Below are 239,574 nucleotides of genomic sequence, written 5' to 3'. Positions count from 1 at the left end.
AGCGCACAGTGGCCAAGGCGAGCGCCAGAGCGCACAGGGAGCGCAGCCCCGGCGCTTCGACGGCGCGCCCGTGCCCGGGAAAGGCTCCTCCTGCCCTCGCCCTGAGCGGAGGCGACGTCCGGGCGGCGGAGAGTCCTCCCAGCTGCCGTTAGAGGAGCCAGAGCTCTTCAGCGCCTCCTTGCGAAGCGCCGGCTGCTTAAGGGGCGCCTGCGCTCCCTTTCGCCCTCTTTCCTCCTCCTCCTGGGCGGGCCTCGGATCCGCCTCCAGCCGCTGGCGGGGCCGAAAGGAACATGGTGGCCGCTTCCTCCCTCGCCAGCAACAGCGACGTTTCGGCTTGCTCGTGAGACGGCGCCGGAGCGAGCCAGGCCGCGAGGGAGTCTCTGCGCCCGAGGCGACGACGGACGGGGAGCCCCGCGTCTGGCCAGCGCCGCCGGTGAGACAGGGCGAGGAGAGCGCGGGGGGCCGGGTGGGGAGAGCAGGCTGACAGGCGGACGAGAGCTCGGCCGCTTCTCGGGGCGCTTCCTCGGTTAGGAGACCCCCTTAGCTCGCCCTCTAAGAGGCTCGTTTTGGAGAGGGTGGCGGGGAGAGCGCGCGCGCGCAACCCGGCCAGGGCGAATGCAGAGTCGAGGTCGTGGGGCTGGCTGTTTCGCCCCCCACGCACTTCCCCGGCAGCAGCAGCCCTTTCCCCTCCCCATAGCATTGGGGCAAGTTGGGGGTGAGTGGGAAAGAAGGCTGGAAAGATTAGGAAGGCGAGAGAGAGAGGGGGCGCGTGGGAATTGCGCCCGGGCCCGGAGGGGGTCGAGGTGGCCTCTCCAAAGCGAGGGCTGCCCTCTTTTGTATAGGGTTTGGGAAGCGGAGGGCGTCCGGCGGCAGCCCTCCTGATGTGGGGTTGGGAGGGGTGGCGGGGAAAAGAGTCTCGCGCGCTGTTCTACTCGCTCCGCGTTTCCTCCTGGGAATGGCTGTCTCCTCCTCCTCCTCGCCGCGCATGTCCTCACCTGCCCAAGGTGTGCTGGGCGGCGTTCGCTTGCAGGTGGGGATGGGGAGGCAGCAGCTCGTCGAGGGGAAGAAGGCGGCCACACAGGGCCCCATCCTTTCTTGCTGAGCATCGGGGAAGATGTGCCGCTTGTTGTCACATCTGCTGCGCATGCAGCAGAAACCGGAAGCCTACACACCTGTGCGCGCCTTGTTGTCATTTTGCTGTCTATAGGACAGCCCTCCAAGTGCCCCTGTTTTCCAGGGACAGTCCTGGATTTACAGACGCCGTCCCAGTTTCTGGTTTCACTCCAAAATGTTTCCTTAGGACGTCCCTGTTTTCATTGGAGAAATGTTGGCGTGTATGGGGTTATGCGACCCCGGAGCCAAGGAGATAAGTACCGGTAACCATGAAAAGACACTTGAAGGCAGCCCTGTAGAAGGAGGTTTTTGATGCTTAATGTTTTATTATGTTTTTATATATGTTGGAAGCCGCCCAGAGTGTCTGGAGCAAAATTAATAATAATAAAAATTATTATTATTATTATGGAATAGTATGTCCCTATTTTCATCACCAAAATGTTGGAGGGTATGCTGTGAAGAGTAGCTTGCTTGTTAGGTGGTGGTTTTTACAAGGCAGTTTCTTCTTGAGATCATCAATCATCAGTCTTGAGGAAAGTGGTAGCAAGCTGCTTTCACTGGGCATTGCCATGTTTAGCAATAATATTTCCAATGTGTTGCAGCAATAGTTTCAATTTTTCATTATCGGTGTGAGAAAGCCATTATAACTGAATTGCTGGTGGGGGAAAAATCCTGCTTAGTATTTGCTCCAAATGTTCCCTCTCCATGTCCCCGCCCCCAACTTTTGGCTTCCTCTGTGCCTGGCAGATGGAGGATTAGTTAGTTGAAAGGGCCCCCTTGGATGCCAGCACAAAGGAGATATATTCTGCAGGTGTTGAGGTAACTTTCTACCTTATCTGCTTTTTCCCTGCCAACTCCTCTCTTGAGTTCCTGTGTGATTTGACTTAACTCTAGAAGGAAATTGTGTAAGAAATCCTAAACATTATTTCTCAGGAAAGCGTAGAAATAAGCCAGTTGCTGTGATGTGTCATGATGTCTGTTGCTATGTGAGCTGAGTTCTGTAGTATTTTGACTAAAAAAAATATGGCAGTAATTATTCAGGCAGTTTTCAGTTTCTGTTTACACCTGTGTTTGGGAACCTGGCTACAAGAGCTAATATTATTAAGTGGACATACCAGTACCTTCCAGCCGTGCTGCTGGTGTTGTGCAATATTCTGGTTCACTTTTTGTGTTTGGTACATAACACTTTTGTGTATGTAACGCTGCTCAGTACGATTCTGGGTGTGCTGGTTTGCTGCCTTTATAGGTTGAAAGCGAATAAAGAAATGTGATCCCTAAAGCTTTGAACTGTAAAAACATCTAGAGTTTAGTTCCGTGTTTTGGTGTAGACTCTTCTCTAATAAACCAAAGAGATATGTCTTTGCAGCAGTATCTGCTAAAAATAACTGGGCCTTGGGTAGTACAGCATCTTGATTGCGACTAGTTTGCAAACCTAGCAAACTCGCAAACTAGTTAATAGCACTGTCTGCATTTGTGAATAAAGAATTCTCAGTCCAAGCAGTTTGCAGTGGTACTTTACTATGCTTTAAACTAGGAATGTCCAACTGGGGGCTGAATCCTGCCCCTGGATCATCTTTATATGGTTCCTGGTGGGCCCTGTCAGATTTTATAAATGTGCCATATTCCTAGGTGATTATTATTATTATTATTGTATATTTATTAATACCCTGACAGGGACTCAAGGTGGCTTACAGATAAAATAAGAACAGCTCAGAGCTTGGTGCTGATAATGCCAAGGTTGCAGGTTCGATCCTTGTATGGGACAGATGCATTTTCCTCAGGGTCCCTTCCAACTCTACAATTCTATGAAGAGCATAGAAAAAAAATCCAATAATTAAAAAACAATTAAAGACACACACATACGATCTATGTATGATCTACAGGCAATCACAACAAAAATGGCACCAGGCCCCTCATTAAAAGCAGTCACTTCCCAAAAGCCTGTTCTTCACCTGTTGGCAGAAGGACAGCTAGGAGGGAGCCGGTCTAGCGTCTCTAGGGAGAGAGCTCCAAAGTCTGGGAGCAGCCACCAAGAAGGCCCCGCTCCGCATCCCGACCAAGCATGCCTGGGAGGACCGAGAGAAAGGTCTTCTCCCAAAGACCTCAGATCTCAGGCATGTTTGTATGAGGGAATACTGTTTATCAGATAGCTTGGACCTAAGCCATATAGGGCTTTATAGGTCACAACCAGCACTTTGAATTGTGCCCGGAAACAGTCCGGGAGCCAGCGGAGCTGTTGTAATGAGGGAGTTGTCTGCTCATGATAACCAGCCCTGTTCAATGGTCTGGCTGCAGCTCTTTGAGCCCGCTGAAGTTTCCGAGCCCTTTTGAAAGGCACCCCATGTAGAGTGCATTGCCGTAATCTGGGCAGGATATAACCAAGGCTTCTGGCACTGGGATGCTAACTCTGCTCTCGAACCTTCACATCCATGAGTGGTTTCTCTCTCTTTATCGTGTGGCCTTCACTAGCTTTGGGACTCCAACTCTGTCAACCCCCAGGAGCCAGAGGGGCAACCATTTGGCAAAGGAAGCTCCTCTTGTGGCTTTTGTAGGCCCCTGATTTTTCTATTGCATCCCCTTTTGCATCCTCTTCGCATTAAAAATGTTTTTCTTCTTCTTCTAATGACTGTCTTTTATTTTTACCTGCCGTTGCTAAAGCAATGAATTCGGTGACCTCTCTCCTCTGGAGCATCCTTGCTGACCTGCCAGGGGGAGGCCACGGGATGAGGTGGGTGCTGGAAGTCTGCTCCATCTCCCGATGACCAGATTATGTATTACCTGCCTTCCTTCTGCACCCCCAACTCTTCCCCGCTCCCCATGCAGATTTAAGTAAGGCAATTGAATTTCTGCAAGAAGCTTGTCTGTGTTGTGTCTCTCGCCCTAAAGGGAAAAAGGACTCCATTAAAGAAAAATAGGGAGGGGGGTCTTTCCTCCCCATCCTTTCGTCTTTTCACATTCCTCCTAAAGAAATGTGGGGAGGAGCTCCTTTGGCCTTTTCGTCCCTCCTGTGGATCTGTCATGGATTCTTCCACTGCGATTCCGGCGTTGCATGGGGGTCCCTTTGTTGTTGTTGTCTAGTCGTTTAGTTGTGTCCCAACTCTTCGTGACCCCCTGGACCAGAGCACGCCAGGCACTCCTGTCTTCCACTGCCTCCCGCAGTTTGGTCAAACTCATGCTGGTAGCTTCAAGAACACTGTCCCACCATCTGTCCTCTGTCGTCCCCTTCTCCTTGTGCCCTCCATCTTTCTCAACATCAGGGTCTTTTCCAGGGAGTCTTCTCTTCTCATGAGGTGGCCAAAGTCTTGGAGCCTCAGCTTCAGGATCTGTCCTTCCAGTGAGCACTCAGGGCTGATTTCCTTCAGAATGGATAGGTTTGATCTTCTTGCAGTCCATGGGACTCTCAAGAGTCTCCTCCAGCACCATAATTCAAAAGCATCCCTTAGAACTCTGCAATCCTATGGTTCATCTCTTCCAGCTCTAAACACGTGTCCAAATACCAGCAACCCCTGAAACAGAAAAGTTAAGCTAAGTGTGGGAAGCTTCTTATTCTCCTGAAGACCATATTACATCATGGGCGATCTTCAGGGGACCGCATGCCAGTGCTGGGCACGTCTGGAGTAAAAAGTGGGTGGAACACTGAATTACCTTTGTACAGTAGGCTGAGGGAGTCAGCCCCAGGGAGCACCTTTGAAATCTCTGCAGAGGAGAGAGAGATGCTCCTGAAAATTATGGTTGAGGCTTGTAGAGTGCCCTGCACTGTGCTTTGAAGCCCAGACAATCCACTGATTGTTGTGGCTTTAGAGAGGTTTACAGGTGCTGCAGATCAGTGGCACCTGAAACTCCCTTTTGGGCTGGCATCACCTTTAGCTGCCTCATACCTGCCATTGCATGTAACGCCAGGTGAGCAAAAGGGCATGGCAGCCCTAATCAGGCCCACAGCGTGGAGATTCTCTCGTCCCCATTAACCCAAAACTTTGATAAATTGCTTTAAATAAACTGGATCTTCTGAGAATGCAAACTTTCTTCAATAGGTGCATTGTGGGTTTTGTTTTTCAAATAGTTGGTGTCAGCTGCTCACTCATGAGTTGCTGTCAAAATAAGAAACCATCGTAGACACATGATAGAAAAATAAACATATGGTTTAACAATATAATCTAGGTTGGCTGTTACGAAACACTGATTTGAAAACATAAGTAATAAGGGCTGAACGAGATGTGATGACAGTAGGTTTGAGTGTAATGTGTGGCATTTATAACAACAAAAAGTGTGCATGAATTGGGAATGCAGAGAACTTCCTATACCTCCCCTTTCCACGTGCCTTAACTCCTTTTGAAATAATTTCCAATATCAGAGCTAGGGAGATAACTGTCAGGCATGTGTGTGTGTGTGTGTGTGTGTGTTTTAGTGCTGTTAAAATCAGACATCCCGTTCTGAGAAAACTGGGCAATTCCACGTGTAAAACATACAGAACTTCCACTGTCAAATCCAGTTTAGTTGTAAATTCAGTCTGATAAGCATTGCTGTGAAAAACTCCTAAAAACAAAGGATCCCATATCCCTATAACTTGAATATATAGCTAATATATATGAGCCCAAACAAAAGCAAAAACCCCTAATCTGTGTGTTCATGGGTAGCTAGGCCAAGAAAACCAAACTACTGTACTTGTTGAAAAGGTAAACTCAAAACAAACATGGCTGAAATGGAATCCAAAGGAATCTTTGTAGCTTTTCCTTGTCTAATCCATTGATCAACTATTTTTCTTTCGCTTTAAAGGGAGCAGTGGTATTTATTGACAAAATAACATGTCGGTTCTGTCCTGCGGAAGAAGGCAGCATTAATCTCTCCCTCCCATTTTTACGGACAACGTATTTGTGGCATATGTGCCACCCCACCGCAGTGCAAAAACCACAAGTATTTTATTTATCTCATTAAATTGTTTTGACCCCAAACAATTTGAGGGGGGTGGGGAAAATGCTGAAAGCAGCTTCCAAACATCTGTAGTAAAAAATAAATAAAAAAGCTGTGTCCTAATGTTTACAGTCTAAAATACATGACAAGGAAGAAGGGATTGGGAAGGAGAAGGGAAGAAAACTAGCTCAGGCACCACAACCTAGCAATTCTAAAATACAGACACACTTTTACTCTCGCAAGATTGAATGTATTGCCGTCGGCTGTACTTGAGGGTTGATTCCAACAGATTCCATACGAAAAATGCTTCTGTCCCTGTGGAGATTGCAGCGCCGAATCGGTGGCGCATACCCTTCTGGCTTGCACTCTTTATAAAGACTTGAGGAATGAGGTTATCACCCCTCTTTTATTGTCCATTCCAGGTCGCCCAGCCACTACCACAGTATCCTTTGTCTTGGCAGATCAAGATGAGCAGGTGACAGCAAAGGCTGCAAGGTTTTTAGCTGGGACAGTCAGAATAAGATCCACCACTTGACTACTGATTCAGAACCCTAAAATGTATTTTACATAATTGACTTTTTATTTCTATTCTTTGTATATCATATTATTGTTTCATTGCTATGGCCAATGGCTGACGCCTATAAAGATTCATTCATTCAAGCTTAGGCACCTGTTCTCAAAATGATTCGCTGGGATTGAATGGTTCAAATTGCCGGATGCAATGGCTGCTGCTAGGTGACAGTTTAGGGAGAGCTAAAGAGAGCTGAAAATTAGCAGAAATCATGGGATAGCTCTTCTTCTCTTCCCCTCTGCTTCTGCCTGATGGAAGGAGCATAAGAATCGAGGTGGTTAAGTCCAGTGGTTGTGGACAAATTCTGGCTGTAAATGATTAAGCTGATAAAAATAGGAATATATCCAGCCCTGCGAGATAATATTGTAAGTAATAATAGGAATAATAAAAAGGCTTGTTGGCAAGTTAGCTTTTAAGCTGAGGAGTGAGAGTAGCTTTGGGATGTTACGTTGTTTGCCAAGTGCCGCTGTTTTTGTCTGTTTGAAGCGGATGTGGATTGTGTAACATTGATATAAGTGAGTAACTCGGTTCATAGTATCATTTTTGGTTCCCGTGCACCAATACGATCGTCCAGAGATCTAGTTTATTGTTACTGCGTTGTGCTGTTGAGATGGCAAAAGGTAAAGGGACCCCTGACCATTAGGTCCAGTCGTGACCGACTCTGGGGTTGTGGCGCTCATCTCGCTTTATTGGCCGAGGGAGCCGGCGTACAGCTTCCGGGTCATGTGGCCAGCATGACTAAGCCGCTTCTGGCGAACCAGAAATGCCGTTTACCTTCCCGCCGGAGCGGTACCTATTTATCTACTTGCACTTTGACGTGCTTTCGAACTGCTAGGTTGGCAGGAGCAGGGACTGAGCAATGGGAGCTCACCCCATTGTGGGGATTCGAACCGCCGACCTTCTGATCAGCAAGTCCTAGGCTCTGTGGTTTAACCCACAGCACCTTGCTAACAAATACACCTTTCAGAAAATCTAGTGGCTTGGTACATTAGAGGCTTGGTTTTAAACATTTGTGGAACTGCTACTCGTGTGTCGTAAAGGGATCTTGAACTGTCTAATTTAAGGCTATTGGTAACAAAGGGAGAGAAACCGTTCAGGTCAGTTTTACGATACCTGTGAAACATGGCTTGGCCGAGTTAAATTCTTTGGATTGCCACATCAAGCTCATGGTCTTTCTGTTTCTGTTTTCCACCCTGAAATTAAGACCTGGCCAGTGTACAAATTAAAGCAGCAAAATCATGTGAGTGGGTGAAGAAGCCAGGCATGTCTGGATATGAAATGCTTTGGATGTTGCTGAGCCACTTGCCAGTCAGTGGGAAACGCTGAGCTGGATGAACCATTTGTTTGACTGAATTAAGACAACTTCCTACATTCATGTAATACAGTGGTACCTTGATTCTCAAACTTAATTCGTTTTGGAAATCCGTTCCAAAACCAAGGTGCGCTTTCCTATAGAAAGTCATGCAAACCAGCGAAGTGTTCTGGACTTTTCATGACCATAGAATTGTAGTGTTGAAAGGGAATACAATTGCTTCTAGCAATTTCAGATCTAATGCTGTCAGAGGGCTCACTCAGAACCCTCTTGCGCTAGTGGTGGCGAGAAGAGACAAGACAGAACAGCTTGTCAAATGCCCTGGCTGAAGAGAACATCATGTGCAGAGCAGGCAAGAACATAGTGTGAAACTGAAAGTTCATCCATGACCAACGTGGAAGGTGGCTGCTCAAAAGCTTTTGAACCCTGGACACCAGTTTCAACTCCCCCCATGCATAGATAAATGGTGGCTCAGATCTTCACTGCAAGGAAATCTAAACCTCCCTGTTAGGAACACAGGGATAACAAAACTGACTTGAAAACGTCCTGTTGGCCATATTTTCTGGGAACCAGATTTTACTATAAGATCAGTATTGCACCGATGGGTTTTATATGAGCTTGACCACCCCACAATAGCACTGGTTTCATTGTCCTTGCTGCTAGTGGCATTGATAGGTTTTAATCTAGTCACAGAATTGTTGACTTGTAAGGGATCCTGAGGATCTCCAGTTCAGGGTTTCCCAAACTTGAGTCCCCAGCTGTTTTTGGACTACAGTTCCCATCATCCCTGAGCCTAGCTAGGGATGGTGGGAGTTGAAGTCCAAAAACAGCTAGAGACCCAAGTTTGAGAAACGCTGATCTATTCTGACCCACTTCAAAGCAGGAATATGCAGCTGTCCCTTACGGGGATCAAACCTGCAACCTTGGCATTATCAGCACCACACTCTAACCAACTGAGCTATCAGGGGTCATGTTGAAGTATATATTCTTGTTTTATTTGGCCCCTATCTGTAGGATGAGGACACGGGTGGCGCTGTGGGTTAAATCACAGAGCCTAGGACTTGCCGACTGGACCTAATGGTCAGGGGTCCCTTTACCTTTACCTTATCTGTAGGATGGGATAATACAGAAACTGAAATCTGCTTTCCCCCTACCCCCTACTCAGATCTCTCTTTACCTGCCTTTTTGCTCCCTTTTCTTGCTCATCTCAGACCAAACTATCGGCTGCCTGGCCGTTTGATCTTGCTGTTTTCTTGCCATTTGGCTCTTTGCTACAGACAGGAAACCAGGCTTTTCAGTCTTCTGGCTGGTGAACATCTTATGTAACCTGTTAAGACTATGATTTCTGCAAAATCTGTTCCTCGCATATGTACAGACACACCAGAAATGCTGTGAGATTTTTTTTATGCCTCGCCCAGTAATTCCCAAACAATGTATGTGCCGTGGGAAAACTGCTACCGGGCAGCAAGGAATCAATACTTTTGTGAGCCTGAAGAAGAAGAAGAAGAAGAGGAGGAGGAGGAGGAGTAGTTTGGATTTGATATCCCGCCTTTCACTCCCTTTAAGGAGTCTCAAAGCGGCTAACATTCTCCTTTCCCTTCCTCCCCCACAACAAATACTCTGTGAGGTGAGTGAGGCTGAGAGACTTTAAAGAAGTGTGACTGGCCCAAGGTCACCCAGCAGCTGCATGTGGAGGAGTGGAGACGCGAACCCGGTTCCCCAGATTACGAGACTACCGCTCTTAACCACTACACCACACTGGCTCTCAGCACCTATCCACAGGAGAAGCTGAGTTCTGGGCACTGGCCTGTTTATCCTCTGCTGAGTCTGCTGCATCTTCAGAAAACGTCACATGTTGTATCTCTGTATGAATCACTGCTCTGAGCTTCCAGTCAGGTGACATGCTGAGGATGGCAACTTACACAGAAATGCAGGGACAGGGTTCTCCTTTGTGGGCGTATGTGCATGTAGTACTGTGTCTCTAATCTTCATTCAGAAAAAAACGAGACACACTTCAATAGTACAGTGGTACCTCTGGTTGCAAACGGGATCCGTTCCGGAGGCCCGTTCGCAACATGAAAAGAACGCAACCCGCGTCTGCACGTCTGTGCATATGCAGGTTGCGATTTGCCACTTCTGCGCATGCGTGTGACGTCATTTTGCTCGTCTGCGCATGCGCGAGCGGCGATACCCGGAAGTAACCCTTTCTGGTGCTTACGGGTCGCCGCGGGACGTAACCTGAAAAAAGTAACATGAAGCAAACGTAACATGAGGTATGACTGTACAGTTATCATGATTTTATTTGTTTTTTTCATGCGAAAAGCTTTCCATTAATAGTAGACTGTAGAAGGAAAACAGGTGACTGCATTGGAGAAACAGGTTGTTCACAGCAGAACAAATGTAACTGCTTGGTTGGAGGAAATTGTGAGCAGCTTAGAGGCAAACGAAACACATGTCAGGTCTGGCAGGAAGTAGGGCTGGGTGATATATCACCAGCTAAACATCACAATATACTGATGTACAGTGGAACCTTGATTCTTGAACGGCTTAGTTGACGAACAAATCGGCTCCCAAACGCCGAAAACCCGGAAGTAAGGGTTCTGGTTTTCTAACGTTTTTCGGAAGCCAAACGTCTGATGCGGCTGTCGGCTATTGTTTCTAGAGCTCCTGCACCAATTGGAAGGTGTGCCTTGGTTTTCAAACGTTTCGGGAGTCGAATGGACTTCCGGAAAGGATTAAGTTCGAGAAACCAAGGTACCACTGTATACTGATATATCACAATGTCTGAAATCAGGAGGGAGCTATGTGGAGGCTGGCTTCACAGAAAAACACACAAGCACACACATCATGATTTGTGATGTATTATTGCCAGGTCAGAAATGATGAAGCCGATATCACGATATGCACTTGAAACTGGTTTTGGGTGATATATTGCCCACCCTAGAAGGTGTCATTCTCTCTGTTCTTCTGTGTCTTGCAGTTCAGACTTTCTTAGTGTTTCATAGTAACTGTAGCCCTTCAATTTTGAGATATTACTTGGACTACTCTGTAAACCAGATTTTAATATCCATGTTATAAAATGGTCCAGTTGTAATGATAGAGTTTTCATATTGGAATATCTGATAAATGGAATGGCTCATCAGAGATGTAATAATGCATATAAATGTCTGAGGTATACAGATTCTAGTCATTTTTCGCAGCTAACAGTGAATTTAAAGTTAACTTCCCACTTTTTTCTAGTTTTTGGTTATGACCTTTTTTTTAAAAAAAAGGGGGGTCAATGTTCTTTGCTATATAACTGTTACTGACTTAAAAATGACAAACGTCTCTACTGTTGAAGGCATTTTAATTATTCTGTACCTAAATATTATTCTTGAAAATAAATTAAAAATATCCAAAATGGGGAGAGGGACATGTTAATGTTGTCTCCACAGCTGCTTTTAAGACATCTGTATCTCTTATTGTAGAATGCCGTCCTTACTTCCCTTCCAATGATTCATGTTTCAGTTTTGAATTCACCGGCATATCTTCTGCATATTGAATATATCTTTGCTGTTAAACAGAGTGTTTATCATGGAAACGGTCGAAAGCATATGATGTGAATGACTTTCCCCCCATCTGGAGATTGATAAGGCTCCGCTAACACACAGAAGAAAACGGTGTCAGAATGATTTGCAATTGCGTCTTGATGTTACTTCCATAAAGAATAAAATACTGTAGCTTTTCTGCATTCCTATGGCTTTTACATTGTAGGGTTCGGAGTTTGTTTGGTGTGTGGGTTGTTTTTGTGTGTATGCACGTCGTGTTCTAGTACAGTGCTACCTCGGGTTACATACGCTTCAGGTTACATACGCTTCAGGTTACAGACTCCAGAAATAGTATCTCGGGTTAAGAACTTTGCTTCAGGATGAGAACAGAAATCGTGCTCCGGTGGCGCGGCAGCAGCAGGAGGCCCTATTAGCTAAAGTGGTGCTTCAGGTTAAGAACAGTTTCAGGTTAAGAACGGACCTCCGGAGCAAATTAAGTACTTAACCCGAGGTACCACTGTACTCATCTTCAGTTTTAGAAACTCAGATATATAAGCTAGGTGCCAAATGGCTCCTTAAACCAAGGTTACAGTTGCGGAAATGGAATGTCTAGTTGCAATTTTGGCGCAAGACTGCTCCATTGTCTTATTTTTCAAATGATGGACTGACTTGGATTGATTCTCAGTTAGACATCCGGCTAGTTCAGAGGACAACCTTGAGCTAGGTTAAGAGCTCTGAGAACTTAAAAGAAGAAAAGTCACTCGATTCAGGGACAGTTCACATATATATTGGCCTAATCCAACTTCTTTTTTGTAATGGTGACCATTTGTAGCAATAATATTCTCCACAACTTTGAGCAGGGCATCAGGTGGGGTAAGTGACGACTGTTGCATTCGTACGGAGCCCCCCCTCATCTCACAGTCTATTGTCCCGTACACCACTAATCCTTTGCCACCAACCAGGTCCACCCTGGTAAAATCACTTCAGTCTCAGTCAGCTTCTCAATTAATAAAGAAGACTGTATTTTATTTCAGACACAAACTAAACTTTTACGGCATTCCGAACATTGTTGCTCTTTACTTTCTTAGTCTTATTTTCCCCTCTCTATCTCTTCTACCTCCCCACACTCAAGAACCCACTGCCCTAACTGTCTCTCTATTACCAACTCCTTTCCTAACCAGCCAACCCACTAAAACCAAGCAACTACCCACCAACAACTCCCATCAAACTCCTCCCCCCAAACTCCTCCCCGAACTGGTTTTATAGTCCCACTGACTTCACCCCCCCCCCCGGTCCTGACTGTGCAACCTGTTTAACTATTTCCCCTCCAGCACTCTCTCATATATGTTAACGTCACAACGACAAGCGACAACAATTAACTATAACGTTGTTTTCAACTCCTGCTCAGACTGGTTTTGGTTCCTGAAATTTGTTCTGATTGTGCAGATAAAATATAACAGAATTATACAGGGTAGGGTATTAAGTGTGTGAAAGGCACCTCCAGATGGTCGAGACGTCAGGCTCCACCCTGGTGTCCAGGCATCTTCTCTTGGTCACAGTGGCTGATAGCTAGGTGCAAAATGCACCTAGCACCTGGCTAATTTCGAACACTGCTCATCTTGCTTCATAAGTAAATGGGAACAATAGTGTTTGCACACTCCTACTCGCAAACAGCAAATGGTTTGCTCAACATAACATTGTTTTGAAACATGCTAGTAATAGTGAGGGTAGGAAAGGCTTGGCATTGTAAGATTTCTTTTGCCGTGGTTGTGAACAGCCCAGCAAAATGGGAAAGGCTTGCTGCAAACCATTGATCTTTTCTGTGCAGGAGTCTAATATGCAGAAATGAGCCAGGTAACTTGTCAGTTTTCCTCCTCCTGGCTTGGCAATAGAATGTGTAACAGAAAAATAACCACCCACGTGGTTTAAATGTACTGCCTGGTTCAATGGAGTTGAAAATGTACTATTGCTAAATGGGGGAAATGGTTCAAATAGGTTTTGACTTTGGAGATTACCTTTAGCTGACTATAGGTAAAAAGGGAAAGGTAAGGGACCCCTGGACGGTTAAGTCCAGTCAAACGTGACTATGAGGTTGCGGCGCTCATCTTGCTTTCAGGCCGAGGGAGCCGGCGTTTGTCCACAGACAGCTTTCTGGGTCATGTGGCCAGCAGGACTAAACTGCTTCTGGCACAATGGGACACCATGACGGAAACCAGAGCGCATGGAAACGCCGTTTACTTTCCTGCTGCCTATTTATCTACTCTAGCTGGTATGCTTTCAAACTGATAGGCTGGCAGAAGCAATGGGAGCTCACCCTGTCGTGCAGATTCGAACTGCCAACCTTCCAGTCGACAAGCCCCAAAGGCTCAGTGGTTTAGACCACAGCGCCACCCATATCCCTTTTAGCTGATTATATCAGCTATTGTATACCATCTTTCAGAAAATATTTTAATTTGAAAGCTGGCTAATATATCAAATGGAAACTGCATTTTAGGACTGCTTGGGGGTGTGGATTCTGAATCCTGGAAGCTGCATACAGCTGTCGTGGCTATGTATATTGTGGCATGATGCGAGGCCGACATGGTAGAGAGATGAATGCTTGCTTTTCTTTGCACCGATTTTTTCCCCCTTTTCCTTTTTTGCTTTGCTTGAAGATTTTGATGTGATGATTCAGTGGAAACCAACCTGACTCACGTTATAAACTTTTCATAAACATGAGACTATCATCAAGTAAAAATGAAACTGGTTCCCATAACTGCCATTTGTGGATTGGGGGGGAGGGGAGAGAAGTAAATTTGGGAGGTGCGGTTCAAAGAACTAAAAAAATACACATTTTTATATTTGGGAATTCTCACTATGGACACAAGCAAGTTTGATTTCCATTCTCCCATCTTGCTTTACTCCTTACGGTCTTGCACCCAAATTCCAAAGGTCTAAGTCATTTTTATTCTCCTTGAATTTTATCTGTGAGATTATAAATCTATTAATAAGTGTGTGGGTGGGTGCACCCTTCATGCGCAGGTGTTTTGATTGACTTAGAAACCATTCCTTATGTCTACTCAGAGGTAAGTCCCACTGTATTAAATGGGTCTTACACTCAGGCAAGCAGCTATGGAACTGCAACCTCAGCTTCAAAAATGTGGTGTATTGGCTTACAGAAATGTAAAGTAATGGATCGGGTGTTTTGAATTGTTGTGCTTCACTTTTGTAAACTTCCCTGAGTTGTTGCTTTTAACTGAAGAGTACTAGAGATTTATACTAAATAATAGTAAGTTCTGTAGACCTTGTTTTGAGGGGTTTTTTCCTAGGAAAGAAAAACATTTTAGAAAGAATGTGTACTGCACGTGTAGCAGTTTTTGTGGCTCTTGGCATTCCTAGCCTGCTTTTTGCCTGCTATAGTTGCACAGTCACATTCCAAACTTACTTATTTGTCACCCTATGATCTGAAATAGTTAAGTGGTTTAAAACAGGCTTCCTCAACCTCAGCCCTTCAGATGTTTTTGGCCTACAACTCCCATGATCCCTAGAGAGCAGGACCTGTGGTCAGGGATGATGGGAATTGTAGTCTCAAAACATCTGGAGGGCCAAGGTTGAGGAAGCCTGGTTTAAAACAATCTAAAAGCCCATATAAAACATTTGACTACAACTACAATCCAACAAAACAGACAAACTGGAATAAAGAATTTAAAGAGTATGGCATAAATGCCATAATCTTCATGTGGTCTCCGTTGGGCCCGTGCAAATAGTGAAACATGCCAGGCACCTGGGGAATTTGATATAGTTGCCCCATAGCAGAAGTACTCTAGGAAGGCAGGGTTGTATAATGGTTAGAGTGTCAGACTAGCACCTGGGAGATCAGGATTCTAATCCTCACTCTGCCTAATAATAATAATAACAATAACAATAATAATAATTTATTTATACCCCGCCCATCTGGCTGGGTTTCCCCAGCCACTCTGGGCAGCTTCCACAAAGACAAAAAATACACTAAGATGTCACACACTATAAACTTCCCTGAACAGGGCTGCCTTCAAATGACTTCTGAATGTCAGGTAGTTGTTTATCTCTTTGACATCTGATGGGAGGGCATTCCACAGGGCAGGCACCACTACCAAGAAGGCCCTGTGCCTGGTTCCCTGTAGCTTTGCTTCTCGCAGCAAGGGAACTGCCAGAAGGCCCTCAGAGCTGGACCTCAGTGTCTGGGCTGAACGATGGGGGTGGAGACACTCCTTCGGGTATTTTTGAATATCGTGAAGCTCCTTGACATCTGACGGGAGGCGGGTGCCACCACTGAGAAGGCCCTCTGCCTGGTTCCCTGCAGCTTTGCTTCTCGCAATGAGGGAACCCCCAGAAGGCCCTCGGCACTGGACCTCAGCCCAATGGGTGACCTTGCAGTCAATCACAGCCTCTTCGCCGACCTCACTGGGTTGCTGTAGGGATTAACTGAGGAAGGGGGCGAACCACGTCTTACTTGGAGAAAAAAGCTGCTTTAATGGATGCAAGTGATTTGGGGAGGAAGTCAACGTTGTGCGCTTCCAAGCGTTGCGTCAGGGCAAGGATTTCAGATTGCTGGATGGAATGACCCCTCCTCCCCCCTGTACACACTGCTCAGGGGGTTCTCCCAGCTTCAGGGCCAATTTTGTAGGGTGTGGGAGGTGCCTGGGGGGAGGAGGGAGGTATCTCATATGATGTCAGCAGAAGACATTGCTGGTTACTACAAACATCTAGTTAAATGCCATGGGGGGGGGGACGGACGACGAACAGTTAACACTGCATCTTACTAATTGGCAGTACCCGTCAATTATAGACGACATATTTAGCCATTTTTCTTCAGTAATTAAGATCCAAGATCCCTTTCCTGGAGGGCCCTATAATTTGTGGTTGTTTTTACCAAAGCTTTGTATTAGGGCATAAAACCTCACTAACAACGCTTTAGGTTTCCCTTTTCTCAATTTCCGCCTCATTGTTAATTTCCTAAGGATGCATGTGAGACTGCCATTTTTCCACCCAGGAAGTGTTGTATTTGTAAATATTGGAACTGCAGGGAAGGATAATTCGTAGATCTGTCTCAGGTGTCTCCCCTTTGTTGCCCTTTGCTATTGGAACGTTTTGGTTGCAATAGAGGTTAGATCATTTAATGAAAAAGCCGGAAAGGAACTTACTTTTTTAAAAATGCTGACTTATAAAGTCTTCGTGCCAAGATTTTCTGCTGAAACCTGTCTGACGAGTCAGTGGGGTTTGCGTACAGCACAGTCTATGGGGAAGATGAATTAAAAACCAAAAAACCTGATTGAGGTGAATCATCACACCTTAAATTTAAGAAGTGATAATTCACCTCTGTCAAGTTTGCAATTAAAAAGTAAATGCTAATGAAAATTGTGGTTCTTGTTAGGATATTTACCAGCTGTTCCAACGAATACTCGGTGTAGTCACTTTTCCCATTTACTAGGGATAATATCGCCCTTTCCTTCAATTTCCGCTTGACACTGTGGAATCAGATACGTTCCATTTGACAGCTGTGAAAGTCATTGTTAGCTGTGAAAGTCGGTGTTACGAACATTTAGCAAGTAGTGAAATAGGATACTGCTGGCGTAAGTTGGAATTAATTTTTAAAATAAACCATTTCTTGTGTTACTGTGGCCTTTCCTACGGCTCCTCTATATTGAAGGAAGAGTTTGTTTGTTTGTTATGTATGTGTTTTCCTGATAACATCCTCTAAAATAAACATTTTGGTGAATTAGTCCACTCATGTTAAAAACTATTTCTGTTATCTTCGTTGTTATTGTAACTTCCTCAGACTAAATTTGCTTCTGCTCTGCTGTGAGGCTACACAGATATTGTCATGCCTTGGCTCCCGAACGCCTCGGGAGTCGAACATTTTGGCTCCCAAACGATCTAAAACCAGAAGTGATTGTTCCAGTTTTCAAATGTTATTTCGGAAGCCGAACATCCGACGGGCTTCCGCGGCTTCTGATTGGCTGCAGGAGCTTCCTGCAGCCAATCAGAATCCGCGCTTTGGAAGCTGAACGTTTCGGAAGTCGAAGAAACTTCCAGAATGGATTCTGTTCGACTTCCGAGGTATGACTGTATCCCCCCCCCCAAATACCCATTACAAAGTATCCTTTTGTTATATACTGAGACAAAACAGCTACTTAGTCTAAAAGAGAACAAGATCAGGAGGAAGACAAGGAAAGGAGAAACCTAAAGAAAGAGAAACTGAGAGAAGAAGAAAAGAAAGGGGAAAAAAATAAAGAAAAGGAAGAAATAAAATAAAATAAAAGGACTTCCTGTTCTCTGTCCTGTAGCTACATATGATATTCATTCCTTAAGATCCAACCATTCTGTCTTCTATAAACCAGTATTTTGTCAATCTTCAAATCCAGATATTACAAGTTGATTTTCTCTCTCACGCAGAAAGCCCATAAGAAATTTCCAGTCGTTAATAAATGTCAACTCTGTTCCCATGTTATGGAGCAAGAGGGTAAAGTAGGGAGGGGAAGAATCAGACCCTTTTGCCATGAGGGTAGAGAAGGAGGATTGTATCATTTCTTGAAGAATTTCCATATTGTCTGGAGTCTGCTTCTCTAGACAAGTCTAACCAGTTGCTTAATGCTAGCAGTTTTGTTGCATACCGAATTATGATAACTTGAAATATTTGGAAGCCAAGTTCTGTGGCGTAATTAAGAACATAATGCCAATTGTTAAAAATGTGTCTCTTATAGGATTTAAGGAATGTGCAGTAATGGATATTTCCAAATACTTTCTCTTTCTCTTTCTTTTTGTCATAAACACACACACACAGACACACACACACAGACACACCGTGCTTACGTTGGTAGGGCGACTTGGAAGTAGCTTGTTGAGTTTGTTTTGCTTTCACTAGGAAGAGGTAATTAAGTGTAATTTAATAAGAAGCTATTATGTTTCTAAATTAATGTAAATCAAGCGTTAACCTATTTCCAGGTTACAAAAGTTAGAGCAAGTGTTGTCTTAATAGGAAGTGATAGAAGAGAAGATGTCTACGTGGTGTAGAAATACCCTGGAACAAGCATTTTGAAAATTATTTGTATATGAGAAAGCAGCCTTGGTTTTGCATGCTATTCTGTTGCAGAGAAATATAACGTTAATGGAATCTGCATTTGTATTTGCTGTGAATGGACATGTTGGCCGTGTTTGGAGCCATCCCGGTTCTTAGAATGTGCATTTGCTACCTCGTCGTAACTTCGCTCATCAGTTGGACATTGGAAAGGACTGGTAGGATTGGGGTGAATCTATACTTTAAGCTCAGTGCTGGAGCAGAGAAATACTGCTGCTTTGGTTAAAATTAGAATATATATAAAAATAAAGTTAAGGGACCTCTGGACGGTTAAGTGCAGTCGAATTCAACTATGGGGTTGCGGTGCTCATCTTGCTTTCAGGCCGAGGGAGCCAGCATTTGTCCACAGACAGCTTTCCAGGTCATGCAGCCAGCAGGACTAAACCGCTTCTGGCGCAACGGGACACCGTGACGGAAACCAGAGCGCATGGAAACACTGTTTACCTTCCCACAGCATCAGTACCTATTTATGTACTTGCACTGGTGTGCTTTTGAACTGCTAGGTTGGCAGGAGCTGGAACAGAACAATGGGAGCTCACCCCGTCGCACGGGTTCGAACTGCCAACCTTTCTATCGGCAACCCCAAGAGGCTCAGGGGTTTAGACCACAGCTCCACCCGTGTCCCTATTGCTGATCTATAGACTGGGTTGTCACTGGCGTGCTTTCAAACTGCTAGGTTTGGGTGGCGCTGTGGTCTAAACCACTGAACCTCTTGGGCTTGCTGATTGGAAGGTTGGCAGTTTGAATCCGTGCGACGGGATGAGCTCCCATTGCTCTGTCCAAGCTTTTGTGCATATATATATGCACAAAAGCATCAATAACCACTATATATATATATATGAGAATGATATTAAACATGTTAGTGGTTATTGATGCTTTTGAATTATGGTGCTGGAGGAGACTTTTGAGAGTCCCATGGACTTCAAGAAGATCAAACCTATCCATTCTGAAGGAAATCAGCCCTGAGTGCTCACTGAAAGGACAGATCCTGAAGCTGAGGCTCCAAGACTTTGGCCACCTCACAAGAGGAGAAGACTCCCTGGAAAAGACCCTGTTGGGAAAGTTGGAGGGCACAAGGAGAAGGTGACGACAGAGGACGAGATGGTTGGACAGTGTTCTCAAAGTTACGAACATGAGTTTGACCAAACTGTGGGAGGCAGTGGAAGACAGGAGTGCCTGGCATGCTCTGGTCCATGGGGTCACGAAGAGTTGGACATGACTTAAGGACAACAGTTATTGAAGGACAATTCTACACAATTTGAAGCAGGAGTGGCTTGTTTGTTATAATCTGATGAATGTTCCCATTTGTAGGAATCTGTGTCTCTGTGGTACTTGCCCATTGAGTTATGATATATCTGTAAATATTGCAACCGCAGTTGCATGAATCTTCCTTATCTGTGTGCCCCGTTCACTGAGAGGTTTGTTTGTGTGTATGTGTGCCTAAATAAAAATACCTTACACACACATACACACGCATATGTTTCAGTTACACATAGACGAGTCAACTGGGGAGCATCCCACAGAAGAGCCTCGGCTGTGCAAGAAGAATGATGTCTTTTCTATCAAGAATTTAGGAGCATTAACTGCTAAGGGAGATCTTTCCTGTTAAGCAGGAACGGACTTGCCCCCTGCTGCCGCCCAAATAACCCTTGGTATGTCTGTTGAGGCCACCTGAGCAGAAGTAGAAAGACCTGAATGGGTGCTCTTTCACGTCTTCAGAAGAAAGGGGTGCTAAAAATAAGGCTGGGAAATGTTTTAATTATCTCTTGCTAGATGTTGGCACGATGCTTGATCGGTTAATTCTACCAGTGCTTTGAACCTATTGGAGTTTTTGGTGAATAAATTGAACCTACTGGAGTTTTTGATGAATAAATTGAGAGAAGAGTTGCTGCTTTTGATGTCACACTGGAGCCAGTGTGGTTAAGAGTGGTGGATTCGTAATCTGGTGAACCGGGTTCGCTTCCCCGCTCCTCCACATGCAGCTGCTGGGTGACCTTGGGCTAGTCACACTTCTCTGAAGTCTCTCAGCCTCACTTACCTCACAGAGTGTTTGTTGTGGGGGAGGAAGGGAAAGGAGAATGTTAGCCGCTTTGAGACTCCTTCAGGTAGTGATAAAGCGGGATATCAAATCCAAACTCTTGTTCTTCCTCACAAAACTTGACAGTCAGTTGTATGTTTGAATGTGGGAGGGAATCTTCAGTTTTATAACATGCTGAGTCTTTGGTGTCCCCTGGTTGTAGTGTTTTGAAAGAGAGCAATAAGCCAGTGACAACCCAGTCTGTATATCAGGAATAGGGACACGGGTGGTGCTGTAGTCTAAACCCCAGAGCCTCTTGGGGTTGCTGATAGGAAGGTTGGTGGTTCGAACCCGTGTGACAGGGTGAGCTCCCATTGCTCTGTCCCACCTCCTGCCAACCTAGCAGTTCAAAAGCACACCAGCGCAAGTACATAAATAGGTACCACTGCTGCGGGAAGGTAAACGGCGTTTCCATGTGCTTCTGTCACGTGGTTTCCGTTGCGCCAGAAGTGGTTTAGTCCTGCTGACCACATGACCCGGAAAGCTGTCTGCGAACAAACACCGGATCCCTCGGCCTGAAAGCGAGATGAGTGCCGCAACTCCATAGCCACCCTTGACTGGACTTAACCTACCAGAGGTCCTTTACCTTTACATTACCTATAGATCAGGGCTTTCCTAGAACAGAGGCTGCTTGCATTAACAGTTCCTTTATTTGATGTGATGCTTGCTCTTCTAAATCATTGTTCAGACGAGTCCCTTCTTGCATTAGCAGTCATAGATATGGACAAGAGCTACATAAGAGCCTCTAGCATCAATCTGATAACTTGCAGTATTACAGGGGGTTTTGAGATTAGAGGTGGAGATCACGAAGAAGAGCAGTGGGGGGAATGGTAGATTTTAGGGAAGACTTATTTCTGAGAGTTTCAGATGACTCCTTTCTGAGACACCATGGATAAATCTACAAGGAATAGAATAATTCCAGATTCATTCATGTTTAAAAGTTGACAGTAGCCTCTATGCAGCATAGCAGTTTTGGGGATGGTTGGACAGGGCAAAGTGGTTAACCGCAAATCGGTTAAGAGACTTCTGGTCTCAGGCCCGAAGAACAAATTACATAAATTATTGTGAATATTTTTAATGTGGTTTTAAAACAAGTGCTGCTGCAATTTGAAGGGTTAGAAGAAGCACAAAAGGTTTCTTTCTATACACACACACATACTATTTTTCTTTTTACAATTTAGAATATTCATTTAAACAACCTTAAAATATTAATGACTTCCCTTCTTCTCTTTTCATGGTTCATTTTGCGTGGCATAAATCCCTGCATATTTTATATAAACTAAACCATTCACTATTCCATTATTACTTCCATCAAAACTTTTTTACACTGTTGGATTTATCTTAATGCTGCCAACGTTTTCAAGTGTACACAATATCCCCCCATATATTCAGTAAACATTTCCCAATCTCCTTTAAAAGAATGTTCAGCTTATTCTCTTATTCTATAAGTTAGAACCACAAACTGCGCATATTCCATCAGTTTAAGTAGCTATTCCTCTTTGGTTTGGACCTCGCTCATTTTCCATTTTGGGGCTTAACAATACACGGGCCGCAGTTATGGCATACATAAATAACCTTTTTTGACAACAGTGGAAAGGGTTAAGAAGCCTCAGGTGTCAGAGCACAAAAGGTTTCTTAACCCTTTCCTCTGTTGTTCAACCCCCAAGCAAATATTTGCCTGTGATCTCGATTCTGAGCAAGATGGACCAATGACCTGAATTCATGTACCGTATTTTCCACTCTATAAGACGCACCAGACCATAAGACGCAACTAGTTTTTGGAGGAGGAAAACAAGAAAAAAAATATTCTGAATCTCAGAAGCCAGAACAACAAGAGGGATCGCTACACAGCGTAAGCAGCGATCCCTCTTGCTGTTCTGGCTTCTGGGATAGCTGCTCAGCCTGCATTCGCTCCATAAGACGCACACACATTTCCCCTTACTTAAAGAGCCTCTAGCATCAATCTGATAACTTAAGACTCTCTTAAAGTGAGTCTTATAGAGCAAAAAATACGGTAACTCAGCTTAATGTACAAGTTCAGGTTGATTCTTCTCTTCCTCCTCCCCCCACCTTTTTTTTTTTTGCTGACCAAAAGAGATGAAAATGCATGCTTTCAGATTATTGATTTTTTTGGGGGGGTGGTGGTGGAATAAAATTAAAAGAGACAGAATTCCGGCACCCTTGCTGACAGAAATCTCACCATCAACATCCTCTAGGTCAGGGGTCAGCAAACTTTTTCAGCAGGGGGCTGGTCCACTGTCCCTCAGAACTTGTGGGGGCCCAGACTATATTTTGAAGGGGGGGGAGAACAAATTCCTATGCCCCACAAATAACCCAGAGCTGCATTTTAAATAAAAGGACACATTCTACTCATGTAAAAACACGCTGATTCCCGGACAGTCCGTGGGCTGGATTGAGAAGACGATTGGGCCGGATCCGGCCCCCGGGCCTTAGTCTGCCTACTCATGCTCTAGGTTCTTTTGGGATGGTGAACATGCCTTAAGGGTTGATTCATGTAATAAATGACTCTCCTGTTATTCTCTTACCTATGCAATTAGAAGAGACCTACTATCTTCATTCAGAATCATGTGTGCCTGGAATAATTATTACATTTTTGTTTTGTTTTTAAAATTTTTTGTTTTGTTTTTAAAAAGATGGTTTTTAACCTGATTTCTTCCATTCATCATTTGCAGGAATCCCCCCAGCACAATTATGATAGAGGATAAAGGCCCAAGAGTGGTGGACTATTTTGTAGTGGCTGGACTCACAGATACGTCAACGCTTCTGGACCAAGAAGTAAATCGCTCTGAAACAAAGTCGGTTGGCCCCAAAGCTCCCATCACAGATCTTGCTATCATCATCAAGTCAGCGGGAGAAACCGTTCCCGAGGGATACACCTGTGTCGAAGCAACCCCCACAGCACTTCAGGCCAACCTGAACTATGGGAGTCTCAAAAGTCCGGAGCTCTTTCTGTGTTACAAGAGAAGCAGGGACAAGCCGCCTCTTACGGACATTGGGTGAGCAGTGTTGCGGTGAAAACAGAAAATAATAATAATAATAATAATAATAATAATAATAATAATAATAATAATTTATTATTTGTACCCCGCCCATCTGGCTGGGTTTCCCCAGCCACTCTGGGCGGCTTCCACAAAGACAAAAAATACACTAAGATGTCACACATTAAAAACTTCCCTGCCTTAAGATGTCCCTGAACAGGGCTGCCTTAAGATGTCTTCTGAATGTCAGGTAGTTGTTTATCTCTTTAACATCTGATGGGAGGGCGTTCCACAGGGCAGGCGCCACTACCGAGAAGGCCCTCTGCCTGGTTCCATGTAGCTTTGCTTCTCGCAGTGAGGGAACCGCCAGAAGGCCCTCGGCGCTGGACCTCAGTGTCTGGGCAGAATGATGGGGTGGAAACACTCCTTCAGGTATCCTGGGCTGAGGCTGTTTAGGGCTTTAAAGGTCAACACCAACACTTTGAATTGTGCTCGGAAACGTACATTCGGAAAAGGACCTGTTGTTGAGCTGCATCAGTGTGGGAGATAAAATTATGGTTTTGCTTTTTTAAAAAAAATTAAAAAGACCTTCAGGATTGGAACTCTTGACAGACTGTCCTATCCAAAACTGTATGTGTTTGAAAGAATGCAAGCGCAGTCATACCTTGGATCCCGGACACCTTGGTGCTCGGACGTTTTGGCTCCTGAACGCCGCAAACCCGGAAGTGAGTGTTCTGGTTTGCAAACGTTTCTTGGAACCCGAACGTCCGATGGGGCTTCTGCGGCTTCCGATTGGCTTCAGGAGGCCAATCAAAAGCTGCACTTTGGTGATGTTGTGTGTTAGGTCATGATGTGTGCTAGGGCTGGGTGATATACCGTATTTTTCTCTCTATAAGATGCACTTTTCCCCTCCTAAAAAGTAAGGGGAAATGTGTGTGCGTCTTGTGCAGTGAATGCAGGCAGGAGGCTCTGTCAGTGCTCCCTTTAAAGAGCCGCGTGGAGCGTGTGCACAGCTCTTGGGGGCTTTTCTTGAGGAGGGAGAAGGGCTGCCCTTCCCCCACCTCCCAGAAAAGACCCCAAGAGCCACGCTCCCTTTAAAGAGCACGTGGCTCTTGCGGGAGGAAAGCCAGTGGGCTTGCTTTCACTGAAGCCAGAAGCGCAAGAGGGATCGCTGCACACCTATCCCTCTTGCTCTCCTGGCTTCAGGGGTAGCCCCGCAAAGCCTCCTGAGCAAAGATGGAGGAGCGCTCCCTCTTAGCTCAGGATGCTTTGCGTTCCTTTCTTATTTCTTGTTTTCCTCCCCTAAAAACTAGGTGCGTCCAATCATCCGGTGCGTCTAATAGAGCAAAAAATACGGTATCATCCACAATCCTGATATTGTGATATCAGTTTCATCTTTCTTTTGCCTGGCAATATATAGCAAATCATAATGTGATCTTTGCATAGCGCGCGCACACACACACACACACACACACACAAATGTGAGGAAAACCATGAAGCCATCTCTCAGTTCCTGCAGCCCCCATTAACTCTGCCGGCTTAGCTCTCTGGGCAGCGAATCACAAAAACAGGTGCAGGCAAAATTACGATGTTTAGCGAGTGATCTATCACTATGTTTAAAGCCACATATCACCCATCTCTAGTTTCTACAATGCTCTTCGCAAAAACGTCTTCACGGAAAAGCAACAGTCAGTGGGAATTCTTTCAGTATTCCTTGAGAATCATTATTTTTGCTTGAAAGGGATCCTATTGAGAAGGGTATATAATTCTATAATAGTGCACTGGCAAATAATTCCATACTGTGTGTGTGAAACGTTTCTGTGTCTGTTATTCCTCCCTGCTTGCAGTGTTTTATACGAAGGGAAGGAACGCTTGATCCCGGGCTGTGAGGTGATCCAGGCTACTCCCTACGGCCGTTGCGCCAACGTCAACAACAGTTCGGCAACTTCCCAGCGAATCTTCATCACCTTTCGCAGGGCTCCCCCGGTGCGACCCCAAAACTCCTTGGCCGTTACCGACATCTGCGTCATTGTAACCAGCAAAGGAGAAACCCCGCCTCATACATTCTGCAAAGTCGATAAGAATTTGAATTGTGGCATGGTGAGATTAATACATTGTCGTCTGAAACATGGACTTTGTAATGGGGTGAGGGGGCAGAAATGCTTTGGGGGCTTGTTGCTTCTGCTAAAAATTTTTTTTCAATAATAATAATAATAATAATAATAATAATAATAATGTATTTATTGCACTCTTACCTAGTGTACTTACCTCTGAGTACAGTTTTCGTCGCTTCATTTTCCACAGCTCTGTATTTCTCCCTTCTTCCACTTCTGCTGCCAGAATCCATATCTATGAGATAGCCAACTACACTCTCTCGCTCTCTCTTTTAAGAACAGGGTAGGAGGGAAGAGTTGAACTTTGGAAGACTGCTGGTGTTGTAGTGATAAAAAGTAGCTTTTACTTTTGTCATGAATAACAGCCGAGCTATTAAAGTGGAAGTGAAAGAAGTTGATTTTACTGTTGGCGTTCTTTGTTTGTGAGTTATAAGCCAGTTGCAAAAGTCCCCAGTGCCTTAAAAATAAATATATTGCTGTGTTTGTGGTGATATACATGAAAGTAAAATGCCTTTTCAAAATATTTTTTCAGATAACGCTATTGAAGTGTAGGCACAGGGTCAGTAGAATCCAGTTTAGAACATATTGGTGTGGGGTTGAATTTTAGCACTTGTCTGAGTCCCTGAAACTGTACCATACAGGACAGAGCAGAACTAGTCTTCCCTTCCCTTTTTACCACAAATATACAGATCAGGAGTGAAGCAGGAAGAGATAAAACACTATGCTGAGATACTTTACGTATCTATTTTCATAAGCGGAGGCCATTCTAAATAGGGTAAATTGAATGTATTGAATAGCATAGGCGAAATATGCAACATTTAAAGGTGAATATGGAAACCATGAAAGGGGAGGACAGGAAAGTAAGTTGATAAAGTAACTTATGGTTTATGTTAACATTTGCAAAGTTTTTTTCTTTGTGAAGAATTAATAAGATTTTTTTAAAAAAGAGAACCTTTACCACCCTGGTGTGGATCCAGTTAGTTTATTCTTCTTAATTTTTTTTTTTTTTTACCTTGTCAAATTGGTCCAAATTTCTTTTATTTTTGGAAGAACCACTGCTTCAATGGTAGCTCCTGAGGCAGTTTGCTGTGGGTCTTGATCGCGCTGTATGTCTGCTCTTGATTTTGGAGCTCCGACGGCTCCTTCCGGAACCCGAACGTTTTCTTTCAGGCTGTTTGGAGAAGGTGCTTTGCCCGTGCTCCCTTCCAGGCCCCTCACAGCGGCCTGGACAAGCGGTTTCCGCTGCCCGCCCTAGTCCGCAGCTGAACCGGAAGTCCTAAAAAGGGGGGGGAAAAAGTAGAGACGGCCCTCAGTGTAGAAAGAAAGTGCTAGCAGAGTGAAGGCAGCCCTGTTTAGGGACATTTTTAATGACTGATGTTTTAATGTACTTTTAATCTTTTGTTGGAAGCTGTCCCAGCCAGATGGGCGGGGTATAAATATTATTATTATTGTTATTGTTATTGTTATTGGTTAGATTGGTTTCAGTTAGGGCCAGGGCCTTTTCAGCACTGGCCCCGACGTGGCGGTACGCTCTGTCACAAGAGACTAGGGCCCTGCGGGACTTGACATCTTTCTGCAGGGCCTGCAAGACAGAGCTGTTCCGCCTGGCCTTCGGTTTGGACTCGGTCTGACCCCTATGTTTCCCTCCCCTTATGATATTAATTTATCAGCTACTTTTAAAATGAGGCTGCATTTTAAATTAGGTCCCGTTCCCCCGTCCCCCCGTTTCCCCCTGTTATGTTTTTACTCTGAATTTTATTGGTGTTAGCCACCCTGCCACCCTGGGCCTGGCTCTGGCTGGGGAGGGCGGGGTATATATATATATATATATATATATATATATATATATATATATATATATATATATATTTTCACCTGTCCTGGTAGGTTGGTTTTTCCCCCCTATGGTCTTACATCTAAAGACTGACTGCAGCATCAACTGGTAACTTCAGTAGAATCCGGCCACTGATATATGTGCAGGCGTGAACAATTTTTTTGGTATGCAATTGGCTCTGGGAGGGTTTTGAAAGGCAAGGCATTCTCCCGTGATGTTTGGTGCTTTCTCTTTCTCCCACACACTGATTTTGGTGATGATCTAATTTTTGGTGCCTTCGCAGTGGGGTTCCAGTGTATACCTGTGTTACAAGAAGTCCGTTCCAGCTTCGAACTCCATTGCATACAAAGCTGGTAAGTTATTTATTTCCATATACTGCAGATAATATTAGCACTGATTCAATCAATCAATTTCCTTTATTCGACCGATAGTCAGAAATAAAAACAGAAATAAAACACAATACAGAATTATGAACTAAAACATCATAGGGGTACATGAATAAGGTAGGGCCACAGCACTAAACCAGCTTCGAACTCCATTGCATACAAAGCTGGTAAGTTATTTATTTCCATATACTGCAGATAATATTAGATAATAATATTAGATAATATTAGCACTGATTTAAATTTACTTTGGGATGCAGGTGGCGCTGTGGTCTAAACCACAGAGCCAAGGGCTTGCCAATCAGAAGGTCAGCTGTTTGAATCCATGCAACGGGGTGAGCTCACATTGTTTGGTCCCTGCTCCTGCCAACCCAGCAGTTTGAAAGCACGTCAAGTGCAAGTAGATAAATAGGTACCGCTCCGGCGGGAAGGTAAACGGCGTTTCCGTGAGCTGCTCTGGTTTCGCCAGAAGCGCCTTAGTCATGCTGGCCACATGACCCGGAAGCTGTCTGCGGACAAACGCTGGTTCCTTCGGCCTGTAGAGCGAGATGAGCGCGCAACCCCAGAGTCGTCTGCAACTGGACCTAATGGTCAAAGGAACCTTTACCTTAAATTTACTTTAAATTACTTTGCCGCTTACTAAATTTGCCGGCTGGGATTTCTTGATGCCAAAGAGCTTCCACTACTCCACCTTAAACACCATCCACTTCATTGAATAAAGACGTTTGATTATACATTGTTCTTTGTATTCTGCCATCCTTCCTCCACTGAACTCAGAGTACGTGGGTTTCTCATTGCGCCCTGCCCCCTTTTATTCCTTTCATCACCTCGAGTGAAGATTTGAACCCGGGTCTCTCTAGAACACTATTCGACCCACTGGATTTCATTTCAACTGAAGCGAATTTTGCAGAATCTGCAAAATAAATGAATTAGAAATTGTAAAGCCAGAAAGGACTATGGATGGAGAAGCTTGGAAGTGTGTTCACAGTTCCGTGAAGGAGCAGCAGCCAGGAATAACTGGGGAAACTCTGTTTATTGCCCCAAGATGTTGCTCTTACCCCAAGAGTTCCTTACAAAATAACAACATGAGAAGCATGGGGTAAAGTGAACGGGCCTGTCGGCATGGAATCGTTGGACAGTTAGCACTGAGCCAGCAGATGCAACAGGACTTTTTCCTCCCTGCTCATCCGTTCCAGAGGTTCGGCTAGTGCAACCATTCTGACTCCTTAAGGCAAATGGGCAAACACAATAGCTTGTTTTTTAATGTTCCAGCGTGCTATAGCAAAAAGCACTGATCATAGAGGTGTTGGCTTTTTCCTTTGGGGCGAATTTATAACGTAACCGTTTTGAATGGCACAAGCGATACGATACGATAATCTTTATTGTCATTGTCCCATACAGAACAATGAAATTGAAAAAATCTACACCAGACATTCAAAAACCAACACGCTTGCTATCTCAGCTATCCCAGCCTGGTTAACCCCCTAAAAACTCTGATATCCCATAATTAAATACAATATACTCCCATAGAGACTACCTTACACTGTGTTTAAAACCAAAATTGTATTTGGATTGAAACTGTTTCTCAGGCTGCTAGTCCTAGTCTTTATAACCCTGTACCTTCTTCCAGAAGGCAGAGGCTGAAAGAGATTATTTCCAGGGTGCGTACTATCCTGCTCTATCACTGCAGCTTTCTTATGACACCTGGAAATATAGATTTGATCCAAGGTGATCCAATCGTTGCTTGGCACTTTTATGCAGCCTTCCTTATGGCTTAAAGCCAAATTTTCACTTAGAAGCAGAAGTTCATGATACATGGCTGCCTAAATGGTTGTTTAAAAAAAAACCATAATGGTTTTGAATTTTGTTTTGCAACATGCTTTCCAATCACGTTATGTGGATTAGTCATGGGTTTTTGCTCCTGATACCATACAGCCTTATCCAGGTTTTTTCTTACTTTGTGAGTGCAACCCTTAACTCCCTGGTGCTGATCACTGGTGATGGGGTAAAGTGATTTATGGTGTCTTCTCTGCTGGCAGAAAAGAGCGCTGGTGGTACTAGTGGGTTCGACTCTGGAGAGGCTTCAGCTTAGGTGGGCTATAAGCTCCAGCTGTTGGTTCTCCTTCCATCAGTTGGCGTTGCCAGGCTTCAAAACAGGGCACTTCAGGTGAGGAGCAGGAGAATTGCAATCTTTTGGATCCCAAACCCTGTAGATCCCCCAAAGGGTTTGACCCTCCTGCCCCTCAGCCTGCCTGGAGTTGGTGAAGCAAAAAAGAGAAGGACCCCTGTCCCATTTTTGTGCCCCCATCCCTGGCTAAGATGAATGTCCTTCAAATGTGGGAGAATCATAGAATTGTGGAGTTGGACAATGAGGCTCATCTCTTCCAACCCCCTGCAATTCAGGAATCTTTCGCCAGAATGAGGCTCGAACACATGACCATGGCCATTTAACATTGCTCTATACGTATATTCTGTTATCTCCATACAGAGTAAGATAACGCGAAACATGCTTGTATCTCATTGTTTTCCCTTTGGAAAGGCTTGATATTCAGATACCCAGAAGATGACTATGAGTCATTCCCCTTATCAGAATCTGTACCTCTCTTCTGTCTTCCAATGGGGGCCACCATTGAATGCTGGGACCCTCAAACCAAATACCCGCTGCCTGTATTCTCAACATTTGTTCTGACTGCCTCAAGTGCAGAAAAGGTATGTCTTGAGAAACATAGCATTCTGTTTTCATATGTCACAGTTAGAATCTTCTGTTTTCCTTTCTTTTTTGTATATCAAAGCCCAAACCTGCATAGTTCCTTGACCTGTAAAATTGTCGTATTGCATCCCGGTTTAATATACATGGTAGATAATATTTTACTCCAGAAATGGTGATGGTGTTGTTGTTAATAATAATATGCTGCTCACCTGACTGGGTTTCTCCAGCCACTCTAGGCAGCTTCAAACAAATTAAAAGCATTAAGCACAGTAAACCATCAAATATTAAAAAAACCTCCCCTAAACAGGGCTGCCTTCAGATGTCTTCTAAAAGTCAAATACAGTGGTACCTCTGGTTGCGAAGAGGATCTGTTCTGGAGCCTCATTCGAAACATGAGCAGAATGCAACCCGCGTCTGCGTGTGCGCGGGTCGTGATTCACCGCTTCTGCGCATGCGCGTGATGTCATTTTGAGTGTGCGCGAGTGGCGAAACCTGGAAGTAACCCTTTCTGGTACTTCGGGTCGCCGCGGGACACAACCTGAATAGATTTAACCTGAAGCAAATGTAAGAAGAGTTATGACTGTAGTTGTTTATTTCCTTGACATCTGAAGGTGGGGTGTTCCATAGGGCAGGTGCCACTACCGAGAAAACCCTCTGCCTGGTTCCCTGTAACTTCCCTTCTCTCAATGTTAATGGGCCCTAATAATAATAATAATAATAATAATAATAATAATAATAATAATAATTTATTTATACCCCACCCATCTGGCTGGGCTTCCCCAGCCACTCTGGGCGGCTTCCAAAAAAATATTAAAATACTGTAATACATCAAACATTAAAAGCTTCCCTAAACAGGGCTGCCTTCAGATGTCTTCTAAAAGTCTGGTAGTTGTTGTTCTCTTTGACATCTGATGGGAGGGCGTTCCACAGGGCGGGTGCCACTACCAAAAAAGCCCTCTGCCTGTTTCCCTGTAACTTGGGATACCAGCTACTGATTTCACTTTGGGGTCCTATAGCACTGTTGTATCACACTTTGAGCTTTACCTAAATCGTGTATTCTAGCAATCTTGGGAGTGGGCGAATAGAAGAATATCTCTTTCTTTCCATGTTTAGAGATTCAAGATAACTCCCTTCTCCTCCAGTTGCTGGAGGTAATTATTTACGGGGCTCTTCCTCTCCTCCTATAGGTGTACGGTGCTGCTATCCAGTTTTACGAGCCTTATTCGCGAGAGCTGCTGTCGGAAAAGCAGCACATGCAGCTGGGCCTCTTGACAGCTGTCGAGAGAAAAGTGGTTACCTCAAAATCCATAAATTCCAACAAGTGCATCTGCCTTCTGTCACACTGGCCTTTCTTTGAAGCCTTCCGAAAATTCCTCATGTTCATCTATAAGCTTTCCGTGTCTGGACCGCATCCTCTTCCCATTGAAAAGTAAGTAGGAAGTCTTCCAAGTCTGCTCCTTGTTTTCACGGCTTTTGCGAAAATGAGGGACGGTTACACAAAGATGCTCATTCTGGTATTCTTATTGCTAAGCTGTGGTGCATGCTGTGAATTACTGCTGTGGTTTTCCACTGCCAAGCCATTGCACACTGAAAAGGCATCTGGGTTTTCTTTTGTCTCTTGTGCTGCATGTGAGTAGAAGTTTCTGTAGGATAGGGATGGCACAAAATAGGGGCTGGTTATAGGGACGCAGGTGGCGCTGTGGTCTAAACCACTAAGCCTCTTGGACTTGCCGATCGGAAGGTTGGCGGTTTGAATCCCCGCTACGGGGTGAGCTCCCGTTGCTTGGTCCCTGCTCCTGCCAACCTAGCAGTTTGAAAGCATGTCAAGTTGCAAGTAGATAAATAGGTAATGCTCCGGCAGGAAGGTAAACGGCATTTCGTGCACTGCTCTGGTTCACCAGAAGCAGCTTAGTCCTGCTGGCCACATGACCCGGAAGCTGTACGCCGGCTCCCTTGGCCAATAAAGCGAGATAAGCGCCACAACCCCAGAGTCGGCCACGACTGGACCTAATGGTCAGGGGTCCCTTTACCTTTACCTTTTATACTCTCACATGCTTGAAGATCTCAAAGTGAAAGCAGCAGAGTTGGAGGAGAACTCCTGTTGTGTCCCGCTGTGCATTGGTGTGCTGTTAGGGAAGAAACAAAACCTGCTGCTATGTGGCCTCATGCCATTTCCGTTTCCTGTCAGCTTTGCGTTAAAAGGTCAGAAGAACAGGCCAGAAGCTGGCGTCACCAACTAAGTTATTATTGCCATAATAGGCATGGCAATAGCAGTACTTCATTCTCTGGACTACGAATGCTGTCCTGTTAGTTCTACAAGTGCAACAAACATGTACCGTATTTTTCTGTGTTTAACACTCCCCCATATATAAGACAACCCCTATTTTTGGGAACTCCAATTTAAGAAAATGGGGGGAGATGGCCCACAGCTATTGAGCTTTATTGGGGGGGGGGGATGCCAAAAATCACTAACTCGACTGACATACGCTACAAATCACAAGTGTCACCAAAGCCACCTAGTGTCTGCCTGTTTGCCAACAGCAGCCTGCAATCGCACGCCCAATTGCTGCAGTGATAGCCAATCCACAGCAGCCCTTGCCGCATCCACCAATCACCGCTGACAAGCTCCTGCTCGCGGCTGCAACCAGTAGCCCATCTCCCCACCTCTGCACTATCCGTGTATAAGACAACCCCCAATTTTTAACATTATTTTACAGTAAAAAAACTCTCGTCTTATACACGGAAAAGTACGGTATATGAGTTGCAGGTGGGAGGCTGCAGTGAATTTAGAATTGCCATCTGTTTATCAACTGCCACCACCAGTGGGCTTCATAGGGTCCCAAACGCCACGCCTTGGAGGAGATGTTAACAGACAGTGCAAACAAACCGCACTGGGTGTCACCTTGAGGCTGTGATGGAGGTCTTGCCATGATTCCTCTTGCACTTGGTCAACTTCACAGGACATCTTTTACCCCTTGTGCTCTAGTCATTGCCCAGCCTTGCTTTACCCATTTTATGAGCCCCTGATCTGGAAACAGCACGGAAGAGAAACATTCATGCCATTAGTTTCTTTCCATTACAGTTCATCAGGAGCTCAGTGATGCAGAATCTGAGCACACGGTGGCTCGGAAACTGAGAGAGAAAAGTTAGATGCAAGAATGGCACTGCCCTCTTTCTCCTGGGTGATAACCATGTTTGTTTATATCTGCGTGACAACAGAACCACTGATAGTATTTTTCAACAAATGGGGTTTATTTAAAAGTTACATAAAAGTTTGTGACAATATGAAATCCGTGGCAGCCTTTGAATAGCTTTTGTTATACACCGAACAGGTTTAAGAAAGTACAATATCTTGGCTAAGCAATTATTTAAGATAGACACAAACAGTGTGCTAGATAAATATAAATTTAAAGCTAGATGGAGTTGATGGGAAGTCAATGGAACTAGAAGACAACTGAGTTAAGGTGTAATAGATATTGATGATTCTTTGATGTTTATTTGTTATGGATAATTTTGATTTTGTGTTACCTTTTTTTAAGTTCAAGAAAGTAATTTAAAAGCTAAAAAAAAGAAGATAGTGAACTTCCTTCTATATTTAAAATGAGTAATGTGCAAATGAAGAGAATTTTCTTGCTGTTTGGGGGTAAACAGAAGCCTTTAAATTCATAAGCTCCTTTGCCACTTTAAGCAACAAGAACCAAAAGTGTTCAGTTACTGCTGCTTGAGATAATGGTTTTCATTGAAGTTTTCAAGACAGTTTTTCTTTTGTTATCAAAGTAGAGCTGAAACCTTCAACAAAGTGTTTCTCCTTTTCACATCCAGTTCCTGCCCTCACTGCTAAGTAGCGGGATATTATCTGATGAACTAAGTTTGTAATATTCAGCACCTTTACCTGGGAGTCTCATTGAACTCTGTGATACTTAACTTCTGAGTAAAACTATATTGGATTGTGCTGTCAAAACCGCCAATATTTGGTCCAAACCAAAAGGCTCCTCAAGTGCTTTCAGAATATTCTCTGAAAGACCCATAATTATAAAGCGGCCATCAAGGAAGCCTTGGTTATGGTGCCATTTTGAACCTAGGATACGGAAAAAGAATTTGAGAGCCATTTTGCTCAATCCAAAGGGCCATAATATAATGGATCTCTGAGCCTGCAATTCCATATATTCTTGATGAGGGTAAGCCTCAGTAATCTTAAAGTTAATCATGCTTGTTTTGAAATAAGTTTGATTTGATATGTGTGGAGTGTTTTTCAAATTGTTGCTGTTCAGTCGTTTCCAACTCTTCGTGACCCCATGGACCAGAGCACGCCCGGCCCTCCCATCTTCCACCGCCTCCCGCAGTTTGGTCAGACTCATGCTGGTAGCTTCAAGAACACTGTCCAACCCTCTCATCCTCTGTCGTCCCCTTCTCCTTGTGCCCTCCATCTTTCCCAACATCAGGGTCTTTTCCAGGGAGTCTTCTCAAGAGGTGGCCAAAGTCTTGGAGCCTCAGCTTCAGGATCTGTCCTTCCAGTGAGTGCTCAGGGCTGATTTCCTTCAGAATGGATCGGTTTGATCTTCTTGCAGTCCATGGGACTCTCAAAAGTCTCCTCCAGCACCATAATTCAAAAGCATCAATTCTTTGGCGATCAGCCTTCTTTATGGTCCAGCTCTCACTTCCATACGTCACTACTGGGAAAGCCATAGCTTTAACTATATGGGCCTTTGTTGGTAAGGTGATGTCTCTGTTTTTCAAACAGTTGTACCCAAAATTGAGTTGTAAGACAAAGATGACTTACCGTATTTTTTGCTCTATAAGACACACTTTTCCCCTCCTAAAAAGTAAGGGGAAATGTGTGTGCGTCTTATGGAGCGAATGCAGGCTGCGCAGCTATCGCTGAAGCTAGAAGAGCAAGAGGGATCGGTGTGCTCTCCTGGCTTCAGGGATAGTCTCCCGAAGCCTCTTGAGCACAGCTGGAGCGCTCCTGCCTCTTCACTCAAGAGGCTTTGCATTGCTTTCTTGTTTCTTGTTTTCCTCCTCTAAAAACTATGTGTGTCTTATGGTCGGGTGCGTCTTATAGAGCGAAAAAATACAGTAGGATACTGTATTTTGCTTGGCCCATCTGGTCCATTGCTGCTGACTTGTGCTGGTACCAGTTTTCCAGTGTCCAACCTTCCCCAACCTAGTACCAATCAGTTGTTTTTTGATTGAATTTTTTCATGGAGCTGGTAGAAGTTGTCCGAATTATCTGAATCATCACCTCAGCCTCAGCTGCCTGAGATTATCCTTACCTATTTCCTTTTAAATGGAGCTTCATTCTGGGACCTTTTGTATGCAAAACCTATGTACTGTCACGAAGCTGTGGCCTCTTGTCTCAGACTCAGTGCATTTCCTTTAAGATGAGAATAATTATCAGGCAGATTTGAAACCTACAGAACTGGTCGCCTTTCTGTTTGTGGCAGCATGCCAAACAGTAGCCTGCCACTGGAAAGCAATCTTGCTCTGTAACAATGGATGCAAAGGATTTCGTACACAACCTTAATGGAAAAGATAACTCAGACTAAAATTGCAAAAAAGAAAAGAAATAAAAACCCCTGCACAAAAACAAGCAATCAGGCAAATTTATTAATACTTGTCATTGTTTTATTCATTACATAACCAACCAGTACCACTCAAAGAATCCACTAGCTACACAGGGATAACAAAATTTTAAAAATTTAAAAATTCCTTCCAGTAGCACCTTAGAGACCAACTAAGTTTGTTCTTGGTATGGGCTTTCGTGTGCATGCACACTTCTTCAGATACACTGAAACAGAAGTCACTAGACCTTTATATATAGTGAGAGGGTGGGGAGGGGTATTACTCAGAAGGGTGGTGGGAATGGGTGATTGGCTGATAGATGTGGTAGACCTGTTGACGACTGTTAATGACTGCAATTGGTCTTACAGGAAAAAACAAGGGGTGAGATGGCCAAAAATAGCTTCATCATGTATAATGAGATAAGAATCCAATGTATCTGTTGAGACCAGGTCTCTCCATGGTTTTAAGTTTGGTAATGTGTTGCAATTCAGCAACTTCTCTTTCCAGTCTATTCTGAAATTCTTTTGTAATAAGGCAGCTACTTTGAGATTTTGTATAGAATGTCCTGGGAGATTGAAGTGTTCTCCTGCTGGTTTCTCTGTCTTGTGATTCCTGATATCAGATAGTTCTGATATTGACCTTCTAAGATGACTATTGAATTGAAAAAAGAAATAGGATATAGTACAAAATAATAATGTAATATGGACAAATGAACAATGGTTCTCCATTGGTTACCCGAAACTAGGAGGCAAGATGGGCTAATAGGTTCTTCTTGTCAAAAATATAACATACAAATACTTCAGAATCCAAGGTACGCAAGATACGCTTGCATTTTGGAAAACCATAAATAAAAATTAAAAAAATCATTAAATAAAATGAAAGTTTGTTAAGGTTGCCTGATTATGTATAGAATAAATATTTAGTGCCTTTAATATTACTGTGCGGTGGGGACTCTGGCAGGTACAGCTTTTCTTAAGTCCTGCAGAAAAGTACTCTGAATTGTTTTTAATTAAAATCTCAGAACTTTCTCCTGTGCAGAATCTGGCAACTGCAGGTACTTTGGAATGATTTTATTCATCGCAGTTATAACATTGGTCATAGGAAAAGATAAAAAACTATTTGTCAAAGTGAGGTATGTGCCAGCAGAATAGTTTGCCAAAGTGATTTATTCAGAAAGTTTGTGTGTTTCTGTGTGTGTGTGTGTGTGTGTGTGTGCGTGTGCGTGTGTGCGCGCGCTGATAGAGGTTTCAGTAGGAATACTATGCAGCTCTTCTGAAACAAACAAAAGAGAAGGTGTTAAAAGCCTTGCATTTACAATTTCTTGTACACTAAGGGGCTTGAGATCAAAGGAAGTCATACTCCAATCTTAATTAAATCAGAGCTATTTTCCAGCTATGCTTAAATCAGCTCTTAGGCTTACTCTTGAGCAGTAATATTTTCAGGTGCGAAAATGGCTGTTACAGGAAGCACAAACTATCTGCAATCCATGTTCTAAGGAAGGAGGAAAATTCTTTTCTTACCTTAGTCTCAAGTGTTGTTTCAAGGGATAATTCTGAACATGCAAATGAACAATATATAGGTTTTGATTTTCTGGGTAGAGTTGCAGACCTACCGTATTTTTCGCTCTATAAGACGCACCAGACCACAAGAAGCACCTAATTTTTGGAGGAGGAAAACAAGAAAAAATATATTCTGAATCTCAGAAGCCAGAACAGCAAGAGGGATTGCTGCGCAGTGAAAGCAGCAATCCCTCTTGCTGTTCTGGCTTCTGTGATAGCTGCGCAGCCTGCATTCGCTCCATAAGACGCACACACATTTCCCTTTACCTTTTAGGAGGGAAAAAGTGAGTCTTATAGAGCAAAAAATACAGTATTTATGCAAGTGCTTAACTCTTTAAGTGCTGACGTTTAGCAGCTTAAATAAGCCTCTGAACTGGAAAGGTGAATTTACCTTTAGTGGTTTGAAAGAAGTGCTCCTCTTTGCATCATTTAAAAACTGTGAAATTTCAGTTGTGCTATGAACGTGGCTACTAAATTCATTTGGCATGTTTACATTCGATATTTTTTTTAAATCCTTTTTTAAAATAGTGAGTGTGCTTTAAATTCAGACTTAATGGTTTTGAGATGACAAATATCTATAATTGTCTTTGCAGGCACATATCCCACTTTATGCACAACATACCTTTCCCTTCTCCCCAAAGACCAAGAATTCTTGTGCAGGTAAGTAAGTTAAATACTTTGAGCGCCCCAGGAATGCTGCTTAGTATTGTAGTGCTGGTGGGACTTCCGTGTTGAATTGCTTTGTATTACGTAGAATCATACAGTTGGAAGGGACTGTCCCATATGGGGATTGAACCAGGGCCAAATTTAGGTTTGATGAGGCCCTCAGCACCTGAAGGTAATGGGGCCCTTTCTATGTCCAGCTGTCCTTTGTCAACAACAAATTGTCGCTGTTTTTTGTGTTCAATATATGCTATATGATAATTTATGGACCTCATAGGTATCTAAAGGCATTTGCACATAACAAAATATGTACTTTATCAAAGTAATTGTTGAACTGAAATACAATTAAGAAGAAGTGTATTAATAGTGAAATACAATTAAGAAGTATATCAATAGTGAAATAATTATTAAGCTCTGTATGTAGGTTTTATTTTACAGTCATACCTCGGGTTGAAGTTGCTTCAGGTTGAGCACTTTCGGGTTGCGCTCCATGGCAACCTGGAAGTAACGGAACGTGTTACTTCCGGGTTTCGCCACTCACGCATGCGCAGACGGTCAAAATGACGTCATGCATGGAAGCGGCGAATCGCGGCACGAGCAGACGCGGGTTGCGTTCGCTTCAGGATGCGAACAGGGCTCTGGAACTGATCCCGTTCGTATCCAGAGGTACCACTGTATTTGTTTTTTATCTTATATTTTGGAAATGTACATCCAGGTTTTTTTCCTTTAAATTTTTTGGGGGCCCCAAGGGAGTGGGGCCCTAAGCTACAGCTTGTTTAGCTTATACAGTGGTACCTTGGGTTAAGTACTTAATTCGTTCCGGTGGTCTGTACTTAACCTGAAACTGTTCTTAACCTGAAGCACCACTTTAGCTAACAGGGCCTCCTGCTGCTGCCGTGCTGCGGGAGAACAATTTCTGTTCTCATCCTGAAGCGAAGTTCTTAACCTGAAGCGCTGTTTCTGGGTTAGCGGAGTCTGTAACCTGAAGCGTATGTAACCCAAGGTACCACTGTACGTAAATCTGGCACTGGATTGAACATACGACCTTGGCAATAACAGCACCTCGCTCTAACCAACTGAGCTACCCACGAAAGTTAATCTCAATAAGCAGCCTGAGGTGTAAATGATATAGCAAACAGGGGACAGTATATAATAGACTTAATCCGTTAGCGCAAGGCTTTTCCATTTGTGCAACGTAGCTTTCCCATTTTCTTCTCCCCATTCTTGCTCTGCACCCTCCCCAACCTGCTCTGGAGGGTGGGGGGGAACCCCAAAAACAATTTAGAGAGCACCCAGAGAGAGGAAAAGGAGGAAAATTTCTGTTCCGCAATCTACCGTATTTTTCGCTCTATAGGACACACCGGACCATAGGAGGGGGAGAATAGGGATTTTTTTTTTCTTGTTCTCCCCCTCTAAAACAAGGTGCGTTCAAGGTGCATTCACCCTAGCTTGTGGGGCTGGCGGTGGGGGGAAGTGCTGCTTTCCCCCACCGCCAGCCTCAAAGATCCCTGAAGCCTTTGGAGCGCAGCGCCCCGCTGCCCTACAGAGGCTTTGTGAGCAGCAATCCCCAAGCTAGAACAGCCTTGCTAGTCTCTGCAGGACAGCAGGGTGAAGGCACCTCGCTGCCCTGGAGAGGCTTTGCGTGCAGCCGTCCCCAAGCTAGAAGAGTGAGACAGAGCCCTCCGTCTTGCTGTTCTGGCTTGGGAACAGCCTTGCTAGCCTCTGCAGGACAGCGGGGTGAAGGCACCCCAGTGCCCTCGAGAGGCTTTGCGCGCAGCCATCCCCAAGCTAGAACAGCGAGACGGAGCGCTCTGCAGCGCTCCGTCTCCCTGTTCTGCCTTTGGGCTTAGCGGCGCAGCCTGCATTCGCTCCATAGGACACACACACATTTCCCCTTAATTTTTGGAGGGGAAAAAGTGCGTCCTATAGAGCGAAAAATACGGTAAGCTCCTCCTTCTGCTGCCACAGCAAGTGTGTTGGACGCCTCCCAGGGTCTTCCCGATCCTACAATACCATGTGACGCACATGCCTCACACATGGTTGATTAGAACGCTTACATGAGTTTTCTGTCGGCTCACTAATATTTGTGCATTTGTCGTTTTACAGCTCTCTGCGCATGATACGTTAATACTGTCGCAACCGGTTGCTACGCCCTTGCCACTCAGGTAATGATAGTTGATAACTCTGAAAAACGAACAAATGTTTGAAGATACTGTGTGTGTGTGTGCACGCATATTTATCTATTTATTAACTTGCTATATGTGCATCATGGGACACGGGAGGCGCTATGGGTTAAACCACAGAGCCTAGGACTTGCCGATCAGAAGGTCGGCAGTTCAAATCCCCACGACGGGGTGAGCTCCCATTGCTCAGTCCCTGCTCCTGCCAACCTAGCAGTTCGAAAGCACGTCAGAGTGCAAGTAGATAAATAGGTACCACTCCAGCGGGAAGGTAAATGGCGTTTCTGTGCACTGCTGTGGTTTCCCAGAAGGGGCTTAGTCATGCTGGCCACATGACCCGGAAGCTGTACGCCGGCTCCCTCGGCCAATAAAGCGAGATGAGCGCCTTGATGTGCTTCGCTCTTCCTTCCCTCACAGTAAACAACAGTGGCCCACACTACAGTGGTATCTCGGTTTTGAATGTCTCCGTTGTTGAACATTTCAGTTTTCGAATGCCGTAAACCCAGAAGTAAATGCTTTGGTTTTCAAACACGCCTGTGAAGTCGAACATGCCACGCAGCTTCCGCTGAGTGCAAGATCCTGAGGCCTAGCTGTCAGCTATTGGGTTTTCTGATTTTGAATGTTTCAGAACTCAAACGGTCTTCCGGAACAAATTACGTTTGAAAACTGAGGTACCACTGTACTGGGAAATTATTTTCCCCTTTACCAGTGGACAGCCACTTACTAGGGTTGGGTGATGTATTGATATATTGCTCCAAACCAGTTTGAAGTCCATATCATGATAGCAGTTTTGTAATTTTTGACCTGGCAATATATCAGAAATTGTGATGTGTGTGTGTGTGTGTTTGTGTGTTATGCAAAAATCACAATGTGGGGAAAACCGTGAAGGCAGCCAGTGCCCCTACATAGCTCCATCCTTATTTCAGATATTGTGATATATTGGTGTACCACAATGTTCAGCTGGCGATATGTCACAAAGTTGAAAACCAGATATTGCCTGGCCCTAGCCTCCACTATAGATGCGGGTGGCGCTGTGGGTTAAACCACAGAGCCTAAGACTTGCCGATCAGAAGGTCGGCGGGTCGAATCCCCGTGACGGGGTGAGCTCCCGTTGCTTGGTCCCTGCTCCTGCCAACCTAGCAGTTCGAAAGCACATCAAAGTGCAAGTAGATAAATAGGAACCGCTCCAGCAGGAAGGTAAACGGCGTTTCCGTGCGCTGCTCTGGTTCGCCAGAAGCGGCTTAGTCATGCTGGCCACATGACCCAGAAGCTGTACACCGGCTCCCTCGGCCAATAAAGTGAGATGAGCGCTGCAACCCCAAAGTCGGCCATGATTGGACCTAATGGTCAGAGGTCCCTTTACCTTTACTAGCCTCCACTATAAAATCCTGTCGTACGTTTAACAAAAGCTTCCACTGCCCGGTGTAGCAGGGTGATTTGGGGTGGGGATGGGCGAAATTGGTCTATCTGGCAATACATCCTTGCCTCACATAGGGTATAACTTGAGCTGCCACAGCACAACCAGATACTTGCCCTGGGAAAGGACAGAACTGACTTGCGTCGCTGTCCAGCACGATGCATTCTGTTGGTAGCTGTATAATGACGAATAACGAACGTTGCGCTTCTGAATCTTCTGATTGCATTCTAGTGGAGCAAACTTCAGCACTCTGCTCATGAATCTTGGACCAGAAAACTGTGCCACTTTACTCCTCTTTGTGCTGCTGGAGAGCAAGATCCTGCTGCACTCTCTCCGACCAGCTGTGCTGACTGGAGTAGCGGAAGCTGTGGCAGCTGTAAGTATGACATGTTCTCCTTTAAAGCTGAAATAACAGTATTTCTGCAGACTTTGGAGCAGCCCTTTAATTTCAGTAGGCAGCCTATTCTATTGCTGGCCTCACATTTTCATGTTTCATTTTGCTGACTCGTACAAGGTTTTAAAAGTTAGACAGCTTTGTGAATTAATCTCTCCCTCTCTATCTCCCTCTGTTCTTTTTTCCTTCCTTTCTTCCTTTCTACCGTTTTCAGAACTAATGTAGCACTGACCATCTAATACAGGGGTCAGCAAACTTTTTCAGCAGGGGGCGGTCCACTGTCCCTCAGACCTTGTGAGGGGCCAGACTATATTTTTTTGGGGGAAGAACGAATTCCTATGCCCCACAAATAACCCAGAGATGCATTTTAAATCAAAGGACACATTCTACTCATGTAAAAACACGCTGATTCCCGGACCGTCCATGGGCCGGATTTAGAAGGTGATTGGGCCGGATCCAGCCCCCGGGGCTTAGTTTGCCTCCCATGACAATTGAAGAGATCAACCTACTTCTGGGGAAAATATGCAAAGTCCTAGACAGTAGTAATTTTTACTACTTGGATGGAAGCAGCTCAGGCACAGTTGGAGAAGTAGATTGTTCAGCTTCAGTTACCTAGAGGGGAAGAATTTTATACTAGAGTAGTCTTAAGTGATTTTACAGCTTTTTGCTGTTAAGGAACGTTTAAGCATCTGAACAACTGCAGATTGTGCTTTTCTATATTTGCAAAATTGCAAAATTGGGAGAGCTCAGGTAGTCCTGAATCCATCATCCGGATTATTGCAAGCTGTTCGTTCATTTTTTAAAATGTTGGTGGCAAGGGTTTTGAAACAAGTCTTTAGACTGATAGAATACCACAGATGTATCCAACTGGTGCCTTTCCATGAACACAACAGCTTTTGATTAAATGGAGCTGTCTGGTGACAGAAACTGTGTGTTGCAAAAAAGAGAGATAGCTATGTCTGATTTTTCTCTTCATTTCCCCTCCCTCTACCTTTGCATGTCTGTAGCTCTAACACTTCTTTTATTCGTCCTGTGAATTGTGCATCTTGGTCAAACCATCTTATTTTTACTTTCTTCAACTCAAAGTGAATGGTGAATTATTTCTTAAATGATATTCCTATCCATGAAGAAATCACAGGATTTTGAAAGGGGAAAATGCTTCTGTTATTTGAGCGATATGATAATGACGTTATTTGAGATATATTATTATTATTATTATCATCATCATCATCATCATCATCATCATTACAATTATGCTGCCAAATACATGCCAAAATGGCTTCTTAACTGTTTTTGTGCATTTGTTGATACTTGATGTTTGTTAACTGTTTTGTCTATACACCCAAACCTGCCTTGAAGCTAAATTTTCTGTTTTTTCGACTTGCAGGAGCTCTGGCAATTATCAAAACAACAAATTTGGATCTCTTATATACAGTTTTGAGTTTGCTATTCTATAATGTTGCTGCTGCAGTTCTTGCTGCGATGGTCCGTGTTACGAGAATGACTTGACGCTACATCACTTTTCATTTATGTTTTAATACATGGGTTTCGTTTTCGTTTTTCCTTCAGATGATTTTCCCATTTCAGTGGCAGTGTCCCTACATCCCCCTCTGTCCTTTGTCTCTGGCAACGGTGCTCAGTGCTCCCGTCCCATTCATAGTTGGAGTTGACTCCCGATACTTTGATCTGTATGACCCTCCACAAGATGTGGTTTGCATTGACTTAGATACAAACATGGTGTACATGTAAGTGGTTGTTTTTCCCCCAGTTTTTGTTTATATCCTGTTTTTTGTGTTTGTATGTCTCTCTGTGTTTTAAGGCATTAATGTGAATTTGAATGTATTTATTTTATCCATTCAATCCAGTGAATTGGCCTTAAAATAGATCCAAAGTCCGTTAGATTCCTGTAAGTTATTCGAGTTGAATACTAGGCCATTCTGTTTGCTTTTTGGTTTCCGTCTGCTCCCTGCTGCCCCAACTGTAGCTTTAGATACCCTTTCCTGAGTTTTGGGAGTAGTTTGGTGAATGGTACTGAAGGAGTGAGCTGCGCTTTCATTTTTAAGATGAGTTTAAGAGGGGAGCCTAAGAAGCCCATCTGTGTGTGGCTTCATGCAAACTGCTCTTGATCCCAGACTTACTGTATTTTTCGCTCTATAAGACGCACCCAACCATAAGACACACCTGCGTTTTAGAGGAGGAAAACAAGGGGGAAAATATTCTGAATCAAATGTTGTTGAAGAGGCTTTGCGTGGCTATCCATGAAGCCAGAACAGCAAGAGAGATTGCTGCGCAGCAATCCCTCTTGCTGTTCTGGCTTCAGCGATAGCTGCGCAGCCTGCATTCGCTCCATAAGACACACACACATTTCCCCTTACTTTTAGGAGGGGGAAAGTGTGTCTTACAGAGCAAAAAATACGTTAAAACAGAAAAAAACTCAGATACAGTAGAAAGCATGTCAAAGATTAGAAACCAGTGGAAAACCAAGTCTTGGCTTCCAAAAGGCAAATATTTGTTAGTGGACGGCATCGGAAGGTCGTGGACTCTCCTTCCTTGGAAGTTTTTAAGCAAAGGTTGAGTGGCCATCTGTCACAGATGCTTTAGCTGAGATTCCTGCATTGCAGGGGGTTGGTCTAGAAGGCCCCCGCCGTCCCTTCCATCTCTACAATTCTGTGATCTCATGGTCTAAATGTCCTGGCCTCTGCTTCTGGCTACACGGTTGTTGCTTGACCAGCAATGACACGGCGGAGCTTTGAAGGCGCAGATGTCATGGCCTGTACCACGAGCTGTTATTGGCCTTCTGAGAAATGGGGAACTTGAGCCCACCAAGGTGCAGCCAGCAGAGCCAATGGTCAGAGCCAATGGGAGTGGAGTCCATTCAAATACTGTATTTTTCGCTCCATAAGCGACCATAACCATAAGATGCACCTAGTTTTTAGAGGAGGAAAGGGGGAAAGCCCTGTTTTTGGGGGGCTCAGCTCACAGTTGTGCAGCTTCTTTTGCAAAGGGGAAAAGCCCCCTTTTTGAGGATCAGCTCAAAGTTGTTGAGCTTACTTTGCAAAGGGGGAAAAAATCCTGTTTTTATGGGGTTCAACTCACAGTTCTGCAGCTTCTTTAGGAAAGGAAAGGGAGCTGCTTCTACAGTTTCCAGACAGGTAACCTAAACAGCCAGTCCCATGTTGCTGGGGAAACAAACAGCCTTCATCTGCAGAACATTCAACAATGGAAGCCTGGGCAAGGGGCCGGCAAGGGAGCCAGCGATCGACCACACATTCGCTCCGTAAGACGCACAGACATTTCCCCTTCCTTTTTAGGAGGGAAAAAGTGTGTCTTATGGAGCGAAAAATACAGTAACTGTTTGCTCTAATGTAGTTCTAACAGCACTTGGGAGGGTAGTGTATGCATCCTCACAATTTCTTCTCTGGGTCAGTTTTTTGGGGGGTAGTGGAAGGGAGACCACTGGGGCAGCCACAGCGTGGTCTTTGGATTGGAGTGAGTTGCAAGGGGATGGGGGGAGTTCTGAGCAAACTGGGGGGGATGGTGTTTGGTGAAACAGAGTGGGGGTTTTAGCAGGTAGGCTGGGATGGGGCTGAAGGAGCAGTGAAGGGATGGGGGTTTGGGTCAGATGTAAAGGGGGGGGCTTGGTAATAGATTGGGGTAGGCAGGGTTGCAGAGTAATGGGAGCAAGAGTGGCAGCCTCTAGTTGCATGTATTTGCCTGTGGCTGTGCGCTTGATCTGGTGCAAGACCTGTGTTCAAAACGATAAAGCTACATTACAGTTAGTGCTACTTTTAGTACAAATCAATGGGCTGCTTTAGATCTGACACCGAACCATGGCTTGACGTGATGAGAATGATCTAGAGCAGTCTTGCCCTTGGCCTGATCCAACAGGGATCTTCTACAGCTTGCCTTGTGGTCCCAAAACAACACCTTGTTTTTTTCAGGACAGGAAGTCATCAGAAGCAGAAGACCTAAACTGCTTCTCAAACACAATGATAAACCTGTTAGTCCACAGTTTTATACTGGGGAACCTGTGAACGACTCTAATATCTGGAGTTCTGTTAAAATATAGTATAGGATACATGCCCAGAAATGGCTTCATGGGGAAGTCCAGCGGGCCAAGATTGGTTCATGGGCTGGAATTTCCACACACCTGACCTAGAGAGACAAAATTCCTCCCCCCCCCCAAGGACGTGAAGGTCTCTTGCCTTGCATCAGGGAACAGTGCAATCCTGCAAAAGGTCAAAGGCAGTTCTGAACACAAAGTGCAAATGAGCCGCAACATAATTTAAAATTAACACCACCAACACTGGGAAGAAAGTCCTTATGCGATTGTACTAAAACAGGGGTCGGCAAACTACAGTCCGTAGGCCGGATATGGCCCGAGGGAGTTGTTAAGCTGGCTGCTGGCCCGTGCCGTCCACTCAGTCAGTCCCCGCGTGGAGCTAAACTGGTGCGCTGCGCTGGTTGCTCCGTGCGGGGACTGACTTCTGGGATGCAGCTATGGCTTCCTCTTGGCTGCAGGAAGCTCTTGCAGCCAATAGGAAGCCACAGACGCTGCCTCCTCCCCTGCCATGGCTCCGAAAGCCAGAGGTGAAAGAGCAGCAGGTGTGTGCGCATGCACACGGGGGTGCGTGCTCCGGCGTACGGCCGATCCGGCCTGCCGGCGGAAAAGTTTGCCGACCCCGGTACTAAAATAAAGTGCAGAAGTAGAAATGGCCACTGGGGTCAGTAATTGTTGGGCTTGAGACTGGAATATAAAACAGATAGTAGCCAAGTGATGCAATATGATATTCATTAGAATGAAATCCTCTTTTTAAAAAGGGGAACTTTCTATGGCAGTTGTCTTCCCTACAAATGGTATATATTCTGGGTTAGAAAGAAACAAATCATTAAGGTGTTGCCATAGCCAGGTGTAAATTCTTGTGAACATTACAACTTCCCTCATGGACCTGGGTCTTGCTTTGAAAGCTTTTATTTTTGGGTGTCTATCAATGAATTTTCACATTGTTTTTTTTAAAAAAAATTATTGGTTTTACAAAAAAATTCACACTTTTTTTTTTAATATTAAGGATAAAACAAGATTCTTCCGAATCTTAGGACCTCCCTCCTCCCCTCTGTGGGTCCTTTAAATATCTTAATCAACTGCATATTATAGTTCATCCGAATTAAGAGTCCTTCAAAATATCCAAAGTCTTTGTAACATTTCAAGGGTTATTCAAAACCTGCCAAAGAGTTCAAGTGTCTACAGTGTTCTTTTAAATACAACCTTTTTGTCCCATTCTCTGTTGAAGTTTTGATCCTCCATCTCTGTTTTGATCTAGCCATCTCTGCGTGTCACATGTTATGTTGGTCACAGAAAAACCTTTTCCCCACAGTTTGCAATAAATGTTAAGTTTGACACTTGCCCGTGAAACATTAGCTCTTTCTAGAAAAATATATAGCCATGCCTTTAGAGAAAACACTTATCCAAATTACAGATAAATTGTTGAGATTGCAAAACTGTTATTTGCACCTTTTAAAACACGGTTAAAATAAAGCGTTTAAACTACCTGTGGCACAATTCTTGATCATTTTTGCAGCGAGGATTAAGTCGGCCAACAAACGAATAGCTTAATGTTAATTGGAGCTAGGTGACATTAACTAAAACACAAAGTATTATGTAAAGAAGCATACAGATCTTACATTGGTCACCGCAAAATTACCCAGGAACAGTTGCCAAGATGACCTTGCGTTGAGGAAAAGGAAGAATAGCACTTCTCAGAAAAGCAAAGCGCTGTCACAGATAAGACACTTGTCACAGATAAGCAGGTCTTGTGTGTGACTCTGATGCTACTAACTATACCATAGTGATGGAGGCATTACTGAGTGCCAGAAAAACGTTGAATAGCTTTCATTCATCAGACGGTCCTCTACATTGTCTGACTTCAGTTGCTTTCAGAGTCTATTAACAGAAGTGACAATGAGAAGCTGCTCGTGTGCAGATATTGGGCGGGTCGATAGGTCATATTTTTTTCTCATCTTAGTTTTTGTTGCTGCTGAAGACTGCCTGCTGTTTAATTGCAGGGTTCCCCTAAATGCATATCTGTGTCAGGGAGAAGCAAGTATTCTTCTAAAAGCCCTGATATCATTCTTGTAGGGCTTTCTCTCCATCTCACCCATTTTAAGAACCGAATCCAGCTGTGAATAATCTAGCCTCTATATCTGAATACACCTCTACATTTAACTGTTGGCCTTAGCAATGGTAACACATGACATTAAGTATTAATCCACAAATCCCGTATCCCGGTTTCCCCCCCTTTTTTAAATGTCACGCACTGTGGTTTTCTTTTGTTTGCAGTTTTATTTCTCCTAAATGTTCCAAAACCTTCCTCTCAAGCACCAGGAGGAATATAAAAAGCTGAGTTTATTTTTGCCAGTCATGTACTTGCTGATGCCCAATCCCAGTCTTGGTCACGATCCCAAAAAGGATTATGTGCATATGTTAATGAGCTGCACACAGCCAGAATTATATTTCTGCATTTTTGTTGTAGCTTCCCTTGCAGAAGACACAGGCCTCATTTTAAGCAGCAGAGAAACTGTGAAGCTCTATACTGCAGCTGTGCATGTTTCACAAACACTAATTATTTAGATTCTGTCCTTGATCTTGCTTATAAAGGAGCGGTTCCCACATTTGCATTCATAGCGTAGGTTTTGTGTGAAATGATGGCATGCTGATGGACACAACAGATTCCAGCGGTTATTTCCCCTCCCTTCCAGATGCAAATAGACTCCAACTCCCATCAGTCCTACCAGAATGGCCAGTGGTTTCAGATGTTGGGAGTTGTGGTCCAGCAACATCTGGAGGGCCAAAAGTTCCCCACTCCTGGGTCCTGGATCAAATTATTTATTTTTGATTGACAGTCTGTTCCCACTCTGCAAAAAAAACATGCTTGCTTCTTTCTGACACTGGCCTTCATCTCAGAGAAATAACAGCATAGTGATTCATCATGGTTTTGAATATTTTCAGTTCTTGCAGTTATAATGATTTAAAGGCATATCTGAAAAATGAAAACACTTGAATCTGTTGCCATGCACGTTCAAGACTCATTAAAATTAAAACTACAATGAAGGTACAAAATTGTATGCCTGCCAAATTTAATTGTACCTGAGTGATTCCCTCCTTCCCCGACTGGAGGGGGAAATCAGTTAAAATGTGGAAAACCGTTTTTAAAAATGCAGACATTGAAATAAGATAGGGAACTCCGTGTTGGAATACTGCCTAAATCAAACTTAAATAAAATTTGTGCGTTCTGGGATTAGATCCAAATTCAGTTAAGAGAGCTCTATCGCTTTTTCACAAAACCCAATAGCTGCTACCAGATGTTTCACTTTGAAAAAACAAAAGGTGCTCTGGAGTGTGGGAGTGTTATAATTTACTTTCTTCTTGGGCGTTAAGAAATGCTAGAATAAAGCAATACATTTTCCACCTTGAAACATGTATCCGCTTTGATTTGTGGGTGTATGTGTGTGTTTTCTCAATCGTGTAGATCAGATGATAAGAAGAGCATGAACTGGAAGCAACTTCCCAAGAAGCCATGCAAAAGCCTGCTCAGCACCTTAAAGAAATTGCATCCACAACTGGCATTAGGTAAACCATGGTGTAGAAGGAGAATAAAGTTGATTTAAGCAAAAGAAGATGGTGGTGTTATAAGGAAAAAAACCTGCTCCTTTCCCCTTATGGGGTACCCAAGAGGGCCCAGGGGTCTGAACACTCATCCCCCACCACCACTTTCTGGACACGGCCCAGGAGGAAGGAGTGGAACCACTGTATAACAGTGCCCCCAGCTCCTCTAGACAGTCCAGAAGGATGTTATGGTCGATGGTATCAAAAGCTGCTGAGAGATCCAGCAGAACTAGGAAACAGCTCTCACCTTTGTCCCTAGCCCGCCAGAGATCATCAACCAGCGCGACCAAGGCAGTTTCAGTCCCATGATGAGGCCTGAATCCCAACTGGAAGGGATCCAAATGGTCCGCATCCTCCAGGCGTGCCTGGAGCTGTTCAGCAACCACCCGCTCAATCATTTATCCGTTTTAGACCCCTGAGTAGTAGCAGTTGCCCCAACATTGTCCTGTTCGCCTCTCTATAGTTCCATCCTTAATTTCATACATTGTGGCAGATTGCAGTGTTTAGCTGGTGATATTGTGAGGTTGAGCTAGTGAGTTATCGCAATGTTGAAAACCAGGTATCGCCTAGCCCTTACACACATTGTGATTCATGATATTTCCAGCTCAAATATGATGAAACAATTATCACAATGTGAACTTCAAACCGATTTTGGATGATATATCAATACAGTGATACCTCGGTTTCTGAACGTCTCCATTGACGAACATTTCGGTTTTCGAACACACCTCGGAAGTCGAACATGCAGTGCGACTTCTGCTGAGTGCAAGGTCCTGAGGCCTAGCTGTCGGCTATTGAGTTTTCGGGTTTCGTACGTTTCAGAACTCGGAACGGTCTTCTGGAACGGATTACATTCGAAAACCGAGGTTCTACTGTTTATCGCCCAGCCCTACCAGAGACTAGCTTCCCTTTATTTGTGAGCCAGGACTTGTGGTTTATTTGGAATTTGATGTTTATTCCTAGGAGGAAACAAACCATGGGCTCTGGTTTGCTTGGAAGTGAAACCAAGCTGGTTTGTTTTCTCCCTGGTGCCAACAGCAGGAACAAAGCAGGACGATATGAGTAGCATGCAAAAACATGCTGGTAATGATATTATTTTTTAAAACTATACTTTGGTGTGAAGTGTGAACTCTGCTGGTAATATAGAAGAGGTTAAATTATAGAAGGGGTTTAATTACTACTGGGACGCGGGTGGCGCTGTGGGTTAAACCACAGAGCCTAGGACTTGCCGATCAGAAGGTTGGTGGTTTGAATCCCCGCGACGGGGTGAGCTCCCGTTCCTCGGTCCCTGCTTGCTCCTGCCAACCTAGCAGTTCAAAAGCACGTCCAAATGTAAGTAGATAAATAGGTACTGCTCTGGCGGGGAGGTAAACGGCGTTTCCGTGCGCTGCTCTGGTTCGCCAGAAGCGGCTTAGTCATGCTGGCCACATGACCCGGAAGCTGTACGTCGGCTCCCTCGGCCAATAAAGCGAGATGAGCAGCGCAACTCCAGAGTCGGTCACGACTGGACCTAATGGTCAGGGGTGCCTTTACCTTTTACCTAAATTACTACTACCTGTGTACTTACCCTGCAGAATCAGTAGGGGAACTTCTTATCTTCCTCTTTTGGTCCTCTTCTTGGTTCTTATCAAGAGCTGTTGTTTCTATCTGCAGTAAAACTGCTTGCTTCCACACACATGGAAAAAAAGCCATGGTGCATTATAGCTAAAACTCTTCTTGGCACACATCACATTTTCCCGTGACGAGTAGAAAGTGCCAGGGTGGTGATTGCAAAGGAGATTTCCTTTTTCTGTGTGTTTAGGAAAGACAAACACATTTTGCTGTTTACTGAAGGCTATATTTTTAATGCATAGTGCCAAGCATAATGCTAGTTTCAGTAACCTCACTGACTTAGCATACACTTTTATTTCAGCTTTCACAGATCTGCTGATAAAAGGGTATGACATAATAGCTTGAGGCTAAGATGTTACGGTGAATGGTAGAGTTGAAAGTCAAAGCCCATAGAGGTTTTAGGTTCCAAACGCTGTAAATTGCACTCACTCTTAATTCCCCTCTGTCTAAGCATTCCTCGATGGTTAGCCTTTTTAATATTTAAATAAACCACACCTGTGGAGCTGGGGAAAAAACCCCTTTAATTCAGCTTGCCTCCTTCCAACCTCTACCCCAGTTCACAGAAAGACACAAGAAGGCTCTGCGGTTGAGATGACCCCTATAGAGGCAGACTTCTCATGGCACAAAAAGAACACGCAATTCGAAACGGAGATTCAGGAAGCCTTTCTACGCTTCATGGCATCTATTTTAAAAGGGTACAGGACGTTTCTTAAACCTATCACCCAGGCACCTTCAAATAAAGCTACTGCTACAGATTCCTTGTTTGACAATCAAGGTGAGTTTTGAGAAGAATGTGGGCACTGGTTGAAATGAAATGCTAGCAGTAGTAACAGGGCCATTCTCAGCTTGTGTCTCACAGACGTCCTCTGTATATCATCATCATCATCATCATCAATCTTTATTACGGTCCAGAGACCCAACAAATCATTACAAAGCAATACACAATGCATACAGCCTACCTCCAGGTTAAACAAGCATTTTGTTCAGAATATAGGGATCTTTTGTTCTTGCAACCACCGATAAAAACCTTGCCACTGCTAATGTTCTAGCATTTGTTCGGTCTTCCAATAGGAACCTGACATAGTGAGCCTCTGATTTTCCCGGGAAAGGTACCAGCAAGGGTAGTATCAGTTCAGCCCTGGCTTGCTCATATTTTGCACAGTGCAACAAAATATGTTTTATGGAATCGATGTCTTGAGTACACGAGCAAAGTCTGTCCTGGTAGTGAACTCCTCTCAACCTGCCATCCAACACTGCAGAAGGAAAGATGTTTAGTCTGGCTTTGGTGAAAAGCCTTCGATAGTTTGGTACTGTCAGGTTTTTAATGTAAGATGTTAACTTAAAGACATGCCCATATTGTACTCTTACTGCCAGTATATCTACAGGGTTGCACTGTGCATGTTATTGGACTTCAGAGTTGGAGAGCAGTAGAGTTTAAAGTCTTCACAGCACCAGAGTGTTCTGGAATCTTCTTGCACAAGCCCTGTTGAAATTAATGGGAAAACCTATTTATGTTTGTTGGTTTCTCAAATGCACCAAGCCTAGAATATATAAGCCTAGAAAATGCTGTTGTCATAGAAGCTTCTCAAAGGAAATGGGCAGGTTAAATTTGGATAAGATAAGGCAATTCATCTTTCTCCTTTTGGTTTTGGTTGTGTTTTCCCCTCCCCCCCCCCCACCAAGAAGACAGGATTTGTAAGCAGAGAGACAAAGGGAAGGCTTTCCCCATTTGCCTCCCTCCTTGCGGAGAAATATATTGAGGTCAATTTGGAAGACTCAAAATGGCTTCAGGATTGCTCTCCTGTACTATTTCAGACACGTGGTTCATATACTTATGTATATGTTTGCCTTGTACATTTATGAATGTTTACCGTCTTTTTCGCTCTACCAGACGCACCAGACCACAAGACACACCTGGTTTTTAGAGGAGGAAAACAAGAAAAAAAAAAGTTCTGAATCTCAGAAGCCAGAACAGCAAGAGGGATCGCTGCGCAGTGAAAGCAGCAATCCCTCTTGCTGTTCTGGCTTCTGTGATAGCTGTGCAGCCTGCATTCGCTCCATAAGACGCACACACATTTCCCCTTACTTTTTAGGAGGGAAAAAGTGAGTCTTATAGAGCAAAAAATACGGTATTTTGTATTGGGACCTTAGAATTCTTACAACACAGGCTTGGTGCCTACGTTCAGCGCATCTCATGAAGACTCTCTTATTTTCCTAGGAATGTTAAGATCCCCAAGCGTGCTTAACTCTTTTTGTTCATGTGTGTTTTGTTTTCTATGCTGTAGTTGGTCTTGCTTTGTTTAACTTCTGGGGTTCTTGTGGGTTGCTTTTTTTATAGTTTTTAACTTTTGACTGTTAACCACCCAGAAGACATTATAAACTGGGTGGCATATAATGATATAAAGAAATATGAGCATAAAACACTTATAATATAATGGGGAAATGGCAAGTTGCTAAAATAAGAAGCTCAATATGCAAATAAAGTTAATTGTGAACCTTTTATCTCTAGCAAATTGTCTTGTTTCTTAACTAGGGTTTTTAAAAAGTAGGGACCGTGCCTACACAAAATTCTACACCGTTTTAACAAAGACACAGATATTTAGCAGCTTCATTGTAGAATGCAGTTTTGTGAGTGACAAAGATACTGGACTGGCATTCTTTGACGACTGCGTAGAAAAGGTAAAAACCTCTTTCTCTTTTTTTGTCTAACGAAATGTGATAGTGTTAGGCTTTTGATTCTCTTTGTAAATGCTCCTGAGCAAGGGTCAGCAAACTTTTTCAGCAGGGGGCCGGTCCACTGTCCCTCAGACCTTGTGGGGTTACAGGGTACCAGGCAGAGGGCCTTCTCGTTAGTGGCACCTGCCCTGTGGAACACCCTCCCACCAGATGTCAAAGAGAACAACAACTACCAGACTTTTAGAATACATCTGAAGCCAGCCCTGTTTAGGGAAGCTTTTAATGTTTGATGTATTACGGTATTTTACTATTTTGTTGGAAGCTGCCCAGAGTGGCTGGGGAAGCCCAGCCAGATGGGTGGGGTATAAATAAATAATAATAATAATAATTATTATTATTAGCCGGACTATATTTTGAAAAAATAATAATGAACAAATTCCTATGCCCCACAAATAACCCAGAGATGCATTTTAAATCAAAGGACACATTCTACTCATGTAAAAACACGCTGATTCCCGGACCGTCTGCAGGCCAGATTTAGAATGCGATTGGGCTGGATCCGGCCCCCGGGCCTTAGTTTGCCTACCCATGCTCCTGAGTCTCTCCTTCTTTGATGTGTCAGGGATGAAATTTCACCTCCTGAAACAGCTTGAGTTGAGTTGCTTATTGTAGTTTTATACAGGGAATGTGTGTGGCTAAATAGCAGCGCAGTATCTACATATATCACAGGGACGCGGGTGGCGCTGTGGGTAAAACCTCAGTGCCTAGGGCTTGCCGATCGCATGGTAGGCGGTTCTAATCCCCGCGGTGGGGTGAGCTCCCGTCTTTCGGTCCCAGCTCCTGCCCACCTAGCAGTTCGAAAGCGCCCCTAAGTGCAAGTAGATAAATAGGTACCGCTTTATAGCGGGAAGGTAAACGGTGTTTCCGTGTGCTGCGCTGGTGCTGGCTCGCCAGAGCAGCCTCGTCACGCTGGCCACGTGACCCAAAAGTGTCTCCGGACAGTGCTGGCCCCCGGCCTCTTAAGTGAGATGGGCGCACAACTCTAGAGTCGGACACGACTGGCTCGTACAGGCAGGGGTACCTTTACCTTTAACCTTTATCTACATATATCAGCCTTAATGGAGAAGCCCATGTAGTAGAATGGACTTGGCAACAATTGTAGTCATGTGGATATAGAGCTCTTGAAGCTTGTTTTGAATGGCACATCTCTAGCTCAAACTCTCTTTTATAATGGCAGAGGGAGTTATCCATGGGCCTCTGTGATTTGTCTCTCACTCAGCTTGCTAGTCCAGGCTAGAAGATGCCATGGGTATATGAATCTCCTGTACACTGAAAAGTATACCTACTTCTCCTTTGGGAACCTTCTGTGTTTAATATCTAATAGCAGCTTTTCTTAGGCAAAGAATATCGAAAAAAATATTATACTCAGTTTTGGAGTTTTTAATATATGCTATATACCTTTCTAATTTTATTTCTATGACCTTTTCTAGCTTTTTCCAGAGAAAGGATCAGAAAAAGGAGAAAAGGTATTTATTTACTTCTTGTAGGGACATTTTAAGAGTTTCCTGGTATTTTGCATGTCTGGACAATATCGTGGGAATGGGAATAGTGGTTGTTTAATTTATATGCCTTAGAATTTTTGATAGGCTAGTACAGAGTGTATGATAGCTGCAAAATTCATGTCTTGTAAACTGGCCATGCGTTGATTTTTTTCATTGGACATTTTTGTAACTTGCCCTGGGGCCATTTGGTGAGGGCCAGGCAATAAGTAAAAATAATAAATCAACAAATAAATAGACTTGGCATTTGTTTCTACATTTTTTCATGATGCTGCTTCCTGTACTTAGAGATGCAAGGCAAGGCATTTAACATCACGTGCAATTTCAATTCGATGTATTTGCAGGTTGATACGGATTCCACAGAGGATACCCGATTGATTGAACTGGATGAGTCGCAGAAGAGTGAACACACAGTGTTTATCATGCCACCTGAGCCTCCCCCTGATGACGGACAGGATAGGCTACCTAAATACAGGTAAGGATACATTTTTGTCTTCATCTTATTTATAAAGATTTTTCCATCATACTTCAACTTTTTATATTAGCCTTCCTGCTTTAAAAATTACATTGCTACCTTGGTCTTGGTCTGTTCTGAATTCTGATAATGTTGCATCGATGGTCGTTGGCGTTTCTTGCTTTTTTTCTACCCAGTTTCATTAACAATGTGCTACGGCATGGATATTCCCAATGTCTTGTAAAAGAAAGGTATCTCAGTATTACAGTACAGTGGTGCCTCGCAAGACGAAAAGAATCCGTTCCGCGAATCTCTTCGTCTAGCGGTTTTTTCGTCTTGCGAAGCAAGCCCATTGACGGCTTAGCGGCTTAGCGCTATTAGCGGCTTTTAGCGGATAAGCGGATAAGCGGCTTAGCGGCTTAGAAAAAGGGGGGAAAGGAAAAAAACCCCGCAGGAACTCGCAAGACAAACAAACAGGCTTGCTCACACCTTTTGAACTTGTCTCTTTCAGCTATAAAACCTTCCCCAGGCTAGACTTGAAGCTTTTTGACAGACCACAAGAGCTCAAGCTTTCCTTCAGCAGGCACTCAACTGGAGGAAACATTTCCAATAGTCCAGCACTTATGGCAAAGAGGACAAAGCAGGTCAGGTTTTTATTTAAAAGCAATGTAGTAGATTATATAAGAGGAAGCATATATTTTATGTAAACAACTGAGAGGTGTTTTTTTAAAAAAATAAGTGATATATAAGAAGAAGAAGAGGGGGAGTTTGGATTTGATATCCCGCTTTATAACTACCCAAAGGAGTCTCAAAGCGGCTAACATTCTCCTTTCCCTTCCTCCCCCGCAACAAACACTCTGTGAGGTGAGTGGGGCTGAGAGCCTTCAGAGAAGTGTGACTAGCCCAAGGTCACCCAGCAGCTGCATGTGGAGGAGTGGGGGAGCGAACCCAGTTCACCAGATTATGAGTCTATCGCTCTTAACCACTACACCACACTGGCTCCCAGTATATATAAGTCTTGTGAAATGAAATAAATATGTAACTCTGAGAATAGCTGAATATTCAGCTCTGAATATTTGAAGCAGAGCTAAAACCCTGGGAAAAGCCATACTTTCAGAACTGCTTTCTGTCTTTCACACTGCATGTTGTTAAAGGATTGTGAGATGTGACGCTCCAACTGATAACTGTGATTTTTCCCCCTTTTGTTTTGCTTTACTTTTCTGTAGGAGATAAAAGCAGCTCATAAGCTTGCCAAGAAATACTATGCAAATGCTTCTCAGTGGGCCAAGTGTCTCTTCAGCCATTGCTACAGCTTATGGTTCATTTGTCTCCCAGCTTATGTTAGGGTTTCCCACCCCAAAGTCAGAGCCCTGCAGCAGGCATATGATGTTCTTATTAAAATGAGGAAAACTGATGTGGAACCACTAGATGAAGTAAGTTTAAAAAAAATCATATACCACATAAAGAGATCCAAATGCATTTTTAATCTTTGCTTGATATTTGTATTGTAGAACCGTTTTGTGTTTTTTTTACCAGAAATTTCAAGCTTCCTTAGTTTTGGATTAAATGAACTTCAGATATTTCCTTTCCCCCCTCTGAATACAGAAATCAGATATGGTCTAAATAAGCAAGCCAGAAATCCATTTAGTGACTTGAAATCTTGCTATCTTACTCTGCCAGTGTAACTGCTCAGAGGAAGAAAATGTGGTAAATTCTGTCAGATATTAGCATCACTTTAGATCTTTTTAATCGCAGAAATTGCCTTAACATCCATCATTCCTGGGTGGTGCTGTTTCTGAGTTAGACTTGGAAGAAGAGAACTGTGATGTGTTCCCAGTATACAACCCCTTCCTCTCTAAATGTGGGAAAGTAGTTTCGGCAAACTCTAGTTGTCTTCCCTCAGAGAATAACATTTGCCTCGCTCCACGGTCAAGCACACATACTCAGGAATATGTCTTTCTTTCACCGGACCCTCCTGTAATTTTGTAAAAAGTCCAATTGCTCAAAACTTTCTTCTTACAATTCACCTATAAAAATATAAATTAATGGCCAGATGAGAAAGTGAAGTTTCCCCAGGGAGAAAAGCATGAAAAAAGATGGCAGTGATGCAGAAAAAGGAAATTATTTTGGACAGGTCAGCTTAAACCATCTGCAAACTTTGAAAGCTTATTCTGAAACTGTTTGTCTCCTCTTCCACTTGGACTGTAATGGGGAATGTAATAATCTTGGCTCTAACATATCGTCACACTCACTTCCTTTAGTGAGTTCAGGGAAGTTTTTAATGTGTGACATTTTAATGTATTTTTAATCTTTGTTGGAAGCCACCCAGAGTGGCTGGGGAAACCCAGCCAGATGGGCGGGGTACAAATAACAAATTATTATTATTATTATTATTATTATTATTATTATTATTATTAAGTGAGTTTCCTCCTCTAAACCTTGCCTCAACCAAATTTAGATAGGGAAAAATAAAGAACGTATTTCCATGCAGATACAGATGACACCCTTAGGTGTCAAGTTTGGAAGTAATGAGAATAGTATAATATTGAATTAGCGCCACCAGAATAATCTTCCAAAACTTGGCATAAGGAACTGAAAATCCACCTAGCTGTCCCATCAGGTTTGGCACAGGAATAAGGAAGAATGTGACCTTTGTTTGGGGTGGCATCTATGGGTGGTGAGGGGAATTTCAAGCCCAACCCCTCATTATTAGCTTGGCTTATTATTGGTATTATCATTTCCCCCCCCCACCCCCTCCCTGCCTTTTCTTTCCTCACTCTGAGAAAGGGGATCCTTCTTCAGAGTGAGAACTATATATGAGAGGGCCTGTGCTGTACCAGCTTGGAGATCTGTTTTAAACTTAAAATTCATTTTTGAAAGTTTCTTTTAAAAACTATAAACATTCCTTCCGGCTCCGCTGCTGTCAACCAACCCTCTACAGTGGGACCTTGGTTGTCGAACGGCTTGGCTCCTGAACGCCGCAAACCCGAAAGCAAGTGTTCTGGTTTGCAAACTTTTTTTTGGAAGCCAAACGTCTGACGTGGCTTCCGCGGCTTCTGGTTGAGTGCAGGGGGGAAAAGGAGATTTGGGGAGGGAGAGTGAGAGGAAGGAAGGGAGGAAGGGAGGAAGGGAGGGAGGGAGGGAGGGAGGGAGAAAAATAGGTGAAGGGATTACTTTAAATTATTAAAGATTGGTATAGGATTTAAGAGATTTAAATTTTTATAAATATCCTATAAGGAAAGCAAGAAGCAGCAAGAAATATCAAGTAAAAGTATCAGAGAGGAGATCTGTGTAAATGAAAACATGAGACATGTGGTTTTGTTACATATGATTTTATTTTTGAGTTGTCTGTTTATTTTGGAGTTGTTTGCTGTAAATAATGTATATTATGTGAATAAAATAATAAAGGGTTAAAATAAAAGAAAAAAGAAAAAGAGAGAGAGAAAAATAAAATTCAGAAAGTAAAGGTCTTGCAATTCTTCGTCTGTCTGCTCTATATAAACAATATTTACTTCATCTACTCCAATATAACACCGAACAAAGCCACTTTCTATCAACAAATGTGATCTTCAACCCTGAAATCCAAATGTCATTATTTCATTTTCTTTTTCATGCAGAAAGTCATAGAGGAGGCCTTTTTATCTTTTGCATGTAGTCACATCTGGTGCCGAAGTTACTTCTAACAATATGAACTTTCCCATCTTTTACCAGGTGTGCTATAGGGTTGTGATGCTGCTCTGCGGACTTTGGGGCCATCCTGTTCTGGCTGTGAGGGCCCTCTTTGAAATGAAAATTGCTGGCATAGCACCCAATGCCATCACATATGGGTACTACAACAAGGTAAGCAAGCAATGGGGTGAGCAGTTGGGGGAGACCACAGTCAAGGAAGCCCTTACACACTGTGTAGAGTCCTCTTATTCTGGGTGATAACCTTGAGGAACCTTCCTGTTTAGGCCTGTTGTTGTTTAGTCGTTTAGTCGTGTCCGACTCTTCGTGACCCCATGGACCAGAGCACGACAGGCACTCCTGTCTTCCACTGCCTCCCGCAGTTTGGTCAAACTCATGTTGGTACCTTCGAGAACACTGTCCAACCATCTCGTCCTCTGTTGTCCCTTTCTCCTTGTGCCCTCCATCTTTCCCAACATCAGGGTCTTTTCCAGGGAGTCTTCTCTTCTCATGAGGTGGCCAAAGTACTAGAGCCTCAGCTTCACGATCTGTCCTTCCAGTGAGCACTCAGGGCTGACTTCCTTCAGAGTGGATAGGTTTGATCTTCTGGCAGTCCATGGGACTCTCAAGAGTCTCCTCCAGCACCATAATTCAAAAGCATCAATTCTTCGGCGATCAGCCTTCTTTATGGTCCAGCTTTCACTTTATTTAGGGCCAATTCTGAAAGAATGGTACGTGCTCATTGTATTTTGAAAGGAATCCCTTGAGCCACTTTTCTGTTGTAACTGGTAATGGATCTTACTTCTTCATCAGTCAAATCTGTTGGATATTTTTCATGGCATTGTCCCATAAATGTTAAAATTCCAGCAGCTCTCAGGTTTAGTTGTTAGTGAGATTGTTTCAAAGAGGGGAACCCCTGAGCACAGCTGTGGTGCAATATAGCATTGTATAGAAGGATGAGAATGCTTAATGCATTGAGTTTTGGGCTGTGGGCGAGGTCGTTAAGGAAGCGAGGTCGTTAAGAAAGAGGTTAAAAAGAGAGGGAGCGAGTACACAGCCCTGCTTTACTCCTCGTTTTATGATGACAGGCTCTGTCATTTCATTCCCTGGTGTTGTTCTTATACGGCAGGTGTTCTTTGTATAAAGCTTTTTGATCAAGTAAAGTAATCTGGGTCCTAGGCCCATTGTCTCCAATTTGGTCCATAACAGGCCCCTGTCAACAGTGTCAAAAGCAGCCTTAATATCTAGGAAGGCCACATAGAGATGTTCTGCCACTGGGGAAGTGGTAATTCTGTATTGATTTGTTTTGGATGTTTGTATGTGTTGCCACATATTGGACGCGGGTGGCGCTGTGGGTTAAACCACAGAGAAGGTTGGCAGTTCGAAACCCCGCGACGGGGTGAGCTCCCGTTGCTCGGTCCCTTCTCCTGCCAACCTAGCAGTTCGAAAGCACATCAAAGTGCAAGTAGATAAATAGGTACCGCTCTGGTAGGAAGGTAAATGGCGTTTCTGTGTGCTGCTCTGGTTCGCCAGAAGCGGCTTAGTTATCCTGGCCACATGACCTGGAAGCTGTACGTCGGCTCCCTCGGCCAATAAAGCGAGATGAGCGCCGCAACCCCAGAGTCGGCCACGACTGGACCTAATGGTCAGGGGTCCCTTTACCTTTACCTTTATGTGATGCGAATAAAAGGTTTGATGATGAATATAGCATTGTCCTTGAGATTGCAGTAGATAAATGCGAGTTATTTGAGTTTGTTAGAGCATTTTGACTATGGGAAACATTGGCTTAATCATCTCACTTTTCCAGGCAGTTTTGGAGAGCCCGTGGCCTAGCAGCAATCGCAGTGGTATATTTCTCTGGACGAAGTTGCGAAATGTGGTGCACAGCATGGCACAATTTAGGCAATGTCTCAGAAAGTCAACACAGTGTTCGCAGGCTATTTCAATACCAGGTAATCCTACAGACCAGCTTCTGCAGAATCTGGGTATAAAGAGCTCTCTCGTTGGCTTTAAGGTAGCATCAGGGGATTTCATCAAAGATCCATGTAACATAATTTGAGAAGCATCAAGCTGTATCTTGTTGGAAAGAGAGTGGGGAAAAGGCACCTTTCCCCACCCATTGTGAGATTACCCACAGGTATTCAGAATCTGGACAATGGCCTGTCAAGAAACAAGTTGGGAAGTTTTTGCTTCTGTTTCTGATTAACGACAGCTTTCCATGTCCTCCGAACCTGGGCAATTCCTGGTTAATTTCAATTCCGGTTGTTAGAGCAAGACCATTTCAGCTTGTTTCCATTAACCAAAAATAAGATGATCCACAGTTTATGATGTGATGGCTAGAGATCTTGATTTCCATTTTTTAAAAAAATTACATATGCTTTATACGTATATAATTGTGTTTTTTCTTCTTTTTGTGAAATCGCTCAAGGGCGTTTTACGGGCGAGCGATTCATAAAAGTACTGTGGGACCTCGGTTTTCGAACGTAACCCGTTCTGGAAGACTGTTCGACTTCCAAAAAGCTCGAAAACTGAAAGCGGAAGCCTCAATTCAATAGGGGAACTCTAAACGGAAGCCACGTAGCACGTTCGGCTTCCGAAAATCGTTGGAAAACCAAAACAGTTACTTCCGAGTTTTTGGCGTTCGGGTTCCAAAACGTTTGTCAAAAGAGACGTTCGAGAACTGAGGTTCCACTGTAATTAAATGTGTGCTAAAAGAAAGCGATAGGGACGCGGGTGGTGCTGTGGGTTAAACCACAGAGCCTAGGACTTGCTGATCAGAAGGTCGGTGGTTCGCATCCCCGTGACGGGGTGAGCTCCCGTTGCTCGGTCCCTGCTCCTGCCAACCTAGCAGTTCGAAAACACGTCAAAGTGCAAGTAGATAAATAGGTACCGCTTCGGCGGGAAGGTAAACGGCATTTCCGTGCGCTGTTCTGGTTCGCCAGAAGTGGCTTAGTCATGCTGGCCACATGACCTGGAAGCTGTATGCCGGTTCCCTCGGCCAATAAAGCGAGATGAGTGCTGCAACCCCAGAGTCAGTCACGACTGGACCTAATGGTCAGGGGTCCCTTTACGCTTTACCTCAAAGAAAGCGAATACGAAGCTGAAACGTAAGCTTCCGATCTCTTTGCTGCTGCACTGGAGGGATGAAGGAAGAGAGAGTTATTCTTGATGGTCTAGCACTGGCTTTCTCAGCCTTGGCCCTCCAGATGTTTTGAGACTACAGTTCCCATCAACCCTGACCACTGGTCCTGCTAGCTAGGGATCGTAGGAGTTGTAGGCCAAAAACATCTGGAGGGCCGAGGTTAAGGAAGCCTGGTCTAGCGCTTTCTCTGAATGCAGCCATCCACTGTCTGTTTTCTTTTTAAAAATATTTATGCCTTTTGTATCTAATTCACTGTTGTTCCTGTCTTCAGCTCCTCAGATGCACACGGGTGGAAGTGATGGGGACACGGTGAGCCATGATAGTGTGACTAGTTCTAATGATGCTAACAGTGGGGAGCACACCTTCTTCGTCAGAGACTTAGTCAGGCTTGATTCCATTGCTAATCACTCTAGCACAGGTACTAGATACGTTGGGTTTCACTAACTGCACACCCTCCTCCTGGTACAGTGGTTCCCAATTGGTGGTCCGTGGACCCCAGAGGGGTCCGTGCGACCCAACCGGGGGGGGGGTGTCCGCGGCACCATCCACATAACAAAAACTACCATAGAGGTATCAACATTTTCAAAAGCGGGGGTCCTACTTTTGGCTTTTGAAAAACGGGGGGTCTGCAGTCCTTAGCTCATTGGGAACCACTGTCCTAATACATTGCTGACTTGAATTTCCCTCGCGACGTTCTCTCTGTTTGCAAGAAATTGTGTACTGTGACATTTTGAGAGTTGAACAGCCGAATCCATAAGAACACAGTTCACGGGGTGATCATCAGGAAATGAATGGCATGTGTCAATCACAGGCTGAGTGCATGTTTCTACATGGGTTCAGGCATAGAAGTATCTCACTGGCGTTATTCTGCATCTCATGATGTGGGTCCTAAAGGAGGAATAACTGGGGACAGTATTAATGGGAAAGAGTGGGGGGAGGGGACATGACACAGTGCTGTTGATTAATAATAAGGAAATGTAGCTTTGTGTCAGCTTGGAACTTGAATTCGCCCACCCTAGAGCAATTTGGTCTTCAGAAGCCAGTGGATAAGGCAAATTCTTGTACATACATGTAATCTGTTGATAAGAATAGAGCATGCTGTTCAAATTACAAATTGGCAAACAACCCATTGGCAGGAAAAGCATTGTGTTATATGTATATAAAAATGTATATTTGAACTTGGCTTATGTTTCGGGGAGGGAAAAGGGGAAATTGCTGAGAAGCAGCTGCGTGCTCAATGTGGAATATAGTGTTTCAGCCAAAGCAGCAATAACTTGCATCAGGTAGAAACATTATAGATTGTAACCAACATTTGGTGGCCAGATACGAATGTGCATTTAGGGTTTTCTTTGGTTTTTCCTTAGCTCTGTGTAGTGTATTTTTATGAATACTCCTTAAATGTTTTCTTCCCCCTCTCATTCATCCTTTCAAATGATGTATGTTATGCATTTTAAATAAAGACAAAACTGAAGTCATTGCCACACACAGATCTTCCTCATAGCCTGTCCATGTTTTTCCTCTTCTCTCACTTTCTGGACTAAACTTTCTGACATCTTTCCTTTTTAAAGCGTTTTGAGTCTCTCTTTCCTGTGTAGATGGCCTGCCTGTTTTTGCCTTGTAGACGACTAAACATTCCTTCTCTCTGATCTCTCTTGCTCTGCTTCTTGCTCTGTGCTGTCCCTTGGTGCCGCATTTGTCCTTGGTGTGGGGTGCAGACTTGCATGGCGCGAAGCCTTGGAGGCAAATGTGCACTAATTCTGCCCTTGAATGTTAACCACTCCAGGTAAATTTTCCCATTTATTAATGGGGTTCTTTTGTCACTTGGTGCACAAGGAATAGTTAGAGGTTTTTTTTCCCCTTAACCTGATATTGTAAACAATGACCAGTTGGTGTGGCACACTTACTTGTAAGAACAAAGTTAGGCACTTTCCATTAATCAGTTAATTGCAGCTTGGGCACAATGCCAGGAAGTGCCCCTGGCAATAAGCAAAAACACAGATCCCCTTTGCTACTAAGCAAGCTATCCTATAAGGAGATGTGCTGCAGAACTTCTGTTTGGTACTTGGCACAAGTTCATGTTGCATGCATTTCTGCTTCTGACCATCTTCGTGCACCTAATAGACTTAACGAGGGGGCTATAGCAGAGAGATACTAGGTTTTCATAGGCTCTGTGACCGTTGGGCAGCTGCTGGGATTGGCAGCCGCTGAGATCCCTCATTCTGCTGACCCTCAAAGGAAGATCAGCAGCACGAATGAGAAGCTGGGGGTTGCTGTGCTGTGAGAGGCCTAGACCCCAAGGCACAGCAGAGGTCTGACCGGTTAATTCAGTAGGATTGTATATGTGTAATGGGCAAATAGCTAACAGCAGTGGGCTAACTAGCTTCTATCCCAGAGAAGAGCAGACTAATGCATATTATTGTGGGGTATGTGGTCAGTGCTGTTTTTCTAGGAAAAGGTGCTGGAACTCACCATGAATGTCTCCCTTGTTCTCGTATAATGGATGCGGGTGGTGCTGTGGTCTAAACCACTGAGCCTCTTGGGCTTGCCATTCAGAAGGTCGGCAGTTCGGATCTGCACAACGGGGTGAGCTCCCGTTGCTCTGTCCCAGCTCCTACCTACCTAGCAGTTCGAAAGCACAACAGTGCAAGTAGATAAATAGGTACCACTGTGGCGGGAAGGTAAACGGTGCTTCTGTGCGCTTTGGCACTCGTCACGGTGTCCCATTGCGCCAGAAGCAGTTTAGTCCTGCTGGCCACGTGACCCGGAAAGCTGTTTGCAGACAAACACTGGCTCCCTCAGCCTGAAAGCGAGATGAGCGCTGCACCCCATAGTCGCCTTTGATTGGACTTAACCATCCAGGGGTCCTTTTTACCTTATAATGGCCCTGGGAATGGTCCTTATTCCTCTGGGGAGAGTTACCATTTGTCAGCTTCAATAACGTCCTGCTGAAAATTCGCTCTGCAGATCAAACAAACATTTTCATTCTGTCTCTGCTGCTGCTCTTTCCCCTTCGCACTCTAAATATTATGTGAGGGTAATTTTTGTGTGCTAGGCACCAAGAGTCCCCCCCCTCTCCCCCAATAATGTGAAACATCAAATGTGGGCTTGCCAGTTGGGAAATAATTTTCTAGAAGATCTGTTGCATTTTTCCTCCCTGCAGGTGCTCAGTCCGATCAGGGTTATGGTTCTAAAGATGAACTTGTAAAGGATGATGCAGACAGTCTTCATACAACAGATACGCTTGTAGAAAAAGCGCTTGTTGCCAAAGGCGATGACTTAATTGGAGGTATGGCTTTGACAATTTTATTTGCTTTAGTGGTGCTTTATTAAGTAAAGCGAACGGACCTTGTGTGTTTTTGATCTTGCTAGGGAAAGCACATGTTCAGTATGTTTACAGCCTCCACCTGAATCTTTCAGAATAAAAAGGTTGGAGAAACAAACAATTAATAAAGCGCAGCTAGAGTTCGCTAGGCTGTGCTTTTTAATAGCAGTACAGTGGTACCTTGGGTTAAGTACCGTATTTTTTGCTCTATAAGACTCACTTTTTCCCTCCTAAAAAGTAAGGGGAAATGTGTGTGCGTGTCATGGAGCGAATGCAGGCTGCACAGCTATCCCAGAAGCCAGAACAGCAAGAGGGATCGCTGCTTTCGCTGCGCAGCGATCTTTCTTGCTGTTCTGGCTTCTGGGATTCAGAATATTTTTTTTCTTGTTTTCCTCCTCCAAAAACTAGGTGCGTCTTATGGTCTGGTGCATCTTATAGAGCAAAAAATATGGTACTTGCTTTGTTCCAGAGGTCCGTTCTTAACCTGAAACTGTTCTTAACCTGAAGCACCACTTTAGCTAATGGGGCCTCCCGCTGCTGCCGTGCCACCGGAGCACGATTTCTGTTCTCATCCTGAAGCAAAGTTCTTAACCCGAGGTACTATTTCTGCGTTAGCGGAGTCTGTAACCTGAAGCGTATGTAACCTGAAGCGTATGTAACCCGAGGTACCACTGTACATAGCCAGGAGAAGTCCAGCTGATTTGAACCTTCTCTTTCATTGCTGATGCTCTCTGTGCAACGTAGCTGTCGGAGACCCTCGTGCATCGAGAGCTAGGAATTTCAGGGCAGAAAGGAGCATAGGGGAAAGTGCTCACTCTTGCCACTGCTCACTCACCTGGAGGGGATGGGGAAACAGGTAGCAACAACAAGGAGAAGCGGCAGGGGCTGGGGCTGGGTAAGTTTGCAAGTGGTTCCCCTGCTGGAATGTGGGCTGAGGTTGGTACCCAGGGCTGCTAGTCCTGACTAAATGACTACCAGCAATCTGTCTGCTATGTGAAATACTGAGGGTGAGGATGCTTAGCAAGTACATGTCCTAAATTATGGAACACCCTCTCCAAAGAGGTCTTGCATCCCCTCCTCATCTCTGGCCTTTTTAGTCTGCAGCCAAAATTTGGCTTTTCAGGGAAGTCTTTGGGCTGTTTTAGGGTGCTGTCATCATTTTCATTTGCAGCCACTATTCCCTCCCCCCCCCCCCGTTTAAAATGTTACCTTTTGTGTGTGTGAGTGTATGGAATTAAACTCTGTTTTGTTTTATTAAAGTTACGCACCGCTTGGTTGTAAAAAACAAAACAAAACACCTCAAAGTGGTTTAAATTTAAATATTTAGCTAAGTGTAAGTGCCAGAAAAGTATTGGCCTGGCCTAAAATCCATTTTATAAAATGGTAGAAATGATATTTCTTTGCTGCAATGCACTGGTTTTGAGCTTCTGTTTTACTGACAGAGCATTTAACTCTTTGCCCTCTCTCCCTTCCCTTTTGAAGAATTTTGTGTTGCCGGTGAGTCTGTTGAAAAGCCACATCATCATGCAGAACCACACAGTCCGGTTGAAGTATCTTTGCACCCGTCAAGCAGCATCGTCAAGATTCCCTCTTGTGTTTTTGATAGCACCGGCAGGAAGAGCAGCAGCGGTGAGTTAGTGAACACACTTTGGTTATTGTAGCTGTAAAACGGATGGCCAATTAGGCAAGCCTGATCCTGCCCAAGAAAACGTCTTTGATGTGTCAGGTGCTGGAATGTGTATAGGAATAATAAAGACCAGCGCTTGTGAGTATATGCAGAATGCCTTCTCTCTCGCTGAGATGTTTTGCCAGACATCTGGGATTTCTTGCAGTGGGGGAGGGAGAGAAATAAATCTCTAGCAACTTTTGTACAGAATTAAGCCCAGCATTAAAAAATACTAGTTTGGCAGGTAGGTCCCTTCTGAACTTTCCAGTGGTCTTGCCCAGCGAGAGATTTAGGACTGTAGCTGTTTTTATTTTGAAAGTGTCCAACTTTAATATGCTTCTTGCAAAAGCATGTTGAATGTAATGTGTAGTTTTGCCTGCCAGCTCATCAAATTATTTTGCTTTTATGTTTTTTGTGGTCCCTCTTTTGTATTCTCCTGTGCTTTTCATGCATTTTGCATTCATCATTTTTGCATTTCCTGGATCGATGCATCGTTTTATTCATGCTCACGTTCTTTGTATGTTTAAAGGAACGGGATCCAGTCCTCTTTTCATAGCTCAGGATACCGTTGAAGATTCCGTGTTTGACAGCAACACTTCTCCCAAAAGAACCAGCGAAAAAGGGAATAAAAAGCAAAAGCTTTTTTCAGAAAGGAGCTGCAGCTTCAGCTCCGAAAGCAGGGCAGGCATGTTGCGGAAGAAAAGCAGCCTGGATTTGAATACCAGCGACGTAGCCATCATGATGGGTGCAGATGCAAAGATTCTTACGGCGGCTCTGTCTGGGACCAAAACATCACCGCCGCCCCACGTGAGCAAACTCCACAGCTTTGACACCGCAGGTGGCGGGCTGTTCTTCTCTGCCACAGACACGACTAGGACTCGTGTGAGCGAAAATATTTGGGAAGCAGAGTCTAGGTCATCCCCTGTTCTGGAGGAGCCCGAGGAAGGACAGGAACAGCTTGAAAATGGGCATGATGACCGCACGGCCAAAGTGGAGATCGCCAACCCCAAACCTCTTGAAACCGCGCAGCCCCAAACGGAGCAGGCGGAACCCAAAGACGCAGCGAACAAGAGAAGTAGTTTATATGGTGTGGCCAAGCCTGTTGAGCGAGAGGACGTTCAGGTGGGCCTGGACCCTTTGTCTTTGCTGGCAACCGAGACTGCAGAGCCCAAACCCGCCGAAGAGGAAGAAAAGTTGATGTCGCCGGTCGTGGCGCGCAACCTGGCTGACGAGATCGAAAGCTACATGAACCTGAAAAGTCCGCTCGGCAGCAAATCTTCCAGCATGGAGCTCCACAGGCCGGACGGCATGGGCCAAGAGGCAGCCTCCCCCTCTCTCCTAGGCCCTTCTCTCGAGAGGAGGTCGAGCTTGCCCTCCGATTCTGCTCCACCAGCCCAGGTTCCGAATGCGAGCCGGAAGAGCCCCGCCGTCTCCAGGTCCAAAACGTTCACCGGGAGACCGAAACAACTGGCTCTTTCGCGTAGCCAAAAAGAACGGTCGACATCTTTGACGGGCTTAGGCAAAACTTCGCCGCAGGCTTCGTTGGGCGCGGTCGTCACAACTCTGTCTGGCCTGAAGCTAGACCACATATTATCAGGACCTAAAATGGACGTCCTGAAGTCTGGAATGAAACAAGCGGCTCATGTCGCCAGCAAAGTGTGGGGTGCTGTGTCTTCAGCATACAGCTATTCAGATGATGAGGTAAGTTTTAATTTGTTTATTTTATTTTTTATTGTTTTAAAAACCCATTTTTATTTGGTTTACAAATATAATTTTATAACAATCCATATCCATAGAGATCCTCTGAATCTCAAGACCCACCCCCATCTCCTTCATGGATCCTGTTGTCAATATTTGAAACTGTTTATTATTCCAAGGTCTATATTTTATATCAATCCATATTATCCAAAATGTTTGTTACATTCCAAGTGAGGTCAAAATCCTGCTGATGTTTTCATCTGCTTGCAATGATCTCCTAAATATATTATGAATTTTCCCATTTTTTTGGTTTTTTAGTTTTTGTCTTCTTGGTTCCTGAGCTTTCCCGTCAGTTTTGCCATTTTGGCATAGTCCATCAGCTTAGTTTGTCATTCTTCTCTCTGGCGGGGACTCTTTCTTCTTCCCATCTTGAATTTATATATATTTTTAATGGTTTCTAGGAGCCTGGTGATAGCTTGCTCTTTACAGGCAACTCCCAATTTTTGTGGGGGTTACATTCTGCTCTTCCATGTGTGTAATAGCGTGAAATTGCATATATTGGAAGCGCCCTGGAGAGTTCTCCTGCCTCGTGCGGAGGCGCTTTCTGAATCCCAAAAGAAGAGAATGTCCTCTTTGGGCTCTGGGGAGGGTCTCCTCATGAGCTGGAGGCATATCAGGGCTTTGCTGAGGCCTCCTTGGGACATGGGTGGCGCTGTGGTCTAAACCACTGAACCTCTTGGGCTTGCTGATAGGAAGGTCAGCGCTTCAAATCTGCACGATGGGGTGAGCTCCCGTTGCTCTGTCCCAGCTCTTGCCAACCTAGCAATTTGAAAGCATACTAGCACAAGTAGATAAATAGGTACCTCTGCGGCGGGAAGGTAAACGGCATTTCTGTGCAATCTGGTTCCCATCACGGTTCTCCGTGCGCCAGAAGCGGTGTAGTCCTGCTGGTCACATGACGCTGGCTCCCTTGGCCTGAAAGCGAGATGAGCGCTGCAACCCCAGAGTCGCCTTTGACTGGACTTAACCATCCAGTGGTCCTTTACCAGGAGTCGGCAACCTAAGGTCCATGGGCCACAAACAGCCCACTGGGGTCGTTTTACCAGCCCACGAGCCACCTGCTCAGAGAGTCCCCGCGATCTGCGCTAAACTGGTGCAGCGCAACGCAGGGAGTCGCTTTTGCAGCACCTGAAAGCACATCTGCGCAGATGCAGACGCCGTAAATCACGGCCGCATGCGTGATCCGTCGCACGGAGGGGGCTCCGTGGCAGTGAACCGGCCCAGGCAAGGTAAGCCTTGCTGACCCCTGTCCTTTACCTTTACCCTGCCTAACAGTTGACTTGCAGGGTGCAGCCGCTGCTTCCCCACCCATCAGCTATGGAAGCCGCCCCTTCTCTCTAGCTCATGTGGCTTCCTTGACTAGCACAAGTGCAAGGAAGAAGCTACCATGCATGTCTGCTCTGCAAGCCGTCCCTTCAGCTGTGCTGGTACATGGTGGAACCATGATGTCCCTCTGGCTTGCATGCGTGGACCAGAGGGACAGGATAATAATAATAATAATAATAATAATAATAATAATAATAATAATAATAAATTATTTATAACCCCCCCCATTTGGCTGGGTTTCCCCAGCCACTCTGGGCGGCTTCCAACAAAACACTAAAATACAATAACCTATTAAACATTAAAAGCTTCCCTAATCAGGGCTGCCTTCCGATGTCTTCTAAAAGTTTGGTAGTTATTTTTCTCTTTGACATCTGATGGGAGGGTGTTCCACAGGGTGGGTGCCACTACCGAGAAGGCCCTCTGCCTGGTTCCCTGTAACTTGGCTTCTCGTAGCGAGGGAACTGTGAGAAGTCCCTCGGCACTGGACCTCAGTGTCTGGGCAGAACGATGGAGGTGGAGACGCTCCTTCAGATATACTGGACCGAGGCCATTTAGGGCTTTAAAGTTCAGCACCAACACTTTGAATTGTGCTCAGAAACGTACTGGGAGCCAGTGTAGGTCTTTCAAGACCGGTGTTATATGGTCTCGGCGGCCGCTCCCAGTCACCAGTCTAGCTGCCGCATTCTGGATGGCTTCCTCAGCTGGCTGTGCAGGAGCAGCAGCAGCGACCGTTCTACCCCCTGACATCAGCTGTTAGACCTTCCCCAGAGGAGGGAACTTTGGGGTTTCAAAAAAGAGCCCCTTACACTGTGAGGTCTACTCCTTTTCGAAATGGCAAGGAATTTCAAAAGCAGTTTGTTCTGTGAACAGCCTGCTGTACAGAGGGATGTGGAAGATGGCCCAGAATTCCACTAGCTGTGCTCAAACCCATAGACACAACTAAAGAAGGTCATTGGAGCCTGGCTGCATATTCTGGCTATATATTATGGCCGTTTCCCCCCCTCAAGCAAAGTTAAGTTTCCCAGTTCTGTTCCCTCATAGCTGTGTGCCTCCAAATTCCTTCTGGCAATCCTCTTCTGCTAGCTGTTCTTCGTCTTCTGTCTGCAGTGAGTTGGCTGCAAATGCTAGGCATTTAGGAGACAATTGCACTTGAAATACAAGTCCACTACCTTGCTTTTTTTTCCTGTGTGTGTGGTTTGGGAGCTGCACGGCCAGGGGAAAAACAATGCTATCCAGGGTTGTAAAGACTGCAGAGAGAATAATTGGGTGCATTCTTCCCACCTCAGATCAAATTTATGCTGCCAGGTGCCATAAGAAAGCGGCAGAGATAGCGCAGGATAGTGCGCACCCCGGAAACAATCTCTTTCAGCTTCTGCCTTCTGGAAGAAGGTGTAGGGTTATAAAGGCCAGGACTAGCCACCTGAGAAACAGTTTCTACGCAAATGCAATTCTGGTTCTAAACGCAGCATAAGGGGTGTATTTTATAGTATAGTTTATTTTATAGTATAGAATAGTGTATTTTAAAATGGGGTTTCAGAGTTTTTATGGGTTTTTGAATGTTTTATGTAGTTTTTCAATTTCATTGTTCTGTATGGGACAATGACAATAAAGATATCATATATCGTATCATATATCACAGAGTGATAACTGAATGTCAGAGAAGCAACGTGGGTTGTCACTGATAAGCGATATTGAACTTGTCTGTCATTTCTCCCCCCTTCCTCTTTCATCTGAAGGAAGAAACCAGCCGACCTGACTTCACCTTTGCTGCTGGCTTTGAAGATCATATTCTAGGAGTCAATCAGCCGCCCAAAATGGGAATTGCAGGGCTTGCCACCAGTGAACTTGCCCAGAGCACCACCAGTCTTGGAAGCAGCAACAGCAGTGGCGACGTAGGGAGACAGCATTTCCAAGCAGGTATTCTCCTCACCTCGCAGCTAGGCTAGGCTGTCTGACACTTGAGATCAAGGTGCTGAAAAGTTCTAGTTGCCAGGTAATTTGCAAGGTTAGAAGAGCCCCATTCCAGAAACTCCTGGGTTAGGTGTTTGTGGCATTCAGCATCGAGGAGACCAGGAGGTAAATATATGAGCTTGAATCCTGCTGGTAGACAGCTGCCCTGGACACAGAATTAACCTGCACCTCCATGGACAGCTGTGAGTCCAAAATGACTCCCAGGCTGTGTACCTGGTCCTTCAGGGGCACAGTTACCCCATTCAGGACCAGGGAGTCCTCCACACCAGCCTGCCTCCTGTCCCCCAAAAAACAGTACTTCTGTCTTGTCAGGATTCACCCTCAATCTGTTAGCCGCCATCCATCCTCCAAAGCACAAATGTATCAAGACTTTACAGTGGTACCTCTGGATACGAATGGGATCCATTCCAGAGCCCCGTTCGCATCCAGAGCAGAACGCAATGTGTGCGGGTCGTGATTTGCCGCTTCTGCACATGTGCGTGACGTCGTTTTGATTGCGCATGCACAAGTGGCGAAACCCAGAAGTAATGCATTCCATTACTTCCGGGTTGCCACGGAGCATAACCTGAAAACGCTCAACCTGAAGCGACTTCAACCCCAGGTATGACTGTACAGTGGTACCTCAGTTTTCGAATGTCTTGGAAGTCAAACATTTCAGTTTTCAAACGCTGAAAACCCGAAAGTCAATGCTTCGATTTTCGAACACTTTTCAGAAGTTGAACGTGCTTCTGTATTGAGTTTTCCATAAGTAAATGCTTCGGGAAATGCATGCTTCAGTTTTTGAACGTTTTGGAAGTCGAATGGTCTATACGTGTTTAGGCTTATCCGCATCCTATGTTTCTCAAGCTGTCTTCACATTTTCCTCTGTTGCCTTACCTTCAGCCTTGAACGTCTTCCCATTCCGTTTGTGCAGGTGAAGTTCAGATTCCAAGAAGTATGAAAGGTCTGGATTCGGAGAAGTCAGAACATGGCTCTTCCCACAACACCAGTTTGTCCAGCATCTTCCAAAATTGTGCCATGGAGGTAAAAATAGTTGATCTTCTGCTAGATTTATTTCGAGGCATGTTGGAGACATTTGATACTATCAGTACCTGGTGGAACCAGATCTTGTTCATCAGTATGTAAAATGAATTGAAAACAAGCATTTCAGGTTTTTTTTTATTTAAAAAAATAATCAAGTCAACTATTTTAAAGCCTGTAACAATTTCTCTTTAAAGTTCCACTTGAGAATGTTCACTCTAAAGTTACATGATGATTTGAAATACCTTTTATTCTTCAGATTCAGCCTAAATGGAATCCATTGCCTTTTCAGGCACAGCCTGTATATATTCCGTCCACACACAAATGCTCAAAGGATCACGGTCGAGGCAATTGCATATCCCTTGTGCAATAACAGTTAACAAAATATGTCACGAGAATAAGGATTCTGAGATGTGTTAATTAGGAGAAGCTTTGAAGGAACTTAAAAAAAACCCCAAGGGCTCTGAGTTCTAAATATTTGTAAGCGGATTTCCACTTTCATAATGGGATTCCGATTCCTTTCGTTCTCCCTGTAAGCTGACCTTGCACTCTCAGAATCTGCTCCAGAAGTCCCGTTATGCAAATGGCCGTCTGTTCTGTTCACACGTACAGCCTCTGATACATAAAACCCATAACGATTGTAATTAGTTGTTGCTGTTGTTGTTGTTTCGTTAGGTCTTAATGTCAAGTTGTTCTCAGTGTCGTGTATGTGGAGCTCTAGTTTACGACGAAGAAATCATGGCGGGATGGACAGCGGATGACTCTAATCTGAATACTACATGCCCATTTTGCAAAAGCACTTTCTTACCTCTTCTTAATGTGGAATTTAAAGACCTGCGTGGTCTTTCAAGGTTGGTTCATTTGCCGCTGCGTGAATCCTTAAGGGCCTTTAAGTGCTGCGTAGATATTTCCAAGTTCCATCATATGCAGCTTGTGGCAAATTTAAATGGTAGCTGTTGGGATAAGGGACATTCCTTTGCTTCCTTTGACACCTGAACTGTCCTTTGGCTATATTTCTGGCTTCTCGTTCTCTGTTCTTTTCGCACAGCAAAATAAGTGTGTGCAGGGTTTTTCTTTCATTTAAAACAATTTTATTGCCTGAGAATCTTTTACACGATAATGAATTGGTGGGTGGCTCTCATTTATTTATTTTATTTTTATTTACAACTAAAATGTAATGTCCATATCAATTTCTGGTCTATAACAGTTAATTGCTGAAGCCAATTGTGAATTCTGACTGTAGCTAATGTACCCCCGAAATAGGACATTTTGCATTCCAACCTTTTTCGTTCGCTTTGGTTTTTTTGCTCCCGTTTCCTTATTAGCTTGCTTTTGAAACCGAGTACCTCTGGTGATAGTTTGCACAGCAGCAACATTCCATTAACCACGGATTCTCTGGAGCCAAAGGCTGTTTCAAGCCCCGCTACTGATCTGATCAGTTTTGCCGAAACTTCAGATATGAACCAGACCATCGCTGAAGAAAACAGCACCGCAGCAAAGCAAAGGTACGAAAGAGAGAGAGGCAGGGCAGTTCTTCGTTTCTGGGGTAATTCATGTAGCCTCTTGAAAAGCAGACATAAGCTTTGTTTCAAAAAATGTTTGGAAGAACAGTGTGTACTCAAATCTAGTGGACAATCTCTTGGTACACAAGAGATCCGTGTTTGTTAAGTGCAGAGACCAAGGCAAGTATACCTGAAAGAGCGTCTCCACCCCCATTGTTCGGCTTGGACACTGAGGTCCAGCTCCAAGAGTCTTCTGGCAGTTCCCTCCCTGCAAGAAGTGAGGTTACAGGGAACCAGGCAGAGGGCCTTCTTGGTGGTGGCACCCGCCTCCTGTCAGATGTCAAGGAGATTCGCAATATTCCAATATACCTGAAGGAGCCTCTCCACCCCCATCGTTCAGCCTGGACACTGAGGTCCAGCTCCGAGGGCCTTCTGCTGGTTCCCTCCCTGCAAGAAGTGAGGTTGCAGGGAACCAGGCAGAGGGCCTTCTCAGTAGTGGCGCCTGCCCTGTGGAACGCCCTCCCATCAGATGTCAAGGAAATAAACAACTAGCTGACTTTTAGAAGACATCTGAAGGCAGCCCTATTTGGGGAGGTTTAAAATATTTGGAGTTATATTGTGTTTTTAATTCCCTGCTGGAAGCCGCCCAGAGAGACTAGGGAGGCCTGGCCAGATGGACAGGGTATAAGTAATAAATTATTACCGTGGTACCTCTGGTTGCGAATGGGATCCGTTCCAGAGCCCCGTTCGCAACATGAGCAGAACAAAACCTGTGTCTGCGCATGCGCAGGTTGCGATTCGCTGCTTCTGTGCATGCACATGACATCATTTTAAGCGTCTGCGCATGCGTGAGCGGCAAAACCTGGAAGTAACACTTTCTAGTACTTCCGGGTCGCTGCGGGACACAACCTGAAAAGATTTAACCTGAAGCAAACGTAACAAGAGGTATGACTGTATATTATTTATATATGTGTGTGAGCAGACTGCTGCACTCGGCTGGCTTCATTTATGGTAGAATGAGATCAATCCAAATGCCCTTTACAAAATTGCAGTGGCACTAGACAAAAGGTTTAGTTCCAGGATTTTGCTCCCCCTCTTCCTTCCAGTAGCCTTTCTGAGTTTTCCCCAAAGGCCTCTGCTAAGGAAGGTTTTCCATGGTTTCCTTCTGTGCCATCACGCATCCCGTTCCAAGAGGGGTTTCTCGGAGGCTGGGTGGGGAAGTAATCTTCCACCTGGACACTTCAGCAGATGGAATAATTATCAAAGCGCTCTGTGCATTGAAGTCTGATAGAAATCCTTCCCTCTAATAGCAAACTCAGCTTGTAGCCCAAACTGGGTGACCAAGAGATGAGAGGGAGGTATCGGCACGCTCGTGGCGATCCCAGGGTTTGCAGAGGTACAAAGAAGTGTCTCCCTCCCCTGGATTAGCATTGCCAAATTTAAAATTATATTATGAAGCAGAATGTTTAATTTGGGTAAGAGATTGGATTAGACTGGAAAAAACTATTATATTGGATCTTGAAAGTTTTAATAATAGATACGGATGGCATGCATATCTTAAATACGAGAAAATAAAAGTCGGTAAAGAATTTACAAGTCATATATTAAGAGGTGCATTATATAAAGTTAGGAACAAATATAGATTACATCTGGAACTACAGACACCTTGGTGGATATCACCGCTGGAAGCATATGCTATCAAAAAAAGATACGCTAATATGCCTAGATTAAAATGTGAAGTACTGGATGGAAGAAAAATCAGTAAGGAAAGATAGTAAGAATATATAGATGATTTGAGAAGATTGTAGAATGCAAAGATTATTGTAAATTGTATAATGTGGAGGAAATTGAGTGGGGGTGGAGGGATGTGGGAGGAAGGAGAAAAGAACAATAAGATGGATTGAGGAAATGTAAATGTACAGTGCTACCTCGGGTTACATACGCTTCAGGTTACAGACTCCACTAACCCAGAAATAGTACCTCAGGTTAAGAACTTTGCTTCAGGATGAGAACAGAAATCGTGCTCTGGCAGCACGGCGGCAGCAGGAGGCCCCATTAGCTAAAGTGGTGCTTCAGGTTAAGAACAGTTTCAGGTTAAGGACGGACCTCCAGAACGAATTAAGTACTTAACCTGAGGTACCACTGTATAGGGGGATGGGGAAGAAATAGTGTTGGCTTTGGTACATCTGTATTGTAATGTAATATGTGAAAACCAATTAAAAAGAAGAAGTGTCTCCCTCCCCAGGAGAAAAAACCGACCTAACAATGGCTGAATGCTGAGGGCGGGATTCACCTAATGGACCGTGCTGGCTGAAGGACTTCTGCCTGCACCATGGGGCTTACCCCCTTCTTCTCCCCATCGTGTGCCCTCCCCCAAATTGGATGGGGGGGTTGGGGGAGAACATAGGGAGAGGAGAGGGGGTGCATGCACCTAGGAAACTTCCATTGTAGTGTGATGTTGAATTCCATCTTTTCGTTTTAAGCACTGCTGTCGCAGGAGGAGGGGACAGGGACCTCAACCCCCCAAGGCCCTCTGCTACAAGCAGTGCCTCGCAGCGAGGAGGTTCTTTGACTCGGAGCCATAGCGTTGGTGGTCCACTGCAAAATATTGATCTCTTGCAAAGGCCAGCTCATGGCATCTCAACCGTCAGCCTTCCCAACAGCTTGCAAGAGGCTGTGGTAAGTCCTTGGCAATAACTGCTTGCTAAGCTGATTTGTTGGTAGCGAGTGACTGCATGTGCTTTGAGATCCTTTGCTAGCTACAGAGTGTCTTGAACATTAGCATTCTCGTTTGGGTGGGGGCAAGAGATTCTCCAGGAGCTTTTATCTTGTGTACAGTAAACGCGGGTGGCGCTGTGGGTTAAACCACAGAGCCTTTTGGGCTTGCCGATCAGAAGGTCGGCAGTTCGAATCCCTGCAACGGGGTGAGCTCCTGTTGCTCGGTCCCTGCTCCTGCCAACCTAGCAGTTCGAAAGCACACCAGTTCAAGTAGATAAATACTGCAGCAGGAAGGTGAACGGCGTTTCCGTGCACTGCTCTGGTTCGCCAGAAGCGGCTTAGTCATGCTGGCCACATGACCCAGAAGCTGTACACCAGCTCCCTCGGCCAATAAAGCGAGATGAGCGCCGCAACCCCAGAGTCGGCCACGACTGGACCTAATGGTCAGGGATCCCTTTACCTTTACAGTAAACCAGTAACGGGTGAAGAGGTGCTGCAAAGCTTTCTTTTCCTTGTATAGTTTGTTTTAATCCCTGTCGCAATGCAAACATTCCAAATGTTCTAAGGGTGATGTGTTTCAGCAACTTTTGTTATAAAGAAAGCTGTGGAACTATAGCAGTGTGTCGTTTTAGACTCGAGTTTGCATTACTGCAAACTTCCCCTGGTGCCCTTCAACTGTTTTGGATTACAACGCCCTTCAGCCCCAATCAGGATGGTTCAGTAACAGAATCATCGAGTTCTAAGGGACCCCTAAGGGCTATCTAGTCCAACCCCTTCAATACAGGAATCTCAGCTAAAGTATCTATGACAGGTGACCATCCAACCTCTACTTAAAAACCTCCAAGGAAGGGGAGTCCACCACCTCTCGTGGGAGACCATTCTACTGTCGAACTGCTCTTTAGTTGGAATCTCCTTTCTGGTAACTTGAAGCCATGGGTTCGAGTCCTACCCTCCAGAGCAGAAGACAACAAGCTTAGTCCCTCTTCCATGTTACACCGCTTGAGATATTTGAAGATGGCTCTCATATCTCCTCTCACTCTCCTCTTTTACAAGCTAAACACCCCCAGTTCCCTCAACTATTCTTCGTAAGTCTTCGTTTCCAGACCCTCGATCATCTTGGCTGCTTTATTTTGTGCAACTTGCTGTCAAGTAATGTGGCTCAGGGACACCTCAAGGTGTTTCATTGGCGAGAGAAGCCATCCAGCATCATTTGCGGATGAATGATTGTTGAATGTTTTTCAGGATCCCTTAGCCAAAAGGGCCAATCCTTTACCTGTGTCCGTCCCGTATTTGAGCCCCCTGGTACTAAGGAAAGAGCTGGAATCTTTGCTGGAGAATGAGGGAGAACAAGTGATTCACACCTCCACGTTCATCAATCAACACCCCATCATTTTCTGGAACCTGGTGTGGTATTTCCGACGCCTGGACCTCCCAAGCAACTTGCCAGGACTCATTCTAACATCAGAGCACTGCAATGAAGGCGTGCAGGTGAGTTCTGCACAGGTACTTCCAACACGGCAGGTGCACCTGGTGATGTTAGTTTTGTTTTGTCCTTGCAAACCTTAAAAGAGGGTAACCTGTTGGTTTGATTTGCCTTGGTATCCTGCCTCCATTTGCCTTGGTGACAGAAACAAATACTGACAATATTGAATAGAGGCTAGTCATCTATTGCAGGTGTTCAAAGTCTGTTGGGGGGGTGTATTTTAGTGCATGCTGCTGATAGAAAGGGCGACCCCTAAAAAGCAATTGTTCTATTTCAAAATATACTTGGGGAGATACATACTTAGAGTACAACTCAGACAAAGGTAGGCACATGTCCCATTGGTTTTCAACGAAACAAAGTTAAATTCTTCAGTAAAATAATCACTGGGATTTAAAGTGCTCAACTTTGGGGAGAATAAGAAGAGTTAGAAAACAGCTTGGGACTGGCAGAGATGACTGGCAGAATCCGGGACCAGGGAAAAGAGACGGCGGAAGAAGATTGGAAGAAATTTAAGGACTGTCTTAGGAAACATTGCAAAATTAATGAATATTAGAATGACGTGGGTTTAGAAGCTAAGTGGTTTTCAGCGGTATTGATTAAGTAAAAAGAAAAGAAAGGTGAAAATTAATTTGAGAATAAGGGAGAGGATTTGTTGAACTGATAATTTAGAAATTGGAATACAGAAAGGGGAGGTATGAGGAGTTCGGGGAAGTAAGGTATATGAAAATAAGGGACTGAAATTATACTTGTTTGTTGTTTGTTTTTTGCTTTTATTGTTTTTTGTGTAATATTTGAAAATGAAATAAATATCTTAAAAAAAAAGAAAAAAGAAAACAGCTTGATCATTTAGGAAATAGCTTGGGTGTGTTGGAGAGAAGATTGTGATTTGCTTGGGGAATGTGTTTAGAAGATGTGAACAGACCATGTAGAAAATCGGCTTCAGCTATGGATTACATAAATAAGGCATTTCAGTTTAGAAATGTAATTACCGTATTTTTTGCTCTATAAGACTCACTTTTTCCCTCCTAAAAAGTAAGGGGAAATGTGTGTGCATCTTATGGAGTGAATGCAGGCTGCGCAGCTATCCCAGAAGCCAAAACAGCAAGAGGGTTCGCTGTGCAGCGATCCCTCTTGCTGTTCTGGCTTCTGAGATTCATAATTTATTTTTTTTCTTGTTTTCCTCCTCCAAAAACTAGGTGCGTCCTATGGTCTGGTGCGTCTTATAGAGCGAAAAATACGGTACTTAAGATGGCGACTTGTTTCTGTGGAGACTCTGTGTTCTTTTCGTGAATGTTCATAAGCCGATGGCTTTTTCAAAACCAGCTCTGTAAACAGATCAATATTGTGGATATGATGCAAATCCTTTCCTGTTTCTGAAATTGGCTTTGTTTAAATGGGAGGAGGCCATGTGCTCTAGACAAATGTTCCTCGCTAGAGAACTCTGCCAGCAAAGGGTGAAATTAGCATTGTGCACCCGCCATTGCAAAACTGCTGGCAAGAGAGCTCGGTCTGTGGCAAAGTGATAAGAAAGCGTGTTTCCTCTCTTCCAGCTTCCTCTGTCAAATTTGTCTCAAGACAGCAAGCTAGTGTTTATCCAACTTCTGTGGGACAATATCAATCTTCACCAAGAACCTGGGGAACCTCTGTACCTATCTTGGAGAAACTTCAGTGAGTAAAAGTGTACATTTCAAAACCTGTTTTGAGAATAAGACTCTTCACCTGTGCTCGACGGTCATCGATATTTGCCCATCTTTTCCAAAATGACTGCCCATGTTCCTTGATAGGTCAGCACTCAGACCAAGTACCCGCAGCCTTGGTGGATGAAAAGCTTGGATACAACTGCTTGGAGGCTAGTTGCTAGTACAATCTACTAATGCAATAGGCCAGTGGTTTTCAACCAGTGTGTTGTAGCACCCTGGGGTGCCTTGAATGGTGGTCAGGGGTGCCGTGGGCAACACTGGCTTCTGTCCCTCTTTCCTTCCTCCCATGCCGTCTCATATCTCTGCCTCCCAAAGTCTTGCACAGCTGTTATTGCAGCAGCCCTGGCTATAAGCTCCACAGGCAAATGGTGCCTCTGAGAGGCACCTCTCTTTGGGGTGGGGTCTGGGGCAGCTCAGAGACCAGGGATGGCGGCAGCAGCTGCCTGGAGGAACACTCCACAAGGGAGGGTGTTCAAAAAAGGGTGAGGCTGCTAGCTCTGCAGGAAAGGGGTGACATAACTCCTGGTATGCCCCGCAGAGGACCTTAAGGTCCTTGAATAATCATAGTTTAGAGGTCCCGGGCCCTAAGGAAGTTAGATTATCCTCCACCAGGGCCAGGGCCTTCTCAGTGATTGCTCAGACTTGGTGGAATGCTCTGTCCCATGAGACCAGGGCCTTGCAGGATTTAACTTCCTTCCGCAGGGCCTGTAAGACAGAACTATTCTGCCTGGCTTTCAACTTGAACTTAGCCTGATCTTTTATTCCCCTTCCTTCCCTTCCATTGTTATGAAGTTTACCCGCTCTGGGATCCCACAGCTTATTCTCCCCTGGTCTCTATGCTGGTCTAAATAGGTCTAATTTAGCCAGCTAGCCCTGGTGATCATCTAATGTTTACTGGATGGATTGCATGCCCAGAAGTGGTCCCTCCAGTTGCGGAAACCTTGGGACCTGACTGGAGCTCCGGAACGGATCCCGTCTGCAAGCAGATACCACTGTATTTCCTATCAGGGACCTTCTATGTGCAGCTGTAATCCCTAGCCTGAAAGCTGCTTCTCCTTTCCTCCTCCAGTTGCCAAAACTTCTTCCTCTCTCCTCCTTTGCCCTGTATTTCTTCCTTCATTCCCCATCTTTTCTTTCTCCCGTCTTCCCCTTTCTAGTCTCTTCCTTTCCTCTACCTCTGCCTTTCCTCTCTGTTGCTTGTAGTGTTCTTTACTTACATTGATGGCTTTTCACCTTTCTTAGTCATAATTTGTTGATTCCCCCCCCCCTTCTAGATTCTACAGAAAAGAAACCTTCTGCAGTTTCAGAAGAGCAACAAGCAACAATCGCTTTAGCTGAGAACATCAAACTGAGTATTCAGCACAATGATGTCGTGAAACCCATCAATCTTCTCGTGCAGAAAACTAAGCAAGATAGGAAACGACAAAGGTAAAGGGGAAATGCCACTGACTCCACAAAAATATGGGGAGGAAAAGTAGTGGCGGTTTTCAAAGTTCCTTGCATATTTAGCACTGTGCATAGGAGCACAGTGAAGTTAACCTGCATTAAGGTGCATGCAGTTGCTTCCATGGGAATCATTGGAGACAAAGATCGCTGCAGAGACGGCAAATATGCATGCAGAAGTATAAGAAATATCGATATGGAAGTTGAGTGTAAAATTTTACTGTTTTGCTCTTGCAAAGAGGCAACTATATAATGAAAGGTCCCACTGACATCTAGAGCCTTTTTAGAACACTTTCCTTGTGATTTGCATTACCCAGAAAGCAGCTGACAAATGTTGGATCTCTTAAGAAAATACTGAACTTGTCTAATTTCTAAACATGCATTTTGCAGGAGCTTTTACAGAGAAATTCTTTTCCTGTCCCTGGTCTCACTTGGGAGAGAGAATATTGACATAGGTAAGACACGTAAGCCTGTGTGTGTGTGTTTTATGAATGGAATTGGATGTCATTATTCTTGTAACCAGAAACTAACTCTTCAAATTCATTTCTTTTTAAATTATCAGTTCACCTGGAAAAGCAAAGCATAGCTAATCTTTAATATTGTTTCTTCTAACTTGTAATAATTGCTGTATCTTTGGCACCCTTAAAAACAAGATTTAGCTTTTCTGGAATGTTGTAGCTTACATTTGAAAGGCTTAATGGATGAATCAGAATGGACAGTGCATTCATATTTGTGTGTGTGTGTTAGCCCAGGCATTCTATCGTTACCTAAGAGAATCCTTCCATTTCCATTGTGAATGGCTTTCTGCTGCATGGAAAGAGATGTTTCGCAGTGTGTTGAAAAGCTTTAGCCAAAGGTCAGTACAACTTCTCCGTCTCCCTTGACTGAAGCTCTGCTTTCGTTCTTTGCAGAGGCCTTTGACAACGAGTACAGAGCTGCCTATAAAAGCCTTCCAGCCGAGGTGCTTGAAAAGATGCAGAAGATTGACGCCCCGCCCAGTGTCAGCGTTGAGTGGTGCAGGAAATACTTTGGGGCGCCTGTAATATAAACTCTGCAAAGACGATGCCATGTAGCAGCTCCACAAACAGAGAGCAGAGGAAAGGGACAAAATGGTGAATGTGTTGATTTCGATTCAGCTATAGCTGTTGGCGTCCAGTTCAGGAATACATGTAGCACTCTCTTCTGTGACAGTCCGATGTCTATACCAGCCCCAAGAATTAAGTGCAAATACGCTAGTGCAAAGTCATTGGCTTTTGAATTGACAGTTTAACCTTCCTGTGCGTCATGTTTAGAACGACAACGGAGACTGGCGTTTTAATTGGTGTCTTGCTTTTTAAAACTTGAAATGTTGGAATGTTTTGTCTTCGAGCCCAAGAGCACACTGGTTTCTTTATGAATGGATCCATCAGTTTAAAAGAGAGATCTCTACTTGCTGCATGTATATGTACATTTTGTACATTTTGAATTGTAATTCTTTTCCCTTGGGTCAAAAGACCAAACCGTAGCTTTAGTTTAAATGCCCATCTTCTTCCTGGAAAACAATCACTGTCTTGGACTGTAGCAAGAATATAGGCTGTTGTGGCTATTGTAAAGCATAGTATTTTTCTCATTTTTATAGAATAACTACTTTAAATAATTCTCAAACTGTACATACAATGTTCTCTCCACAATGATGGGTTCCTACCCTGAGTGGCTTTGAAGGCAGTTGCCTCTCTATAAAGGAAAGTGGGAGTAAATGAATCTAGGGTACATATATGGGTGGGGAAAATTGACTACATATACCTGTCTTAGCATTTGTGTAAAAGAAAGTATATAATATGTATTTTGGGGCAAAGCTTGAAGCTGTCAGGTGCCTCATTCCTTGCTCATCTTTTTAACCTGTGGGACATTTTCTTTGCACTGTCCAATTTAAATACTTCTATATTAAAATGTATTTATACTCACACACTTGAACATATATGTTTACCAGGAGTGTAAAGGCTAATTTTTAATCTTAACTTTTTAAATATCTCTGGTTAATTACCAGTTTGTTGCAGAGAGAGGGGGAGAATGCTTGCATTCACAGCTGTCTTTTGACAGTCACATGGATGTTTTCTGAAACATTTAAGGACAGTTAAGAGATTGCTATCCTCCTCTTCACTTCAGATGATGTCACGGTATCTGAGCATCTGCATTAACTACTTTTATGAAGCAAGTCCATTAAGAGGGATTGTGGATAATGACTAAAAAGTACACACATATTCTTGATCCTGTGGGTTTTCTGCCCCTTGTAATCTTTCATACTGCACTAGCGCTAAGCTAGAGCGGAGCTTGGCAGGATTGTGACTATTCCAGTAACAGCAAGAATTTTGCACTTGTCAGAATAGTTTGGCACTTTAGACTAGATTCTCTCTTAGTGTTCACACTAAACCACATTTCAAAATATATTGCTGGAAATGTTTTAAATGTGAAAGCCATCCCTTGAAAGAGCACAGTAGGCAGAGAGTGTCTCCCTTATACTTTTCCTCCCCCCCTGCCACCACTATTTTTCTGAAATTGCGGGGGACTAGTATATTAAGGTTGCTTGTAGGATGTCTGTTTTATCCCCCCTTTGTCCCTTTCTCAAATACAATGCATTTTTTCATTTACAAATGATTATTATAAATAAAAACCCTTACGAAACACATTTTATGGTATGTTCCTATTTCCATTATAAATTAATGTTATGTATGAAAGATTGCACTTGGAACTTTTCTTGTTTTGTTTATGCAGGCTGTTTCTTACCATTTCAGTTTTGCCGTTTCTGAATTACATCTTACTGCAAATCAACAGGAACAATTTGGGCTATTGATACTATGCAGAAAAAAATTGGCATTTTAGCTAGCGGTAATTCTTTTGCTGTAACAAATAGCATTTAGGGTAAAGCAAGTCACATTTTAAAAACCTTTCGCTGTGTTTGAACTGTTGGCACTGCACTTCTGCTGTAATGCAGAACAGAGGATAAGCACCAAAGACTTAAATTCTTGCATTATTACTCCAGCAAATTTGAGAAACCTATTTCCTGAAAGAAGATGTTGGAGTGAAGGCAGCATAGACTCTTCCCACGTGGTCGAGCTGCTAATGTTACTCTAGCTAACCAGTGAAGTAACACAAATGCTAGCTTCAGTTTAGTGCATTTAATGCCGTATTTTGGACCCATAACAAAGCTGTCATCTGCTTTTTAAAAAGTGCCATCGTTTTCCTTTCAACTGCCTGTAAATTCTGGGACTGTGTGGTACAGTTCTCTATAAATTTTATTTCACTGGGGGCTAATTTGGTCTAAGCGAGTTTAATGCTAGCTATTAATTTGGTTTTTGATAACATGTTAATCGCGAGTGCACTTTGGAAAACCATCAAAGCAGCTGACAAAGAGGTGAAGACCAATAACATGGTTGCTTAGGGAAAGAGAACTATGTATGGCAGCTTGAGTAATAAGGTAGTAGAAAGGATCTTCAGAAGCGCAAGGCTTTTGAAGAATTTATATCACTTACTGGCTGATCCTATGCAAGTTCACTGAGAAGTCCCATAGAGTTCAATGAAATTTACACCCCAAATAAGTTTGCCTAAGGAAAGCTAGTGCCACGTGTACAGTTTGGCTCTATGAAACATACATATTAACCATGCATAACTTTAACATGAAGTTGAATTTTAAGGGGGCAAATGTCTTGAAAGTAAATGTCTCAGCAGCTTATCCACTATACATCATTACTGGGAGTTAATGGTAGCAAATTAATTATAGCGTCATGAAATCCCTGTTCAGTTAAAGTCTCTTTTATAGAATAATGAAAACTAACAGAATAACCACAAAGTTTAGTTGTTTTTAGATCCATTTTCCCCATCCATTTTTTTTAAAAAGATGTATTTAGGTATGGAAATAGATGAACAGTTAGGACTTCAGGCATATTACTCATAGGGCTAGTTATTTGTGCTGACCAAACCAAGTAAAATGCTACGTATTCAGTATAATATTAGGCCTTCTCTCTGTTAAGCTAATATGGGTTGTTTCTAAAACACTAAAAACTTACAGCTGGTTTGGGGAATTAAATCAAAGCAAGCCAGCCTACAATTTTAACTTTTGGGTACTTTTAAGCTCCTTTTTATTCTAGTGCAAGAGCTGTGAAATGAAAAAAGATACCATGCTTTTCTACAACCTGTGGCAGCGTAGAAACTAAAAATTACTTCGCTACATTTGAAAACCCTTTTAAGCTCCTTTCTGTATTCTGGCGGTGACCAGCATAGGTGCGTCCAGTTGGCTTGTAATTGCCAACACGTGGGGTCCAGAAAAGAGAAGAAGGGGAACAGGGGGTCCTTAGACGTGCTCTGCCGATGCACAGAGGGGCCAGGAATAGAACCCTGCATGAAGGAGTCACCGGCTGCACCCAACTTTTATAGTGTTTTAGAGCATTCCCTATATTAAACTAGAAGAGGAGTTTGCTACAGTTCTGTTCCTATTCTGCCACATTCACTGTGCTGCATGTTAGGGGGTTGGGAAACAGACCATAAAACACCTAGAATCCTGCAGAGTACAAGTATAAAAAGGGATTGTTTTGTTTTTAACATTAAAAGTGACATGAGTTGCTTTGAGGTCAAATTTTATATTTTCATGATAAAGGTGGGAAGGTTTCAATAACTAATACAATCATGTACTGGTTTCAGAATTTGAATGTCATCAATTCACTGTGCTTTGAGCTACCTGGTATCTTAATATTTTTGTTAATAAGTTTGTTTCTTATTGACACTTTTGCATAGGTACCCTGGGTGATTTAGAAACCACTTGTTAAATGTTATATCAAAAATAAAAGTGTACAAATGTCTGATATTAGTCTCTTGCACTTCTTTTGTTCTTAGGCAATGTTTTTCAAAGGGTCCAAAGCAGGAGAGGGGTCAGTGGCTTCTAGTTCCAAGGTTCTGCCATAAGAAAGGCAGACAACAATAGAGAAAGATAACAAACCAAGTGCCACACCTGTCTCCAATATGGAGAGAGGCCTCAAACGGCCATTTGTTTTGCACACCCATCGATTAATGTGGTAACAGAATACTAACATTAAACTTTAAAGGGGGATTTGTCTCTTTTTAAAAAATAACATCAACAGTTCCATCTCACCATAAAAGTTTTATTTAATGTTTTCAGGAACACAGTTCCTCATTTACTTCTGGCTTGATTCGGATTTAGATGTGGAGGCTCTCAGAGAAGAAAGTCTACGCCTCTTGGCTATTTGCTCTTGCCGTTTTTCCTTTGCCTCCTTAAAAAAAAGGGGGGGAGGGAAGAAGGTACAAAATATCAGTACAAAACAGTGTTTCTGCAACAAAAAGACACAGCTGCATTCTGTAAAGTCCTTTTCAGACATTCTCACATGGGGCATGGGAATGGAAATGCGAGTTGCACATCCCTTGTCATCCTCCACAAGTTGGAGGGCAACTGTTTTCCAACATCAGGGAGCCTCAACATGTGAGCCTCAACTGCCTTCATCCCCTACAGGAGCCCCTCACACAATTACAATGGTACCTCGGGTTACATACGCTTCAGGTTACAGACTCCACTAACCCAGAAATAGTACCTCGGGTTAAGAACTTTGCTTCAGGATGAGAACAGAAATCATGCTTCAGCAGTGCAGCAGCAGCGGGAGGCCCCATTAGCTAAAGTGATGCTTCAGGTTAAGAATGGACCTCTGGAACGAATTAAGTACTTAACCCGAGGTACCACTGTACTAACCATGGTGTCCGAAGGCCTGAAGGCTATTCTTTACTATAAATGATGCTTCATACCCTTCCATCTTTGTTACCACAGTTCTCACCTGTGCATCTTCCAAGATAAGAGGTCAGTTACCAACTATGCCAATATCATTCTGCTAGGTAGTGGACTGTTCAAAATGTAGGGGTGGGGAACCTCAGGCTCTGTGATTCTCAGCCTCTCCCATTTGGCCCCTGGACTGTCCAAAGAAGAGACTCCCTTCCCCGGCCAATACTGGCCCTGCTTTTCACCCTTCGTGAATGTGTTTGCCTTAACTCTGATAATGCCCCCTGCTTACCTGGATGAAGGGATAGAGGGCGAGTGCGTTTTTAAGAAACTAGCTTTCTGTAGGCTGGCATCCGTCTCACATACAAGAAAGATAGTTTCTTACAAGCAGAGACAAACCCTCTATCCTCCCATCCAGGTAAGAAGGAGGGAGGCATTATCATCCTTCCACCTTGGCCTCTGACCCTGCCCACCAATGAGATGTGACCGCTGCAAGGCTGCCCAGAAAGGAATCCATGCATGGGCTGAAAGAAGTTTCTCACCCCCGGTTTAAATCAGCCAGTAATTAACATATTGTGCTTAATGGGTGTAATCAAAAATAAATGCCGAATGTGCCTTGAGGATGGGGAGGACTCAGAATCCAGATAAGCCAGAAGCTGCACAGAACTAAGTATACCTTCATTCTTTTAGCCAGAAGCTTGGCATATTCTGCAGCTTCGTCCTTGTTCTTTTGGGTACGCTGCTTCTTCAGAGCAATACGCCTGCGCTTGTGTTGCAGGACCCTGGGAGTGACCAAGCGCTGAATCTTGGGTGCTTTGGTCCTGGGCTTCTTGCCTAAGAACAGACATGAGCACAATCAACAGGGCAGCTGTTGTCAAGTCCACAGCAAAGAATCTACAATTGCAGTTCAGCTCGTTTCTCTACCACTGGAACTAAAACTTGCCCAACACAGACTTGAAGAAGACATTCTGCATTTATTCTGCCCTATTCAGAATGGAACACAGGCAACTGGTAATGTGCAAGGAAAAGCTGTAATCAGTTTGCACCTGCCCTCAAGAACACACATTTCCATCTGCACTGTGATAAAATACCTATAACTTCACATATGCCACAGGCAATGTACTGGGCAACGCACAACCCGTTTTACTAATCCCACCCACCCTTGAAGCTCAAAGGGGTGGCGGGGCTCAGATGTCCCAACACATCTGAAAACAATGTGGGATGGATGGAACCATATGGGCGAGACTGCCCCCTTCACAAACACATTTGACAAGCATGTGTAAGCGATCTGCATGTATGCACATAGAACTCCTCCACACTACCAAAGAGGGAGAAAGGACATCTCCTGGCCGGGCCAGCATCCCTCTAATGAGGAGTAGATCTACACATGTGTGTTGAGCCACATGTAGAACTTGTTCTAATGTGCTCTAAATGGGCAGCTGGTGGAGTCGCCATATACCATTATCAAAACACTGTGGCTGAAATGGTCTGTTGACTGGACAGCAGTCTGAAAGCTAAGCAGATTGGTAAATGCCCACCCAGTTCCAATTTCCCCCACCCTGCCTAGTTACGTTTCTGTGAAAATTCCAAGTCGGACAGGAATGACACTATAGTACCTGAATACACAGCCAATCACTAGTTTTACCTGGTAGACCCGTTGCAACAAAAATACCGTATTTTTCCATGTATTAGACAAGGTTTTTTGACTCAAAAAATGTGTCAAAAAACTGGGGTCATCCAATACACAGATTATCTTATACACAGGGGTGTCTTATAGATGGAAAAGTACGGTAACCAAAACATTATCTTCATTCCTCTTACCTTCCTTGTTCAATGGCTTTCTCACAACATACTGACGGACGTCATCTTCTTTGGAGAGGTTGAACAGCTTTCGGATCCTGCTAGCCCTCTTGGGACCAAGCCGGCGAGGCACAGTGGTGTCAGTCAGTCCAGGAATATCTTTCTCTCCTGAAGTTGCCAGACCAGAAAGATTATTCTTAGCAAGAGCTAGACTCAGAAGCCAAGCTCCTTGCCCCGCACACCTGAGACTCTGGCCTCCTATCCCTTTCAAATTCAAGTATCTCAAGATAATGCATGCGGAAACTTGAGCCATCCAGTCCTCATTAACTTCTGCTCTCTAGAACAAGCAATACTATGTATAGAATTTCCTACTGCCTAGTTTCCCTCCCTTAATTCACTGGTAGCAGCAACATCAAAAAATTCCATTCAGACCCAAGATCTGAGAACAGCCATCTTAATTTGCTAAAAGCTGAGTATTTCCTAAAACCCCAACATCTAGTAGCGTAATCAGAGATTCAAAGAATCAGAGATTCAAAGAGCACCTCGAATTCTGCTCAGAGGGTAATCGAGCCTGAAAATTTATTCCTGATGCTTGTTCAGAAAAAGTATTATTGGTGGCAACCTTAAAGTTAGGCACAGATGAATCAGGCAATGAAGACACATTTGAAACCTAGACGGAGCTGGGGATAAATGTTGCTGGTCCCAACCTAGGAGTTTTAGACCTTGCTCCAGGACAAGTGCAAGTGAGCTTTTTGGACACATTTTGCCATCAAAGCTATAAATCTGTTGGAAATGTAATATGCCAGACCCTTAGCAGTTCACAGTCCAGAGCAAAATTATCTGCCTCTTTCCCTTTGCTATCTTCACTATGGTAGAATCTACACACATCTAAAAGCTGTTCAAAAATGCTTTTTTAAAAAATACATTGAATTTTCCAAAAGGCTCGCCATCACCATCACGTGTCACTTAAAACATTTTATTTGTAGCTGTACAGCTGAGCCCTATGGTAAAAAAGTTAGATTGTATGCTCCTCAGGCAAGGACCTGTAAAATGCCACACTTGTCCTACATAAAACAACAACAGTAAAAACAGATCCAGATTCCTAGATAAACCCAGGATAGCCCCTTAAAGGGCAGGGCACAGTACAGGGAGACCCGTTTACGTGTGTGACCGTGTATACATGCTGAATCTGGAAGTGACTCAGAAACGTCATAAAGACTTCACTAAAAGGGTGGGAAGGGGTGTTTGCAAGCTTTTTCGACGGGTTTCAATTATATGTGATTTCACCGATGCACACAGTGCCTCAGAATGTAACCCCTGCATAAATTCCTGCTGGTAGGGCAGGAGTTTTTGAGCCTGAAATGTACAGCCCTAATTGCTGGTCATTACTATGTGTGTGGGGGGACGACGACGACCCTTACCTTTCTTTACAATGACCAAATTCAAGACGCTTAAATTGGCATCAACAATGCAACCCCGAACAGATTTGCGCTTCCTTTCTCCAGTCCTTCTAGGGCGGTAACATGAGTGGCCCTTGCTGAGAAGCAGGCGGACACGTCCGTGAGTCAGGACCCCCTGTTTCATGGGGAAGCCTTGCTTGTCATTGCCACCGCTGATGCGGACAACGTATCCCTGAAACAAAGACGAGGAGCTTAGACCTTTCTCTCAAGGGGGACCAATTTAAGAGTGTAAGTTCAATTTCTCATTCTTTTCTCCCTATACAGGTAACAGATGCCGCTAAATATAAACTCAATTGCACTGGCGGAAAGAACATTGCCTTTCTTCATTTTGAGCATCAACAACTAGACCTGCTGAGATTGCCTGGCTTGACCAATATTGTAACCATGTTCCAGAACTTCTACAATACTACCATATTATGCCTATTGATCATGATTCCTTAGCGATATTGTGGAATCTGTCTTGAATGTAAAAAAAATGCCAAGTCCAGTGATTTAAAGCAAAGTCACTTTATTTATGATGCACAGTCTACTGTTTTCACATGGAATGTTTTCCCTATAAGGGCCAACATGTGACAATCTCCCAGTGAATCATGCCATGCCCAGGCATTTAATCAGATCGCTTAATTCCAGTTCTAATACATGAACATGAAGCCCACAAACACAAGGGTGTTAACAAAACAGACGCTGTTTTGATCTGTTTGACTTCCACTAAAATTGAATCCCACTAACATAACCTCCCAACTTTGGGGGCAAATGGGTATACACATGCTCCCCACAGATGCTTCAATACTAAGATTGCTATGCATAAAGGAAAATTGCTGTTGGATTCCCTGCTCTGCAGAAGTCAATTAAGTTAGCAGACTTGAACAGAAGTGAATTTACTCTCAAAGTCGCAAAATCATTAAGCGCATTTACTCACAATTATCATGCTGTAACACATCACCACACCTCTCACTAAGCCACTTTCCCTGGCAGCGTTCTGAACTCCAACCCACCATCGCTTTGCTAACTTATGTATTTTCCAGACTCCCTGCCAACTCACCATCAACACACAGGTGAGAATGCAGGTTTTTGGATGCAGCTGCATGTAAGGAGTTTGCTACTGCATGCAGAGATCTGTGGACAGGAGTAGCAATGCCACCACTAAACTCTGAGCTCACTCTCTCTCAGACTAATGGGTAAACACAGATGCAGTAACAACCATGCTCCCAAATCCATTTGGGTAAGGCCCATGCCTTCAGTGGTAGTAGTAGCTTTGCATTCATTCAAAGGCTCCCAGGTTCAATCCCTGAGATCTGCAGGTAACCTAGGAACAATTCATCCCCAAATACTGAAACAACCCCTCAGGAATAATTAGATGGGCCCAAAGTGTAACTCAATAACTCCCAGAGTTCTCATTCAATATGAATCCATTAGGGCCTTTGGACAAGACACCAGACAACAAGGTTGTCACCTGTCCTGTATAACGCAGGCTACATCCTGTATTGATAGTTTTGTCCTGTATTTCAGGTCCTCTCTCTCTGCCAAATTAGGGATCCTCTCCAATTGCATGTGGTTGAAAGGGTGTGTACTTAGCTCTGGGTAGCCCAGCACACTTTTACAAATTCATGTGTATGTCTTTGGGCAACAGATTCCAGAGGGCCCATACTGTTAGGCTGCAATAGATTGCAATGGATTGATCGGACGCTCCCAACTCCCACCCTGTCCTGTATTTTGCCAGAACAAAGGTGGCAACCTTACCAACCACCCACTCACTCAAAAAGAAATACTCCAACCATTGCGACTTTTCCTGGTGGGGGAGTTATTCCAGCCCCCTGACCCTTTTGAATGCCGCTTTCTTTACCGACTGGCCTTAGCCACCGCCTGAATTAGAAATGCCAAGAGCTTTTGTCTACGCTGCCTTGAAGAAGCCCAAGAAGAACCTAAGAACAACCTTCCTGAATCAGGCCAGACGACCATCAGGCTCAGCGGCACTCTGTTCTCACAGCGGCCAGGGGAACTTGCAGGCAGACCCCTAGCACAGCAGCACACGGAACCTGGCATTTGACAAGAACCAAAGTGGCAACCCACAGACCCTAAATTTTCTCACCGCCACTACTTTCTCAGCCCCATTTTGCACACATGCAACAAGCCTTATGAAGCCAGCCTCACCTTCCACTCCTCGCCAAGAGCATCCGCGGAGACTTCCGTGGTCATGCGCTTCTCGTAGAAGGTGCGCAGCTTGCGCTCATCGTCCACTTCGATGAGTTTCTGGCAGCCGGTGGCTGGGAAGGAGATGTTCAGCTGCAGGGGGGAGAGAAGAAGCCACACTCAGGTCTGCAAAGAGTCTCAAGGGGTTCCCCAGGGCTGCATTGAGCCCCGTCGTCTTCCACAAGGACTACAAACGCTGCCTCCTTTACCAGTGGCGGCCAAACTTGGCCCTCCAGCTGTTTTGAGACTACAGTTCCCATCATCCCTGACCACTGGTCCTGTTAGCTAGGGATGATGGGAATTGTAGTCCCAAAACTGCTGGAGGGCCAAGCTTGGCCACCACTGCTCTAGATCAGGCATGGCCAAGCTTGGCCCTTCAGCTGTTTTGGGACTACAACTCCCATCACCCCTAGCTCAGGGATGATGGGAGCTGTAGTCCAACAACATCTGGGGACCCACAGGTTGAGAACCACTGCTCCACGAGGACGAGAAAGGCTGCCTCCTTTACCAGTGGCGGCCAAACTTGGCCCTCCACCTGTTTTGGGACTACAACTCCCATCATCCCTACCTAACAAGACCAGTGGTCAGGGATGATGGAATTGTAGTCCCAAAACCACTGGAGGGCCAAGCTTGGCCACCACTGCTAAGCGCTCAAGACGCACGGGGTGGGGGGGGGGTCTGAAGGGTTAACAGGAATTTCCGCGAGATGACACACCGCGCGAGAGCTCCTCTCAGGAGCGGGGAAGAGAGGCCGGGGCCGCCGCGCCGCTTCCCCGCATCGGCCTCCATCCGCCGACGGGGCCGCGTTCCCTCGCCCGCCGCCTGCCCTGTCGCCTCCCGCCGGGGCCCCTCGACCTGCCGGGACCTCTATTTCCCGGGGGCGGGGGCGGTTTGCGCCCCTTCCGCGCCCCGCAACACCTACCTTCATGGCGCCGGCACAGCTCGCCTCGGGTCCGCCACGGGAAAGAGGACGCGCTTCCGCTCGGCCGGAAGTCAGAGAGGCTCCCGCGCGGGATCTCGCGAGAGTTTAGAAGGGCCCGCCCCCCTCTGGGCTCAGCGGGAGCTCCTCGGCGAGCCCATAGAGATAGGGAAAAGGGTAGAATGGGCAGCTGCTGTGGTCTTGCGAATAAAACTCTTTAATTCAGAGGAAGGAATGGAGAAATAGAGGAGTTTTGGACTGCTGCATATTCTGAATGGGAATTGATGGGAACCACAGCATTCCCTCCAACGTTTCTCTGATGAAAATAGGGATGCCCTATTCCATAATAATAATAATTGTAACCCCTCATCTGACTGCATTGCCCCAGCCACTCTGGGTGGCTTCCAACATATATAAAAATATAATAAAACATTTAAAAACTTCCCTATACAGGGCTGCCTTCAAGATGTCTTCTAAACATTGCACGGTTACTTATTTTCTAAACTTGGGGGTGGCACAACTCTATATCCTCCAACATTTCTCTGATGAAATTAGTCCTAAGGAAAAACGGGTGGCGCTGTGGGTTAAACCACAGAGCCTAGGACTTGCTGATCAGAAGGTCGGCGGTTCAAATCCCCGCGATGGGGTGAGCTCCCGTTGCTCAGTCCCTGCTCCTGCCAACCTAGCAGTTCAAAAGCACGTCAAAGTGCAAGTAGATAAATAGGTACCGCTCCGGTGGGAAGGTAAACAGCATTTCCGTGCGCTGCTCTGGTTCGCCAGAAGCGGCTTAGTCATGCTGGCCACATGACCCGGAAGCTGTACGCCGGCTCCCTTGGCCAATAAAGTGAGATGAGCGCCGCAACCCCAGAATCAGCCATGACTGGACCTAATAGTCAGGGGTCCCTTTACCTTTAAGGAAAAGCGGGACATTCCGTGATCAATTCAGAAACCAGGACGGCTTCTGTAAATCTGGGACTGTCCCTGGAAAATAGGGACACTTGGAGGGTCGGAGTCTGCCTGCAGGTTCCCCTGGCCGCTGTGAGAACAGAGTGCCAGTAAATCAGGTGGTTGTCTGAGTTGATCCAGGAAGGCTACTCTTCTGTTCTTCGAGGACTTGGGCTTCTTCAAGGCAGCATAGACAAAAGCTCTTGGCATTTCTAATCCAGGTGGTGGTTAAGACCAGTTGGTAAAAAAGGGGGCATTCAAAAGGGTCAGGGAGCTGGAATAACCAAGAAAAGTCACAATGGTCGGACCTTTTCCATTTTCGTGGGTGCATGGGCTTATTAGCCGGAGGGTAAAAGGTAAAGGACCCCTGGACGGTTAAGTCCAGTCAAAGGCGACTATGGGGTTGCGGCGCTCATCTCGCTTTTCAGGCTGAGGGAGCCACCGTTTGTCCACAGACAGCTTTCCGGGTCATGTGGCCAGCAGGACTAAACTGCTTCTTGTGCCATGGGACACCGTGATGGAAACCAGAGCGCATGAAAACGCAGTTTATCTTCTACTTGCATGCTTTCGAACTGCTAGATTGGCAGGAGCTGGGACAGAGCAATGGGAGCTCACCCCATTGCAGGGATTCGAACCACTGACCTTCTGATCAGCAAGCCCAAGGGGCTCAGTGGTTTAGACCACAGCGCCACCCGCATCCCAGGTTAAGAGAAGAAGGCAACAGCTCAGGACACGGCAGGGCATCATAAGGAATGCACCTCCCCAGATGGTATATAACACCAGCAAAAATGTATAAAACCGGGTCAAACATATGTTGGAAATGTAAAGAAAAGGAAGGGACCTTTTATCATATGTGGTGGAAATGTAGAGAATTTTTTTTAAAAAAGGGAAATGATATATAATGAATTGAAGAAAACGTTTAAAATCACATTTGTAAAAAAACAACAACCAGAAACATTTTTGTTAGGGATTTTAGGACACAACCTGCCAAGGAAAACAAATAATTTATTTATGTGTGCTACAACAGTGGCAAGAGTCTTGATAGCACAAGGATGGAAGAATGAGGAAACCCCGACAAAAGAACAGTGGCAAGAGAAATTGATGGACTATGCAGAGCTCGCTAAACTGACGTATAAACTGCGAGATAAGGACAACTTTGACTTCAGAGAAGAATGGGAACTTTTTACAAATTACTTAAAAAGACAACAAAATGAATTGGACTCCTTGGCAGGTTTTGAATAAACATACACAAATTTATTGATTGTTAACATAGCAGATAGATAATATAAGGATTTATACAATTTTACAGTATGCAGAGAGTAATACGTGTTGAGAAATCAGAGAGAGGAGCTGAGGGAAGTCTGGGGGGGGGAGGGAGGGAGGGTTTGATGGGGAGGTGGGGGAAAGGGGGAAAATAATGAATATGATACGTTTTGATATTTTGATATGTTGTGATTGTTAATAAAAAAACTTTTTTAAAAAAGAGGAACGCACCTCCCCAAACCGCTCTGGGGTCAATGCCCCCCCCCCCCCCCCGCTATGGCTCTGTTCTAAGGGTTAGTACATCCAGAGTGGAACTGGACGTGCCACAGCCTGGGAGTTCACACTACACTGCTTACAGCAAAGTCTCCGGTCTCCCTTTACAATGATCTCGTCTCTCTGACTCTGCACTGATGTCATTCCATCTCCCGTAGTTTCTTCCCCAGAATGACATTCTGCGGATTAGCTTTACAGCTAATGAAACAAAAGAAACACGAGACCACAGGCGACAGGAAGTGCGCCCTTCTGTTTAGTTTTGCATGTCCAACAAGCGACGTGACCCTGTTCCCAGCCAAGAACGTGTCATGATTGTTCAGAAAAACGTCTCCTTCTTTTCACTAGATCCTATTGATGTATTTGAGTAGCACAGGTCATTTTCCCTTCTGCTGTTCCTGTTCCAGCTTCCCAGTGTTCGCAAGCATGCAAAGCTGCGTGGCGTTTCCTTCGTTTACGTCGCTCAGAATATTGCAGCTGGGTCCGTGCACCAATTTAGGTTCTTGCCCTCCTCCCCTATCAAGTACAGTGGTACCCCGGGTTACATACACTTCAGGTTAGACTCAGCTAACCCAGAAATAGTACCTTGGGTTAAGAACTTTGCTTCAGGATGAGAACAGAAATTGTGCTCCAGTGGCACAGCAGCAGCAGGAGGCCCCATTAGCTAAAGTGGTGCTTCAGGTTAAGAACAATTTCAGGTTAAGTACTGACCTCTGGAACGAATTAAGTACTTAACCCGAGGTACCACTGCATGTTTGTGAACAGGATAAAAAGCAGCAGCTTGATGCTACATTAAAAGGAAGACAACGCAGAAGGAAAGATGGTCTCCTCTAGTTTCTGGGTGCTTATTTATAATTAAAGAAAGGCAGGTATGATACCAACAGTTTTGGGTAATTAGATAGGCCTGATTCTGAACCTTACAAAGCCTTAGAGAGGCAGTTGTCTTCCTTGAATGTCACTGCTATTAGCTTTTTCAGTAACCTGCATGTTGCATAAAAACCTAATTCTATGCACCCTAGAGATGGAAGAGAGAGAGATTGTGGGGAGAGGACTTTGCAATCTTGCAGTGCAGCAAACACTGCCCGCTTGGCCTTGAGTAGGTATCAGCTGCAGCTGCAAATGGATTTTTCCTATGGGTCAATGGAAGGGAAAAGGGTTCCCACCTCTGTTTTAGACAACATAGATGAACAATTGCCTGACTCAGGGGCACAAGATGGTGGCCTGGGGGGGGATTAGTATGTGTGTGGTGGGGGTAAAACGATGGCAGTGGTGGTGAGTTCCTCCACCTTTTTTCCGGAAGAAAAAGCACTGGTTGTTTTCAATTAAAGGCGTTCCATTGTTAAGAAAGGGACGTACAACATTCACATGAGTCCTTTCTACAGATCACTTCCATTTGGTGTGAGACGCTTGCTGCCATGGAAGTTGTGAAGATGGGGAAGGGGGCAGAAAGCTGGGGGGGGGGGCAGTGATTTTTCCTTCCTCGGAGGTTTTCAAGCAGGGGTTGGCCATGGATGCTTTAGTTGAGATGCCTGCATTGCAGTGGGTTGAACTGGATGACCCTTGGGGTCCCTTTCCAACTGTACAATTCAGCTCACATTTAAATAAAACAAGACCTGGCGGCATATCTGGGCAACGGCCGGGTTTTATACTTTAAGCAACGGGGTCACCTTCTCCCAAAGGCCTTTCCTATTCCCTGCACCCCAAGCCTGGGCGCATCCTGAAACATGAAAGGCCCCTTCACTTGCCTCTCTGCCCGGCCCGTCGTGTTTGGATCCCTTCATCTATCTTGAGGAAGCGTTCCGGGGACGGACGGACTAAGAACTTGGCCCTGCAAAGCTTTGGGTGCGGGTTTTGCCATGAAAAGTCCCATGCACTTAAAACAAAACTTTAGACCCACCCCTCCTCCCCAAGCAACACAGAACAACAGGAACAGCGACACGCGCTTGCTTCCTTCGAAAGGAGTCCGCGCAAGAGCTGCGCAAGTGCAACAGACTGCTAGACCTGCCCTCCCTCCCCCAAAAAACCCTGCTCCCCCCCCCGCCTTCCAGAAACAAATGCAAGTTGGAACGCAGCAGGGCGGCGGGGAGCGTAAAGCGCCGCGCTCTCCGTGGTGCGCAGCCACATCCGTGGCGCGCAGCTGCGTCCAAACGAGCCACGATGCATAGGATCGCTTAAAGGTTGTGGGCTAGTGCCAGACCTAAAGTTGTACTATGAGGCCGCAGCTTTCTGCTGGCTAAAAGACTGGCTACTTCTCGAAGACACTGACGTACTGGATCTGGAAGGTTTTAACAATGCTTTTGGTTGGCATGCATACTTATGGTATGACAAGGTTAAGATCAATAAGGCCTTTAAGAACCATATTGTCAGAAAAGCAGTGTTTAATGTCTGGACAAAATATAAAGACTTATTGGAAAACAAAACTCCAAGGTGGCTATCACCTCTGGAAGCTAAGGCCCGAAAAAGACCCAATATGGAGACCAAATGGCCAAAATATTGGGAAATATTAGAAAAAGATGGAGACAATTGGAAATTGCAGAGTTTGGAGAAAATGAAAGATAAAGTGCGAGACTGCTTACACTACGCTCAGATTAAAGAAGTTTTTAAAAATGACAAAAAGTTAGGGTTCCAGGTGGAGAAATCGAAATTGGAAACTGAACTGTTAGAACCTAAGACTAAGTTACTTTCAAGAATGTATAACTTGCTGTTAAAATGGAATACACAAGATGAAATGGTTAAATCGGCTATGATAAAGTGGGCACAGGACATTGGGTATAATATCATGTTTGAGGACTGGGAAAGGTTGTGGACCACTGGGTTGAACTTCACTGCATGTAATACTTTGAAGGAAAATGTAATGAAAATGATATATAGATGGTACATGACCCCAGTTAAACTTGCCAAAATATACCATTTGTCTGATAACAAATGCTGGAAATGTAAAGGAAATGAAGGAACATTCTTTCACCTCTGGTGGACCTGTCCTAAAGTGAAGGCCTTTTGGGAAATGATATATAATGAGCTGAAAAAGGTATTTAAGTATACCTTCCCTAAGAAACCAGAGGCCTTCCTTCTGGGTATTGTCGGCCAGAGGATGATAAAGAAGGAGAGAACTTTTTTCCTGTATGCAACAACGGCAGCAAGGATACTCATCGCTAAGCATTGGAAAACTCAAGATCTACCCACACTGGAAGAATGGCAGATGCAACTGATAGACTATATGGAACTAGCTGAGATGACCGGCAGAATCCGAGACCTGGGAGAGGAGAGGGTTGAAGAAGACTGGAAGAAATTTAAGATTTACTTACAAAAATACTGTAATTTGGTTGAATGTTAAGGAGGATGCTAGATCATAAACAACTGTGCACCATTAAATTAGATGGAATCAGGATGATAAATGAGATCGAGGGAAATATAAACTTTTTGGAGAATTATTGGATTATATTTAAATGAGCGGGACACAAGAATGTAAACAAGATGATAAATTGCTGGTAAAAATTTATAACGATGTAAGTGGGAGCGGGAGACGTGAGGGAGTCCAAAGAAGCCTTGAAACTATGTTATGATACATGTTATATTGTTTATTATTTTTGCATTTGTATTTGAAAACCTTAATAAACATTTTAAAAAATAAAATAAAATAAAGGTTGTGGGCTAGACCGCTAGAGCACGTGATAAAGGGGCTCGGCGCAAGCTTAATGACTTTGCGCAGGCGCGCTGTGGGCGGGGAGGACGCGCCCCCGGGGGCCGGATCAGCTGGCGGGAGGCGTGCGCTCTTGCGCTCCCAGAGCCGGCGGCGGGGGCTGTTTTGGTGCGGAGTTGAGCAGGCAGGAGAGGGACAAAGCAGCAGCCGAGGCAGCAGCGACCAGCCTCCCCCTGCGCGGATCCTCTTCTGCTTAGGTTGCGTCGGCGTTGCGCGCCCCCCCCCGCTCCTTGCCCGGGTCTGGCCATCATGACCACGCTCCGCTTGTGGGACCACCTGCGGGCCGGCAGCTCCGAGCTGGACTGGTGCGAAGACAACTACACCATCGTGCCCAGCATCGCCGAGTTCTACAACACGGTGCGTATCTCGAACTCAAGACCTGAGCCCGGAAAGGAGGAGGTGGTTGCATTTGGAAGCCGGGGGGCGTGTGGATTGGGAAGTACGTGCAAATGCACGGTGGGGCTGAATACATGATGTTCACACGGCTCGGCTCTTTCCCTTCCCTGCCGCTCAATTACTGATTTCTCAACAAATGGTTATTTTTTAAAAAAGAAATGCCACCGCGTCGTGGAAATGCCAAATGAGGTTCTGGGCGCAATCAGACTTGCAATAGGATCCTGGAGACCTTCAAGTCGGGCTCCGATTTCTGCTTTGGCACCGACTCGCGTGCAAGGCGCTGCATATCAGTTCTCAGCCTTGGTCAAATTGGGAAAAGGACTATTTTGCAAATCGGGAAGAGGATACCCAGTGTTGTATTTTAAAACTGCAGCTACTGGCGAATAGCTGTGTATATTATTTTTTTATCGAAGAGAGAGCCTATCTCGGTAAACAAACAGTTTCTTAAAGTAAAACCGACCATAATGTATTCTAAGTGGTTGTTTATTATCCTGGTGGTCTTATTTGCAGATAGTTGAGGGGCCTTAAAATACCACAAACTATCTTTTTATTATCTGAATAGCTTGCAGATATGGAACTGGGGATCAGATCGTTTTCCTGGGAGCTTTTTTCCTTTGTTTTTCCTGGCAGTAATGCTTGTTCAGGGAAGTTTTTAATATGTAATGCTGTACTGTTTTTAACACTGATTGGGAGCCGCCCAGAGTGGCTGGGGAAACTCAGCCAGATGGGCGGGGTATAAATAATAAATTATTATTATTATTAATAATAATAATAATAATAATAATAATAATAATAATATTGTAAAATCAGAGAATCCCCCATAGAGCTGGAAAAAGTCTGCAGTCCTTTGCCCTTTGAGAGGAGCTGGGATCATGGACTGTCATTTTTTCAGGCTGTTCAGATTGGAGGATAAAGCTTAAATTGCATGCAGTGGATTAATGGAGCAAAGCAGAATTTTCCATCTGTTATCATCTTAAGCTTTAACATTGCTTTAGAAAAGGTAGATCTGGATCTCTGGCTTTCCTAACAACTAAAACGCTACAATCTGGGCATCTGATAGTTAGGAAACTTGAAGGGAAATTCTGGTACTGAACTGAGAGCAAAATTTCTGGCCTGATCAGGAGTTCACAAGCTTGAAGTCTGCCTTTCCCAGCTTTAGAAAAACAGCTTTTTCTCAAGGAATTAGGGCTGCTTTCAGGGCTGATTTACATATTAACAAATTCTTCCATGCAATCAGCTCTGTGTAGGAATAATGCTATCTTGCATGTAGGTTTTCACACATAGTTGTCCAAAAAATTTATTAGTTTTCACAATATTATAAACACACACACACACACACACACACACACACACGAGACAAACAAACATAAATCATAGCCTTATTGAAAATTACAGTTATTAACTTTGTTAAATGACTTCCTCGCTTCCCTTTGGTTGAATTTCATTGCATGTCCTTTTAACAGTTTTCCAAATCCCAATTTTTATAAAATGTAACTTAAGCATTAACATCCTTAGATCTTCACCTTATGGAATTAAACATATCAATTCATCACTTAACATAAATAAAATCCTTAGCCCATTAACTATCTGCAAGCTATTTTCAGTTAATTTAACTTAACAAATTTAACTAAATAATCATTAAATTTATTCCATTCTTCCTGTTACTCCTCCTCCTTCTGGTCACGGACTCTTCCGGTTAGGTCGGCTAGCTCCAAAAAATCCATCATCTTCATCTGCCATTCTTCTATTGTTGGTAATTCTTGGGTTTTCCACTTTTTAACTAACAAAATACGAGCAGCAGTTGTGGTATACAAAAATAATTTAACATCTTTCTTGGGCAATTCCAAACCTGTTATTCCAAGAAGAAAGGCCTCTGGTTTCTTTATAAATGTATATTTCAACATTTTTCCCCATTCATTATAAATCTTTTCCCAGAAGTCTTTCACCTTGGGACAGGTCCACCACATATGATAAAAGGCTCCTTCCTTTTCTTTACATTTCCAAGACATATTGTCACAATTATGATCTTTGCAAATTTTAAAATAAAAATAAAAATAAGTTTTCACACATAGAGGACTGTGCATTCATGGAAAAATGTGGCCTGGATGCACATGGTGTTGCATGCTGGTAGCACATTAATTTAACCTGTTAATAAGTCCGCCCTCCCCCACAAAAAACTAGCTTGCAAACTAACTAGCCTTCTGACTGCACACGCCTATGTTAAGTCAATAGCGTGTTTAAACAGCCCGAAAGAATAAGAATAATCTTTCTTCTATCTCCAAAAGGTTCCCTGCTTTTCTGGTCAGGAGGGATTCTTTTAAGTTATTCACCTGGTTTTCTGTGGCAATTTATAAGCCGGCACTTAATTCCTACCTCCACAATATTGTGGCAATGTGTGGAGCGGCCCCTCATCCCATGGGACAATTGCTGCGTACTTTCCTGCGTTTTTTTAAAAACACGTAAGCCGTGTTTTTCCATTGCGAGATCTTTAAAGCCGTTTGCAACCCAGAATAAAACAGTATCAAACAAAAATCCACATTTGAACGTAACTCCCCAACCTGCGTGCGAATGTGCGCACACAGACGCAGGATAGAGCTAGCAACAACAAAATAGGCAACAAATGGGAGGGAAGAAATTGTGCTATTATTTCCTTTCCACCTGACTTCAAAACACAAGGCCACCTGGAAAAGGCCAGTGCGTTTATTCTCTCAGGATCCTGTTGTTAGGAGCGTGTTGCCACTTTCAGCGCTTTAAAGATGGCTCCTTGCAGTCCAAAACTGACCAGCACTTTTCTTTAGTATATGTGCCTCGGGGGTGCAAAGATCCGTCCAGCGCCCCCAAATTTAGTTTAGCCCCCAAATTAACACCACCACACTTATAAGTATTGTTTGGGCACCTACTTAGCAGAAACATCAGTCGTGTCAAAGGTGCCACCGATCCCGCTGCCTCATAGCGGCTCAATACAATACGTAACATAATATTTCAATGTAAGAGTTAATTTCGCGTGCACGGCGCCATTGAGAATGACAAGCGCTGGCACGGCGCATCTTTGGTAAATGAGTGCACAAAGTCGAAAGTCCTTTAGTGAAACAGTAGGTATACATTTCGGTAATACTTAGGTATATATGTATTTTGTTTTTCCAGCTTGATCAAAATTATTATTTCATAACAGGTAGATAGTTAAGAGCTTAGGTGGCTTCAGCGGTGGCCGCCTGGCACCCCCCCCCAGAATTCGGTGCACGGGTGCCCTGCACCCCTTGCACCCCCGGGGAAAGACGGCCCTGGGTGTGACATTTTGGTGATTGGCCTGAGCAACAGCTTAACTACACCACTGTATATTTATTAATCCACCCATGGGCTCAGCAGGATGCTCTGATGAGGACATACTTTGAACTTCAAGGTTTATTTATTTATTAAATTTGTATACCTCCCTTATACCCATAGATCTTAGAGCCGTCCACAACATAAAATCACAATATAACCCCCCCCCCGAAAATACGTAATAGAAACAAAAGACAAACCAAGAATCCCCCTTTCCACAACACCTTTTCAAAGGGCTTCAGATGACAATCGGTCCAAGGCCTGGTTGAAGAGGAACGGGTTTTTTGCCTGGCACCTAAAGGTGTAGAATGAATGAGTCTCCCTGGGGGAGAGCGTTCCACATTTCGATTTGGGGTGGGAGGCGAAATACCATCATCCATTTTTTTATTTGCATACCGTCTTTCTATCTTACAATACTCAAGACGGTTTACAAGCTGAAGATCTAGCAATCTAACGCAATACAAAAATGTGATAATAAAACAAAACTTTAAGCAACCTACATCAAAAAGTAACATTCAACAATTATTAGAGTAGTATAAAATAATAATATCAACATATAAAAGGAAAGGGTTGATATTCCCCTCCCCCCCCAAAAAAAATAATTCTAGTGACAGCTACTTTTAGAAAATAAAGTCAATATTGGGAGATCTCTCCCGATTGATTGGATCTCTCAGGCCCACCTCCGCCATGGATGCCCTTCTGATTTCAAGAGGAGAGAAAAGGTTACCTCTTTCCTCACGACCGTTTGCTGGTTGCAATTAAGAAGCTGAAGTGAATATAAAGTAGGAGTGCTTTCCCCCCCCAGGCAGCCCAAATTAAGGATTATATCTTGTGCTTTGAAACTTGAAAAGCAACTCAAAAGGATTTGTTCTTCTCTAGCAACTGCCTTGTACCGAAAGTAGTGGGGTTTAATATTTACAAAATAGCCTGCTTAGTGCTTTCCGTTCCATCTGCAAGGCTGTTTCTAAAGTCAAGCGGAACAGGGTGGAAAAATGCATCTCTCTCTTCCTCCTTCCTTTCCCTCCACGCCCCTGCCCCATGCCCAGTGTTTCTGAAATTTTCCCTGCGTGGAAGAAAGTACTCTGTCAGTGAAGGCCTCCCATTGTGTGCTAGCACTAGGCGATACCTGGTTTTCAACATCGCGATAGATCAACATGGGAATAGATCACCAGTGAAACATCGCAATATACCGATATATCACAATGTCTGAAATAAGGATGGAGCTATGTACAGTGGTCCCTTGGTTCTCAAACTTAATCCGTTTTAGAAGTCCGTTGCAAAACCAAGGCGTGCTTTCCCATAGAAAGTAATGCAAAACGGATCAATCCATTACAGACTTTTAAAAACAACCTTTTAACATGAATTTTACTATTTAACAAGACCATTGATCCATAAAATGAAAGCAATAATCAATGTATTGTTCTATAAACTAAATAAGACAGTATTGTAGATGATAAAAATTAAAATTATTATTTTTTTCTTACCTGCACTGATGATAATCACTGTTTGGATGGGGGGCTTTTATCCATTTCCGCAGTCGCACAATCAATCAGTCAATAGCTGAACTGGGTTCCACACAGTCACAAAAACAAATAAACCGAAAAAGCCTCAAAAACAAAAATGCAAAATAAATAGCAAAAACAAAAGCAGCAAACATAACCCGTTCCAGAAGTCTGATATATTGCCAGGTCAAAGATTAGGAAACCATTATCACAATATGGACTTCAAACCGATTTGGGATGATATATTGACATATTGCCCACCCTAGTCTGTCCACTGGGCTCTGCTGAATCTGCTGATGAAGAGAGCCTTGTGACTTCAGACTGCAAGCGAGGGATGCCATTTCTGAACGCTCCCAGTGTTTGCAAGATACAGTGGAACCTCGGTTTTCGAACGTAATCCATTCCGGAAGACCGTTCAACTTCCAAAACGTTTAAAAAACTGAAAAGCGGAAGCCTCAGTTCAATAGGGTAGCTCAAAACGGAAGCAGAGCCAGATGTTCAGGTTCGGAAAAATGTTCAAAAAGCGGAACATTTACTTCTGGGTTTTTGGCATTCGGGAGCCGAAATGTTTGAAAACGGAGCCGTTCGAGAGCTGAGGTTTGACTGTGCAAAGCTCCCTGCCTGTCAACAATACCGTGTCTGGGAGAAACCTGCTCTTAGCTATCTCTCTGTTTCACTGCGGGGCTGGTTTTCTAATTGCAGGACGTTCAGGGAGGTATTCCACTTATCATTTGCCCCCCTTCCTGGTTCTGTTTATTCTGCCCCCTCAGAACTTTCACTCCCCGTTGCTGCATCCATCAGAGAGCTGGTTCAGGGAGCTCTTAGGTCCTCTTCCATTGGTCTCCTGGAATCGCAGAGCATAGAATCATAGGATCACAGAATTGGAAAGGGACCCGAGGGTCATCTAGTCCAACCCCGCCATCTCAGCTGAAGCATCCATGACAGACGGCCATCCAACCTCTGCTTAAAAGCCCCCAAGGAAGGAGAGTCCACCATCTCCCTAGAGAGACAGCTCTTACTGTCAGAACGTTCTTGCTTATATCTAGTTGGAAATCTCCTTTCTTGTTGACCTCTTGATGTGTCCCAAACAACAAGGAAGGGGTGTGGTGGGGGTTCTCCACCCACTCCCTCCTCCCAACACAACAAGGCTGCCCCAAAATTAAGAAGCTAAAGCCAACCGATTGTTCTGTCATAGAGTTTGAACTATGGCCGGCTCTCCCATGAGGCAAAGTGAGGCAATGGTGTCATGGTCCGAGTCAAAGTCCCGGCTGAGGACGTCGGGACCGGGGGCAAGATGGCGGGGTGCGAGCAGGAACGGGGGTCCAGAAGTCAGGAAGCCAAGAATCTGAGGGTCAGAGAGCCGGGAGTCAAGAAGCCAAAGGTCCAAGGGTCAGGAAGCAAGGAGTCACGAAGTCAGGGGTCCGAGGATCAAAGAGCAAGGAGTCACGAAGTCAGGGGTCCAAGGATCAAAAAGCAAGGAGTCACGAAGTCAGGGGTCCAAGGAGCAAGGAGCAAGGAGTCACGAAGTCAGGGGTCTGAGGATCAAGAAGCAAGGAGTCAGAAAGTCAAAGGATCAAGAAGCAGGGAGTCAAGGAGCCAAACACAGCAAGGCAGGGAACGTGTTGCTGTGGCAAAGAGCCGAGGGGAAAATGCTGACCTTATATCCCTTCCCGGCTCTTGCCTCCAGGTGCTGTGAGTTACCAAGCGGCCTCACCTGTGCAGCCACGCCTTGCCTCCTCAGAACAAACTTAGGAAGGCCCCAGGCCTGCAAAGTCCTACTGGTCACAGGGCCTGGCTCCTGCACGCACTCCACTCAGGCAGCAGGATCCACAGGGACGGCAGATCTGTCTTCCAAGGAATGCATTGTCCGTTGCTGCTGTGGTGACAGTGACAGGACGCTCCTTGCTGCCTCTATAGCAGCTTCTTGGCCAATAGGAGGCACTGCTGGTCTCCCGTCATCCTTGTCCCCATTGTAGATATTTATTCCTCTCCTGGCAGGGTGGGGCGGCCCCGTTTTGTGGCTCGCCTCAGGTGACAAAATGCCTTGAGCCATGGGAGGAGCCGTGTTGCCATGTGTTTTGCCAGGGCCAAAGTGCTGGCTCGGACCAGAACGTCCCACGAGTTGGAGCCAAGTGACTTCTACTCAACTTACTCTTCCTTGCACGTGCAAGTCTTTCAATGCTCTCAACCAGAAGAAGAAGAAGAAAGGGCATGGGTTCCTCAAAAGAGGAATTCAAGGAGACCGAGCTGCAAGTGTTTCATAGCGTTTTCTTTCTTCTGGCTCAAAATTGGGGGATGCCTGGAAAGTTTTGTGACGCCCGCAACCCAGTCGGCCTCTTTCACGGCTACTGTGGTGATCACACAGGGTCCTCGGACGTTTGATGGTCTATTGATCCCTGTGCCACCACTGTGATCACTTCCCCGCTGCCACCAACCTGTTTCTCTCGGGTACACACTGAGTCCAGACAGTTGTTGACATTAAACCAAATAAACAAGTTTATTTTATAAGCATTAAGAAGTTTATGGTTTCAGATAATTTTTCTTGTCAGTTTCTTAACCTTAGTTTCTTTACCGGCCTATACCTTCCTAATACCTTCTGACTGATTATCTCAACTGTTTGACTGATTCCTCTTAACAGATTCTCTCACTCTTTCACATCAGACTAGCCCAACCCACAGACTTATCCTCCCTCTCTCTTCTCTAACTCCAGACTGACTTCTTAACAACTCTAACTCCTCCCCTTGGGTTCCTATAGGTTGGTCATTTTACAATTAACCCTTTCCTTATGAACCCAGTATGATGTCACACCCTAGGAGGGCAAACGCCACAGCCACCACTCCTGGTTTTGTGGTTGCAGCCTTGGCAGTGGTCTTCCAGGGACCATGCCTGTTGGTCTTTGCCATTTTTGTATTGTGTCAGCATGAGGGTGATGTCTTCTCCAGGCAGTTGAGAGCACTGCATGTCCTAGAAAGAGTTGATTCAGGCAAAGTGATGGTCTAAGTCGTGCATGGCATGAGGTCTGTCTACACCAGTGTTTCCTTGTGCCTCCAGCTGTTTTTGGACTACAATTCCCATCATCCCTTGCCACTGGTCTTGCTAGTCAGGGATGATGGGAGTTGTAGTTCAAAAACAGCTGGAGGCACAAGGTTGGGAAACACTGGTCTACACCATGGGTAGGCAAACTAAGGCCAGATCCGGCCCAATCGCCTTCTAAATCTGGCCCGCGGACGGTCCAGGAATCAGCGTGTTTTTACATGAGTAGAATGTGTGCTTTTATTTAAAATGCATCTCTGGGTTATTTGTGGGGCATAGGAATTCATTCATCCCCCCCTCCCAATATAGTCCGGCCCCTCACAAGGTCTGAGGGACAGTGGACCGGCCCCCTGCTGAAAAGGTTTGCTGACCCCTGGTCTACACTTCTATCTCAATTTGTGTGTCAGGGCAGGGATGGAGTCTTGGGGGGGGGGAGATGTTGTTTTTATTTCTGCCTCCTCTTATCCAGATATTTGCCTAGGAAAGTGCTAAGCTTACTGCGTTGTGCAAGATCCCTCTCCCGCCCCCAACATTTTTTGTTTTGGTTTTGTAAAATACCACTTTATTTAATCATTCCCTTCTGCTTATTTAATTTTTTTTCGTTTCCCCCCTTAGATAAGCAACATCTTATTTTTTGTTTTGCCACCCATATGTATGTGCTTATTCCGACAATATGCAACCTGCTTCAACAGCGGAATATATTTAATATGGACCCTCCTTGTGGTAGTTGGTAAGTCCTTCTGTGTCTGTCCTATGTGACCTGAAATTTTGAGAAATCATATTCATTTATTTATTACTTGAAAACAAGGCGCACCGGGGTGGGGGTGGACAACAAATAAGGTGCTTGGAAAATGTGCCCGATTTCAGAAGTACAGTACACTCCCAAAATAAAATATTGGAAGTTGGGTGCCATTTTGAGCCTCTCAGTTTCCCCTGCTATGTATTAAAGAAGGTAGTTTTCCATTATGACGAACATTGTGGGATACATCATGGTGCTTCCAGTTCGATTCTTATTCTGGGATGGCTTCTCCTCAAGCCGACAAGTTTTATCCACCCTCCATTTAATCTGGATTTAGCCTTTCTGGCAGAAATCCAATAAGTATAAAAAAGTCTGTGGCCAGTGACCCATTTCTGCTAATATGCAGATTAAGTCTCTGTCTGTAAGCATTGAGGTTGGTTTCGGTTCTGGTCTTAATGGTCTCGAGAGGAAGGGCTGTGCGTATTATTTTACTTACCTCAAAGAGTAGTAGGCCAGCCCTGTTTGCTCAGTAAGGCCCTGAACTACTCATCAGCTGATTTCCTTTTTGCACCTTCAGATAGATAGATAGATAGATAGATAGATAGATAGATAGATAGATAGATAGATAGATATTTTGACACATCCTCACAGTTTCTCAATTAAGTTCTGCAGTGAGATAATTGACTGTGCAAACAAAACTTCTCCCCACTGAAGTCTCCCACGAATACTTTGCTCTAAAGTTAATTTTGAAGCTTTTGGGAGTGGGTTTCGATCTTCAAAACCTAGCTCTTCGCCGTGTGTTTGGTCGCTTGCTTGCGTTAAATTTTCAGACGCTTGTCTGTGCAAAGCCACCTGGCTGTTGTTGAATTTCGCAGAGAAGAGAAGAGGATGTTTGAACTGTGCTGTAATGACCTCTTGATTCTGAATGTGTCCCCCCTCCAGGAATTGGATCTGTCTACTTCCACGCCACGCTCAGTTTCCTGGGTCAAATGCTTGATGAACTCGCTATACTCTGGGTTTTGATGTGTGCACTGGCTCTGTGGTTTCCCAGAAGATATCTTCCCAAAATGTTCAGGAACGACAGGTAATGTCTCTTAAGTGCTGGTGTGCTGGTCCCGAGGGTTAACCATGCAGCGATGTCCAAGTCCAGTCCGAGGTCGAGGTCGAGGGTGCGGTATGGAGGCTGTCCGTCAAAGCTGAAGCGGGGTCCAAGGCAGGGAGTAGGGTGAGGTCAGGACATCCAGCAGAAGAGCAGGACAGGGTGCAGGCAGGAGCAGGTTACCAACAATGTTGCTCCTGCAACCTGGGACTGGGGCCCCGGTCCACAGCCCCGGTCCACAGGTGTCTCGCCTCTCTTGGCCTGAAGGCGAGCACTCCTCCTGCGGGAACTTATTTCCCTCCGCCTCTCTGCCCTGAGCCTCTGCAGCTCAGGAGGGGCTGGAGGGTTACTGGACCCAGAGGCAACCTCAGCTTCCTCTGCCGGGGCTGAGAGTGGCGCACCTGCAGGCAATGGGTCTTCCCCCTCTCAGGAGCCAGAGCAGACTCAGCTGGTGCCTGCACTTGAGGATCCAGCACAGGTGGGGACCCTTTGGGCTCATGCTCCAGCCCCGGCTCAGCTGGTTCTGGAGGTGGGGACTCCTGTGCAGGCTGGGATTCCTCAGGTTCAGCCTCCGAGTCCGAATCCCAGGCCATCGCAGCTGGCCTTTAAAGAGTGGGCTGCATTAATAGCACTGTTCCCTTCTCCTCGGAAGAGGGCAGGAGAGAACCAGAAAGGGCTGTAACCCAGAGATTCTGACATCACCTTTAAATTTGCCATCTGCCAAGGCTATAATAAAAAGGTTGTGGGATATTGAAAGCCAAGAACTAACAGTAGCAGCAGAGAAAACATGTTCCCCTCTTTATTTTCAACTTTCTTGGGCACATGAAACTAACACAATTACCTTGAATTTCTGCTTAACCCTCAAGAAAGAAGGGCATTTTCGCTGGCCAGGTTTAATTCAGATCCATCAAACCTGCTTTGGGGAAGGTTCTCAGGCAGGGTGGAAGGAGAAAGAACTTGCCCAGGTGAAGACCACCTGGTGGAAACCCTTACACACATGGTTCTCAGTTGTAAATTATATGGTGATCTCCGTCAGCAATTTCTAGATCAACTCTGCATCCCCAATGGAAACCAGAGTCAGAGGTCATCCATTTTCTATTACTGGGAGCTCACCAAGTTAGTGGCTAAATATCTCCATTTGGTTTTTTGTCATCGAAATACACTGCAGATGTCTGATCTCCCTGGAGACCGAGAGATGTGACCATAGACTGTTCTGCCTCCTTTCTTTTAGCAAATGTTTTGTGCCACTGGGGAAGTGGAAATTCTGTATTGATTTGTCTTGGAAGTTTGGATGTGATGCCAATAAAAGGTTTAACGATGCTGACTCTTTTTTTAAAATAATAATCCAGGGGCCGATTTAAGGCAGCAGTGGGTATCCTCTCTGGGGTCACCACCTGCCTTGCCTTCATTAAGCCTGCCATCAATAACATCTCGCTGATGACGTTGGGTCTTCCCTGCAGCGCCTTGCTTGTCGCAGAGCTGAAAAGGTGGGTATCGGTCGCCGTGACAAAGTAGATCTTCTGTTTGGATGCCTGCTTACCGTTTGGAGCGAACACCTTCTGGGTGTGTGCAGGGCCAGATTTAGATTTGATGAGGCCCTCAGCTCCTGAAGGTAATGGGGCCCTTTCTATGTCCAGCTGTCCTTTGCCCACAACAAATTGGCGCTGTTTTTTGTGTTGAGTATATGCTATATGTAATTGATGGCCCTAAGGTAAAGGGTAAAGGGACCCCTGACCATTAGGTCCAATCGTGACCGACTCTGGGGTTGCGGCGCTCATCTCGCTTTATCGGCCGAGGGAGCTGGCGTACAGCTTCCGGGTCATGTGGCCAGCATGACTAAGCCGCTTCTGACAAACCAGAGCAGCGCACGGAAACGCCGTTTACCTTCCCGCTGGAGCGGTACCTATCTACTTGCACTTTGACATGCTTTCAAACTGCTAGGTTGGCAGAAGCAGGGACTGAGCAATGGGAGCTCATCCCTTCGCGGGGATTCGAACTGCTGACCTTCTGATCGGCAAGCCCAAGAGGCTCTGTGGTTTAACCCACAGTGCCACCCGCATCCCTGTTGATGGCCCTAGTAGGTATCTAAAGCCATTTGCACATCACAAAACTTGTATTTTATCAAAGTAATTGTTGAACTGGAATACAATTAAGAAGAAGTATATTAATAGTGAAATAATTATTAAGCTCTAAGATAGTAAAATGATTTTTTATTCATAACAAACTTAATAATGCAAACACATTGGCATTTGGCAATAATAAAAGTTCCATTAGAAACACAATTTACAAAGACTAATAAGCTAACACAATTTACAAAGACTAATATTCTAGTCTCTAGAAACTTGCTATAACATGAAATAATAATAAGTGAAAATATATGATCCAAACTACTAATAATTATAAATAGCAGAATGTAGGCACCCTATATATAGAAAGGAGCAAACCAGTGATATTTTAGGGAGCAGGCTAGCAGGTGGGGTCCATGACTTACATCATAGGAGCCTACACAACACAAAACACTGTTGCTGTATGTAGGTTTTATTTTATTTGTTTTTTATCTTATATTTTGGAAAAGTACATCCAGGCTTTTTTTTCTTTAATTTTTTTGGGGGGGCTCCCAAGAGAGTGGGGCCCTAAGCTGTAGCTTGTTTAGCTGATACATAAATCCGGCACTGGGCGTGTGACTTACCTGTGGGCAGGGTGGCAGAAGCACACCTGGAATTAAGACACAAAAGAGCTTAAATGTTCCCATGGAAATCCCAAGCATCCGGACAGGAGCTGTTTTGGGTGGTCGACTTGACAAGGTGATAAATGGTTCTGTAAATAGCCTGGGTGCATTATAATAACTTCTCTCCCTTAGGGTTGCAAAACAAAATATCTTGCCACGTTAAAGAGGTGACGGAGGCTCCCAGTTTGAAAGCTGCCACCTGGGCCTTCAAAAGGGGCTGTGATGCTGAGAAGAGGGATTATAATTTTTTAATAATTTATTATTTATGCCCTGTCCATCTCTCTACCCCCCCCCCACATTTTTAAAAAATATCAGCTGTAACTGTCTGGCTGTTAAGTAAAGGTAAAGGGACCCCTGACCATTAGGTCCAGTTGTGGCCGACTCTGGTGTTACGCCGCTCATCTCGCTTTACTGGCCGAGGGAGCTGGCGTACAGCTTCCGAGTCATGTGGCCAGCATGACTAAGCCACTTCTGGTGAACCAGAGCGGTGCATGGAAACACCGTTTACCTTCCCGCTGGAGCGGTACCTATTTATCTACTTGCACTTTGACGTGCTTTCGAACTGCTAGGTTGGCAGGAGCAGGGACTGAGCAACGGGAGCTTACCCTGTCGCGGGGATTCGAACTGCCGACCTTCTGATCGGCAAGCCCTAGGCTCTGTGGTTTAACCCACAGCGCCACCCGTGTCCCAGTGCTTGGCTGTTAGTCACCATCTGAATGGTCTCATTTATTTGGAAACCAGAAATGCCAGTGGAACTGCGCTGGGATGAGAACCCCTCGGGCAGGTGTAACGCACCCTAACTTACTGCCAATCCTTCTTGCAACAGTGTTGTGGGGAAAGTAGGAAGACGAAATCAAAGTACCGCTTCACACGGGATCATGCAATCTATGGCATTCGCTCCTGCCATGCGCATCAGCTTGGATGCCCCTAAAAGTGGCTTAGACTTTCTGTGTTTAGTCGTAAGCCTTAATTTGCTTTTGGCTCATGGCTTTTTCTAAGCCACATGCTTGTTTTTTTTAAAGAGTGCTTTTAGACAATACCCTTGATATTTGTTTTCATGCCATGACCTGCCTTGGGGCAAGGGGGGTGTATGCAACCGTTGCCCCCAAATGTACAAAGCTTATCGTCTCCGAGTTTTGTTCAGTTCTTAATCTTGGGTCAGATGTCATTCCGTTGCTGTGCTTTCAATGGTCTCCTGGCTTGGCTTTCAGATGCGACAACGTGCGAGTATACAAGCTGGGACTATTTTCTGGCCTCTGGTGGACTTTGGCTCTTTTTTGTTGGATCAGCGACAAAGCATTTTGTGAGATCTGGTCGTCATTCAACTTCCCATATTTGCACTGCGTATGGTGAGTCCATCGTGTTCGGATTCCAGTCCTTGCCACAATTCCCGCCCCCCTCTCTCTGCCCTCCGTTTCTCGGTGTTACACCTTGCCATATTTGTTGGATGAAGAGACTATATAGAAAACTCAGACCACCCTTCACCAATGTCAGAGGTCCCCAAACTAAGGCCTGCGGGCCGGATAAGGCCCGAGGGACTCATTTATCTGGCTTGCGGCCACCTTCGCCACCTGCGGCCACCACCTGCTCTTACCGGCACTGCTCTGCGCGGCTGCCCACTTCTGGGTCGGAGGAGCACCAGAAATAGCTTGTGCGCATGCGCAAACATTATTTCTGGTGCGTATCCGGGGCGGAGGAGGCCTGTGCACATGCGCACAAGCTATTTCCGGTGCTCCTCCAACCCAGAAGTGTGCCAGAAATAGTGTGTGCGCACGCGTATGGGCATGTGCTCCCCCATGTAGTGGTTAAGAGCGATAGACTCACAATCTGGGGAACCGGGTTCGCGTCCCCGCTCCTCCACATGCAGCTGCTGGGTGACCTTGGGCCAGTCACACTTCTTTGAAGTCTCTCAGCCCCACTCACCTCCCAGAGTGTTTGTTGTGGGGGAGGAAGGGAAAGGAGAATGTTAGCCGATTTGAGACTCCTTCGGGTAGTGATAAAGCGGGATATCAAGTCCAAACTCTCTCTCCGGCCCACAGTGCAATTGGTGCTGGAAACACCAGCTTGAGGCGTGGTAAGTTTGCTGACCCCTGACTAATGTGGTACCCGCCTCCCCGATGCCCATCAGCCCCCCCCCCCAGCCCCACACACTGGAGGGCACCATGTTTGTTAAAGCTGGTCTGAGTTCTCAGTGTAGTCTGTGAAGGCTGATCCAGACACTACAGGTATTCAACTCTGTTGTTTTTACAAAAATGAGCGTTGGGAGTGAAAAAGTTTTGTTGCCTTAATGCCGGATTTACATTTCTAAGGAAACAGCCCTGTGCTTGCGGCAAAGCGCATCTTTTGCCTGCCTAAGATCCCTGGTTCAGTCCCTGACATCTCCTGTTTCAGCCTCATGATACAGTGATACAGTGGTACCTCGGGTTACATACGCTTCAGGTTACAGACCCCTCTAACCCAGAAATATTACCTCAGGTTAAGAACTTTGCTTCAGGATGAGAACAGAAATCGTGCTCCGACGGCGCAGCGGCAGCAGGAGGCCCCATTAGCTAAAGTGGTGCTTCAGGTTAAGAACAGTTTCAGGTTAAGAATGGACCTCCGGAACAAATTAAGTACTTAACCCGAGGTACCACTGTATAGTGATACATCATGATGCCAAAAAGGAAGGAGTGCGAGGCACCAGGGCGAAACTGCCGCTGCTCCCACCAGCGCCTGGCCTGTGGAGGGAGGAGCCCTGGCCTCACAACTACAACAACAATATTATAATAATTTATTATTTATACCCCATCCATCTATTTAGGTTTCCCCAGCCACTCTGGGCGGCTCCCAACTGAATATTAAAAACAGGATAAAACATCAAACATTAAAAGCTTCCCTAAACAGGGCTGCCTTCAGATGTCTTCTAAAACTCAGATAGTTGTTTATCTGTTTGACATCTGATGGGAGAGTGTTCCACAGGGTGGGTGCCACCACCGAGAAGGCCCTCTGCCTGGTTCCCTGTAACCTCGCTTCTTGCAGGGAGGGACCCGCCAGAAGGCCCTCGGAGCTGGACCTCAGTGTCCGGGCTGAACGATGGGTGTGGAGACGTTCCTATATTGGAATATTGTGAAGCTCCTTGACATCTGATGGGAGGTGGGTGCCACCACTGAGAAGGCCCTCTGCCTGGTTCCTTGTAACTTCACTTCTCACAGTGAGGCAACTGCCAGAAGGCCCTCAGAGCTGGACCTCAGTGTCCGGGCTGAATGATGGGGGTGGAGACGCTCCTTCAGGTATATGGAAATGCTCTTTCACGAGGCACTGGAGTGAAGCTTCTGCCAGTGCCCAGCTCATAGAGGAAGCAGGCAGCCTGCCTGCTCATCCGAAGAAGGAAGCAAAGGTGACGGCCTGCAGGGATGCCCGCCCCTTCACTGGCATCTCTGGTTTCATTTATTTGGAAACCAGAGTTGCCAGTAGAACTGCGCTGGGATGAGAACCCCTTGGGCAATGTGGGGAAGTAACGCGCCCTAACTTACCATGATCCTTTCAACAGTCTTGTGGGAAAATTAGGAAGACGAAATCAAAGTACCGCTTCACACGGGATCATGTCATCTAAGGCATTTGCTCCTGCCATGCGCAATGCACAGAGATGCCAGCATTATACCACCGGGTTAAAACCCGATTGTGATCTGGCCCTTAATCCGGCCCTGGACAATGTATCAATACATCGCCCAGGCCTAATGCACGGTTCCTTCTTTTCAGATATGCAAGGAATATCATTTGCATGCTGGTGGTGAGGAGCAAGCTGTACTCACCCTCCTCCGTTTCTGTTCTGTCCCCTCAGGCACATCCTCATTTGTATCGCCGCTTACCTGGGCTGCGTGTGCTTCGCCTACTTCGATGCCGTCTCGGAGATCCCTGAGCAAGGCCCTGTCATTAAGTTCTGGCCCAGCGAGAAGTGGGCGTTCATTGGGGTCCCTTACGTCTCCCTCCTCTGCGCGCACAAGAAATCGCCCATGAAGATTACATGATGTTCGACGGTTCTAACCTGCAGGAGGAGGAGAGGCCAGAGAACGAGACCTGCGCCTTTCTTCCTCTGTCTCTCTACAAACTGCGGTTCTGCAAAGGGAACCCACGAGGACGTACCTGCGTTTTCCCTGCCTCCCACCCCTCTCTCTGGCTCCCAAGCAAAGTTCTTAGGAGCGAGCAGCAATGGCAACTCTTTTGCACCCCTTCTCTGTGGTTTTGGCAGATCTGGAGTTTTTCCCCTAATCAAAAGTCTTGAATTATAGCACTGGCAACGTTTTGCCATGTGCAATTTGCATAGCGTTCTCTAACTGGAACTACACATTGTGGGAGATATGCGGTTGCTGTTGAAAAGCTGCCAGGACCACCATCTCTTTTCCCCCTTCCTCAACCACCTACCTCCCCCCACAATGTGTGGCATCTTCCACAATTGAACTCTGCCTCCCTTTTAATTGGCTGCCAGGTGCTCTTGCAGGGCGGGGACGCTCAGAATGCTCTGACATCACAGCATGTCAGCCTTGACAATGCCGCGCGATTTCCCATAAAGCCCAGCTCCTGACAAAACCCAGTCAACTCCGAGAGAGTATTTATACAGGCAATTTTCATTGTGAAGTAACCACAGGATCCAGCTGTTACTGAAGGCTTTTAAAAGGTTTGCTTTGTAGTTCTACCACTATCGCCTCTCTCACAAACTTGGGAGGATATTTATACCGACAGCATCTTCAAGGACAAAATATATTTCTAGCCAATCTGGTCAGAAGTTGTTGGAGGGAGGGCAGGGATTCACAAGGAAATATGTTTCGAGAAGCCGGCTTTTCTTCTCAGTTGCTTGATTTAGTAGTTTGTAGGCTTAACACTGAGACTGTTCTGCTCTAGGTCTCCTCCTGTTTTACTATGGTAAACTCATTCTCACTGGGCACTGCCAACTTACGAATGGCAGCTGGGTCTTGCTGATTTCTTCAGATCAGGCTGCTGCTTACGGCATAGGAACAGGCCAGTCCAGCTTGCCCCTGTCTTGTCCACTGTCCCCCTTACTTGGCAGGGTGATTACCTAGTGGTCACTTGCCATTAGTTGCCACTTGAACGACAAAAACAAAACTCGCATGCATCTATACGATAATCTTTATTGCCATTGTCCCATACAGAACAACGAAATTGAAAAACCTACATAAAACATTCAAAACCCAACAGGCCTGCTATCCCAGCTATCCCAACCTGGTTAGCCCCCTAAAAACTCTGATACCCCATTTTTAATACAATATACTCCCATAGAGACTCTTTACACTGTGTTTAAAACCAATATTGCATTTCGGTAGAAACTGTTTCTCAGGCGGCTAGTCCTAGTTTTTATAACCCAGAAGGCAGAATCTGAAAGAGATCATTTCCGGGGTGTGCACCATCCTGCACTATCTCTGCAGCTTTCTTTCGTTTCTTTTTTTCAATTTTTAAAATTAGTTTTCACAGTATTATAAACAAACAAACAAACAAACAAACAAACAAACAAACACATAAAACAGACAAACATAAATCATAGCCTTATTGAAAATTACAGTTATTAACTTTGTTAAGTGACTTCTTCGCTTCCCCTTGGTTGAATTTCATTGCTTGTCCTTTTAACAGTTTTCCAAATCCCAATTTTTATGAAATTTAACTTAAACATTAACATCCTTAGACCTTCACCTTATGGAATTAAGCATATGAATTCATCACTTAACATAAATAAAATCCTTAGCCCATTAAGTATCTGCAAGCTGTTTTCAGTTAATTTAACTTAACAAATTTAACTAAATAATCATTAAATTTATTCCACTCTTCCTGATACTCCTCCTCCTTCTGGTCGCGGACTCTTCCGGTTAGGTCGGCTAGCTCCAACTATCTCTGCAGCTTTCTTGTGACACCTGGAAGCATAGATTTGATCCAAGGTGGGAAGAGTGCACCCAATTATTCTCCCCGCAATCTTTACAACCTTATTCAGAGGAAGGGGCTTTTTTCCACTTACCTTTTTGTGATGTTCATCTCCCGGGCTTCCGCAGAAGGCCTTGAATTTGTGCAAATTCGCAGTTGCCGCCTCGGATACTCTCTCTTTACTCAGGACTACGAGGCTGGCGGTGTGGAAGACCCCTCGGGAGAGATACCTCCAATCCATTGGTGTGACTGCATTGCTCAGCCACCATTTTAAGCAGAACTGTGGCACTTGGTGGTGGAGGTGGTTTGGCAGTGCCAGGGGGTTGGGGGTCCCGGGACAGACCTTTCTCCCCCCCCTCCCCGAACCTTCCCCACTTGGAATGCTGGCTGCCTTGTGCAACCCTTAGACATCATGCGTTTGTCAACAACCTGCTGCTTTTCAAGTTATCACAGCAGAAATTTGGGTTGAGTTGGCAATGGAAGTGGAGAAGAGTTGGCAGATCAGCCATAGGTGCTCTTTATAAGGTTGGGCCTTTGAGGGCAGTGTGAATAAGGTATTCAATATTAATCCTACTCAGAGGTGTCCCATTAAAACCAACTGGTATTACTAACTTAGGCCCATTCATTTCAGTGGGTCTGCTCTGCGTGAACTTAGTTGGGCTAGAAAATAAGAGGGTAGGTTAAAAGCTCTAAATGCATTAAAATCTCTCCTTCCATTGAGAGATTTGAATTGCAAGATCTAAGAATGAACTAAAAATGAACCTTCAGATTCCGATCTACTTGCTTGAGCTCTGAGCTTCAACCTTATTATTTGGGGCTGTTTGTCAATCTATGACAATAAGCAGACTAAAAAAAACACTGTTAGGTGATTGTGGGCAAAGAAGCAATTAACCAATTAAACACTTTGTTATTAACATATAATTCACACACACACACACACCATGATGCACACTTTTCTGGCTGCTGTTTCTGTTGAGACATCTTAGCCTTTATTTTTAATAGATTAATCCCCACTAATGAAATGAGATGTTAAAACAAACAAACAAAAAATCTACATTTAGCTAATTGTGCCCCAAGTACTGATTGAAATGACTGAACATGGCTTTATTATCCCACCTTCAGTTCCCTTTTGGTAGCAACTGAATAATGCATTGAGTTCTTGGAAAGAGATTAATGTAACAATAAGCCACCAGATTTTTGAAAAACCGATTTACCTTTTAATCTGCATTTAAATCCCTGGCTCTTTGCAAGCAAATAAATGAACTCTGAAAGGTTGAAGTTTAGCTGTCAAATATGGGGTTTTTTTGCCACATGTTGCCATGACAGAGTTTTAGAGAGTGCTCATGCAGAGAGCACTCATATTCTGGTACATGTTTTAGTTTTAAGGAGGTTGCAGTTTCGTTTCAACAACAGCGAAGACTGTGGTTCACAAGCTGAATTCATGAAAGCTGTTTCAACTTTTAGGGCAACATGATGCAAATGTTGCATGAGCCATTGGCGCAATCTATAACATCTGACCAGAAAGCATGATGATTAATATAGGCCTCAGAGAATCTAGCTGCTTTGGAGAGATACATCATTTTTTGGGGTCCCAACTCCAGGTATAACATACCTTGTTCTAATCTGTATTCTAACCCCAGAATTTAGCTTTTTAATTTTACCCAGCTCCATATAAAGCTTAATGACAAAGCAGTTTTAATGTTGTGTAGGTGCTTCCTGCCTTCTCCCTTCACATGAACTAGGAAACGGACCAGGTAGCCTTCCAGTTAACCATAGTTTCCTGTTTTGTGCAAACAAGGAAAAATTATGGTTAACACTTTGAAGGAGCCGGGGTATTAAATCACCATTTGAAGCTGGCTTCAATGCCTGGCTTGGGCAGAAGCTACTCACTAACCATAGCTCCCCGGTTCCAACAAAGAGCGGTGGAAGATGGCTTGGTTTGTTTTCTGATGTACACAAAAGTTTACGCTCATTGGCTTATTAAGCTGAGATATGGTCCCTCTAACTAAATAAGCTGAGAGCTCAAGCTTGATTTCTGACGGGCCACCTAACTGACCCAGGTGGTACCTCCATGTTTTGCTGTGACAGGAGCATGGCTTACCTCGTCGTCAGATGTCTGGCATTGGCACATGAGACAGACTCTCCCACTTCTGGCTCGGAAAACCCATGGCAAGGCCCATTGCAAACCAAAACGCTTTGTCTCTGGCTGACCACAAAAGATTTTCATGCAGAAGAGCCTAGATAGGAATGTGACCCCTTGTTCCTATTTCTTTTCTTTGCACTTCTCTTTGCTCCAATTTATTTGATGTTTATTAGGGTTTTCTGGGACCACCGTCTGTCTTTGTTTTTGTTTTTAAGCTTAGGAAATTTGTGATAATACTCCGGTACAGTGTTAACCTTCAGTGTGTGTTTTGGTTTTCTGCGGATGTTAAAATACACGCACATGCACAAACCATATACCGTGAATTGCTTAAGGACTCAATGCGACTCATGGGACGGTACCACTTGACAAGAATGCAACCTACCTAGCGTTTTAAAACTGAGGAAGTTTCATGTAAAACCTAGCAAGCTTCCAGTTCCTTTGTGTATGATTTAGTAAAATGTTCAGTGTTAAATCTTCTTCACTGTGTACTGCAATAAAATCTTTCCTTTGGAACTTCTCTCCTGAAAAGAATGGGTTTAATACAAGCTGTGACGGAAAGATCCGTTAGTAATTTCCATTGCCATCTGTAGAACAGGGAAGTCAATGCATTGCCCCTTTCTATAGCCTGAAACAGGCTGAAATGTATATAGTTCTTCTCTCTAATATAGCAGGTATCCTTTCCATTACAGAGATGTAGTATTTTGAGCAGTATTAATGGAGGTAACTGCAGAGGGGTCAGGCAGAGGTTACCGATAGGCTTGCAGAAAGCTCTGAACTTATTATTTCTGCAAAAGGAAAAAAACAGTACTTGGAAAAAAAATTAAACGTTTCTGTAAAAGTCACATTTTTTTCAGTATTTGGAATTTTGCTTTCAGACCTTTTTATTTTGATCCACTTTGAAACTGGGGAAGGGTGGTTGGGAATTGTGAAAAAGTGGAGAGGGAAAGAATAAACATGTGGATGAGCAAACATTGCCAGAACTTCTTCACATTTATTTTTTTTTAAGGCGTCAAATTCCTCATCCCTGGAAGCCTGCCTTGGATTTGCTGTAACCCTTGGGGGAAATGTTTCATCTGCTTTCTTGAGGACTAGGAACCCTGTTCATATTTTGTTTTTATAAAATCAACACTGAGAAGTTTTCCTTTTACTCTGCTTTCTTAAAAGTACATTCCAGTATTTGGGACTTACTTAATAGGAATCATGTTTTAAGATTGAAGCCAAAACATACATTTAGTGTGCAGGATTCTGGTCTCGGAGAGATAAAGTGATTGCTCTTAGAGTCTGTGTCCTGGTGTCCTCACAGGCTACATGCCAATTTAATGCAAAGCGTTCCTCAAAATTCGTATGTTTTGGTTTGCTGTATCAGTACAACTCTTCTGCTGGAAGAGGTCTGCCAGTCTGAGGTGAGCAGAGGCCAGGCACAATGTCTCTCTGTGTGTGTGTGTGTGCATGAAAAAGAAGAAAAGCAGAATACACTGGAAGAGGGTAGTCTTCACAGTATTAAGTTCTGAATTGCTTTCAAAGCTTACAAATCCTCTATGGGTAGTATTCTAAAATGTGCATGAAATGTACATACAGAATAACAACAACAACAACAACAACAACAACAACAACAACAACAATTTATTTATACCCCGCCCATCTGGCTTGGTTTCCCCAGCCACTCTGGGCGGCTTCCAACAAAACACTAAAATACAATAACCTATTAAACATTAAAAGCTTCCCTAAACAGGGCTGCCTTCAGATGTCTTCTAAAAGTTTGGTAGTTATTTTTCTCTTTGACATCTGGTGGGAGGGCGCTCCACAGGGCAGGTGCCACAAAAGATATTAAGCATCTTTTGATCACGGAGCAGCTCTGTTTTTACCTTGGCCTTATTTTCTCCAGGTGGGCTCTTAAGAGCTCAAAGGCTTAGGCATTCCCCCCCTCTTCGGGTGACATGACACTCTTTCCTCCATATTGCAACTGGTGGTGGTGGTGGTTAACCCGTCTCAGTTCCCAAAGCCATTTTGTCATAGGGTAAGGAAAGTTGCTCTTTGAACATCACAACTCTAAAGGCCTTTTGGATGCATGAGAAGCACTTGTGTTCTTTGGATTCTGGCTAGTATAAATGTATTAATAACAGGGCAAGCATCACACACACACACACACACACAGAGAGAGAGAGAGAGAGAGAGAGAGAGAGAGAATAAAATGGGAGGGGGGAGAGATTACAGTTTCACAAATTTATTTGGCTTTCCCAGACCCTCAAAGTGTCCCTATTTTCCAGGGACAGTCCTGAATTTACAGAAGCCACTCCAATTTCTGATTTGAATGCCCCACTTTTCCTTACTTAGCACATCCTTATTTTCATTGGAGAAATGCTGGAGGATATGATTTCCTTTATGAAGTACAGTGGTCCCTTGGTTCTCAAACTTAATCCGTTCCGGAAATTCCGTTCCAAAACCAAGGCACGCTTTCGCATAGAAAGTAATGCAAAACGGATTAATCCCTTCCAGACTTCTAAAAACAACCCTTAAAACAGCAATTTAACATGAACTTTGTTGTCTAACGAGACCATTGATCCATACAATGAAAGCAATAAACCATGCACAATCAATCAGTAGCAGAACTGGTTTCCACAGTCACAAAGACAAAAAAAAAAATCAAAATAAATAACAAATACAGACAGACCTCAGCGTAACACTCAAATTGGAAGTGTGGCACTCAGATTGGAAGTGCAACACTCAAAACGGAGCATGTTCGGCTTCCGAAAAACATTTGCAAACTGGAACACTTCCGGGTTTGCAGTGTTTGGGTTCCAAGTTGTTTGAGTACCAAGGCATTTGAGAACCAAGGTACCGCTGTATCTCTTATCGGAGAGAATTGGGGAAAATCTCTCACTGTGGCATCTAGTTCCACACGGGGGCAGCATTGACCTAACAGTGTGAACTTAATGCAGGCGAGAAACTGCAGAAACTTGGCAGCATGTCACAAAGAGGTTTCTCCATAGCAAAGCAGTGGAACCATTTTTCTTTTAAAAATATCTGCCTCTGTTATTTGAAATTCATTAAGGTATGCTTGCATTGCGAGGTGTGTGTGTGTGTGTGTGTGTGGTCAAGATGACACTCTGACGCTCTGTGTCCCTCAGCCTGGACACTGAGGTCCAGCTCTGAGGGCCTTCTGGCGGTTCCCTCATTGCGAGAAGTGAGGTTACAGGGAATCAGACAGAGGGCCTTCTCAGTAGTGGCGCCCACCCTGTGGAACACCCTCCCATCTAATGTCAAGGAAATAAACAACTATCTGACTTTTAGAAGACATCTGAAGGCAGCCCTGTTTAGGGAAGTTTTTAATATTTAATGCTGTATTGTTTTTAACACTCGATTGGAAGCCACCCAGAGTGGCTGGGGAAACTCAGCCAGATGAGCGGGGTATAAATAATAATAATTATTATTATTCCAGCTCTTATGATTCTATGGCTGTGACATGGGACTTTCCTGGACCTACTGCCCCCCCCACCTGCCCCCAGCTGATCCTGAGGCTTTGAGATATAGTGTGAGGAGCTACAGCTGTAAGTCACAGTGGGCAGAAATCAAGGAAGGAACCCCCTTGCCTGAGCCAATGTAGCCCTCTTGATTGAACCCAAAGTTAGTCACCCTTACCTGTGATGATGACAACATACCAAAATTTTGGGGGGGAGGCTGCAAAACAGCTGAGCCAATAGGAGTTTGCACCTATGCCGCTCATCTAGGACCACCAGGGCAGATTTACCTGGGACCAACGTGGCCCCCTCCCCATTTGGGTTTGTTTTTTCATATATATTTTTGTTGTTGCTGAAAGGCTTACCCGCTTTGGGGGACCACTGCCCTTTTCTATTGTTTTGGGGTGTGCTTAGGTGTTTTACCTGTTTGGGGCAGTGGTCCTGACTGAGCACTGCCGATTTTTCCTCCTGTGAAACTACCCACGACAGTTTCTTTGACGTCTTAAAGGTTCCCCTGTGCCAAAAAACATTGGGGCACCTCTTGCAGGTGCTTGTGATAAAAAAAAAAAGACCAGTGTTTTAAAGGTCCATTGCCCAATTAATTACGGATGCTTAAAAATAATAATCAAAAATCTGATTCTTCAACTAAGCATTGTAACTGCTGCTTAAATATTGCAGCCCTGCATTAAATTAATTACTTAATTGCTGCTAGGATTTTAATAGCCAGAAAATGGGAAACACAAGAATTACCAACGGTAAAAGAATGGCAGATGAAGATGATGGAATTTATGGAGCTGGCTGATCTCACCGGGAGAATCCGCGACCAGAAAGAAGAGGAATACCAAGAAGACTGGAAGAAATTTAAAGACCATTTGAACAAATATTCTAATATTAAAGATATGTAATCACTTGAAAGAACCAATCAGGCCTAGGATTAAATTAGATTTAAATATATAAATAAGAAAATGTATTATAAGAAAGGTAAAGAAATTGGAACATGACTGTAATATTGTTTTATGAAATAATGATATTGGAAACTGCTACATTCAAATTAAGAGGAAATTCAGATGGAGGAGATTAGAGGAAGTCAACCAAAATGTTTATGAAAATGCATTTTAATGAATTAATTGAATTTCTTTTTTTTCTGTTTAGGTATCTTGTTTGCTATTTTTTCTTCTTCTTTTTCACTTTTCAATTGTGTTGTTGTATATTTTCTTTTTTCTTATGTCTATTGATGAAATTTAATAAATATTATAAAATAAAATAAAATTACTTAATTACTTAATTAAGGAACTGGAAGACTTGTTCTCTGTGTATATGTAGGTTTTCGCATTTGTCTGCCTTGCTTTCAGTGGTTCTGTGGCAGTCCATAACTCTTCCACTACCTTTCATCAGAAGCGCCAGCCCATTCTGTACCTTGCGCAGAGCTGCCCTCGTCCAAGAAAGGTGCACCAGTAAGAGGTTTAAGGATATATAAAGACGCTTGCATCAGGTTCCTGCCACTGAGAGATGTCCGGCTCCATGCAAGAGCCGCTCACAAGGTGGACGGCACATGGCTTCTCCCTGTGCGCAGCGGCTGTGCGTGAGAAGGAGGGCTCTGAGTTAATGAAACAAGCTTTACCTCAGACCTTGCTTAGCCAGTCAGAGAGGGCAGCTCCATCTGCAGTCCTCCCAGTTCGCAGTGCTGTTATCTCAGCCTGTGCTGTTTCCTAAATTGTGACTGACAGGTGTAGATGGATTTCCTTGCAAACGAAACCGTAGCTTTAGAATGGAAAAAGCTTATTTGCCCAATGTGTTGGGAGACTTCACAGAGCCGCTCAGTCAGAAGGGGGAACATCAAACTGTGACCGCAGCCCAAAGAATGTAAAAACCAGCAGAGTCGGACGCTGTGATTTGTAACTGGCAATTGCACTACACAGACTTAAAGGTAAAGGTAAAGGGACCCCTGACCAGTAGGTCCAGTCGTGACCGACTCTGGGGTTGTGGCCCTCATCTCACTTTACTGGCCGAGGGAGCCGGCGTACAGCTTCCGGGTCATGTGGCCAGCATGACTAAGCCGCTTCTGGCGAAGCAGAGCAGCGCACGGAAACGCCATTTACCTTCCCACCGGAGCGGTACCTATTTATCTACTTGCACTTTGACGTGCTTTCAAACTGCTAGGTTGGCAGGAGCAGGGACCGAGCAACGGGAGCTCACCCCGTCATGGGAATTCGAACCACTGACCTTCTGATCAGCAAGTCCTAGGCTCTGTGGTTTAACCCACAGCGCCACCCGCAATTGCGCTACACAGACTTAGCACCAAGTAATTTCTGGTCCATTTTGCACCAAGGAGACACTTCTGCAAATTACGCAAATGGATGCTAAAGTTCGTTGCGACAGTAAAGCCTTTACAGTGAAATATTAGGTATGTCTACTCAGAAGCAAGTCCAGTTGTGTTCAGTGAGATCTGCTCCCAGGGGATTGCCGTTCCTGTCTGTCCATTAGCCATTTAAGTCCTCAGAGCCTATGTTGTGTGGGAGTAAGTCAAAATGACCCCCGTGTGACTTGCTTCAGAGTAGATGTACATAGAATGGCACTGCTACTTCTGTGTGTAATCTCTTACATAATTTGCTCACTTATTTTCCTACTTGCCTGAACCCATCAATCATTTCCTTCTTTAGTCCCACTTAAATGATGAATGCCTTATTTGCTACTTGGGTGCATAGCAACCGAATTGCTTTATCTATTTTATTTAAACGCCAAGCTTCAAACGAGACTAGGTCCTGTGCTATGTATTCCCCCCGACCCCCAAATCTTGGCACACCACCATCTCATTCCCCCAATGCTTGCTTGCTTCCTTCCTTCCTTCCTTCCTTCCTTCCTTCCTTCCTTCCTTCTTTCCTTTCCTTTCCTTTCCTTTCCTTTCCTTTCCTTTCCTTTCCTTTCCTTTCCTTTCCTTTCTTTCTCTTGATCACTGTTGGCGCATATTCTGGTAGGATAGCTCAGCGGGCAGAGCATGAGGCTCTTAATCTCAGGGTTGTGGGTTTGAGTCCCACATGGGGCAAAAAAATTCCTCATAGTCCCTTCCAACTCTACAGTTCTAGGATTCTCTACATATCATTAAGGCTTATGACTTATGTGCATAGTCTGTGTGTCCCACCAGTGAGTTGATTCAAGAGTTTGGAACAACTGATCGCAAAGAGAGAAAAGTTCTTCCTGCCTGGGTTGATTCACATGCTCATCTGGCCCCCTCAAATACTCTCCTCCTATCACAGGCCTTGAATGGACAATATGTTTGCTGAAAATGTACCTTTTTACCTTGGTTTTTGACACTTTATTTTTAGGACCCACCATATACATATTTTTGTTTGTTTTTAACACTTGTAGCTATAAGAACGGGAGCTAAGGAACACGACAATAGAGTTTGCCAGAGAATGTACTATTGAACATGTAAAAATTGACAAAACACATTTGCTGAAATTGTTAAGAAGCTGGAAACAACACTATCATCTCTTAGCTCAGCTCTTTTCTTTAAAAAAACAAACACCTCGTCTTTGTAATAATTGCACGTCAATTTTTGTACAGTAACTGATGCAGGCACGAGACTGAAATTGGCAAAGGAAGTAATTAACCCTGTGCTGTACAAGTCTTAACAATAATGAGCTGTAGCCCTCTTCCTTAGTCAATGCCTCCCCCCAGAACTACTCCCCCCCCCTGCAACCTCTTGCGAAATGCTTCAGTTCCTGCTATGAGTTGCCACCATGTCACACTGCCGACTTTAAATTTCCTGCATGTGCTCTTGAGCACTGTGACGTTAACATATGAGAGTGCTGGAGGTGAATTAGTTAAACAAGTTACCCAATCAGAACCCGGGGGTGGAGTCAGAGGGACTATAAAACCAGCTCTGGGAGGGGCGAAAGGGGGAGTTCATTGGGAGTTGGGTGGTTGGTTGGAGTGGGAGTGAATTGGGATAGAGTCTGTGGGTAGGTTGAGTTAGTGTAGCGAAATAAGTTGAGTCAGGAACAGTTAGGAGCTAGGAAGACAAGTAAATATCTGAGAGGTGGTTTAGTGAGTGAGATCAGGTAGTGGAAGTTATAGGTCTGGATAGGCATCCCATGATTGTAATTGACCGATACCGTTTATGAAACCACACGCTTGTTAAACTACAATGAATAAACAGAAGTTTATGTTCCAATTTAAACCTGACTGGACTCAGTATTGTACCAGGTAGGGCCTGGGTGGTGGCAGCGAGAAATCAAGTGGTGGCACAGGGATCAATAGATGGTGAAACGTCTGGGGACCCTGTGTGATCGCCACAAGCACACCTTTTGCTAAACACAGAGGTGTTGGCACAGTCCCACATGAGTCCGACGCACTCATCCTGGCACCTGCCAATGCTAATCTGGGTGAGATAGGGCTGCTTTTTCGAGGGGCTAAATTTCCTTCGCTGAGACGCTCTGCCTTCTGTCTGCTACCTGCCCTCTGTCCTCCATTAAGGCTTCCAGGAAAAGCCTCTAGCAGGAAGCCTTGAGGGGCAGGCTGCAAGTCGCGAGAGAAGCTTAAGGGTGGCAGAACAGCCTTGCACTTAATAAGCTATTTTGATAGGTATTTTAACTGTTGACTAGCTGAAGCCATCAGCAGGAAGTGGGCAGTGTGGGAATACCAAGCTCTTTGAGCACCCAGACCCCCTTGCCTACCTAGACGTGCACAGTTGCTGGACTTTCGAGGGACCACTAGATTCAGAAAACAGAAAAGCATCTTGCTGAGAGACTAGCATATGACTTCCTTGCTGCTAAGCAGCTTTAATCTAAAAATATCTAGGTCCGAAGTTGCTACAGCGATAATTAGAAACGTACCAATTTAAATCTTGGTGATGTGTTTGGTGCGATGACAACTATCTCTGGGGGAGAGCTGTGTCATGAACAGTACAGGGGCAGAGCCCAGAACAGGAACCTTGTGCCAAACTCCCTCCAGCAAAGAGTTATAAATAAAGTTTATATATTTAAGAAGACACATTACTCCCCTGCCCGAAGAAGCCTAAGGTTTGTTAGGCTTGCTGGGAACTGTAGCTTTGTGTGGTACAAACTATGTTTCCCAAGGTTCTTTGGGAGGTGGAGTTGGAGGAGAAAAAGAAAACACAGCCTTGTTTAGGTCGCTCACGTTTTAAATTTGTTCATTTATTTCCACACTTATATGATTTTTAAGTTACACAAGGTGCCTTATGAAGAGTTACAGGAACACAGAGTAGCTGTGGAAAAGTGTACACAAGTCACAATAATTAAAATTCAGTACTTATAGTGAAGAAATACATTCAGAAGAATATTTCTGCAACACTTATGTACAAATAAGAGCTTTCACACTATGTACAAATTTTTTATTCACAGAGAAAATACTGATTCATTTGTCCCATTTTCATTCAAGGAATAGCAATAAATAAATTCACATAAAAATAAATTATTATTTTGGGCCTGCATATATTAATTTCTTTTTTAAAAAAACCCACACAATTCTTTAAAATAAGTAAATAATTAGCAGCTTGAAATCAATACTCTCCCCCCTAAGTAACAAAGGAAACGTGGGTTTGCTTGCTTGGGTTTTTTAAAAAATACTCTATTAAAAAAATAATATATGATTGTCATTCATAATGCTTTATCAATGTTTCACAATCAATGGCTGATCTTGAGAAAGTGCAAATTTGTTACTGAACTGCAATTTACAGGATACTTATTCAGAAGTAGTTCTACTGACGTATGTAGATCTGTTCTGCAGAAAGTAATTTGCAAACTGCAGCAGTGGAACGACATAGGTACAGCTTTCCAGGTCATTCCCCCAATGACTAAATGTGATGTTGGAGGCTTTTGCAATATTAATTTTTGAAATCAACTTAAAAACAAAAAAGGTTGCTATCAAGGTGGTAATCTGACCCTGGAGAATCAAATTTTTTGAATTACACCGGAGAAGGACTGCACGGAACATCTGCTTTGTATGAATAAAGTTGAAGGTTCAATCCTTGGGATCTCTTGTTAGGGCTAGGGAAGAAACTCGAAGAAGGTGCAGCCAGCTAGTAGAGACAGTACTGAGCTAAATGGACAAATGGTCTAACTCTGTGTAAGGCAAGCTGCCTAGGTTGGTGGGCAATGTTCCCTGTTAAACAAGAAATGCAATTCGCATTGAGTGCCACTATCTACAGAACACCAGCAGCCTTCAGAGGTCCTCTGCAGTACTGTTAGCAACCCGCTTTTTCAAATCAGAATGATGTGATTCTTCAGGGGTCTATGGTAGACCCCTGGATGGTTAAATCCAGTCAAAGGCGACTATGGGGTTGCAGCGCTCATCTCGCTTTCAGGCCGAGGGAGCCGGCTTTGTCTGCAGACTGCTTTCCGGGTCATGTGGCCAGCAAGACTAAACCGCTTCTGGCACAACGGAACACCATGATGGAAACCAGAGCGCACAGAAATGCAGTTTACCTTCCCACCACAGCAGAACCTACTTATCTACTTGTTACTTAGCGTTTGCGTCTAACAGTGCAACCCTGTACAGGTCTATTCAGTCGTTTGCAGGGTGGCGGCGGCGGCAGAAGCACACAGAGGGAGAAGAGGGAACCACAACTGTGCCAGTGCTGCTACTGCAAGTTTTTAGTCAAGTCTGGCTCACGGGTCTCACTTCCAGGTAAGTGGATACAGGATTGCAGCCCAAGTGTGTGTGTTTAAATGAACCTGAAGCATGTTTGGGCGCAAGTTCCATTGGGGTCCACACACTTTACATGCAAACTGAATGTGTTTCTGTACACGAGAAATCTGCACTTAACGCCTAACATCTAACCATTTCGAACTCAATTCAAAATCGCCATCTACAGCCATTCAAGTGACCGTCACTAGATAAGCTTTTCCGTCTGCATGCAAGGAAAACCTCACTTGTATTACAGCTCTGATGGGAATGTCGGTACTAGTTTAAACTAGCAGGAGCTGAAGCACTTAGGGGACATTTTATTTTTAACTACAAAAGGACCAGAAATTTGCAGAGAAAGCTATCAAGAGCAATGCACCACTTAAATCTCACTGGTGCTTCTCAAAGCAGGAACTGCAGCACTTTAAAACAGCGATGTGAAATTCAACCAATCTATGAGAAGTACTATTTTCTGTAATCTATAAAGGATCTCAGGCATACCTGACTACGGAGTTTTGAAAAGCATACAGTCATCTCACTGATATTAAAATGTCCAAGAAAGTATTGGGCAAAGTCCTGGATTATCTGAAGTCAGCCAGATGTTTCATAACTACACAGAATTAGAAAGCATCAGGGTTGTTGTGTACTCTGCGCTAAAAACAAATTTTAATTAAGCGCCTAAGGAATTCAAGTCCTGCGCCAAGAAAAGCTGAATTCTGCAACTGGAATTAATTATGTTAATTTGCCTCTCTTTTTTTTCCTGAGAAAGGTCAAAGAGTTATTAAGAGAAGTCATACTCCCTACTGTTGGAAACTAAGCCTCCATTCTGGTTTCTGAGAATTGTCTACACTTTCAGTGGTTCTAGGCCCTGATGGGGTTATTCTTCCCATTGTGTCTTGTAAATACATAGTTATGCCTTGACAGCACTAAGGGGGTAATCAGGGCACAAATAAACATGTGTGGCTGCATTTCATGTGCTGATGATGCCAATGATTTGTGCTACAAGGTTCTAATAACCTAATATTGCACTTTTAACTTTCCAAACAACTAGGAATGCTGAAGCCATGGAAACCAAGTGGTGGAAAGCACAGAACTCTGCGAGGAGCATCTCTGCCAAGCGGAGGCCCCAGCCATTTGTTGGAACTGTTTGTTCCTAAGGTTCTCTGTCCCTCTCCAAATGTCACTGTGTTGTTCTGCAGAACCACCCACCCCACAGCTTCCTGCACAGTTGTCTCCCCAAATGGTGTTTTTGAAAAGCTAGCCTACTTCTGAGTCAGCGGCCTTTCTTCCTATGACATGCATTCCAAACCCTTAATCATAATCTTGCATCTGAAGCTGCTCCAATTTTAATGTGGATTTTGATTTCTGAGAGATGAAGTGCCGTACAGCTTCTTCCTACCCCAAAAATGCATATTTTCTCCCCTCCCCCATGTCTTTATTGCAGGTGTGAATCTACAAGTAAAGGCTACAAACAGCTATTGGATAAAAATTATCTATGATGTTTTGCCAGCTCACCCAACTCAAGCAAGTTAGTACATGCCATCTTCATCAATGCCATTACATCATTACCTTTAGAAGTGAAGCTACTGAACTGCAAAAGAAGAGAAAAAGCAGTTTTTTCTCAGCTAATTATGCAAAGGATTGTTCAGCTTAAGAACTGCAACCAGCTTTTCCACAGACCCAGCTTATGGACTTGCTGTTAGCATAAAAGGCTCTACAGTGGTGCCCCGCAAGACGAACGCCTCGCAAGACGAAAAACCCGCTAGATGAAAGGGTTTTCCGTTTTGGAGGCGCTTCGCAAAACAAATTTCCCTATGGGCTTCCTTCGCAAGATGAAAGTCCATAGGGAAATCTCAGGGACAGCGGGGAAGCGCAGTGCGTCTTCCCCACTGTCCTCGGACCTCCTCCGAAGGCTGGCGGTGGGGCAGAGAGACCTCCTCCTGCCGCCAGCCTTTGGAAGGCTGTCCTGAAGACTTGCGGTGGGAGGAGGGTTTTCCTTCCCACCGCCAACTTTCAGAATGCTGTTCTGAATGTTGGCGTGGGGAGGAAAAACCCTCCTCCCACCGCAAGCCCCGGGAACAGAGGAGAAGCGCTGCGCGCCTTCCCCTCTGTTCCCGTACCTGTCCTGAAGGCTTGCGGTGGGGAGAAAAGCCCTTCTCTGCACCGCCAGCCTGGCAAGCGGTCTCCATAGGAACGCATTAATTGATTTTCAATGCATTCCTATGGGAAACCGTGCTTCGCACGACGAAAAACTCGCAAGAAGAAAAAACTTGCGGAACGAATTAATTCCGTCTTGCGAGGCACCACTGTTAATGACTCGGGACTCACGGACCTGAGGATCATCTTACTCACTGCCAACCGACCCAGGGATTACGATTGGCAGGAGATGCCCTGCTCTTCATTTCATCCATGGCAGAAGGCAGAAGGGCAGGGGCATGAGATAGGGAGTTCTTGGTGACAGCGGTCCATAGGTGGAACTGCCCTCACAGATGACATTTTGAAAAGAAAGCTGAAGACCGCTATGGCAGGCATGTCCAACCGGTCAATCATGATCTACTGGTCGATCGTGGGGTGTCTGTGGTTGATCATGGTGGATCCCCCCCAAAAAGCTCTCCCCCCCCCAAACTCAACAACTGTAGTTCGCAGTCTCTTGCAAGTTGGATGTGCCTGTTCTATGGGCATGAACAAATTACACTTTAACTTTTCAAACAAAGATAAAAAGGGCCAAGATAAAAAGAAGTGCTTTGGGCATGTCCAAGGGCTTAGACTCATCCAGAGCAATTTCTGACCTCCCCCACAACCTCCCCACCCAGTGTCCTATCACAACCGATTTGCATTTCAGAAGAGATGTTTGTGAAACACAAGTGCAAAGCTCCCTCTTTAGGGGCGAACAGATCTTTGAATCTTAGCCCAGGTATTTTAACACAACGTACGCATACTAACTTTGGCTGCAATTCTGTGAGATGGCAGAAAGCCCTGCTAGATTCTGGAAGCTGGAGTAAACCTCAAGGAACATTCATAGAATTTACAACATGGCGGTATGTGTGTCAGTATCAAGCCCAGCCCTGGATGCAACCCCAAAGGGCGCAATGAACAAACAGGGCCTCAAAAGGGCACCAGGGATGTTCCAGGAAACAGCAACAAACAAAGGTTTGCCCAGGAAGATGCTGCAGCAGCTTAGAAACAAGAAAGGAACAGCAGTTATGCTGCTAGTATTTGGTAATTTTCTTGCTTTCACTTGTTATCTCGCTTTCCACCACTTTTGTTTTAATATGCCTAGGCTAATATCTAGGCTTGTTTTCTGTGAGTTCTGTGATTTACCTGGATATAGCTATGCATGAATATAGCTATGTACAGATGCATGCATAGACAGAGTACGAAGGAAAGTGGAAGCGTGAGACGAACAGGAAAGCTCAGCATCAACATCTGCTGAGTCCTCAGTTATATGGTCTTAAGTATCATGTTTCCATGGCGCATGGGTGACCTAGGGTATCAAGAACACTGGTAATGAATCACTCACGGAACTGAGATGGCATGAGTTTTAACAAGGTAGAAGATGCTTCACAGATAAGTGCTGATTATTGTAGAAGGAAGGGCTGGTTTTTTAAAAAAGTTTTTTACAGCTGTTCTATTTAATGCTGAGTCTTAGTAAATATGAAAACTCTTTTGCTTCTCCTTTGCTACTGTCCCTCTTCCTGGGGCTTCTACAGGAGATGGATGAAACTTTAATTGTTCACTGTCCCAATTAGATCTTCCCATTCCTCAGCAACTTCAGAAAACGGCTTCAAACCACTTAGTTCCACATCCCTAGAAATGATTTACCTTCTCAAACATCCCCAAAGTTTTAGCAGAAAAGGAACATGGAAGTGTGCACAGCAGTGCAGGTAACAAAAGGAAATAACCTATGGGATTTATCCGCTTCTGTTCTTGTCCGCATCATAGAGCAGTTTTGAAGTTCTATTTTAAAAAGCTACATGGAAGCCACACTAGCATCTTTCATGTGACAAGGCAAATGTACTAATGGAAACAGCATTTAAAATGACTTCGTATCCTTACAGTATTGCTGCACTACCAAAATGAGTATATTTATGTAGTAGTGGTACATTTTTACGTAAATGCTGTGGGCGATGGGAGTCCACACTTCAAGTGTGGGTTTTACCTGTAAGTACCTCAAAGATGTCCTGCTAATATATATATATATAGATGAAGAACAATAGCAAAAATGCAGAGATCCTTCTAAGGAAGCCAGAGCAAGCCAGGGTGCATCTTTTTGGGGATTAAAGGCTGGTTCTCACATGCATGGACATTGCTTGACCACTCGCCTCTCCGATGCTGCACATCTGAGTGTGCAAACTTCCGCCACTGGTAAAGTATTGTATAAGAGGAAATGCACAACCTCTGTGATATGCGACCTGTGACGCTTCTTTCACACATGTACATAATAGTTGCTTGCTGCTGGAGTAATGCTGTGATAAGCAGGAACATACAGGAGATGCAAATATCTGAACTTTTTTGTTTTGTTTAATTTGACTGGCCTCATATAAAGGTTATTGATTTCTCACAGTCTGGGGTGTGTGGATCAACCCAACTTCTACTGATCTGCTCTAAACATCTGCACGCTTCTCAAACCTGCAGAGCCTCCTCCGTGTCCACGTCACGTGCTAGCTGCACCGGAACAGCACACGATCCACGAAGAGTCGTCTCTTGTCTGTCGTTCGCTTCATGCTGACAGCACTGGGTGCTGATAACTCTTTCTGTTACATTACATGAACAGATAAAATCCCAAACAGGAGAATTGTGTCTCCCAAAAGATGGATATCGGCATTTTCCTGTATGTTTATAAGATATTGCGTTCTCCCTCTCTCTTTGTGTAGCATGTATTTGTTAATATATAGATAGAGAGAGAAAGATGCATGGGAGCAGATCCTAGGTGTAGCATGCGTAATAGCTTAACATTGTTATAAAATACATGCACAATACCTCCAACAGATAAGCAACGGGACTTCTCCAAGACCATGTTTCTGAAGCAGCCACAACACGGTTCAGCGGCAGCAATTGTATGAGCTGAACTTCTCCACGCCTCGCTTCATGACTTCAGCTCTCCCTCTCCCCACTGTTTTAAATTAGAGGGTTCCAAAGACGTTGCTTATCTTGTCTTGCAAGACTGTTTCTTTGTTCTTGTCTGGTTCTGGTTTGGGCATTTGCTTTTGCAATTTGTGTGTGTGTGGGGAGTGGGGTGTTGTTCAAGAAAGTGGCACCTCCTTCCTTGTCAAATAGACACAGGGCACACGATGATCCTGTCTTCTAGAAGGACACTGACGATCAGGAACACAAAGTAAAGCCCAAACATGGTGAAGCCCAGGAATTTGTTCATCCTCCACTTGCAAGCCGCAATGGAGAGGATGACGAAGAGCAGCATGATGAAAAGGAGGACTATTGCGCAGAAGAGCCCGTTGCTGCTCACGGCCACGGGGACGAAATTGTTGATCACAGCGTAGAGGAGCCATGGCAGAGGAAGGCTGTTGGGGGAAGAGAGAGAGAGAGAGAGACAATATTGGAAAAGCTTTCGCAAAGGTAGGCTTTGCTAACAACTGGAAGACAGTGTGATTTAGCTTACAAGCGACATTGGAAAGGCTATCAGTAGGGAGCATGGAAACATTTCTTTGGAGAATGGTAGTGCATTAGAGTCTGGAGGAGACTCTTGAGAGCCCCATGGACTGCAAGAAGATCAAACCTCTCCATTCTGAAGGAAATCAGCCCTGAGTGCTCACTGGAAGGACAGATCCTGAAACTGAGGCTCCAAGACTTTGGCCACCTCATGAGAAGAGAAGACTCCCTGGAAAAGACCCTGATGTTGGGAAAGATGGAGGGCACAAGGAGAAGGGGACGGCAGAGGACGAGATGGTTGGATAGTGTTCTCGAAGCTACAAACATGAGTCTGACCAAACTGCGGGAGACAGTGGAAGACAGAAGTGGCTGGCGTGCTCTGGTCCATGGGGTCACGAAGAGTCGGACACAATTAACCAACTAAACAACAACAACAAGTGCATTAAATGGGGCGAAGTGTTTTCTGCGCCAGAAGATGACGAGGAGGTTGCTGGCTGAGGTCCACTGTAAGGAGAACCGGCTCCTGTCACCTTGAGTATCACACCATTCTCCGGACAGTGGTCAAAGGCAGCAAAAGTGAATTTTGCCACACCATCAACACAGTGGCAGTGAAAGCTATATGATAAAGCCAACACCAACTAGCATAAGAATGTCACATTTAACATGCCTTTACGCATGGCTGGGTTGTTAATATAAACCACTCAGTTTTATTTGTGATACGCAGTTGTGTCTTATTTTAACTTGTTTTTAATCCAGATTTTAGAGCATTTTATTAGCATTTATTATGTTCAATTTACTCAGAGTAGACCCTTTCAAATGAATGTGCCTAACAAAGTCATGTTCCCTGTTTTCAATGGGTCTGATTTAGACTTAGTTTGAATACCTGTTCCTATGTAAACCTCTTAAGAGATTTTTAGTATGTTAAGTGGTAAAAATGATAAACAAATCCATGAAGAGAAGTAACTTTGAGCAGCTTTCACAGGTTGAGAACTACTTTTCCCTTGAGGTTTCGTATTTCTAATTTACATCTTTTCCCCAAAGTAGCAAGAAAGAACTGCAACTAATAACTGTAGTGTGAAGTTTCAATCTGTGGCTTAAGTTAAAATTGGGTGCTGCTGTTTTAAAAAAAGAAAAGAAAAACATTACTTACCCCACAGTGATGTCAAAGATGTTACTTCCGACAGAGCTGGACACTGCCATGTCCCCCAGGCCTTTACGTGCCACAATAACACTGGTAATTAGGTCAGGGATCGATGTGCCTGCAGCTAAAATCGTCAGACCCATGATTTCTTCGCTGATGCCAATGGTTTCTCCCACCTAAACACAAAATAATATGCTGAAATCGTGGCAGCGAGAAACGCTTCTTTGCGAAACATACTTTACTTAGTAGAGTAGAGAAGTATACCCTAGCCCAGGCATAGGCAAACTCGGCCCTCCAGATGTTTTGGGACTACAATTCCCATCATCCGTGACCACTGGTCCTGTTAGCTAGGGATGATGGGAGTTGTAGTCCCAAAACATCTGGAGGGCCGAGTTTGCCTATGCCTGCTCTAGTCTCTCTGTGTGCTTAATTCAGGGCTGACGTCCTTAATGGAGCAGGTCGCCAGGAGGAAGAACGGCTACATGTCCAAGCAGACCTTCCCTTTGCTCTTTGGTGAGTCCATATTTAGTCTGAGCTGATCTATGAAGAGAGCTTTCCTTATTGAACTAATAACACCAATGGTCTTCTTTCAAAGGGCTTTCAGCATTTGTTACCTGTTCCCTTAGCTGGTCTGGCATTCTTCAAGCTGTTAGGGCTGCTGCTGCTTTCGTTTTTGAGCATCATGCTATTTTAGCTCCCCAACTCCATAGGTACATTTTTAGATATAAAAATTATCCTCAGAATTTCTTCTATAAATCTATAGCGCTTTTTCAAATGAAGAGGGCCGTGCCTGGATACAGGGCCTTTTCGACTGTGGCACCTCTTGTCTGGCATCTTTCCAGCACCAGCTGAAGACATTTTTATTTTTCCAGGGTGGGTTTCTTCAGTACCCTGTTCTGTTTTTATGCTGAAATGGCTATTTTACTTATTTTATGGTATTGTTCTACAGCTCCATATCCCTTTCCTGTTTTAAGTTGCCCCGGAAGGTCTTAAATAACAGTACTAAATAAAAAACAGCTTCCGTCCCCCATCCTTACATCCAGAGCTTCATCTCACTCTACCAGTTTTATCGTCAAGGTACAGAAGCAGAGTAAAAAAAGCCATTAGATGTATCAAGTTAAGTTAGCTTGCGATATAGTGAAATTTTCAGACCGGAATGGTTGCACACAAAATCGAGGTGTATCTTTCACTTACTTGATGTGCCCACCAGACCATTAGGTAAGAAAATACTGCTATCCAAGAGATCGATCCGAAAAACGTTAAGGGGAAAAACTTCTTTGAGCTCTGAAAAACAGAAAGAATGGGAACAGTAAGCAGAGGTGCTACTAGTTTAGTCCAAAGTCCACAAAACGAGGCATTCTACTTAAATTTACCCAGATGTATAATCTGTTTTGCTTCTATGTTCATGGCCAATCCACCCCAACCACATTTTTATCCTTCTGACTTAATCCTTCAAGGCAGACAGAAATAATCAGAAGAAATGCTCCTGTAATAAACCTTTTCATTATTTAATCCTTAATGCATCCAGGAGCCAGCCCTTGCAATTGGCTGAATATTGTTACCCCCCCCTCTAGTTTTGAAATGCCCCTGTGTCTTCAAAGCACATTTCCACAGGATCTTTGCATCTCTAATGTGAGAGAGGGCATGGCAAAAGGGTTCTGAAAGGATTAGTTGAAACTATCCATCGGATATTTCCCATGGGTGGCGCTGTGGGTTAAACCACAGAGCCTAGGGCTTGCCGATCAGAAGGTCGGCGGTTTGAATCCCCGCGACGGGGTGAGCTCCCGTTGCTCGGTCCCTGCTCCTGCCAACCTAGCAGTTCAAAAGCGAGCAGTTCAAAGCGCAAGTAGATAAATAGGTACTGCTCCAGCGGGAAGGTAAACGGCATTTCTGTGTGCTGCTCTGGTTCGCCAGAAGCAGCTTAGTCATGCTAGCCACATGACCCGGAAGCTGTACGCCGGCTCCCTTGGCCAGTAAAGCGAGATTAGCGCCGCAACCCCAGAGTCGGCCACGACTGGACCTAATGGTCAGCGGTCCCTTTACCTTTGCCTATTTCCCATCTGAACATTTCCTTCCAGAAGAAATGCATGACTTTTTTTGTAATGCGTATTGGAAAGAACCTAGCACCTTCCTTATTACTAGGCATCTTTCCTGCCGTCATGGCAATAGGACATGCTGACAAGTATTTTCTATAAAGCAAATATCCAATTTCCACCCTGACAACACCAATTGGATTCAGCAACTTGAAGGAAGATTAGCTGGCTCAGTGCAGCTGATATGCAATGCTTCATCTGAGCAATTTAGATTTCCTTGATGCAAATTTCAGCTCTTAAATGATGAAGTGCAATACATTAAAACTAGAGCAACAACCTTTAAACATTAGGTTAATCAATGCAAAAGCTCCCCAAATAATCGGGCAGCACATTTGAATAATTTTAATTATTTTAACTCTAAGTGCTTTTGTGTAAGTACGTGCAGAAAAATAATTAACATTATTAAAATGTGCTGCCTAGCGAGCTTTTGAATACAGCGCAGCTACAGATGATAGGCACAAGGAAAGAAGATACATTTATTCTTCACGGGAGGTAATGCCTCTCCTACAATGGTATCACTTGTGAAAATACACCTACGTCCTCCAAAGCATGAAGAATGAATTACCAGTTTGATTAAAGCCAATCCATAATTGACTAAGATTTCTTTAACTGGGTGACAGTCATTATTACTACCAAATAACTTTTGATGAAACAAACGAGTTGTTCCTTAAAGCATATTCCTATGACCTGCCTGAACTGAGAGCAGAGAGAGAAGAGGTCTAAAGACAATACTGTGAACTGCCTACCCGACCAAGGTGCCTGGAGAAGGAGGGGAAGGAGAGACACAACTGTGAGCCCTGCTTTGAGACTGGCCCATAGTCTCCCAGCTTTGCTGATCACAGAGAAAGATAAAGTTTGGGGATTCGGGGGTTAACTGAACTGATTGAGCAGCACGAATCCATTGCTAGAAATACGTGAATTAATTAAGATTCCTTTGGAAAACGTGCCCAAATAGGTTTTGAGAACAACAACAAAAAGGTGTACAGGGACATCATTTGAATCAGAGTTAATACATTCCTCAACCCCAGCTGGTTTGCACTGGCCCTGACTTTCCAAGAGAATTTCTCTTTAAGTGTTTAATCTGTCTACAGTTGTGTCCAAACTTTTTTCACAGAAGGCCAGATTTGATGAAATGACGGACCGTGGCTTTTTTTAAGGACTGAAGTTGTTGAGCTTTTTTGTGATTTCCCCTCAAAGTCGTTGAGCTTTTTTTTTTTTTCATGACCGACTCTGGGGTTGCGGTGCTCATCCCACTTTATTGGTTGAAGGAGCCGGCGTACAGCTTCCAGGTCATGTGGCCAGCAGACTAAGCCACTTCTGGCGAACCAGAGTGGCACATGGAAACATCGTTTACCTTCCCGCCGGTACCTATTTATCTACAGTGGTGCCTCGCAAGACGAAATTAATCCGTTCCGTGAGGCTCTTGTATAGCAGTTTTTTCGTCTTGCGAAGCAAGCCCATTGACAGCTTAGTGGATTAGCGCTATTAGCGGTTTAGCGGCTTTTAGTGGATCAGCTGATAAGCGGCTTATCAGCGGATCAGCTGCTAAGCAGCTTAGCGGCTTAGGAAAAGGGGGGAAAAGGGGGGAAAAGGGGGGGAAACCCGCAGGAACTCGCAAGACATTTTGTCTTGCGAAGCAAGCCCATAGGGAAATTCGTTTTGCGAAGTGCCTCCAAAACGGAAAACCCTTTCGTCTAGCGGGTTTTCCGTCTTGTGAGGCGTTCGTCTTGTGGGACACCACTGTACTTGCACTTTGATGTGCTTGCGAACTGCTAGGTTGGCAGGAGCAGGGACTGAGAAACGGGAGCTCACGCCGTTGTGGGGATTCGAACCGCTGACCTTCTGATCAGCAAGCCCTAGGCTCTGTGGTTTAACCCACAGCGTCACCCGCGTCCCACTGCAGGAAATACAAAATAGTAAATGGAGGGGCTACAACTTCACTTGGGAGGGGCAGGCTGCTTGGCTCTAAAGGTGAGAAGCGAAACATGCACAATCTTAGGCTGTGAAGCTTTTTATATTTGCATGGAAGGAAGCTCCGCTGAAATTAAAAACAAAAAACGGAATTTCTTTCCAGGAAAGAACTGGTGTGCTCCCTTGATTCTATTATGGAAAACACTTTATCCAAATGAATGCAGAAACTTCTGCAGAAGAGGGGACTGAAGGATACACAAACTGTTGGGCGCCTGCAGAATCCAAGGGGGGATATTTCTTATGCATATGTACTGATAATAGACATCTAAAGAAACAGCCACAGGGATCAACATGAAAGGACTATTCATGCCGTATTTTATAGGTTGCCATTAAATATTTACATAGGTAAATGGCAATATATTCACAGCTATTGTCTGCCAGGTTAAGAACGGCTCAAACCAAATGTCATTTCCCGCAGCAACTCTTGCCGGGTATTTTCTCCACCAGGAAATTTAACGGAGGCAAAGGGATCGTGAACTTAGTTACAGATCCCTAACAACCGTACACATCTTGAGAAGATCTGCTACTTTGAAACAGGAAGATACCTGTTATGCCTCTCGGTGTGGTTGCTCGAGAGGCAAGGTCCCTCACTGCTCTTTTCAAAGGCTTTATTACTGGTGCAAAACATTTACAGTGCAGAACGTCTCAATTCTATGTCTTGCTCAGTCACTAGCAGAATCTGAGAGTGGGCGATTCTTAAACTTTCCCCAGCAGAGTAGTCTCTTGACCCCCGGCCGACGCCTCCCCTCTCTGCGCGGAAGCCTACTGCGCAGGGAAGGCTTGGGTAACGGGGGACCTCCCTCCTCCCCATTTTGCTCAGGCATGGAGTCCTGGCACTGCCTTGCATCCTCCAAGCCCTGCAGCTCTTCCCCGCTAGAGGCGGGGCTTCCTTCCTCCGCTGAGGAAGTGCTGCTTCCCACGATCTTTGGAGGCTTTCTGTAATCCAGCTGCTCTTCCCCCTCTCGCCTCTGAGCTGATGGCAGTTCCCTGACAATACCCAATATTTCAAATCCTATACAAAAAGGGAAGAATCATTGCGCTGCTCACAGGGTTTCTGACGTCAGGCAGGGTAGCCCATAATGGAAAAACGATGGGGAGAATAGCCAGATAGGTGAGCTGTTTGCGGGGCGTGTCGGGCCAGGCCAGGCTGAGGGGCTGATCTTCATCCTCCTCTTCCTGTTACAAGGGAGAGAAATTGCGATAATGTTAATTTGGCTGCAAAATGGAAATTTGTGCTTTTTATGTTGCACACCACCCTGGGATTTTCAGATAAAGAGTGGTAAATAATAATAAAAGTAGTAATAGTAATAATAATAATAATAATAATAATAATACTAGCATAAAAGCTATACAAGTTTTAGCATCTTATGATATAAGAAAGGTAATAGTTACAAATCAGTCTTGGGTCCCAACTATGTACACTTTTCACTGAATTTCCTTTTTAAAAAAAATACTTTTTTTTGCAATATGATATAACCCAGATTTTGGATGACAAAGCAGCAGAAACTTATTTTAGTGAATTTGCTTTGCTTCTGCTAGTAATGGGGAGCAGCAAAAAACTTCACAGAGCACTGAATAATCAAAACTTCTCCCTCCTCTTTCCCATCTAGCTCCTGAACATTCACCAAACATTTCCCATTCATGTTCAGCAATAAGGGCTAAAAACGTGCTTTGAAAAAATGGAGCATGTGCCCAGAATGTGTGATTCTCTGTTGTATAATTAGTGCAGAGTCAATTCAACGCTGCATGTGCTCACGAAGGATGGGGGGGGGGGACCACCTGTATTGTGAAAACTCACTTTCTAGCCTAGAGGCTATTCACTACGTAGAATGTTCGGACAGGAGAATCAGTTACAATTCAGCCATAAAAACTTTGCACCTACTTAATATTTCTTAATCTAAACAACTCTGCAAGGCTTTTAATGATGAGGAAAATGGGATTCCTGTACAGGCTACAGAAATGCTAAATCCCAATTAGGATATACTTTAACACGTGTTTTGGTCCATAATAGTCTTGCTTCAGACTGGCTCCCAGTACGTTTCCAAGCACAATTCAAAGTGTTTGTGTTGACCTTTAAAGCCCTAAACAGCCTTGGCCCACTATACCTAAAGGAGCATCTTCACCCCCATCGTTCAGCCTGGACACTGAACGATGGCTGAAGGCCTTCTGGCGGTTTCCTCGCTGCAAGAAGTCAAGTTACAGGGAACCAGGCAGAGGGCCTTCTGCGTGGCACCCACCCCGTGGAACGCCCTCCCACCAGATGTCAAAGAGAAAAACAACTACCAGACTTTCAGAAGACATTTGAAGGCAGCCCTGTTTAGGGAAGCTTTTAATGTTTAATAGGTTATTGTATTTTAGTGTTTTTTTGGAAGCCACCCAAAGTGGCTGGGGAAACCCAGCCAGATGGGCGGGGTATAAATAATATATTATTATTATTATTATTATTATTATTATTATTATTATTATCTATGATGTTGCTGTCTTCCTGCATTATCAGCAGCAGCAGTTTGCAACAGCACTGCTGAACTGAGTAGCTTTGCTGCAATTCTGAAGCAGCGTGACTCAGTTACTACGCGTAAAATAACTGAACTGTACAATTGGAAGGGACCCTGAGGGTCATCTAGTTCAACCCCATGCAATGCAGGAATCTCAGCTCAAGCAGCCCTGACAGATGGCCACCCAAACTCTGCTTGAAGACCTCCAAGGAAGGAGAGTCCACAATCTCCCGAAAGAGCCTATTCCAAATTGTTTTCAGGCAGGTCTAGTCGCTGTTTCATCATGTTAACATCATAGGCTCCAATATTTTTGTAAGTGAATTTTTGCCGTAATGCACCATTCCAGTTTCCTCCTGAAGTGGAGTGTTTCATATGATTCCGTATCTGCATGTTGCATAAGCTATTCCTTCATCTTGCCAATGCTGAATGAACTATGGGGGAAACTGGCTTAGCTGCCACAGGCGTCAATCACCTGCGCGGAGACTGTGATCTGCATGAGGTTACTCTCAGAACTGGTTGCTTGCCAGTGATCTGAGCTCACAGTCTGGCTGGCCAGGGGAAAACGAGGACAGGGCTCCTGAACCATTAATAGTTGTGCAGGAGAGGGATTTTCAGCTGATGCAACTTGCCTTCCATCTGCCTTGCCCCACCCTCCAGTCTCTGCTTCTCAATTTGTATTGTATTATTTTATGCACTGTGGCTTGCCGTTGTTTTATTGTCGTTTCGAAATCATTTATTGCAATTGTTAGGAGCGGGTTTCTGTTTAATTTTTATATGCTGATATTATTATTCTATACTATTCTAATGATGGTTGAATGTTACTTTATTTGATGTCGATTGCTTATTTTAAAGCTAAAACAAAAAATTCCTTCCAGTAGCACCTTAAAGACCAACTAAGTTAGTTCTAGGTATGAGCTTTCGTGTGCATGCACACTTCTTCAGATTTATTTTAAAGCTGTTTCATTATCACATTTTTGTATTGCATTAGATTGTTACAAGGTGTACATTCTTTGTTTCTTCAGCTTGTAAACCGCCTTGAGTATTGTACGATAGAAAAGCGGTATACAAATTAAAAGTGATGATGATGAAGTCTCACTCTCTGCTACACAACTATTAGAGGAGCAGGGGCCACCCAAAAGCAGTCAAAAATTGCTTGTGTAGATCAACCCAGCAAAGGGAAATTAAAGTCCAGTACCAGTGTCTCTGTAATTATACTGGTTTGTAAAGTTGAGATGGTCTACTGCTCCCAGCCTTTCCTGTGATAATTCAATCCTTGCCTACTTCGTTGGTATTAACCGTGTTTTGGAGTAACGTGTTTCACCTTTGCTCTGCTTCTGTCTGTTCATTCTCCTTAAAAAACTTTAAATGACCAATGGTTGCAGTGCTGATGACACAGATGTGATACACCTTAGGAGCAGAACTGCAACCCATGAGTTGAAGAGAGATAATTCTACAGAACCACACCATCTAAATGCATGTTCTCACTTTACACTCTCCCAAAAGCTGTTTATCTCGTTAGAAACATTCAATGATCCCAAGGAATAATGGGATAGGGAGAAATGGCCAACTATTCATAGTTAAAAGTCAAGCTATTTTGACAAAAGTGGCCCAGTATGCATTGCAAGGAGACAAAACACTCCAGAGAGGAACTTTTCCTGAAATGAATAAATCCTGTGTTATCCCTCTGATGTATCAAGCAAAACCCACTTTGCCACAGTCATTCTATAAAGCTGTTTACTAATCACAGAGAAAACAATATGGACTTAAGTTTGCCCCTTTTCACTAGAAGTTGTCTTTGCCATGGCAGGCATGCGCGCATACATACATATATTTCTGATTTGGTTTCCATAGAAACTGGTAAAAAAGGAACACGCCTGAGTGGGAGGAGATGCTAATGTGAAAGTGAATGTTATTTTTAGGGAAGTCACAGGTTAGAACAATTACAGCTGAACTTGCTTAACTGCTTATCTAACAGGGGAATGGTGCTTTTAAAAGGTATATAAAATTTCCGGATGATCTTCCATAGGGCAGTCTAATTTTTTTAGCGAGTGGCTCCTGTAGTACTTTTGGCCTTTTAAAAAATCAAACCTACTCAGTGCCAAGCTATAGAACATAACATTTTAATGCTAGCAGCAAGAAAATATACATGGCCTTTTCTTTGGAAAACGAGTGGCAGCTTTTGTTTATCGGAAATGAAACAGAGTGCATTGCTACTCTATGAAATATAAATGGTTGCAAAGTACACTACTCTCAGATTAGTAGAAGCTATGAGGAACACGCTTGCAAGATTTTCTTGGCCTGAGTTAAGTGGTGTAACAAGTAGTTCAGCATCTGCCATTGGGCAGCTATTTCATCTTGGCAAGGTTACTGAAAGACCAGCAGATTAAGGCTTTAATCCTGTGTTCTCTCACCTGTACGTAAGTCCCAAAGAACTCAGTGGTGCTTACTTCTAAGTAAACATGTACAGGTTTGGGCTGTCAGTGCAGTATAAGTTTTCATGGCCTAGAATCTCAGCTGGGGGATACATGACAATGTCCACAACTCTGTGTAAAGCTTAAAATACGGAACAGCAATTGCTGATAGCACCGGCATCAGAGTTTTACTATGTCAATTAACAGCTATACTGGGGCAGGAAAACATGGTATCTAGTGCAGTTTAAATGAATGGAATCAAACTTCTTGATTAGTCTCAATCCAGCTATCTGACACGCTGTTCTCCCTCTGAAATTCCTCTGACAGGGAACTCCAACATTCATATAAAACGTGGAGTGTTCTAGGAAATTAAAAGGCTCACCCACTGGTTTCTAAATGTTGCCATTTCTGATGCCAGATTTTTGTTGATTTCTTCTTTTGCAGAACTGGCAGAGGATAGCATGGTTTGATCCAGTTGTATGGACTTGCAAAAAGTCAGGTCCCTTCTCTTTACAGTTTATTCAAAATAAGGCAGACATAGCACTTTGCTTTTGAAAACAAGACTTCCTGACTCTGCAGGATTTTCCATTGGGCTTAGAAAACGCTAGACACACAACGACTGTACATAGAATATTCTATGAGATGCAGTTGTGCTTCCTTGTGCCTCTGTTCTTCCTGAATAATTTCTGAGGCCTGAGTGACAGGAAGGATAAAGACCTCCAAATTAATTCGTTCAGTTCTAGACCCTTTTGTGTTTTTCCCCTGTGCTTAAAGAAAACACTTCCTTGTTAGACAGAGAAAGGGCAAGATCCAGGCCAAACTAAGCAGTCTTAAATCCTGGTGATTCAATGGGAGAGTAGATCAGATGCTCAAATATCTCCCAGTGAAATCAAAGTGCTTAACTGAAATTAAAGTCCTGGGTGATACCTAATGTAAACAAGAAGATAACAAAACAATATTCATATGAAAAATTAAATCACTGTGCTTTGTCTTTTTTTGTCTGTCTGCTTTGAAGACAGCCTCGTTTAAAAGCTGAACTTATTTCAAGACTATTCAGGCACATCAATAGGTGGAGCCACAGGTACCGTATTTTTTGCTCCATAACACTCACTTTTTTCCTCCTAGAAAGTAAGGGGAAATGTCTGTGCATGTTATGGAGCGAATGCCTACGGATGGCGGGGGGATCTGCTGCAGTCGTGTGCAGAGGATCCATGGTTCCCCTTCCTTCCCTCCTCTGTGGCTCGCTTTGAAACAGCAAAGTGGGAGAGGAGCCGCTTACATAGATGTAAGTGGCTCCTGTCCGGTTGGCTCCTTTAAAGCAAGCAGGCTCTCTGTCCCTTTCTCCTCCCCACTCAGCTCACTAAATAGCAGTGAAGTTTTTCTAAGCCGGGGAGGAGGGAGAGAAGCAGAGCCTGCTTGTTTTATAGGAGCAAAGTGGGAGAGGAGCCTTCTCCCCTTATACCCCTCTCCTGCATTATTAGCAGCATCCTTCTCCACACACCCCACACGTACTCCTTGTCCCTTGAGTGCTTTTCCTTCCCTCCCCACTTAAAACGTGGTTACAAAGCACGGATCCACATGGATCCTCAGGAATTTTGCACTGGGTCACCCCAAATTCACCATCAGATCACATAGCATGTCCATGGCTACAGCCTGCACCAAACACACACACACGCACCCACTGTTTCATGGGGCCGCAATGGTGCAAAAATGTGGTTACAAAGCATGGATCCACAGGATTTTTGCATTGGGCTACCCCAAACTCGCCGTCAGATCACATGTCTGTGGCCACAGCATGAACCACAAAAATCATACATCCACTGTTTCGTTTAGAATATTTTTTTACTTGTTTTCCTCCTCTAAAAACTATGTGCGTGTTATGGTCAGGTGCGGGTTATAGAGCGAAAAATACGGTATATTTGCTATGACTCTAATTATGAAGTCTTGAAAGTGGGAATCCAATTGTCAGACACTCATTCTGGGTCAAAACTTGTGTTAGTCAAGTTAAGATTTACCTGTGAAAGAGGGCCTTGTATCCTTCTTTTTCTTTTTTAAAAAACTTTTTTATTGTAATGTATTAATAAAATCTTATAAATAATGAGAAATAAAATAAAACGAGAGAATGCGGGTTAGGTTGCAGCACTCACAAGTGTGTCCCTTTTATGAATCCAGTTAATCACAGCTGACAGGCTGCAGTCTTGGGAGGAAATGTTTTGCTCAGCGCAAGGAGAGAATCTCTATTAATGGAACCAGGTGATGTGAATGCAGTTCCCTAGGCAAGCGTGAGAAATGGACCCTGGAAGGAAACATCGCTGACTTTGGCCCAGCCTTGAGAAAAATGTTCCCTCAGAAGTTTTGGAGAGTCAGTTTGCCACGTATCACACGACATTGCTTCTGCATCAGCTTATGTGAAACCACTGGGCTTTTTTAAATCTCCAAGGTGATTGTTCTCGCATATAGGTTATATCTTGATAGGCGGTAAGCGTCCCCCACCCTGGGCCCACAGACTTTGTACGGTAAAAACATAAGGGTGCTACTGAAACGGACCAAAGGTCCACTTTGGCCAGGGATGAGGAAGATGAGCCAGCATAGTCCTTTGTCAGCGAGGACAGGCACAGAAGTCCGGCAACATCTGGAAAGACACAACTTCCCCATCCCTGGCTTACACCCATAATTCTGTTCGCAACAGTGACCAGCTGGATGTTTCTAAGGGGTGTGTGAGGAGGGAATAAAGCTAATGGCCAAGTGATCAAACCAAGTGGCCAACGCTACAGCTTGTGTCCATGCAATTCACAAACACCGTATGATAACTAGCTATACCTGTGGAGGACTGAATTCTTGTGAGGAGGGAGAAGAGGAAGAAGAAGAAGAGTCTCTCTCTCTCTCTCCCTCTCTCTCTCCAGTGTTCCATAATTTTATGAATCTCTTTGCCCTTTTATGGTACTTCCTGTGCATCACAAAATCATGCATAAATAGGGATGGAGGAGAAAGGGGGGAGAAGGGGAAGGAATAAGATAGCAACCTCTACTGCTCCAACAGCCGTTCCGTTTTGCATAGCTCCGTCATTTGGTGGTGTCACCTCAACTTCGACTTTTGCAGTGTTTGGGGCACCTGAAGCATATTCCAGAAATTAAAAAAAAAAAGCAAAACTCAGAACATATCAGTTACTTTTCAACCATTAATCTGTAAACTCATTGAACAGTTAAGCACTAGTATTTAATTAGCTGATATAAGAGTTAGTTTGAGACAAAAATAGTCTAGCTTAAACCTACTGAAGCCAGTGGCATTTAAAGGAGAGTCAAACTGAATGCTAACAGAGTTTAATATAATATCTTTGTAATCTTTACCTTCTTTGCTCCAATATCAAGTCTATTAATTAATCACCTAAGCCTTGTTTACACAGCTTCTCACCCAGAGTGAATTAGTCTCTTATCGTGCATCTGCCTCTTACAGACACAGCCAACTCCCAGGACCTCAGGTGGAACTGCTCAGGAGATGAAACTGGCAGAGAGAAGCTCTGTGATAGGCTCCTCTTTGCCCTTACATAAGCATTTATGTTGCAAGAGAGGAAGACTTTGCAGTGCTTTGGGATTCTCCTAGTTCCCATTCTGCTAGACCTGACTGGTGCAAGGATATACCTGGGCTATTCACACACACCACAATTTAAAGACTCGTGAACAGGTGAAGGAGGAAGGCATAAAAGGCACCGCTTATTCTGCAGTATATTCTCTGACTCCTAGCCAGTCTCTAGAAGAATGTGGATGAGGGATGTGGGGCTATCCCTTAATTGGGGGACACACACGTGTATCAGCTGGTGGGTTGCAAATGAGCCAACTTGTTGACCATCATTAGCCTGTGCGATCACAGAGGATTATTTAAGCCAGGGGAGGGGAGGGGAACTGGCTGAGTGGGACTGCCCAGCTGTCAATCAGCTGATTCTAGTATGATGTCAGGTGATACCTTCAAAGGGGTTCACTGTCACTGCATCACACATCATGTGGGCAGGTAGGTCTGGTTTGGGAAATGGCTTGCTGGGCCTAATTAGGCCGGCGGGCTGCTGTTCCCCACTGCTGATCTAAGCTTAAATAAAACCAAGCATGGAAAAAAAAGATGTTGCAGAAGGAAAGCTTGTTCTTCACTTCTGCTTTCAACTTGGCGAACACAGTTGCACCACATATACCAAGAAACCAAGGGCTTCACACAGGGAAGCATATCTGCATTGGAAGACAGGTGAGAATGCCAGACCCATCCATCTTCTGCCAAACAGATGCAGGTTTCTTTGCAACAAAAAAAGTACATGCTATCTTGCAATTATACTATAAATACATAGGTATTACCTCAATTTTTTAAAAATGCGGTATTTTCTTGAGTAAAGTACTCTATAGCATTTCTATTCACATATTTAATTCTCTCCTCTTAGGCAAAGATCATAAAACAACCTGGCTGGTAGCCAGATTCCGCGCCCAGATTTGTAGGCACAGATCGTCCTCTAGAATAAAATAGCTTACTAGGGAAGTGCTGAAGTTCCCCTTTGGGGCGCCTCAGGGTCAATTTTATTTATGGTAGCCCAAATCTCAGTTGTACGGGTGTATGCATATATCTCAATTTTAACTCATGAGCTAATGCTGCAATCTGCTCTGATTGTATATTTTATCTTTATGAATGCTGTTTTTATTGTGTTATGTTATGTGAGCTGGTCTTTGACCGTAATAAATTATCTATCTATCTATCTATTCACATATCTGCAAACGAAATAATTAAATATTATTATGTTTTGCCTACCGGCATGATTAGCACTTCCATTCCGTTTTTCACCGTCCTCCACCTGACACTTTTTGGCCATCTTATGAAGAATAGATGCCCTTTCTTTGAACTTTCCTGAAAGAAAGAAAAAAACACATTTGTTAAAGCACAGCTATCGGAGGTGGCAGATTCCTGTTACTGCCTCAGCTTCTTGCACCGTGAAACAGTAAGCTGAACTTACCGTATTTTTTGCCCTATAGGACGCACTTTTCCCCCTCCAAAAATGAAGGGGAAATGTGTGTGCGTCCTATGGGGCGAATGCAGGCTTTCACTGAAGCCTGGAGAGCAAGGGGGGTCGGTGCGCACCAACCCCTCTTGCTCTCCAGGCTTCAGGAAGCTATCCGCTAGCGGTGGGAGACGCAGCTCTCCCACGGCTAGCGGGGAGCTTGCCTGCACCCAGAAGCTTGGGGCGCGCTGAGCTCAGCACGCCCCAAGCTTTGGGTTTCGCGCAGCACTCCGCTAGCCATGGGAGAGCCGCACGAAATCGCACAGCTCTCCCATGGCTAGCGGAGCGCTTGCCAGCACCCAGAAGCTTGGGGCGCGCTGAGCTCAGCACGCCTCAAGCTTCGGGCTTCGCGCAGCCCTCTGCTAGCCGTGGGAGAGCTGCGCGACTTCGCACAGCTCTCCCACGGCTTGCGGATAGCAGCCTGTTATCGGGGCTGGGGTCAGGGGAAGCTCGGGCTTCCCCCGCCCCAGCCCCGCACCTGAGGGGAAAAAATAATTTCCCCCCCTTTATTTCCCCCTCAAAAAACTAGGTGCGTCCTATGGGCCGGTGCGTCCTATGGGGTGAAAAATACGGTATATCTTCCAATTTGAATAGCTGCAAAAATAGCTAGTATTGCGTGTGTATTTGTATCATCAGAAGCTCCTGCAAGGCTGAGAGATAGCACCTCGGACCAAGGGGGCACATGGATTTGGTTTCAATTAACGCTGAATTAAGAAACCTGTCAGAATTAACACCAACTTTTATTAATAGGATGGCTGCTATGCTTCGCCATCCCCCCCCCCCATTCCTAGGAGACAAATTCCAGAAGAGACAACTAACAGCTCAGTCCTATGCAAGTTTACACTAGATCTCACTAAATTAAATGGATTGCAGCCTAAGAGGCCTGTGGCAGGACATAGACTAATGCATTAATTGTGGCAAAATCATTCTCAAGCTAGAGCCCACCTAGTAAATATAGGGGTGAATACCAATGATATCTGTCTGACTGCACCACTGACTTCTGCATGAGCAATGGGACTTCCTGCTCCTCTCCTCCCCCTATAGCCCACCCACTGACCCCAAAATCTTTTCCAGAGGATCCCCCAACCCTCTGGAACAGATAGGGGTGTTGTACCACAAGGGAGATGGAGAGGAACTGGAGATTCACTTATGCAATGGGGAGGGGGGGGAATTAATTAAAATGTTTCTTTTGCCTTCCTCTGAGAATCTCAAGGTAGTATACAACAGTTTTAAGACACATATGAAACACTAAAACAAAAACAATAAAATGCAGCCAACAAATCATATGCTATTTACTTATCAATTAATCAATAAAATACTTTAACCCAATAAGACCTTTATGCAACTCAAAGACCTAACTGCATGACATTTGTAATTATGCTACAATATATTTTCCTCTGTACTGATAATGAATTTTGATAATGAGCAGGAACTGGCTGAGTGAACACCATGGACCAGTGTCTGATTCAAATTTAATGTAGTAAAACAACCCAGAGTTTGCAGCAAACCAGTTTCCCATTTTATCTGAAAATAAGAACCTGTCTTTTGCACAAACCAGGATACTTCCCATGATGGATATACATATTTGTTTTGCTCTGTTGTTGTCTTTGGACAAAAAAACTTGGCATATTTGCTAAACCATGAAAAGCCTAGAAGAGGTGAAAGTAAAAAAATGAATATATGTACCCTAAGCAGCAATCTGTTTTTACAACTGCATTCAACTCCTTTGCCTGGGGGTGGGGAGAGCACATGATTGTGTCTCCAGCTATAACTGGGATCAGCCCACAGCATGGACTTCTGGTATTCATCTTAACTATTGCTTTTCAATTAGTAGTGGAGTGATTTAAGGATATAGCTCAAATATAATGGTAGGCAGTAGGCAGCGGGAAATACCAAATATTTGTGGGGAAATGGTGGAAGAGAAATATTTTTCTATTTCCCTTTTCATTATGTTTCTGAGATGCAGACAACAATGGTTTTTGCGCCCCTCAAAAGACCTTCCTGAGATCAGATTAGTTTCTAAAAATGTAACCTTTGTGGTTTTCTGAAAGGCTTTTGGAGAGCAGAAGATGGCTGGATGCAGAGAAGCAACAAAAACTGGGACTAAGAACATAGAAGGTTATCTATGAAGGCATAAAGCTTGGATATAATCATGTAATCAAATAAAAGATAAACATGGCAATTGATGGACACCAATAAAATTCGTCTCTCCAGCGGCAAGATTCATCCATCCCAAAGCATTTTTATTATTTGATGTTTGCAGTGGCCGATGGATGTATTTGAAAGCTGGTACTGGTTTGACACAGAAGAATGCACTTGCAACACATGGCACAGCTTGAAAACAGGAGCATTTAATACAACATAATGTAATAGCGAGATCAATGGGTGCTTCAAGAAACAAAAGCCAGACTATATAAAGAGCGCTTACAAAGAGAAATGAAGAACCGATTAATGAAATGTCATCTCTTCATTAGTTAGTTCATTCTAATGCAGTGGAAAACGCAAATCTAAAATAATAGGTACAAAACCTCACATGGTAAAGAGTACAAATCTGCATATGAGTAGAAAAATGGATACAGATCGATTATGGAGTCATCAGAAGAGGCACACAAACAGAAAAGGCTATTTACAATCTGGTCCTATTGGCAGGGACCTATTGCAAGATCATACCTGTTCCTCTTGCAGCCAGAGGAACAAACAGGCATTTGTTCCTACCCCCCAACAAAGCCAGTGGTTGTACTGACTGCCAGGGCCACAATGAGGAAAGTGCTCATTTCAGCCACTTAGCATGACACTCAAGAGAGCAAGGGAGGGGAACCTGGCAGTGTTAATCTAAAATCCCACCATCCCTGACCACTGGCCATGCTGACTGTGTCTGTTGAGAGCTGAAGTCCAGAAGCATTTGAAAAGCCAGCCCCATCCACACAACAGACTTTTCCAGTGCTAAAGGTAAAGGTAAAGGGACCCCCTGACCATTAGGTCCAGTCGTGACTGACTCTGGGGTTGCGGCGCTCATCTCGCTTTATTGGCCAAGGGAGCCGGCGTACAGCTTCCGGGTCATGCGGCCAGCAGGACTAAGCCGCTTCTACCGAACCAGAGCAGCACACGGAAATGCCGTTTACATTCCCACTGGAGTGGCACCTATTTATCTACTTGCACTTTGACGTGCTTTCGAACTGGTAGGTTGGCAAGAGCAAGGAACGAGTAACGGGAGCTCACCCCGTTGCGGGGATTCGAACCGCCAACTTTCTGAGCGGCAAGTCCTAGGCTCTGTGGTTTAACCCACAGCACCACCCACGTCCCACTTTCCAGTGCTACAGGAGTCCTAAGAGCTTGGGAGTCACAAGCTACAAGGAGAAGTTGCCTTTGCCTCTGTCATCCGATACACCTTTAGAGCTGCAAACCAATGTCTGAACAGCAATATCACCAGTGCAAAACTTTGGAGCCCACAAAAGCCAAGAAGGCCAATGCAATTCACTGCATGCAAATGCGGAAGAGCAAGAGTCATGCATTTCTGAGAATTGCAGAGTGGAAAGGAGCATCTTTCAAGTTTGACATGGAGCTAATTTAAGGTGGATATGTCCAAGTATAGATCTGTAACTACTCTTTAAAAGGCTTTATACAGAATTACTTTTACAGTTGTGGAAGATTACCAAGGCACAGCAGCTAAGCACAAAACATTTTTGCTACCTGGCCTTCCACTAACAATGGACATAAAAAGGTAAAGGGACCCCTGATCATTAGGTCCAGTCGTGACCGACTCTGGGGTTGCGGTGCTCATCTCGCTTTATTGGCCGAGGGAGCCGGCATACAGCTTCTGGGTCATGTGGCCAGCATGACTAAGCCGCTTTTGGCAAACCAGAGCAGCACACGGAAACGCCGTTTACCTTCCCGCCGGAGCGATACCTATTTATCTACTTTCACTTTGATGTGATTTCGAACTGCTAGGTTGGCAGGAGCAGGGACCGAGCAACAGGAGCTCACCCTGTCACGGGGATTCAAACTGCCAACCTTCTGATCAGCAAGTCCTAGGCTCTGTGGTTTAACTCACAGTGCCACCCGCACCCAGCAATGGAGATAAAGGTAAAGGTAAAGGGACCCCTGACCATTAGGTCCAGTCATGGCTGACTCTGGGGTTGCGGCGCTCATCTCCATTTATTAGCCGAGGGAGCTGGCGTACAGCTTCCGGGTCATGCGGCCAGCATGACTAAGCCACTTCTGGCGAACCAGAGCAGCGCACGGAAACACCGGTTCCCTTCCCGCCAGAGTGGTACCTATTTATCTACTTTCACTTTGATGTGATTTCGAACTGCTAGGTTGGCAGGAGCAGGGACCGAGCAACAGGAGCTCACCCCATCGCAGGGATTCGAACCGCTGACCTTCTGATCGGCAAGTCCTAGGCTGTGTGGTTCAACTCACAGCACCACCCGCGTCCAACAATGGACATAGTTTGTGGCAAAATGCCAATCTTACTTCCCGTTCGAGATCCATTCAGCACCAAATTAGTGAGAGAGGGAAGAGCAATGTGCCTCACTTCCTTCCATGGATTCTTCCTTGCAATTGCCCCCCTCCCTGTATTAGGATTGCAAGAACTCTCAGTGCAGTTCCACCTTTGGTTCAGCCATGGGGAGGAGACGATAGTAGCATCACCCATCACTCATTCGTCCATCAAAAACTTTGGATAAGGACCGCGTGTGCTGACAAGATGGAGCAAACTGCTAATTGGCATAGCTTACATTTTTAAAATGGCTGCACAGGTGTAAACTATACCTCAGTTGTTATTGTGGATTGCACAACATCACCTAACCTCGCTGAAAACACTCACAGAAATTAGCCAAATATTTTGATGAAGCTCTGAACAATTTGCACGTAGGTGTTTGCAAAATCAAAAGGTCATCTCCTAGCCTGGCTATATCCGAAATGAGAAGTGTGTTTAATAAGTCTCACTGGGTTTTGCGTTAATAAATGTAGGCACATTTAGACAGCGGTCTTTTTACACACTTAGATGGGAGTGGGTCCCACTGTACTCAGTAGGGCTTGCTGTGGACATGATCAGGTTTGCATGAAGAACAAAGTTTTGAAAGTGCCGATCTGTGGAAGTGTGTGCTATTTTAAAGCAAAACTGATTTGCTGTATGGCAATAAAAAAAAGAAACAGCAAATGCGAGTTGATAAAAACGTTAAGAAGTATGGTAGCACATCACACTATGTCAGTGAAATCATGCAAAGAGGAACTGAAAAAAAAAAACCAAGAAGAAGAAGAAGAAAAGTAATCACAGTAGGTTTTTTTTTTTGAAAAAAGAGTATTAAAAAATGCTGAGACAAAAATTCCAAAATATTTCTTACCTTCTTCAGTCATTGTGTCATAATATTTTAGCTTTCCATATGATCCAAGCTCTACAACATCATAGTAAAAGACACAGAGATAAGGAAGCAGCAGACATTCAAAGCAATCAACATGCTTTCACACATTCTCAATAAAATTCACAGCAATAATCTTTCTGCAGAGTAGGGAAGCACAGCTTGTCAAAATGAGACGTACTTATGAAAATTGCTTCTGTAGTTAATGTAAGCATCTTGGATAGGTTGGTTGGAGCACAAAACGCAGTAAGTTTTGGGGTGTCACTGGAAATTACATTTTCTCTTCTAGGGTTGCGTTTTAAGTTTCACCTTCCGGGAATCTTCTTTTGTAAACTACAATTTTATGCTACGATTTAATATTTATTTAGCATCAATAGTCTGCAAGATGCCTAAGAACACGTTCCGGTGAAAGCCTACTTAATGTTTATTGGGATACGATTGAAGTTTTTTTATTGATTTATTTTAAATTTTACACCACCTTTTATCCAAAAATCCCAGGGCGGTGTACAAAATTAAGAACATAATTTATACAGCATAATAATAAAAAACATGATAATACACAGCATAGTAATAAAATAACCGTAAGAACAGCCCACCCTCCCCATTTAACAGGCCATAGATATTTAATTTATTTAAAGGCCTGGATAAAGAGGAATGTCTTCGCCTGGAGCCTAAAGATATGTAATGATGGTGCCAGGGCAAGCCTCTCTGGGGAAAGCATTACACAGACTGGGAGCCACTACAGAAAAGGCCCCGTTCTTGTGTTTTAACCCTCCAAACCTCTCGGGGGGGGGGGACATAGAGAAGGGCCTTGGATGACAAGAACAGAGTCTAGGTCAGTTCCTATGGGGAGAGGTATTGAGTTCTTGAGCCACGTAAGGCTTCTAATGATTTAATTTAGGTTGTGGCTTTTTATGTGATATACTCTAAATATACTTTGTTTTCCTTTTTCATGCAGACTGGGTGGGAAGTCAAAAAGAACTGCTGTATAAGAATGGAAAACAATGTAATTGTAAAACTGGAAACTTAAATAAAAGAGGAATGCTTCAGAAATGCACATTACAGCTGCACTGCGATTGCTGAGCATATGTTTCAAAGAAAACATCTGAGTCAGGGAGCTTCTTCACCCCTTCGTCAAACAGAAGGAAAAGCCTTCTACAAAGTGGAATTATCTTGTAGCACCAATAATATAATAATAATAATAATAATTTATTATTTGTACCCCGCCCATCTGGCTGGGTTTCCCCAGCCACTCTGGGCGGCTTCCATAAAAACCAGAAATACACTAAAATATCACAGATTAAAAACAGTAAAGCTCTGCAGCAATGCAGTAAAGCTAAGATTATATAAGATGCAAATCAATGGTGGAAACAGTGTTGGAACTCTCCAAGTTCAAAGGGAAAGTTCCACTCTGAACTGGAAATATCAGCTCATTTTAATACCTGGGGGTGAGTTAATTGTTCAAAACGACTTTTTAAATTATTCATGAGATAAGTAGGGAAGCAAAATAATGACAAATTAAGGCAAATTCTTTAGAAACACTGTGATCCCCCCCCCATCATTATGTTCTAGTCCTCCTTTGGTAATTCCATTTCTGAGCATTTATCACTGACTACCAAAACTGAAGCTTTGCAGAGACCTAACAATAGAATTTCAGATGTTATTCTCCCTGCTTTAATGGAAGCACTTAGAAAGTAATTATAGCAGCAACGGTCCATTATTTCGCTCTTTAGTCAACTCTTTCGATTCCATGTTCTCTTCTAAAAACAGTCTGGGTTCAGGCACGTTTCCATAACACTTGATCTCTCTCTTACGTTTAGATCTAAGATAACAGTGATGATTTTCCAATCTTAATTGCTAATAAGTAGAGGATTTTGTTTCCTGATAAATATGAAATGTATCTTACCTGTGCATCCCTGTACTGGCTAAAATGTATAGTCAATTTAAGAACGACAGTCTCTTGCTTGCTATGCCACTGTTCAGAACTTACAGTAACATGGCATTTACTTCAAAAAGTAAAAAAACCAGGAAGTTGTTGAGTTTTTAGGGAAATATGGTTTTTCGGTTGACTTGCCTAAGATTCCTGAATGCCCTAAACACACCTCGTGGTGCTATTTGCCAGGGTAGGCATTAAAATGTAACATTGCCACGACAACGGTCAAATGAGAAAACCATTTTCACATAACTCCCCAACCCACGATATTTGCAGCAGGAAAGGAACAGAGCAAAAACATAATTAAAAGGGTCCTTGAGAAGAACGAGGCAGTTTTGCATTCAGGTCAGGTCTTTCAAGTTTTTAAAAGTTGACGAAGAAAAGCAGCGGACTTCATGCTCAAATTCTATATTTTAGATTTTTGAAAAATTAAAAAATCAGCTCTTAACATTTTGTGGTCATGGAGGTTGGGTGATTCTCTTGTCATAAGTGATTGGCACAGGCAATATCAATTACATTCCCGCAACAGGTTCCCAACCATCTTACACAATTCATTATCTTAGGAGGACTGGTGTATTTGTCTCCAACCCATAGTTCAGCCCAGGCACTGAGGTCCAGCTCCGAGGGTCTTCTGGCGGTTCCCTCCCTGCAAGAAGCGAATTTACAGGGAACCAGGCAGAGGGCCTTCTCGGTGGTGGCGCCCGCCCTGTGGAACACCCTCCCATCAGATGTCAAACAGATAAACAACTATCTGACTTTTAGAAGACATCTGAAGGCAGCACTGTTTAAGGAAGTTTTTTATGTTTGAAGTTTTTATTCTGTTTTTAATGTTCTGTTGAAAGCCGCCCAGAGTGGCTCAGGAAACCCAGCCAGATGGGCGGGGTAGAAATAATAAATTATTATTATTATTACAAGAACAAATAAATGGCTCACTTTTCTACTGGCATTCATAATGCATGCAAGCACAATTGCATTCTGTTTTGTTTTGTTTTAATATAATTTTTATTGGTTTTTACAAACATAACATCCCATTTTAAACAATAGTAACAAACCTTTGGTTATCACAGCCTAGGACTTCCATCAACCTCAACTGATGGTTTTCTAACTTTCTTTCTAATTTTGCATTTTATTATTATAGTTATTGCTATGAAATCCAAATCCTAAACTCCTTCTTAGTCCTCTTTCGCAATAATTCATATAGTTCTCCTTACAAAACTTCTTGTAACCCTACAAGTGATATATCAATATATTCAATATATTCAAATATATCATGAATTTCTAAGCATAATTGCATTCTGACATATGTATGGCATTCAGAGTGGGGTTGAAACGAGGAGCATTCATAAAACATGGCTCTGTCTAAAACAGGGGTAGGCAACCTAAGGCCCATGGGCCACAAGCGGCCTGCGGGGATCGTTTAACTGGCCCACAAACTGCCCCCAAACCGAACCACCCACTCGGCGAGTATCCGCGTGCTGCACTAAACTGGCCCAGCATGGTGCAGGGACTCGCTTCCACGGTGCTGGAAATCACACCTGCGGATTCTCAGATGCCGAAACATGCGTGATCTGGCCCACAGAGGGATCTCCACTGGAGTGAACCGGCACAGGCGAGGTAAACCTTGCCGGCCCTGATCTAAAAGCTGTACAATGGTACCTCAGGTTAAGTACTTAATTCATTACGAGGGTCCGTATTTAACCTGAAACTCTTCTTAACCTGAAGACCACTTTAGCTAATGGGGCCTCCTGCTGCTGCCGCGCCGCCAAAGCCCGATTTCTGTTCTTATCCTGAAGCAAAGTTCTTAACCTGAAGCACTATTTCTGGGTTAGCAGACTCTGTAACCTGAACCGTATGTAACCTGAAGCGTATGTAACCTGAGGTACCACTGTATAAAGGACTACATAACACAGGGGTCAGCAAGGCTTACTTTGCCTGGGCCAGTTTGCTGCCACGGAGCCCCCTCTGTGGGCCGGATTGCGGGCGCACATGAGCGAGCGCGCCTGCGATTTCCGGCATCTGTGCAGACGCTATTTTCGGCGCTGCGAAAGCGAGTCCCTGCGCTGTGCTGCACCGGTTTAGCACAGCGACTCGCCAAGAGGGCGGCTCAGTTCGTGGACGGCTCATAGGCTGGTAGAATGACCCCTGTGGGCCACTTGTGGTCCACGGGCCTTAGGTTGCCGACCCCTGACATAACAACTCTTCCCACTTCCTTCTGAATGGGAGCAGCAGCGGTTTGTGGTGCAGCCACAGTCATTATCTTAAGCTGACATTCTTTGGGATCCTGGAAAGAGAGTTTATCCTTAATGTTGCTCACTTAAGGAAAATAATAGTGCCTGCCAAGTGGAAGTTTGAGGAAGGTACCAGGACAATCTCAGATGGATATAATAATCAAGGAAGAGGAGGTGTTCAGGGAAGGAATTTATTAAAAGAAATAGACCAGGAGAAATGAAATAAGTATCATAAATTAACTGGGGCTGGGGGAGAAATGCAAAGGATTACATATTGGGATCTGAAGTGGTTTTTGAAAGGACGGAAGGGAGAGGGGTCGTTGCACCACATACCTCAAATCAAAGAATGAAAATGAACACATAAGAAAAGAGATATTAGATATCCAGTATTTTGTAATCGGATTTCCCCATTGACAGAAAAGAAGGAAGGAAGGAAGGTACACGCTAGCAAATACAAGAGTAGGAAAGAAGAAATCAAGGCCATAAGTGCGCAACATATTGGCGCAGCTAGGGATCTGAAGGGTGTGTTATCTGTGTCTCCAATCTAAGCCTAAACAGATTCACTAGTCTAGGATTATTAGTCACTTTTGTTTCAAATTCCGATACTTCAGAGTTTCTGTAAATTATGCAGAATCAGCTCCTGAGTAAGTAAGCTATGGTTTGTTTAGCCTGTGGTTTCTTTCAACTATGGTTTGGAGTTATGTCCAAACCCACCAGGCTTGTTTAACCACGAGTCATTCAGCCACTCCTTCCCGGTTTCTCACCAAGTTACAGAGGTATGAGACACGAGCAGTTGGAAAACAAACCAAGCTTTATGAATGCTTCAGATTCTCCGAAGACAAACAATTGCCCAGGATAATGGTCTGGGGAATACTTTAAATCCTTAATAAGTGCCCTAGGTTAATGCTATTATTAGTATAATAGGTGAAAAAGCAGTGGCATATTGATTTCTTTAAAAAACGAAATGCATTTTGGATTGTACAGCTTTTTACAGTATCCTGTTTAGGAGTATATTCTTGCCATACATTTATTATTACTGATTATTAAGAATATTCACTAGAAGTTTGCACATGTTCAGGCAGATATAGAAAGACATCTTTTCCCACAGGTCTTGCGCATTCTTAGTCTGAAGCATCTCTCATCCAATCTCTCTTAACGTTCTACACATCTCAGCTCTTAACTGTCAGCTGTTTGTCCAGCAGCCATCGTATGATATAAACTATTGGTGAAGCATTCAGCATTGCCTTTGCCATACTGGGTCCTATTAATCTCCCCCTTGGCAGTCTCCTTTTCCAGGAACTTGTGTCTTCTTAAGCATTCCTTTTCAGATTCGTTTCCGCAGCCAACACAGCACATACAAGATGGAGATTTACAGGCAATACAAAGTGAAGATTGAAAGCAGATTCAGGTCTATCTTATAAATTGTATTCTTTTGAAGTTGATAGTAATTTTAGATTTTAGATTTATTTTCTAGTCTGTTAATTAGTGCTTTTTTGCCACCGCTGCCCCCCCCCATAGCCTGCTTCCTTTCTGGGTGCTAATTAATTGGCAGAAAATCAAACTCATATTTACTTCCAATTTTAGTAGCAGTGAAAAGAAGGAGGTTTCGCTGACCCGATGGCCTAATTTAAGGGCTATTATGCAGTGCATAGGCCCAATAACTGTTTCTCTCTCTAGATGATCCTCTACTCCTGAAAGCTTCTGTCTCTAGCATGATGAACATCTTCTTCTGAGCATGTGATGCTCATTGCTGAATTCCCTTATCTCAAAGGGAAGTTTTGGTAACCAAGCATCATACCTTGGTTATCTCAATCACAACATAATTATCTCTGCCGACAGGAGTGTCAGCAGTCCATGACAAGTCCGCCACCTTTCCTCCCTGGAAGTGGCGATGTTACAACTTTTTAGCACCCCACATTTTTGGAATTTGAAAGTTGAAAAAACACTCCACTCTGACAAGGTCTCGAAGCCCTCCTGCCGCCTTCCCAAAATTCAGTAAGTGCTTGCCTGGCTTTGGGAAGCAGGTGTGAGGACTCTGGCAGAGTCCTCGAGTCCTCCCTCCTTCTTCCCAAAGCCTAGTAAGCACCTGCCCAGCTTGGGGACAGAGGCCAGTGGGCTAGAAGAAGAAGAAGAAGAAGAAGAAGAGGAGGAGGAGTTTGGATTTGATACCCTGCTTTATCACTACCCTAAGGAGTCTCAAAGCGGCTAACATTCTCCTTTCCCTTCCTCCCCCACAACAAGCACTCTGTGAGGTGAGTGGAGCTGAGAGACTTCAAAGAAGTGTGACTGGCCCAAGGTCACCCAGCAGCGGCATGTGGAGGAGCGGGGAAGCGAACCCGGTTCACCAGATTACGAGTCCACCGCTATTAACCACTACACCACACTGGCTCTCTAAGACACCTGCCAAAGCCTGACACCTGGGGTGCTGCAATAGGAGCTTGGTGCAGTTGCCTGTGGGGAAACAAATAAATGGAGACTGGGTTTCCTCTGCTCACCTGCACAAAATTACAACTGTATAAGTAAAATAAGCATAAGATTAAAGTTACCTGTACACATTTGTAAGTTTGGGGAATAAGATGGAATGGGGTGAAAGTATACTTAAGTATTCAAATATTTATATGGTTCTTTTTACAAATTAAAAAAAAATGCTTTAAGATGTGATAACTTATTCTACAAATTTCTTGCAAAGTTTAAATAATGCCAGTGGATTAAAAGGCCTTAAGAATCAAGTGATGTCCTGATATGGCATAGTAGCTAAGGACACAATTTTTTTTTACACGCTTTTCCTGGATGTAAGTTCCATTGAGCACTGTGGGACTTAGTTTTGCGTAAACAGGCATAGACTTGTGCTGCATGAAAATGAGCTACAAATCAGGAAATTCCTAGTTTTAATGTTTGGTGGTTTACTGTTGTAGTGTTTATCTATTGTCATAATTTTATTATGTTTGTTTATAGTCATAAGATGTCAGCTGCCTGTAAATGCAGTAGTGAAGGGTGAGACAGATACAAATAAAGCTCATTTTCTTAAGCAAGCCATTATCTCTCAGTCCCTCTCTCTGTATCTGTAATATGGAGATAATCGTGCCTCCCTTTTTGTACAATTTAATGTATGCGAAGCGTTTTTAACACTCTAAAGCACTTTATGAATACTTTAGATTCCCAGAAGACAAACAATTACCCAGGATAACTTAATGGCCCGAGGAATACTTTAATCCTTAATAAATGTCCTAAGTTAATGCTATTATTAGTACAATAGATGAAAAAGCAGTGGCTCTCCCCAAACCATGTCCCTCAGTGGCCATCCCACCTGATGGTTCAACACGTATAACATTAGCGGGACCACTGGACTATATGGAGCTTGCCGAACTGACTGGGAGATTCTGAGACCAGAGAGAAGAGGTGGTGGAAGAAGACTGGAAGAAGTTTAAAGACTATTTGAAAAAATATGTTAATATTTAAATCTTAGAATAGCTTTGGAAGTGGATATAGGCTATAGGGTTGGAAGTAGAAGATAATTTATTTTAAAATAGTATTATTTGTAAGGGATAAAATATGATGATTTTTATGGTAAAAGCAAGTGAGATTAAAAAAATGGTTACAAATTATGATATATCTAATCTGCTAAATATGAGTTAAAATGAAAATCAGATGGGGGGACTTGGGGAAGTTCACCCAACAATGTTTAGAAAAAATAAGATAAGAATTTGTTTGTATTGTTTGCTTTTTTGTTTTTGTTGTTCATTTGTGTTACAAAATGAGTAATTTTTTTTTTGAAAAAAAAATTAACGGTACTAGTTTGCTCTCCCTCTTTGAACTCTCAAACCCTTTCCCCTTTTGTATCGTATCTACTAGACCGTAAGGTTGTGGGAAGGAACTGTACTTAAAAAAAAATAATCTTTATGCAGTGCCTTGGTAACTTTAATCACAATTGTCATCGTCATAATCTCACAATTAGATGACCGCATCACCTGGAGGATTTATAGTTTTGCTAAAATAATATTTCAAGATCAGACCCAATTTTTGAATACACACATTTCTGTTCTTGGCTTATAATGCAGACTGAATATTAATTTTGATCCAGCTTTTCCCTTCTCTTGTCTCCCTCCTGCCTGATCTCCCATGCTTTCCCCCTCAATCTTTTAAGAAGACTTTAAGAAGATGGTGGTGCTTTCGCAGGTGCAAATTTAGGGTAAGGCATAAGCTAGTTGTTGGTCATGGCCCACCAATAAATGAGTACTGACACTGGATTTCTGGAATATCCATCTAAATACTTTTGTTACAGGAGAGGAAAAGTAAACCTCCTTCAACACTGTGTTATGTTTTTAAAAAATGGTTCTGAAAGGCCACACAGCAGCTGCTTAGGGCAGAAGATGCAAGACAGATGCAGAGCTATGCTTTGAAGGAGAAAACAAAGAAATATAAAAGGAGACAAATTATACAATTTGGTTGGGTGTCTTAGGCTTTGTTTGCTTCTTTTAGTAAGATGACAGAAGATGTGAATCTTATTTATTTTTTAAAAGCTAACCTTCACAGTCCAGACAGATTATTACTGGCAAAGTTAATTTCAACTGAGCAGCTGCAAAGCTTCCAGTGGCAGATGCAAAGCTTTATACAGTCAAGAGAATCCCAATCGCTTCTGACAACATTTTCAAGCACATATACTTGTCTGAGCAGAGACTTGGTAATGCTTAGAATGTAAGGACTGAAAGAGTAGCAGCTTTTCCTTTAAGACTGGTGAACGTTACATCATTTGGTTAAAAAATGTCAAAAAAAAACCCCACCCAAAATCTTCGTTTCAAAGAGATGTGTATTCACTTAAAAAAAAAGTAATTAAAAAGTTTTCAAGTGAAACCCAAATTCCTTGTGCTTCTAATACAGAGCAGTTTAAATTTTGCAATCACTTGAGTAAGCAAATTATGGGAACATTCTCATAGTTTGCTAACGTACGATCACTTATTTTTGGAGAAATTCTAGCCTTGCAAATGCAAGCGTTATTTCAGAAGACATAATCTGTATGAAAAGCTAAAGCCAAGACTTAAGAACACACACACACACACACACACACACTTAGAGAGAGAGCTGCATACACACAAAACACACAAACAGGGCTGTGTCTACATTTGTCTATTTTATCTGAAGGGAGAGGAATTGTTTCAGCAGGACCTTGATTTAAAGGCTGATTTTAAACCAATGTTTGTGCATGGGAGGTTTTTGCACATGTGGAAGCCCCCTACTGAGATGAAAAGAAAGCACCCATTTTGTCAACTGCGCTGGAAGAGAACAGGAGAAAAGAAGCATTAGCTGCCGAAGGAAATTTTAAATAAAATTAACAAGAGGGAAAGAAAAGCAACAGAAAAAATAAAACACGTTGAAGCGATACCTTCAGCAAGTGGGTCAAGAGTGTGAATCATAAGCTGGAAAATGCTGTTCCTCATTAGACTGTTGTGCAGAGATGCAGAGCTCCCACCACGCTGCAGACGGGGCTTAGTCTAAAGGGGGAAAGAGGGGAAAAAACTATTTAAATCCTGTTTGGAAAGTAAATTTACTGCATGTACTACAACGCTGTGACTCCTCCCTACTATGTATATAAAGCAGGTATTGTTATTTTTAAAATATTTTAGGAAAATAATTAGATAACACAATAAGGTCGTACAGACAGGACTAACCCGCTTGCTAAACGAATTCAGAGGCTGTTAAAAATAAACGAAGGATCAATATCGGAAATGTTTATCAGGACTATTTGGACTAATTAAGGAATGCAGTGCAACGTTAGATCATCACTCCCCGAACTTCAGAGCATGGGAAGTCACCCAAAGATATATAATTTGGCACGGTTGTTTGGCTTTTTAAATTGTATTATAATTTGGAATGTTTTAATGTGGTTTTTATTGGATGGTTACAATGGAAAACCTAATAAATATCTTTAAAAAAAAAAAGATAATATAGTCTTAGATACTTCACATAAAGCTAGGTTTTCAGTCCCTGGGTCACATTATATAAGCCTCATAAACACAGTATCTTAAGAGCAAATGACAAGTTAGTTGTGGCCAAGGAAGAAGGGGCCTCGTCCAGCCCACAGTAGAAATACTGAGCAAAATGAAGGCTCCAAATTGGTCTAAAAACAAGACCAGGCATCTACTAAGGTAACTCTTCCCCTTTACTTACTGGTTCGTGGCAGGAGTGGGCATTTGTGGAGGGGAGTAAAAAAAGGACAACCAGGACATTCCAGGATCAAATCAGAAATTGGGACGGCTTCTGAAATTCTGAGATTGCCCCTAGATAATGGGACACTTGAAGGAACATGTGTACTATGGCCAGTCTGGTTTGATTGCTTTTTGGTGCAGCAAAAGGAAGAAAACTGGAACTTTTGAACAGTGTGGTAGTTTTATTTCAACCGTGCTTTAAAGCAGGGGTTGGCAACCTAAGACCTATGGACCCACACTGCCCGCTAGGGGACCCTCGCCACCTGCTTAGTCGGCTCCTGTGTGCCATGCTAAACCGGCGCAGAGCAGAGCGGGGACTGCCTTCCGCGACACTGGCCGGCTTCCTGCAGCCAATGGTAATAATAATAATAATAATAATAATAATAATAATAATAATAATAATAAATTATTTGTACCCTGCCCATCAGGCTGCGTTTCCCCAGCCACTCTGGGCGGCTTCCATAGAAACCAAAAAACACTAAAATATCACACATTAAAAACTTCCCAGAACAGGGCAAGCCTCCTCCGCACCGGAAGGAGCGCCCCGGAAATAGCATTTGCGCATGCGTGCGCACTCCGGCCCAAGCCACAAAACCTTTGCCGACCCCTGCTTTTTAAGTGACATGTGAACCAGACCTATGGAAAAGCAATGAAGTCCTTAACATGGTTTCCATACTCATATGCAATTCATTCTTCTGACTCACTGTAGTTTTGTAGGTGGAATTATAACTCTGGAAATATATATGACTGTAAGATGTATGCGCAGTTGGTGGAAAAGAAAAAAATAACTTGCAGGGCCATTCTTTTATAACCAGGGGGGTTTGGTTAAGCACATGAGCCCTGAGAGGGGAGCTACGCATGACCTGGGCAAACACATTCACAAAACCGTATCTACTGAGGTGACACGAATGAAAGAACAGGCATTTGAAGAGAGTTAGCTATCAAAGGTGGGACGTGGGTGGCACTGTAGTCTAAACCACAGAGCCTAGAACTTGCCGATCAGAAGGTCGGCGGTTTGAATCCCTGCGACGGGGTGAGCTCCCGTTGCTCGGTCCCTGCTCCTGCCAACCTAGCAGTTCAAAAGCACGTCAAAGTGCAAGTATATAAATAGGTACCGCTCCAGCGGGAAGGTAAACGGCGTTTCTGTGCGCTGCTCTGGTTTCGCCAGAAGCAGCTCAGTCATGCTGGCCACAGAAGCTGTATGCTGGCTCCCTCAGCCTATAAAGCAAGATGAGCGCCGCAACCCCAGACTCGGTCACAACTGGACCTAACGGTCAGGGGGTCCCTTTACCTTTACCTTAGCTATCAAAGGAAAGGGAAATGTGTCCCTGGCTGCCAGTTAGTCAATGAAAGCGAAGTTCTTCACCTAAACTGGGCTAGACAGCTTCTACACCTTGGTTTCTTGTGGGCTGCAAAACTGCAAGGAGAGAGGCAAGCAACTACAATACAGTGGACGCTCGGGTTGCGAACGTGATCTGTGTGGGATGCACGTTTGCAACCTGCACATGCGTGGGTTGCGATTCAGCGCTTCTGCGCATGCACGACCACTGAAACCTGGAAGTAACCCGTTTCGGTACTGCTGGGTTTTGGTGGTCCGTAACCCAAGAAAACGCAACCTGAAGTGTCTGTAAGCTGAGGTATGACTGTATGTGGCTTGGTGATTAAGGCCAAGGAAAAATGGCAGACTCTGACTTGTATCTAGTCTTAAGTCATACTTGACAGTGGACCTATTGAAATTAATGAAGAAGAAGAAGAAGAAGAGGAGGAGGAGGAGTTTGGATTTGATATCCCGCTTTATCACTACCCGAAGGAGTCTCAAAGGGGCTAACATTCACCTTTCCCTTCCTCCCCCACAACAAACACTCTGTGAGGTGAGTGGGGCTGAGAGACTTCAAGGAAGGGTGACTGGCCCAAGGTCACCCAGCAGCTGCATGTGGAGGAGCAGAGACGCGAACCCGGTTCACCAGATTACGAGACTACCGCTCTTAACCACTACACCACACTGGCTCTAACTAAGCATGCCTAACTAAGGATCATTCATTTCAACAGGCCAACTGTGAATAAAACTTAGTTGGATGCAGTCCCTCTGTATATGCATCCATCTTCTAATAAAATGCAAATGAAATGGAAAAGTAAAATCCCAGAAATAGTTTTAGCACTAGAATTCTAAGTTTTACAATTATATCATCACATATATAATAAAAAAACCTGACTATGCATTTTAGAATCAAAATGACTAGATATAAAAAGACACTTGCTACTGCCTACCGTTAGTGTCTGGTCATCCCCGGCATTTGACTGCATGAGTGGAAAGGAAAAAGAAAAGACAAAACAAAAGAGTAAAATGGATGGTAAAGCATGCCAATGTTTTCAAAAGAAAGTGTTAAACAAAGTGTCAAGACAGCACAATAATTTCTCTCTCTCCCTAGAAATGCTAACATACATTCTCTAGAAAAGAGTCACATCTCAGTGTCATGCAACTCTAGACATTTATTCTAGACACATATGCATCTGAATCATTCATCTATGTAAATAAAAATGTAAATAAAGCACCTCAGAGTAATCCTGCTGTAAGAAGAATGGCTTGAAGAAATAAGGATGATTGCCTTGACATTTTGAAACAGAGACTGCATACCTACTATACCTGTAAATGATATTTAGGACCAATGAGGACTTCCCTTAAAATGTAAATCTCTTCAGAGAAGTAATGGTTCGGACAGTGGAAAGCAGTCCCACATCCCAAACCCCAACAACTTGGAGGCTTCCCATGGATGTTATTTACAAATTTATTTAAGTGCACATAACTGTATCTACACAATTAATTCCATGTCCCCTCACATCTAGCTTGGCCTTTACAGGATAAGTATAATAAATAAATAATGGGACGCGGGTGGCACTGTGGGTTAAACCACAGAGCCTAGGACTTGCCGATCAGAAGGTCGGCGGTTCGAATCCCCGCGACGGGGTGAGCTCCTGTTGCTCGGTCCCTGCTCCTGCCAACCTAGCAGTTCGAAAGCACGTCAAAGTGCAAGTAGATAAATAGGTACCGCTCCGGAGGGAAGGAAAATGGCATTTCCGTGTGCTGCTCTGGTTTGCCGGAAGCGGCTTAGTCATGCTGGCCACATGACCCGGAAGCTGTACGCCGGCTCCCTTGGCCAATAAAGCGAGATGAGGGCCACAACCCCAGAGTCGGCCACGACTGGACCTAATAGTCAGGGGTCCCTTTACATTTTATAATAAATGATAATAGATAGAAAAAGTTCCTCTTTAACCAGGCCTTTGCCTGATTGACATCTAATGCATGTTGGGTGCACAGAGGAGGAGGAGGAGGAAACCGGGCAGCAATTTCTGGTTTGCCTCTGGTGGCAAAATGTCCATGGCTGGCCCTGCTCCAGAGATGCCCGAACTGTTCAAAGAAACTTTAATAAGCACATTCCTGGTATTTCAAGCCACAAGCTATTGGGGAAGCCAGCCACAACCCAATTTGTAAGTTTTAGTGATGCAAAACATTGCAGAGTATGCTGTACACTGAACATACTATGCAATAATACACATGATATAAAGTAAGAGAACCCACAATTTATAAAACAGAATTTCCATCTCAGGCCAATAGATACGGCTCGTTTGTAGTTGACAAACTAAGGAAGACTTTGCTTAAAGCCCCATAGAAGCTACATGTAAATTGTGGTAGACGATGTGGTAGACTAGATGAGAAAACTTCCCCTTCCTCTTTTTTTAACTTATTACGCCAAGGAAAAGTCAACTGGGGTCAAAATGGAAAAGGGTTCTTCTGTTGTAGAAGCACAGGTGATTTTCTTCACAAGCTTATCTGCAGATACAATTTACCATCCTGCCAAATCACTACTGTAAGTGGTACTTTTGTTCTACAGCTTCCTGGGCTCCAATCAAGTGGGAAATATCTATATCTATATCTATATCTATATCTATATCTATATCTATATCTATATCTATATCTATATCTATATCTATATCTATATCTATATCTATATCTATATCTATATCTATATCTATATCTATATCTATATCTATCTGCCCTGGAAGCAGATTTCTCCTAATTTCTCCAAAAGGAGTAAAGGGAAGGAGACAGAGGACAATAATGGAAAAGACCAAGGTATGAGTGCCTACCTTCCACTTTCTCTGGGCTTCCTCCTTGTTCTTTCAGCTAGCCTCTCCTGCCCCATCGCAACTCTCCTCACCAGTCAGCCCATTCCATTCCATTCCATTCCTTGCTCTGTTTGCATTTCCAAGTGATTCAGCACTTCAGGGCTGCTGATCCTGCTCAGTCCCCAATGGATTGTTTCGGGTTCCTCCCCATTAGATATCCACCCCACCCCCTAAGATTCCTTGTACTTCTGCAAATCTCTGGGTTCACCCAAACCTCACAGTACCTGCTCTCTTGTGTGTGGATGGAGCTGTTTTGTCTTACGGTAAGGATCATCTCCCACCCCCTGAAATCTGAAAACGGGAGAAGCCAATGGAATCTGCCCAAGATGTCCCTGTTCCTCTCAGCCATGCCATTTTCCATGATGTTCAATTCCTGGTTTTCCATTTTTCCTTCCAGGCAGCATTCTGTGCCCACTGAGTCCTCAATGAGCTGTTTGGGGGGAAGGTGTTCCTAAGGATTTCTTTTTTTGCATTACTGCAAATCTTGGGGGTTTTCTGAGCCGCTTAACATCTTCCTCTTATGTGCAGGTGGTGCTATTTTGACTACATGATGATTGACACCTGTGCTCAGTGGAGTGATTTTCTCTGTACGTAATACTTTTCAGACCTATACAGTATTTGGATTTGGTACGAGATGGCAGCGGCAAATAGAGCTGTGTTGTTGTTATCATCATCATCATCATCATCATCATAAGAGACCAAGAGCGGGGTGTCTGTTAGTGCAATGGGGCTTTCTGCACTCTTCTTCCCACCCCAGAGCGGGATGTCTGTTAGTGCAAAGGGGGACAGTTCTACCTGGCAAGCTGAAAAGCTTGTGCTGGCAGAACTAGTGCCATAGTGCTATGATTCCCTCCAAAACACACACACATTTCTTTTCAAAAAAGAGTTATTGGCACAGTATTCCAAAGTATTTCCAGAGTGGGAAACAACAGCAAAGCATAAAATCATTAAATATAAGTTGTGTGTATGTGTAGGATTGTAGCTGCAGGGTCTCTCGAGTTCCTAAGCAGATTTACTGAGAATCAGTGGGACAAATAGCTCCAAGTAAACAGATTTGGGACTGAGATGTTGGACGTGTAAGAATTGCCCCCCAAACAGAGGCGAGACAATCAGTATAGAAGTCAAACAAATTATGCAGCAAGGGTGCAACCTGACTTGTTGAACACGATCTTTAGTACTGTCTAACACAGTACTAACTCATATTACATGCTTGTGACGATTATTCAGAAAGACAGCATTGCCGCTACCATGAGAATGCACTATATGGGCAACTCGCTTGCCAGTTTATCAGAACAAAACAGCACAAAACCTGAACAGCAAGTTCTTCATTACAGATAAAGCGTTCAGCACCTACTGGGGACTGAAGCATTGTCTCTTCTAATTATTCCTGGCACTTTACCTGTATGACTGTGATCTTCCAAACACAAAAAGAAAACGGTCTCCTAACCTTCATCTCTGGTATCAAGCTATTCTAAGTTAACTGGCACATGGTGACCTGACCTGTTGTGGAGGGCAAACGTCTCTCTCTCCCTGCCTCATACAGGATGGAGATGATGCAACAACGTGGTACTTAGCATACTGCCTATTCTGACTAGCTGAACAAATATATGGACACATTTTTATTTGGTTTCAAACAGCACAATTAACATTCCAAAATACAAACAAGTTTCCCAAATCATTTTCCTCATACAAGTTTCAAAGGAATGTATATTCTAAGCCCAGTCTTTTTGGTGTTTAATTTTGCTACCAAAATGTCCAAGGTAAATTATCTCCTCAGAAAGAGATCTGTTGGTGGTCCTGGGAGGTCAGATCCTTTAGTAACATTTGACAGACATGGAGTCTTCAGAAAGTTGCATTGTTTGACCAAGCCCCTCAACCTTCTGCTGTGGTAGGTAACCTTTTCAGACAAAAATTCCAGATTCTATTATATTCACCCCTCTAATGGAGATCTAGTGTTCAGCTTCTAGTATCTTACCACTTCAAATATTACTGCTGCCAGGAGAAGTATCAATGAGCCATTGTGTATAATCAATATTGCTTTGCTGTCATATAATGAGAGATGTGCTAAATATACATTAGTGGGGTTATGTGTGGAACAATTTCTGAAATCTCCCCAAAAACTTTACCACCCCACCACATACATATTAGAGAGCCTCCATATTATAACGCTGCCAACATAATGATGCTGAAGATCAGTTCATATAATGCACCCTTACTAGGATGAGATGGCAACTATGTTCAACCTTGAGTATGGACTCTTTTAATTCTAGCCAACATTGTTTTAAGTGGGTGGTTGCTTGTCCCAGATGGTATCCCACCTCAGGTCTTTGAGGTCTCCCACCCAGATCTGATTCCCACACTTCTCTGAATCAGGATTTGGGCAAAGCTGTTCTTACAAGATGGAATATGATTTCGTGCATTTTTGCAAACCTTCTAAGCAAAGTTTCTCCTAAGTTGACAAAAAATATAGAGGAGGTTTACTTGTCCGAACAAGTGTTTGTAGATAAGGTCTAAAGTCTCTAAGAGCAAATATATTATAAGCTCAAAAGGGCTTGTGGGAGTAACAATCCTTAAACCTTATTATAACCTATTAAAGTAGCCAAATAAAGCACATTGCATTTTGGTATGAGTCCAAAAAACCTAGTTAGCATCACACTTCTTTCTTTGTTCAGCCCAGGCTGGGATGAAATCACTCCTACTATTCAAAATATGACAAAATTAAGAGCTGAAGCCACTAAATAATAATAAAAATGGCTGTGATCCATCTCTCTCTCTCTCTCTCTCTCTCTCTCTCTCTCTCTCCACACACACACATATTTTAAAAACCCAACAACAATAGAAGTCCTCATTTTCTTTATAAAATAAAATAAAAATGTCCTGCTAGTTTTTACAGCATTGCTATCTTGTCATGCTGTGTGATTCTTCCACTGGAAAAGTTGTTGAGATGCCCTTTTCAAAGAATTGCTATGAATAAATGATTCCCCACAAGTACCACTCCAAATGAAATATTTGCTGTCATTTTAAGTATACTTGCTTGAAATCATTGAGAGAATCAAATATGCTTGTGTACACCATGCACCCAAAATTACATTTAAGGATACGTAAGCTGGACCATAAAGAAGGCTGATCGCCGAAGAATTGATGCTTTTGAATTATGGTGCTGGAGGAGACTCTTGAGAGTCCCATGGACTGCAAGAAGATCAAACCTATCCATTCTGAAGGAAATCAGCCCTGAGTGCTCACTGGAAGGACAGATCCTGAAGCTGAGACTCCAAGACTTTGGCCACCTCATGAGAAGAGAAGACCCCCTGGAAAAGACCCTGGGAAAGATGGAGGGCACAAGGAGAAGGGGACGACAGAGGACAAGATGGTTGGGCAGTGTTCTCGAAGCTACCAGCATGACTTTGACCAAACTGCGGGAGGCAGTGGAAGACAGGAGTGCCTGGCGTGCTCTGGTCCATGGGGTCATGAAGAGTCGGACACGACTAAACAACTAAACAACAACAACAACAAAGCTGACGTATCTAAGAAAATAATATTGTTACAGGTTTTGGGTACCAGAGTCTGTGGGTGCAAAGTAACCCACAATTTCTGAAACTGGCAGAAGTTGGACCTAATGGTCAGGGGTACCTTTACCTTTACAACCTCAAGTTGAAAGCTCATACCAATAACTAACTTAGTTTGTCTCTAAGGTGCTATTGGAAGGATTTTTAAAAATTATTTTATTGTATTTTATTTTCTTTAGTCTTGTAAATGTTTGATTTGAAAGAGGTAGCAATAATGCAACCAGAGAACACCTAGTTCCTACTGCTGGTTACATAAAACTCACAGTTTTAGCGAATTTATTCTCTTCTTCCAAGCCTGGCAAATGCATTTTAATTGCATCCAATGGTGAACTGCATCACCACTGAATCAAACAACAATGTTTTGTCATATTTTTTTGCAGCTAGAAGCAAACAGAGGTCTGTTTCCATGACAAAACATAACACGAGCAGGGAAATACCTACAACGCTCACTCAAGTTACAAAGAGAGCCTAGGAACAAAAATGGCAGCTTTCTGAAAAGGTCAGCTTTAATGTCAAATGAAGTCCATTTAGTGGAAAGTGCATATGATTTAGAGCTTTCTGAAGAGTGTGGTTTGTTTTTTAAAAAAGAAAATCAGAAGAAGAAAAAGCCAAGTTTTTTAAAATGTTAAGAACGATTCCACCATCCCCCCCCAAAAAGTAAGATGAAAAAGGATATATGTATCCCAGTGTCTTAAGTAACTTTTGAAATATATTCTGCCAGAACCTCGAAGAAAACCCTCTATCTCTGAAGTCAGGAAGCAGCTACCAAGAACACTTCTCCTCTGCAACCTAAGATGTCTGATAAACTCTAATGCGCATGAGTTTTCATATAACTTTGGAGCTTTTCACCTGCTATTTATTTGCCTTGCATTAGTTTGGATATGCTTATGACTGAAAAGGAATTTGAATCCTTGCTTCACATTGCACCAAAATCTGGAAGCATCTGAAAGACCATGGGAGAAATGAATCTCAAAGATGCTGGAAGAATAATGGTGACTTTATTTATGAAGAATGCCCACATTTTGGCCAGGAGGCCTTTATCAAGGGCTAATCAGATGACACAACCTTGATGGCAGAAAGTGAGGAGGAATTAAAGAGCCTTTTAATTAGGGTGAAAGAGGAGAGCGCAAAATATAGTTTGAAGCTCAACATCAAAAAAACGAAGATCATGGCCACTGGTCCCATCACCTCCTGGCAAATAGAAGGGGAAGAAATGGAGGCAGTGAGAAATTTTACTTTCTTGGGCTCCATGATCACTGCAGATGGTGACAGCAGCCACAAAATTAAAAGACGCCTGCTTCTTGGGAGAAAAGCAATGACAAACCTAGACAGCATCTTAAAAAGCAGAGACATCACCTTGCCAACATAGGTCTGTATAGTAAAAGCTATGGTTTTCCCAGTAGTGATGTATGTAAGTGAGAGCTGGACCATGAAGAAGGCTGATCGCCGAAGAATCGATGCTTTTGAATTCTGGTGCTGGAGGAGACTCTTGAGAGTCCCATGGACTGCAAGAAGATCAAACCTATCGATTCTTAAGGAAATCAGCCCTGAGTGCTCACTGGAAGGACAGATCCTGAAGCTGAGGCTTCAATACTTTGGCCACCTCATGAGAAGGAAGTCTCCCTGGAAAAGACCCTAATGTTAGGAAAGATGGAGGGCACAAGGAGAAGGGGACGACAGAGGATGAGATGGTTGGACAGTGTTCTCGAAGCTACCAGCATGAGTTTTACCAAACTGCAGGAGGCAGTGGAAGACAGGAGTGCCTGGCATGCTCTGGTCCATGGGGTCACGAAGAGTCGGACATGACTAAACGATTAAACAACAACAACACAGTCTAAAAAACAACAACCCCCATTAAAAATAACAATTATTCAGCAATGCACAATGTTTTGGGAAATTATATAATGTAAATCAATGAGTATGCTATTTAGGCTAAAAGAAGACAAAAAACAAAACCAAAAAACGCACTAGTTCATTCAAGCCTTGAGGGGCTGTTGCTTAATTTCAAAATCCATCGTCTAATTTCATGTCCATATTCCAAGAAATGACTCACACAATGTTTACCCTTTGGAATCATTCACTAAATCACTAACAATGCTATATACATCATTCAGTGTCCATGCAAAAAGAATCTATGTAGGTCAAACTACAAGGATGCTCAAAATAAGAATAGAGGAACATCTGGGTAACATTAGGAACCAGGAGATTGGCACCCCTTTGGTGAGTCATTTCTTGGAATCTGGATATGACATTAAAAACTTTCAGTTCTGGGCAGTGGAACAAGGTTATTCAGCAAATAAAAAAAAATCTACTTAATAAAGAACTACAATAAACTCACATTTATAAGTAATATGATTAGAACGTCCAAATCACTCTTGCCAAATGTACTTTATGGCTGGCTAAACCAGCTGTGTTGCATACACAGACACACACACAAAGATAAGTAGGATTTGGCACGAAATCAAACTTATCTCATACATCTGCCTTTCTCTTGATCTACCGCACATGTGGAACACAACTTTCCCTAGCACTGTGATGCATCAAGTTCAGAGGGGACCCATGGCCAGCAGTTGCTATCCTGATCCAGAATGTCTCTACTCGAGACCTCACCTCATCTTTCACCTCTCTCTCCATTGCGCTATAGCTCTTGTCCTCTGCAAACTTTCCCAGCTTCAGAACTGGTTCTAAATATGCATTCTTTGGTTTAAAAAAACAAAAAAAGGAAAAGAGCGGAGATAAAAGATAGAAGAACCTGAATAAAAATACCCTCCCCCATGTATATTTTATTGCTTCCTCGACACCTCCCTTTCCATGGAGGCGCAGATTGCAGCTATAACAAAGGCGGCATTTTTTCATCTCCACCAAGCTAAGCAGTTTCCTCCTTACCTCTCTCGCCCTGACCTAGCCACTGTGATCCACGCAACGGTCACCTCCAGATTGGATTATTGTAACTCACTCTACGTGGGGCTGCCCTTGAGACTGACCCAGAAACTCCAGCGGATGTCCTCGCCGCGGGATCACATTCACCCGGTGCTATACCAGCTGCACTGGCTCCCGGTGGAGTATAGGATCAGGTTTAATGTGCTGGTTTTATCCTTTAAAGCCCTATACAGCCTAGGACCCTCGTACCTATGGGACTGCCTCTCCTGGTATGTCCCACGGAGGACTTACGGTCTTCAAACCAAAACATCGTGGAGATCCCGGGCCACAACCAGAGCCAGGGCTTTTTCGGCTGTGGCCCTGATCTGGTGGAATGCTCTGTCACAAGAGACTAGGGCCCTGCGGGACTTGATATCTTTCCGTAGGGCCTGCAAGACAGAGCTGTTCCACCAAACCTTTGGCCAAGGGACAGGACGGCAGAGGACGAGATGGTTGGACAGTGTTCTCGAAGCTACCAACATGAGTTTGACCAAACTGCAGGAGGCAGTGGAAGACAGGAGTGCCTGGCGTGCTCTGGTCCATGGGATCACGAAGAGTCGGACATGACTAAACGACTAAACAACAACAACAACATCAAAACTGATCTAGTGAAAATACATTTTGCAAAGATATTTTGTCCTGGAGTCTTTAAGAGATTAACCGCTTTCACATTTACCATTTATATGGTGGAATTCAACATAGGAACTAAGTAGGGTACGCATGCAGGGGGGGAAAGTCCATGCTCCCCCCCCCACCGTGGGCCCCCTCCAGAGCAGATTTAGGGAGTGAAAGGAGGCATTGAAGGGAAATCCCATTGCAGCAACGGACCTCATTCCTCCCCTGCTTCAACTTAGATGAATTCTGCTGATAGAGAAATCATAGAACATAACTAATTTCAATAATAGTACAATACCTGCTACCGGCTGTGGAGTATAGGGCTTTTTGCTCAGGTGCTAAGGTCCAGGGTCCCATGCTAACAGCACTCATAAAATCTTCTATGTAATAAAGGGGTAGTTCAGCCTGACACAAATATGCACCAGCCAAAATGCAACATCAAGGAGCTTGAAAGGTTTTGATGTTGTTGCGTGACGAATAGCACCTAACAACAGAACCAGGCTGCAAAATAAAATTATTAAGCTATCGGGTTGACCTTGGCTGTTCAAATAAGAGGCAGAGCATTTTACAATGCCCTTTGCATACTTCTCCAATATATCAAGTTAATGCTGGCACAGTATTTCTGTCTAGAGAAATTTAGATCTAGACGGCACACACATCCATTTGTGTGTGTGTGTGACATTTGTACTCTTTAGAGGACAGAACATTCTTGTCCCATTTCAAAGGAATTTGTGGAGTCAGTCTGGGGAAGTATTTAGAAAATATCTACCCAAGTGTTTAAATTAATAAGCATCCTTGACTGAGAGAAGACATCTCCTACTTGTGTCCAGGGAGGTTTTAAAAACATGTGCTTGCATGTGCTTAAGTGCTGCCAGCATCTAAGAACTACACATTCATGTGTAGCATTTTTTTTTTTTACCAGAGATGATCTTATCTGGAACCAACATTATTAAGTGACATCTCTGGAACTCACCTAAACAGAAAGAGTATTACATCAATGGTGCATATCACAACCCCCCCTTTTTTTTTTACATTGTCACCTACTCTACAATAGATAGAAGACATGAAACATATCTGGGAACACTTCTTTTAATAATAATAATAATAATAATAATAATAATAATAATAATAATAATAATAATAATATATATATAATAATAATAATATATTATTTATACCCCGCCCATCTGGCTGGGCCTCCCCAGCCACTCTGGGCGGCTTCCAAAAGAATATTAAAATACTATGATACATCAAACATTAAAAGCATCCCTAAACAGGGCTGCCTTCAGATGTCTTCTAAAAGTCTACAAAAGTTTACAACACATTGCCTCCCCTCTGACCTCCCAGGAACCCCATACCAGAGATATGCCGCAGTAAGGACATGTGAATTCTGTCCGTCCGTCCGTCCCCCCCCCCCGCAATTATTCGGCAAACAACTAATATTTTATTTCCTCACCATCAAAAACATGCTTCCTTATCTTGTTCTCAGCTGAGAAGGATTATAATGGGCACAGAACAATCTCCATGGAGAAAGATCAGGAGAGTTTGCACATTGCGTGCTTGCGTAGAACGCATGCACATTATAGCTGAGACATACAGACTTACAGAGCGATAGTTTAATTGTGCCTGCTTGCAGCTAGCAGCAGAGACTACAACTGGTGACTGGGAGTGGCCACCGGGACCACATAACACCGGTCCTGAGAGATCTGCATTGGCTCCCAGGATGTTTCCGAGCACAATTCAAAGTGTTGGTGCTGACCTTTAAAGCCCTAAACAGCCTCAGCCCAGTATACCTGAAGAAGTGTCTCCACCCCCACCATTCAGCCTGGACACCGGGTCCATCTCCAAGGGCCTTCTGGCGGTTCCCTCATTGCGAGAAGTGAGGTTACAGGGAACCAGACAGAGGGCCTTCTTGGTAGTGGCACCTGCCCTGTGGAACACCCTCCCACCAGATGTCAAGGAAATAAGCAGCTATCTTATCTTTAAAAGACATCTGAAGGCAGCCCTGTTTCGGGAACTTTTTAATATTTAATGATGTATTGTTTTTAACACTCAATTAGGAGCCACCCAGAGTGGCTGGGGAAACTCAGCCAGATGGACAGGGTATAAATAAATAAATAAATAAATAATAATAATAATAATATCATCCTACGGCATGCCACTGTCCTCCCCTCTGCTTGCTTCTACTCATCTTCTTTGGAGGGTTGAGCAGCTCTGTGGTCCAGATTTGGGGGGTGGGCGCAGGAGGGAAAATTTTCCTGCACTATACTGGATACTACTCTTCAGTGCTGCTAATGCAGTGGTTTAACTTCACCCCCAGAGATGCACCCCTCTCGAAATAGACAGATGCCAACAACACAAGTGATCCCTAGATCATGCCTGCGTTGTGTGAAAATATGCCAGGACCGTGAAATCTGACAATGATGATGATGAGAATAATAATAATAATAATAATAATAATAATAATAATAATACATTTTATTTATACCCCGCCCTCCCCAGCCAGAGCCAGGCTCAGAGTGGCTAACACCAATAAAATCACAGTAAAAACATAATAGGGGAAAAAGAGGGGTGGGGGAGAGAAACAAACCAATTTCAAATATAGGTTAAAATGCAATTTAAAATGCAGCCTCATTTTAAAGTAGCTGATAAATCATAAGGGGAGGGAAATATAAGGGTCAGACCGAGTCTAAACCAAAGGCCAGGCAGAACAGCTCTGTCTTGCAGGCTCTGCGGAAAAATATCAAGTCCCGCAGGGCCCTAGTCTCTTGTGACAGAGCGTTCCATCACATCGGGGCCAGTGCTGAAAAGGCCCTGGCCCTAGTTGAGACCAATCTAACCTCCTTGAGGCTTGGAACCTCCAAAGTGTTGTTATTTGTAGACCTGCAGGAGTCATTGTGCTTTTGCAATATTCAACAAAGAGAAGTGGCTATTGTTTTAAAAAGCTTAACTAGTTTTGGGGAGGACACGTCTAATCTTGAGATCCCTGGCAGAGCTGTTGTCTAAGGATTTCTTTCTGAGAAACTGGAAATCGTTTGAAATCTCTTCCTGCCTTTGACAGAGAATGCCTTTCATTGTGCAGATAAGGAAGACTCACAATATTGATTGAGACCTATTTTTAGGAAGAGAGGAAGCAGGCGCACCTTGTTTCTGCAAAGAACTGAGATGGGTGAAGGTATATAGCCTCTATGGATGTTGGTGCCGTCAAAATAGTTTTTTTTTTTAAAATAAATGTTCAGCCATTAACTGTTTATTGATATTAAATATTCAAGAATTAAATAAAAAAGCCACCCTTTCATTTTCCTTGCTCCTTCCTTTTTCTTGTGGCATCCTCTGTCTCTAATCAATCCTAACACTGATTATAAACCGGTACTTTAGTGCAAAGAGACAATCTAATGTATGGAGAACAAACAGGAGAGAATAAATCTACTGCAATTCTATAGAACAGAGTATATAGACTCTCTACCAAAAAGGAGATAAACCAGGAACTGTAATTTAGGAGGGGATCTTAGTATTCGAGTATTGCATAAATGAAGTATTTCTAGTATCATCAGAAAACTACTATATCATCCATCATCTATCTATCTATCTATCTATCTATCTATCTATCTATCTATCTATCTATATCTATCATCTATCTATCTATCTATCTATCTATCTATCTATCTATCTATCTATCTATCTATCTATCATCTATCCTTGTCTCACAGTGAAATCCTATGCATATTTATTCAAAAGTCTCATCTATAAAGCACACATCAGGAAAGAGTTCATAAAATTGTAAGCTATAATCTTACACGTCTGCTCAGAAGCAAGTTCCATGGAATTAAATGGTGCTTATTCTAAGGTGAATGTGCACAGGGTCCCAGGCTTAAACAGTTCAAGTTCATAATGTTGATTTACCCTAAAATATGTCAACATATAAGGGGTGGCGCTGTGGGTTAAATCACCGAGCTTAGGACTTGCTGATCAGAAGGTCGGCGGTTCGAATCCCCGCAACGGGGTAAGCTCCTGTTGCTCAGTCCCTGCTCCTGCCAACCTAGCAGTTCGAAAGCACATCAAAGTGCAAGTAGATAAATAAGTACCGCTCCAGCGGGAAGGTAAACGACGTTTCCGTGCGCTGCTCTGGTTCACCAGAAGCAGCTTGGTCATGCTGGCCACATGACGTGGAAGCTGTCTGCGGACAAACGCCGGCTCCCTCGGCCAGTAAAGCGAGATGAGTGCCGCAACCCCAGAGTCAGTCATGACTGGACCTAATGGTCAGGGGTCCCTTTACCTTTACCTTTATGTCAACATATAAGCAAACTTGCCAAGTTAGAATGCCAGGCTTTTGAAGAGCGGTAGCTGGATCAAGAGGCTCGCTTTGGAATCTGTAAAGGTAAAGGTAAAGGGACCCCTGACCATCAGGTCCAGTTGCAGACGACTCTGGGGTTGCGGCGCTCATCTCGCTTTATTGGCCGAGGGAGCCAGCGTACAGCTTCCGGGTCATGTGGCCAGCATGACTAAGCTGCTTCTGGTGAACCAGAGCAGCGCATGGAAACACCATTTACCTTCCCGCCGGAGTGGTACCTATTTACCTCCTTGCAGTTTGATGTGCTTTCGAACTGCTAAGTGGGCAGGAGCAGGGACCAAGCAACGGGAGCTCACCCCGTTGCGGGGATTCGAACAGCCGACCTTCTGATCGGCAAGTCCTAGGCTCTGTGGTTTAACCCACAGTGCTACCTGCGTCCCTCTACAAGCATTATAGTGATGTGATATTAAAATCAACAACTTAAGAGACTGAAGAGCTCACACCAGCCATGAACCTTTCTCAGTGTGGCACATTTCTGAGTCTCAGAACTCTTCCACCACCCATCAATGTATAACAGTGGTGGCATACCTCCAAGTCAGGGATCCCCAAACTCGGCCCTCCAGCTGTTTTAGGACTACAACTCCCAGCATTCCTAGCTAACAGGACCAGTGGTCAGGGATGATGGGAACTGTAGTCCCAAAACACTGGAGGGCTGAGTTTGGGGGTGCCTGCCCTAAGTTGTAAGGACAAGTCAATATTTCAATTCTGATTTTGATTGTTCATTCCAATTTCACAGAGGATAGCAAATGCCTTCAAGGGGCAATGCAATCTATGTTTAAGCCAGTGCACTCCCCCATCTTGATTTAGAGCAGTACATTATCTGTACCATGCCACGCTATCATGTCAACGATAACTGACACTCATACAAAGAACAATATAGTTATAAAATCACACAGAAAGATTCAACAGAACTTAATTGCTTCTTTTCCAGCCAACTATATACGTAAGACAATCACATGACTCCATTTTAGACTTGCCAGCTTTTGTGGCTCGCAGACTATGCCCTCTGATGGAACATACAATTGTTGGATGCTTGTTCTTTTTCTTTCTTTCTCGTTACAAATTTTATTTGGAAGACCTTTCTGGCAAATGATAGACGATTGGTACAAAACAGTTCGAAAAATAGCCCTCCTTGAGAGAGATTAACAAATAACCTATGGTTGACACATGGACAATTCAAGAAAGACGGTTTTACCCCAATGTGATTGAATTTCATGACATAATGCTAGCATTCCAGAAAACGAACAATCCCCATCATCAACATTTGGTTCAATCTGGTTTATCATTTTTTAACAACAACAACAACAGCTATTATCTCTACTTTGAACCCACCTCCCACATCAATATGCCAACACTTTATAATGTTTCATTGGTGACATAAGAGGAAAAATGACTATTATTCATACTTAATCTAAGCACAACCACAATGGTTCCTGATTGGGTATTTAGCTAGCATGCTAGTTCTGAAAATGGTAGCAGATGTTCACTGATTAACTTCCATTTTCCTTGAGATTCTGCAACTGTAAATGCCATTTAGGTCATGCCCACATTTCTTGTACTCAGTCTTTTATCACAATTTAGCGCTGTGCTTTATCTGAAATTGTCCAATATTTCATATTTAGGCCTTTTGTGTAATAATGTGTTTTCTCGGTGTATTGCCTTATGCCAATATAATTATGAGCATTATTCACAGCTTCCTTTAAAAAGATCCTTTTGCACCAACAGTAAGCATCCATTTTCATAAATCAGCTTTCTTTACTCAGTTTAACTGGGTAATGTAAAAGGGTCCAACTTATCTTCACCTTAATTGTGGACGAAATGGTCATTTATTCAGCAGTGATCTGTACTTGTAGGAAATTACTGACTGCTTTATTTTATTTTATTTTATTTTATTTATTTTATTTTATTTTGCAAGTGGAGCACCTAACATGAGTGCCACAGCTGTGTTTTTGATATATAAAAATGGTATTGTGCATCAGTCCCAACTCTGCTGTTGTATGAATCTTGCTTCAGCAATGACTTCTGAGATAGCAAGGTGCTCTCCATGGTACTGAAGAAAATACCTTCCTTTTCATTAAAACCAGAGTTTGGCTGGAACAACCTGTGTACTTCTGGCAAACATTTTTTATAGTACTGGAGACCCTCCCCCGCATTTTGTACACTTCTTTTTTATTGAATACCCTTCCCCATTTTTAAAATATCTGGGGACTGTGTCCAAAACGAGTGAAACTGTTCTATACAGAACAAATAACACATATTGGGATAATTTGTGCTATTTCCCCCCTCAAGCCTAAATACAAATCACTTGCTCAACCTGTGCTAAGATGATCCTTGAAGATTATTTTGGAGCATATCTACTTAAGCCAGCAAAGAAAACGAAAGTACTTTCAGATCTGTAGATCCGTTGCCAGGGTTTCTAAGGTAAAATTTCATTTTATGGAAAGATTTCATTCAGAACACATACTAGGCTGCATAATTTTAGGTTTGCAAACCACAAGCAAAAAATTATTTTGTCAAGCCAAGCAAGATGGAATTTAAAAGCTAATATATATATATATATATATATATATATATATATATATATATATATGCAGGTTTTGGTGTCCTCGGGTGTCTTCCCGTGTAAAAGTTGGGGTGTCTAGGCGACGTTTCGACGAGGTCTCACTCGTCGAGTGAGACCTCGTCGAAACGTCGCCTAGACACCCCAACTTTTACACGGGAAGACACCCGAGGACACCAAAACCTGCATTCCTGTACCCGTGAAAATCTACGAAAGCATATATATATATATATATATAATATAATATAAACTTGTTGGTTTATCTCTTCTGCACTACAACATAAATCAATGTGCAAGTAATTTTAGCCTGAGCAATCCCTGGTCACAGAAATAATCCTGAAATGAGCCAAGTCTCCATAACCGGCATAAGGAATTTAACCTAAGCATTTAGTCACTAGCAGTGACATAAGGAGTTCTGTGAACACCCGTTCTGCTCTCTGCCCTCGCCTGATGATTCTGGCACTTCGCTCCCATTGATTAGTTCCTTAGCCTGCAAGAAGACTCTTTAAAACAGGCATAGGCAAACTCAGCCCTCCAGATGTTTTGCAACTACAACTCCCATCATCCCTGACCACTGGTCCTGTTAGCTAGGGGTCATGGGAGTTGTAGTCCCAAAACATCTGGAGGGCTGAGTTTAAAACCTTTGGGGATTTTAATGTTGGTTTCTATTGCATGTTCTTCAGAATAAAACCATATCTGGAGATATAACAGGAGGAGGAAGATTTCATGCTACAGAAATTTCTGAAGTTATAGTATAAAAAGAAACTAAACACACACATTTGTCAAAGTTAAACATGATGCATTCAGAATGCCAGGCAGCACTCTGGGCAGCTTAAGTGTTTCTACATATATCCATATTTGTAAAACACCATCCATTATTAATGTCATATTTCCTATTAAAAGTGCAAACACGGCCTTAAAGGTGTCAAGGTTCCAGTTGGAAAGGGTATCATAGCATTTCTGTGCTCTGATGCCCTTTCTGCTTACTGAATGCTAGGTAAAGGGAACCCTGACCATTAGGTCCAGTCGTAGCCGACTCTGGGGTTGCGGCACTCATCTTGCTTTATTGGTCAAGGGAGCTGGTGTACAGCTTCCGGGTCATGTGGCCAGCATGACTAAGCCGCTTCCGGCAAACCAGAGCAGCGCACAGAAACGCCGTTTACCTTCCCGCCGGAGCGGTACCTATTTATCTACTTGCACTTTGACGTGCTTTCGAGGTTGGCAGGAGCAGGGACTGATCAATGGGAGCTCACCCCATCACGGGGATTCGAACCACCGACCTTCTGATGGGCAAGTTCCTAGGCTCTGTGATTTAACCCACAGCGCCACCTGTGTCCCAGTACTGAATGCTTCAAGCATCAAATAAGCATGTTAACGTAAAACCACCAAACACATGAAGAATGGAATCCAATGCTGATGTTCCATTGCTGGCTTTCTTCCAGAAGATGCTTCCACAAGTGTATAGGCATGTGTGTGCTCCCTTCCCTTTATACTAGCTTCCCTGCAATTCTGGAGGGTTCCCGAACCCTCTGAAACAGAGTTTCAGGGAGTGGAGTAGGTTGCAGCAGGAAGGAGTAATTGGCAAAAAACAAATAAATAAAAATGTTTCCCCTCTCCTTGTATCAGCAAAGGTGTCCACTGGATCAAAAGCCATTGTGTGAAGAAAACATTTTCATTATATAATAAATAATAATAATAATAATAATAATAATATAAACTGCCCATCTGCACTTTATCTCCTTGACATCTGATGGGAGGGCGTTCCACAGGGCGGGTGCCACTACCGGTGAAGGCCCTCTGCCTGGTTCCCTGTAACCTCACTTCTCGCAGGGAGGGAACCACCAGAAGGCCCTCGGAGCTGGATCTCAGTGTCCAGGCAGAATGATGGGGGTGGAGACGCTCCACACCTCTGGGTTATTATTTTTTAAAATACTAGTTTACATAAATAGGATTGACTTGCAATCTTTTCAGAACTTACAACTTCATTTTTTAAATGAGTAAACACTCCCAACAGCTTGCTGACAAACCTAAAAAACCTCTGGACCAACTCTTAGAACATTAAAAACTTGCTTACAGAATCATGGAAATGTAGAGCAGGAAGGAATCACAAGTGTTATCAAGTGCAGGAATCTTTGCCCCCATCATTTTGTGTGTTTTGGTTGGTTCTAATGAAGTATTTATTAGATACAACAAAGGTCCATATAGCTCAAGCTATGGTTTTCCCAGTAGTGATGTATGGAAGTGAGAGCTGGCCCATAAAGAAGGCTGATCGCCGAAGAATTGATGCTTTTGAATTATGGTGCTGGAGGAGACTCTTGAGAGTCCCATGGATTGCAAGAAGATCAAACCGATCCATTCTTAAGGAAATCAGCTCTGGACAGTGTTCTCGAAGCTACCAGCATGAGTTTGACCAAACTGCGGGAGGCGGTAGAAGACAGGAGTGCCTGGCGTGCTCTGGTCCATGGGGTAACGAAGAGTCGAACACAACTAAACGACTCAACAACAACAACAACAAAGTACTGTCTGATCACAGCATAGACATCCAATTATTATTTTTATGACTTCCTTTGGGTTTTTGTATAACTTGGAAAAATGTCAATTTAGCCATTCCAGAATAGAATCCTAGACCTGGAGAAAGATGATTCCTAATACCTAGAGAGAAGATGTCACCCTTTGAAGGGTTTATTGACTTTTTATCTAATCACCGCCTAAGATTAATCTCTGGTTTTGCTAATATAAAAACAGCCATGTTACTCTTTACTTCTGTTCCCTGCACAGTAAAGAAACTGTGCAGACTTGAGGCAGATCTGGGTAACTGCTGTATTCTATATTTTCAAGAATAGGAAAACCACCATTTTGTATTTCCTCATCCCAGCAATCCAAGGTGTAATCTGAAACCTACATAACACCTAGCAGACACTAATCCAATCAAGTATACTGCACCCTCCTGCACACCATCTTAAGACCTTGACTGAAAATTCTTCTGAGCTTTAAAAAACAATTAAATAAAACGTCCCACCGATCATATGGATTTTTTTTTTTTGCATGCTGAAATTGTTTTAATACTAATTTCAATATAGCATTTGATAATTTTATCTTTTTGAGTGAGCTGCCCAGAACCCTGTTTTTGGGTGGCCAATATAAATACCATAGTAATTAGCATTTTCCTGTCCCTTGGGGGCTCTGCACAGATTGTGTGATGGGGTGAGGGGTCAAGGTAGGTCCTTTACAGCACTGAACATGACTCTTCGCCCCCCATCCTTGTTGGCTTTTAAATGCCAGGAAAAGACTGCACTCTTTTTCTGAATTTGAAGGTATTTCCTTCCTTTTTGCTTGTTTTTGTTTGTTTGTTTGCTTGCTTTTGCTTACTGCTGATTAATTTAACCAACCAGCTAACTATTCATTATTATTATTTGCATATCATGTTCTTACCAATGTTTTCATCTTTATTTCAGATGTTTTGGTTGTGAGACGCCTTTCAAAAGGCAGGATAAAACAAAACAAAATCATCTGAATAAACAGCAGCCTGGGAACAAGATTGCCAACTAAATTTCAGAAACCTGCTGCTCTGCTTTGGAAACACAAGCCTTTGAGTTTGTCAGTTTCTAAAACCGGGTTAATTTTGGGCAGTGCTGGGAGAAACCAATGTTGTGATTTAGCTTTTTGATTGCTGATGACTTCTTAAGCTGGATTGCAGCGTTAACCACTGGCTTCTTTAAATAACGAAATCTGCTGTGAGACTGCATAGCTGTGCTTCCTTAATACCTGCTATGCATTAGGCAGAGAAGCTTTTGCTACCTAGCCAGTGTTGACAGCAATAGGAGGACTTAAGGCTCCAGGTTAGAAAGGTCAATCCTGTATTAGTAACATTGGCATTTCCATGATCACTATTTTCAGTGCCGCATGGAAATAATATTATTGGGCTCGCTGCAAAGTAAACAGATGTGAGGCACAACACAGACCGCCCTCCCACCAACTCTGTAAGTTATCTGTCTATAGCAGCAGCACTAGATCTGTGGCCCAAGTTAGGCAAGGCACTTTCGTAAAATTAGCAAATTGTGTGGACAGCTGAATGGGACCTTTGCTTCCAATGCAAGCAGCAGCCCTGTTCCGGGAAGTTTTTAATATGTGACATTTTAGTGTATTTTTCATCTTTGTTGGAAGCTGCCCAGAGTGGCTGGGGAAACCCAGCCAGATGGGCGGGGTACAAATAAATTATTATTATTATTATTATTATTATTATTATTATTATTATTATTATTATGTGGGGCCCTGATCTAGACTGCAGTCCAATGCACTCTTACTACAGCCATGGGCTATAGCATGTCAACAAAAAGGTGGGGAGCGCTTCACTGTCAACAAGAATCAGCTGGAAGATCCACTGTTCTCCAGCTAACAAAGAGGTTCCAAAACGGCTTACCTGCCTTATGCAACAAGCACAAAAAAAGCCTTCCAGATCCCATCGTTATGCAAAGATTCATGCTTTCTATTTTACATTCTATTTTGTCTTTTTATGCAGTGCAGAATAACTTTTGCTATTCTCAATTGGCTTCTATAATTGAGTTTTGTTAAAAGCAATTATTGGGGTGAAAGTGAGAGACTGATAAGGGACTAAGACCAAGACGGCTGTAACTCTGAACAACCTGCAGGTGTTCTGCACTGTAATCTAAATGGAAAAGATTCATTTATTCATTTTAGGTATTCAGTATGGGCCCCGTTAAAAGCCAAATTACCAATTCATTCCACAAACTTCTAACAAAATGCAGACATTCGGTTTTCCTTGTCCGTGTGCTCCAAAATGTTACACAGATGTTTAATTATTTGCATCTAGCTTAAAAGTAATTAGTATTCTAATCAAATCTTTTTTTATTTCTTTCCTTTTTAGCATAAAATGAGATTTTCTCAAGCAAAATGGGTGCTCTGAATGGCTATTATAAATTATTGTCCTTCTGTAGCACCTCTTCTTATTCCATCATAACATTTCTTATTAGAAATTAAAACATAAAATGCCCTATGGGGAAATTCTATGAAACCTCCTTGTAGCTTTGCTTCTATCGCAAAGGTTTTAGGTTGCATTTTCACCTGCCAAGGTAGCAGGCAGGTAACTGAATGTTGTCTACCTCTAAAAAAGATTGTAAGTCACGGGAGAACCATTTGAATGCTTCTAAGAAATACAACTATGAAAATTACATGCTGAAAAATATTTGCATTTGAGAGCATAGAACTACATGTCTGCTACAAGGCAAAATATGGCTAACCACCTTGCGACCTGGGACTTCCAAAGTGTTGTCATTTGTGACCTTAAGGTCCTCCGGGGGGCATACCAGGAGAGGCGGTCCCGTAGGTACCTGGGTCCTAGGCCGCATAGGGCTTTAAAGGTCAAAACCAGCACCTTAAACCTGACCCTGTACTCCACTGGGAGCCAGTGCAGTAGGTAAAGCACTGGATGAATGTGATCTCGTGGCAAGGACCCTGTAAGGAGCCTCACTGCGGCATTCTGCACCCGCTGGAGTTCATGGGGCAGGCGCATTCCTGAGGGGCACAGAGGGTGCCCTCCCAGACACGGAATAGCCTCATGTGCACCCGCCCATCCCACTTCCTTCCTCTCCCCTTCCTGCTTGCCTGCCTCCTCCAGCCAGGAGCACAGGGCAATGGCGCACCGCCCACCCATACTCCCGCACCAACCATCAGGGGAAGGGAGGAGCTGCTGGGTCGCACCCCCGGCTAGAGGAGGCAGGCAGGCAGGCAGGCAGGCAGGCAGGCAGGCAGGCAGAGGAGAGGACGGGAAGGAGGCAGGCGAGTGGGAAGGGGAGAGGAAGGAACCGGCAAGGCGGTGCAGCAGCTCTCCCCTTCCCCTGAAGGGATTCCGAGTCGCAGGCGGCGCACCAAATGTCACCCCCACTCAGGGATGACACCTGGAGCGATGTACATGGGGACTCCATGTGTTCTGGCCAAGTTATGCAGGATTCTGTTTTGCTACCACACTAACCTACCACCTGGGGCATTTGTCCCCCCTTCACCCACCCCCCAAATCTGAGCTTATGTGCAATTGTACTTTTTTAAAAGTCCTAATATAAAAATGTATTGTTAATATGAATACTACTTGTCAATCCAGGGGGAGAAAGGACAAGTGCTCCGGTTTTAAAAAGCTATACAAGCTGCAATTACAGTCGATTGCAGATATCTATCTCCTTTGAGGGAGGGGGGACCATCGTGCTCCTGTAAGTAGATAAGCAACGGGCGAAGCCATCTTATAAAAGGTGATTATCTCAATGAGTTTTCTAGTCTAATTTAAAGAATATGCGTTAAGAGAAGAAATAAATTGCACAAAGACAGATGGAGAGGTTATTTTAGGAAAGGACTTGTATTGGGGATGGCATATTGGTGCTTGAAAAATAGGAAGACTGTAGCTTCTGCCATCCCTTCTCACCCAATCACTGATCTCCCGAGTCTACCTGTGTAGTCATATGGTTGGTTGAGTTTCAATGAAACCTCCTTTTCACAGTCATTTTCATAGCCAATCCTAGATCACCTTGTTCCATCTCTGCATCTTGGATGCATATCAATGGTGGCTTTAAAGGAGAACTGCTATTTATTTGCACACTCAGCCTCTGTACTCTGCATGTACAGCCTTCTCCTTATCAATCCATGCTAGCAGAATGAAACACAGCTATGGTAGTCCAGGGGGAGAACACACACATTTTATCAGTATCCATTTCCTTAGCTTCCTCTTAACCCAGTTCAGTGCAATGGTTATACCAAGGGCAAAGGAACCTACACTCTCCAGATGCTCCTTATTCAGCCATGCCCTATGGATGCGGCTCAGGGACACGGGTGGTGCTGTGGTCTAAACCACTGAGCCTCTTGGGCTTGCCAATCAGAAGGTTGGCGGTTCAAATCCCTGCGACAGGGTGAGCTCCCGTTGCTCTGTCCCAGCTCCTGCCAACCTAGCGGTTCGAAAGCACACCAGTGCAGGTAGATAAATAGGTACCGCTCCAGCGGGAAGGTAAACAGCATTTCCGTGTGTTCTGGTTTCCATCACGGTGTCCCGTTGCACCAGAGGTGGTTTAGTCCTGCTGGCCCCATGACCCGGAAAACTGTCTGTGGACAAACTCTGGCTCTCTCGGCCTGAAAGTGAGATGAGTGCCGCAACCCCATAGTCGCCTTTGACTGGACTTAACTGTCCAGGGGTCCTTTACCTTTACCTTTATCTATGAATGTGGTTTACTTTCCAGCTGCCAGATGCTGCTTCAAACCAAACTGCAGGTGGACTTTTTTAGCATCATGTTTCTACTTCTATTCAGCTCCTGTTTTATGTGATCAGAAGGACAGACGTAGCACAACGAGTAAAAAAATCAATCCTATCTGAAGCATTTTACTGTTCTAAGGTACCTAGGCACCAACACAAGCCATCAGAACCTGGGAATTCAGTATTGAGTGGACATAAACATCTAAAGTAGCTTAACTTTAAGGTGCTTCTAGCCTACTGAAAAATTCATATCATAGGCTTGAATTAGTAACACTGTTTTCTGCATAGTAGCGTCTTTTTCTGAGCTGCTGCCTACATTTATAAAACATAGGGGACAGCTTCATCTGCAGCATCTGAAATATTTATTGTGAGGCAGAAGCCTAAATAAGGCAGAAATATATAATCCACTGATAAGAAACTAGATAGTACTACACAGTGCTTTTTTTCTAAAAAAATGTTTAGGGGTACTCTCATTTTCCTCCTCATATTGAAATACTGCCCCTCAATGAAGCCAAACTTGGATTCACAAAATGTTTAGGGGTATGTGTACCCCCTGCGTACCCTCAGAAAAAAAGCACTGGTACTACCATACCTGTGTCTGCTATGTGAGAAAATGAGTTGAAATAGCTACATGCATTAATGACTATCATACAATCGATCTGTTGTGGAAACACAGCACAGCAACCTGGGATACAGCATTAGAAAAGCAGACAATAGGCCTGGAAGTACTCGCTTTGCCCAATGCTTGCCTAGTGATTTGGTAAAAGTTTTGCTGTTGCTGTTGTTTAGGTGGAAGGGTAATATTGAGACTTTATATTGGAAGACAGAGTACCAATTACTGTATTTTTCGGTGTATTAGACGCCCCCATGTGTAAGACGACCCCTATTTCTTTTTAACACAAAACTAAGAAATTAAGTTGTTAAGCTTTTTTGGGAGGTGGGGGAGGTCACTTCCGCCAACCGCTCACCCGCATGCCCACCACTGCCAATCGCTTGCCACAGCCACTGCCGATTGCACACCTTGCTGCAGCCACCAATTGCCTGCCCAATTGCCGCAGCCACCAATTGCCTGCCCAATCGCTGCTGCCAATCTCCTGCTTGCTGCTGCCATTAATCGCATGTCCCCCTTCTGCATTCACTATCCGTGTATAAGACGACACTCAAATTTTGCCCACCGTATTTTTCGCTCTATAAGACGTACCAGACCATAAGACGCACCTAGTTTTGGGAGGAGGAAAACAAGAAAAAAAAATATTCTGAATCTCAGAAGCCAGAACAACAAGAGGGATCGCTGCGCAGAGAAAGCAGCTCTGGCTGTTCTGGCTTCTGGGATAGCTGCGCAGCCTGCATTCACTCCATAAGACGCACACACATTTCCCCTTACTTTTTAGGAGGGAAAAAGTGAGTCTTATAGAGCAAAAAATACAGTAATTTTTTAAGCAAAAAGTATCGTCTTATACATGGAAAAATACGGTATAGACCTACCATTTTATTTTCCCATTAATGTTTCAAAAATTTATAAACAGAAGAGTCTAGATGATAGCCACAGAAGCACCCACATTTTTAATTTGAAACCCTTTAGTACAAGAACAAGATAGCTGAATTGAAATGCTACCTTCATCTATTTCTGGCAACCTTAAGACAACCAAGCAGTGGCAATACAGCATCAACATCAGACACAAGCCGAAAGTCAGAAAGTAGAATCTCTATTCCATACCTTCTCCCATTTTAATTTCTGCAAGCGCATAATCCTTGCCCTGTATATTAACTAGTAGGCCACAAGATTCACCATAATCTAATATACAGGATGAGCACTGAACAGAATCATTGCAATGAGAATAATCATGCTAGACCCTTTCTACAAAGAAACATCAAAAGTATTAAGAGAACATACCACTAGAAACCAAAATTCAAGTCTGGCTCTTTTGACTTCACTAGTGGAGAGATTTCCAAAGGGAAGATTTCCTGAGGATTAGTGGATAATGTGTCTGCTTCAGATCTGGGTGAACCAGAAACAAGTCACCACTCAGCTACGAAAACTCAATAAAGCTAAAGGTAAAGGGACCCCTGACCATTAGGTCCAGTTGTGGCCGACTCTATTTTTTTTTTTTTATAAATATTTATTAAGATTTTTGAATACAAATACACAAATAATAAACAATCTTACTTCTAACACAACGTAGTTTCATCATTTCTTTGGACTCCCTCGCGTCTCCCGCTCCTATTTACATCATTAAAAGGTTTTTCCAAGCAAATTATCAACTTGTTTACGATCTTATATCCACTCATTTAAATATAATCTAGCAATTCTCAAAAAAAAAAAAAGAAAAGAAAAGAAAATTATGTTTTCTTTAATCTCACTTATCATCAAATTCAAATCTAATTTAGTGGTGGCCAATTTTTTTGTAATCTAGCATCCTTCTTAACACTCAACCAAATTACAATATTTTTGTAAATACATCTTAAATTTCTTCCAATCTTCCTCAATCCTCTCTTCTCCCAGGTCTCGGATTCTGCCAGTCATCTCGGCCAGTTGCATATAGTCCATCAGCTGCATCTGCCACTCTTCCAGTGTGGGTAGATCTTGAGTTTTCCAGTTTTTAGCAATGAGTATCCTTGCTGCCGTTGTTGCATACATAAAAAATGTTCGATCCTTCTTTAGCACCTTCTGGCCGACAATACCCAGAAGGAAGGCCTCTGGTTTCTTAGTGAAGGTATATTTGAATACCTTTTTCAGTTCATTATATATCATTTCCCAGAAGGCCTTCACCTTAGGGCATGTCCACCAGAGGTGAAAGAATGTTCCTTCATTTTCTTTACATTTCCAGCATTTATTATCAGACGAATGGTATATTTTGGCAAGTTTAACTGGGGTCATGTACCATCTATATATCATTTTCATTACATTTTCCTTCAGAGCATTACATGCGGTGAAGTTCAGCCCAGTGGTCCACAACCTTTCCCAGTCCTCAAACATAATGTTATGCCCAATGTCCTGTGCCCACTTTATCATAGCCGATTTAACCATTTCGTCTTGTGTATTCCATTTTAACAGCAAGTTATACATTCTAGATAGTACCTTAGTCTTTGGTTCTAACAATTCTGTTTCTAACTTCGATTTCTCCACCTGAAACCCTAACTTTTTATCGTTTTTGAAAACTTCTTTAATCTGAGCGTAATGTAACCAGTCTCGCACTTTATCCTTCATTTTCTCCAAACTCTAGTTGTGGCCGACTCTAGGGTTGCGGCGCTCATCTTGCTTTATTGGCCGAGGGAGCTGGCGTACAGCTTCCGGGTCATGTGACCAGCATGATGAAGCCGCTTCTGGCAAACCAGAGCAGCGCACGGAAACGCCATTTGCCTTACCACCGGAGTGGTACCTATTTATCTACTTGCACTTTGACGTGCTTTTTAACTGCTAGGTTGGCAGGAGATGAAAACTCAATGCATGACCTTGAATAGGTCACAATCTATCTACAAAGATTGCTCAAAGTTGTAAATATCGTGCTAAAGCAAATTTGTACAACAGCATTTTTGCCTTCATTTTCTTTTCTACAGTGCCTCTAACCTTGTTCAAAAAACCACTTTGGGATATATATATATATTTAAAAGATGGAACGTTTCAGAACAAGAAGAGACGGGTGGCTTCCAGTCAAGCATATTTTTGTCTTAGCATACTTCATCTTCTCCATGACACAAATGAGAATATTTAGTCAGCAACAAGATTTCTTTCATATTAGAATCAAACCTTGCTTCAACTAAAATTAATAGCAAAAACCCCACTGGTTTCCCCAAATGAGTGAGCTCACACACATTAAGTCAAACTACCGTATTTTTCGCCCTATAGGACGCACCGGCCCATAGGACGCACCTAGATTTTTTGGGGGGGGGAATAAAGGAAAAAAAATTATTCCCCCCCCCCGGTGCGGGGCTGGGGTGGGGGAAGCCCGAGCTTCCCCCTCCCCCAGCCCCCAGAACGGGACCCAGAGCGATGCCAAAGCTGCATGCAGCTTTGGCATCGCTCTGGGAGCTTGCGGGGCTGGAGGAGGGGGAAGCCCTCCGCCAGCCTTCTAACCAAGTCGGGGGAAAGCGGGAAAGGCGCGCTGCACCTCTCCCGCTGTCCCCTGAGTTTGGGGGGCTGGCAACGGGGAGGAGCAGGCTTCAACCCCCCGCCAGCCTTCTAACCAAGTCGGGGGACAGCGGGAAAGGCGCGCTGCGCCTCCCGCTGTCCCCCAAGCTTGTGGGACTGGCGGTGGGGCTCTCCTGAAGCCTGGAGAGCGAGAGGGGTCAGTGCGCACCGACCCCTCTCGCTCTCCAGGCTTCAGCGAAAGCCTGCATTCGCCCCATAGGATGCACACACATTTCCCCTTCATTTTTGGAGGGGAAAAAGTGCATCCTATAGGGCGAAAAATACAGTATGTCTTCAGTCCTCCTGCTGCTATTGCCTCCTTCAGACAAATCACAAGCTGAAAACACAAGAGCAAACCTTGGTCTGAACCAAGACAATATACCAAGCCAAACCATGGCATACCTTGCAGCAGTCGGAGGACTGGGGAAGGAGTGCAGGATCCGCAATGTCCTGCCTGAGAATGTGAGTATAGACCAGGAGAATCAGCGACCAGAAAGATGAGGAACATCAAGAAGACTGGATGAAATTTAAAGACTATTTAAATAAATATTGTAATATTATAGAATTGTAACCACTTGAAAGAAACAATTAGGCCTAGGATTAAAATGGAATTAAATTTATAAATAAGAAAATGTACGATAAGGAAAGCTATGTAATATCATTAGGACTGTGATATGGTCTTTTGAAACACTGATATTGGAAACTGCCACATATAATTACTAAGAAATTTGGATGGAAGAGATTCGAGGAAGTCAAATACTATGTTTATGAAGATGGATGGTACTTAATTTTAATTAATTAAGTGATAATATGTTGAATGTATCTTTTTTCTTTTCTCTCTTTTTCTTTTCTTTTTTGTTTGCCTTCATTATTGTTAATTTTTCTTTCTTTTACTATGTTTATCTACTGAAAATAATAAATATTATTTGAAAAAAAGAGAATGTGAGTATAGATTCTAAGCCACCATTTGACTTCATGTTACATATAAACCAGCTCTTTTTACTGCCCGTCTCAAGTGAATAGAGTTATAAAGCTTTTTTTTATATATATCACAGCACTCCAACAGGATCAATTCGGATTGGGACCAGCAATTACAAGCAAAAAATGGAGAATGCTCAGACAAGTAATCACCCCTAATGGGTGCTTAAAATTGACTCTGCAAATACGGCATATACCATGGAAATCTGAAACCAGCAGATGTTGACCAACTCCCATCATCCCTGATTACTGGCTGGAGTTGATCAAAGCTATCTGCAAGGTCACCAGTTCCCAACCCTGTCTTATAGCTGACAAAGAGGTCTCTCTTTCTCCTTATTAATACTTACAATATATATATTAATATATATATTAATACAAAACCTCAGGGTGGTGTACAGCAATGTATAACCTTTAGAAGCAAGACAAAGCAATCATTAAAATGACCATCTACTTGCTTTGCTTGGTCAAGTACTGGAGAAATTATCCATGATAAATCATAAGATGCGATTGATCAGTTCCCATAGGCTTCTAATCCCATTTATACTGCTTTGCGCTTTTGCTATATGAACAGCTAGTAATAGAATACTAGATAATCTTTTTGAATTCACTTCCACACTGTCACATTCTAATGACAATTTTCTCTTAGTTTTGATGTACTAATTTAATTTGAGAATACTACATGTTGTCAATCACTAAGGTTTTTCACTACTGGAATTCCTGACCAGAATTCATAACTGTGATCTTTAAAGATTTCTGCTGCTGAAAAGATTCCAAAGCTGAATCTCCTATCACCAGCAAGAATAGAGAAATGAACTAAAAAAAAAAAATCCTTCCAGTAGCACTTTAGAGACCAACTAAGTTTGTTATCGGTATGAGTTTTCGTGTGCATGCACACTTCTTCAGATACACAGTGTGCATGCACACGAAAGCTCATACCAATAACAAACGTAGTTGGTCTCTAAGGTGCTACTGGAAGGGATTTTTTTATTTTGTTTTGACTACGGCAGACCAACACGGCTACCTACCTGTAACTAGAGAAAGGAACTGCAATCGTAACACTGAAAAAGCACAGTTGAGTTGAAAGCAGATTATAAACTTCTCTAACACTTAAAAATAAAATAAAGCATATGAATCTGGAACTGGAATCTAGCTTCAACTTCTGATATCCTGCATGCAGGTGGAGCTTAGAGGAAACTTGTGTATCACTGATGATTTGTGCCTTTTGTCTTCCTAGCTTGTTCTGTTGCTCTCCTAAACCTGTCAGTTTTGACTGTCTGTTTGGAACTCGATGCTTGCTTTAAAGTTAAAATAACCTGTGAAGCAATTTAGGATAATTTGGAAGCCATCTTCAGACCCTGTATTTTTATGAGAATAAGTCAAACGTATCACAAACTCCTCCTCCTACCTAATGGGAAAACAAAGCTCTCTACCTAACACCTGCGACCTGAAAAGATGTTTTGCCATTAGGGTTAAGGCCACATCCTTCCACCAATGTCAAAGTTGAGCTCTAGTGGTCCTGAGTGACGCTCAGGATACCATGTGTGAATTCACACAGAGACCACAAAAAACTAGCCACATTTAGGTTTCATCTCTTCCCTTCTGTTACAGAAAGCAGGGCACACACTCTGTTTTCAGAAGTTCATTTGCATTTTGCTGGATCTCTGTTGCTTTTCACCATAGCATCAGAATACCATGCCCTGTGAACAGCTGCCTTAATGAACAAAACATCATCCATCTATAAAGAGAATCAAGTCTCACGTTAAAGTTCTGGAACTGAGGAAAGTTCACCCTCTGTGAGTAAGCTAGGATCTTCTAGGTCTAACACAAAATCCAGATTGATTACCAATCTGAAGCAAAACACACATTAAAAGCGGCTATGAACTGAAGGACCAGGCAAAGTGGTCATAGATTCTCACCGATATACAATATCTTTATTGTCATTGTCCCATACAGAACAATGAAATTAGAAACAATGAAATCCCTGGTTGGGTTTGCTTTTCTTATGCAACTGCTACCTTCCTTAGAACGGCCATGGCTGCCAATTAAATAACTAAGCTGTGTTAAGATTTTTACAGTCAATATTCTTTCTACTGATTCACTTACATACACTAATCTTCTTAGAAGCAGTGGCTTTCAAGCCTGCGAGACCATTTCTTTCAGAACAAAGCTTCCTTTCTGCCTGCCTGATTGGATTAGAGAACCATTAGACTCAAAATTCCTAAATTAACACATGAAATTGCAATTTATTTCTTGTTTCTTGTTTGTTATGTGTTTGTATTTGTGACTGCAGTGATATGCTATTTAAAGCCAGAAGAAGTTCATTTTGTTCTCATGTTACAAGTCTATTTTTATTGCAGTACCTGAAATACAGAAAACAGACCGCACCATTTCAGAATTGTGGGGTTCCATTTTAATAAAAGGTACTTATGTTATCGCCATACAATGGTATGCTTATGCATTAATGATTTTCTCCTATTTGAGGGAGGGGTGATCTCACTTTTTTCTTTCTAAGAATATACTAAATATACTCTTATTTCTCGGCAGCCATCACCACTGTTTGTCTTCCTGGATTTGATTGTGCGCTGGAATATTTTAATTTAATTTAAATAATTTAAATAAATAAATAAATAATTTTATTTAATGTTTTGTGTCTTATTTACCAGGCATTTCCTTGATTATCCTTGGATATTAACATAAATTAACCTAAACAATAAATCAGCAGTCACAGAATTCTTGGGATCAGGCTGCAGGACTCGTGGACTAAACAATCAAGATGACAACAAGATTAAAAAAATACAGTTTCAGCAAAAGAAGGAGAAAAGCCATTATTGTTTTATCTCTTCCTTCATGGCCAATACATTTATATTAGTTACAACAGAAAGCAGTAAAGGAAATTCTTGTAAGAAATTTATGTAAGGGATACTTTGTTTCCTTACAGAATGTCCCATGTGTGCCAACAGCCAAAGTACAGTATTTAAAAAAATGTGTGATGTTGACACTAGTTAGTTACATAATAAATGCCCCTGGTAACATAATTTACTTTAGACTAAGAGCAGCAACCATTAAAGAGATAATAAAACTAACTCCTAAGCATAATTTATGGATAATTTTATTTATAGCATTTGTCAGTGAAGCTTCAAGTTAGGTATTTATATCTCCAACAACGTGAAACTTATTGGGATATTTCTGTATTTGCGCAAGTCTCTTCCTCTTCTTTATGTATATTCTAAACATTCCCAGATGCATCTATTCCTCCAGCATTAAACTATTTGGATATTTCTTCCTGTTTCTCCTTCATTTCCCTTTTCTAAATGTAAGCTTTTGGCCTTCTGTGGAGCTATTTATACAACAAACCATATGTCTCTTTTAAGCCTATTCCCACATCTCACCTTAAAAGAGTTACTCAAGGTCACAGCTATTTATGGCTTTGCCATTTAAAGAAAGACACCTTTTAAAAGGAAGAAGAGCGAGGAAGACACAGACAGCTAGTGGCAGATCAATAAAAACAGCAATTACCGACCAATCATTTCTGGGCTGAGATACATATCCGAAATTTGTCAGCATTTGAGATTACTGTAAAATTGCCAAATACACTTTAGTTGCATCTGGTTCAAGCTGGAGCAGAGGGATATTTTTAAGCTGCTTTTCAAGCAATGTGAGCCCTGAACCTTGCATCACCCTAGAACGAAACACCAATCAGAAAGGATAACACTTCTCTGTCCTTAGAAAATACAGGGATCAATCCTGTTCCCATGGAAGTCAGTGGGTGCTTTAACAGCGGCAACTTCCAGCTGAGCAAGACAAGATTTATCTTGGATTTACATTATCAGTCTTCTGATAACAAAAACCATACACCAACACACCTGAAGCAAGGATGTTTTTCATCCTAGCAAGTAAAACGTCCGGGAGCCAGATAATTGTGTGCTGTGAGGCTTGCAGCCAATTCTATGCAGAGTTAATGTCATAATTGACCACAGGATTGGCAGCTAGCATTGCAGGAGAAGGCATAGCAGCAAGGCATTCTGCATATGCTCAGGAATGCCCCTCTTCATTCCTGCAGGCTAGTAGAAAAAACTGCAGTTACAAAGCCCAGTCACATTTTTTTGACCTCCTGCCAACCTAGCAGTTCAAAAGCACGAAGTGCAAGTAGATAAATAGGTACCACTCCAGCGGGAAGGTAAACAGCGTTTCCGTGCGCTGCTCTGGTTTGCCAGAGGTGGCTTAGTCATGCCGGCCACATGACCCGGAAGCTGTACACCAGCTTCCTCAGCCAGTAAAGCGGGATGAGTGCTGCAACCCCAGAGTCGGCCACAACTGGACCTAACAGTCAGGGGTCCCTTTACACACACACACACACACACACACACACACAATGCTTCTCAATATTAGTTTTCAACTGGTGTTACCCCGTGGTGACAGCATGTTGTTGTTTAGTCATTTAATGGTGTCTGACTCTTCGTGACCCCGTGGATCAGAGTACGCCAGGCACTTCTGTCTTTCACTGCCTCCCGCAGTTTGGTCAAACTCATGTTGGTAGCTCCAAGAACACTGTCCAACCATCTCATCCTCTGTCGTCCCCTTCTCCTTGTGCCCTCCATCTTTCCCAACATCAGGGTCTTTTCCAGGGAGTCTTCTCTTCTCATGAGGTGGCCAAAGTCTTGGAGCCTCAGCTTCAGGACCTGTCCTTCCAGTGAGCACTCAGGGCTGATTTCCTTCAGAATGGAGAGGTTTGATCTTCTTGCAGTCCATGGGACTCTAAAGAGTCTCCTCCAGCACCATAATTCAAAAGCATCCATTCTTCGGCGATCAGCCTTCTTTATGGTCCAGCTCTCACTTCCATACATCACTACTGGGAAAACCATAGTTTAACTATACGGACCTTTGTCCACATGGTGATGACTGCTTTTTAAGATGCTGTCTAGGTTTGTCATTGCTTTTATCCCAGGTGACAGCATACAAAGCACTAAAATGATGAAACCTCTCCCCCCCCCCCTTGATAGGAAACTATCAAGGAAACTGCAAACACACCTGAAGGTGATGCACTTTCAGGTGATGTTCATGGCTATGCGGAACACAGATTAGGGTAGAGGGATTTTGATCCCTGTAGCAGCTTTTTGGTTTCTCACTGAAGCAGATTTGCACAGCAGAATCCCATTTTCTCACTCAGCAGATTTCTATGTGCCAACGCCATGGGAAATTTTCCTACAAAAATACAGTCCTTCTGTAACCAACAGTCCTTCAAGTCCTTTACTTTAATCCTAAACATTTGCAGCAACAAATCTGCTACCAAGCCATGTATTACAACACCGTGCAGCAAAGTGGCTGATCTTTCAAACCTGGGCATATTTGCATACAGGAGAAATCAGCTGTTAAATTAACAACAAAATATTTCCTCTCCAATGTGTTGCTGGAAAAGCAATTTTTGGCAGCACTTTTAGAACAGGCACTTCGTTCCCAAAACAAAACAAAAAATGCACCACCTCAAGGAATGGTTATTGTCTCCGGTATTTGGCACACAGTAAAAGCTCAATTTGCACATACTTGTTTATTCAAATGATAGCCCTACAACAAGATGTTGTTGTGGTAGGGAGGGCTTCTGTTCAAGGCTGCAACCATTCCATTCCATCCCACAACAGTTAGTCCTCTTTTGCCTACCACTCCTTACGTCGTCGTCCAATCTCAGTTTGGTAGTTTATTTTCCTCTAAATCAGTCAATATTTCATGGCCACCACTGAGTCTTCATTACAGCGCTTGAAGTTTGTTTTCTTTCTTTCTCTTTCATAGAATCATAGACTTGGAAGAGACCACAAGGGCCATCAAGTCCAACCCCCTGCCAAGCAGGAAACACCATCAGAGCACTCATGACATATGGTTGTCAAGCCTCTGCTTAAAGACCTCCAAAGAAGGAGACTCCACCACACTCCTTGGCAGCAAATTCCACTGTTGAACAGCTCTTACTGTCAGGAAGTTCTTCCTAATGTTTAGGTGGAATCTTTTTTCTTGTAGTTTGGAACCATTGCTCTGTGTCCGCTTCTCTGGAGCAGCAGAAAACAACCTTTCTCCCTCCTCTTTCTTTCTTTCTTTCTTTCTTTCTTTCTTTCTTTCTTTCTCCTCCTCTTCTTCTTCTTCTTCTTCTTCTTCTTCTTCTCTCCTGCAAAGTTATCCTGAGTCTGTGGATACCTCATTCTTCTATTTAACTATTGACCTGTTGTCTACATAAGCAATGGCACTGAAATAATTGAACTGTGCACTCTGTTCAGTGACCGAAATAAATTGATTCATTCAGTCGATTAATTGAATTGTAATACTGTAGATTAGAGAGACAGACAGACAGACAGACAGACAGACAAACTATGCTAAGTACAATAAGTAACCCTTGCAAAATGCATTAGATCAATGGTAGGGTGGATCCATTTACTCAAACATCATCTTTAAAACAATTATTGTTGATAATTTCAGCTGTAATTTTCAGTATTCGACAATTGCAAGCCTACAGATAATTTAAGTGCAGCTTAGAAATCTTAATTCAATGGGCTTTACGCAAGCTAAGTAAGTACAGGATTGCGGTCTAAGTTCTCAATGTTCTCATCTAATTTAATTCCCAAGAACTCTGAAAAGTATATCTGCCTGAAAGTGATTCATCAAATGTCACACAGCAAGCACAATGACTGCATGGAAATATTGACCTGGGATGTTTCATGCCTAAACACACTCTACTAACTAGTCTTCGGACGATGCCTCTAAAAACATTTGCACGGGGATGGGGTTCCCATATGAAGATTGCAAAATTTACAGGACAACAAGAAAGCTCACTTTCACTGCCCTTGGTACAGAGGTTCTTTAACTTCCACGAGAGAACTATTTCAGCCTTGCAATGCCTCTTTGTCAAAAGCAAGGACTCTACCACCTCAGACTCTCACATTCTGAATCCATGTTAATGTAGGCTGACAAAAGGGGAAAGATAGCAAATGTGGTCATTTCTAAGAATAAAATTGAAATGAATTAGTCAGGTGCAAAGTACCCTTAGAACAGGCATGGGGAGCCTGCAGCCCTCCAGATGTTGCAGCACTAAAACTCCCATAATCCCTGGCCACTGGCCATGCAGGCAGGCGTTGATGGGATTTGGAGTCCAGCCATATATGAAGGGCAACAGGTTTCCCCCTACTGCATTAGACCCTCCTTTTTATTATTATACTTTGCTAAATTATGTGAAATAATCAATACAGTCAACCTATTGGACTCAAGGGTTACAGTTCTTAAAATGGACCAATTTTTATATGCAGAAAAATGGAAAGATGTTTGAAAATGTAGGTGGATTTGTTCAAGAGTCTGGGATAACCAAGTATAATAAAATCAACTGTAATGATAGGAAAGTATTTACAGCTGCCTTGAATCCTAGTTTGGGAGAAAGGCGGGAAGTAAATATATTTAACAACACCAACAACAATGCAATATGTCAAGAAAGAACTATAAATCTCAGAGAAGGGAATTGACTTTATAGGTATCTATGCTGTAGAAAAAATACTTCCTCTCTTTGTAGCACGTCTGGGTGGTATTTTATAATTTTTAATATCACTAACTTAGAAAACACTTTGAACTGAAATTATACATATGCACAATCATTTATAATTAACTGCACTGAATTGTATTTTAACTTTTTTTTATTTCTATTGTAGCTGCCAACAGATAATATTGTACAGCCTGGAAACCTGAATATATATACTTTTTCCCTTTAAACAGTAGGGAAATGTGTTGAAAAGAAATACTTAGGACAAAAAGGCTTACCACTCTCACTCTCAAATAAATTGTAAAATGTGTTATTACTGTATAGTACAAATGGCACAAGGATATTAGCTATAGCTGCAGCTGATGTCACAATAAGCTGGATAAATTCTAGCCTACTTACAAGGAAGCTATACACATGCTAAATTGTTAAGGGAGGGGAGAGAAAAGGAACGTTTGATGCTGGGAATGGGAAGGTTTAGAGCCGGATATACGGACCTGTCCACACCCTAGCATGGCTCAAACAGCATGGACAGACAGTCTCACCTACATATTATGGACCTCTATGAATATAGTCAAAGTTACCGTGTTCATAACTTTCCACAGCTTTTACCCACAACTGAATTCCTACTTTGAGTTGTCTGTGTGCCTGTAACCTGCCCTAGGACCTTACAGTGAAGGGTGGGTAATAAATAAATAAACCGAGGGCCTTCTGGCGGACCGAGGGCCTTCTGGCTGTTCCCTCACTGCAAGAAGCAAAGCTACAGGGAACCAGGCACAGGGCCTTCTCGATAGTGGCGCCTTCCCTGTGGAACGCCCTCTCACCAGATGTCAAAGAGAACAACAACTACCAGACTTTTATAAGACATCTGAAGGCAGCCCTGTTTAGGGAAGCTTTTAATGTTTGATGTATTATAGTATTTTAATATTTTTTTGGAAGCCGCCCAGAGTGGCTGGGGAAGCCCAGCCAGATGGGCGGGGTATAAATAATAAATAAATAAATAAATAAATAAATAAATAAAAAATAATCATAAATAAAACAAATGCACCATCTAGTCCTGAATAAAAGTCTTAAAACATCTTAGTTCTGAGTTAACAAGGATAGGATTGATCTGGCAATCAATTAATGCTACTGTATGAAGTTTACAGTGCAGCCACATGCATGCATAATATTGCAATCCAACAGAGCCCTTTTATATAGGCCTAATCGAAAATAAATCAGGTAAACAGGTAAAGGACTGCAGGCTGCACTGATCACTTTAATGTGCTTATGAGTATTTCTGAAGCAAAAAATCATCATTGGCTTTTAGGTAAGGCACTCATGGAGTAGGCAGCATTTTAGAAGTTATATTTCTCTCCTATGTACGACCAACAGTAGTTTTTTAAGTAAGAGACTTGTATTAAAAACAGTAAGAAGATGCAGCTTTTCCGTTAACAGGTTTGTAAGGCTGCAATCCTATACACATGTACCCAAGAGTAAATCCTATTGAATTCAGTGGTGTTCACTTCTGAGCAAAAGTGCAAACAATTGCGCTGTAAATCCATTAACCTAACCAATTAAATGTTGCAGCTCTAATTGAAAAGCATATGAAAGATGTACATATTTATACATGTATCATTCTGCTTATCCATATAGACTCTTGTACAAATGTCCAAGGCTTTCTGACAATTGCTCAGTCCCATTTGATAAAGAGAACCATAACTGAAGGAGAATTACACACTTCAATATGTTCAGAATGTCGTTTACATATAATTCTATACAACCAAGATGCAAAGCATTTACTTTAAATAGTATTCATCCTGTAACTGACGTAGTTCTCAAAAATTCACGTGCTCCTATAGAAACAAATTTTGTTTTTAGAATGGGTTTAGGATAGTGTAACACTGAACTTTAAAGTCAGGTAAATAAACTTTTTTAAAACAAAAATTAAAAGAAAACATACAGTGTTTGAACCTCTCTCAGTTTATCTCTCATGCTTCTCTCTATGTATGCATACTGCCTCCTTCTTGTGGATGCATTGTTACTGTACAGTCACCATCATAAAGCCTCTCCATACATAATTTTTCTTCTGAGCATTCCTGGGAAAGTTTGCTAGTCAGCGTGAGCCAAGTGTTGCCAACTTATAAAGTGATGCATATTTTGGCAAGTCGAAGACAGCTGGGTACGAGTCTGGAGAAAAGAATGCTTCAATACAATTGTTGTTGTTGTTGTTTAGTCGTTTAGTCGTGTCCGACTCTTCGTGACCCCATGGACCAGAGAACGCCAGGCAGGCCTGTCTTCTACTGCCTCCTGCAGTTTGGTCAAACTCATGTTGGTAGCTTCGAGAACACTGTCAAACCATCTTATCCTCTGTCGTCCCCTTCTCATTGTGCCCTCCATCTTTCCTAACACCAGGGTCTTTTCCAGGGAGTCTTCTCTTCTCCTGAGGTGGCCAAAGTATTGGAGCCTCAGCTTCAGGATCTGTCCTTCCAGCGAGCACTCAGGGCTGATTTCCTTCAGAATGGATAGGTTTGATCTTCTCAAGAGTCTCCTCCAGCACCAGAATTCAAAAGCATCCATTCTTGGCGATCAGCCTTCTTTATGGCCCAGCTCTCACTTCCATACATCACTACTGGGAAAACCATAGCTTTAACAATACAGACCTTTGTCGGCAAGGTGATGTCTCTGCTTTTGAAGATGCTGTCTAGGTTTGTCATTGCTTTTCTCCCAAGAAGCAGGCGTCTTTTAATTTCGTGACTGCTGTCACCATCTGCAGTGATCATACAGCCTAAGAAAGTAAAATTTCTCACTGCCTCCATTTCTTCCCCTTCTATTTGCCAGGAGGTGATGGGACCAGTGGCCATGATCTTCGTTTTTTTGATGTTGAGCTTCAGACCATATTTTGCGCTCTCCTCTTTTCACCCTCATTAAAAGGTTCTTTAATTCCTCCTCACTTTCTGCCATCAAGCTTGTGTTATCTGCATATCTGTGGTTGTTGATATTTCTTCTGGCAATCTTAATTCTGGCTTGGGATTCATCCAGCCCAGCCTACAATAGCATTCTAATAATGTACTGTATTTGGAACTACTACAATGTTTCACTTAAAAGTTTTGTAAAATTTAAGAAGCAAGATCATTTATCTGGAATATTAAAATTCCTGGTTTTCTATCCTCATAGAAAGAGTGCCATGTCAAAAAATATATATACAAAAAATATACAAGAAATCTCTGGCTTGTATAATTTATATCCCACCTTTCCTCTAAGCTAAGGAGTTCAAGGTTGTGTAAATAGTTCTCCTCCCCATTTTATCCTCACAACAACCCTGTGATGTAGCTTAGGCTGTGAGTGAGTTACTGGCTCAGGGTCACCCAGTGAGTTTCATGGGTGAGCGGCAATCTGGTTTCTCAGGTCCTAACCCAACACTCTAACCCAGGCACCCCCAAACTCAGCCCGCCAGATGTTTTGGGACTACAGGGATGATGGGAGTTGTAGTCCCACAACCTCTGGAGGGCCAAGTTTGGGGATGCCTGCTCTAACCACTTTCCCAGGCTCTCTTTTGTAGTAGCTTGTATATGTCTAACATGAAAATTCGGGTGTTTTATGACTCACTAAGATTTTTAACCTCAACCTTTGTTCATCAAACAGCAAAGCCTCTTCTCCATCTCAAATGGTAACAGCTGTAATAGTAAATGATGTGTTTATTAAAGATGTCTTTATAATTCACTTGTTAAGTGTTTCTCACTAAGATTGTAATTAGTGTCACCATTTTCCCATGACGTGTATACAGTATTTCTCAATTCTCATTGCCACTGAAAACATGTTACCCAAAGTAATCTGTCTGAATACTTCCCCACCCCAAAGGCATGATGAGCAAACAAGGGACTTTATTATACTGAAATTATGTTCTTGCAAAGGCAAACGACTGCAAACATCCCTGGATTGCTTGTGGTCCCTTCCAACTTTATGATTCTATGAAATGACTTCTGTAAATAACTACAAGAAGAAAATACTGGCCATAAAGATGGTGCCAATTTGTACACGTTGTTGTTCTGCCACTAACATTTGGCTTCTTTTGTTGTCAAGCACCCAGCACCCAGTGGAGAGACTAAAATCCTTTAGGCAACAACTAAATTGCAGAGCCACCAATTGCCACCTGGAAAGGTATGTTTGACTTCCAATATTAAAGCTACTCTTATTTGTCTACCCCTTGGAATTTTACCAATCAATTTCCTATTTTGTTTTTCTCTGGACAGTTCACCATATGTGCAGAAACGGTTTCCCTCCTCTTCTTTAAGGTTTTCTAAAGAAGAGGAAGGCACCTTTTGCAAGAATTGAGCTTGAGCGAGAAAAAAGTATGTTGCAAAAACCCAGCTGAGTCCACTGAAATAATAAAGTGCTTCAAAAGACATAAAATACATTTTATATATAGAATGCAGCAGATTATTGAGGTAGTGAGTCAAATCTGAGTTAGGCTGCAATCATATGCACAATTACCAGGGAATAAGTCCGACTGCAGTCAATAGGACTTATTTCTGAGTACAGTAGACATATCTATGATTGCATTTTAAAATAATAGGAAGGAATTTCCCCCACAAATGGAAAAATATAAACTAAAATGGATCTATCCATAATACTGTGTGATGCACTAATAAGCTTTTCTGTTTTTATGCTAGAGTTCCTTTTTCAAAGGTGGTTCTTTCATCAGTAGTTTATTGCAACAGACTAAAATGACATACTGTCCTCTAGCACCGTAGAAATGCCCAAATTCAAATGTTTTTCATTTAACTGGGACTGTGTACATTTCACTGTTTGGGATTGGGGATTTGTTGCTAGGATAACTCTTTAGCTCTTGGTTCTTTATTTAGGTCTCTCAGAACTCTCTTGACCTGCTGTCAGATTACAACACAAAGTCTTAGAGATAAATACCACAGACAACAGTTTCCTTGACTAACCACTTTCCAGCTTAAGAAAGCTAAAGCTCGTTTTGCATATTTGAAAGGAGAGGTACAGAAAAACAGCAGGAACCGCCAATTTAGTCTTGCATCTTGTTAATACCTAGAACAACCATTGCCGTATAAATTTATTTTGATTCTACGACGAATGCTTTGATTGTTATACATTCTGTAGAAAGAAAGAGAGTGAGAAAGAAAATACTTTGCACTGAAAACGAATTGCATTTGACTCTCCATTAGAATGCAGCAATACTGCTTGTCATTTATTTCCTTGCACAGAACAAGGACAAATTCTGCAGCCAATAACAGGCGCAATAACAGGAGATAGCTTGTCCCAATGAAAACCAAGAACACCGCCTCTGCAATGCTTCTAACCTCTGTTGCTTCAGGAGCTAGAGTCCATGTGCCGCCGGGATTAGTCATTAATGCTTGATACAGATGCCAGAACAATCTTGTTGAGTGCTTTAGGAAACCATCCTATAAACTACTCTGAAACTTTCAAAACATTTGTTTAGATGTAACAAAAATACTGTAACACTATACATAAATAAATCCCACTGAACTCATTGAACTTCTGAGTTGCAGAATATCCACATTCTATACTACAAGGAGGAAACAAAATGCCATCTTCTTTATATAGTGATCTCAGTTCTCTGATTGTTGGTCCGTAAGTAGCCAAAATGTTTGTAACCGAACACAAGACGGATGAACCGGCAACCTTGTGGGAGCCCCAATATTTGCAAAAGTTAGAGGATGCCCCCCCACAGAGGAAAACACTCTAAGCGGGACATGGAATCCTTGCCACCAGAAAGCCCACTAAAGGCTTATGCCCAGCTGGCATGCTCAGGATGCTGACTAACAGAGAGGGAAAACAAAATAGGAGAGGAAATGGAAGTGCAAATAGAATGAAGTGTCTGGAATTCTGAGAAGGAGCATTGCACTTTGCAACATTTCTGTGCACTAATAGCAAATTCAATTCACTGAGTGCTGATCCTTGTGTAACTAAAAAAAGGGCACCATCTGGGGTAGAAAACCAGCTGGACAGAAAACACAGCGGAAAAGAGAAACCATGAGCAAGCACACCCAGTTTTTTGTTTCAGGACCCACCTGACTAGAACAAATATCTGCCTGAAGCAAAACTATCCATCCAGCAATTTCTCCATAGACTGAATTGGGTGATCTGGCCCACAGTGAGCCACAAAAAAAAAATCAAGTGCACTGTCCAGCAGTTCTAACAAAGAAAATCCATCAAGATGTGTAATGCACATGAATATTTTAAGAAACAGATATACCCTTAGCCATCAGTCAGACCCCAGTCAGTGTGAGCATAACCTAATCCATTAAAAACATTCCTGCACATTTAGCACATAAAAATGTGCATTTACCAAGTGCTACTCTCCAATATGGATGCAGGTGGCTCTGTGGGTTAAACCACAGAGCCTAGGACTTGCCGATCAGAAGATCAGCGGTTCGAATCCCCGCGATGGGGTGAGCTCCCGTTGCTCAGTCCCTGCTCCTGCCAACCTAGCAGTTCGAAAGCACATCAATGTGCAAGTAGATAAATAGGTACCGCTCTGGCAGGAAGGTAAACAGCGTTTCCATGCACTGCTCTGGTTCGCCAGAAGCGGCTTAGTCATGCTGGCCACATGACCCGGAAGCTGTACGCCGGTTCCCTTGGCCAATAAAGCGAGATGAGTGCCGCAACCCCAGACTCGGTCATGACTGGACCTAATGGTCAGGGGTCCCTTTACCTTTACCTTACTCTCCAATACCCTCTCAAGGTTTCACTTCTATCACTCAAATCTATTTTTCCAGCATTTGAGAAAATGTTACAGTCACCATCCCTAGATAATACCTCAACTGCTTTTCCAACTACTGCATGGAATGTTGTTGTGCAAGTGTCCTGGATTGGATAATGTTGTAAAATGATGTGTCACGGCGCACTCATCTCCTCGCCAAACCATTTGTCCCTCATTGAGACGCATTTCTAAAAGTAACAAACAAGAGTCATGTTGCACGCTTGGCCATTTTGTGAAACTCTAATCTTTATACTGTAATTCTTTGAAAGCGATATGCTCCCTCCCTCCTGTGTTTGAGTGCAAATCTACCTAGATGTTTAAGAAAGGAGGGAGCTATGCTTATGATATGTGCAAAGGACCATGATGTCAAAGTGAAACAAAGCCTACATTGAACAGAGCTGTAATATCCTGCCATGTTAGGAAATGCCACCGCAGACACACGAGGCATTGCACACAGCTCAGAAACAACGGTAATTAAGGCTGCTAAACGGGGGGTGATATGTTTGTGCCGGTTTCGCCAACCTGATATCCTGCAGATGATTTGGACATCGGATGATCTGGAGGACACTAGATTGGTGAAAGCTGGTCTAAGCGCTAATCTAAAAGCTTCCCAGACATCTCCAAGACAAAGATACGTTGCCAACCAATGCACTCAATACTGTTAGGTGGGTTTGGGCCTGCAGATGATAGTCAACATAACATAATGGGTCAGTATGCCATTGTAGCATCATGATACATTGTGCGCCACTATAGTTATTGGGGGCTCATTAGCCTGGGAAGGTAGTCCATCCAGGAGAAGGAAAACTCAAAAAACTCTGACCCTAAACCTCTGCTACCTTGGGGACATCTTTGGGAGAAGGTGTAAACCAGGGGTCTGCAACCCGCGGCTCTGGAGCCGCATGTGGCTCTTTTACACCTATGCAGCGGCTCCGGGGCGGATACTAGCGAGGGGAGCAGGCGCATTGTGCGCCCCGACACTCCCCACTGTGGCGGGTGCTTTACTGGCTGTGACCTCGCATGGGGGCGGTGCGTGCGTTAGTTACGCACCGTCCCGATGTCACCTTCCCGCCCGCTGTCAGATTGCGGCTCCGGAGATATATTTGTTTTAAATGTTGCAATGGTTTTGCGGCTCCCACTTTTTTTTCCTTCGGAAACGGGTCTAAGTGGCTCTTTTTGTCTTAAAGGTTGCAGACCCCTGGTGTAAACCCTACACATATCCACAGTGGGGTCCCTAAGATGGTCAGATGGCGTCTTGTACGGCTCCTCCCGGCATCTCCTGCAGCCAACTGGTGCCAAATGTATTGCTCACTTTCCTTTGGACCCACAGCATGGACGAGGAAGGGGCGGTGTCTTGTCGTCTGGGCAGCCCAGGACCTCCATGTTCAACGCCCAGGCTTGCACCCCAGGGAGGTCAATTCAGTGCTATGGTTTGACCTCACCCCCAGAGGCACACTCCATGGTCCCTCCAGACAGATGCCAACATCAATATCCGACTCATGATCGTTTCCTACAGATTAGTAAACCTCTTGTCGTATGTACTTTGCTCGCAGTCACAAGAATTATAGTGAGAATGTATGAACTGGCCCACTCTGAGCCAGGGAAGATGTAACGTGACTCATCATTATGGGTAAGGAATAGGGGGTGGGCATAGGCAGTCCCTGTCTCCACTCCCATCAGTCCATTATGAATTCCTTTCATCCTTCCCCAACCATCCTTAACCATGGCTAAGGACGCTGCCAATGTAAGCCTTAACCACAGCCAACCCTGCTTCCAGTTGTGGTAAATGGTAAACTCTGTTTACATTAACCATGGTTAAGGATATAAAGGGTGTGTGTGTGGAATTGGCACCAGAAAGGAGACAGACAAGAATAAAGGAGCCCACATTCCTGTGGCCCATGCCCAGTCTCTCTACCAGTGGACTCTGTGGCATCTACACCAGTCCCTTTTTAATGTACAGATTGGAAATTCTAATCCATGTTAATGATTCAGATCACAGGAAATTGTAGTTTTTCTGGAATAAAATGGTGCGATTGCTGTTTCAATCCACCTTTTGTGAAAGCTTGTATTGAGTAGAACTGATCATCTCATCAATGAACACTGCATTCTCCAAAAGAGTTTGTAAACCGTTAGGAAGATCCAGAATGTTATTACACACCTAGAATGATCATGCAAACAACTGTATATTAATCAGATGTGACATTTCAAACTTTCTCATATAAAACCTTATGGTAGATATATCTTGGAAAGCTTTTTTTAAAGTTGGGAGAATGCAAACACGTAAAAACATTTAATTCATATGGGCAAAGACTGCTTAGTTACATTTCTCCTCATGCAGAGTGTTTACTCTGAAGTAATGCAAACTGTATCTGATAAGTATCCCAGTGGAAAACAAGACATGCAGAACTTCACATCGCAACATTTTACTACAGAGGCAGATGACCGTAGAGGGCAGGCTTGCCTAAATGTTTTTAGCAGGTGCCAAAAAGACTACACTGAAGAGTACAGTTTACACCTCACTTTTAAATGAAGATATCTGGTTCTGCTTTGGCCATTTACAGATGGAAGTTGGCCAATTTTAATCTGTTTTGGTATTTTTACTCTTGAATGGTTTTGAATTCTTCTTCTTTCTGCTGCTTTGACATGATACCTGAACTGGCAAAGCCTATTTATAGCTGCAGCACCATACCGACAGGTAGGTCTATAAGGAGATGGGAATAAACCGGCAAAACAGAGCTGGCATGACCCAAGGAACCTTTAGGTCCTAAATCACAACCTGTGCAAAGCATGTTTGGTGAGATGTTTGAATTGAGCCACAGTATGGAGAAGGAGAGCAAATATATTATTGAGTATATCAGCTCTGTAACTCACAGTATTATATGCGTGCAGAAACTCATTTGTGGCTGAAACTGTGAACTATTTCGCATTTGTAGCAGCCCTTGAGCAAGCTCTCAAGTGTGCAGGTTTGATGACATCATGCTACGTACGGAAATGAAACGGTTCCTCCAAAACTCCATATACGTAAGCTGTTGCCGCAACCTGTGTCCCTCCCAACGCAGCTGTCAGAACTGCGCAAATTGCTGAAGTCATATCCACAGTCCTGACGTGAAGGCCATGCATTTGGCATCATCCACGAGCACAACAGTGCACAACACTCTGAAGGCAAAAGGTTTTGGTTTGGGACCTAGATGTATAAATGCTACCTCCTTCCATCTAAAGCCACCAGGCCCTTTGGTCTTTGCTTGAAACCCTTCACTGTGTAAGGTGAAGCAGCACATGAAGTAGAACCATTTCAGCAGTAGCACACGGACTATGGAATTCACTGTCTAGTATTCTGCTTGCCTCGAGACATGTTATTCTTCCCATATGCTATAGACCTGAGCAGTAGCTGAATGCTTATCGTGGAAGCCTATTTACTGCTGATGCTTTGCATTTTTTGCTTTGCTTTCTGGTTTGAGGTTTTTATTTGCAGCTCAGGAATTATGGATCCCATTTAATACATGACTGTTGGACATTCTAACAGTCCCACACACAGAAAGAAAAGACGGTTAATAATATCAAAACAGTGGGTGATGGGGAGGGAAACAGAGGAAATGTGAACCAGCCCTGATATAGACACAGCAGCAAACCACAAGCTAAGTTACTGACAACGCAGCACGGTTTTAAAAGTGAGTGGTACTAATTTCTCCATACGACACTAACCTTTACTTCAACTTCTGGCGATACTTTCTCCACTTTGTTCTTGCTTAGCAGGCTTTTCACCAGTTCTTCCACTTGCACGTTGAACTTCATGAACGTCACGTAGACGAAATAAGCAAACAGCAGCGTTAAACTTTCCCACCACATGATGAAGTTATCCAAAAAGAAGATGATCAGCAATATCAAGTCCATGATGTAAAAAGACACATCCCGAAAGAGGGGCCACCAGGTGAGGTGCAGGATCTCCTTGGAAAATAAAGCACACATCCCAATCACGAAGAGGATATTGAACACGGCAGAACCAACTATTGTTCCAATGCCGACATTGCTGTGGGATATAAAAACTCCTATTAGAGAAGTGAAGAGTTCTGGGGCTGAGCCACCAGCAGCCATGAATGTTGCCCCGGCCACATCATCAGAAATTGCCAGTTTTTCTGTAATGACTGTCAATGAAGGAACAAAGAACTCATCGCAGACAATGGCTAAGGCTATGAACATGTAAACCATTCCACAAATATGAAGTATTACAGCACCCCTCCGTCTTTCTTCAAGAGAAAAAAGATCTTCCGGGTACTCTCCCTTGGAGTGCTCCTCCGTATGGTTATCCTGCCCAGCTTCGTATTTCATAGAAATAGGTGAATCTGGAGCGCCGGTTTGATTCTGTTCGTTAAAGTCCAATAGAGTTCTTTGATGCATGTGCTTTGACTTATGGCTATCTAGATTGCTGGTTGTCTCTGTGCTATAAGGTTGCGACTGGAAAAAGGCACTAATTGAAAGATACAGCGTGCTAACGGCCACGATACCCAGGAAAAGTCCTGTTATTCGTATCAGTCTCAGCTTTTTCCTAACGTTTGGGTGTTTCTTACAGCCAAGCAGTGGTTCTGGCAGACACAATTCCTCAAGAAAGTTGACGACAATGTTTTTGCACGGAGCCATTCTGAGCTCTTTCTTGCGGTCCGAGAATCTAAAGTCAGACAGATTGTTCTGTCATTCTTCTTTCACTGTTCACGTAAATGATGCTTTGACGTGTCCTTTCAGAATCCGATAGCTTTATGCTTCATGTGGAACACATTCCTTGGTTGTGCTTAAAAAGAGAGAGAAATGTTTTCATCAGTTTAGTTACAAGGTCAAACATCAAAACATCATTCCCTGTACATTATCAAAAAAAAAAAGAGAGAGTTAAATTTCCTGCTACATTAAACCAAAAAGACTAATAACACAAATAAGTGCTGCTTAACATTTTATGTGATGGGAAACCTGGGACTGCCACCGGGTACGCAGTCAACAGGGAGCATTTTTTTCTGATTTTGAATCACTGCACTCTAGTCATCATTTATGAATCTGAGCACTCATTTACTAATTTCTCATAGCTGAAGCCAAACCTGCCAAGTTCACGATCCCAGGATCAGTCACTGAGCGTACCTGTCCTGATCCCTCATTCTTTTAGTCAGCATCAAGTTAACACAGGTGCATGCATACACTGCTTGAGGGAAGTGCGCAAATTCATTTTTTGGGGGGGGGGTGCGGGCGGAATCTGTGACTGTAGTTTGGTGAGAAGAAAACGCAACAAGCGTCAATATTATTGTCAGGAAAGTGTGCAGAATGGGGATCTGGGTGACACCGCGGAGCATTCCAAAAACCAGTCCCAATTCACAATCCCTTTGGACTGAAGCTTTAGGATTTAAGCCACTTTAAACAATTAATACCCACCAAAGTCAACTGAATTAGACTGGCTGAAATCCAGCCGCTTCATAGGGATCCACAGCTCTGTGGACCTAGCTGCAAGTTGTTTCTTAAGGACATTAAAGGCATTAACTATTGCAATATGAAATTTGCAGCGTTGAAAAGTGAAAACAATTCTAAAAACACCCTGGCAGTCCTTTGGAAGCATAGTTAGAAGAATACTCAAATACTATCCAATGCGATGCACTCACTAATAGCAAACTCGGAGCCCCTGTAAACTTGGAGCAAAATAAGACGCACTGGAAAAAGACACCGCAAGAGATTAAAGTGTGTTATCATAAAAAGAGAAGCTGTAAAAACCTTCCTCACTGCCTTGGTACCCACTGCCATAAAGGCAAAACATGTACAATGGATTCAACTGTCCTCTTCTCCCTGACCCTCCTTTTTGTAAGCAGTCATGGCATACTTATGGCCAAGGAATTAATTATTCTCTAAGCCTCTCCTCCTCCGACCTCTGCTCATCCCTCAGACTCCGCTGTGCACTTTTCCCGGCAAACTGATCCTATTACCGTACAGACTCAGGCTTTCTTGTACTTTTTTTTTTTTTGTAAGTTACCATCCGCAGGGCGTATCATGGTGCAGTTGAAATATTTGTTTCTCTCCAAATCAGAAACCCAGTCCGACCGAAAAACAATAACAAAACCTTCCCTACTGCATGGATGTCCCTTTAATTATTTTTTTCCCAGAGAGAGGGATTTAACCGTATCCATCTCATTCTCCGAAACAGAACAGCTCTTCAGCTGCAACGCTCAGGATGACTGGAGCAAATCAGCCACGGCAAAGGAAAACCCCTTAAGGAAAACTGCAAAAACCTAGGCACACTTACCTGGGAGCAAAGGAGTCAACTCCTAGGGGCTGAAGTCCCTTTGGCACCCCAATAAAATATTGGAAGGGACTACCCATGGGTACGCCAGGATTTATGTTGGGGGGGCAGAATCTCGGTTTTTTTTTTACTGATTTTATTGATTTGGGGGGGGCAAGCCCCCCAAGCAGATTAGCACTGCCATTCAAATGGGGTGTGTGTGTGTGGCATGTCTTGTTAGTGATTATGTGGAGGGGGTAGCCCCACTCCACTCCCAATATTTGATTGAAACTGGCACCCCTGCCTGGGGGCAAATCCTATTTGAACTCCATGGGGTTTACTGCCGAGTAGACCTGCATAGGACTGCACCACAGTGCTGGGGCCAAGCAAATCGAAACAACTGCAAATGACCCTTTCTCTGGGAATCTGGCAGGGCTTCAACTCCATGCAAAACGAATTAATGGCTCAGTTGGTTAGAACAAGTGGGGTGCTGATAACACCAAGGTTGCAGCTTCCATCCCCGTATGGGACAGCTGCCTATTCCTGCATTGCAGGGGGTCGGACTCGATTACCCTCAGGGGTCCCTTCCAGCTCTGCAACCCTACGATTCCAGGATCCTTCTAGGAAGAGGTCCTTAGACAAGGCGGGTGATTCATAGTGGAGCCAGTGAAGAAACTCAGCAGGATAAGGAAAGCAGCAAAACTGCAAGCGGGAATTCTCTTTGCTTGGATAACTCTGCTGGTGAGAATGAGGGGTGCGAATGACGCCAAGGGTTGCAGGTTCGATCCCCGTGCGGGGTGGCTGCTTATTCCTGCATTGCATGGGGTTGGGCTGGATGACCTTCAGGGGTCCCTTCCGATTTTTTTTTGCAAATTCCAGGATTCTCTGAAACTGGCAGCGCCAACCCAATAACCGGGTGGGGGGTGGGTGGGGCACTTAGGGCAGGCTATAAATCCCAATGAATGCAAATCCCAATGAATGCAAACCCTAAATCCCAATGAATGCAAACCCCAATTGAGGTCGCGACCCCCACCCCGCATCCTCCCTCCCCGCGCAACTTACCACCCTGCGCCCTCCGTCCCCAGGCATGAGTGGGAAGCCCCTCCGCGGTCCCCCGGCGCAAGAACTCAGCCTTCTCCTTTCCAGCGCGCTCAGCGGGCGGCGGCAGACGCCTCGGACCCGGCCAGGCAGACCCGCGGCAGCGGCAGCAGCAGCAGCTCCGGGAGAGACCGACCGGCGCCGCCAGACGCGCAGCATCCACTGCCGGGAAGAGGACCAGGAGAGCCTCCCGGGAGACACGCCCACCCCCAGCCCAGCCACGCCCACCCAGGGGAACTGGGTGAGCCAGGAGGGCGGAGCCTCTCATCCCCACCCCTCAGGGCGGGGCTTCTCCGCCTCCGCCTTTTCCCGCGCTCTGTCCAAGCCCCGCCCCCTCCCGCCTCGCGCGCTTCCCCCCCCCCTCAGCTTTTTCCCTCAGTGTTTCAATTAAATTTCAATTTCGACATGTCTGTGTCCCTTTTCCACAATAAACCATGTTCATAGTTATATGCCTTGTCCATATCTCAGGGCAGGAACCCCCCCCCCCAATCCTCAAACATTATGGCAAAGCGTTAAAAAAAATACTCAATTAAATACTCAGGTTCCCCCCCCATAACATTTTATTAATTTTCCAATAATAATAATAATAATAATAATAATAATAATAATAATAATAATAATAATAATAATAAATTTTATTTATACCCCGCCCTCCCCAGCCAAGACCGTGCTCAGGGCGGCTAACACCAGGTATAAAAACAATTGATTGAAATACAACTTAAAAACAAGATTAAAATACAACATTAAAACATAAAAAATATAACAAAAACAATAATAAAGATAAAAACAAAAACAAAACAGATTGACTCCCCCCTATTCCCTTCCTTGGTTCCATTGTATTTCAGTGTACTTACTATGGTACATGTCCATTATAAAGTTTTAAGCCAGGCATAGGCAAACTTGGCCCTCCAGATGTTTTGGGACTACAACTCCCATCATCCCTCACTAACTGGACCACTCATCAGGGATGATGGGAGTTGTAGTCCCAAAACATCTGGAGGGCCAAGTTTGCCTATGGCCGTTTTAACCATACCTATTGTCCATTCATAATAAAATTACAAGTATTCTCAAAACCCTACCAATGTATTAAACTGTACACTGCTTCTGTATATATGCAATAAAGTCCTTCCAGCCTTCCTTAAATTCCTTGTGGTCTCTTCCTCTTAATTTCATTGTCAGTTTCGCCATTTCAGCATATTCCATTAATTTGACTTGCCAATCTTCTTTAGCTAACAATGTTGCTGCAGCCTTGGTTGCGTGCATAAACAAATTCTTTTGTGATCTTGGTAAATCCATTCCTGTGATACCTAATAGGGAAGCGTCTGGGTTTGTTTTTGGACAAAGGTTGTTTTAAACAACTTCTTCATTTCATTATAAATCATTTCCCAATACTTCTCAACAATTTTGCAATCCCACCACATATGAACAATTAAATACTCAGTTTAACCTGCTCCCCTTAAAAATATCTGCCCCGTCTTCTTTTTACCACTAATCTCCCTCAAAAAAAGCTTCACAACTCCCCCCCCCAAAAACACACACACACACAAACACAACAACAACCCTGCTTTCCATGGGCATATTTTTGTTAAGGGGGGGAGACAGTCAAAGGGTGTTGTTGTTTTTTAGGAAATCAAAGTTGGGAAATAACGGGTAAAAAGAAGAGGACATTACGGAGGGGGGAAGCTTCTGCTGCGGTTGTGGCAGAACCTCAAATAATTGAGTATTTTCAATGCTTTTCAGTCATGTTTGCCCCCACTCCCCTTGGCTTTGCCAGTGATGGCTGGCTGGCTGCACCAATACAAATCAATACAAGTCTAAGGTTCTGCCCCCCCCCCAACAAAAATCCTGACTATGCCCTCAGAAGGGCATCTGCCACTCACTAAAGGAATAAAAATCCATGCAAATCCATGCAAATCGGATGGCAATGCCCATCAACTTTGGGGGGACCCAGCCCCCCTCAGTTATATTATCTGGGGCAGGGGGTACGAAGGGACCTCAGCCCCCAGGAGTTGGCTCCATCCATGCCTCAGAGAGGATGAGAAACGCAGGAAGCAGCCAGATCACCTGGTCCATTGAAGCTTCAAGTTGTCTGCACTGACTGGCAGCCTCAGGAGCCAACTCCTAGTGTTGCAAGCCGAAAAATGGCTTATCTCCTGAGTTTACGCCGCTAAAACTCAGAAACATGAGGAGTTAGGAGTCCAATATTGTTTATTGCAAAGCAATAGGTTACAGTCGGATAGTTCTGCAAAACTGCAACCCCGCCCGGTAGTCCAGGCATGACTATTTATAAAGTTTCAAACAAAGCATTTCAATTTTCACCAGTCATATACATCATTACCTCATTTCATGATTAATACACATGTGCAATAAACACTGGCACTTTCTGCTGATTAAGTTCTGATTCCTGCTGTGTTCTGTTACATTGTGTTAGTGTGCATGTTGGGAACCTGTGTTACGTGTAGCCATTTGCAACATGTAACAACTTGAGCTGCAGCTTTGTGATTCAGCTGTATCTTTGTGATGACTATACAGTGGTACCTCGGGTTACATATGCTTCAGGTTACATGTGCTTCAGGTTACAGACTCTGCTAACCTAGAAATAGTGCTTCAGGTTAAGAACTTTGCTTCAGGATAAGAGCAGAAATCTTGTTCCAGCGGCACGGCAGCAGCAGCAGGAGGCCCCATTAGCTAAAGTGGTGCTTCAGGTTAAGAATAGTTTCAGGTTAAGAACAGACCTCCGGAACGAATTAAGTACTTAACCCAAGGTACCATGGTACAGCTAAAGCGAGATGAGCGCTGCAACCCCAGAGTCGGCCACGACTGGACCTAATGGTCAGGGGTCCCCTTTACCTTTTACTATATTAGTTGTATTTCTGCCCCAGTGGGGGGTGGCAACTTGCAAAATCATCAGTTGCATAAAATAACAGGCTACCATAACTTTTCTAATTGAAGCAAACTCAAGGATTTAGAGGGGTACACATTACCACATTTATTGTGGCCCTTTGGGCCACTACCACACTAGGGGCTGAGGTGCATACCTGTCAACTTTTCCCTTTTCTTGTGAGGAATCCTATTCAGAATAAGGGAATTTCCCTTAAAAAAAGGAAAACGTTGACAGCTATGCTGAGGTGCCTTGGACCCCCACCCTCAAAAATTGATAGGCATTGCCCTTCAAATGGGTGTGGGTGGGTGTGCTATGTCATGTTATGTGATTATGTGCTCCCCCATATTTTATTAATTTTGGGGGGCAGGCAGTCCTTCCCATGAACTCTGCTTAAAGCTGGGGTAGCCTGAGCATCGTGGAGAACAGATTGGGATACGGACAGAGGCAACAGCGGATGCCTAAACAAGGACAAGTCTGCACCATAGAATCTGCTGCTCCCGCCTGCATGTTTTTGTCTACCCAGAAGTTGCAAGGAATGGGGCTTCTTGCCCCCCAGGAAACTGCACCTGGGGCTCCTATGCTTTTCTGAGAGGCTTGATGTTAGCAGGGGGCACTTTTTCCTTCTTAGCCTTGTCGACTCAGAAGCCTGCCTAGCTGAGTTCAAGGGGATTTTCTTGCTTCCAGGGAACGATGCTTCCTATTGTGGTTGGGCTGTGCACTTCCTTCGGAATAAATCTTGCTGAAATTATACTCATAGGGTTGGGGTGCATAACATACCCAAAGTGTTATACCCCTCTCCCCTTTCTGAAATGAAGTTGTTGTTGTTGTTGTTGTTGTTGTTGTTGTTGTTGTTGTTCTTCTTCTTCTTCTTCTTCTTCTTCTTCTTCTTCTTCTTCTTCTTCTTCTTCTTCTTCTTCTTCTTCTTCTTCCAGGCATAGGGAGCCTGCAGCCATAGCTGTCAACTTACAGATTTGAAAATAAGGGACCAGCAGCCTCGAAAATAAGGGACCAGCAGCCTCGAAAATAAGGGACCAGCAGCCTCGAAAATAAGGGACCAGCAGCCTCGAAAATAAGGGACCAGCAGCCTCGAAAATAAGGGACCAGCAGCCTCGAAAATAAGGGATCAGCAGCCTCGAAAATAAGGGACCAGCAGCCTCGAAAATAAGGGATCAGCAGCCTCAAAAATAAGGGACCAGCAGCCTCGAAAATAAGGGACCAGCAGCCTCGAAAATAAGGGATCAGCAGCCTCGAAAATAAGGGACCAGCAGCCTCGAAAATAAGGGATCAGCAGCCTCGAAAATAAGGGATCAGCAGCCTCGAAAATAAGGGATCAGCAGCCTCGAAAATAAGGGACCAGCAGCCTCGAAAATAAGGGATCAGCAGCCTCGAAAATAAGGGACCAGCAGCCTCGAAAATAAGGGATCAGCAGCCAAAATAAGGGATTTTGCTTAGCTTATGAGTTCCATCAGCCCTTCCCCACCCAAGAGGGAGGAAGAGAGACTCTCACCAATGCCGCCCGCAAGCCCGGCGTGAGGTGGTTGCAGCGCCGCAGCGGCTGCTGAAAGTGCCGCCCTTCTGCATCCCTCCCCATCCCCTCCTCTTCCTCCTCCCTCAGGCCACCGCCGCCTCCGTCTTCCCCTGGCAGCGCGGCGGAAGCCTTGCACAAGAGGGGCTGCCTGCCCGCCCACCGCTACCCGTCTTTCACAACGCGCCCCTGAGGGGGGAAAGGGAGAGACGGAGACGCGGCAGCTCATGTTCTTGCTCTCTCGAGGTGGAGGACCCCGAGCTGCTGCTTCCCTCCCGAGCCGGGCGAGCATGAAACCCGGGAAATTTAAGGGACATCATCAATCCGGGACAGCAGCGGGACACGGCCCTGGGATAGGGGAGCTTCCCACCAAATAAGGGACAGTTGACAGCTATGCCTGCAGCCCTCCAAACATTTTCCGATGTTTTCAACCCCAGCCCATGCTAGTGCTTCAGTGCTAGAGTGCAGTTCTGTGAACAAAATGGTACAAATACGCACAGGACGGATGGATTTATTAAATGCATTTCCTGTTTCGCAAGTGGAGTTGCCCATTTTTCATCTGAGAAGACATTGCCGCTGCACCTGGCATTTCCACCTTTGTCCTTGGGCTGCGAAAAGACCTGCAATCCTGCAGGCAGGCAGGCAGGTAGGAAGGAAGGAGGTCACAGCCAGGTGACAGAATATCCAGCTGCCATCACTCAGCGTCTCTTCAGAGGCGCAGCTGCTGCTGCACCTGACTCATCCCTCTCTGCCCTTGGAAGGTGAAAAGACGGGCCATTCTAGGGACAGAGAAAATAAATGCACAGCCAAGCAACAGAACATCCCAGCTGCAGGAATGAAATGGGACGAAAGGCAAGGAGAGCAGTTACATAACAAGAAGTGGGTCAGGGACTGGGGATGAACTTGCCTTAGCACAATGCAATGCTGGTTGGTAGGGCTGGTGTAAGTATAGTTTATTCATGCCTTGAGAAGTGTTTCAGATTGAAAGGCAGCACAACTAGGCTCCCGGACAATTGTTATTTATCTAAACAGCAGGTAGTGGTGACGATATTAAAGGTAAAGGTACCTCTGACCATTAGGTCCAGCCGCGGACAACTCTGGGGTTGCAGCGCTCATCTCGCTTTACTGGCTGAGGGAGCCGGCGTACAGCTTCCGGGTCATGTGGCCAGCACAAATGGAAGCTAGCCATTATGGCCATGTTCTACCTCCTTTGTATTCAGAACTTCTGAATAACAGTTTCTGGAGACCACAGGTGGAAAGAGTTCTCATGTTCTGCAAACGTCTGTCCCATGGACCTTTGGTTGGCCACCGTGAGAACATTGGACCAGACTGGCCTTTGGCCTGATCCAGAAGACTCTTTTTATGTTCTCTACTTCTCTTGTACTCTTGGCCGGTTCTGTGGACTAAGCCCAGAGGAAGTGGAGAAGATTAGGGCTGGGTATCACAATTCCACTGAGAATTCTGAGAACCTGGAGCAGGTGATGCCATCTGCCCTATATAACATCCATGACTCGAATACAAAACTCTAGAGAAAATCTTAGAATTAAGATGTTTTAATTGTTTCACCTATTTAGCTTCATCTACTGCTTTAGGTATATACTGAAAATGGAAAAGTGGTATATAAAGTATTATAAATGAGTAAATTACAAACAATGGCCCTAAGGCACAGAGTACACAAAGTCAGGATAATTAGCAATAAGCAAAACTTAAGATGAGCTCAAACCTATTTTGGGTTTAGCCTGTTGTTGTTGAGTCGTTTAGTTATTTAGTCGTGTCCGTCTCTTCATGACCCCATGGACCAGAGCACACCAGGCACTTCTGTCTTCCACTGCCTCCTGCAGCTTGGTCAAACTCATGTTCGTAGCTTCGAGAACACTGTCCAACCATCTCATCCTCTGTCGTCCCCTTCTCCTTGTGCCCTCCATCTTTCCCAACATCAGGGTCATTTCCAGGGAGTCTTCTCTTCTCATGAGGTGGCCAAAGTCTTGGAGCCTCAGCTTCAGGATCTGTCCTTCCAGTGAGCATTCAGGGCTGATTCCCTTCAGAATGGAGAGGTTTGATCTTCTTGCAGTCCATGGGACTCTCAAGAGTCTCCTCCAGCACCATAATTCAAAAGCATCAATTCTTCGGTGATCAGCCTTCTTTATGGTCCAGCTCTCACTTCCATACACCACTCCTGGGAAAACCATGGCTTTAACTATACGGACCTTTGTTGTTTCTGCTTTTAATGATCCTGTCTAGGTTTGCCATCGCCTTTCTCCCAAGGAGCAGGCATCTTTTACTTTCGTGACTGCTGTCACCATCTGCAGTGATCATGGAGCCCAAGAAAGTAAAATTTCTCACTGCCTCCATTTCTTCCCCTTCTATTTGCCAGGAGGTGATGGGACCAGTGGCCATGATCTTAGTTTTTAAGATCATGGGTTTAGCCTAAGGCATAGCAATATAAGGTGCAAGCCACCCTACTTTGCGAACAACCAGACAAACCCCACCATGGAATTAAATAGTAGGCTACTGTAAGGTTCTCTTCATTTCCCTGTCCCTTGTAAAATATGCATATCCCATAAATAAATGTGAGAAGAGGAAAGCATGTATTTTTGGTTTACTTCTGTATCACATGAATGAAGACACCTGCTGAAGATCACGAAGGAATAATTGTTCATTCATTCCTTTTCCCAAAAGACTTCCTTCAGTGAGTGGTGTTTATCAGAGCAGTATTCTATTTTTAGGCAATTTTTTTTTATTACGACTCTTTTGTTACATGTACTTAGGCGGCAGAGGTACATGTGCACAAGCATCTGTGGGTGAGGAAGAGAGAGTGGGAGAAGAGGCTCCGATGAGAGCAGCGCCTGAATAGCAGCTAGAATCAGTACATTCTAAAACAGGAAGAGGCAAGAGAAGGAGATTGCCATGACTACAAAGGCGGCATATTTAAATACAAATTGGAGCCGGGCTTTTAAATGCTAATTGCGATAGAAATCGTCATAGAGACGATTGAAATTGCAATCATTTTTTTCTAATACTTCACAATGCACGCCCTATTTTAAGAAGAGGGCTAGAGGAAACAAGATGCAAATAGCATGATGTTGAATAGGAAGAGGCGTACGAAGAATAATTTTCCGGCTCACAATGGGGTGGGGGTGGGGTGGGGAAAAGGATAAGGCTTTTTTTGTTTTAAAAACAAACTTGTTACACGTGTGGCAGAATGTACATTGGGTGTAGTGATGACCACCAACTCGGGTGATTTAAAAAGGCAAATTCACAGGGGATGAGGCTATCAGTAGCCACAAGCCAGGCTGCATCAGCCCTGCCTCTGTTGTCAGAGGTAGCATGTCTCTGAGTACTACTCAGATTGAGGTTGAATCCTGACAAGACAGAAGTACTGTTCTTGGGGGACAGGGCGTAGGCAGGTGTGGAGGACACCTTGGTCCTGAATGGGGCAACTGTGCCTCTGAAGAACCAGGTGCGCAGCCTGGGAGTCATTTTGGACTCACAGCTGTCCATGGAGAAACAGGTCAGTTCTGTGTCCAGGGCAGCTGTCTGCCAGCTCCATCTGGTACGCAGGATGAGACCCTACCTGCCTGCAGATTGTCTTGCCAGAGTGGTGCATGCTCTGGTTATCTCCTGTTTGGACTACCGCAATGCACTCAATATGGGGCTAGCTTTGAAGGTGACCCAGAAACTACAATTAATCCAGAATGCGGCAGCTAGACTGGTGACTGGGAGCGGCCACCAAGACCATATAACACCGGTCCTGAGAGACTTACATTGGTTCCCAGGACATTTCCGAGCACAGTTCAAAGTGTTGGTGCTGACCTTGAAAGCCCTAAATGGCCTCAGCCCAGTATATCTGAAGGAGTGTCTCCACCCCTGTCGTTCAGCCCAGACACCGGGGTCCATTTCCGAGGGCCTTCTGGCAGTTCCCTCACCGTGAGAACTGAAGTTACAGGGAACCAGGCAGAGGGCCTTCTCAGTAGTGGTGCCCACCCTGTGGAACGCTCTTCCATCAGATGTCAAGGAAATAAACAACTATCTGACTTTTAGAAGACATCTGAAAGCAACCCTTTTTAGGGAAGTTTTTAATGTTTGATCTTTTATTGTGTTTTTCATATTCTGTTGGGAGCCTCCCTGAGTGGCTGGGGAAACCCAGCCAGATGGGCAGGGTATAAATAATAAATTGTTGTTGTTGCTGCTGTTGTTGTCTGGAAATACAAGTGGAAGGAGTGCTGTCCTGCTCATGTCCCGCTTGCATCTTCCCATAGGCATCTGTGAAAACAGGACCAATGTCTGGTTCTGCATTTAGGCAGGAAGAACCAAATGCAAAAATATAAGATGGAGGAAACCCAGCAAAATGGGTCTAGTGCTCTTGGTGGACCACAAGCTTAACATGTGTCAACAGTGTGATGCAGCAGCAAAAATAATGCAGCGGTGAAATTCTCAGAGATTGAGGTATTGCATAGGAAGTAACCTCTGCTCACTTTAGAATGGCAAGAGTTAATGTTTCAACAGACTCTTCAATAATAAATACGTCTTGGCTGTGTGATTCAGAGAGCGAAATGTACAAACAACCAAATTAAGACCTTTTTGGGCGGTGGCTCCATTAGCACTAATCCATTACCTGTTAGTTACTCTCAACTATGACAAGTTTATTATATTAGAAGTAATTTAAGCAGGCACAGTATAATTACCTGAGTACTGCTGCTTTATGTCTTAAATTAAAGCTGTCCATTCTTGTAGCTCAAGTACCATAGTGTTATGGTTGGAAAACAGCCCAAATACATAGGACTGGGTCATATTTTTCTTTCCCCTTTTTGCATTTTCAAGCAGTTCTTTGATTATGAGGATAACAAGGGGGTATTAAGCACTTTGAAATCCCACTTCATTCAAAGTAAAATATTCAAATATGTACTATAGTCTCTGCCCCTGAATTTAATGGGACTTCAGAAAGGCTACAAAAATAATAAATATTATTATAATCTCACCCTTCACCTTAAAGTCCCAGGGCAGGTCACAGCAATTTAAAACACAACATAAAAAAATTGTTTAAAACAAATTGCAATCACAAAACTAGGGTGGATTGTAGATCCTGCAAAGATTGTTATAACAATTCAAAACTGTTTCTTATGCGCATTTGTGGGAACTAATAGATGTTTTAGTAAATATGTATTAAATATTATAAATTAAGCACTTTGTAGGCACATTGATACAAACATTTTCATCCTTATGGGTGACACTTTTAACTAAAAAATAATTTGCATCCTGCACCTTTCCAAGAGTTCAGCCAAGTAAGAAAAGTTTTACAATGGTACCTCTGGTTACGTACTTAATTCGTTCCGGAGGTCCGTTCTTAACCTGAAACTGTTCTTAACCTGAAGCACCACTTTAGCTAATGGGCAGTGGCGTAGCGTGGGTTGTCAGCACCCGGGGCAAGGCAAGTAATTTGCGCCCCCTAACCCGTGGATTTGCGCCCCCTAACCCTAACCCCCAGATGTTGCGCCCGGTGCGGCCGGCCCCCCCTGCACCCCCCCACGCTACGCCACTGCTAATGGGGCCTCCTGCTGCCGCTGCTCCACCGGAGGACAATTTCTGTTCTCATCCTGAAGCAAAGTTCTTAACCTGAAGTACTATTTCTGGGTTAGCGGAGTCTGTAACCTGAAGCGTATGTAACCTGAAGCGTATGTAACCCGAGGTACCACTGTATTAACACACACACACACAACAAAAAGAATGCATAAATAAATAAATTAAACGACTTGCATGCATGGTTAAAATCAAAACAGGAAAATCTCGCATCACATTTGGAAGGTACTGTATTCAGCCTCAGATTTTCATGGGCCATTAAGGGATTTCACCAAGAATACATTTCTGTGCACCAGCTGTTCAGAACTGGTGCTTTAATGAAACCACCCTTGGTTGCTCTTAAATATTTCTTTGATTCAAACACAACAAAGAAGATGAGCTCTGAGGGTCCATGCTGGCTGAAAACCATGTAGAAAAAGCTTCAGATGCTAAATATTTGTTTGTCAAATTGGTGTTAAGAGCACAGGAGAAAGATTTTACAGCATGCAGTTTGCTTAAATAAATGTTTCTCTTTTGTATTTTATCTATAAAATGGATGTCATGATGAAAAATTTGGAAAACCAATACAAAATATTATTAAAAAAGAGCACAGGAAAAGAGTGCATTAAGAAGACAAGAACCCTTCCCTGACTCTTAGGGCTTTTGAAAAGGTTTGAAATCTTGCGTGAAAACTAATGGCATTAGGCCAGATAGTTTTAACTGTTCTGCACAGTTTAACTGAGGGCAATGCATAGGAAACAAAACTTGCTGCTTACAAAATCTACAGCTAACAATCAATGAAGTTAATTACAGTAGCTTTTAGTGATTTGCAGATCACGCAAGGCTAATGCATTTTGGAATAATCTGCCTTGTTTCAGAAGGATTCAGACCTTTATCCAGAAACATCTATGAAACGTTGATTATGATGGTGCTGTTTTCAACCTGTGGCCTAGTTAGGTCAGAAGATCAAATAGATGACTCAGCTGTATTTTATTTTATTTTTTTACATGAGCTGATCAGTTTTGTGTGTGTGCTTGAAGTCATAGCAACCTCAAACAGAGTAAACAGCTTTAGCCTAGCTTTGCTTCCTTTGGTTTTTCGGCATTTAATTGCTGTGATAATTACTCTGAAATAGAACGGCATATTTAGCAGTGCAAACAAATGTTATATTCCCTTAATGCAATCGTCAGTTTTTCCTTGCATTTTTTTTGACTGTTAAAAAATTGTCTGCATCAAGCTTTTGATAATTTATTTAAAAATGCAACTGTGTTGCCACCTCTGCCCTCAAAACAGCAGGTTTGGGTGGCCTTGATCATGCCTCCATGCCTTTGCCGAAAGAGAAAGGACTGGCATTCTAATCTGTGCCCAATTTTCCTGTGGCCATTTATTTTTTTCCCATTTTTTAACCGAATCAATATTATTTAAGCTAGTGCATGCACACTGGGAACTGTGAGCAGACGAGAGACCCATAAGTTGTGCACATGCACCATTTCATGGGACCACTGCACAATTTTAAATGGCTGCTATACTCACAGGTAGGCTGACTTTATTTTGTGGTCCTGAGAATGCTGTGGTAAGCTGAGAAACATCGGTCCTTCTTATAGATCCTCACTGGGTCCACTTGTTCTTGCCAATTTCCACCTTTAAGGTGCCCTGTTAATGTTCAATAAATAGCAAACATCCCCAGACCCTCCAAGTGTCCCTGTTTTCCAGAGGAAGTGTTTTGGGAGCTGGATGGGCCACATGGTGGGTAATCTACTGCAGGTTCTGTCAGTGGATACGCCTTTAAAAGCCGTTTCCTTTGAATGATCACAGGTAGCCTGTCTCTTTGAATCATGGCCAGGAGAGTCGGTGTCCGTTTTTGCCTTGCAGCGCTGCCACAGTGATGGCATCAATCAGGGGCGCCTTACCCATAGGTGCTAGGGGTGCGGGGCACCTGGGCTCCGGGCTCTCAGGGGCACCAGGCTGAGAGTCCGCGGCCCGAGAGTTGACTCCACGGAAGAGCCCGCCCATCGGTTGGAGTGCTGCGACGGGCTCTTCTGCTGCGGGCAGCTCTGTGCCATGAGTTCGGGGGTGACCGAGCCAGCAATATGCTGAGGCGGCCGGCCGGCCCTGTCCTCCTGCATGCCTGGGACTGGGCAACTGGGGAGAGGCACCAGGCAGACCTTTGCACCCCTGCACCACGTATGCTTAAGACCCTCAAATTTGCACCCTCAAATTTGCATGGCCTCATTTGAATGTCTGCTACCTCCTTCCACATCCCGTCTTAAGACACTTACAAGATACAAACTCACGGCTTCACCACCAGCCAACTTTTTATCTTGCTCCCCAGCCCCCCCCCCCGCTAGTTCTCCAGTTCTGTTTAACATCTGGACTGAAAAGGAGTTCTGAAAACCTGCCTGTGCTATTTTGTGACATTCTGACTCGCCTAATAAAAGCCCTAATATGGATTTGGGAATTTTTCTTCCAAAAGCACAAACACCAATAATTTTCACACTTCCTTATGCACCAAGTTTTCAGCAAGGTTATGGAATTGAAAACAGTAGCTAAAATAGCAAGGACCCGTTATTGCTGGGAAGCCTTCCCCCGAACTGAACTTCCGATTTGACTGCTTTAACTATTTTCTAACTGTTTTATTGCATTTTTCAATGAAGGGTCTTTTAATGCCCCAATGGATATATTCCTGTTCATTTTAATCATGTATTGATTCCATAGTTGTAAACTGCTTAAAAGCATATAAGCAGTTTATAAAGTACAGTGATACCTCTAGATATGAACGGGATCCGTTCCGGAGCCCCGTTCGCATCTAGAGGTAAACGTAACTAGCGACGGCACGTCTGTGCACACGCGCGTTGCTTTTCGCCGCTTCTGCGCATGCGCGTGATGTCATTTTGAGCGTCTGTGCATGTGCAAGCGGCGAAACCCGGAAGTAACATGCTCTGAGGAACGCAACTCGAACGCGCTCAACTCAAAGCATATTTAACCCGAGGTATGACTGTAAGTAAGTAAGTAAATAAAGTGATGGGTGTGTGTGTTAAACTTAACCTGAATAATTTCTTCTTTTCGGCCCATTGGTAAAGTCGCAGGAGCAAGGTCAACAAATGCAGCTGGTAATCCTAGGAAAAGTTGCATTTTTTTGGAGGGGGTGGGGCTCCTGTCCTTTTAATCATTGCCCTCCACAAAGATGTCAGCAACAGAAACTCAGCAAGAAGTAATAAATAAACAAGGCAAAGCCAGTTTGTGCTTACAAATAACTTAGTCCAGCGCTTCCCTCCCGAAACGTTATGATGGGAACTGGCCAGCGGGTGTTTGTACCTTTCTTTCAAAGTCATCTGTTTTCCTCGTCTGCTGCACATCCCTTAAACTTTCGTGCCAAAGCGTTCAGTACTTGCAGGAGAGGCCTTCTCCGCAGGACATCTCAGGAGGGAACAGGGAATATTTCCTTCTTGGAAAGTGATACATTTGCAAGTAAACACACCCTTCAGGTCTCTGGGTGTAGCGAATGGAGCTCTAAACACCCAGGGCTGTTTCAAGTCTTCCAAACTACACGTGTTGGCAATCCATCAAGCTCCAGCTACTAATTAACATAGCAGGGACTACAATCCTGGGCTGGGAAGCCACTTTCTTCAGCTGGCCTGGCCCTTGAGATCAACATCTCTCCTGATACACCTTCTCCACCTTTGTCCACACTCCCAAGAGGGAAGATGCAGCAAAAGGCACTGACAGTCCCTCGCTGCTATTCCTTAAGGGACTGGTTTTCCATCATGGGGAATTGGCAAGGAAAGCAGCCACCTTTGGGGAGCTGCCAGGAATAAACCCTTTGGTTACTTGCTTGCTCAGCCTCTGTCCCTAGTGGATGTCCCAAAAACACAGCCCTGCAAACTGCCATGGAAAGAGAAAGAATCAGAAGGTCGTCTCACCTGAATCCGTGCTGCAAAGGCAAAATCATTTACCCAACTGTCGCCTTCTCCCCAGACCAACATACAGAATCCAGATCACTGAGCGCTGCAAACAGACACTGTCACACGGTGCCTTTGGAGCAAACGGCTCCAATTCATCCTTCACACATTAGATTTGTATATATGAAAAACTCCGGGCAAAAGCATTCTCCAGGGAGTATTAGTAATCCTGTAGCTGAATTTTAAATGTTAATTCATTCTTTCCAAAGCACTCAAGGTAAGGGAAATCTATGATGGATTTCCCAATTCTCCTCTTCCTCCTCCTCCTCCTCCTCCTCCTCCTCCTCCTCCTTCACCATCACCACCACCATCATCATCATATTATTATATTATTATATTATTATTATTAATGTGCCATTTAATGCCAGAATAGGCTTCTATGCAGTTTAATAGAATAAAAACCAATGAAACAAGCATTAAAATATCAACATCGCTAATTATAATATTCAATGAAACAATCCCAACACAGTAATTAGGACTCAGGTAGAGAGATTGAGGGAATGTGTGTGTGTGTGTGTGTGTGTGTGTGTGTGTGTGTAAAAGGTGCATCTTCAAAAGTCAGCAGAATGCCATTACAGAGGCAGCTTCTCCTAGTTCAGCATTCTGTAACATTGGTGCCACCAGGGAAAAGGCCCTGCCACCTCATCATAAGCCAAAGACCATCAGGCCATGACAGGACTAGCTAAGTCTTTAGTGGGAGCTCTAAATTAGATTGGGCCATTAGCACTGAGCAGCGGCAGGGCTTTTAAAAAACCACTTCTTCCATCAACCACCCCCCACAAGCTCCTATTACCTTTATAATGCAAAACATATTGAAAGGGAAGTCAGCTCCAGACACTTTTTAATTGAATTGTTTTATGAATTGAGCTGCTATAAGAAACTCCAAGCACTGGGAAAGAGAGGACAGAAAAGTTTTGAATGAATGAATGAATGAATGAATGAATGAATATTCTGTTTCACTTCACTGAGGCTAGTGTGTCTTCCACAGTCTGCACAAAGGCTTTGCAACCTTTATCTCATTCATCCTGAGTTCCTGAGGAAGCACGTTGAGCAAACTCAGCAGAGTTTTCACGGCAGAGTTACTTTAAAAAGCCATATGCTAAAAATGGCTGGGCTGGAAATTTATTGCACCAGAGACTTGCCAAACTACTTAAGACATTTGTGGAGATTATGAGGAACTACATTTATTGCTGACTTGACATATTGCCTGGTTCAGTGCTCAGAAACCGAAGTTCTAATACTCACATGGAGAGCAGGCTGGCCCTAAGCAAGAGGCTGGCAGGGAATCAGCGAATCAGTGAGCAAATAAAAGATCAGCATTGTTGATGAGACCATGGGATGCTGTCAGCTATTGGAGCAGAGCTGCATGACCAGAAGGATCATGCCTTGCAGCTCTTGAGAGCCAGTGTGGTGTAGTGGTTAAGAGCGGTGGACTCGTAATCTGGTGAACCGGGTTCGCTTCCCCGCTCCTCCACATGCAGCTGCTGGGTGACCTTGGGCTAGTCACACTTCTCTGAAGTCTCTCAGCCTCACTCACCTCACAGAGTGTTTGTTGTGGGGGAGGAAGGGAAAGGAGAATGTTAGCCATTTTGAGACTCCTTCGGGTAGTGATAAAGCGGGATATCAAATCCAAACTCCTCCTCCTCCTCCTCTTCTTCTTCTTCTTCTTGCGTGGGTATTCTTCTTCTGTGGGTGCGGGAAATCACAGCTCTTAATAATAATAATAATAATAATAATAATAATAATAATAATAGTTTTTGAACAAACATCTATGAATAAAGAAAGTAGCATGTGTGGGAATGCTGTAGATACTAGGCAAGGCTATATTGATTTAAATAGTATCCTTCCTAACTCAAGCTTGTGAGCCAGCAGCAGAGTGCATTCCCCAATATATATCAGGAAGCTAGTGGGTAGATTTGTTTGAATCTCTTTACTTAAGCAATCCAATCTGGCATTGTTCAGATTGGCGTATATTCCTGGTAAGACCCCTTTTATCCCTCTTAAAAAGAATAAAGATACAGTGGTACCTCGGGTTAAGTACTTAATTCGTTCCGGAGATCCGTTCTTAACCTGAAACTGTTCTTAACCTGAAACACCCCCCTGCGTGTCCACTCTAGGCAAACAGGAAGAGTTGTACTTGACATCCCACAGCATGTCAGAGAGAAGGCTAGGCCAGAACCCTTCTCTCTGACATGCCCATTTTCAATATTCATTTTCCTGTGATTAGCTTTGAATACAGAGAAACTTCCTTGCAAAGTGGAGATGGGGTTCAGCATTCGTAGCAACGCTGGGCACCGAAATCTTGTATTCTGAGGCTCCACACGTCCATGCTCTCTTCTGCATTCGGGAAGATTCACAGACAGTCCAGTTCACACCCTTCTTTGGTCCCACTAACTAAGCCTACTTCTGGTGGAACAGGCGTAGTCATTCAACACCAACGTCATTTGATAAAGTAATTACTATTTCTTGGTATTAAACAGAAAATTAATTTCCATTCAGCTTTTCCATACTTCATTCTTCAAAAGGATAAGAAATCCATGGAGGGAAAGATAGATGATAGATAGATAGATAGATGATATAGATAGATAGATGATAGATATAGATAGATGATAGATAATTTATTACGGTCAAAGACCAGCTCACATAACACAATAAAAACAGCGTTCATAAAGGGTTAGGGTATTACACAGAAAATTTATGTCCATTCAGCTTTTCCATACTTCATTCTTTAAAAGGATAAGAAATCCATGGAGGGAAAGATCTAGATGATGATAGATAGATAGATAGATAGATAGATAGATAGATAGATGATAGATAGATAGATAGATGATAAATAGATAGATAGATAGATAGATGATAGATGATAGATAGATAGATAGATAGATAGATAGATAGATAGATAGATAATTTATTACGGTCAAAGACCAGCTCACATAACACAATAAAAACAGCGTTCATAAAGGGTTAGGGTATTACACAGAAAATTTATGTCCATTCAGCTTTTCCATACTTCATTCTTTAAAAGGATAAGAAATCCATGGAGGGAAAGATCTAGATGATGATGATAGATAGATAGATAGATGATAGATAGATAGATAGATAGATAGATAGATAGATAGATAGATGATAGATAGATAGATAGATAGATGATAGATAATTTATTACGGTCAAAGACCAGCTCACATAACACAATAAAAACAGCATTCTAAAGGGTTAGGGTATTACACAGAAAATTAAGGTCCATTCAGCTTTTCCATACTTCATTCTTTCTTCTACTGATTGCATCTTTTGGACCTTCCAATGTACAGCAGGGATGGGGAGTCTGTGGTCCTCCAGAAGGGGAAAGACTCTAAGAATTCAACCAGCATGATCAGGCATGATAGGCTCTGGTGTCCAAAGGATCACCATCCTTGATATATGGAGAGACACCCCCCCCCCCACTCCACATATCAGATGAACCACAGAAAAAGCTCCCAGAGACATCAAGTTGGCTGCTGTGTTAGAAAAGGAATGCTGGACGTTCTGATTCTGCAATGCAAGTTTTAGGTGGATCCTGAACGAGATGGCATTCTAATGACTAAAGTAACCAGTTGCCTTTTGTGGATAATCTTGGGGTAGTCACTCATTCTCAGACTAAGCTACCTCACAGAGTTGAATTGAATTGAATTGAATACATCTTTATTTTGCGTCAGCCATCGGCCATAGCAAATAACAGGGTTGTTGTGAAGATAAAATGGGGAGGAAGAGAACTAGGTACGTCACCTCAAGCTCCTGGGTGGAAAAGTGGGATATAAATGTTTAATAATAATAACAATTTATTAGATTGATATACTGCCCTTCAACATAAGATCTCAGGGCAGTTCACAGACTTAAATACAGGATAAAAACAAGTAAGTAATTAAAACAAAAGAGCAAATCAGTAACCTCCTCTTCCCAGAAACACATTTAAAGGCTGTAGAATATTAATCAGCCAAAGGCCTGGTTGAAGAGAAACATTTTCACCTGGCATCTAAAATATATATAATAAAGGTGCAAGGCGAACTGTCCTGGGGATAGCATTCCATAGATGCGGAGCCACTGCAGAGAAGGCCCCGTTCTTGTGTTGCCACCCTCCGGATCTCTCGAGGAGGAGGCGTATGAAGGAGGGAATCAGATTATAATCTCAGGGTCTGGGTAGGTTCAGATGGGAAGAGGCAGTTGAGGTATTGCAGTCCTGAGCTATTTAAGGCTTTACAGTGGTACCTCGGGTTAAGTACTTAATTCGTTCCGGAGGTCCGTACTTAACCTGAAACTGTTCTTAACCTGAAGCACCACTTTAGCTAATGGGTCCTCCTGCTGCTGCCGCGCTGCCGGAGCATGATTTCTGTTCTCATCCTGAAGCAAAGTTCTTAACCTGAAGCACTATTTCTGGGTTAGCGGAGTCTGTAACCTGAAGCGTATGTAACCTGAAGGGTATGTAACCCGAGGTATCACTGTATAGGTCAAAACCAGCACTTTGAATTGGGCCCAGAAACTAATTGGTAGCCAATGCAGTTGGACCACACTGTCTTCTTCAAGTGAGCAACCTGGCTGCTGAATTCTGCACCAGGTGAAGCTTCTGAACTGAACGAAGAAATGAATGGGTGACTCAGTGAATAAATACCAATGCATATGAGAAAGGAACGGAGGGAGGAAAAGAGAGA

At 43.7% G+C, this 239,574-nt stretch overlaps 4 protein-coding genes and 1 long non-coding RNA gene across 10 annotated transcripts in view; 3 read left to right on the top strand and 2 right to left on the bottom strand.

Annotated features, from left to right (window-relative positions):
- Positions 1-267: 267 nt before the first annotated feature.
- On the top strand, positions 268-87,934 carry DENND4C (DENN domain containing 4C). Of its 2 annotated transcripts, XM_081844756.1 has the most exons (33): positions 268-433; positions 23,298-23,621; positions 25,451-25,703; positions 27,835-27,904; positions 30,474-30,643; positions 31,832-32,073; positions 38,359-38,425; positions 40,535-40,593; positions 42,257-42,401; positions 43,989-44,164; positions 49,946-50,046; positions 52,250-52,468; positions 54,227-54,372; positions 55,860-55,895; positions 56,273-56,403; positions 56,894-57,026; positions 57,609-57,815; positions 60,094-60,222; positions 61,856-62,000; positions 63,462-63,608; positions 66,351-66,476; positions 67,995-68,141; positions 68,708-69,879; positions 72,999-73,179; positions 74,147-74,256; positions 74,929-75,104; positions 75,579-75,758; positions 78,239-78,434; positions 79,716-79,961; positions 81,507-81,624; positions 82,931-83,084; positions 83,490-83,554; positions 84,011-87,934. In XM_081844756.1, the coding sequence occupies exons 2-33, from the start codon at positions 23,317-23,319 to the stop codon at positions 84,145-84,147; spliced, it is 5,889 nt and encodes a 1,962-aa protein (XP_081700882.1). In that variant the 5' UTR covers positions 268-433; positions 23,298-23,316; the 3' UTR covers positions 84,148-87,934. The 2 variants fall into 2 exon arrangements, with proteins under 2 accessions (XP_081700882.1, XP_081700883.1); XM_081844757.1 differs by lacking the exons at positions 268-433; positions 23,298-23,621; positions 25,451-25,703; positions 27,835-27,904 and adding an exon at positions 28,080-28,104.
- Positions 87,935-88,210: 276 nt separating this feature from the next.
- Positions 88,211-95,346, bottom strand: RPS6 (ribosomal protein S6). The gene is made up of 6 exons (XM_081845606.1): positions 95,227-95,346; positions 94,266-94,397; positions 92,076-92,286; positions 90,676-90,822; positions 89,531-89,688; positions 88,211-88,360 (listed from the first exon to the last, which is right to left on the bottom strand). The coding sequence occupies exons 1-6, from the start codon at positions 95,230-95,232 to the stop codon at positions 88,265-88,267; spliced, it is 750 nt and encodes a 249-aa protein (XP_081701732.1). The 5' UTR covers positions 95,233-95,346; the 3' UTR covers positions 88,211-88,264.
- Positions 95,347-101,390: 6,044 nt separating this feature from the next.
- Positions 101,391-122,786, top strand: ACER2 (alkaline ceramidase 2). Its single transcript, XM_081845567.1, has 6 exons — positions 101,391-101,758; positions 110,269-110,383; positions 111,335-111,476; positions 112,841-112,978; positions 115,431-115,568; positions 118,040-122,786. Exons 1-6 carry the CDS (start codon positions 101,651-101,653, stop codon positions 118,224-118,226), a joined length of 828 nt encoding a protein of 275 aa, XP_081701693.1. The 5' UTR covers positions 101,391-101,650; the 3' UTR covers positions 118,227-122,786.
- Positions 122,787-135,982: 13,196 nt separating this feature from the next.
- On the bottom strand, positions 135,983-221,154 carry SLC24A2 (solute carrier family 24 member 2). 5 transcript variants are annotated; one of them, XM_081845132.1, is made up of 11 exons: positions 220,933-221,154; positions 217,329-218,409; positions 171,112-171,141; positions 168,021-168,129; positions 158,465-158,515; positions 152,873-152,968; positions 151,113-151,201; positions 144,232-144,360; positions 140,315-140,404; positions 139,130-139,296; positions 135,983-137,891 (listed from the first exon to the last, which is right to left on the bottom strand). In XM_081845132.1, exons 2-11 carry the CDS (start codon positions 218,259-218,261, stop codon positions 137,642-137,644), a joined length of 1,944 nt encoding a protein of 647 aa, XP_081701258.1. In that variant the 5' UTR covers positions 218,262-218,409; positions 220,933-221,154; the 3' UTR covers positions 135,983-137,641. The 5 variants fall into 5 exon arrangements, with proteins under 5 accessions (XP_081701258.1, XP_081701259.1, XP_081701260.1 ...); XM_081845133.1 differs by lacking the exon at positions 220,933-221,154 and adding an exon at positions 219,393-219,497; XM_081845134.1 differs by lacking the exon at positions 220,933-221,154 and adding an exon at positions 218,748-218,769.
- Positions 143,716-239,574, top strand: part of LOC309332590 — a 197,932-nt gene continuing 102,073 nt past the window's right edge. Inside the window, exons 1-2 of the long non-coding RNA XR_014152214.1 lie at positions 143,716-143,731; positions 176,408-176,548. This is a non-coding gene — a long non-coding RNA (uncharacterized lncRNA). The remainder of the gene's footprint in view (positions 143,732-176,407; positions 176,549-239,574) is intronic.

This window comes from Podarcis erhardii, assembly GCF_964252035.2.
Source record: "Podarcis erhardii genome assembly, chromosome: 17".
In the NCBI taxonomy this organism is placed as follows: Eukaryota; Metazoa; Chordata; class Lepidosauria; order Squamata; family Lacertidae; genus Podarcis; species Podarcis erhardii.
The sequence above is the reverse complement of the archived record's forward strand: the minus strand, read 5'-3'. Positions and strand labels throughout refer to the sequence as shown.

What these genes read in the sequence shown, in the direction of transcription:
- DENND4C (XM_081844756.1), top strand. Translation starts at nt 23,317, where the DNA reads ATGATAGAGGATAAAGGCCCAAGAGTGGTGGACTATTTTGTAGTGGCT. An exon ending in TGGCAAAGAGGACAAAGCAG is followed by an intron (nt 57,027 to 57,608) that starts GTCAGGTTTTTA and finishes ACTTTTCTGTAG; the next exon opens with GAGATAAAAGCAGCTCATAA. An exon ending in CAAGATAGGAAACGACAAAG is followed by an intron (nt 83,085 to 83,489) that starts GTAAAGGGGAAA and finishes TGCATTTTGCAG; the next exon opens with GAGCTTTTACAGAGAAATTC.
- RPS6 (XM_081845606.1), bottom strand. An exon ending in CTCTTGGCGAGGAGTGGAAG is followed by an intron (nt 92,287 to 94,265) that starts GTGAGGCTGGCT and finishes TCTTTGTTTCAG; the next exon opens with GGATACGTTGTCCGCATCAG. An exon ending in TTCTGGCTAAAAGAATGAAG is followed by an intron (nt 88,361 to 89,530) that starts GTATACTTAGTT and finishes CTTTTTTTTAAG; the next exon opens with GAGGCAAAGGAAAAACGGCA.
- ACER2 (XM_081845567.1), top strand. Translation starts at nt 101,651, where the DNA reads ATGACCACGCTCCGCTTGTGGGACCACCTGCGGGCCGGCAGCTCCGAG. An exon ending in GACCCTCCTTGTGGTAGTTG is followed by an intron (nt 110,384 to 111,334) that starts GTAAGTCCTTCT and finishes TCCCCCCTCCAG; the next exon opens with GAATTGGATCTGTCTACTTC. An exon ending in CTTGTCGCAGAGCTGAAAAG is followed by an intron (nt 112,979 to 115,430) that starts GTGGGTATCGGT and finishes CTTGGCTTTCAG; the next exon opens with ATGCGACAACGTGCGAGTAT.
- SLC24A2 (XM_081845132.1), bottom strand. Translation starts at nt 218,261, where the DNA reads ATGGCTCCGTGCAAAAACATTGTCGTCAACTTTCTTGAGGAATTGTGT. An exon ending in CGGCTGTTGGAGCAGTAGAG is followed by an intron (nt 144,361 to 151,112) that starts GTTGCTATCTTA and finishes CCCTTGTAACAG; the next exon opens with GAAGAGGAGGATGAAGATCA. An exon ending in ATCTTTGACATCACTGTGGG is followed by an intron (nt 137,892 to 139,129) that starts GTAAGTAATGTT and finishes TTCCCCCAACAG; the next exon opens with CCTTCCTCTGCCATGGCTCC.